This window comes from Carassius carassius, chromosome 20 (assembly GCF_963082965.1).
Source record: "Carassius carassius chromosome 20, fCarCar2.1, whole genome shotgun sequence".
NCBI lineage: Eukaryota > Metazoa > Chordata > Actinopteri > Cypriniformes > Cyprinidae > Carassius > Carassius carassius.
Window position 1 is genome coordinate 27,133,311 of NC_081774.1, and position 252,772 is coordinate 27,386,082.

The following is a 252,772-nucleotide window of genomic DNA, read 5'->3' on the forward strand; positions in this document are numbered from 1 at the left end:
CATCATCAGGTCATCTGATAAGGTCTGATTACAAGGCAGCAGGTAGCTCTCCTGTACTTTCAATCTGTTTCTGTATCTAATCACTCTAGTTATATTACCAATTAAATAGCTCTTTTCCCATAAATCAAAGAAGCCTTGCAGGTTCACGGGTGTGTGTGTGTGTGTGTGTGTGAGTATTGTGCAGTGAGTGTCAAGCTAGTTAACAAAACCAGTGAAATGTGAAGTCGTTTTGTTAGGTCACAAAATTATAGACAAGTGTCAAGTGAATGATAAAGTATATAGTCTCTCAAGTGTCACTTTCGCAGCTAGAGTAAGTTCAAGAACCAAATGTCATGACAGCTTCAGCTGACACAGCGTTCGGTTGGGTGTTAAACGTTAACTCCAGATCTGTGTTAGTACAAAGCCATCGCCTTTAACAGACATTACGGGTCAAAGGTCTCTTTCCTTACCTAACACATCTCCACGAGCTCCACATACGCTCTGGAGAGGACAGGCGACGCTGTCAACGTCTCGACTGGAATATTAACATCTTTTCCAGGTTAATCTCAAGTTTAGTCTTCGAGACGTTTAGGGGAAAGGTATCGTCTTCATATAGCCTAATGTACTGTAATGGCAGCATCCATGAAGCTTTGATTTAATTCACAATCTAGTCGTGGCGAATTTTTCTGATGTTTATGTGTTCAATAGCTCCCGTTTTCGCAGTATGTTGTTTATTCACTAATATTTCTGTGATTGATGATTGAAGACTTGTATCTGTGGATCTGACGTGAAACACCGCTGGGATGTTGACACGTCATGTGGTGTGACTTCATAGCGTTTTGCTAATTCTCTTGTTTTGTGTCTTGCAGCTTTTATGGTCTCATATTATTTGTGCAGTTCTTTTAAAATGCATTTATTACATCTTAGCATGATTTAAAACGAACATTGTAAAGGCAAATCGTGATTACAAATGCTAAAACCTAAACGTTTAATGCTGATAAAAAAAAGATAATTTACAAATTATACATTATATAACATAGAAAAATGTAGGGCCAGTAACATTTTTAATTTGGCATCTATGAATATTTAAATATGAATGTTTTATTATTAATACTTAGACTAATTAATTTGATTAAAAGTGAAAGTAAAAAAAGTTCAATTCAGTTTCAAATAGATTTTGAACTGTATTCAACAAAGAAAAATCAAAAATTGGCAAATTAGCCAATTAGAATGATTTGTGAAGGATCACGTGACAGGAGTCTGGAGTAATGGCTGCTGCTGAATATTCAGCTTTGCATCATAGGAATAAATTATATTTTAAAATATATTCAAATAGAGAACAATTATATTAAATTAGAGTAATATTTCAGTTTTTACTGTATTTTCAATAAAACTAAATTTTGTGTGCATAAGAAACGTGAAAGCATGAAAAAAATGGTACCAAACCCACACTTTTGGATGGTAACACACGTCTGTAACTGTGTTTTTGCCAGTTGTGTCCACCATGGATTTGCTTATCATAGAGATACAACTGTGGGCAAACAGGTTATGCACCACGCAAACTCTCTGTGTGGACTTTTTAGGCAGGTCTTTTGCATGGTGAGAACTGCTGCATTGAGAACAGCATGGACAGCAAAGTGACACAGATCTCCCGAGAAGATCTGGAGGACCTGAGAGAGGCTTTCAACAAAATCGGTCAGTTCAATTCTGTCTGAATCTCACTGTAGTCTTAGTAAACTGTGCATTGGAACGAGTTTGGATCATCTGACTTGGTGCTTGTCAAACATTATCAAAGCTGCAATAACTGACTATAAATGTCTGTTTTTACGGCTGCGCATTGTCTTACGCAATTCTAAACATATCATTTTAATGCTGAAGTTTTATGTCCAACCATTTGCTGCAAGAATGGACAACTGTCAACGCAAACTGCCGTTTTTTTTTTATTGCAGATATTGATAACAGTGGCTATGTAAGCGATTTTGAACTTCAGGAGCTCTTTCGAGAGGCCAGCTTTAACATTCCTGGATACAAGGTTCGGGAGATTGTGGAGAAGTTCATGGAAGGTGACACCAACAAAGACGAGAAGATCAGTTTTGAAGAGTTTGTTGCGGTAAGCCTGACTATGGGTTTTTGTCTTATCTTAAAATGCTGGTGAGCTGGTCAAAGTGTCTGATCTGTTGATTGTGCCACGCACTTTGAAAGCTGAGATCTCGCTTTATTTTTCAGATATACCAAGACATGAGAAGCAAAGAGGTGAGAGAAACTTTCCGTAAGTGCATCTCCAGGCGGGATGGGATTCGTTCGTTTGGAGGAACATCGAAGATCTCAAGTGAAGGAACTCAGCATTCTTACTCAGGTGGTGGCGTTTACATCCTCACGGAAGTCACTATGAAACAATAATGTGCTTAGTTATGTTATGCACATTTATGCACAGTTATGCACATTTCTGGTTTTTATGTAGAAACGGTTTGTCTAATTTTTGCCCACCTCCATTCTGCTATACAATGCCCAACTTTCTCCATCCAAGGAATTCCTGCTGCATAAAATCAAGTCCAGCTCTACATACTTTCATATTGAATATCCTGTTTCACCTGGACATGTGTAAAAATATCCTCTGAGCTGTTTCTGCTATACTTGAGAACTACTTAAAAGTGAAAACCTGAAATATTTGAGATTTGTCAATGAATGACCCCTGACACATGTGGACCAAATGTCATTTTGCTAATGTTTTTTATTTGTTCTCAGATGAAGAAAAAGTGGCCTTTGTGAACTGGATCAATAAGGCCTTGGCAGACGATCCTGACTGCAAGCATCTGATCCCGATGGACCCGGAGACTGACAGCTTATTCAAATCTGTGAAAGATGGAATATTGCTGTGGTAATATGAGATGAACTGTGTAATGTTTGTTATGCTGTTAAATGCACATAGGTATTCATTATTCATCACAGTTACTGATAAATACGAGCTCATGTTTAACAACATCTTGGCTGTCTCTTTACAGCAAAATGATCAACCTCTCACAGTCAGACACCATTGATGAGCGGGTCATCAATACCAGGAAGTGCACTCCATTTACAATGACTGTAAGCATTCTCACATTTGAAACCCAACAAGCATAAAAAAAGTAGATCTTTGAAAATCTCACTTAATAGGTCAATCTACCACACACACACACACACACACACACACACATGTTGGGTTTTCATGCATGTTTTATGGGGACATTCTGTAGATGTAATTATTTTTCTACTGTACAAACTGTATTTTCTATACCTTTACCCTAATGTTTTCCCTTAAACCTACCTCTCAAACGAAACCTAGACATATTCTTAGCTAGTTTTTTAAGATAACCTCAATGTGCTTTATGTATCGTTTATATTGTTGTGTGCTATTAAATTATATCTAAGACCAATTAACACTTATTTCTGGGTGAAATATAACCAGGACCTGTTCTTAACTAGTTTTTTAAGATAACCTCAATGTGTTTATCTATCTTTTATATTGCTGTGTGCTATTAAATTATATCTAAGACCCATTAACACTTATTTCTGGGTGAAATATAACCAGGACCTGTTCTTAACTAGTTTTTTAAGATAACCTCAATGTGTTTATCTATCTTTTATATTGCTGTGTGCTATTAAATTATCTTTAAAACCAGTTAACACTAAGCATGATAGCTATATAGATATCACTATATTGTTATAGATATAGCTATATTTAAAATGCTAACATAAGCATCCACATCACCACATGATAATGCTACAATATATTAATATTTTAATGCATCATTGTATAAATACATGCAAATACATATTTTTATAAGTTTTTTATAAGAACCATTCTTTATAAGTTTTGTGAGATTCTTCCTAATGCACTTTCTTTATGTTCATCATCTTTAGACCCATACACACTGAAAATGACAGCTATATAGATAACACTATCTATATATAGCATCCATAACATCACACGATAATGTTCTGTTTATTATAAGCGTGTGCTGCAGTTTAGGCATCTGTCATTTAATGCTCCAGCTTTTTAAAGTCAGGTGGATTCTGATTGGCTGAAAGTGACTCTTGTTTATTTGTTTTCTTACTGTTATAGTTGTGGTGTGGACGTCACTATTCTCACAGAATCAGAACGATTATTAATACTTCTAGTGTGAATGTGCCTTCAGAAGCTTTCGGATAAAAGATGTGTGCATTATATTTTGACAACAAATAGTTCTATCTGTTGTTTCTACAGGAGAATTTGGTGTTGGCTCTCAACTCTGCGTCAGCTATTGGCTGCACTGTGGTCAACATCGATGCTCAGGACATGAAAGCAGGAACCCCTCACCTCGTGCTTGGCCTCCTCTGGCAAATCATAAAAATCGGCCTCTTCGCTGACATTGAGATCTCACGCAATGAAGGTCATTACTCTGCTGCAATAGCATAAATTGAGATTTTTATAATCATGGTGCTGCCATAAATAAATAAAAGCATGCATGTGCGTGAGTGACTGATTTATGCCTCTTAAGAGGTTTGAGTAACACGTGTCTGTGTATTTATGCCTCTGTAGCTCTAATTGCTTTGCTGGATGAGTCAGAGGATCTGGACCACCTGATGTCAATGTCCCCCGAGGACCTATTGCTGCGATGGGTCAACTATCACCTCAAAGCTGCTGGCTGGGAACCAATCAGAAACTTCAGTGACGACATTAAGGTAGTTAATAAGCTTCATTAAAGATGTCATCATTATCAGTTGCTACTGAAAATTGATCACCCCATTATATATATATATATATACAGTACAGACCAAAAGTTTGGAAACATTACTATTTTTAATGTTTTTGAAAGAAGTTTCTTCTGCTCATCAAGCCTGCATTTATTTGATCAAAAATACAGAAAAAACTGTAATATTGTGAAATATTACAATTGAAAATAATTGTTTTTAAATTTATTATACTTTAAATTATCATTTATTTCTGTGATGCAAAGCTGAATTTTTAGGATCATTATCACATGATCCTTTAGAAATCATTCTAATATGATGATTCATTATCAAAGTTGGAAACAGTTCTGCTGCTTAATATTTTTTCAGAACGTGATACTTTTTTTGGATACTTGTGTGAATAAAAAGTAAAAAAAAAAAAAAGAAGCTATGTTTTTAAAATATAAATATTTTGTAATAACAATATACACTACTGGTGAGTAATTTGGGGTCAGTCATTTTTTTTTCTTTTTTAAAAAAAAAAATAAAATCAATACTTTTATTCAGCAAGGATGTGTTAAATTGATAAAAAGTGATAGTAAAGAAAATATATTATTAGAATATATATTATTATTATTATTTTTTTTTTTTGAATAAATGCAATTCTTTTTAACCTTTTATTCATCAAATATATTAGACAGCAGAACTGTTTCCAACACTCATAATAAATCAGAATATTAGAATGATTTCTAAATGATCCTGTGATAGACTGGATGTTACATGTGACACTGAAGGCTGGAGTAATGATGCTGAAAATTCAGCTTTGCATCACAGGAATAAATTCTTTTTTAAAAGTATATTCAAATAGAGAACTATTATTTTAAGTTGTAATAATATTTCACAATATTTCTGTTTTTTCTGTATTTTTGATCAAATAAATGCAGGCTTGATGAACAGAAGAAACTTCTTTCAAAAACATTAAAAATAGTAATGTTTCCAAACTTTTGGTCTGTACTGTATATATATATATATATATATATATATATATATATATATATATATATATATATATATATATATATATATATATATATATATCAAATAAATGCAGCTTTGGTAAGCAAAAGAGACCCCAAACTTTTGAACGGTAGTGAATATCCTAAATTTATTAATTACAAATAGCATAGATAAAGGTAATATATTTTCAGAATTTAAAACATATTTAGTGCAAACCTTCAGATGCAAAAATATGTTACAAAATGCACTTCAGGGTTTTAAAAAAATACATTTAGTGTATAAATATTTTTGGATTTATGAAATATATATGTACATACATGTTAATATATATTTTTTAAATATATATTTAAAGTATATACCATATGGTAAATGAATCACAGGCCTAGATATGAAAGCCTATAGGCAGTATAAAAGCCCAGCCTTTGATCTGGTTTGACATCAAATTCTGTGAGCTGTAATTTGCTTGTCAGTTAAGATTGACTTATGTAACTAAACAGAGCCTTTTTCTGCTCTCAGGACTCCAGGGCATATTTCCACCTGCTCAATCAGATCTCGCCTAAAGGAGACGTGGATGACGAGATGAGGATTGACATTGACATGTCTGGTTTCAATGTAAGTCCTTCTGAACGTTTGGTCGGCAGCCTTTGCCTTTTTACTGAGGAAGTCAACATGCTGATTTGTTTCCTGTGTCAGCGACTGTTTAGCACTTAATGACATGATGTAGTGCAGATAAGAAACTTCTTGACTTTTTGACACCCAACACTGATTGCTGCCTAAACAAAGCCAAGCGAAATATGAGAACAAAAAACAACAAGACAAGGACCTAAAAAAGGGAGAGCGGTTATGAGTGTTGGGTTTGTTTTTGAAAATCAGAATTGGGCAGGTTTATTTGTCTATGAATTATACATATTTGTGGTGAAAATTTCACTATTGCTATTGCACTATAACTATTTTTCGAATCCCTTTTTGGTTTTGACACCCCAAAAATACAACAAAGACCTTGTCCAGGTTGCTGCACATGTCTCCACACATCATGTTAGTGACTCTCAGCTGATCCATGTCTACCTAAAAGAATATGAGGCCTATCACTACTTCCTTATATAAGGTCCATTCAGTATTATTTAGCAGCTTTGCTCACTTTGCTCAGGAGCCAGTTATCCTTCTCCATCCCCAGCTCCGCATCTAAATAATCACGCACTGCAGTTTTGTTGTCTCTCGTTTTAAATTATTTACATCTTTAAAGTCAGACGAATTCTGGGTAGAATATAACTATTCACTGTGTCCTTGTTACAGTATAATCACACATTTAAGTACTGAGTAATATTAATTAACTACATGTACTTACTATATGGTTAGGGTTATGGTACATATTGCATGTGTAACAAAGACACCTGAAAATAGTGTTACTGTACATTTTGAAACCCTTAAGCCTAAGAATGACATGCCAAAATACCATGAAGAAAATATTATCACAAATTACTTAAAAAAATTATTTTCATCATAATGCATAATGTTTTGCTTATAATGGGTTTTTATCAGTTATTCTTGATGGTGATTCTCATTGCTATTGACACCCCAAATGACTTATTGAATTTTACTCTAAAACTGGTTAAAGTATATTTTTTTTATAATTTAATGGCCTTACAATCACCTAGAGAACCCTTAGAGCACATAAGTGCCACAAAAGGTTTTGAATAAGCAAGAACCACTTAAATTGTATTCAGACAATGCAAACTGTAATTTGAGATCTTATGTCGGCTCCAATAGCCTTGTGGTTAGTGCGTCGACATATAGCACAACTATGTGATTAAAAAACGGATTTAAAAATGAATAAAAACTATACTAGTAACTACATTTTGTGCAAAACAATGTTTATACTGTATGGGAAAAATCATGCAAATAGGGTCTATTTTTCATGCCAAAGAAAGTGACTGAATGTGGGTGTAAAGTGTATTGTTTGTAATGTTACACCTCATATTGTCCTATTATTGTGCTACAGAACATCCATTAATCACGTAGCAGATGTCTTTTAGATAATCACCTGCTTTAGAGCACTGCTTCAGATCTCTAGTTCTTTAGGTTTAATAAGTGTCTGTTTTAGGAGCGTGATGATGAAAGGCGAGCAGAGCTGATGCTGAAGCAGGCGGATCGTCTGGACTGCAGACAGTTTGTGACTCCCAATGATGTGGTGGCAGGAAACCAGAAGCTCAACATGGCCTTTGTAGCCAATCTTTTCAACATGTACCCAGCCTTGAACCGACCCGCCAGTAATGGCATTGATTATACAATTGAGGGTGAGTTGCATTATTTTTTATATGTGAATTTGCCAAACATGGGACGTGAGAAAGGTGTTGTGTATGCAGCCTGGGGCTCTCTTGTGTTTCAGAGAGCTTGCAGACTGCCTGTGATGAATGATGCTGCCTTATCTTTGCTCTACCTCTGAGCTCACATCCTGTCTGAATTACCAAGCAGACATGTGATCAAAACAAGAAACATACTCAAACAACTGCATCCATGAAAGCACTTATTTCAAGCAATACATTCATAACGGCATACAAGTAAAAAAAAGTCCATATTTTACTCTTTATTTTGCAATGGCTGTATTATCTTCACCACCTACATATTCTTCTTTTTAATATTATTTTGTAACACAAAGCTGGATATAATAATAATAATAACTTAATAGTGTATTGTTTCCTATGATATTTTTGAGCATTTTTGTTCTTACAAGTTTGATTCATAAAACCTGATAACAAACAGGAAATATTCAAATGTAAAGTGACTTAGAGTGACGTCATAGGTGAGGTTTCAAGATATTCGGTTACAGGTTACATTTTATGAATACATAATTACTGAACTGATCTTATCGAGGTTTTCTTGCACGCTCGCTCTGGAGGCGTTGCGGTTTATTGGCGAGTTAAAGCACGTGCAGTGTTGTGAGTGAGCAGCAGGGGGCGTGCTGTGGCTGTTCTGCACGTGTGTGTAAGAGGGTCACACGTGACATCAGTAATTGGGGTCATTGGGTTCATCTCACTGTCTGTTTATCTCTCTTCTGTCCTCCTGATCTGATTGTTCCCTTTTCTTCTTCATTCTGTCTCCTTGAATACAGTAGTCAATGCCATCAAGCCTACACATAAGTAGATTTGCCAGAACCTGTTAACTGCCTTTTCTCTTCCATTTACATTGCAAAAAGAGAATTTTTTTTATTTTGCCGTCATGCCCTTGGCTTCATTCATAACAATATTTATTCAGTCCGCAGCCTGGTTTTATTGTTAATTATGACAAAGGTCTATTGTGCAAACTAAGAATATTTTGAATATTTTAAGAATATTTAAATGGCTTTATTAAAAACGTATTTACTAAGAGTTTATCATGGGAAACTAATCTAGCTTTTTTAGATCTGACTTCATCCCTAGTTCACTTTTATGAAAACTAAAAAAAATCATTAGCATATGACTACCCACATTTATATATCAATGTTGGTTTGTCAGTCTATATATAGAAATCATAAAGGTTCCACAGCCAAAGTAGCCAATTTAATTTTATGAGATGGTTTGTACTTATTATGTGAGTATGGTATAAACACGAACATCCAATCAAAATATTCAACATATAAAATAATAAAAATGCATAATAATCTTCAAAATGAATACCATTGACTGCAGGGGAAACACGAGAGGACAGGACATTCAGAAACTGGATGAATTCTCTGGGAGTTGCTCCACATGTCAATCACCTGTACAGGTAACACAGCCATCTGTTCCAGCTTACAGTAATGCCAGAGCTTTCTACAGTGACAACTGAAACATAAGGAATAATCTTGGCCCTGGAATCAAAAGCTAAAAACAGTATAAACCAAAAAAAAAAAAATCACTACACATAAGACTTTATTTTATTACTTTTATTCATAACTAAATGATGGATCTGCAGGGAGGTTGTGAGATGGTATACTATGGTGTTATATACAAAATATTATTTTACAGTTGTTATTAGTAGTTCTTTCTAAGGCAGGCATCCCTATTGGCAATGCTTAAACTCCCCAAAGTATTACATTTGGGCACATACTGTAACTTGTGCATACATCTAGATTTATATTACTTTATTTAGCTGACTTTTTTTTTTTTTGGTATTACATTAATTTCATGGACATTTCCATTAACTCTAAAGTACAATCAAATGCAAGTTTAATGTTCCAAATTCCAGAAAAATTCCTTCAAATTATTTTTACTTTATTTTAGCAGTGTGGTAGTAGATTAAACAGGAGTTATTGTTATATTAATCGATAGATGAAAAGGAGTGGCTGGAATTTCTTTGGGCTGTAACCATATAACAATATTGTAATGTATCATTTGTGCGATAGATATGAATAAAATTGCAGATCATACTGTTTATCACAGTAAAGGTGGACTATCACTTACTTTTTCAAACTATTAAGTGATGATATGTACAGTTTTCATCTGGTGAATGGTATAACAAGCATTTAATATGGTGTGTTATGAAGAAACTTCCTGACAAATCAGTGGTGGTCTGCACCTTTAAACACAACTCATATTGATTCATTGTCTTTATCTGAGCACATTATAACCAAGAGAGTGAATTTCATCATTACCATCTTCTTCTCCAGTGATCTGCAAGACAGTCTCATCATTCTTCAGCTGTATGAGAGAATCCAGGTTCCTGTTAACTGGACTCGAGTTAATAAACCTCCCTATCCTATACTGGGATCCAACATGAAGAAGGTTTGTATTGAAGTTTTATATCCGAGTTTAAAAAAAAAAGAACAAGAAGCTACTGAACATGTTAAACAACTGGCTCACATTTCAGTCAGAATTTTTTTTTTTTATACATCACATTTATACTGGGTCAAAATCTATTTGTTTCTGACAGCAAATTAAATACGGCTGTATTGCAACATGTTGAATTTGTGTCCCTGTTGAAATGATTTGCACAGCTGCCTCAGGGTACCGGCTAGCTGCATTCAGAATTCAAAATGCATGCTTTCTTCATCAAAAAATGCTATTTATGTATGGAGACCTGCAGTTGTTAGGGTTGAATTATACATGTCATGTTAATTTGGTTGACATATGTTTGTTTTGTAGCTTGAGAATTGTAATTATGCGGTTGCACTGGGCAAAAAGGAAGCAAAGTTTTCCTTAGTAGGAATCGGTGGTGAGAATATCAATGAAGGAAGCTCCATGCACACCCTTGCGTTGGTCTGGCAGTTAATGAGAAGGTACTTTATTTTTACAGTTTAGGATTCAACACAGTCTCATGGCAATTTGTAACTATTTTACATTTTGCCGAAATTGTGGAAAATTCATATGAACTTGTATTAAAGGTGCTGTATGTAGGACTGACACCGAGTGGTTGAACTAGGTATTGCAGTCCAAATTCAAAATAATGGAGATGTTTTTTTTCACCCGACCCCTCCTCCTCAGACTTGATGCACACACAGGTTGCCAGATTGATAACACAAACATAAACAAGCGCACTTGACAATTAATGAAATGAAATACGCTGGAAATGAAATACCAAAATACAATTGGCTTAACTGCCAGGGGCGGGTTTCACAAACCAGAACGCACATTTTCAAAGGAGAATAACTGAATGTAACATTGTTTTTCAGATAAACAAGTATGTTAACTTGGCATGTTTCTTAAATATCAACAAGCATATTATGGTTTTTTATGCTTTAGTAGAGTAAAAATCTTACATACAGCACCTTTAATCTAATATTTTTTTTTCTACCTGCTTACTCGCCACTGATACTATATATTTTGAAAATAATTACATGTATATACATTTATATATTTATAAAATAATTACAATAATTATAAAATATATATATGTATATATGTGTGTGTGTGTGTGGGTGTGTTTTATTATATATATAAATATATAAATACACATACAGTATATATTTTGAAAATAATTACATGTATATACAATTATATATTTATATATTTATATTCTTATATTTTATATATATATATATATATATATATATATATATGTTAACAACATATTTTTTCTAAAATATATGCATGTGTTTGTATTTATATATGCATAATAAATATGCCAAGTATATAGTCATATATTGTGTAAACAAAAAACTTAAATTTTGGATGCAATTAATCGCAATTAGTCATTTGACAGCACTAATATATATATATATATATATATATATATATATATATATACACACACAGTGTGTGTGTGTGTGTGTGTAATCTAATAACATTTTTGTATAATTCATTTGAAATTGCAAACGTACAGTATTTTATATATATATATATAATTAGGATTAGGCTGAAATAATTATTTAGAATTTGATGAATAGAAAGTTCAGAAGAACAGAATTTCATTGTTATAAAAATTTTCTTTTGTTATATTATACTTTTCTTTACTCTCACCTTTGGTCAGTTTAATGCATCCCTGCTGTATAAAAGTATTAACTTTAAAAAATACAATAAAAAAAAACACTATATATATATATATGCCATATGGAGCTGGTTATGTTATGGTTACATCTATTTTTGTTGAATATGTTGATATGAATTATTTAGTCAGTTCATTACAATGAATAACTCCTGCAGGTACACACTGAAGGTTCTGTCTGACATCGGTGATGGAGAAAAAGTCAGTGACCAAGTTATTATCGACTGGGTGAACAACACCTTGAAACAAGGCCAGAAAGACTCATACATTAACAGCTTCAAGGTTAATCCCGTTCACTATCAATGAATTCAATATCAAACATGCCTAAGTTGAAATGTTTTTTCACTTAAACCATCTTTGTAATCAATCATTCCAGGATAAATCAATCAGCACTAGCCTGCCAGTGATTGATCTGATCGACACCATCATGCCCAAAACCATCAAATACGAGATGGTGAAGACCGGAGAGCTGCCGCCAGAGGACAGGCTAAACAATGCAAAGTAAGTTCTCCCCACAGCTCCTCATAAATTACCCTGATACACATCTGACGCCAAATTGCCTGTTGTCTCGCCACCAGCAACCTTATCCGTATCTCTGCTTCCCACTCGCAGATATGCAATCTCAGTGGCGCGAAAAATCGGAGTCAGGGTGTACGCCCTGCCCGATGACCTTGTGGAGGTCAACCCCAAGATGGTGATGACGGTGTTTGCATGCCTTATGGGAAGAGGCTTGAAGAAAGCAGATGGCTGACCTTCCTGAAGGACACTGTCAGAAAGCACAACCCTCACTTTGCACTTTTTCTTCTCCTGACTTTCCTCATTCACCAATCCTTTCATGCATTTGTTTTTTGAAATATTTCTTCATGAATATTTCGTCTTTGATTAATTGACCTCCTATTAATTACATTTCACTAATTGTTTCATTTCTCCTAGCTAATATGCTTCATGTAGATTATTCAGAGATGACGTCATTTTCTTAAATGAACAGTTCATCCAAAAATGAAAATGATCAGAAAATGTACTCACCCTCAGACCATCCAAAATCTAGATGAGTTTGTTTCTTCATCAGAACAGATTTAGAGAAATGTAGCATTACTTCACTTTCTCACCAATGGATCCTCTGTAGTGAATGGGTGCCATCAGAATGAGAGTCCAAACAGCTGGTTAAAACACTGCAACAATCTACAAGTAATCATGCACGCGAAAAGCTGCATGCCTATAGGAAACAAATCCATTATTAAAATGTTTTTAACTTTAATCCATAATATCTGGCCAAAATACATGTCCGTAAAAGCAAACTTCCATCTCCTGTTGTCTTCTCACATCAAAATCCTCTGACATATTTGTTTAGAACTGTTTTGGACTGCTTGTAAATAGATATGTGCATATGTCTCTCCTGATTCAGACGAGATTACTTTTAATATTAGAGATTTAGGACTCATGTTTTCAGTCTTGATGGATTTGTTTGCAGACTACTTACTTGTGGATTATTGTGATGTTTTATCCGTTGTTTAGACTCTCATTCTGACGGCACCCATTCACTTTTGAGGATCTATCGGTGAGCAAGTGATGCAATGCTACATTTCTCCAAATCTGTTCCAATGATGAAACAAACTCATCTACTTCTTGGAAGACCTGAGGGAGACGGAATCTCAAGGAAATTCTGATTTCTGTGTGAACTATTCCGTAATAATTGTGCATAACTGTTTTGATTTATTCATTGACTCATTAAAATGATTATTTCAGTTGAGCCAGATTGTAAATAGCTGGATATTTTTACAGTGCGTCAATAAAGGTGTCCACAAGAAATATTTGAGCCATGTAGATATCTGCACATTCATTCCGTTTGTTATTTAATCAAGCTTAGATGCAGCTGGCAACCTGTTTTGGCTTACAGACCCACATTTTGGATGTCAGTCTAAACAATATTTGCTCATCCAGGGAAGCGCATTGTAATCTAGAGGAGGAAATTATACGGTGAAATGTGAGTCGAAAGCAGAACTAATGCCAAAATCAAAATCTTTTCAAGCCATTTCAGCTCTCCAAATAGACAGAAATAATAATTAAACCAGCATCCACGTCATTTAACAGTGGCTAGAAATGTATTTATAAAAGCAAACACTTTCCTGGACTCTGCCTCCTATTTACATTCATCACTGCCACTGTTGAGCGAGTCCAGCTCTCCTCTAGAGAGAGTCTCTCAGTGTCACTGTGAAACTCCAGATGTGTCTGAGTTTCTGGGATCATTTCAGCCGAGCTGAGTGTTCCCCTTTGACAACTGTACCATCACGTAGAGCTACGCTTGATTTCACCCAGGAGAATACCGGAAGCCCCCTCTGGGCACAGTGGATTCACTTAACAATGTGCCTCATTCTCTCTACTGCATTATATTACTGGAGAGAAACTCTAGCAGATCTCAGTATTTTAATGAGTTTGCTGCCCAGCTCCAACACTAATATGCCAGTTTAAATGCCAAAGTAGATTTCTTCAATAAATGTATATATATTTCTTCATTCTTATATATATATATATATAGATAGATAGATAGATAGATAGATAGATAGATAGATAGATAGATAGATACCAATTACACAGTGCACTTCATTTTGACAACATTTCATTTTGTCATCTTCAATCTTCCTTCACTCATTACAACACTAGATAGATTAGATAAATGTCAGATTCAAAGGCCAGCATGTCGAGATCTCCTGGAACGTAAATGTCACCACCCCGCAGCTACTGCAAATGACAGTTTGTTTTGTAGCGAGTGCTTTCATTCATATACAGGTTTTTCTAGAAAGCTCTGCAGCTCAACTAAATGTGAGGGAATCATTGATTCATGTGGTCAAATATATTTAAAAACACAAAAAATGATCACAGTAAAACACAATAAATGATCCTCAACGTAAAAAAAAAACATAAACATACAAACTATAGATTTTTTAAATGTTCTGTATTGGAGTAAACGTGCTTCAGAAATATGAAACAAATTAGACCACTCTTAAATACTGAAAGAATCCTTCAGGTATGAATGTTATCAAAAGCGTGAAGTCATAGAAATGAACAGTCATGGAGGTGACCCGTGTGCATTAGCAGCGTATGTTCTTCAGCACTCCCAGATCCCGTTGCTTCTTGGTTTTGAAGGCCATCACAAAGTTATGAGGAGACACAACACCCTGTCCCTGTTCTCCTGTCTGTCCCATAACAATGTAGTTAAGCCCTGAAACCAAACAAATGAGTGAATGAATTAAATGGCAGTTCCATATGTTGCTCATTGTTTCAGTGGTTCTGCTTTGACTTTGAAAAAAAAGTTAATGTTCTTTTAAATGTACATTGCTTAATATTAAACCATTCACCCAAAATTGAATCTTCTGTCAACTTCTGAAAAAAAAAAAAAAAAGCTGTACCAAACCTGTATGAGTTTCTTTCTTCTGTTGAACATAGAAGATATTTTGAAGAATGTTGGTAACCAAAATAACTCTTCTTTTGTATTCAGCAAAAGAAAGACTTTCATATAGGTTTAGAATAACCTGAGGGTGAAAAATGATGACAGAACATCTTGTTTATTGAACTATTGTATAAAAACTATCACAATCGTGCTGTTTCTGTTCTGTAAAAAAAAAATCTAATTTATATGAAAATATGGTTAGATATAGGGTTATGAAATATGGAAAGAGTGTAATGTCGTACATTGCAATGGTAAACAAATATATCTTAATGTAATTTCTATTGAAACTTGTATGATGTGTAATTAAATGTATTTGCAATTTAGTACATTTAAAATATATTACAATGAAAAATTATATCAAATAACAAATTTCAGTTAAAATTACAATTGTGCTTTACTATGTTCATAAGCACATCAAAACAAGTTTACATCTTTAAAGCATGACAAACGTAATGATTTCATATGTACTTTAAATTAATTTTAACAATAAATGTGTGCAAAGTGCTCTGTTCTTTAACTCTTTCCCCGCCAGCATTTTTGAAAAAATGTAAAGTATATTTTATTACATTATAATATATTTTGCTGTATGAATATTTGAATATGCAATACACCAAAATAAAGATCAGAGCCTCTACTTTTAAACAAAAAAAAAATCTGTTTTATTCTAGCTTAAAGCATTCCTTTTTTATCAACACTTAAATATAGGTAGGCTTCATAAAAATGCATGATTTTGAGCAAAAAGCTGAGAAAATCGCATTTTTGTCAAAAACTTCATCTGACTAATATTCAGTACCATTATTAAAGCATAAATCCAGTAAATGGCTTCCATCAACACGTCAAAAGCTTGCACAGACATATACCGTATTTTCCGGACTATAAGTCGCACCTTTTTTCATAGTTTGGCTAGTCCTGTGACTTATAGTCAGGTGCGACTTACAACCCGAATTCCAGAAAAGTTTTTTTAATTTTAATAAAATGAAAACTAAAGGAATTTCAAATCACATGAGCCAATATTTTATTCACAATAGAACATAGATAACATAGCAAATGTTTAAACTGAGAAATTTTACACTTTTATCCACTTAATTAGCTCATTTAAAATTTAATGCCTGCTATAGGTCTCAAAAAAGTTGGCACGGGGGCAACAAATGGCTAAAAAAGCAAGCAGTTTTGAAAAGATTCAGCTGGGAGAACATCTAGTGATTAATTAAGTTAATTGATATCAGGTCTGTAACATGATTAGCTATAAAAGCTTTATCTTAGAGAAGCAGAGTCTCTCAGAAGTAAAGATGGTCAGAGGCTCTCCAATCTGTGAAAGACTGCGTAAAAAAATTGTGGAAAACTTTAAAAACAAGAGAAACTGGAGAAATCTCTGTGCGTAAGGGACAAGGCCGGAGACCTTTATTGGATGCCCGTGGTCTTCGGGCTCTCAGACGACACTGCATCACTCATCGGCATGATTGTGTCAATGACATTACTAAATGGGCCCAAGAATACTTTCAGAAACCACTGTCGGTAAACACAATCCGCCGTGCCATCAGCAGATGCCAACTAAAGCTCTATCATGCAAAAAGGAAGCCATATGTGAACATGGTCCAGAAGCGCCGTCGTGTCCTGTGGGCCAAGGCTCATTTAAAATGGACTATTTCAAAGTGGAATAGTGTTTTATGGTCAGACGAGTCCAAATTTGACATTCTTGTTGGAAATCACGGACGCCGTGTCCTCCGGGCTAAAGAGGAGGGAGACCTTCCAGCATGTTATCAGCGTTCAGTTCAAAAGCCAGCATCTCTGACGGTATGGGGGTGCATAAGTGCATACGGTATGGGCAGCTTGCATGTTTTGGAAGGCTCTGTGAATGCTGAAAGGTATATAAAGGTTTTAGAGCAACATATGCTTCCCTCCAAACAACGTCTATTTCAGGGAAGGCCTTGTTTATTTCAGCAGGACAATGCAAAACCACATACTGCAGCTATAACAACAGCATGGCTTCGTCGTAGAAGAGTCCGGGTGCTAACCTGGCCTGCCTGCAGTCCAGATCTTTCACCTATAGAGAACATTTGGCGCATCATTAAACGAAAAATACGTCAAAGACGACCACGAACTCTTCAGCAGCTGGAAATCTATATAAGGCAAGAATGGGACCAAATTCCAACAGCAAAACTCCAGCAACTCATAGCCTCAATGCCCAGACGTCTTCAAACTGTTTTGAGATGCTACACCATGGTAAACATGCCCCGTCCCAACTATTTTGAGACCTGTAGCAGAAATCAAAATTGAAATGAGCTCATTTTGTGCATAAAATTGTAAACTTTCTCAGTTTAAACATTTGCTATGTTATCTATGTTCTATTGTGAATAAAATATTGGCTCATGTGATTTGAAAGTCTTTTAGTTTTCATTTTATTAAAATTTAAAAAACGTCCCAACTTTTCCGGAATTCGGGTTGTATTTATCAAAATTAATTTGACATGAACCGAGAGAAATGAACCAAGAGAAAACATTACCGTCTACAGCCGCCAGAGGGCGCTCTATACTGCTCACTGCTCCTGTAGCATACACTGAGCAGCATAGAGCGCCCTCTCGTGGCTGTAAACGGTAATGTTTTCTCTTGGTTCTTGGTTCTAAATAAATGCGAATTATAGTCCAGTGCCACTTATATATGTTTTTTCCCTCGTCATGACGTATTTTTGGACTGATGCGACTTATACTCAGGTGCTACTTATAGTCCGAAAAATACGGTACCACTTCCTAGATCAACATTTTACTCCGTAACATTATGCAGTTTTCATTTATATGCTGTCTATTGCTGGTCCACGTTATTTTTAATAAGCATCTATTTATATAAGAGATTCCTTGTTTCTCCATCCTGTTCATGTGTGGGGGTTTTTCGGGAGGTTTTGTACTTGTTCAGAAGATGTGTAATAGCGCCCCCGAGTGTATAACAGTGAAAACACGAAAAGCCGTAAAAACTCATTGATGGCGGGGAAGCGTTGTCTTCTAAATGACGAGATAACACTTTACCCGCCATTGACGAGTTAAGTACAATTATTTGTCCATTTAACTGTTTTATAACAGAAGAACACAGCCATGTACTGCATATACAGTATATGATATCGACTTCATATAATGTGAGGCAAAGTATAAAATATTTAGTTTAATCCCTTGCTTCTCACCTCAACAAAGGTTCCACTTCAAACGATTAATGTTAAACTGTTCCTCTCAACTGCCAAAAACTGTTCCTGCAAATTTCAACACGCATTCCTCTATGGCACATTTCTAGAAATTTCCCTCAAAACAAAACAGTTGCTTTGCAGATTTTCCGAGCAGTGGCTTGATATTTCGACACTAAGTGAGCTGAGGTGAAGCATGGCACAATAAAGTCCCATACCATCCATGTGGTTAAAGAGAATTATTATTCTAGCTGTCCGGGATTCAAGGAAACCAACTGAGACTCTCTCCTGAGCGAGCTTAAGTTACACACCGTGGCGCTGAAATGGCATATCCTGCCGGAAATATCTCAACACCACAAATGGAGCCAAAGGACTTTGGGGGAGCTCGAAACTTTGCAAACTTTCACCTTCCAAAATCCACCTCAATCAACTACAAACATCTGCTGGACTGGCCAAGTGTTCATCATGCTGGGATGGTTTCAATTCAAATGATTAAGGTTGGAAGTTCTGTAGATCAAGGAAAGGGTAAAGATACTCGCCTCTTCTGACCAGAGGGCATTTTTTACAGAGGACCGTGACTTTGGTGCTCATGGTCTTCCCAGCCTGTTGGATGGCTAAACTTCCTTCCTTATAAAGGTGCAGGATGGAGAAGGTGGCGAGGACGCAGTGGTCCCTCATGGCTGCTGAGATAAGGGTGGCGGTAATCACTGTAAGGGAAAAAAGACTGTATATTCACCGAATCATGCTTTCGTCTTTGAACAATTGCATAAAACGTGTGTGCACGGTAATGTATAAAGAATGTATAGTTCTGCTATGCATGCTGCCGTTTTTACAGCACTCAGCAGCTTTACTGCCACTGCAATTAAAAAAAAGAGCTGAGTCTCAGTATCAGCCTGAATACATTTCCCATCTATAAGCATTATTAAAACAGAGACGGAGACCGAGAGGTTTAGTTCACTTTTAAAACCAGCATAGTGCATTGTTTCTGTGAACAGAATTAGGTTTACATAACTTCAAGGTGTTATACTATTTTTTTTAAGCAACCTGTTTGTAAATGACAAATTATTTTATTGTATCAAGTTATTATAAAGTGATAGCAATACACTATCGTTCAAACATTTAGAATAATTGCAGTGTCTTTGGTTTTTGACGTTTTAAAAACATTGCGAAATATTATTACAATTTAAAATGACTTTTCTGTTTTAATATAAAAAAATTAAAAAAATGTATTCCTGTGATGCAGAGCGTAATTTTCAGCATCACCAGCTCAGTTATTATTGGTAATCATAACATAACATAAATGGTTTTATTGTTACTTTTGATCAATCTTAAGCATCTTTAATGAATAAAAATATTTAAAAAATGCTCTTGTTAAAATCATACTTGCCTTAAAATTTTGAACGGTGTATCATGGTTTCCACAAAAATATTAAGCAGCAAAAAGTGATTTCAAGAAATATAAGAAATGATTCTTTCGCACCAAATCCATCTATTAAAATAATTTGTGAAGGATGAAAACATACAAGTGATTTGTGTCACATGAATACATTACATTTTTAAATATGTTCAAAAAGAACTGTTCAAATGTTTACTGTATTATTGTATTTATTTCAAATAAATGCATGCCCTGGTGAGCGTAAGAGACTTTTACAAATATGAAACATTCAAATCAAATTGTGATTATACAGATTGTGAAATGATACTTCATAGCTAAACAAGACTGTGGCGAGTGGGGCGGGGCCGAGGGACGTGGGAACAGGGAGTGAGGCCGGCAATGATTGGGCAAATCAGTGGCACCTGCGGCCCAACGCCGGTCTCGAGTCCCACGTAGGAGATGGAAGGATATAAAACTGGAGCGACGACAGTGAAGGACGAGAGAGGACCAGGCCTGGGATTTTAGTTGTGTTTTGGTTTTTATTTGAGCGCACCAGTCGTCCGTGAGGGGCTGGTGCGCTGTTTTGTGTTTATTTGGATTATTAAAGTTTCAGTTGATTGTCCGCCGGTTCCCGCCTCCTTCTTCCCGATGATTATGGAGTTTTAATTCATTACAGTGGTGCGGAAACCCGGGAGAAGGAGGGACGCGCTGCTGAAGATCCCTCGCCGCTGTGGGGAATCCGCGGTGCCACAGAGCAGGCGAGGAGGATGCCGCCATGGACGCTCGAGGCGGTGGGCTGGAGCGAGTTGCCGGGGACGGGCGAGCTCGCTGCCGACCGCCCGCTATCTGGAGGGGCGGCTGCCTTCCGTGAGGGAGCGGAGGAGTCGGTGCCGTTCGCCAGAGAGCCGGAGCCTGCTGCCGTCCGCCTGAACGGGGAGGAGCAGGGAACGGGGGACTCCTGCCGGCTGCCCAAAACCGGAGGAGCCGTCGCCGTCCACCAGGCGGCGGAGGAGTGTCGTGCCATCCGCCGAGGGCCGTCCAGTGCCACCGCCAGGCACCGCGGAGGAGATCGCCCAGCCGGTGGAGTGCCGAGCAGCAGTGCGTCTGGGAACCGGAATTTTTTTTTCTTTTTTTTTTTTCTCTCTCCTCTCTCTCCTCTCTGTCGCTCCTCCTTTCATCTCCTTTTCTCTCGCCTCGTCTGTCCTACCCCCAGGTTCCCGCAGGTCCCCGTGAGCGGTCCCCCCCGGAGGGAGGGGGGGGGAGTAGAGCGCAGTCTCGTGGGTACCCCCCGGCCTGCGAGGGGCGATGGGGGTATGTGGCGAGTGGGGCGGGGCCGAGGGACGTGGGAACAGGGAGTGAGGCCGGCAATGATTAGGCACATCAGTGGCACCTGCGGCCCACCGCCGGTCTCGAGTCCCACGTAGGAGATGGAAGGATATAAAACTGGAGCGACGACAGTGAAGGACGAGAGAGGACCAGGCCTGGGATTTTAGTTGTGTTTTGGTTTTTATTTGAGCGCACCAGTCGTCCGTGAGGGGCTGGTGCGCTGTTTTGTGTTTATTTGGATTATTAAAGTTTCAGTTGATTGTCCGCCGGTTCCCGCCTCCTTCTTCCCGATGATTATGGAGTTTTAATTCATTACAAAGACGAATTTGTTTAATGCCTTTGTAAAAGCCCTAAATATGTGAAAAAGTGCCTGAAGCTGGAATATCAAAGAATCTCCCAGAATTCCCTTCTGTTATTTTTGTTTGCAGAAAGCAAAAACACATTTGAACCAAAAAGTGGCCACTCACCAAAGTTGCTCGAGCAGTAATGGCTTTCAATTGTTCCAGTCCTTTTGCATTTCTGCTTGCAAAGACCTTCTGAATATGTAAGGGCTTTTTGGAAAAGAAGGTGGAAAGATTAGCTTTAATAATGCCCAGCTACAGTATGTCCTTATACACTAAAATGGAGTATAAAACACAGCAAAAGTCACATACATTTATTTCTGTTAAACCACTTTAGTTACAAAATAGAAGCACATTAGTCTTCTGTGTGACCGAACTAATGTTTTCCATATGATCCAAACATAATAAATCTTCAATACATTCCAATGTCATTACCTACACACATTTATTCCCATAATGTGCAGCAGTTTTACACCGTGCCGCTACTTGCATTTTTCATTTGAAATGAAACCTTCTGGAAAGTGGGCTGTGGACTGACCTGCGGGCGATGTGGTGGGTGGGACAGTGCTCATGGGGGTGAGGGGGGCACTGGCTGTGCTGAGACTCCGTGATTTAAAGCGGTAATGGCCGATGAATCCATCCGCAGTTAGACTCAGGTCTGACAGGAACAGGATGAAGAGATGATTGCCATCAGAAGAAATTGGCCTATAAGACAAAATAAATAAATAATTTTGGATATTATCATATATCCTTCATAGTATCTCTGAAAAAGAAAACTTTATCTACCGTGTGGATACACTTTATTAATCATAAAAGGCTCAGTAGGTGTATCGGAAATAAGGCATTGTATTGACTGATTAAATGTACGGTACCGTTCAAAATTTTGGCAGAATTTAAATTTGTTTTTGAAAGAAGTCTCTCATGGTCACAAAGGTTGCATTTATTTAATGAAAAATACAGTTAAAAAAAAGAACAAATATAGTCAAAACAGAAATATTGTGAAATATTTGTACAATTCAAAATGTTTTCTTTTTGAATATACTGAAAATACTTTTTTCCTGTGATGCAAAATTTTTAGGTAGTCATTAGTGTCACAGAATCCTTTGGAAGTCATTCTAATATTCTGATTTGGTACTCAGTTATTATCAATTATTATTAATGATTTATTATTAATAATGGTTTTAATTATAATGTATTATTAGTGCCAAATTTGTTTTTAAGTAAAAAAAAAAATTAAGGATTCTTTGATGAACAGAAAGTTCAATAAACAGCACTTGCATGAAATGAAAATCTTTTGTAACATTTTAAAAAAGTGTTTTACTGTCAATTGTATGAAATTAAATACATTTAACGGATTCAATTTAATGTGTTCTTGCAGAATAAAAGTAATCATTTATTTTTCTTTTCATTTTTTCCTTACTGACCCCAGACTTTTGAATGATTGTACATTTTTCACAAAAATATTGTGACAACTGTTTTCAACATTTTTAATAATAATGAATGTTTTTCGAGCAGCAAATCAGCATATTAGAATGATTTCTGAAGGATCATTAGACACTGAAGACTGGAGTAATGATGCTGAAAATTCAGCCTTACCATCAAAATAATAACTCACAAATGTACTGTATTTAAATAGAAAACAGTCACTGTAATACTATTTACATTCCTAAAAAAATCAAATAAATGCAGCATCTTCCACAAACATTCGAAAGTGTAGACCTGTTATACACTCAAATAAGACTCTGTATTAAATAGTGAGGAAAATTACAATAATGTTGCATCAACCATTGAAAAATCCATACCAGTCTAAATACTGGAGGTAAATTGTGTATTGGTGCATATTATGTGATGGACTGAGGGTCTCACATGGGTGGGCTGTCTCCACAAAACTTGCCAATCTTCCGTGACTCATTCGTTTCTCCACCATTAAACACAGCCACATGGTCATAGCGGCAGTAGCTGTCTCTCTCCACATCAAACTTCTCAAACTTCAGCTCAATGATCTGAGAGGGAGAAGATCATTTGCAATTTAAATAAGATATCTATTCATACTCATCCTGTCAAGGTGCTGCCAGTGACGCATGACTTGTAACATGATCTGAAAAGCATAGAAATTATGAATTTTTACCTGGTCTTGAGGTGCAACAATATGCCAGGAACAAGTTACTCCTGCTGGGTAGTCTTTATCTGGCCAGTTAGGGGTCTTTATCGTCCCGGAGGGTTCGTCTAAAAGACCCCCACAATACCGGTCACCTGCTATGAACAATCATTAGATTACCATTAGTTGGATGACATGGAATACAGATTTGAGGCAAAATCTGTCGGTTTTAAAAACAGGATCTGCATTTTCAAGCACTTAAATAAATCTTTGTGCATCAAAATCCCTCGTTTCCCAGTAATAAATTCAACAAATTTGCGACAACTGAACATAACACTTCTGACCAGCCAAACATGTCAGTCTCTGAGTAACGTATTTTATTTAAACACAAAATAAGCATCATTCCATAAAATAAGTATAATGAACTATGTCTCCAGCATGTTATCATGTCTGTCAAAAACGGTTGGAATATTATAATTAAAAACATTGATATAAAACACTCGTAGGCATCAGTCACTTAACTGAATACTCGCCAGCTAAGAAATCAATAGCCTAGTTATTATCACGTCATCGATGTCTGCACAATGCATGGTCCAGTGAGTACACTACCGGATATATTGACTACTTCATCATTGAAAGAGGATCGATTTTGATTACCCCTGCAGATTTTGGGACATTTATTTGAAATACTGAGGTCTGTAGTAAAAAAATCCAGAAATGTAAGTGTGCATTTACAGTGCACTAAACACAGACTCTATTTTCGGAGGATTCAAATGACCTGATGAGCAAAATAAAGCACAGTCAAGCTGAACTTAAATAACAGGGAAGGCCACTTTCTATATTTGGATGGTAATGAGTTGGTAGACTTGTCACCTCTTTCATTTGGGCGAATCGCTGAGTATACAGCAAGGAAACCACTCCCAGCTATGTTGGCATCTGACACCATGACCACTTGCATCTTGTTTCCATTGGTGACCAGCGCTCCGGGTTTGGTGGTACCACAGAAGCGGCCGAGACGCTGCCCATTGATGTGGCCATCGTATACATCAACAAAGTCATATCTGCAAAGACTGTCACTCTCAAGATCCAGAGCTCTGAACAAGAGGGAGACAACCCTCCCTTGAGGAACCTGGAGATGGTTAAAAAGAGTCAATACAGATGGCATAACATGTACAATTGTTACATTGTATTGTAAGATCAGATTGAGAAGAATAAAGAATTACTTTTTAGCATAAATATCTACCCACATCTTTACCCAGCTTTCTATATTTTAATTTAAACCGCAAAAGTGGCACAGAAGCGCTTCTGAAGTGGCATATGGGTGTCTTTAAACAGACTGTTCAATGCTGCTCAGAGGTGGCATAAATGAATTACAAATACAAACACTACTGATGAAGCAGGTCAGAGCAGGCTTTTATGCATATTATGTCTTTACAAAGAATTTTGAGAAGTCACAGAGCAGCCTTAACTCTGCTGTGTAAAGATGACTTAAAGCTGCTTAAAATATGTAAATATGTAATGCCACATTAAATCCTGACTAAATAATGCCAGCTCTGACCCACCTTAGCCCCAAAGTATATGGTTATGTATTTATGCCACCTCTGAGCAGCTTTAAACAGTCCGTGTAAAGCTATCTAAATGCCTCTTCAAATGCATTTTTGCAGTAAATTTGACATTAGTCTCCAAAAATCGTATAAGGTCACAGCTAATTAAATAGTTATATTAATTATTAAGGTTTTTTATTTGAGACAGAGAGAGGTTAAATGGGGGAAATCATAGTGGGAAACATCTCCTTTGATAGAAAGGCCATTTAAAGACTGATATCTCCCACAGTTTTCACATGTCCTTACAGTAATTCTCCACACACATTTGTTGTTGGGCGGGTAGACACCGGGATACCCCTGACTCCCAATCAGTCCTGTGTCTCCAGTGAAGTTCCCGCCACATGTGAAAACTGGTCTACAACGGGGACATATGGGAAAGCACACAGTTTGGAACTCATCAGGACTTCACAAGGACTTCAGTGCTCCTATTACTCAAATTATGCGCACCATTAGTACTAGTTAATAATATTAATGAACAAAACCATATATGCTTTGATGTTGTAATAAATCAGCAAATAATATAACAGGCTACAGGAACAATGTATAATGTTACAACAAACCGGATTCTTCATTCGTTAAAAATCATATCAGAGCTTTAAATTCTTTATGGAGCATAATACAGAGTTCTAAATATTTATTTAGGAATTTACCTTCGATGTCGTTGCGTAAAAATGACGCTGAACAGGAAAGTGCTCGCGATGATCCAGATTATAATCCTCATTGTATGAGGCGCGTTTGAACAAATGTGACATTCAGAGAGAAAGAGAAGTAAAGTCTCCAGAGATATATACTGCTGACTGACTGACTGCTGCCTATGAATGTGCTGCTTGTTCTGCGAGAACTGCAGGGAGCAGTTTCCCTAAAATCCTGAAAGTGAGAGCAACTCGTTTCGCATTCACGCTGAAGTATTGTGGAGGTAGTTAAGTACGTTTCTTTTATTAGGAACCTAAATGCGATTCAACTCCAGAATGCGTTTATGTGATGCAAATATAGCCAGTTTAATAACAGGGATTTAAATGTGTTTTGTGCAAAATATTTAGTAGGCCTACTTCATGTCTGTAATGCGACTTTATCTCCGTATAGCCTGCAATACCTATTTTTAAAATAGCATACTTTTAGATAGTTTAAAGTGTATCTAATCATTTGATTTACTTCCTTGCACTTCACACTGATGGAAGACCACTAGATGTCTACCTTGCACAAGATTTTATCAAACTTCCTATACTGTATTTTAATATGGCCAAACTACGTTATGTATATTAATTATAATTTACGAGCAACACCTCGGCTTAGACCAATAATAGGCTAATGTATAAGTGGAGACTAGTCAGGTTAATCAGAAATGAGTTAAAGATCAAACTGACCCTAATGAAGACCCTCTTGGCCTATCAACAACATTCATCTGTTCATCTGCATTTGTTCTCACTTGTTATGGCTGCAGTTTTGATTTGATCCTGATTGGTTATCTTAAAAATGTATTGATTGTTGCTGTGTCACGCCAAGCATGGGGTTGGAAACCTCCTTATCAGTGAAATTCCAAAAGCAGTCAAAGTTTAGCATTTTTTCTTATAAAAGAAAAACTAAGTAACATGAACACGGTGTTACCAGTAACCAGATGCAATATAACTCTAAATGCTATTATGTTTTTAGGTTTTATGAGCATAAGTCTTCCCGGAGGAAAACTTTATTGCTCCACAGTTGCTCTTTCACAGCTCAGGAGATGATTTCCCATTTTAGTTTCATTTAGATATTAACTTGAACACGATTTTACAAGTAATAAAAAGATAAGCACATGGGACAATCACTAACAAACAATGTATATCTTGTATAGATCTTGTATCAAGGTTTGCAGCATTGGGATCTCTACTAAAAGCCTATTGGAGTCACGTGATAATACTAGCGTCTTTTTCTCCAAAGAAAAAAATCTTTCTCAGAAGTCTCCATTTGTTTTCCAATTAATTTCTTTGTCGTCTAGGAGAACCTATTAAAATGTTTATAAAAGATCTCATTTATTATTTTTCTCTCCCATGTGGTCTTCTGATTCTGAACAGATTTGAATCACAAGGCACATTGTGCATTCTTCTCGGAAAGACAACAACCCTTATCAGAGAGCAACATGTGGGAGGAATTCCTGCTTTACTCTGAATATTACATACAGATTTGAGCAATTTCCTGCAAACCAAATGTTTGTTGATTGCCCTCTAGCATAGCTTGGCCCACCGCAAAATGAGGATAAGTGATTTTTACGATGCACTTACAAGGCTTTATTTATTATACTTGTCTCTGAGCCCTGGCACCACCATTGAATTGGCCTCTGGCACCACAGACAAGGGCTTCTATTTGGGCCGAAGCCATTCTATGGATTAATATCAGGCTTAATGGAACGAAATGTAGCCATACAGCCAAGTCGGTGACATATAATTCATTAATGCAAACTGTTTGCCCAAGGGAACGAACTGACCTAGTAATATTTACTCAAGTGTAAATTAGCATCTAATGACTCCACTACAGGTATTAGGTGCAAAGGGGAATCGACGGTGAAACCGACAGGACTCCTTTCAGAACCTTTCGCCATGCTCTCTACCTTTGAAAGAAGATCAGATTTCAGTGCTTTTCTGAAGTTTTACCCAGATGTGGGTTCACTGGCAGGCTCAAAATGGATGTCAGTCTGACTTTATGGGAAACAACTCTGTAAACAATTTACATGTAAACAATTACAGGCAAATTGAAGGAGCCCACCCCTTTGTCATGGGGACTAGAGTTTCAAATATGCACATGGAAGTCATGAAGACCATTACATGGTTTGTTTTTGTATGCGAGGGTCCAAATATCATATGTCAGCTTGTGCTTCTGCTGGAGTCTGTGTTATGGTGAAGCCAGTTCTACTTTCCCTGGATAGTTTGTGAGTGTGTGGCAGTCATATAGAACAGCCTCGGTAAATATCCCCTACCCAGCCCCCCGGTAAGCTGGTTTTCATTCACACTGTTATCTGAGCCCACTCCCAAAAGACACACAGTCAAGCGATGCCAGACCCTGCTTAGTGTTTGATCTACAGCTTTAATTGATTGAAAACTACGATGGTGCCTTTGAGGGAGGCTCGCAAAGGCAACGTTAAAATAGGTTCAAGGATAGAAGGAGACACGGATTTGGATCATTTAGTATTTATACCAGCTGTTGCCAATTCGGTGAAAATGTCTCAAAACAATGCAGTCTCACACTGGATAAATAGCAAATGGGAACACAGAAGGCAGGGAAATTGATTAATGGCACTGAATCGCATCTTATGTTTAGTATCAACCGTGATGTGAATTATTGAGTTGCACCTGTTCAGTACTTGGATTTAGTTTAATAAACCGACTGTATGTTTAAAAAAGAAAAGAAAAGAAAAGAAAAGAAGAGAAAAGAGAATGGCCGTTGCCAGTTACTAGTGCTTGGGGATTTGGTTATAATGAAATCTTCCATAAAAAAAATCGTTTTTTGGGTGATATTAAAATTAAAAAAGGCAGCTGCGAACCCATGAAGAATGGAAAAAGGAAATATTTGAGCACTGCATTAGGAAAATGCTCCAAGTCTGTCTCAGTACTTACTGTTTATAGCAAAACAACAGAAACAAACTAATCAGTCCTAGGGACAATTATTAGTTCAGAAAGATATTGGTTGGTTAATTTATAATGTTGTTATTGGACAATGTACAGAGAAACGTTTTACTCAGCTGGAGCAACAAATCAAATCTATCAAGAATGAAGCTATTGGTTTTGTGCCACGTGAAATTCAATCATCTCAATAAGCATGAAACTGCTTTTAAATGTCAGTGCAGATTCAATTGCTTCCATTTTAGTAATTGGTTTAGTTCATTCACCAGGATTTATTTTGCTTTGTCTCTACCATTCAAAAGTTTGGGGTCAGGATGAGTTTTTTTAAAGAAATAAATACTATTATTAATTATTAAGGATGCATTAAACTGATCAGAAATGACAGAAAAAACTATTACATTCATACAAAACATATATTTTAAATAAATGCTGTTCTTTCTAACTTTCTATTCATAAACAAAATTATTAAGGTTTCCACAGGAATATTAAGTAGCAAAACTGTTTTCAAGATTAATGTAAGAAATGCTTCTTCTTGAACACTAAATTGTCGTGAATGACTTTGCAGGAATCGTGTGACACTGAAGACTGGAGTAATGATGCTGAACATTCAGCTTTCCATCACAGGAATAAATTACTTTTTTAAATGTATTAAAATATAAGAACAAACATTTTTAATTGTAATAGTATTTCACAAAACAGCCCCAAACTTTGTAATGGTAATGTATTTCCAGATGTTTTATTTTCAGTAGGAGTTTTAAACAAACCCTGATTATTCGCCAAAAATTTCTGCAAATTTAATTTAAATGTGAAGACTGCTGTGAGAAGCCACAGGGATCACAAACCTCAAACCATAATCCCACTTGAACTAAGCGAAACTTCATTCAAATTCCCACACAGGGTAGATTAGTGAAAATACAGTGTAAAAAAGTGTTAAAACCCAAACATAATTTCCTCTCCTCAAGGACCTAGTTAATCAATGCTACGGACAAGTGCAGACAGGGGGAACACTCTCCAAATGGAAAATGAATTCTGAGTCAGCCCACTGGAGATTAAAAACGGGCAGCAAATGAATAATGGAGGAAGACCATGAAGCAAAAACAGCGTAAAAAAAAAAGTGCTGAATCATCCATATACCTTATTGAGATTGTCTCCCAATGAAAAAGTATAGCTGAAAAAAAAAATCCTAATGGAAATGTTTTCGCTTTCTTTTTGTTGTCCAGTTAAGGTATCCGTTCCTAATGTAGAAAACTGGGTGATGAAGAGATTCACATAATCTTCCCTGGACTCATTTGTATAAAGTGTCTCAAAGTAAAAGTGCTGATATAAGATATCCGCCAAATCTCATTCCACAGGAGAGGACCAAAAACTAATCCAAAATCACCGCCCCTGCCTTGAAACCTGACAATTGTTTACTGGTGTGCATCCAAGCACAGATGACCGAGGCTGCTCCAAACCGCTGAAAAGCGTGACTGAATATTTGTTTAATGAATGTTAAAGACTAGAAACCTACTCAGTGACTTCCCAGTGATTAATATAATGTATACAGTCATGCACATTTGCATGTTTTATTGAATTTAGTAATACTGCTTAGCAAAAATCATCCAATGAATGGAACACACGTGTAGTATGTTTGAATTTATGGATATCATATACTGTAATAGTAGGAGAAAAAAGTACCCAGATTAAATTTTGGCGTGTACATCTGATGGACACTTTACCATCCCATGAGGCATGAGTTGTGAATGGCAGTGAAGCAACACAACTGATGCCGTAAATCACATGAAAAGGACAATAAGTGGATTCAAACCCATCTCATGAGTAAACAAATTATATTAAATAATTATTTTGCATAAAAACATACTTTTTTTGCCCTTAAGCCCAACCCAAAACCTAACCATCAGTGGGATATAAACAGATCATACAATAATGTACAAATGGGATTGTTCAAAATAATACATAAGGAAAGGTACGAAGTGATCATATGAATTACCTGCCAATATACTAAAATATTTACGTTTTGCCATATGTTGAATTTCATTCATACTAAACACATTTTTAACCGTCATGAAAGTAGTATTTCATAGTACAGACATTACTGACAAGTCTTCTAAAGTGAAACGATAGATGTATGTGTGAAAGAATTAACCTCTTTTTTAACCTCGTTTGTTTATTGTTGCAATAATGGTCTCGGACTTATACTGACACCTAGTGGTTTGGATGTTGGTCATGTGATCTCAAAATGGCACACAACAGGAGGCAACCAGGCGGGAAGGAAGTCGACCGGAAGTTGAAGTCGGCCACATGCCGCCATCTTGTAGCAGAACTTCACTTATGTTAGCATCCCATTGACTCCCAATCAATTTGGCGTCACTTTGACAGAGAATAACTTTACATCTGAGGCGTTTAAAGACTCCATTTGTCCATTATTTATTTCTAAAGATACAATGTATAAAGGGCTCCATTACCTTCTATGTTACATTATGGCCCCGTAGAAACAGTTTTTGTAAAAATAGGCTAACGATTGCATCATAACCACTCGACTCTCTGTCGCACAGTAGAGAAATTACCGTACAGACCAGAGGAGAAGCTCACAGGCAATCGGGGAGACGTCAAGAGAGAAGCCCATTTTAAAATACTATACAAAATAATTAATCAGAATAATTACTCCTGCTCACTCACGCCAAAGAACTCCCCACTCAAGAACGCCGTCTCTGCAAGATTAACGATGGCAGTTTGCACGCACAGCTACTAGAAGATTTACATCTGTCAGACAGGTTGCTGATGTCATCAAGCTTAGTTTGAATCTGCGCATCAGAAACGGAAGTGCTAAAAATTGCTAAAAATGGGCTTCACTTGTCTCAATTGAGTTCCAATGGGGTCGCTGTGTCCATTTCTTTTACTGTCTATGGAGGCAATAAAACAGCTTTTATTGGTATACTGATATGACTGGAATCATCTAATGTGAGTGGACATTATTTTAAACACCTTAATTAATTGTAATTATTTTCAACATATTATTTTTATTTTATTTTTTTACGGAATCAAAAAATACTGAGTTCACCTTTTAAAAATATGAAATAGCAGAAAAGCAAAAATATATTTAATGCCCTGAATGTCTGAGCTTGATTCCATATTTTATAGGTGCACTTAGTATTTTTGCCTCCTTAGGAAAATACATACAAATAATTAGAAGTAATTCAACTGTTTAACCTCAAAAAGTTTAACATTTCAGTACATTAACTGATTAATGCAAAACATTCTTGAGGAAAGAGGTCAGGGCATTCTAAAATCTCTCTAAACACTTGCTGTCATTTGCTGCACCCATGATGTGTTGCAAGTCGGTGTTTGGTCCTTGTCATTGCCTAGCCGCTTAAATCATAATTGGGGTCAGTGAGGCCTTGATGATCATCACAAAGAAAGGAAAACAAAGAGTGTGATGAAGTGTTTTGAATAGAGAGGAAGTAGGTCGCAGCTATGGTCTGTTGCTTCTGTAATTATCAAATGCTTAAACGACTGAATAAATAGCCATTACCTGCTCATAGTTTGCCAAGTTAGAGCAGAAGAGAGCAGTGACCTTTGCGATTGCATTTAGCAGCTCTACTCCTGTTTTCTGAGGAATCTCGATATTCCTGTGATTCGCAGGCTCAGTGGTGACAAACTGAAAGCTGTTTTCATTGCCACGCCAGTCTATTGCACCCGTACGGCCCGAGTAGCTCTATATTTCAGCAGTGTCTTGAAAGCAAGCCACACAGGGAGAGCGCTTTATCCACCTCTGTCAGCTTACTGTATTGACTATGTGCCTGTCCTCCGGCAGCCTCCCTCTGTTCTCCTTCATATTTCTCTCTTCTTCCTGTCTTCTGTTCCCTAGCCAACCTCTGCCAGTGGCTAAGTGTCCAAACACTAAAAAACAAGCTCCTGTTGACATCTGCCGCTTGAAACAGATGTGAGGATGGCCGAGGATTTTACGTCTTGCGTGTATTACAAGGTCTGAATTTATGCTGCACGCCGCGTGATATTTTGATCAATGTCTTTTAGCATCTGCTGGTGAAATCACGACTATATCAGATGATCAGACCGTACCAAATCCCTGAGATTTGAACATTCTCTGAACCAGGTAATATTTGCATCATCAAAGATTGTCTTACCTGAAGATCGAAGCTTTTTCCCTTAAGAGTCTGAGTTGCGTTCTGTTTACTGCAAATCTCTGAATGATCTCCCCTAAATTCCCAGGTTCCATGATGCAATGATTAGGTTAAAATGCTGTAGTTCTTCTGCCGAGTTTATTTCAGAGTATGAATCATATATTTTCCCAGAGATTATATCATGTTCTTTGTGGTTGTGATTACTTCAGACTGAAGTAATCACAGCACTCCTCAGCAAGTTGAGGTGTTAAGACCAAACAAAGGATTTCGCAAGAAAAAAAAGAGGGGAAATTGGAACGCATTCTGAAAGGGTCTCTTAAGAAAGTTCTTTAATTAGCAGCAACAAGGGAATAAGAACATGTTTGTTTAAAAGTGTGAACTCTCAGTTTGCACTTTTATAGATAATTCCATAATTAAATATTCAAACGAATCAACACAAGTATTTAATCATTACAAAAATGACAACAACTAGAATCCAACATATACTTAACTGCTGTTCATTAAGCAATATTTTCTCCAAGACAAAATTAGCAGTAGCACTTTATTTTAGGTTCTCTTAACTAGCTGCTTCTTATCATGCATATTACTAGAATATTGGCCATTTATTAGTACTAATTAAGCACATATTAATGCCTTATTCTGCATGACCTTATTCTACATCTCTAATCCTACCCAATACCGAAACTTAACAACTACCTTACTATCTATTAATCAGAAGCAAATTAGGAATTTATTGAGGGACAAGTCATTGTTAATAGTGAGTAAGGGTTACCAAATTAACCAAAGAAGAAATCTAAACAAAACATATACTAATTTCGTCCTTTTATTTATTTATTTTTTGTAAAAGCGTTCTCTACGTCCCCAATTGGTTGTGATAACTTGATATGGAATATCAATTATAAATTGTTTTATGGTAAATTATACATTGTTGCAATCCTTGCTGTCTAAAATTAGCTTAGTTATTACCATCACAAAAGACTCGTTTTTACTAGTTCTACTGTTGTTTAATTTAATTTGTTACTTGATGAGTGTCAATTGGTATTTATAATACACTTCGAAATCAGTGATTAGGCTTTCGTGAAAACATGCAGATAATGAAAGAAACTGTTTGTGCTGATAGTGTAGTTTAAAGAATATTTTTCTCTATTTATGTTTGTCTTTTCAAATTAGTACAAGATTTTGCATGTGTAGCTGAATAAATAAGTTACTGTAGATCAAAATGAAGTAAGTGGTAACCAGACTGGATTTTATGTAATAAAAAAAAACTGTTGTGTAATAAGTACCAGATTACATTTCTGAAGTAATATTCAGCTCTGTGCATGATATCACTAATGTACAGCTTTGAAGATTGTTTACAGTATGCCATAACCTTCCTGTCAACATGCAGCCCATTATTTAATCAGCAGAAAGCTGGATGATGATTTTATTATTGGTGTTGGGTTACGCAAATATCCTGGTGGCCATTTGCCAAGTCACTCCCTTCTTAACTACATTACACCAATTCCTGCAGTAAATAAACAGTGAGTGGCGCTGTGCAACAAAGAATACTCACACATTAGCAATTTGCCACAACTCGGCTTATAGGGATTCTGGAGCTTTGTTTTGCCTTATAGTGGCATATACAATAAAATAGTTACACGTCGATTTAACACTTCTCTAAAACAAATAATGAAATGCATAAATAAAAGAACGTGGGGGAGTACTTGGTCTGTAAGTTATCAGCGGTATCCCGCAGGGTTTTGCCTTGGGACCAATAGAGCTTTCGCCCCCCATCCTTTCTTGCAACTGACACTCCTCCATGCAGTCGCAGAGAATCAACAGCTTCTTTCACACTGAGGATGAGGATGATGCCACACATGTAGACGAGCATGATAGACCGCGCTCACGATCGAGATCGTCCGTGGATTCCTTTGCGCAAACAGTTGTGAATGAAAAACGTGCATTTTTTTCTCCCAGGCTGAAATTTCTCAAGGCGTGAATTCGATCCTCCAGTCCGTGAATGCTGAGATTTAACGAGACTTTCTATCCCGGTGTCATATAGACAACAAGCTATTCATGTTGCAACCTCAAGCTTCATGACAATGGATTATTCGCTGTTATTATACAGCCTTTGGGTATCCGTTATTCTCGCTGTAGAGGGTAAGTGTAAATGCTCTTTGTTACAGGGCTACTCGGTATCCAAGCTGCTGTTAAATGGGCATCAGTTGGCTATTCCTTTTATTAATTCGACAGAATGTGTAATACAAAAAAAAATGTTCCTAACTAAAGCATGTGATCTACAAACCGCGCAGACTGTACTGGCTCAAAAACTTCTCGTTTGACGAAAACTTAAATAGCCTTGGTGGGATTTTGCCTTTTATTCGTAGGGCAGGGATGTAGATGAATATGCAAACGGCTGCAAATTTAAAATATTTTATGGCGTTTACAAATGAAAGTGAATAAATGAAAATACTTAATATATTAAGACCGTTTAGGTGTAGCCTTTACTGGTGACTGTTTGATTTTAGGGTTCATATAATCATTGCCAGGGCTCAGTGTGTCCGTTTCTGAATCATTAATGCATTTGTTTCCGATTATTCTGATAAATCTAGTCTCCGAAGGCCAGTTTTGTGGAAATGTTTTAATCCGTGTGGGATCCTGTTTGTGGAAGCTTTACACTAACCTGTGAGGTGTTTGTGTTATGGTATGTTCATGTATTTATACAGACGATGCTGTTTGTCCACATGCTCCGCACTTTTGTTAATATAGCATAATGCAAAACCGTAGACTAAACCAAATCTAATAGTAATTGTTGAACCAAGGTGCTTGTATACATTTAAGCATCTCTTTAATTTGATTGTAGAGTCTTGTGAATGACAGTGTACTGCTTTGATCGTTACTCTATTAAAAATCCCATGTAGCTGTTAGATTTTCAGATGAGCTTTGTGCTGAAAGCCCCCTGTTGCTCTGGTGTGACACATTTCACCCCAAAGGCTTTTAAGTCACCCAGATAGTGATGATAGCAGCATCACTTCAGTGTAATTGCCACACATGATGATTGGCTTGCATGATCACAGCTGTTCAAAGCACTATAAACTAGGTGAGAAAAGGGAGTCGCTTCAAAGTAACAATGCATTTCGAAATTAAATCCAAGACAGTTGTTTTTTGAAAACAGTGGTTAGGTGAAACGTGCCAACATTGAGCCTAGGTGTGGTTTCTGAAAAGCTACTGATACCTTTGAGGTTTGTTCACTTCACACTACATTCTTGTTAAGGACTCTCAATGAATGGGTTACTGTCCCTTTCATATTTTCTAGCCCTGAAATTGTAAATAAATATATTTTTACATTTGTAAAATTTGTTGTTTGCATATTTAAGAAAAATGCATACAAGCAGTTTGTCTCTCTCTTTCTCCATGTAATCGAATGCTTGAGAATGATTAATTTCATATTCCAAACAAATTGCTGATGGGCAAAAACAAGATTGTTCCTTGTTACAAAATTACAGTCTCACGGCAGGATTTTTTTTGGTATTATGCATAGTTGACTTCATTATGTACCTCGTCATATCTCCGTAATCCTTAACTACTGTAGAGCCAGATACTCCTTCACCTTGGCCATGACTACCTCAATTCTTCATCACTTTCAATGTGAGGATCTCGATCGATAATGTGTGTGTGTGTGTGTGTGTGTGTGTGTGAGAGAGAGAGAGAGAGAGAGAGTAGGTGTTTAACTCATAGGTCTAGTTTCCGAGCAGGTTTCTTTGCAGACTACATTAGTTACACTTCAAACGGAGGTCAAGTGGGGCAAGCACCTCATGACAAGAGGAAAAGTATAAGGCTGCATCCAGGGTCCCCTGTGTCAAGTCAGTCCATCTGTCAGAAGACTTCCAGGCACTATGGTGTCTAAATATAAAACAAACCATACCTAATTTGACCCTGTTAGTTAGTATCATTACAGTGGTCTAAAACAGGGTGACATTTTTTGTCATTACAGTTTTATTACAACACTTTCTTAATTTAAATGCACAGTCATCGAGCTACGGTTTTATTTATTTATTTTTTGCATTCCACTGCGCTGCTTTTCCATTGTTTTCCATAGCACTAGACAGACACATTTTACCGCTGTGTATTGCATATTTTGCAGTGTCTCGCACGGCACGGAAAAATGTATCTCTGTACATTGCTTTTGTTCATTCCACTACACTACATCTCATGCTGTTAAATACAAAAACACTTTTTGTATGAATGGCCACTTAATCCGGGTTTCCAAGTACATATGACACAATGCATACGAATAATCAGTACAGACCAGTATTGCATCCATTGCACGTCAGTACTGTAAATTTACAACAGCAAGGCCGATTGCAGTCAGATTAACACATTCTGGATGAAGCCAAGTTACAGTCACATAAATAGGACTGTTGAGGTGCATTCAGATTGATGAAATGTCTGTGACCAGATTAGCTTTTACAGAATATGCATGTGGAAATCTGTGGATTCCTGTTGAAATGACTGAATTTGGAATGACGTGAAAAATCGCTGAAAAATGATAAATGTGAGCACACCTTTAGTCCAATTTTGCAAAAACGGTATTTGTATGATTTCATTTGGACTAGACGTCCATTCTTATCAAGAACCAGATGACTATAAAATGAACTATATTTTCATCCTTGTCAACGCCCAATAATATTCTGTTTATTCTAATGGCGCATTTCAGTTATGTCATGTTATGAAATGCTCAAACGCTTTAAAGTCAGGTAGATTCTGTTTAGCTGTTAATAGTTTATCATTTATCACCTAAAAAAATTAAAACATGTTCCAACGATATTGTTCCTCTGTGTTGTTGTCGTTGTGGTGTGAATTTCCTATTCCCACCGAATTAGATTGATTTTTAAAACTTTATAGTGTTCGTTATTGTTATAGCCATCATCATCGGTGAGAACATTCCTTAAAGCATTTACAGTCTGACTGAAATCAAATATTGCATGTAAACATTTAATAAAAGGAATAAGCACTATTCTTATTTTACTCCTTACAGCTGCCACTAAATGTTGTTTGTTTCTCTTTATAGTCTTATAATAGTGGAGAAACAAAAGATTTGAAAGAATAATGAGGCGTTTTGTACATCTGCTGACTGTACAAAACAAAGTTTCAAAGAACATCCTGTACACTCATTTGTTTGTAATAGACTGCGATGAGCTGCTTTGTGTAAAAATAAGTATCATGACGTTGTTTTCCTCAATGCAGCCAAATGCACAGATGCAAAGAGCCTTAAGGAAAGACTGAATGTGGTCATAAGGAATTGATCAAAGCATCAAAAGAACTTCCCCTCCAATTTTATGAATATTTCACGTGGCGAGATGCCCTATTTTATCACACAATTAACTCTCTATGTGATTTACAGCGCTGTAAAAGTGAGGTGTACAATCCACATAAACGCCATGTGTAGGTTTGCCATATGCGTATTTGCCGGGGCCTTAATCAGCCAAGTTGATGTTCTGCTCTAAATATTCCACGGATTTGCTGCGCAGATGTGTGCGTGTCACATTAATTTGAAGTGAGCGCTCGGCTTCATCGAACACTGACTTACAAAGTGAATAAAACATTCGTATGTGCGGTTCATTTGCGGAAGCTGGCTCATGCAGTTTCGCTCCACTGATCGGAGTGTATTTAGAGAACAGCGAGCGCCGGGGATGCAGAATGTCACTGTGCTGCGAGCATCCCTGCGGTACGCAACAGGATCTGTTCTCAGATCAGCCACAGGCCAGAGCTGAAGTGGGTAGATAAATGCGGATCACATTATTAGTGTTTGGAGTGAAAACAGCGATTAGGCCTTCCGCAGACTATGCGGGGAATTCAAATGAGTGAAGTGCTTTGATATGTACCCGTTTAAATTACAGGTTTTAGCGCACTGATGCTCTGTTGTGTTTGGAATGATGTTGCCGGAGCCTCATTGATTGCTTGTTTTACAGAGACTCTTATGGACAGCAGGTGGGCTACTACAGAGCTGGCGTGGACCACCTATCCAGAAAGCGGGGTGAGTTATAGCGTTTTCCTGTTTGTAATTGTCCAGAAGGGTGGATATTAATCAACCCATGTATTGACGAGACAAATGAAGGGTGGCCATTAACAAGAACGATCGCTCACAACCTCTCTGTTTGCAAGCAGCGGTTTATTTTACACTTGTGACTGGTGAAGAAATTAACCACAGCGAGTCTGACCTTAAGCCCGACACCCCCCACCCAAATCCACTCGCTCCCGTAGTATGATTTGTCTTTGGAATGTGCATGCGAAGTCAGTCAATGGAAATGATGGGTTGCCATGGCAACAATCTTAAGCAGCACAGCCCTTTCCACAGGCTGGCGCTCGATGTCTGGCATCTCAAAAGCCATGCATCATCATAAGTAATGTGTTCCTTCACACCTGGAGATAAACACATGCTACCCCTCGCTGTGATGCCTCTTAATTGTGTTGTGAGAAGTTCAGGCAACCCGAATGTCACCTTTGAGAAAGCATTTCTATTTACCCTAACCACTGACATGAATTTAACTGAGCATTTGAGTCGTTGACTAGTCCTACTTCCATTTAGTGCTGCTTTGAGGAAACTTAGGTATTGTCTTCATAACAATCATATACAACTCAATGACGAAGAATGTCTATGAATGTCAATGGCATGTGCCGAGTAAAAAGTAATATTTTCTTGGAATACATGGAGTGTACAAATCTGAAATGTTGTTTTCATTTCAGTAATTTAAAGCAAAAAGGTAAACCTTTTTGTATTAACAAATATGAATTATTAATTCAGATGTACTTTTTTGAGTCGCACCACTTGACATTTTAAAACCAGAACCTTTCCTAAAGAAAATGATCTGACATTTGAAGAGACTCATTGACATTGACACACATTTTGAAGGTCCTTTCTATGAGATCATTTTCTGTTTTTTTGTTGATTTAATTTTTCTGTATGTTTCTGCATGTTGATTGAACCACATTTTCTTTTTATATTAAAAAAGCTGTGAAGCAGTATTTTTTCCTAAGGTATTATACAACCCGAATTCCGGAAAAGTTGGGACGTTTTTTAAATTTTAATAAAATGAAAACTAAAGGAATTTCAAATCACATGAGCCAATATTTTGTTCACAATAGAACATAGATAACGTAGCAAATGTTTAAACTGAGAAATTTTACACTTTTATCCACTTAATTAGCTCATTTAAAATTTAATGCCTGCTACAGGTCTCAAAAAAGTTGGCACGGGGGCAACAAATGGCTAAAAAAGCAAGCAGTTTTGAAAAGATTCAGCTGGGAGAACATCTAGTGATTAATTAAGTTAATTGATATCAGGTCTGTAACATGATTAGCTATAAAAGCTTTGTCTTAGAGAAGCAGAGTCTCTCAGAAGTAAAGATGGGCAGAGGCTCTCCAATCTGTGAAAGACTGCGTAAAAAAATTGTGGAAAACTTTAAAAACAATGTTCCTCATCGTCAAATTGCAAAGGCTTTGCAAATCTCATCATCTACAGTGCATAACATCATCAAAAGATTCAGAGAAACTGGAGAAATCTCTGTGCGTAAGGGACAAGGCCGGAGACCTTTATTGGATGCCCGTGGTCTTCGGGCTCTCAGACGACACTGCATCACTCATCGGCATGATTGTGTCAATGACATTACTAAATGGGCCCAGGAATACTTTCAGAAACCACTGTCGGTAAACACAATCCGCCGTGCCATCAGCAGATGCCAACTAAAGCTCTATCATGCAAAAAGGAAGCCATATGTGAACATGGTCCAGAAGCACCGTCGTGTCCTGTGGGCCAAGGCTCATTTAAAATGGACTATTTCAAAGTGGAATAGTGTTTTATGGTCAGACGAGTCCAAATTTGACATTCTTGTTGGAAATCACGGACGACGTGTCCTCCGGGCTAAAGAGGAGGGAGACCTTCCAGCATGTTATCAGCGTTCAGTTCAAAAGCCAGCATCTCTGATGGTATGGGGGTGCATAAGTGCATACGGTATGGGCAGCTTGCATGTTTTGGAAGGCTCTGTGAATGCTGAAAGGTATATAAAGGTTTTAGAGCAACATATGCTTCCCTTCAAACAACATCTATTTCAGGGAAGGCCTTGTTTATTTCAGCAGGACAATGCAAAACCACATACTGCAGCTATAACAACAGCATGGCTTCGTCGTAGAAGAGTCCGGGTGCTAACCTGGCCTGTCTGCAGTCCAGATCTTTCACCTATAGAGAACATTTGGCGCATCATTAAACGAAAAATACGTCAAAGATGACCACGAACTCTTCAGCAGCTGGAAATCAAAATTGAAATGAGCTCATTTTGTGTATAAAATTGTAAACTTTCTCAGTTTAAACATTTGCTAAGTTATCTATGTTCTATTGTGAATAAAATATTGGCTCATGTGATTTGAAAGTCTTTTAGTTTTCATTTTATTAAAATTTAAAAAACGTCCCAACTTTTCCGGAATTCGGGTTGTAATACAGTATGTCAAAGAAAATGCAAATATTGATTGATTGATTTATCTTGAACTTGAACTGGAACTTATCGATTGACTGATCGATTGTTAATCATGTCAGGACTGTTGTATCATCCTTACATGTTTGACTTTATAATATCAAAATAAATTTGAATTTAGAAACTACAACATGGTCATTAAAAAAAATAACAACAGCATTTATTTTTGCACAAATGAATATCCAGACACATGCAAAAGTGCTACAGTATGTCACTGACATGTACATTTGTGGATAAATATGAACTGTCCTGTCATGGCCACATCATATTGAGAGAAAAACTCATGTTACCTGTGAAGATGGCTTTATTAAATTGCACCTGGTCGGGACAATGTTAGATACTTTATAAACTTTCAACTGAACATTTCATTTCAAGAAATCATTGTGCAGCCAGTGACAGTGTTTTATGCCCTTCTCAGTGGGAGGAAGTGAGTGGATATGATGACCACTTGAGCCCCATCAGGACATACCAGGTCTGTAATGTACTGGAGCCCAATCAGAACAACTGGCTCCGGACAGACTTTATCCCCCGTCGAGGAGTCCTTCGAGTCTACGTGGAGCTCAAGTTCTCAGTGCGGGACTGTGGCAGTATTCCCAATATTCCCGGCTCCTGTAAGGAGACCTTTAATCTGTTCTACTATGAATCGGATGGAGACATGGCCACAGCAAGCAGTCCACCATGGAGGGAGACCCCCTATGTAAAGGTCAGCCAGAATGATGACTTCTTTTAATTTAAGCCTTTGCATGATGAGTTTACAATGTTTTGGTGACTGGTGCTGTCTTAACTATTTAATTGGGAATATAACAAATATTTAACGATATTGTCATCATTAACTCATGTTGTTCCAATCCTGTTTGACATTTTTCTTTTATATGTGACCCTGGGCCACAAAACCAGTCTTAAGTGTCAATTTTTCGAAACTGAGATTTATACATCATCTGAAAACCGAACAAATAAGCTTTCCATTGATGAATGGTTTGTTAAGATAGGACATATTTGGCTGAGATACAACTCTGAAAATCTGGAATCTGAGGGTGCCAAAAAATCTAAATATTGAGAAAACTGCCTTTAAAGTTGTCCAAATTAAGTTCTTAGCGATGCATATTACAAATCAAAAATGAAGTTTTGATATATTTACAGTAGGAAATTTACAAAATATCTTCATGAAACATAATCTCTACTTAAAATCCTAATGATTTTTGGCATAAAAGAAAAATAGATCATTTTGACCCATACAATGTATTTTTGGCTATTGCTACAAATATACCCCAGCGACTTAAGACTGGTTTTGTGCTCCAAGGTCACATATATTATATCAGTGTATGTTTGTCTGTTTAATGAACATCAGTGGTTTAAGATGCGGTCACATTTTTTTTGCAAGAGGAAAAAATAATTTGCGCAGATTTCACAACAGGTTTGAGTTGATCATGTGGATTTGTTACGCTGACCATCAGAAAGCTGCTTAGTTCGAAAATGAATTTTGTGGTTCATACATTGCTACACTATTGACAATTAGACAATGGACCAGTGAAATGAAAAAGAAAAATCACCAAAGTGACCATAGAATGATTTAGGCAAGTAAATGATGACAGAATATTTGTCTCCCTTCTAGATGCATCTATGGAGAAATAAATTCACATTCCTGTGATTGGACAAACATGTCTTCATTCTCTATCATCTTTTGTCCCAGGTGGACACCATAGCCCCTGACGAGAGCTTCTCATTGCTGGAGTCTGGAATCGTCAACACCAAAGTAAGGAGCTTCGGTCCACTTTCCAAAGCTGGTTTCTACCTGGCCTTCCAGGACCTGGGCGCCTGCATGTCCCTCATCTCGGCCAGGGTTTTCTTTAAAAAGTGCTCCACCACCATTGCCAACTTCGCTGTCTTCCCCGAGACGGCCACTGGTGCCGAGGCCACCTCTCTTGTCATCGCCGCCGGAGCCTGTGTGCCAAACGCCATAGAGGAATCGGTCCCTCTAAAGCTGTACTGTAACGGAGATGGAGAATGGATGGTTCCCGTGGGAGCGTGCACCTGCATGCCAGGCTTTGAGCCGGCCAAGAAAGATACTCAGTGCCAGGGTAAGTGTTTGGCTTTTTAAATCAGAGGAAAGCGGATTCTGGTTAAAGCTTTTGAGTGTTTGCTGGCAGATGCTACAATATGGATTATAAAAATCTATCTGAAGCAATGCAAAGGTTACTTGCAGGTCAGAGAGGTTTTATATTCTTTTTTAGGCAGTCACTGAAAAAACTCGTTTTTTGCACACACAATCCCTCATACTGGATAACAGAACTACATTTTCACATTAAGTAGCTTCTTCTTGACGTTCAAAGAATTTCTTTGGTAAGTTTTTTTCATAATGTGAACTAGTGGTTTGCTATTGTTTGTATTAACATGTGGTTCCAAATATATTTGAAGTTTTCATGTTTCTGTGAGTAAATTTGTAGATACGTGACAGTGTTATGTATCATAATCATGTTCAATTGTATATGTGGTTAACAATTGAAGTAATTCAGCTTTGCCATCATTGAAATCAATTTCATTTTAAAATTATAGTAAAATATAAAACAAATTGAATAATATTTTAAAATTTAAAATGTTTTGCTGTATTTGCATCAAATAAATGCAATCTCAGTTCAAATTAAAGCTGCAAGCAGCGATGAACGGGCCCTCGCACCTGGGCTCACCACCAGCGAGTTGTTTTAGTAAAAAGGTGAACGGTGAGAAATATGCATTTAAAGTCATAAATACAAGTCAAATATATAAAAAGTATATTCCATACATGTTCCAATCTTCCTGTTGCCAGCAGGTGGCGCTATCATTATAATGGATTATTGGCCTTCAGATGTGTTCAGGCCAGCACTCTTATCGAACATGTCAAGTTTGGGGAAGATTGAACATTTTATGGCTGAGTTACAACAACTTATCTTGCTGTGGCGAGACATCAAATTTTGTCAGGCAGCCATGGACAAGCCCTTTAACGAAACCTCAAGATCTTCGCAATTTAACATCGCAAAGGGCTTTAGATTAGACTGACCACAAAAAAATACATTATTGTCAAAAAATTTCTAGGAGTAGTTTGTCGCAGCGTAAAATATGTCACTTCCTGTTTCCAGCAGGTGGCGCTATGACTATAACTGATTATGGGCATGTAGATCTGTTAAGGGCAGACGTCTTATCCAACATGTGAAGTTTGGGGCAGATTGGACATTGTATGTCTGAGTTACAGCAACTTCATTTTTCATGGCGAAACATCAAAATTTGTCAGGCAGCCATGGACAAGCCCTTTAACGAAACCTCAAGATCTTCGCAATTTAACATCGCAAAGGGCTTTAGATTACACTGACCAAGTTTGGTGTTGATCTGAATAAATCTCTAGGAGGAGTTTGTTAAAGTACAACCCCTGGAAATGGCAAAAACAACACAAATTTTGCAGAGAAAATTCAAAATAACCGACTTCCTGTTGGGATTCGGATTTCATACCAAGAGACTTTTTTGTAGGTATTGGTGTGTTACATGTGTGTACCGATTTTCATACATGTACATGAAACATAGCTTGAGGCGCACTCCGTTGAAAGTGTATAGGTGGCGCTATCGAGCCATTTTGCCACACCCGATGGAATATTGGGCTACAGATGTGTTCAGGCTAGGACTCTTATCACACATGTGAAGTTTGGGGAAGATCGGACATTTATGCCTGAGTTATAACATCTTTTATTCCCATGGCGACACATCGAACTTCGCCACGGCACGAAAACTGAATAATCTGAATAAATCTCTAGGAGGAGTTTGTTAAAATACAACGCATGGAAATGACCAAAATTACAAAAAAATTTCTCATAATATTAAAAATAACCGACTTCCTGTTGGGTTTAGAATTTTGCTCCAAGAGTCTTTTTTGTAGGTATTGGTGTGTTACATGTGTGTGCCAATTTTCGTACGTGAAACATAGCTGGAAGGCTGTTGATTTTCTTAGTATAGGTGGCACTGTCGAGCCATTTTGCCACACCCTCTTCTGAATCCTATATTAGATGAAAATTTTCCCCAGGTTTGACGCGTGTGCAAAGTTTCATGACTTTTTGAGCATGTTTAAGCCCTCAAAAATGTGATTCATTTTGGAGAAGAAGAAGAACCGGAATAATAATAATAAACAGAGCAGATACAATAGGGTCCTCACACCATCGGTGCTCAGGCCCTAATAATAGACTTAAGTAAGTTACTTATCAGCCTCATAGTTCACCCAAAAATGTAAATTAGTATCCTGTTTTCCATTTAATAAATGTAAATGGGAATCCTTTATGTGAGTTAACATATTGACTGCTTTTATGAAACCTTTATGATGCTTCTTTTGTTCACTTGTCTTAAATGAATAGCACATTCTGCAGTATTTCACTATTTGAATTCCATTGAAGAAAGAAAGTCATATGGCTTTGACGCAAGTAGTGTTATAAGACTATTATCTAATTGGATTTCTCTTTGCATTCTGGGGTTAAAGGCCAAAACGGCTAATAGGATTTTTAGGTGAATATGAAAAGGCCAGATTTTAGGAGCTCAACAAGACTAGTATCGGCTGCCAGTCCAGAATCTGGAGAACAATGTGAGGATTCGCTGTACTGATCTACAGTCTCCCCGCAGACCTTATCTGGGCTCAGCACAGAAGAGAGAGAGTCTCAGTAATGGGTGGAGGACTGCAGTGGTGTCAGAGAACAAAGCTGCCAACAGCGGCAGCCCACAGCTTCCACTGACACATCTGATAGGGTCCTAACAGAGCGATATACCAGAGACGGATAGTTCTGCAGAAGGCGAGACCAATTCTCAGACGCGAGTCTGGGAGAGTAATGGGGAAAATTAAAAGAGAGTCTACAGAGAGAGCGGGGAAGGAGAGAGAGGGAGTGCGAACGAATGATGAGGTGGGTTCCGAGTAATAAAATGTGAATTGGATGGGCCTCCAGGACTGTTCTCTGGGAAGGAACTGGTGGACAGAGGGGAACTTCCTTTGAGATTGCCAGTATGTGGCGGCTCATTTGTTTCCATCTGGTTGTTCAAGGTTAAGAGCTTGCCTTAAAGGACGGATAAACGACTCTCCCGGGCCGCGCTATACAGCCGTGAGATGTGCCGTGGCCAATGGAGAGTGCGTCTAATTTCCTTTATCACCTTCCAGCTTTAATCCGCAGGCCCACTCGCGCGCACACACACACACACACACACACACACACAGAAAGGAAATATGTTCTCTCTCTCTCTCTTCTCTAAAAGCTCTTTCTGACTCGTTCTTGTGCTCGGTCTGAATGCGTAACGCCACGCGTGTTAAGGCTGGGAGCAGGGGCCATTGCTCGGATTTTCCACTGTCTTATTACACTAGCCGTGAAGCGAAATGTGTCATGGGAGGAATACTGAAGATTAATTTTTTTTTCTGCATTTGCTATAATTCACCTGCGGTGTCACATGCAGACATGCACATCTCTCGGCATGGTCCCCATTAACTGCAGTGTATTGTGTGGAAACACGGGTGTGGTGGATTGTTTACAGGAAAAACTGAAAGCAGCCGATTCCTCAGCCAGACTGTTACATCAGCCATTTTCTTCCAAATGAAACGGACTGACTGTAGTGCATCATTATAGCACAGTTTGCCTCGATGGTACAGTTTCTAAAAATTAGAAAATGAACTTTATCTAAACTTGGGTGATTCATTCTTGGTATAAATGTCTTGAATTCTATTCAAAGTGTGTCAGTTTTTGCGACTGAAAAATATAGATATATAGAATATCTTATATCTAATATAGAATATTACAGGTTCAATACAAGTGAAGCTCAACTAAGAACTGATAATGTTAATTACTACAATAACTCTTTTTGTCATCCTTCTCATTACCTCCATTACAAAAAAGAAAGAAAAAAGAAAAGTTGTGTTGCGACGCACAATACAAGACAATTTCTGGAGGATTTAAAAGTAAGGCAAGTCACCTTAATCTGTTTATACAACAGAGATTGTTTCAAAGCAGCTTTGCAGTATAATAAACAGGAAAAGAATGGAATCAGTGATTCAAACTTCATCAAATACAAGACAAATCCAAATTCTGCTGTAAACAGCTCTGGAAAGACAATAGTGTCATTATTCAGCTCCAATCTGTTCAGTGTTGATTTAAGCAGAAATGTGAAGATTATAATATTGAACACATTAATTCTTCTACTAAAACATGAGTATTTTATGAGCTTTTTTTAGGGTTGTATCTTGTAATGGCAATGACGTTTCTGTAAGTTATTTACAATGGATGTCAATGGGGCCATTTTGCAGGATTCTGAAGCAGAAAGTGAAGTTTATAATATAAAACATCACATTAATTCTTCAAGTATTATTTGAGCTGTAAAGTTGTTCTTGTAATTTTGATGGTTGTTTTAGAGTTCTGGCATTATGTTATCATGGCAATGGATTGAACTTTCACCCTAAATAACACTAGATTTAAAACCTAGTTTTAGCCCATTGGCTAGGTAAATAGACGACCCAACACATGTTAGACTAACCTTACCCAGCAAGTTGGGTTGTTCATTCAACGCAGCGTAAAAAGTCAATAATAAAATAAATCTAACTTTGTATGGTTTATTTTTGAAAAGGACATGTTGTAACACAACGTTTTCTTTATGACCCTTTAGCGTGCACCCCGGGGACATTTAAATACAAACAGGGCGAGGGTTCTTGTATGCCGTGCCCTTCCAACAGCCAGGCCAGCTATAGGGCATCCAGCATTTGCCCTTGTCAAAGCGGCTACTACCGTGCTGACAGCGACCCCCCAGATGCCGCCTGCACTAGTAAGTGATGATCATCAGTAGCACTTGTCAAATCAACATAGCTCCCACATTATGCTAATGATATGTTGAAAAGGTCTGTCCCGTGCATTCGGCCAATTTGATGTGGCGACACAGGAAAGCATGTTGATAAAAAGGTCATGATCGCTAACGTAACCCTGTCGGTTCTCAGCATCTAGCACATAAAGCGTGCGATTACAACTGGTTAGCTTCAGCGCTGTTGAATCTTGACACGTGGATTTAATTGGAAATATCACATGAATTCACACATTGATGCAATGTGTTGCAAAATCCCCTAGTTGAAGAGCTTTTTTTTCAGTGGCGTTCTTTTGAACGCTTTCAGGAAGCCTGAATGTTGTTTGTAATTTAAGAATAAATAAAAAAACGGAATTGTGCTGGAGGTAAGCACAAAAAAAGGAAAAAATATATATTCCTTTTCAATAATTGTTAGCAAAGCTTCCAGTTCCTTAGGCAGTTGTGCTTTGAAAATCCAGCCTCTGGATTTAATTAGTTTACATCATGATTCACTGAGCCAGATTTGTTGTTTACAGATTTGACCCTGACAATTTAACTATGGAGTGCATTGTAAATTAGACGTTTTTGAAAACAAATATGCAAGAATAATTAGATAATTTAACCAATGACAGCCTGATTTTAAAGCTCCAGATTTTTCATTAGACTTGGAATACTGTGTAGCAATCTAGAAAATTATATATTTTTTTCCTGACTAAACATAGACTGTAGGGTATGTGCAGAAAATGTTTTGCTCCAGGACATCATATTTGGCCTGTTAAATTATACAAGTTTCACGAGTATAACTCTTTACCGTTGTCTTCCTAGCTGTTCCCTCGGCTCCATTAAACGTGATCTCCAGCGTGAACGAGACTTCAGTGTCACTGGAGTGGTCCGAGCCGCGGGATTTGGGCGGAAGAGGTGACGTGGTGTATAACGTGGTGTGTAAGAAGTGCCTGCACGATGGCGGGTCCTGTGCGCGGTGTGATGATAATGTGGAGGTGTCGCCGCGGCGCCTGGGTCTGGCCGAGAGGCAGGCGGCAGTGAGGAATCTACAGGCTCACACCCATTACAGCTTTGAGATCCAGGCTGTCAACGGGGTGTCCCCCAAGAGCCCATCCACCCCGCAATATGCCACTGTCAATATCACCACTAATCAAGCAGGTGAGAAATTCATTTTCAATTGTCTAATAAACCAGGAAACCACAAGAGACAGTTTAAACTGCACCAAACAGGTCAAATCAAAGTAAAGTACAGGCTCAAATGGCTTATCGTTTTTATAAAACATTGTCACACGGGTCCATGACCAAGAACAGTGTCCTCATACAGAAAATAAGAATTCTAGTCTTTAAAATATCTTTAAAATCATGTTAGCCTCATATGGTTTTGAAAACATTTTTAAATGTAAAGATGTCAAATGTAATGAAGTTAAAATTAAGAACTTTAAAAAGTTTTTGGGGATTCATACCATATCTGAACTAAGCTTGCCTTGCCATAAAAATGTGTTATATAATATAATATAATATAATATAATATAATATAATATAATATAATATAATATAATATAATATAATATAATATAATATAATATAATATAATATAATCATTCATTTTGCATGTTAGTCTCACCAAATGAACATAACTTGGTGGGCAAAGATTGTAAAAAAATTATATATACACACTCTTTGAATAAAATAAAAAGAAATCATTGTCATTGCCATTGCCCCACAAGAAATATGATAAAAATGATCAGCAAATATTGCATTTTTAATTTTTCTGTTTATTACACACAGTAATCAGAATACACTATTCTTATATTGCATAGTTGGATTCATTCACTTAAACCAAAGTCCTGTAAAGATCAATATGCAGTGTTTTCTCTTCCGATTTTTGTTTTATTTTAGTATTTGCATTTCGTATTTTATTTCCCAGCTGTCTGTTCTATCAGAACTGACTAGAGGCCCTTTAATGGGTCCCGACTGTAATGACGCGGAGGCGGTGTTAGAATCCATGTGCAGTTTTTAATAACATCCACAGCAGACAAATCCAAAACAGTAGGCAGATAATCATAAACGTAGAAGGCAGAGGCACGTACACAGATAGGCAGTCCAATCCAAACAGCAAGACAGTGGGCAAATCCAAAAGGCAGAAACTGGGAAACCAGGCAAAGATCATACACATTAAGGCAAACTATGGCAATGGGAAGAACACTCGGTAAGGCAGACAGGCTGGTAATACTTCGCAAAGTACTCGTGGCTCCGGCCATGCTTAAATGTCTACCAAGCAGGAAGTGACAGGTGAAGCAGAGGGAGCGGAACACAGTCAGTACCCGGGCGAGGGCTCCCTCTGCTGGTGTGGCATTACAGAATCCCCCCCTCTACGACCGCCTCCTGGCGCTCTAAGAGGACGTCCCCGTGGTCGCGGTGCTGGATGATCGGGTCTGGCTCGATGAAATTCCTCGGTTAACGAAGGATCTAGTATGTCGCGGGCGGCCACCCATGATCTCTCCTCTGGTCCGTATCCCTCCCAGTCCTACAAGTATTGTAGCTGACCCCCTCTCCATCTGGAGTCCAACAACTCCTTTAACGCATAAGCCGGGGTTCCATCATTGTCCAGTGGTGGAGGTGGTTCCCGGTTTCCGACGTTGGGGTAAGCATCCAGGTGGAACGGTTTTAGGAGGGAAACATGGAAGGAGGGAGAGATACGATAATTAACGGGCAGCTCAAGTTCATAAGTGACCGCATTAATCTGTCGTAAGATTCTGAATGGGCCTACGTACCGTGGGCTGAGCTTCTTGCTGGGCAGCCGCAACTTGAGGTCCCATGTGGAGAGCCAGACCCTTTGTCCAGGTTGGTAGGGAGGATGTGGACGATGTCGTCGGTTAGCTTGGATCTCTTGATTCCTGATGGCTCTTTGCAGACGTACATGAGTGCTGTCCCAGACCCTCTCGCTACGGCGAATCCAGTCGTTGACTGCAGGTACTAGTGATGGTTCTCCAGACCACAGGAACATGGGGGGTTGGTATCCTAGCACACATTGGAACGGTGTAAGGCCAGTGGATGAATGCCTCAATGAGTTTTGTGCGTATTCCGCCCATGGAAGGAACTCTGACCACCGATGCTGCTCACGTCCACAGTATGACCTGAGGTATCTGCCAATCTCCTGATTCAATCTCTCCACTTGCCCATTCGATTGAGGGTGGTAACCTGAAGTTAAACTGACATTAATGTCCAATTGTTTACAGAATGCTCTCCATACCTGGGACGTGAACTGGGTTCCTCTGTCTGAGACAATGTCTTCGGGGATACCGTACATCCTGAAGACGTTGTGAAACATCGCTTGAGCGGTATCCATCGCTGTGGGAAGACCTTTCAGAGGTATGAGTCTACATGCCTTGGAGAAGCGGTCAATGATTACAAGGATTGTAGTGAAACCGTCAGATGGGGGTAGATCGGTGACAAAGTCAATGAATAGGTGTGACCAAGGTCTCTGCGGTATGGGTAATGGTTGTAGCAGACCTGATGGGAGTTCTTTGGGGGTTTTTGACTGTGCACACACAGGACATGACTTGACGTAATTTGCTACATCTTTGACCATAGCAGGCCACCAGAAAGAATTCTGCATGAGGTGTAGTGTGCGAGAGATACCTGGATGCCCGGAGCACAGTGAAGTATGGACCCACTGTAAGACTCGTGGTCGAATCCTGGAAGGAACATAGTGTTTATTAGCAGGACAACCTGGAGGTGTGGGTTTGTTGTATTGTTCCTTTTGAATCTCATCCATTATGTCCCACGTGACTGGTGCTATGATGATGGACGGTGGTAGGATAGATTCAGGTTGGTGATCTGTCAATGGATGGTCATGTCTTCTGGAAAGAGTGTCTGCCTTGCTATTTTTACTGCCAGGGCGGTAAGTCACTGCGAATTGGAACCTGGTGAAAAACAAGGACCAGCGAGCCTGGCGAGGATTTAATCTCTTGGCACTTTTGATATATTCAAGGTTCTTATGATCAGTGATTACCTGGAAGGGGTGAGCGGAACCCTCCAACCAGTGCCTCCATTCCTCAATGGCCGCCTTCATAGCCACTAGCTCTTTGTTTCCGACATCATAATTATGCTCAGCATCCGTGAGTTTCCTTGAAAAGTAAGCACAGAGGAAAAGCTTGCCTGGTTGTCCGTGGCGTTGGGAGAGCACTGCACCTATCCCACAGTCGGAGGCATCAACCTCCAGTACAAATGGCAAGTTGGGGTCAGGGTGTTTCAAGATGGGTGCAGTGGAAAAGCTGTTCTTGAGGTCAGAGAATGCTTGCGTAGCTCGATCAGTCCATTTCAACTTGGATGGTTTACCTTTCAATAGTGACGTCAAAGGTGCTGCTGTGATGCTGTAGTTCCTTATGAAACGTCGGTAGAAATGTGCGAATCCCAGAAAGCGTTGAAGCTCCTTCACAGTGGTGGGTCGTGGCCATTCAGTGACTGCCTTGATCTTGGATTGGTCCACTTCCACACCTTGATGGCTGACATTGTAGCCTAGGAAAGAGGTTCGTTGTACATGGAATTCACATTTCTCTGCCTTGACATAGAGTTGATTCTCTAATAGCATGGTAAGTACTGTTCTGACATGACCCTTGTGTTCCTCTTCAGACTTGGAATAGATCAAGATATCTTCAATGTAAGCTACTCCAAATTTGTTCAAGAGGTCTTTGAAAATCTCATTCATGAATGACTGGAATACCGCAGGTGCATTGGCCAGCCCATATGGCATAACCTGGTACTCATAGTGCCCCCTAGTGGTCAGATATGCAGTCTTCCATTTATCACCCGCCTTGATCTTGATGAGGTTATAGGCACTTCTCAAATCTAATTTAGTGTAAATCTTGGCTTCTCTAAGTTGTTCAAGTGCTGCAGGGACTAGTGGCAGTGGATAACGGAACTTGATAGTAACATTGTTCAAACCTCTTTAATCGATGCAGGGGCGCAGTCCTCCCATCCTTTTTCTCCACGAAGAAGAATCCTGCTGCAGCTGGGGAAGTGGATGGATGGATGAATCCAGAGCTGAGAGCTTCCTCAATATATGCGTCCATGGCTTGACTTTCCGGACGTGACAGTGGATAGATCTTACTCTTGGGTGGCATGGCGTTGGGTAATAGCTCTATGGCGCAATCCCAAGGACGATGAGATGGCAGTTGAGTGGCCTTAGTTTTGCTGAAGACCTCTTGAAGGTCCTGATAATGGGATGGTATGGTGACGGGCTTGCACTCTGGACTTTCGATGCTGGTAGTGAGACAAGACTTAGAAAGGACGTTATTCAGACACTTGGAGAAACAGAATTGTGACCAATGTTTGATCTCACCACTCTGCCAGGAAATGGCTGGGTCGCGAACAGATAACCAGGGATATCCAAGGATGATTTCATGGCATGGAGAGTCAATGACATAGAAGGTGATAGTTTCTTGGTGAAAGAGGCCTATCTGCATCTTCATGGGTTGTGTTTGTTGAGTTATGCCCCTTCCAATGGGTTTGTTATTCACAGCATTCACCTTGATAGGTGGGTCACATGGTAGTACGGGGATGTGGTAGGTTGTAACAAGGTCCTGATGAATGAGGTTTAATGCTGAGCCAGAGTCAATTAGCGCTGTGAATTCAAACGAGTCGTTTTCAGTAGTCATCTTGACAATGGTAGTGAGAGATTTAACATTGCGAATGGGAATATGTTCAACACTAACCCGGCTGTTGTCAGTGAAGTCTCTCCGAGCCTTGAGTGGACACATTGCGTTGTGATGGGCTGCACTACAGCAGTAGAAACATAGATTCTGGTCGACTCGTCTCGATCTCTCGTCAGATGACAACCTTGTCACTCCTAGTTGCATGGGCTCAGATTTGGCATGATCATTGACATGACTTGATTCGGACATCTGTGTAACTTGGGGGATATGCATGACATTCGTTGACTTGGGTTGAGGGCGGTGAGTGCGAATGAGGTCATCGATCTTGATAGCCAACGTGACATAATCAGAGAAGGAATAGTCCTCACCTTTACAAGCAAGCTCTGCCTGTTTAAACTGCGACGAAACATGGCCTTGAGCGCTACGTCGTTCCACCCACTCTGAGCAGCAATTGTTCTGAACTCGATAGCATGTTCAGCGGCCGATTTGCGGCCTTGAGTGAGTTGCATTAGACGAGTGGATACATCCTTACCACCTGCCGGGTATTCAAACACATCTCTGAGTTGTTTTATGAAATATGGATAGGATGTTTGAAACAGACGGTCAGTTTCCCAAACTGCTGCGGCCCACTCGATCGCTTTGCCCATTAACAATGTCATGAGGAAAGCACACTTCTTCTCATCAGAGTCAAAGTTACTCCCTTGATGCATGAGAAAGATCTCAACTTGCCGAATGAAACCTTTACATTGTTCAGCAGAACCGTTGAATTTGTCAGGAATTGCAAAATTTACCTTTATGGGCATAGGTAGTGGTAGCGATCGTAGATACCGAGTGAGATAGTCGTTAGCCACTTGAGCTTTAGCCAGTTGGTCACGGTACTCCTTGAGAACATCGCTCTGATAAGCGAACACGGCCTGTAGATTCGTTACTTCTGCTGGATTCTTCGGTGGCGAAGTATTATGTAATGACGCGGAGGCGGCGTTAGAATCCATGTGCAGTTTTTTAATAACATCCACGGCAGACAAATCCAAAACAGTAGGCAGATAATCATAAACGTAGAAGGCAGAGGTACGTACACAGATAGGCAGTCCAATCCAAACAACAAGACAGTGGGCAAATCCAAAAGGCAGAAACAGGGAAACCAGGCAAAGATCATACACAATAAGGCAAACTATGGCAATGGGAAGAACGCTCGGTAAGGCAGACAGGCTGGCAATACTTTGCAAAGTACTCGTGGCTCCGGCCATGCTTAAATGTCTACCAAACAGGAAGTGACAAGTGAAGCATAGGGAGTGGAACACAGTCAGTACTCGGGCGAGGGCTGCCTCTGCTGGCGTGGCGTTACACCGACCCACCAGTAAAGAGTCACAGTCTTAAATAATCTGATGTTATTCTAATAAAGTTATTCTGCTTTTTCTCTCTCCATCTCTGAACACCTCCAGCTCCATCAGCGGTCCCCACCGTCCACTTAATGCGGGCCACAGCTGGCACTCTCAGCCTCTCCTGGCTGCCCCCAGAGCGGCCCAATGGCGTGATCCTGGATTATGAGATCAAGTACCAGGAGAGGGTGAGGAACTGCTGTGCATCTAAATCACCCCTGACTGAAGAACTCTTGAACCCCAGCCAGAGGACATTACACCAGGCACCCAGCATGGGTTTAACTGGCTTGAGCTCAAAGTAGCCCTGGCTCGTCTTAAAGTGGAGTACAATGGAACAACAGATGGCCACTGGTCAAAACCCAGTGGCTAATTCTAAAAAAAGTGGAGCTTAATTCGTCTATAGGATTTACTTGCAGCCGAGTGTTTGGATGACAGTTTTAGCCCAGGATTGTCTTTTCAAATACTTTTGAGCCGCTAATTGCAGCGAAAACTGTTAACTAAACATTCACTCTAAGCATTCAGTGACTCAAGAGTCTAGTTTCAGTCTTTTAATCTCTATGTGTTTCTGTTTCTCAGGGAGAGTCGTTCTCACACACCGTCACTGCACAGCACACTTCTGCCAAAGTGGAGGGTTTAAAAGCTGGCACGGTGTACGTCGTGCAGGTACGTGCTCGGACCGTAGCAGGTTACGGACGCTATAGCAGCCCGGTGGACTTCAGTACAAGTCTGTATGGTAAGAACACAGACGGTTTCTTTCTTATGCATCTGTTACAAAGATACTGAGTGGCTAAGTGCATTTTTTTATATGCCAAACCATGTAAACCTACCCATAGGGGGAAAAAAATCACAAATGAGGTCTGAATTGTTTATCCTTCTGTTAAAATCTCTAAGATTTCATTATAAATTGAAACATTTTGCATCAGATTCTTTCAAGGCTGTATCATTTATTACCTTGTCAACAGCAACAGTCTATTTTCATTCTTCCTGATAGATTTGAAAAGAAACATTGCATATGAAGTGCAGTTAAGCATATTTTACCATTATTGGTATTCTAAATGTATTTCTATACATGTGACAGATGACCCAGAGCGGTCAGTGCAGGACCTGTTGCCGCTCATTGTGGGCTCTGCCTCGGCTGGATTTGTGGTCATCCTCGCCATGGTGGTCATTGCTGTTGTCTGCCTTAAGTAAGTATTATTAATAAACAGCCATACATGACTTCATGTCATCATTTAGCCACCCTCATGTTGTTCAAAACTAGATGATTTTCTTTCTTCTGTGGACCACAAAACAAGACATTTACATTTATTTTTCCAACATTGCTTTGGACATTTTCATTGTTTGGGTAATATTGAGTAAAACATTCTTCAGAATATCAAAATAAGTCAACATGAATCCATTTTACTTGCATAATGTGGCTGAAACAGGGTTTTAAATTTGATGTCTTTCTGCTTTACATTCGTAATACTAATTTATAAAGTCAAAGAAATACTATTATCCAATTTTCCTTTTTCCTATTGGAGGAAATGAGAGCACAAAAACTATATTTGTTGTCATTTCTGCTCCCCACTATAGAAGTTTAACCAACTTTGTCAAATCACGTTTCTGAGAACCCTCCAAATGTGAAAAAGATGCAATCCATCATGCAATCAAGAATTTCCCATGCAGATTTTGCAACAACTTCAAGTTGGTCACACGGATTCACCAGACTTACCAAGCAATAGCTGCTTGATTTGAAAATGAGCATAGAATGCTACACTGTTGACAACAGACAATGGCCTTTTTGGCTTGTAAAATGTCCACGCCTTTAGACCAGGAACTTGTAGTAAGAAAGTAAACAGGGTCTATTTAGATTTCATGTTGATTTAGCAAAGAGCTCTTTGTATTGTTTATCATTTCAATGCCTCAGTACTTGGAGTCAAACAAACTCAATAGCCCAACAGCAAAATGTGATCAGACAGTGACTGCAAAACAGACTTCAAAGTGCGTCTGACTTCGGATATTTATGAGACTCTCACAAGATGCTCATTTGAGGCCACTTCGCCCAGATCCGAGCAAAGACTGGGACATTGCCAATCACTCCAGAGACGGCAGACTGCCACAGTGTCTATTTGACACATTCTTCTTGACTGTAACCGCCTTGTTGTGCCAAAACATCTCCTCCTCTCCGCTTCAAGCTCTTTCTTCTCTCTCATTCATGCCCTCTGTGCTAGTATCCTAATGTGTTCTTTGTGTGTGTGTGTGTGTGTGTGTGTGTGTGTGTGTGTGTGTGTGTGTGCGTGCTTAAGCGTCATTCTTTTCCTTCTGACATTTAAATTGGAGATGAGATGCTAATTAGCAGCAGGCGTCATTGTTAGCACAGGTCAAGAGACAAAAGGAACCCCACAGATGGTGAATTCCAATAGGCCCCTTTGCTCCCGTTCCCTTTCAAACAAGCTACTTATGCAGAGTTAGCGAAACAAAGAGATCTTAATGAGAAGGCCGAGATTTAAATACACTGTTTACTGTCTTCAGACACTTGATACAGGCATGAACCCAGAACAGATTAGCATGTATGTTCTTGGGCCTGGTTATTTGTTCCTCGCTTAAAGCTCAACCTATGATTTGGTGTTAATTGACTTACTGTTTTTGGGGGACTTCCTACATTTTGGCTCATCTGAACCGTGTAATGGAGCGGTTCTGGTTTGAAGCGACGACAAGACAGTCTTGACGGTTGATCTTTCGTGCTGCTTGTTGTGCTGACCCGGCCTTTGAATCCTGCTTGTACTGTATCGCAATTAGGCGGAATGGCGAGAAATCATAAGTGCATTACCTGTGTGTAAGTTTAGATTGATAAAACTAGCTTTTCGTGCAATTTGAGGGACGTAATTGATGATTGAAGCATATGAAATACCTAAAGCACTCAAATGTTCTCTTTCACAAAATGCCCCAGTTACTTTTTTTGTGCCTGTAGTGTGTAAATCCAGTCTAAAGCCAGACTCTCAGTGTGTGTATAATCTGGTTACAGACGGCAGCGTACTGGCTCTGAGCTGGAGTATACTGAAAAACTGCAGCAGTACGGTGAGTATATCTGCACTGTTTGCCAAAAACATATTTCTTGCTGTGACCAGAGAAAGCTTGTGAAAATGATGTAGTGACATATGGGGACAGCCTATAGTTCAAGATTAATTCAACTTCTACACTGTTAAAATGTTCATTATTTTAATAAGAAAATAATGCAAAAATGTTGCAATAAAAATCTGTCCATTTTTTAAACGAAGTATATATAGTGGGAAAATAACAAAACATAATTTTTCTGTAAAATATATGTTTTTGGATGAAAAAAAAGTATGTATTACCATATAATTTAATGTCAAAATATAATATTTGTATTTAACAAGAATACAGCAGAAAATGATGGCGTTTCTGATAAAAAAAAAAAAGAAATGTTTATCTTATTATTTATAATGAAAAACAATAATAAGTGCTTAACTGTATTGGCACATTGGGCTGTATTACGTTTCCCTAAAACATTTAGGGAATTTTTACAGTTTACACTCTTAAAAATAAAGGTGATTCCAAAGAAGAACCATGTTTGGTTCAGTAATTGTTTTTTTAAATAACCATCTTTTTCTTAACTTTTTTATAATCTGAAGAACCTTTTGTAAAATAGAAAGGTTCTTAAGATGTTAAAGGTTCTTTATGGAACCAATTAGACAAAAAAGTTTCTTCGATGGCATCATGAAGCACCTTTATTTTTAAGAGTGTACCTAGCCTATTTAAAGAAATTACAAAAAGAATGAACTGAAAAATATTCTTGGTCTTTTGGTTTTAGTATCCCCCGGTGTAAAAGTTTACATTGACCCTTTTACATATGAAGACCCGAATGAAGCCGTTCATGAGTTTGCCCGAGAGATTGACATCTCATGTGTGAAGATAGAGGAAGTCATTGGAGCAGGTAAACCACATTTATCAGTATTAACAACAGTCCTTTCTGATTAATGAAGATTATACTAACACCTGATTTTTAATTTTACATTAACCTATAAAATATTAAAGTTTGGTGGAATTCTCTGTTTATTAATATTACCATGAGCTGCATATGTCTAACAATATAAAGAAAAATCTTACACCGCTGTTCATAAGTTTGAAAGAAGACCCATTAAGGCTACGTTTATTTAATCCAAATTAAAGTAAAAATACTTGTGATCATTTCTTTTTTTATATTTGCAAATGTAATTTATTCCTCTGATGTAAAGTTACATTTTCAGCAGCCTTCAGTGTCAGATGATTTCTGAAGGTTCATTCTAATATGCTGATCTGATGCTCAAGAAAGATTTGTTATTATTATCAGTGTGGAAAACAGCTGCTTAATAACTGTATAATTAGTTGCATTCTATAATTTAGATTCAGGGTTTTTGTCTTTTGTGTCCATAACCCCTGTAAGAACAGACATGCAACCTCCCAGTTAAGAACCACTGCCTCAGAGGAAACATTTTAAAAATATGTATTTATAATTGTTTATAATAAACCATATTCTTGAGAGATGAGTTTATTCTGTAACTAACCATATGCATGCTGCTTGCTGCCTTTACCTATGTTTTTTTATTATTATTATTATTTATTTATCCCTGTGCTTGTGTTTGGCTACTTCCATGTTTTACGATCTGAATCAATCCCCTCCACCTCATTTCAATCTTGCAACTCCAGAATCCAGGCCCAAAACTCCCACAACCCTTAAATTCCTGTCTCCTCCCTCTCCACAACGTGTCCCTAAACTCCTCTCTCACCCACTCTCTCCATCCGTCCCCTGCCTATTCAAACCCTAAACTGCTGCCATCCGTTCTTTTCTCTCATTTGCACTTCCCTTGGTTTTCAGCGGTGCATCATTTCTTCCCTCGAATGATTTTTTGATCCTGAGCTCAAACCAATAATCCTCCCTGTCCCTCACACCCCCTCCCCACTCCCTCTCTCCTCTTCCTCTGTTCCATTCATCCAGGAGAGTTCGGGGAGGTGTGTCGAGGCCGACTCAAGCAGCCTGGCCGAAAGGAGACAACCGTGGCCATCAAGACGCTGAAGGCGGGCTACACGGAGCGCCAAAGACGAGACTTCCTTAGCGAGGCCAGCATCATGGGCCAGTTTGACCATCCCAATGTCATCCATTTGGAGGGAGTTCTGACCAGGAGCTGCCCGGTGCTTATAGTTACAGAGTTCATGGAGAACGGAGCACTCGACTCCTTCCTAAGAGTAAGTTCTTTAATGCAAAACTGCTTTATCGCATTAGCCTTACTTCTCAGTAAACAGCATCAGGAGCTGAGCCCATGGGCATTTCAGACATCATTAGTGTGACCCGACTACGCTATCCAGGTTAACGGATTTCTAACCGTGTTAAATTTGCTCACTGGTACATTTGACAAAAATATAGTTCTTAAAAAGGTTACCATTCTTGTGCCATTATTCATCATAATGGATAATACACTTTAATTTCATCATTTTAAAAACTGTATTTAATCTTATAAAAAACTGTAAGAAATCTTAACAGTATTTTAAATATTTTATTTGACTTAAAATTTGGGTCACACTTTATTTTAAGGTCCAATTATTGCTATAAACAAACCATTAGCTACTTTTTTAAAGGGTTAGGGATGCAGAATATATGCTTTGTCAATATGTTAGTTATAAGCATTTTAATAAGCAACTACTTAATAGTGAGAATAGTGTTCGTGTGATTTCCTGAAACTAAAAAATAGAGTGCTAGAAATGCAAAGATTGATTCTTGGCGAAATGCACATGCATGAACTGATAGTTCAGATTTAGTAGTTGAGAAACTATTTTTATTGTTGTTGTGCACCTGCCTTTAATCATGAAATTTGTGGGCCAAACTTACACATCAACATGAAAATTGCAATAGAAACTGTATATGCATGCTCCACAACATTTCAGAGAGTTGAAACTTTGCAGGCATGTTCATGACCCTAAATGAGAAATACACAATTAAAATAATAATAATAATAATTCCTAGGTTTACAAGTGTTTCTGACAACTCAAAAATGTGTTATGGACCTGTAATGAACTTCAAGGTTGGGGTAAAGGAAGGAGACCAGGGTCGGCGTATGGGGCTCGTGAGAAGCTTTATTTACCAAACCAAAAATAAAACAAAGAAACAGTCGCGGCAGGTGCGCGCACTTCGCAGCTTTCGCTTTCACTTTACTGTCCGTTTCCGCAGCCTTCTCGGTCCAGCACGAGTCCCCGTCTCTCTCGTCCTTCGGCAGCTGTCGCTCTCCTTAAATGGTTCCCCACGCCAATCACTGCAACGAGATCCAGCTGTTACTTGTTTCTCACCTGAACCACTTACCGCCGCTCGTCTCTTCACTCGCTCTCCCTTTGCAGACTTCGCTAAACCACGCCTCCCCCGCCACATACCCCCAACGCCCGACTCAGGCCGGGGAGCCATCCGGCATGCAGCACCCCCCCCCCCCCCCATTCCTGGAGAGGAAGTCGGCCACAGCCATCTGCGCCCCCGGCCTGTGAATCACCATGAACTTAAACGGCTGTAAAGCTAGATACCAACGGGTGATTTGTGCGTTGGTATCCTTCATGCGGTGGAGCCACTGGAGAGGCGCGTGGTCCGAGCAGAGGGTGAACTCCCGTCCCAGGAGATAGTAAGGAAGGGTGAGAACCGCCCACCTGATGGCCAAACACTCCTTCTCTATGGTGCTGTACTTAGTCTCCCTTTTTGAGAGCTTACGACTAATGTACAGCACCGGGCGGTCCTCCTCCCCCATCTCCTGGGACAGGACCGCGCCCAGCCCCCTGTCCGAAGCGTCGGTCTGCAAAAGAAAGGGGAGAGCAAAATTAGGAGAGTGCAGGAGCGGCCCGCCACACAGGGCCGCCTTAACTCGGGTAAAGGCCCGTTGGCACGGCTCCGTCCATTGGACCGTATCCGGTACCTCCTTTTTAGTGAGGTCAGTCAACGGGCTGGTGAGGTCCGAATAATGAGGAAAAAACCTCCTATAATATCCCGCCAGCCCCAAGAACTGCCTCACCTCCTTTTTGGTCTTGGGCCTGGGACAGGTTGCAATTGCTGCCGTCTTATCAATTTGGGGACGCACCTGCCCGTGGCCCAAGTGGAAGCCCAAATACTTTACCTCCACCCGCCCAACTGCGCACTTCTTCGGGTTGGCCGTTAGCCCCGCCCGTCTCAGCGCCCTGAGGACCGCCCTCACATGCTCCATATGCCGCTGCCAGTCCCCACTATAGATGATAATATCATCCAGGTAGGCTGCGGCATATGCAGCATGGGGCCGCAGCACTCGATCCATGAGGCGCTGAAACGTAGCCGGGGCCCCGAACAAGCCGAACGGAAGCGTAACAAATTGGTGTAATCCGAACGGCGTGGTGAAGGCTGTCTTTTCTTTGGACATGGGAGATAAGGGGATCTGCCAGTATCCTTTGGTTAAGTCCAATGTCGAATAAAAACGAGCCGTGCCTAACCGATCGAGCAACTCGTCAATTCGCGGCATTGGATAAGCATCAAATTTGGAAAAACTTCATTCACCCTGCGATAGTCTACACAGAACCGTACCGAGCCGTCCGTTTTGGGCACCAAAACTATCGGGCTCGTCCAATCGCTGTGTGACTCCTCGATTACCCCCATCCCCAGCATGGCCTCTAATTCAGTCTGAACTACCTTTTTCTTGTGTTCAGGCAATCTATACGGCCGGCTGCAAATTACAACACCCGGCTCTGTCTCAATGTGGTGCTGAATCAGGTCCGTACGACCAGGTAGGGGCGAAAATACATCCGCAAATTCTACCTGCAAAACCGCGCGATGTCAGTGAGCTGCGAGGGCGAGAGGTGGTCCCCTCCTAGGGCCAGTGCGAGGGGTTTTCTTTAACAATCGCTTCTGGCCCGAGATCCTCCTCCCCACTCACTACCATCGCTAGCAACACTGACTCCTCCCCGCTCCATTTTTTAAGGAGGTTGAGGTGGTAGATTAACCGTGAGTCGCCTCTATCTGTTCGTACTACCTCATAATTGAGATCCCCTATCCGCCGTGTGACCTCAAAGGGTCCTTGCCACTTGGCTAACAATTTGGAGCTAGAGGTTGGCAGTAATACGAGCACTTTATCTCCCGGTGTAAATTCTCGCAGCTTAGCTCCCCGGTTATATAGCTGGCTTTGTCTGCCCTGGGCCTGGAGCAAATTCTCCATAGAGAGCCGCCCCAGTGTATGGAGTTTTGTGCGCAGGTCCAGGACATATTGAATTTCATTTTTGCTATCCGAGTGTCCGTCCTCCCAAGTTTCTCTCAGGACGTCTAGCACCCCCCGGGGCTGACGTCCATAGAGAAGCTCGAAGGGGGAAAACCCCGTGGAAGCTTGGGGGACCTCGCGCACAGCAAATAAGAGGGGTTCTAGCCAACGGTCCCAATTTTTTGGGTCTTCTTGTACGAACTTCCGGATCATGGTTTTTAATGTGCGATTAAACCGTTCGACCAGACCGTCCGTTTGTGGGTGATAGACGCTGGTACGCACCGCTTTAATGCCCAACAATCCATACAATTTGCTTAACGTGCGTGACATAAACGCTGTGCCATGGTCCGTGAGAATCTCCTTTGGGATTCCCACGCGGGAGATTAAACGAAACAAGGCGTCCGCCACACTCTTTGCCGAGATGTTGCGGAGCGCCACTGCTTCAGGATACTGTGTCGCGTAATCCACTTAGACCAACGCGAAACAGTGTCCCCGTGCGGATCGCTCTAACGGCCCAATCAGGTCCATACCAATTCGCTCGAAGGGGACCTGCACTAGAGGAATAGGGTGCAAAGGCGCTTTTGGAACGGCCGGTGGGTTTACCAACTGACATTCCCGACAAGACGCGCACCACCTGCGCACGTTCTCGTGAATGCCCGGCCAAAAGAATCGGGTCGTTAGGCGATTTAGTGTTGCTGCTACTCCTAAGTGCCCTGCCATAGGATTACAATGCGCCGCCTGGAAAAGCATTTCCCGACGGCTCCGCGGTACTAACAGCTGGGTTGTATCTTCCTTTGTCTGAGCGTCGTGGGTCACTCGATACAACCTGTCTTTAATAACGGCAAAATACGGGGGGGATAGCGGACGCTCAGGGTGGAGGACCCGCCCATCGATCGAGCGCACCTGCTCGAAGGCATGCTTAAGCGTCTCGTCCTGGGATTGTTCCAGGGCAAAGCCTTGCCACGCCACTCGGTTCCCCTTGGACCGCCCCACTAGGTCCTGGGACAGATTCTCCCACCTGAGCGCTCGCCCCGCCCCCCGGCCGGTTCTTTCCCCCGACGGCACCCGCTGTCAAATACCCCAGTAAATGCTGGAACGCTGGCCAATTCATCCCCAAAATTAGCGGATGCCGGAGGCGCGGACTAACGGCCACCTCCACACTATGCTTTTGGCCCCGAAATTTAATGCCTATGGCTTTTACTGGATATTCCATTAATGTTCCATATGTTGTTCGGGGCTGGGGCCGACCCTCTGGAGGATGGCTCGTCTCAGGTCGGCGTAGACCAGGAGGTTCGGGACGGGCAGTTGTTGGGCCGCCTTCTGGGCCTCCCCCGACAGCAGAGGGATCACCTGGACGGGCCAGCTGTCCATCGGCCACCCACATGCCTCTGCCGTCCGCTCGAACAGGTCGAGGAACGCCTCTGGGTCGTCAGCGGGTCCCAATCACTGCAACAAGATCCTGCTGTTACTTGTTTCTCACCTGAACCACTTACCGCCGCTCGTCTCTTCACTCGCTCTCCCGTTGCAGACTTCGCTAAACCACGCCTCCCCCGCCACAGGACCAAACTGATCCAGGGTTAATTAAACACCTGCATCTCAGTCAAACTCATCAAATCAGTATTAATGCATCGAGTCTAATATTCCTTTACAGAGTTGAAAATTCACTCTTTATCCATAAATTATTTCCTTGTACCTGTCTATGGTGGCATTATTGCTGTGAGTGATTCAAAATGACACATTTCGCTGGAAACAATTTCAGCTGAAAAGCACAAGTGCCCACTGCTAGGCATTAAATAGACCACTTTAGATTTGACATTTAATTAAAAATTATCTTACCTGCTTTATAATAAATATAGAGAATTTTGTAGTTTTTTACTCTCACCTTAAACCATCCCACAATCTGTGTCTTTGAGACTCAGTTCTAAACAAATTCAAAGCGTTTAAATTGCACCCCATTTATACTGCTGTCAATGCATTGTGACGAACTAGAACACTCCCATTATAATGAAAGAAACTGTTGAGTCGTGTTGCATTGCTCACTTGCGGTCTAGATGGGGTGTTAAAATACCTCAATCGCATATTAAATCAAGTACCATTGCAATAAAAACTGCTGCAGTGCATACATTAAAAAGAATGAAAGAAAAAGACCCAGCGTTTTCCAAAAATATGTAGCTTTTGAAAAATATCCAGGGCTATGCCTTTGCTTAGCATGGTGCTATAAGAAAAAAATGCTTGGCTTCATAATCTTTCATCAAAATGAATCAATTCCCACTGGACAAAATCAAGTTTCACTGAATACTCTGTTTCAATCTGAAGCACGTCACATTACTTTACATAACTTAAAAGTGAGCCAGAACTTCTTTAGTGCTGACAGGGGGATTTGATAACCCCTCAGCATTAAACAGTTATTCATGGTGCTTTAGACAGAGCCTCGCTTCACCTTTAACTTGTGTCAACATCTGGCATTTCAAAACCGTAAAAATACCGTAATAATCTAGTGAGACCTTGTATAGCCCCTCGGTTTCTACAGTAACACTTGATAAACAGTTCAGACGTCCTGAAGTGCGTCTTTCTCTGTCTGACTAGATGACACAACTTAAAGCCCACCCAACCAGTCCGTCATCCCCCGACATCTTCCAACGGCACAGCTTGTACTCACACAAAGTCCAGCCAGGGACACAAGCGCGCTCATTTCCACGCATACACACAAACTCGCGTCTAAAAATATCTATAAGAACAAGCTTTGGCATGATTCATCTTCAACTTTAGAAGTAGAAAAAAGCATCAACATCAAAATCTATGTCGTAGCAGAAAGTTTATTGTCACTGGAGCCAAACCAAGTGAGAATGGCTACAGACGTGACGATGTCCTTTTGCTTGAAGGCTTAGCATGAACCATGTGCTATTTGTGAACAGAAGACTTGTGAATTTCCCCTTAGAGGTTTCTTTAACAGCAGAACTTGGGCTGCAGCATTACTTTTTCATGTTGGACATAAAACCTTAATAATAGACAAGATCTCCCTTATGCTCACCAAAGCTGCATTTATTTGATTAGAAATACAGTGAAAATATTAAATAATGTTACGTAATATTTAAAAGTAGTTTTCTATTTTAATATGTTCAAATGTAATTCATTCTTGTCATATAAAGCTGAATTTTCAGCATCATTACCCCAGTCTTCAGTGTCACACGATTATTCCAAAAAGTTTTGAATGGTAATGTGCATTGGTTTGTTATTCATTTTTAAAACGTCTGTTATTGCATTATTATTATTAGGGTTAGGGTTAGGATAACTATATTATAGGTTGCATGTGACCCGTATTTAATGTAGTTTGGATCAAATTTTCTAAAGATTTATTTGATGCACCATTAGCAAATGGAGTTGCCAATAAGCCCATTTATTTTGCTGTCCCAACTCTGTACAATAATATGGTCATTTGCATTTTATTATTAGAATTTAGCATTGTTTTATTCCGGCTCTGACCCTACCCGAAACAGACTTGCAGTCCAGCAGAGAACCACTGCTTCAGAATTTCTCTGTTCAGAATATGAAAATGAAAGCATGTGGCTTTGATATTCTTTGTGAAGTGTGTAATTGAATTACGCTTTCAAACATTCAGTGCTATTGCAAAGGAAATTCCTCCATAAGGATTAGCTTTGTGGAGACACTTCTTCATAGCATTGGCATCCTGATACTCTGAAGCAGATTACGGGCTGCTGCGAGTAGAATTAGTCCAGCGGCTCTGTCAGAGTCAGGCTGATTTGAACGAGTCGAATTGGTGCAGTGTTGTGTTTACATCTGTTAATGTCACTCTCCATCTTCTATTGTACTGTTCCCGCTCAGCTGAACGATGGCAGGTTTACAGTAACGCAGCTGGTTGGCATGTTGAGGGGAATCGCAGCTGGCATGAAGTATCTGTCCGACATGAACTACGTCCATCGTGACCTGGCTGCCCGTAACGTGCTCGTCAACAGCAACCTGGTGTGCAAAGTGTCCGATTTTGGCCTCTCTCGCTTTTTGGATGATAACTCGTCTGACCCCACCTACACCAGCTCATTGGTGAGTTTGATTAAGGTCACGCATGCTTGCTCTTTTTATATAATAATACAAAATAAATAATGAAATATCCTTGTTCCAATAAATCCTACAAAACCCACTCAGCCATTATAGTAGCTTAAATAAAGTACTTTGTCTGTACAAATTGTTAACCAGTACACTTAGTACAGACAGTGCTTTCCTTTATAAATAATAAAATAAATAATCATATAAAAATTTATATTATTTTTTATTTAATTTAATTGTTTAAATAATAAAAATGACATAACTTTGGCCATTCCAGTCCATGTAAATAAAAAAATAAAATAAATGTTATTATACTATTATTACTATATTATTATTACTATTATTACAACTAACTATGTTAGCTGTTTATGTTAGCATATATGATGGTGCTATCATTTGTATTTTAATTGGTATTCATGATATCAGTTGGCAATACCATGGTACTTTGCTTTACACCATGATTTTGAATGATTACCATACCATGTTATTTCAAACGATACTATGATACCTTGCATATGCTATGGTATTTATGGACTTGATACATCTCCAAAATCATGTTAACATGGTGCTGTTTGGAATTTTTTAGTTGTTGTTGTTAGTTTATTAACCTGCAAGTCCCCATGAAATCACTTTCTGTGGATTCTAGTCTCTTGAGGGAATTTTCAGAGAGCATTTTATCGAAATCCAGGTGCCTGACAGAAATGTAGCGATATCTGCACTTTACAGATACAGTGTGCATTAAGAATTGATAAGAACAGCCTTGACCATCAGAATCGGGAGTACAGATGGCATACTTGATATGTGGAAGAAGCCTGTCTCTATCTCTGTCTGCTGGAAACATATGGATGTAGTCAGTACAGTAAGTGATGGCTTGTTCAGTGTGTCCGACATGATAAGCTCTGGATAAGGGAACTAAATGACTAGAATTCTGTATAAATCCTTTCACTTTATTTTTAGCATCTACACCAACTCTTTTGGCTAAACATGTTAAGTAAACATTTGTGTCGTTACCGGGCATGCTAGTAGACAGTGAAGATTTAGCACTAGCATGCTAGTTTAGCTCGTACTTTGCTTGGATAAGTGTATTGATTAGTCTTCCCATTCACATTGTCTGTTTGAGGGATAGATCAAACCGTTATGTTTAAAGTTAGAATCCTGCCATTTTATTTTTACTGGTTTTCATCTCAGATTAATGAACCCAGCCGGATGGCCCGTGGGGAGGAAGCCATGAGTAGGGGCTGAGTCTTAGCACTAATTAGGCAGCTGAAGACTCGAGCCGTGTCGTTGGTTTTTAAAGTCTGTGTTTGAATTTAATGGCTTCTCTCTGTGTATGTGTGTAATTGTGTAGGGGGGAAAGATCCCAATCCGCTGGACCGCCCCCGAGGCCATCGCCTTCAGAAAGTTCACTTCTGCGAGTGATGTGTGGAGCTACGGGATCGTGATGTGGGAGGTTATGTCATTCGGGGAACGCCCATACTGGGACATGAGCAATCAAGATGTATGTCAACCTTTTATGTTACATTACAAATGAATCTCCTGAAATCTCATGTTTAGGTGACATTTTAATCCAGAATGACAAGAAATGTGGATGTTTAAAAGATTTTATATTGTGACATTATTTTCATTAGAATTAGTCATATTTCTTTCGAAATTTTGATTACTCTAATGTATCCGGATGTATTCTCAATTGTGCTTTCATATTTATGCAGAAATTAAATTTAAAAAATCATTGTGTTACAGTATTAATAACAGAAAAAAATACTTTAATAGCACTTTTATTTTTGTATATTTTTTTAATCAGCCTACATAAAATGTAAGTCAATATTACTATATATACTACACTAAACACTTAATATTTAATATTTAAATTATATATTATTTGTTTGCTGTACAGCAATGATAATTACATTTTTCCATGCATTTATTATAATGGATTTATGATCATATATATAAATTAATTATATAAATGTATAGTTATTATATATTACTATAATGAATATATTCATTCTTATTTTTATTAATAGCAATTATTCATACTTTTATTTTATTTAGTAACAATAAAAAACAAAACTTTGATCAAATAAAAGGTAGTGTTTTTTTGTCATTCAGATAATTCTCAGTGGTGATTATCATATACAGGTGCATCTAAAAACAATGAATATTGTGAAAAAATTCTCTCTTTTTTTGTAACTTATTTCTAAAAGTGAAAATTTCATATATTATACATTCATTACATGTAAAGTAAAACATTTTTAAAAAATGTATATATACAGTATATATATAATAATAATAATTATTATTATTATTTTTGATGATTAGAGCTTACAGCTCATGAAAGTCAAAAATCCAGTATCTCAAAATATTAGAATATTGCATTTGAGTTTCATTAAATAACCATTCCTACAGTATAAATTCTGCCTATCTCTTGTTCTTTGAAACCACAATAATGGGGAAGATATCTGACTTGGCAATGGTCCAGAAGATGATCATTGACACCCTCTACAAAGAGGGTAAGTCACAGAAGGTCATTACTGAAAGGGGTGGCTGTTCACAGAGTGCTGTATCAAAGCATATTAAATGCAAAGTTGAATGAAAGGAAGAAATTGATGACCAAAAGGATGGCCAAAAGCTTGAGAATACTGCCAAGCAAAGCTTATTCAAACACTTTGGGAGAGCTTCACAAGGAGTGGACTGAAGCTGGAGTCACCACGCTCAGATGACTTCAGGAAAAGGGCTACCAAGCCACATCTGAAACAGAAACAACGTCAGAAGCGTCTTACCTGGGCTATGGAAAGAAATAACTCAACTGTTGCTCAGTGGTCCAAAGTCTTCTTTTCAGATAAAAGTTCATTTTGCAATTCATTTGGAAATCAAGGTCTGGAGTCTGGAGGAAGACTGGAGAGGCACAGAATTTAAGCTGCTTGATGTTCAGTGTGATGTTTCTGAAGTCAGTGATGTTTGGGGTGCCATGACATATGCTGGTGTTGGTCCATTGTATTTTATCAAGTCCAAAGTCAGTGCAGCCGTATACCAGAAGATTTTGGAGCAAGCTTTATAGATATGCTGATTTCCTTTTCCAGCACGACTTTAGCACCTGCCCACAGAGCCAAAACTACTTCCATATGGCTTGCTGACCATGATATTACTGTGCTCGATTGGCCAGCCAACATGCCTGACCAGAACCCCATATGGAATCTATGGGATATTTTCAAGAGAAAGATGAGAAAGAGTCAATCCAACAATCCAGACGAGCTTAAGGCTCAATAATACCTCAGAAGAGCCACAGGCTGATTGCTTCCATGCCACACCACTGATGCTGTCATTTGTGCTAAAAGATCCCCAACCAATTATTGAGTGCATCAATGAACATACTTTAAAGAACTTGAACTTTTCTGTTTTGCAAATCCTTTTTTTATTATTATTGATCTTAGGAAATATTCTAATATTTTGAGATACTGGATTTTATACTTTCAGGAGCGGTAAACTCTAATCATCAAAATTAAAAAAAAAAAAAAAAAAAAATCATTTTGAAATGTTTTACTTTACATGCAGTGAATCTGGAATATATGTAAGTTTAACTTTTTGAGATAAGTAACAAAAACAATAACTCTTCACGATATTCTAATTTTCAGAGATGCACCTCTATATGCTGATCAATCGGCATTTTAATTAAAAATCACTATATATATATTATTATATAAATTTTATATAAATATTTTTGTGCAAGCAAAATATTATTATATTCCTTTACTTTGACTATGTGGTGAAATGTCACAGACAAATTCCTGACAGATTTCATGAGATCCATCCTTTCACATTTAATACTAATCTCTTTTATCAAAATATTTATTATCTCTATTCAGTGCTATAGTTTATGCTGTTTTGTCTATATTGCAAGCACAATACTATGTGTTTTATTCTCAGATGCTCTTATTTTCAACCCTATTAGACTTTATTATGGTTTAACGCTTATAACATTCTGTTCATATACTGTATGCCTAATAAAGCTCTGCATAATGCAGAGTTTGTCCTAAAGCAAAAGTGTAATTGCTCTGTCTGTTGATGCTGTAGGTAATGAACGCAGTGGAGCAGGACTACAGGCTGCCTCCTCCCATGGACTGCCCCGCAGTGCTGCACCAGCTCATGCTGGAGTGCTGGGTGAAGGAGCGGAACATGAGGCCGCGCTTCGGACAGATCGTCAGCACACTTGACAAGCTCCTCCGCAACGCCGCGAGCCTCAAAGTGCTTACCAGCACACACTCAGGGTGAGCAGAACACAGGCCAGATTAGACACGGGTCAATTATGGCTTTGACTTACAGGGAAAGACGGGTCTTCCCACTGATATATATTTGTGGAATCCCAGTTGGCAGAGTATGTGGCAAATAGTACACAAATAGTTATTGCTACTTTTACTGCTGAACACGAAAATGTATTATAATGAAGAAAAAAAATTGTATTGCTCAGATGTTGCTTTTTCATGATTCAGGATACGTAGTGGAGTTTGGAGGTATATGTCATTTTATTATCAACTTGTCTCAGATATATGAAATTAATTATCATATAAAAAAGTAAAAAAAATATATAATAATAATAAATACATTTTAATCACATTTTCTTTAATTCTTTAATTGTTTAATAAAAATTCACTTTGTCACTAAAATGACTAACAAGTTGCAGTTGCAAGATACATTCACTTTTGCACAATATACATACAGTTTATATTACAAGAAGTAAAGTCACAGTTGTGATCACATTGTGCGACGTAAAGTCAGTTACAAGAAACAAACTCAGTTTCAAGACAAAGTAACATTGTGATATTTACGTAAAATGACAATTAGAAGTCGTAATGGTGCGATATAGCCACCTAGCACAGTATAAAGTTGAAATTACAAGAAATAAAATCTAACTATTTCCAATACAAAGTCACATTGTGAGACTTAAAATGACATTTATGAGAATGAAAGATGCAATGTGACCAATATGTAAAGTCACATTTTGGGATATAAAGTCACAATTTTGAGAAACAATGTTGCGATTTGAAAAAGACAAAGTTCCAAGATAAAGTCGCACTGTGACTTTTAAAATGACATTTACAAGAATCAAAGAGGCAACTGCGATATTTAACATTGTGGGATATAGTCACATTTGTGAGAAACAAAATCACAGTTGCAATAGTCACATTGTCACAAAAAAATCACATTGTGAGATTTTAAATGTCAACTATAAGTCGCAATTGAAAGATATCTTTTGTGCAATTTACAAGAAAGTAACATTTTGAGATTTGAAATACCGTGGCTCAAAACATCTATAAAAATAGCTCAAAATAGAAATAGTGGTATATAGTGAGGGTATAGCGTTAAAAATGAATAAGCACTAAACTGAGATTGTCCAGTCTTGTAGAAAATTGAAGAAGATAAGTTCTCGAGTTTCGTGACATTTAACTGATGTTTGTAAAAATAAGCACAGTTTGAGACATTACTGAGACCTCGGCATAACGGGATGTGGGATTACTAGGGAGAAACGTCTGAGAAACAGGAAACTTTGCTCTTCATTCTGTCTCACTGCAGCCTAGGAGACACAATGGAGATATTAAAAAGAGATCAATCTTTCCTCCGGGTAAAGCACAAGCTGAATTTTTAAACTGAACGTGGCGAAAAATACCTATCACGATAAGCTTACCATCACCCCCCCCACCCGCGCCTCACTATGCAAATCATTGTTTACCGTGTAGGGCTCCTCACGAAAAGCAGTTTCAACCACATAAATTATCCTGCAAATAAATGCAATGCATAACACTGCTGAGTCTTAGTCAAAATAAGCAAGCTCATTTCACTTGCGTTTGTAAAGGCTGCTCTCGCCTCGAGCGCTTTGAACCGCACCGTCTTGGGAACGGAGTAAAGGCTGACTTACACACAGTGCAGTGCCCTTTCCTCTTCACTGGCTGCTGTGTCTGCTCGCTGGGGAAGCTGGTTAGGTTCAGACTAGGGCTAGCGGAGGTGGTGGAGAGAGCTTAATAAGGGAGATGGAGGAGATGCTAAAAGAGAGCAATGACTTTAATTAGTCGGCTAATAAGCTTTTTAATGTGCCGGCAGTGGAGCCCCATGCCTAACGGTTGAGTGTGTACGGGTGCATGTGTGGGCACGTCATGCCTCCGCGTGATGCTGCATGCTGATGGCCTGTGTATGATTCATTTATGTTTGCATCTGTATGCACCAGCAGCCCTGGTCAGGCTTTTGACATGTCATGATCCAATCTCCAGAGACAGCTGTGTGTCTGTGTGCGTGATTACTGTTCTCACTCATCAGTGAGAGTGTACACATTTGGCCTTTTTTATTAGAAATTGATGGAACAGTTTACCTCAAAATGAAAATACCAACGTCACCCCTCTCATGTTGTTCCAAACCTATATATGCTGATATTTTTCACTGTTAATCAATATAAGGAAATTTTAAAAGAATCTTTACACGGCTCTTTCTGCACCAGAGTTGTACTTCATCCTGAATTGAATTGAGAATGGCTCCAATTCAGTTTCTAAATTAAAATATAGTAGCAGACAGAACTGAGACAAATATATGGGTGGATGGGTTAATGGATGGATGAATGGATGGATGGATGGATGGATGGATGGATGGATGGATAGATAGATAGATAGACAGACAGACAGACAAATAGGTGGGTGGGTGGTTGTATATGGATGGATGGATAGAGAGACAAATATATGGGTGGGTGGGTGGTTGGATGGATTGATAGGTAGTGATGGATAGATAGTTGGAGGGAAGGATGGATGGATGGAGAGACAAATATTTGGAATCATGGATGGATGGATAGATTATAATTAATTTTTAATGTGGTGTGTGACAAATTCAAATCAAATTGAAAGGGTTTTTTTGACATTAAATAACTATGCCTTGAAACTAAAACCTTCAGTGCTGTCATATGTCAGTGTTTCTGTTTCCTGCATTAGCTGATTTTTGTATTTTGTACTTCCCTTTCTGTAGTGATCTCTGTCGAGTTGGCGGGACTCTGCCGGGCCATCAGAGGAAGAGTATAGGAGATGCACAAGACATGAAAGAACAAATGAGCCAAACTCTGCCCATACGGGTTTGACTGATTAAAAAAAACACCTGCTGAGCCTCCAGGCTAGCAACAAATTCCCATTTGAAGAGTAAACCTGACTGGGACAATCCATAAAAAGCCAATGGAAAATTACTGGAGCCGACTATTGCTTGAAGAGCCAATGGAAAACCTGTATACTATTTGGGACAGTGTTGCACCCCTCCCAAGGAGCCTGTGGAAAGCTATGGTGTGTCCAATGGAAAACTCTATGGGCCTGATGGACAGCCTGTGTATGGGGCACCTGGGGAGTGCTGGGAAAACACAGCACATGTTAATTGGAATTCTGTATGATGGCGCCTGAGGCAATCGTCTTTGTTCTTTCCTTCCCTTTTGTCATGACTTTCTCATGTTTACACTGAATTTTCATTACATGGATCAAATTGACGACGTTTCTACTTCTCAGGTTTAGTTTGCATGTTTGCATGTGTTACTCTAATGGCAAAAAGCGATCACTCTCTTCCATAACTCCAATCCCTTCCATTCTTCCTCTCATTTGCTGAGGCCACAAACGATAAGACGGACTCGAGAATTATAAGATAACTGTAATAATGTTTTAAAAATGTATTAAATGTAAGCCCGGGCTGTTTGATGTTGGCTTGAGGATATTTTGCCGCTCTTTTTCCCTCAAAGACTTGCTTCTTCTGATCTTTTCTTCATATTGAAGAAAGGAAGAGAGGAGTGGAACAGGATAGCCAGGATGGACTCAAACTGAAACTTTCAGAAAGAGAAGAGGACATTTTCAAAGAATGGAAAGTCCTTTAAGGGCGAGTTGACTTTAAAAAGTAGACTGATACGATTCAAGAAAAGTGTTTTATTTACCTCTGTTGTATTTTGTCTTCCATGAAACGCTCTTGAGAGATTTCTCCACATGGAGGACTTTGGACTGTGATTTAAAAACTCTTGTTTTCTCTGCCTGTGAGCGAGGGGGAATTGTACTCTGTGTGTGTATACCTGTGTGTGTGTGTGTGTGTGTGTGTACAGTATGCTAATGTGTGCTTGAGAGAGCCAGTCGAGCTCTACAGCTTTACATGCATGCCATATTCCAAACTGAAACCTATCCGAGAGGTGAGACAACGACAGTTTGACTCGAGAGCTGTCGTTTGATGAATATTCCACTTATTTTAATTCAGTCTGTTCAAATATGCATAACTGTGTAAATAAATGCCTCATAAGAACTGAAGAGTCATCGAAATGATTATAATGGCTGATTTACGAGACCCATGACACCCACATGAAATGTTCCAAACTACTTTATTCAGTGCATACTGCAACAAAACGCTACATTACTGGTATTTGTTTCACACCCTATTGCACATGCAGCAATAGGCAATAATCAAATGACAGTTTCCCCTAAAATATTTCCCCTCTCATATGAAGCATTAGGAAGTCAAGTTCATTTCAGTGAACGAGTTTGTTCAGACAATTCATATGGTTCAAAAAAATAACTATTCTCTCACTTCCGCTAACTGTCATACATGCAAGACATTCCAGGCAGAAGACGTAGGACGTATGCGTTGTGCATGTGCTTTGAGCAAAGGAAGAAAGTTTCCTTACTTCAGCAAAGGAAAGCCAGTCAACTCTTGGCTTATATCGGATCCTCCTACATTTTTCTTTACAAATCCTTGTTTTGTGCTTCTAATTCATAATCAGTGTTTTGTTTTACTCTCTCCTCCACACTTCTGTGTTCATCACTAATCACTGGCAGGTGCACTGCACCTACATCCTACATCATTCGACAGTTAGCGGAAGCATGAGAAAAGTGTTTATAACGTTTTGAATATGGATATTTTTCATACAAAAACGCATCGATTCGCTACAGGCGGCCTTCATTTATCTCCCGGGGCCATGTGAGGCACGTTTTATGGATGATTATTTGAATACTTTTGGAATATTGAAGAAGAAAAAAAAGCCTAGTGCCAAGCTTGGAAGAGCCAGGACAATTTTTAATATAACTTCGATTGGATTTTTCTGAAAGAAGAAAGTCATTACACCCAGGATGGGTGGATTGAGTAAAACATTGGTTTACTTTTTATTTTTGAGTAAAATAACCCTTTAATATTGCAGTTGATATTCGTCATTTAAACATATATATCAATTCAACTATTTAAAGGTTAAATATAATAGCTACATTTTGTTAGTGGCTCTTTCAAAAAAGTAGCTTGACTTGAGTTTAACTACATAAAATTTTGAGTCGCTTGTTGTTTGACAAACTAATTTCAAGATTCCTCTATACTGCCAACATAACACCAGTCCATGCGCGCATCGTCGTCCAACATCCAATTATCCACAAGTTTGCCCTTATACAGTATATAATAAAGTATAATCCCCCTGAATCGCCAGCACTTATTTCTTTACGAGCAGACTTGGAAGGCTGTTTGTCAGTCTGATCAGAGCTTCTCTATCTGTTGTGTATCCCCCTGATTTCCCAAGTCAGATCTCCCTCTGCGCTGAAGCTCCGCATTCCCCACGCTGCACAAAAGCACGTTTGATCTTTCCAATTACGCCGGCCGCTCTGTGCAAGCCTGCAGATCGGAGAGAACAGCTTGGCAGCAGAATTGGTTGCACATCAGGCTCTTTTACTGGCGGAGTTATTCGCCCAAAGGTTCAGATCCATGTATCTGCCTGTGCTGCTGCCTCATCAGGAGAAAGGGACTGTTTGGGCCAAAAGTGCAGTAATAATCACAACGCGTGAACTCTCATTAAGATGGTGGAGGGATGTGTGTGTGGTTGGTTGTGTGTTTGTGTTTATGTGTGTATGTCTGTGAAAGAGGAAGGGAGAGTGTTAGTGTGGGTGGTGGAAAAACAGTAGCTTTGTTCCAAAACCTAGTGAGCTGTCGTACTGTTTACTGCCTACATAAGCATCCTGACAGTAATGAAACCTCATAGGTGACCACTGCAGAACACTACATAGGCAGGATCTTTACATATGTACAAACAAATGGCTCAGTGCAATGGCTCTATATGTTAGCATGCTGCCCACAAGGCTATTGGTGCTGTACTGATTATATTTTAGCATGTTGCTAAGCTAAACATCTTGAAAGTCAATTATTGACTATTTTGAATTATTGACTATTTAAAAAACAAACAGCATTCATGCATTTTAATAGTTACATGTTAGCATGTGGCTAAGCCTAATCTTACAAGTGACCGCTACTACATAGGCATCAACTCTATATGCTGCAAATAGTATTTCACACAGCCTTGATTTTCCTCTGATTTTAATGGTTGCATGCTTTTTGCTAATCTAAACAGCTAAACACTCGGTGAAATCATAACCTCACAAGTGACTTGGCTAACACCATGTTGCTAAGCTAAACACCCTGGAAGTCATAACCTCACAAGAGGTTGTGATGATAGGCTATCTCTGCATAGACACTAACTCTATATATGCTGCAAACTTATAGGACACCATCGAGAAGTCTGAATTTACTGTTACTTTTAATGGTGGTATTGTTTGTTAGCATGCTGTTAAGCTAAAAACCCTTAATGTCATAGCCTCACAAGTGATCGTTACAATATATTCTATATACTGTAGGCAGCAATTCTTCACAGCATTCCACACAAGAATGTATTTTTTCCCTCTAATTTTAATGGTTATATGTTAGTATTTTGCTGAGAAACTCTACAAAGGCAGCACCTCTGTATATGCTGCAAAACAAACAGCATTTCACACAGGAACCTCAATTTTTCTCAGATTTGAATGGTAATAAGATGTTAAGCCAAATACTGTCAAAGTCAAGTGACCACTACAATATGTTCTATGTAGGCAGCAGCTCTAAATATGCTGCAAGCAAATAGCATTTCACACAGAAGCCTCAATTTTATTTTTGAGATTTTAATGGAAAATGTTAGCAAGATGCTAAGCTAAACACCCTGAAAGTGACCGTTACAATACTGCATATGTTGCAATTTTAGATATGGTGCAAACAAATTGCGCACAGTTTTTCTCTGATTTTGATAGTTTTATGTTAGCATGTTTCTAAGCTGGTATTCAGTTACATGTTAAAATGTTAAAAAAGAGGTCTTAGTGTTTTTTTAAACACTCTGAAAGTCATAACCTAACATGTGACCTCATAACTTTTTTTTTTAACATTCTTATTCTACATGTTGTGGGTGTCATTTTAAATTACTTTGAAATATAATTTAATTATTTTCAGTATTCACATAAGCACGGCTATTTCTAATCTAAAAATTATTCTCATTACATCCTCCTGGATTTATTTTTCGTTGTGCTTCTTGAAGTGCATTCTGGGATTGCCATCTCTGTGGAGAATACTGTACATGTGATGCTCCTTTAGAATTTGGCCAGAATTAGATATCTAATGAGGCAGCATAATTAAGATTGGAATTAAGGTTTGGAACAGCCTTCACATCGGGAGCGTGCCCATCATGCCTTAGAATGCTGCCTCCATAGTTTTGGAACAGTGCATGTGAGTTTGTGTGAGGACAAGGAAGACGCAGACAGACGGCCCGAGAGTGTGTTAGCATCTGTGCTGCAGGAGAGAAAGATAGCAAATAAGAGTGAATGGTGGAGTGTAACTGCGCGCTGAAGACTCAGGGGGTTGTCAGAGACACATCACGGCATGTTGCAGAAGTCGCGTCGAACGTATAAGTAACGTTCTCTCTGTACGTCTGTAAGTGGAAGCTGTCAGGACATGCTTGTTGACTGTCGGCTCAGGCTCGAAATTCCAATTAGATGGACATGGCAGATTCGGCATGTATACGGGATGGAAAACAGCTCGCGGTACAGTTATCTCTACAGATGTGGGAGGATGTGCCGACCTCTTTCAATTTCAATGGGTTTTACACTGATGACAACTAGATTTTTTTTTTTTTTTCGAAGAAAATGTGATCGGTGCTTGCAGTGCAAAAAACAAGCTGCCATGATGCCAAAACATTTTGGGTGACTGCCAGAATGTTGCTATGCAGTTTACAAGGCGTTCTGAGTCATTGTCATCACGTTGAGAACAAACCATATGAATTGAGGTATAATTCATGTCTTTAGTGTGGAATGAGTTACACAATGAACATGCCTATATACGTATAAGCAAAAATAACAGTAATGATTTTACCCCAGCATTTACTGCTAATTACAATTCTGTTCACTGCTTCAGTGGCGCTGCGTAATTTTCTGTAGCATCGCACCTCTCCTCATGGATAAGATGATCTTTCTTAGAGACCGTTCTGCCCAATTGATTTCCTCCCACATACACACGGGAGCAACACTGTGACACCATCACAGCATCTACTGACATTCATGCTCCTTCACAAGTGTTTATCCAGCGTCTACATGACAAGAGAGTGCAGAAACAGGCGGAGGTGTAGATATGAATGCACTGTTTGTTTGTACTTGTTTATTTAATAACCAGACACAAGAATTACATGCTTGTTACCTGCCGCCCATGTAAAGGAAACTACATAGAGTAACTATGTGTACAAATTGCTATTTGAGGTTTCTTGTAACTTAAATTAGTTAAATAAGTTAAAAGTAATTGTACCTATTTCTGTGGTTGACAAGTACGACAACCTAAGCCAAATGTGTTGTTGGTTGACGGAGATTGATTACCATTTAGATCTAAAACCGGCATTTTCAAATGCATCATCTGTGACGGCTTTTGTTCTCTTTTAGTTCATCACACTCTATAGCTTTTGTGAGAGCGCAGTGTGCGGCATGCAAATATGATTGAATGAATGATGTCATCGCGCTGCTTACGAATGAGCGGGAAATCAACCAAAAGTAAAGGATACAAATGAGAACGCTAATTTCGCAACAACCTAATGAGGTTTGAATCTAATGTTTTGGTGCACTTTCTCAAAGCACTCACTTGTTTGGTTGTGGCAGTTTGAGTATATTTGACCACATAAACATCTACACTATGAAGGTCTTCCGTTTAAATGTATTTTCTACCTCTGGAAGAGGTTAAAAAAGACAAGCTGGCTACTCCATTTACACCTGCATTTAGCATTGTCTACTTGTGATTGAATTGATGAAAACACATCTTAATACCTGTGTAAACAGAGCCCTAGTGATGGCAATGAAATGTGGGAACACTAGTCACAAATCATTTGTAAATAATTTTTTCGGCAATAACAGTATAGCTATTGGTTAACATTATTTTCCCTGCCCACACAGCCTTGATGACATCAGCTATAAATGAAAGTTGTTTGAGACGTGGAGCCTTCATTTTGATGAAAGAATACAAAGACAAAAAATTGTTTCTTTCGAATTACATGCACCAAAGAATCATAACAGTAAGTACAGGAATGTGTGTGAAGAAGATAAATAGCGTACATTTTGATTCCATGTGATTTGAGGCATTCCATAAGATTTAAAAAAAACACAGATAACGCTATTTTATGAAGCTCAGCCTGTGCATTCCCCACGTGAGGTCTCAACCTTTCGTCAAACACTCCTTGGATTATTAGTGTGGACGTCAAGCTCACCTAAACCTGCAATGTTTGAGTCTTCGGGGCACAGGGGGAGCTGACCTGAGACCAGCCTTTAAAGGCACATTTAATGCCTGTCATTTATATTTATAGGGCTCTTTGACTTAAACACCTAGTGAAGCGCTGCAGTCTTTCACTGCCCGCCTGAATGACTGAGTGACTTTCACCTTAGAAGGGCGACATCCCTCAGAATGGACTTTTAAGTGCTAGCACACGGGCTTCCAGGGGCCAGATAAAGACTTTCTTACACTAGAGCTCAGTCGCATTTTGGAAAGCACAGATTAGAGTCCCTCTGTTTGCCAATGGGATTTCAGAGGTTTGGGACCCCCCCCCAGTGGTGTTCCTGCCAGCAAAGCCAGATTGTAAATCAGAGGAGAGAGGCAAAGAGAAGCAGGAATAAAGAACCAGCTGGAAGCTCATACATTATCCTTGACGTCAACATACAGTAGGGATATAGGCCTGTGGAAAGCACAGAGGGTTCTTTTCAGAGGCCTAATAGGCACACCAGGTCTCAGGGACCTGCTGAGGAGACCACCCTGCTCAATTCCTATCGACTTTGACAAAGTGAAGTGGCCCTCGGGACATTGGTGGGAAACCCTGAGAAAATCTGCACCGCGTCCCTCCGAGTTTCCCTTCTCCGCCCGCTGCATTTTTTTCCTCCTTATTTCTCTTGTTCCTTATTCTTTCCATCCGAGCTGCAACTAACATTTGCCACCTGAGTCATCCAGACAGAGATGGACCAGATACTCCCTTTCGATGAAGTCATGCCAATGACCCTTGTCCCTCCCCCACCTTCCATTTGCGCTCCTATCCTCGCCTTCAGCAGAGATATTAATAGCATCCGCTCCTGCCTTCGTTTGTTTACCGGCAGTTGCAAAAATGGTCTATAATACAGTACGCTGTGATATATGAATGCTGCATATAGGCTCTGTTCCAAAACCTTTGGGCTGCCCTTAACATCCTAAACGTCTTGGAACCTCATCTGTGACTCATTTAGAAATCTCTATATAAACAGCTACACAAATAGCACTCAACATTGGGAGATTTGATTAGTTATCTAAACAGAATTTGACATTAGCATGTTGCTAATGTTGTGATTACCTAATAATTGCAAAAATACATACAAAATTTATTAAAATGAATTGTTACTTTTAATTGATTTACATCTATCTATCTATCTATCTATCTATCTATCTATCTATCTATCATCTCTTTCCCCTTTTTCATGTGCAGGGCTCCATAGGGGTTAAGAGAGAGTCTTCCTGTCAGGATGTATAGTATACTTACATTTTTGAACTTATAGCCTTAAAAGTATACTCCTTTTTGTACCGAGCAGTCAGCACATGCACAATAGAAAATTTCATCCTTGTCCCATGTCTCCACCATTTACGTCCCAAAATTGCAGGTGATAAAAATGTATTTTTGCTTGTTTAAAATAGAGTTGCATGAATCTCTCTGTCCACTCATACAAGTGTTTATTAACGCAGATGTCTATTGTTGTCGCGGTCTCCATTAGTTTCTTGTTTTTGTAAGTCACATTCATTTCTTTTTCATGTACTATGCTGATGAGAATCATTTGAGTCGCACGCATCGTACGCATATCCTAGAATACATGTAAAAATTTAAGTATTCGACCAATAAACTTCACCATGATGTTTTCCAACTTCAGATGAACTGTTGTTCACAGGGACCAGTGTTAATACTGAGTAAAAATAGAGACTGAATTAACTAAATACAATTTCTTCGAATAATACTAAGAATAAAATTGAGCTGAGGGTCAAGCTGTGTTGTTGTTGATGGCTGCCTCAACAACATCATGAAAATGAATGAATTCCTGGAAATTTCTTGTTTTGGTCACCAGCAATTCCAAAAAGAATGTCCATGTCATATGCATTGTATTCTATGCCAAAGACTGACGAGAGATAATGATCATTTCTTGCAGTGCTTGTTAAAATACTCCCCAAAGAAGAAATATGAGTGCTCTTATCATTTTGTGGACAAAAAGCACTCCAAACTTCACAGCGATTCAGAGCTATATGTAGGAAATAAACGCCCACCTGTTATCTATGTAGTTAACCTCGGGCCGCTATATGTCATCTACCCACTCAATAAACTTTGACAGGCAAGGCACTGCCAAAAGATGATCATTGCGAAAATGTAAAGTCTCAATGCTATGAAAAATAAGGTTTTTTTAGCTGTTTTCAAAGGTTTTACGTTACCGGCTATGGGAATACGCTTTGACTCAACGCCAGAGACTGAAAATGTAAAACAGATTCCGGTAAGAATAAGGAGAGACTTCCACGTTCAGGAAAATGTGGATATTTGGGGTTTTAAAATGCTGCCTCCATAGACAGCTCACTGGGTTTTCAAGCACAAAATTCCACGTGTCTCTGATGATGAGGCCCACCTTTAAGAGCAGCATTATGCACTTGTCCACTCTAGATGCACTCTAGTCATTATAAAAATGCAGTGAAATTCCACTAAAATATAATCAAGAGCATTGGATATTTTATAGGGCTCTGGTATACAGCAAAGATGGTGTTAAAACGAATCAGTGGCACAAATTAGTAGAGTCCACCCTAACCCAGGGTCAAATGTTTTTGGGGATGATCCAAAAAGCAATTAAGAAGCATGCGAGAGGAAATGCGATGATTGATTGTTCTCCGAGGGCCGTGTTTTACAATGCCCCTGTCCTTGCCGAATGGTTGCTATGGCAACAGGAAGAAGGAGGTGGACTTCAGGAGCGGGAGAGGATGACAGATCAGTTTTGGAGAGTATTGACCCTCTGTTCTTTTCAACTTGTCTTCCATTCGATGCTGTAGCGCGGAATACTGCATTTTAATCACCCGATTTAAAATGGGATTCATGGAACGGCCCCAGCAACTGCTGAGTCACAGCTTTCATAAGACAAATGAACTTTCGTATGTGAGTGGTGAATGATATATGCATCGTGCAAGACGTCTGAGCTCTCGGAGATGGATTTACATGCCATTTGCGAGTCCGTTTAATGCCGTTCCACCTCTCAGGGAAGTGATGTGCGTTCATGCGAGCTGAAAATATCAGCGCACCTGAAGTCACGAATTAAAATGTTTGAGTTGATGCAATGATGACGGCCCTGACATGCTTTGAAGTACATTAAAGTCAATTAACGAGTCTACTGCGCTGACACGGTATGTAGATTTAAAACAATCATAGATGCAGTTAACCTTTAAAAAAATGACGAGGAACCAGGGCACTTAAATCTCCAGAGATGGCAGTGTACATATTACCTAATATTATTCTCGAATGAATCAAAACCACTTATTGGAGTTGTTGCATTTAAAGAACAATGTGGCAATGATCAATTTAGCATTTGGCCTTAATTGGACTAGTCAGTGTACCTGTCTATTTGTTTGTTTGCTTGCTTGCTTTTAAGGCGTGAGGAGGAAGTATACTTGAATCCCATCAGGGATGACCACCCAAACAGCAGCTGTGCTTTCTACCACCCTGAAACTGCCAAAGCCGTCTTCAAAGCGGTGGGACAGATGTGCCCCGAGATTAGTTTTTGGCAGACGAAGTGCGTCTGTTCGGGCGGCTGATCACACAAGGTTGAGTACTTGTATTCAGATGGGAACTTGCTTTGGAGGACCAGGTGCGTGGTTGCAACAAATAAACTGACTGCAAATGAATTCCTATTGTCCACAAGCTGCGTCTGGCTATAACGCCCAATTACATGAAGTGTGTGTGTCGCCGAGAACAAAGGAGGTAGAGCCTAGGAGAGGGAGATATGATCAGAATGGAATATTAGTCTGCCCTTTACTACACAGAATATACCCTGTACTACATTATGGATTAATAAATATAGGCTACATTGTTGTCACATGACCTCACAGAGCACAACAGTAAAATTCACATTCATTAGTTACAAAAACTGCATTCTTCCATCTTAGAAACATTGCCAAGCTACAAAACATGTTATCTGTTTCTGATGCAGAAAAGCTAGTTCATGCATTTATGACCTCTAGACTGGACTATTGTAATGCACTTCTAGGTGGTTGTCCTGCTTCGTCAATAAACAAGCTACAGGTAGTCCAAAATGCAGCAGCTAGAGTCCTTACGAGGTCAAGAAAAAAATGATCATATTACCCCAATTTTACAGTCTCTGCACTGGCTACCTATTAAGTTCCGTATCAGTTACAAATTATCATTACTTACCTATAAGGCCCTAAATGGTTTAGCTCCTGTGTACCTAACTAGCCTTCTACCACGCTACAACCCATCACGCACCCTAAGGTCACAAAACGCTGGACTTTTGGTAGTTCCTAGGATAGCAAAGTCCACTAAAGGAGGTAAAGCTTTCTCACATTTGGCTCCCAAACTCTGGAATAGCCTTCCTGATAATGTTTGGGGTTCAGACACACTCTCTCTGTTTAAATCTAGATTAAAAACGCATCTCTTTCGCCAAGCATACGAATAATGTATCTCTTAAATTGTGAGTGTAGTTGCATCTGCATTTTTATTCTTTAGCTTGGGTTAAACTAATTTTACTTTGTTGGATCAGCAGCTATGCTAATGATGTCTCTATTTTGTTTCTATGTTTTGCCACGGGATTTACATCCCGTGGTAACTAGGATTTACACAAGCTCCAGTCTGGATCCAGAACACCTGAGAAGAGATGATGCTGACCCTCAGAGGACCCCAGATGATCCTAACCTTGAATCAACAAACAGAACTAACAATTATTGCTACATGTGTGACTGCATCATATAATTACTATTAATTAATAATATTGATAGTTCATCGTCTAGCTGACTACGTCTTGTATTATTATTATTTTTTTTAATTTTTTCTAAAATCCTGCCAAACGTGCACAAACTACTAGCTACTACTAAATATTGTATAAACATAATTTTCTGTAAAGTTGCTTTGTAACGATTTGTATTGTAAAAAGCGCTATACAAATAAACTTGAATTGAAAAAAAATTGAAGTTACTATTACATGGCCATGAATAAAGAAACAGGATTTTTGCTTGCATAATTGTTTCGTTACATCATCGAATGCATTGCATTGTGGAAGACAGAACCTAGTGCAATGTGCTTTTTGCTAAATGTAATAGGCCAGTTGGTTATTCATACCAGAAAATTTGCATACCATGTACTGTACAAACTGTATATGTCAGAAATAGAACTATGCTAGGATGCTATTCTGACCACAGCCAAGAGAAATGTCAAAATAGAAAAGTGTGAGGGGACAAAATCAGTGTGTGTATGAGATGGGGAAGACATGTGATGTTTGAAATGTTGGATTTAGTGGCATCTGTTGTGGAAGTCAGACGCCACCAGAGGAAAAATTCATGGAGTTATGGCACTGGAAGATATAGATGTTTGTTTCAACCCTATAAACTAAAGGAATATTTCCGGTTAAGGTTAAATTATATTGACAAAATGTCAGAGTAATGTTCAAAAATAACAATAATTCATTCCTTTGTTTGAAAACATTTACATCTCAAAATTACAGTATGGATGCACAATAACATATCAGTTATCTTTCTATGCAGTGTTTTTGTATTATTATTATTATTATCGTATCAGACAACATAATTTATCAAGTTGGACATGCTAATTTCCAGATTTTTTTTAATTTTCTTTTTTGTCATCTAGCAATTACTTTTTTACAAATATTGTTAAATGTTATCTTTAGCAAATCTTAAAATAAATATGTGGATCTGTGCATTCTTTGGTAATGCGTAACCAGATGTTCATCCACCAAAAAAAGTAATTCCAGCTCGAAAAGAACAATTTAGACGAGTTATAGATCAAATACTAGACAATTTTACTGAATTATTCATATAAGTGCTTTAAATAAAAATACTGGCTTCAGATTTCTGCCTTTAATCCCTCTGGCCTTTGTAAGTGCATTACTTTAAACAAGACTTTCTGTTTGTTTTATAAAGGAACGAGTCAAAGTTATTTTCAATGGTAATTGACAGCATACCACAGATACTGTTGCTAGAGTTTGAGCTGCATTTAACCCAGAATATTTTTTTAAACAAATCACAGGGGACAGCGTGAAGCCAGTAGGCCCTCGGGGGGGGACTTTGACGCCCTTCAAACGTCAGTACTATCGTTTAACAGCATTATATTATGAACCATTTAGAGCAACCTACTGTGGACCAACTGTGGAGTTGTAACCCCCTGAATTCATAAAAGCATGTCCTTGAAGAGTTTTTCCCAAGAAAGGAGGCCCTCTTACTTACAGTTAGCAAAAACAGACTGTGAAAGTGACACTGCGGCGGTGCTAAATAAGTGTAATCTCATGATTATATGATTAATGGTGACATGGAGGTTAGCTGGAATATTCCTTTGCTCCTGCAGTGACACTGCCATCAAAGCTCTGGCATGTAGACAAGACTGAGGTCCCTTTAATCAGATTTGCTAAAGTGAAAACTCTCCTGCGCACAAAGGCACCATTGATACGTGGTGGGTGTCAACAAAGGAAGAGCTTCGACAAGGGGAACGGGGGGTAGCTGGAGAAAAGAGTGGACTCGGATGGGGGGAGGGCACTAATGAATGGGTGCATCTCATTGTAAAGTTAACATTTGTATGGGCCAGACGAATCTGCCGGAGGACTGCTGAGGAGCACAACTGTCACTCAAGCACCAACCCAACATGTCAGCAGTATCTAAAACTGCTTAAAATCATAATGCAGAAGAATATACATGGCTTTGGGAACTTGACATGAGACATCCGAAGGAAAATGTGGACTTGTTGGTCACTTATTGTCCTCACATTTTTGCTTTAAGAGGAATTGGATTTTAGAATTTTTCTTATATGTTTTTTTTTTAAACAAACAATAAGTCATGATGTATAGATCAGAAGAAATATTTATCATTACTTATTATTTCTACTGAAAATAGTCTTTACTCCACATTCTTTTTAGTGGTTGGCTTAAAGGTGTTGTATGTAGGATTTACACCGAGTGGTTGAACTAGGTATTGCTGTCCAAATTCAAAATATTGGAGATGTTTTTTTTTCACCAGGCCCCTATTCCTCAGACTTGGCACCAACGGGAATAAGTGCACTTGACAATGAATGAAATGAAATAGTGTTTTCCGCCAACTGTTAACCCGGGATGCCAAAATACAATTGGTTAAACTGCAAGTGGGCGGGTTTTACAAACCAAAACAACTACAGACATTCCGGCCCAGAACGTACATTTTCAAAGGAGAATAACTGACTGTAGCATAGCAAATATTTTAACTTAGCATTTTTCTTAAATATCTGCAAACATATTATGGTATTTCTATGCTTTAGTAGAGTCAAAAACTTACATACAGCACCTTTAATTAAATTATTTAGTGCATGCATAATTGCCACTTGGGTTTGGTTAAGCAAATTAGCATTAGTCAAATACATTTGTGCTACCCTGAACAGTTTAGACCTCAATCTGCTGTCACAAAGGGGTTGTTTATTGAGAGACTGATTAACTACAAGTTCACCTACGTGCTCTGCATTCATGTGCAAAAAAATTGCATTTGCCATCGGTTTCCAATGTAAACAGCGTGTCTCACATTATATTCTGGATCAGCTGAGGACTAGTATACAGCACCAGAGGTACTTTAATCCAATTCTGGAAGTCTGAATTCATTGCTTATATTTCGCCCGCTGTCTCTGTCACGGTATTATGTGTGGTGGCAGGGCGCACACAAGCTCCCCTTTCACAGTGAAAAATCACACAAGGCTTTGGAAATGAAGTTACCAATACAGGGACAGCAGATTCAATTAGGGACAAAGCCCTGGACAACAGTGACCTTCCACTGGCCTGCTTCTCCTACAATGTATTCCAGTTGGATTGAATTCAGTGGGAAATATCCTTAACCTACTGTAAGTGATATCAGATGATCTGTAGCCCAGCAAAAGACCATTCTACAGTTCTTGCGCCAAACATACCCTCACTGGATGCATGAGATTTGAATTTTTATGAGTTCATTTTGGAATAAGTTGAAAAATTTTCCAGATATTAATATCAGCGTGTAATGTTTCTTTAATGATGAGGTCTGAACGCATCTATTGTACGCAGATTTTCCCAGCTCCGAGGGAATGTGTGCAAAATCCCGGCAGCGCATAAATTAGTTTTCTCAACAATACCTGGAACGTCTACCACAAAAAAATACAGGCCTGCTTTGAACAAAATAAAAGGCTTGCAAAAACGGATATGACAGATTCTCATCAAATTTGATTTTCAAGGTGTGCAAGCGTCTCCGAGACGCCAACCCTAAAGAAATGTAATTTCCACACTTGCATATTTAAAAGACCCGCTGGAGTGAAGAAAGAAAAGGAAGGAGAAGCTTAAAATCTTTGTGGATAGAAAACAAATAGACGTCTAAATTGTCAATGCGCAGTGTGGCTAGGGCGACAAAGCCGCCTGCACTTCAGGTTCAGTCTTAGTGCCAAGAGGACAGCTGGAGGGCCGCCATGTTTGTGTTAAGGGAGAAATGGTGATACACAATGGCAAATTGGACTGAAGCCCCCCAGCTGAGCCATTGTGTCTCCCACTGAGTGCCGAATGATAGAGATTCCTGAGAAAATGGCCTGTGCTCACAAACGCACGCACATGCTCGTGCGGAAAGAGGATCAGCGAGGTGTGCGTATAATAAGTCCAACACAAAACCAGACGTGCAGAGGCTTAGACATGCAGATCCACCCTGCCTCATTGCAGCGCCATAACCTAAACCTGTTTTCTATCAAAATAAAGCTGCATAACCGCAGTAGAGTTCTCGCCTGAGCAGTTATTCAGCGCCATTTCTGCCGTTCGATTGTTGCGCTCAACGGTTAATTAAAAAACATCAATAAGACCCTAAGATACATTCATTTGATTGTTTCATTCGGGTGCAGTTGTATACTTCACAAGTGGACAAATGGAATCATTGTTTTAAACAGCTTCTGGACAGCTGACAAAAGCAGATTATGTACATTTTTTTAAGTTTACCCCCTCTAGGCTAAGACGTAGCCAGTCGCTAACTGCTATCTTTGTTATTGCTGAGTTGCACACAGACTGGCTATTGTGTAAGGCAAAAGATAGGATTTGCATGCATGCTAGACAGGATTACACACTCCAGAGTCTGGGTTGGGAGCCTGGGCCTCGTTTCCAATGTCCCATTGTAGACATATACTGAACCAAAGAGGAAAACATCCTCAAAATGAAGCAAACATTACAAGTTTATGTCTAAAACAGCACCGAAATTAGCACCAGACTAAATCCCACAACCTTGTTTGGGCAGACTTGTTGATTCGTGTTGTTACGGGCCGGACAGGACTAATCCATTAATCCCTGGTGGCTGATATACATATCAACTGCATTTTAATCCCCCTCCACAGGACCACAGGGCTGAACGTTCAACCTCCTGCATAATCCATTTGATTTCACGTCTGCAGTTAGCACGTACACGGCCCGTATATATGTCCTTTTAGAGGCGACAGGATTGCTTTGACCGAGTCTCCTGTGGTGCTAGGTGTGAATTTGCCAGAGTACAGCTATTGCTCGCACACCTCACGGTGACCTGCAGCATTAAATATAAATGACTTTTAAATAATACATTGATACACAGTGGTGAGATATTTTCTGCTGTGCTGCTATCTGTGTGGGGTGTCAGCTCAGCCATTAACTAAAAGTAACAAGTGGATTTGTCATGTGAAGTATTACTCAAGTTGAAGGCAGAGGAGGAATTATGCAAAGTTGGACTCTTGCAAATGCACAGGAACCAAAAGGATTGCAACGAAGTTAAACATTTGTGGAGTACTGTTGATAACCACTAAAATGTATTTATGCTTGCTTAGAAGTAGTGCTAGTAATAATTCATTAATAATAAATACGTACATACGTAAATAAATACATTGCATTACAATATTTCTGAAGCAAAATTTCTGTAATAATATTAATAAACTGGATGTTTTTAAAATACACAATAACCAGATTTATATCTGGAATAAATCCAATATTAAATTCAATTTCTTTTAAAATTTAAAATGAGTATTGCTTATTCCACAGCTAGATATATTTTAACCACTCTTTACTGAATTAACAGATTTAAGCTGATTCTAAGCAATATGAATAATTCATTTTTAAAATATGGTATTACATTCATAATATTAATAACTATTGAATGAAATCTAACAGTTGCAGACTGTGCCTTTTTTAATGTAGAAATACATTTATTTCATTCACAAATATGCATTACCTTAAGTTTATTAGTTATTTTAAAACTGTGTAAATATTAAACTTTCTAAATATTTTTTTTTGGTGTACAGTGAGGCACTTTTACAGATTCAATAGCATTCCCATAAGATGTATAGAACAAGACTGTTGACATGATTTTAGTGTGGAAAAATCATAAAATGTGAAATTATATTCAATCTTATATTCAATTCAAAACTCTGTCGCCATGACAAAATTCCATAAACCCTAAAACCCCCAAATCACATAAAAAATTTAGTTTTAAACAGTTTTACAGCATGAAAAATACAGAGGACCAGAAGAATCAATGTTTTTTTTATAAAATTCTAAGGCTCACATTTCTTCCTTTAAATTCCACATAAATTGGCCCCATTCATAATTCACAACCTTGATTTGTGCTTCTTTTTTAAAGGACGAGTCAAAATTTATTTTGTGGTAGAACAAGGCATATTCAATTTCCAAAAAAAATTGTTAATTAATTTCATAAAATAAATCACCATTTGATGACTTTTGAAAGAAAAAAAAATAGTTTAGCAATGTTTTGTTACAAGGCGAATCTGTTGGTCAGTGTAAGTCTTTCTAATATCATCCCACTGGATTTATTTTCATGATAACATTCGACGAAGGGAACCATCTGACTGGTTGACTGGCTCATTTTGTCATAATGACTTATCTAGGGTGGATGAAGTCCTGGGCACAAGCCCCGGCAACATGGCTGCTTGGCTCGCAATATGGCAGCGGGGATTATTAAAACTAATAGATTACCTGCCAAACAGAATGAAGACAAATGGAGGCGGCTGCATCACTTCAAGGTTGATTTTTATTTATTTATTTTTTTTTTGTGTGCCGTTTTTCAACTGACACTGCATAGCTGTTTTCGGGGAGCTAATGAAAGGTATTTTTCTCACATGTGAGCACAGGTGATGCGGTTTAGGATCTAGTGAAAGAAAAGCCCTTGTTTTTCAAGCCATGAGTGTTTGTGTGTATGTGCGTCTTCTGTGCCCTTCAAGACGACGACGATAACGCAATTAGTCATCGATCTCTTGTTGACCTCCCATGGAGTCCTTATCAATTTGTAATAACTTCCATGTGCACTTCTAATGCAATCAAGGGGCTGTCTGTGAAAAGCACAGCACAGGAACGTCCATCTGAGTTCCCACAGAAACCAATCACAGCTAATTGGTAAGAAAAACAAAGCTGATGACAATTTAGACACCAAAATCTTGGTTTTCGCTCCAGCCCACTCATCTGTTGGCAGTGTTGGGAAGGTTACTTTGGAAATGTAATAGGTTACAGATTACAAGTTACCCTGTTTAAAATGTAATAGTAGTGTAACTTTTTCAATTACTTTATTAAAGTAATGTAACTAATTACTTTTGAGTACTTTTTGATTACTTTTCTAAATTTGTGAAAATTAAAGAATAATAAATGAAAGCATATACACCAACTTAAATACATTTATCTAATAAGCATGTTACGTATTCTGTGTAATAAACTCCTGAAACATTGGTGTTTTTTTTAAACTGCTGTCTCTTTGTATATGATGATAGTTTTCTCAAAATAAGTAAAATGCACATGAAGTGACACAGAGCAGTTCTAGAAATTATGTTTATGTGCTTGTGTACTCCTATATTGAGATGGCAGAGGTTGAAAACACTGCGAGCTTCAGTAGGCCTATGTGTAGTAAATGAAACCATGTCTTTGCCATTAATTTACAGGAGGGGCGGACTGAAGAAAAAATTCAGACTGGAAAATTCAAACTCATACAAACAAATTCATGGACAAAACTATTTTTTTGTATGGACCTGACATAAAAAAGGGTTTAAATCTTTAATTTGGGGACATGCAAAATAATTGAAAGTTCTCTCCTGAACTGCACCTTCACTTCCATTTTTCTCTTCAGTCTTTTTATTTTGCCCTGTTATCCATCTCTCTCATGACTTTAATACTCAAGATTGAACAAAACTATACTTTACAATACAATACTCTACAATACTACAATATATCCTAATACTGTACACGAGTCATGTTTTTCCCTAACAAAAAATTACCATGCTTTTATTAGCCTCTATAAAAGTAAAATAACCTTGTTTTGTTTTTGTTTTTTTGCAAATGGATTTGTATTCATTTTTAAATAAATACATTTGTAAAATAATTTTACATTTTTGGTTACCACAGTTAAACAATAGTAACCATTTTCTCTGGATTTATAGTTAAATATTAAAATGTTAATTTTCGTAAGGGTTGTGGGGTTGTCTCTCGTAGCTCCCCCTAAACCTATAAAAAAAAATCGGAATTTTTTTCAGCTAAATTCCTACTGTAACATTACAACAGATAATAATGATGTCCTTTATATAGTATTTTGAGTGATGACTGATGAGCAACGTGCTGCTGCTTGATTAATTAAATAAAAAAAACAAAGACAAAAAAGCATCTTTACAGATGAAACTGACCTAAAACCCTGAACAGTAGTTCTGCTTCTCTGCTCCAGCTGTGCGCTTCCACAGTCCACTCTTTTCTCTCTTGTTCTCTCGCATTGATTACTCTGAGTCTGATCCAACCCGTTTGGCGGAGGCGTGGAGAGCGCGCGAGTCATGACTAACAATTCATGACTTATTAGAGATTTAATTATCAAATGGCGGATTCGCAAATGATCGCTTTAGTATACAATAATGATATTAAATAGTGGGGCAAAATCGGCTGCCAGGCCACCGGGAATTGTCCCGGTTCTCCCGGTGTCCAGTCCGCGCCTGATTTCCACAGACACGCAGAATGTGCAAGTCATATATTGCATTTTTGGGGCTTAATATTCACAGACACTAGTCGATGTCATGTTTTGATTCAAGTGTACTGACCTACTTTTGATTTAGTCATCCAAAATGTGGCATATTCCGTCCGCGTTAGGCATTCCGTTTTTATGACTGGATTCTACGAACCAGACTGTATTTCCGCATCCCGGAAATTACTAGGGCGGTATGTCTCAGAATAGTCAGTGCAATTTTGGGAAAGAAATCAGTTAAATCTGTATGTGGATGTGTGTAAATATTCAAATGTAATCCCCTTTGTAATCGTTAAAAAATTCATAAGTAACTGTAATTTAATTACTCATTTTTTCGTAGTAACTGTAACTAATTACAGTTACAATAATTTTGTAATTAAATTACGTAACGCCGTTACATGTAACTAGTTACTCCCCAACACTGTCTGTTGGAGGGGCGAGAGAACACCGCAGAGCTGGACATGAAAATCGAGGATTCTTGCTTAGAGAACACCCTACAACCACAAAGCCAACTGTTGCTTTTTAAACACCAGTGATAGTCATTATGAATTTGTTAGTATAAAGTATGAGGCCTTGATGGTATAAGGTACTATGAAAAAGAAGTGCACTTAACTGTACTGAATGTGCATTTAAACCTTATAAACATAGTCATTTTAAAATATTTAAAATATATATAAATTAATTTTGTTTCAATTTTTTGTCATTCTTCGGAGTGCACTTATTTTAATGAGCACAAGTACTTGATTATAATTTCAGCTGTAGAGAGTTAATTAAAAAAAACATTTTATTATGTAACACACACACACACACACACACACACATATATATATATATATATGTATGTATAGACTACATTCATACAAGTTTTAATAAAAATGACTTTAAAGTATATTTTAGTTTACCTTAAGGATTCTCAGTACATTCTAAACATATTTCAAAAGCAATAGTAGTGAGTTTGAAATTACATGTAAATATGTTAAGGGATTGAACTAATTTAATTTAATATAAATTGATACTATAATACATTTCTGTTTAATAGCATATAATATATAATTAAGGATATACTTTATTTATTGAAATATTTACATCATTTATAATGCCGAGTGCGTTTGTCAAACTTAACCATTCAAAAATGAACAAACAACTATTTTTGTTCAGTTTATGGGAAAAGTCACATCTAGCTAGTTTCAAGGAAAGATGATCTGAGTTCAAGAAACCTTACCATGGAAACTAACAATACAATAATAAGATACTTAAAAACAGTTATGACTGTGTTGAAATTAGCCTAACCCAGACTAAGCTAAAACTACTATACAGCAGGGTTTTTTTTTTTTTTTTTTTTTTACATTTTATCATTGGTTCCTCATTTTGTAAATTAAAAACATCTTGGTTTTATGAGTTTAGCAGCTGACCAATTTCAAATCTTTTTTTATGCCAGCATCTTTTTATGCCATAGACCGAAGGCTGCATCTCAAAATGTCAGAGCAAACAATTAATTTTTGTTGTTTTGAGATAGTCTTGGTTTGAAGGGGGTTATGAATGTTTGCCATTACATGCGCGTCCCGTACACAGTGCAGAGCTAATTGCTCCACCACCCGCTGCATAAATGTGATTCCATTTCTGATAATTGCTCCAAATGTGGTTCATAAACTAATCATAAACCAATTAATTACCATAATTTACCTTAAACCTGATTTCCCTCCTCCACAAATACTAGCTACTCCTCACTCAATATGCTACGAACATGTGCAATATATGCTACTTCTCCCCTGTCTTTTCACTTTAAGGTTTTGGCAACAAATCCAATTCTTCTCTCCAGGCCCCAAAATTCTCTCGTAGCACTGGCCTGAACTCTTTCGGGTTACCCTCAGCGTTTGGCCGACATGTTTAATCCCGAGCTGCTTATGACGTCTGGCACATATTTGTCAAATAGGATTTAAGAAATGTTATTCTGTGATGTTGCCGTGGCCACAACCTGCTGGTTCCACATGACATTTTCAAATGAAGAGAGAGGAGCTGTGCAGAGATGGCACGTAAGCCTCTTGAACGCAAATGCCAACCCACTGGCAACCCATTATTCTGATGCCGAACATCCCGCAGGATAAAAAGCTGGCATTAATTTACTAAAAAAGATCGTTTTTTTTTTCCCTGGCTCCGTCATTTATGTCATTATCCTCTGATGTCCGAGGAATGCTTCTCATTAAGATAAAAACTTGATGTTTTCTAGATGCCATGACCGGTATTGTGAGGGGAAGTCACTCATAAACAATTTATAAACAGTAAAGCTATCAGGAAATACATTTTCTTTTTAATATCGCCGAGCGGCTATCAGAGGACACCACTCAGAACCAGACAGTCGTCTGATGTCTGACAGATTTATGACAGTGTCATGATTATAACTGTCACAGTTGCTCTCAATTACAGGGATACGGTGCCGCCTTCTTCACGCTCAGCCTGCCCATCACTTCTACAGACGTGGACACGTATGTGGGATTGGGATTATAATCTTCTCGCAGGATTATGGAATCATGTGAATTGAGGGGTGAATGGTTAAATGCTAATTCTCTGATGCTCTGCGGTACATTGAGGGGAATGAACCGGGTTTGGTAAAATGGGAGACCAGCACATGTTATTGCAGCATTTCCTTTTACAGCAAACTGAAAAATTAAAGAGATAGTTCACTCAAAAATGAAAATTCTCACAGTATTTATTCACCCTCATGTGGTTTCAAACCTGTATGACTTTTTTGGTAACATGATTATATTCAAGATTATATTTTGGGGAAGTTGTGGCCTAATGGTTAGAGAGTCGGACTCCCAATCGAAAGGTTGTGAGTTTGAGTCCTGGGCCGGCAGGAATTGTGGGTGGGGGGAGTGCATGTACAGTTCTCTCTCCACCCTCAATACCACGACTTAGGTGCCCTTGAGCAAGGCATCGAACCCCCAACTGCTCCCCGGGCGCCGCAGCATAAATGGCTGCCCACTGCTCCGGGTGTGTGCTCACAGTGTGTGTGTGTGTTATCACTGCTCTGTGTGTGTGCACTTTGGATGGGTTAAACGCAGAGCACAAATTCCGAGTATGGGTCACCATACTTGGCTGAATGTCACTTCACTTTCACTTTTTCACTTTCACTTGAAGGATGTTAGTAACCAAACAGATTCGGTTTCCATTTACTTCTATTATATGGACACAATGGAAGTCAACATTTATATATATATATATATATATATATATATATATATATATATATATATATATATATCATATGTTCTGCAAAAGACAGAAATGCATACAGGTTTGGAATAACATGAGTAAGATTGAATTAGGGCAGAATTGTCACTTTTGGGTGCACTATCCCTTTAAATTTACACAGGGTACACACTGACCCTTACAACTGAAGAGATATCAGTCAAAAAATAAGTGTAGCCTTTCAGTAATCCTGGATCACTGTAACCATTTCCCATTAACTCTATCACAGCCGTGATAACTTGTTTACTAGATTAATATGACACAAAGTAGTGATAGCTAAATAATGTAGCCTACAATAAGCAAGAAAAAGATTGCTAGATTTACCCTGCTGAATTAAAGATGAACTACATTACTGAACTCTGTGAAATGGTCACCAATCCAAAATGGTCTGAAAAATTTACAACACATGAATAAATTATCAGTGATAAATTATATATATATATATATATATATATATATAAACATTTAGGTATAGGAAGAAAACAGGAGATAAGGGCGTCTCAGCAAAAGGAGAACTATTCAGTGACAGGATGAGACAATAATGTTAGTGTTGATTAATTTCGTTTAGAGCTTCTGTATTTGAACACAGATTTTAATGAGTTTACAGTAATAATATTTCAAAATAATCTACAAACGGCAGATCGTACGCTCCAGAGGACACATAAATATTCAATTCCCCTCTTAAGTTGAGTAAATATCCAAAGAAAATGACCGATGATCTGTGCAGAATAATCGCATGAATCATTTGTTTTTGAGAAACTCGGTTTCTTTCCCTTTGTCATTCCTCTCTCTCTCTCTCTCTCTCTCTCTCTCACACACAAACACACACACACACAGAGTATAGAGTCCTGCAGTTAGTTGTTCAACGTCAATCTCTTTAAGGGACGATAGCGCCATCATGTGTTGATCCAATACAAATATCAACACTCCATCGTATCCCCATATCAGGAGATCCTCAAACCATATAAGACATTTACATTAAAAGAGTCACTCAGTAAATACACTATGCACAATGAAATCAGAAATAATAAGTACATTATAAATCATTACAATTCAGAATATAAAACCTGCAGCATTAAACTGCGATATGTCAGAATTATGATCTGTTATATCAAATGTTATATTTGTGTGTGTGTGTGTGTGTGTGTGTGTGTGTGTGTGTGCGCGCGAGCCCTTCTAGCTGTTTGCGGTCTGCTAGCCCTGGCGGGGTCTCTCATGTCCCACTGTTTCAGCATCTGCTCTGTACAGCCCCATACGAGCGCTAAACTTTGGCAGACAGACCGCAGAGAGAGGGGCTCCTGGTCAGTGCTGAAACATGAAAATCACACAGATAGATTCATTTACCAATGACAGCTTTTGTCAGACTGCAGAGAGTGTCATTTTGTGTTATAATGTCGACTGTCGCTCTTTGTTATTCAGTGGCCCACTTCTTTGCTTTTAGCTCCATGTTTTGTCCTGTTTTCCATTCCGAGCTGTTTCTGTATTGTGGTTTAAAGCTGCATGGCTGGAGTCTGTGTCAGTTTAACTCAATTAGTGCAGGCAAAATTAAAGTTAGGAGGGGAATTTCCGTCTGTGTTCAAGCGACAATATGTCACCCTAATACAGATCATACACAGTGACCAGCAGATGAATTTTTGTTTTTTTCTTTAAAGATGAAATGTGAATGCCATTTTTTTTCTCATGTCAAAAGTAAAAAAGAAGTACACTTATGCAATAAGTACACAAATTGACTTATTATGGAAATAATACTGTAAAAGAATATACTTCAGTGTGAACTGAGACAGGAGACCTAATTGCATGTTATTTGTAAAATATATATATGCTTTTAAGATTTGAAGTGTGCATGCAATACAGTTATTTGCTCTTCTTTTTCATAAGTGTTCAATTATACAAGCTTATTATACAGAGACAGTTATAAGACATTGATGATAAATGCTGTGGCATCAAAACATTCATTGCTCTGAATGTTTGAACAGTCTTACTAGCATGACACAGCAATATTAGCTCAGTCAAGGAGCTCTGAAGAATATAGAATTAGTAGATTGTTAACTTGTGCAAGAACCCAGATAAATGTGCTGTTTAAAATCTGCAGTCTTATACATGGTGGCATTAAGTTTTTGTGAGCCAGTAATATGAGTCATAAATGACTCTGTAGACCAAGGAAAATGACATCATCATGATGCTGATTAGCTGATGGCATCACAGACTATCCTTTACTATGATGTAAAAACCAGGTGAAAGTTAAAAATATAAATCCATTTCATGCTTTTAAAAGCCATCCAAACCATTGAGGACTGTGTCACCTGCATGCTGTGTAGTGAAGGGTGTCTGTGTGTGCTACAGCAGCTTCTCATAGAACAACACCATCATGATCTGAGCAGCACAATCAGCATCAGTTTCTCTTACAAAAGACATTTTTCACATAATTAGAAATTCTGTAATATAATTTCGTTTTATACTTAATATATAAACTTAGCATATGTGGATGTTTTTTTTGTTTACATATTATTAAAATTATTGTTGCCATCATAATCTTTTATTAGAAAAAATTAAAATATTATTTAAAAAATCCACAAATATACTCTGCTTAGGAAGAGTTTGCTTTTTTTATTATTTATTCAGTTAATTTTATATTTCCGTTTGTCTGAAAGGGACAATCTTAAATTGTCAAACCTTATTCCTATGATTTTTTTGTACAGTACATAATTACTAATTCAATATGGACATTCACTGGAATTTCAATAATACAAGTTTATACTAAACTTCTTGAAGTGCCAGGACCTTGGGCACAAGACTAGAATCCCAACCTTGATACTTGAGATAGCACTGTGCAATTTCTTAACACTTTTCACTGTCCGATAAAGTGATTAAATTCTTCCATTTATACGTATTTCCAAATCACCTTTTTGAGAGAAACAGTCCATAAATTCTAATGACCCTGCAATCTCTTTTAACAGAGATTTTTTCAGTTGACTGGATCTATAATAGTCACTGTTTGCACAAAGCAATAAACGTAACTATAATTGAGCTGGTAAATGTGGTTATGATGACATACTAAGGGAAATCTCTGATAATGATACAGAATCGGTTATAAAGGGTCTGTTCACGCACCATGATGAGGGTCAGTAGGAGCATCATCATACCCAGCATCACATATAGATTTCCTATTAGACCCCAGGCCCACAGGGGGCCGAGAATGGGGCTAGACCCCCGACTGAAAGCTGCACACACACACACAAAACACAACACACAGTCTTTAGAATCAGCACATAGTTTTTGAATATTTAAACAGTGACAACATGTTGTGACATCTATACGAACATGAGTGTTACATGTTTTCTCAAAATCTCATCTATCTTTTGCTTCTGTCTATTTTTGTATTCTCCATATCGTTTATCACCTTGTGTTTCCTCAGCTGTAACCTTAGAAAAGAGGGACACACTGCGACGAAAGGAAGTCCCAGTAACTGCAGGAAGTAACTGCAGGATGGAAGGATGGAAAAAAATGTTGGGGAGTGCATAGATGGATGAATGGATGAAAAGCATGGATAGATGGAAGATGGACATTTATATCGAGGCATGAATGGATGGACAGATGGATGCATATATAGATGTATGGATGGATGGAGAGATACATTTATAGATAGATAGATAGATAGATAGATAGATAGATAGATAGATAGATAGATAGATAGATAGATAGATAGATAGATAGATAGATAGATAGAAAGACAGACAGAGAGACAGACAGAGAGACAAATAGACAGACAGAGAGACAAATAGACAGACAGAGAGACAGACAGACAGAGAGACAGATAGACAGACAGAGAGACAAATAGACAGACAGAGAGACAAATAGACAGACAGAGAGACAGACAGACAGACAGAGACAGACAGACAGAGAGACAGATAGACAGACAGAGAGACAAATAGACAGACAGACAGAGAGACAGATAGATAGATAGATAGATAGATAGATAGATAGATAGATAGATAGATAGATAGATAGATAGATAGATAGATAGATAGATAGATAGATAGATAGATAGATAGATAGATAGAAAGACAGACAGAGAGACAGACAGAGAGACAAATAGACAGACAGAGAGACAAATAGACAGACAGAGAGACAGACAGACAGAGAGACAGATAGACAGACAGAGAGACAAATAGACAGACAGAGAGACAAATAGACAGACAGAGAGACAGACAGACAGACAGAGACAGACAGACAGAGAGACAGATAGACAGACAGAGAGACAAATAGACAGACAGACAGAGAGACAGATAGATAGATAGATAGATAGATAGATAGATAGATAGATAGATAGATAGATAGATAGATAGATAGATAGATAGATAGATAGATAGATAGATAGATAGATAAACTAATAATGCATATCATTGAGTTGGCACCACACTGAGCAGACATATTGTGTCTGTCCATGCCCAGGTGTATGCCAGTTTCTCTGGACGTCTGCCACACACACACACACACACACACACACACACACACACCCTGTGGATTGGCCAGTAAGATGAGGCACCAGACACAAGCCATGCTGCAGATGATCAGCCCCAGTGCCAGCACCACCAGCACACGGCTCAGCCAGCGCACCAGGAAGAAACCTGCAATTACCTCCACCCCACACACACTGTTCCCCAGCTCACCGAAGCCAAAGCACTTCTGCGTCAGAGGGGTCACCATGGTCTGGAGACGAGAGAACACAGACATCAACCATTCAGAACACCATAGCAACAAGCTTAAAACAACTAATAGCAAATCTTACATGTGTAAAAATCACTCACATGCTTCTGGCAGTGTAAAGTAAATGCAAAATTATAATGTGTCTGACATGTGATTTTTCGCATAGAAATTTGATTTAGTGTGAAAGAATAAAAGATAATGAAAAGGAAGATTATGAACTCTATAACCAGTTTGTCATGTATCTAGGTCAGGCAACCGGGAAGGTAAATGTGTGTCAATTTCAAATACCTGATTATATTAAATCAAAGCTTAGATTAGATTACATTAAATACATTTTTGTTCCTTCTACTGTTATCCTTAATCAATCATAATTGGACAGACACTATTTAGTAGCTCAGATGAATTTAGGACAGTGTTGGGGGTCTGGAGACTGGCTTTCAGAAGCATTGTGCCCATTCAGAGCACATACTGTGTGTAACTTCATCATTAAAGTAGTATTATTATTATACTTATTTAAACTACCTTATAGAACAAGTGATACACGTTTATTGATTGTTTTATTATTTTTTAAAAGATATTAGCTTCAGACTTCTGCTTTAAATACTCCCAAATATTGGCCACATAGTAAGTGATTTTTTTGATTACTGTTATTATTAAATGAAGTACAAGTCAAAATAATTGTATAATTTTATATTTTACACATTTTAGGAAGTTGTATGTTGAGCATGATGTTAACAGCATGTTTTAACATGTTGCTAGGCTAGCACATTTTGATGTTAACATTTAAGCATGTTGCTTACATTCTTTTAGTGTGTTTAACATGTTAATACACTGCTGTCATATTTAAACATGTTGCTAGTAGATTTTAGCATTTTGTTGCTCACATATTACTAACACATTTAAGCACATGTTTTACACATTACTAGCATCTTCTAGCATGTTTTAACATGTTGCCACTATGTTGCTATATTTTAATGTTACTTCCATCTGTTTTAGCATTTATTTTTAGCATAAGTTGCTAATAAGTGTTTTTATCTCCTATTATCATCTGACAACAAGGCACTGCCACTGGTGCTACCTTGAAAAAAGTAGATGCATGATGCTCCTGATGAATTTCACCGCAAATGCTGTCTGACTGAAGAGAGTGATGAACTGAGCGGTGAGGAGAACCACCACCTCCTCCCCTCAGAAACTCTACAGAGAGAGAGAGAGAACGCTATAGATCTCAGGCATTTCAAAGCTGCCAAGACAGGATTGAATATAATGGAGATATCTACCATGCACATACACGCACAGACAAACTGCAATCGTAGAGCAAAGACAGAATGAGCTGATCGATGAAGCTTTTTCAGGCCACTACTCTCTCAGATTAGCACCTCGGATACAACAAAGAAGGAATCAATGCCACACCAACTTAAAATTCTCTGCCAAAAAATAAAGACAGCACTTTTGTCATTTGATAATAAACACTGGGCTTCACCTTGACTGGCACTGAAGATTTCAAAGGGGTCAGATGTGTCTAGAGAGGGGGAATCTGGAGGAGAAGGTGAGAGTACAGATGAGAGTTCTTGGTCTGGGTGTGTTCTGGACCGGCCGAGCCGTATGAGTCCTCTGCTGCAGCCCCGTTTTCATCTCCCAGACTCACGAGGGCATTATCTTCTTCATCTCTGACCTCTCTGATGGGCATGTACTGCACAGAAGGAGTCCAGTGGTGGGATGTCCCGGTACAGGACCATTAATGCAAACTTTATAAGCACCCACATCCCACATATGAGGAGCTGGGTCAAAAAGAGCACAAGGCCAGCAAGACTGAAATAAACAGGCCAGCTTACATAAAAGGGCTTAAAAATTACAAACAAATAAATAAATAAATGGTTAATCTAAGAACATGTCATGTCATCATTTCCAGTGCTTTTTATATATTTTATTTAATATTATTGAATTTAATTGAGCTTAGTGTAGTCTCATTAGTTAACATTAGCTAATGCATTAACTCACATTAACTTAGTAATATATTGTTTTTAATCTTTGTTACCATACTTAGCTAATAAAACAACTTTTCATTGTTAGCTCATGTTTGCCAAGGTCCATTAAATCATATTTAACGTTTGATTAATGTTTTAATAAATGTTGAATTTAACATTATAATTAAGATTACTAAATGCTTTAGGAGTATTTTATAGAATTTCAATTTTAAATTGACCTTATTGTAATGTGTTACAATTTTATATTATTTCATTTTTATTTTCATTATTATTATTAATAATTTAGTTTTTGCAATCAGCAAAGTAATTGGCTTAAATTATATATTATTATATGTTGTGCATTGCATAAATGAGAATGATTCTTATGTTTTTTTTTTGTATCACAGTAAATTTAAAGATAAGAGTAGAAGAAAAAAAAATGTTTTTTTGGAGTGAAATATCAGTTGGAGTGTCGGACATGTCTCTGTTATTTGATATAATAATACAAACTCTACTTATGATCTGAATCATGTCTGTTACATTTGAAAACATCCAAAATGTGCAGTGTTACCACGCTGTGTCAATCGTGTGCAACATAATGTGTTCAAGTAAATTAATAAGAAATGAGCCAAAACAGACCCAGGTGAGGTGTACTTATTTACCACAAATGGACCCAGTTTGAAATCACACAATCTTAGAAAGATATTGAAAGCAGAACCTCAAAGTAAAAATGCACAGTGTCTAAATATATCATGGAAGAAAGAACTTTTGCCACTTATGTAGATCACTATCTCACCGATCAGAAGTGACGGCATGCCATGACAGCTGCAAATACTCTTGCTCGCTCATCAGGGAGAGTAGTACGTGTGAAGAACCCAAAAAATGAGAAACCAGCTCCTGTTCCAATACCTGATGGAAGAATGATGTAGTTTATATGTGGTCTACTCTGCATTCAAAGAAATATAAATAGTTTAACTTTTTTTAAATATATAAAATAAAATGGAATTTGTATGTTGTGTACAGAAAACAAATACAGTTTTATTAGGACTTGTAGGAACCCTCCACCTCCCCCAGCTCCACCTGTCTGCTACTGGAATTATGTATAGCTATTCATGTAGTATCTGCATATCTTAAACACACACATGGACAAACGTATTGTGACATACCTCTTTATCACTGAATTCAAGTGTTTTAATCTAACCTATTTCCACTTTTATAAAAAATCAAGCAGCTAGCCATGTAGTCTGCTGTGAATTTTAGCATTGATACTATGGAAGGTTGCCATCTTTGCAATAAGTCAGTTCATGAAACTTTTCCCTGCTACAAAAACTTCTCTTTTGACTTGGCCTATGTGCTACTCAACTTCAGCACATATATGGGCAACATTTGTGTAAGTGCAACCACTCAAGCTAATTAAGTTTGGTTTTAGAGTTTCCAAAGTCTTCATATGTTTTAACACAATTTTGTTCCATACCATACAAATAAGTGACTTTAAGTAATGGTGTTCAATAGGGGTTGAATATAACTAAAAAATAAAAAATTGTATAACTCAAAATTATTACATTATATATTGACATTACCACTTTTAATAAGATACCAAACTATGCAATGCAATCTTTTGTAAAACGCTTACATTTGTAAATTAATACAGTCTCTTGGGGTTGAATACTTTTGACCACAATTGTGTGTGTGTATATATATTTTATATTTTTATATATTTTATGCACTGAATTATACATAATAGATTCATACATCTAAACAAGTTCTTGTGTCTGGTCAGGATGATTCAACACTGCAGTAATTACAATCTAATGAGAATCATCAGTCAAACAACAGATCTCTCTGTTAGTATCTGTTTGATGTCTCAAATTAGATTAATGTTGATGGTTTGCACCACAGGAGCAGAGAAGTTCACAAACAAACAAAACTCATTAAGACTAATAGAACAGTGCAACTTTAAAATATACTCATCACCTGAAACAAGATGGCTGGACAGAAGAAGCCATTTTGAAAATACCCATGAAATACATGAAGTTTCCTACTGTATAAGACAAGTATGTTGCACAGCTGCACAAGAACAAGGGATATCTGATCTCTTTCAAAACCCACATCACATTATACATCTCCATTCTACAGCACTGAGCCACAATTTCAAACACATTGGAGAAGAGGATGATGTTCTTTGTAGTTCTGGTCTTGTCTTACCAGTGACCAACCATTGGACCAGACTCCAGCCCACTGAAGCTGAACGCAGACAGACCCAAGCCAAGAAAATAAGGTGGTGCCTCTAATAACTGCAGATATCACCATATAACGGGCAGAATGACAGCTGGGAGAGAGAGAAGACAATTTAAACAGAAGATGTGCAAAATACAATCAATACATTCACCATTTACACATTAATACAGTTTAAGGCTTTCTTGAGGATATTAAGCACTATCGATTCAAACAAGCAATCTTGCTGCATGGATTTTTTTTTGTATTAGGGAGAAAAGAAAAGATCAAATATACCATATTTACTTATTTACTTACCATATTTCACGCCACTCAAAAGAAATATCAATCCAATAGTCAGAAAAGACAGTTTTCTTTTTTGTCTGTAATCCATCATAGTGTTTCTTTAGGTTATTTTTTCAGCACTTGATCATTCTTCTTCCTCATGGTCCAACTATTTTAATGAGAGGGATGATGTTCTCCATTACTGGCTCTGGTATGTAACCTCGTCTTATTTTAGGCTATATCTCTTTTTTTGTTGGTCATCGCAAATTAATTTTATTCAGAAAAAGAAAAACTTAAAACCATGTGGTGCTGGTGAGTTTAGGAAAGACTAGAGGAAATTCAGTTTCAGTATTCAAATTCAGTAGATGATTTTACACAAACACGCTGTTGTTGTTCAGTGGATCCCTTGATCATTCAGGTCGAAGATAAATGCCATATAACTGACCTCCTCACTGATGCAGCATTGAAGATAAACGGGGCTCAGACACTTCCAGGAGTCACTGTACACAGAACAAGCACCAGAGATCTAGCTGGTATCCATTATTTATCGTCTTCAGGTGATATGGGCTATAATTCTACTCCCTTAAAGCTGTGTCTTCACTTCTTTGAATTGAAATTAGAGAAATTCAGCTAATTACTTACTGACAATGATATATATTTATGCAGGTTGGCATTTCATAATAACTTCATTAATTAGTCATTAAGAGACATTAGCTTAGTTTTTATAATTGTACCACGAACAAAACGTAATATGGCATTGCAATGAATTTTTGACACATGGAGGTTTGTATTATCATATCATGGTAATCACATCAAAGTACCATGATTTTACCATCTGCTACCATCAGTGTACCTCTTTATAAGGGACATTAGAAATGGAATAATAGTTTGATTTCTATATTTAATTAATATATTTGTTTTTGAATGTATCTTCCCTTGTGAAAAATGAGTGTGCTTACTTGCATTAAATGTGCACTTATAGTGCACTTATAAGTGTATTGTTAAAAAGACTGTATATTTACACTACAGATTATAATATTTATTAAATAAAAGGCTACTTAAAGAGGCTATGCTTGAATACATGACTGTTTTTTGCTTTAGAGAAGTACACTTTTTTGTTTAATAAGTTCAAACTTATATTTTATTATTTTATTACATGTATTTGCTCATTTATTTAAATGTACTAAATGTATCTTTCTGAAATGTTTAACTACAAATATATTTAAATTCATGACATACTGTACAAGATTCAACAGAAATTAAAGCATAAGCATATTTTAGTTTACCATAAATTCTTGTCAGTACATTTGACAGTACACTTAGGAAATTATTAAGTAATTATTAAATTAAATACAAAGATATGCTGATATGCTGATATCACTTTTGTTATTGTTGTTGTTTTTGTTGTCTATAGCAAACTAACAGCCAACTAGTAATACCTTATAGTTACTGCCTAATTAGTAATGCCAGAACAGCTTATACTTAATATGTTTTCTTTAGACATAAGCCAAAATGTTACAAAAACGTAGGTCAATATATTAATATTTTGACATTTTACAACTTAATTTCACTATAAACTAAATCTTATTAGACCAATATAAAAATTAACTTTAAGTAAATGAGAGTTATTTCACTTATTTTCAGGAAGACAAATCAGAAAAGCTAAATCAAACACATATTAGCACCTAAAAAAAAAACGTTTATATTATTTTCTATAAGCTGCAATACTTACAGCCCAGCTGCTGATCAGGTGCACAGTGTTGTTCCAACAAATTGTTTACCTTTTCATATAAAGTGAATCATTCATTAATAATTAACATTATGTTGGATAAAAACTAATTTATTATTGATACACTGTTGTTCTCATAAAGCTAAAACTCCTAGTCTTGTCATTCAGTGTAGTGGATCGTTTAGTCAGTCTTGGTTAATAGCTACATAAAGCTATCATGCATAGAAGAACACACGTTTTGAGGTAAGATTTGAAACTTACATCATTTTAGAATCTGTGTTACAGGACAGTAAAGATAAATCCATGAGGGTTGGGAGTACACTTTTACACAGTTTTTTTTTTTGCTCTTGGTGTTGTTTTATATGTATTTTTGGTATGGGGGGGGGGGTGTTCATTTACTTCATTCTTTTGTAGTTTATATGTGAAAATAGAAAAAAAAATTCAGGAGTCCCATAGGATGTAATTATGGTCTGGCTGCAGGGGTTCCTATAGAAACCCTCTGTGGCATCCCTGTTCCGGCAAAGGAAAGATATTCCGCTGATCTCATCTGGATGAGAAGAAAACAATCCCTTAAGAGCACTCTGTTGTGCACTACATGTCTGACGGCTATGCAGCATGCTGCTTCAGTGTCTGGATGTATACTACATTGACCTTGTCAAAGTGGGGTCAGTGTTGTGTTAATTTAGTGCTGGAACCCAGTTAAGGGTTACTTAGTAAGACAGAAATGTTGCTGAATCAGTCCCCGCGGGGGTCTTTCAGTGTTCCTGTTAACATCACCCTGCAGGGCGCGCGGCGACGATACATGCGGTACGTAAAGAGATCACATCCACTGCCTCAGTCTTCATGACGCTATGAGATACCAATGTACTGTATTAAGCATTGAGTTATTCCAAATATATAGTAACTGGCAGTCCATCATCTATTTCATCTCCACTACTGTTTTATATCTAACCTTATATTAACTTAAAATCATGAAGAGATTAAATTTGCATAATTTATTCACTCCCATGTTGTTCCAACCTGTGAAAAAGTGCTTAACTGTATTAAAAGTAATTGATTAATTGTCGTGTACTTAAAATCTTTAAAGTGTATTTTAAAAAAACTGTACAGTAGTGTGTTATCTGATGCTACATTAAAGGTTTATAGTTTAAATACAGACTAAATATACTAAATTGATATATTTAGATACAGGATATACTGTACAAGTTATTTAAATTGCATTTAATATAATACATTTTCATTTAATTGTAAAAACATGCAAGTGACTGTCCAAAAGCTTAACATTAAGTTTACACTTAATTATATTCTTTCCATAATAAGTATTCTTTAAGTAACCCCCCACCCAAGTCATAAGTCATACAATATAAATAACAATGCAAAATGTATATAGATGTTTATATGCATATAAACTCCTTTGAGTTGCTTTTGAAAGTTTGAACAGCTTTTATGGTTTTATTGGTTTATGTTGTAGTTTTTTTAGCTTTAGGTTGCCATGAATTTCTGATGATTCTTCAGAATTTCTCCTTTTGTATTTCATGGACAAATAACCACATATGAAGTTATGTAACGTAAAGTTATGTTTGTTTGTTTTTAGGGATGTCATTCAGGAAAATGGAGGCAAGTGGAAGAACGCGGGGGAGATGAAGTGCAACGAGAAAGCCAGAGCTCAAATCCCAGAGTCCAGTGTAGGAGAAGACAGAGCCGTTCTCTTGGGCTTCACCATGATGACCTTCTCCATCCTCACCTACTTTCTGGTGGGAATCGTGATGGTGAAACCAAGTCTCTACAGGTTAGTTTCAGTGCTTCAGGTAGACAAGACTGCTTATTAATAGAATAGGATCCTTTCATATAGTCATTTTCTTTTTGCCGAACATCAGTTGCTAATATCAACACAATGAATTATGATGACCTTAAATAAATATGAAATAATTTGTGTGCCAACACCCAGTGAGCATGTCTTTTTTTCTGAAAGTAATGAAAATTCACCACAGTTTTTTATTTCTTTTTATTTCCACCATATCTCAAGTTATGTGTTTTATACAGCATTCTGTGATTAAAAATCCATATTAAACATTTTTTAACTCTAAATTAGAAAAGACATAGAATACCTTGTGTGATGTATAGTTTTCAGCTAAGAACTATTTAATCTTAAAGGAGCATTGCGTAGGTTCTGAAATTTCTAACCATTACTGACACCAGTGGCCGTTAGAGGAACTGCAGCCAGTCTCATGCTCGTTCTCAGTGCGCACGCTCTTTTTTTTTTTTTTTTTTTTTTACTTACGAGGAGTGTCTGTGGGTGTCTGAATTGTACTGGAGGCTGGTCGCTTCTTTCCATCTGCAGAGTCCATTTGAAAACACTATTGCCGCTGCTTACTATAATGGCTGGCGTGCCGTACGGTTGTAAGCCCAAGTAGACGAGAACGCGCATGACGTCACATTTTGTGAATTTTCGCGCCAATTCGGGCCCGACTCCTCAATGTTCCTAACTGACACTGTTGTGCTCTAAAAAAATATTTTTGAAAATTTGTTTTATAGCATAGCCATACTTTTGAAAATGTTTACATTGTAAGCCTTCACATCATTTGTTTAATGTTTGTGTTTGTAACAGTGACTGGAAACCTAAGAACTGCACCCTGGTGAATATTGATTTGGTAGATGAAGTGATGGATTGCCGTGGCATTGATGGCTTTAAATGCCTGCGTGTTCTGGTGAACAGCACCCCTGAAAAAACACTCCGACTTTACCATGATGAAGACACTGTCAAATACAAGCCAAAGGTACTTGACAATTTAATCACCCTGTCATTCGTTCTTCTGGTTTTATAGACTATGATTATGCTGCCAAGCTCCAAAAAAAAAGGACAATAAAGGCACACACAGACTGCAACTTCAAATTAGATTTGACGTTGGTGCTTTTATTTATTAATACATTTTAATTTAAGAGTTTTATTTCGGTTTGCTCCTTACTACACAAATATAAAAAGACAAAATTAACATTTTGTGAAATAATAATTTAGCATAATTGTACAATTAACGTGCAATTTGCATCTTAAAAGTCAAACAATCCTACATTAACTATGAACTATTTATTTTATCTTTATCTGTCTCTATGTATTTGAACTTCTTATTTTATGCATGGTCACAATGAATAATTATATGATGATGGTGATGATGATGAAAAATGACCAATTCATTAACTTAGATAATTCATCAGTATTTTGAAATCAATTTTGAATAACTGAAATTTTGAACATGATCAAAATTGTATAATCATGCATGGCAACTATGTATCATAAATGACAAAGAAGCTCAACATTTCAAATGGCTTTTTAAAAAGTTCTGAATCATCGTTACTGGAGTATCACAAAAAACATTTTTAGCAATAATTTTATGTTGCATTGACACTACTGATATTAAAAATTGTGGCAATTTTTTATTTAAATGAAAAGAAAACTGTTAAATATAATACTCATTTTGACATTTCAGTGAGTCAAAAACACTGTATTTTACAACAAATCTTTTTTTGCCTCTTTTATGTATTTATTTATTATGTATTTATTTTTATTTATTTTCATTTGTAATTTTTTTTTTTCATGACAAAAAATAAGGAGTGGAGATGCGTTAAAAATGAAAAATTATGTCTATTATTTAAAGATTATAATCTGTTCCAAGTAGCAGACTAAAAAAATGTATATATATATATATATATATATATATATATATATATATATATAGTTCAATTTTTTCATTAATGCTTGGCATAATCTTTCCCTCAGTGCTTCTACATTCCGAAATGCCAACGAAACAAGACTGATCAAGAGGCTGAGGCCAATAACATCACAAATGGGTTAAAGCACATGGAGAATGGGGAGAATATCACATGCTATCTCAGTGCTGCAAACCCAAATGACGCCATCTTTAGGAGGAAATACACTGTTCAAATGGCCTTGTACTACCTGCTGTGGCCCAGCCTCATGTTGTTCGGTGGAATCCTGCTGGTGGGGCTGGTGAAGCTCAACCAGCATCTTGCTTTCCTCTGCACTGAGATCAGAAGAGAGGAGTTACTAGGCAAGCAGAGTAAAGTGACGGAGGGAAGGATCTACAGGCTCTTAAGATGGAGGCCTGGAGGGCCCACGGAACAGCACGACCCAGTTAGATAGAAAATAGTAGAATGTGCCCCTACTGCAGTGGGCGGGTTAGTATTCATAATGACTTTATTCAGTGTATTATGATGTTAACATTAGTGCCTTACACCCTGTGGCCATAGCTTTTTATAACATTGTGATTGTTCATTATAATCAAATTCAAGAGGTTATATATTTGCAGTTAAGAGGGTCATTTTAATGAGCTGAATGTATAGGAGTTTGTTTCATCATTGGAACTGATTTTAATCATTTTAGCATTAAAGTGAATGGGTGCCATCAGAATGAGAGCCAGTTGATAAAAACATCACATTAATCCAAAAGTAATCCACACCACATTGCATGTAAATGGGTTTTGAATTAATTAAAGTCAAATTATTATTATTTAAAAAAAAAGCTTGTATGAAACAATTCAATAATAAAAAACTGCTTAATATATTAATAATTCCCATTCAATGAGATATGACATCTAAAAAGAACATTAGTCATATTCTTCAGTGAACTAAACATTAACAAATGTCAAATAATGTATATATTTGAAAAAATATTATAATAATTAATCAGTCATTACTTTTTTATTCATTAATTTCTCCCATTTAAACGATTGTTTATTCAAATGAAAAAATATGAAAAGAACATATTTAATAATAATAATACTTCCCAAGGCTTATAAAAGATTAGAAATAGTGTCAGAAGGTTAGATTTTAGATTGTATTGCACAATGACTCTGTATATTGTATCACACACATTAATAATGCCCTTCTACAAACAGCACTAACTCCATCTGGAGTAGAGCAGCACTTCAGAGAAATGAGTTGTGGTTATGATATAGCTTAGGCATGGAAGACTAACATATCAGTTTCCAGTCAATCCTTGAACAGCAAGAGGCCAAAAAAAATAAAAATTGAAGAAGAAATTAAAGCTCCTTCATTCCCTTCACGAAGCCTGTCAATCACTGTGTCCCTTTCACTTTGGGGCTTTGCCAATTTGTTCACACAGTATGGAAAGGTACTGAGCGATCTTGACCATGAGTATGATGAGGGTTCCTCCAGATAACATGCAACTCTTTTTAATAATATCTTCTTTTTTTTTTCAAGCTTCCACTTGATCATAATAATAATGACAATTGTATTTCTAAGAGATTGCTCAGGAGTTTTCAGGATTCTGTTTGTGATTTAATCATTTTTGCTAACTTTTAACATTTTGTAATGTCAATCACTCTACAACCCTGCCCTCCAAAGGCTTGTTAGCCAATCCAACGTCTACACATCTTAAAATACAAAACGACAGAGAGTGAGCATTTCTGAATGTCTAGTTTTTGGATTTGCTTCAATTCCTTATTTTCGCATCTGCATCTCTGATGTTATGGGGTTGCATGAGTGCGTATGGCATGGGCAGCTTACACATCTGGAAAGGCACCATCAAGGCTGAAAGGTACATCCAAGTTCTAGAACAACATTTGCTCTGATCCAGTCGTCGTCTCTTTCAGGGAAGACCTTGCATTTTCCAACATGACAATGCCAGACCACATACTGCATCAATTACAACATCATGACTGCGTAGAAGAAGGATCCGGGTACTGAAATGGCCAGCCTGCAGTCCAGATTTTTCACCCATAGAAAACATTAGATGCATCATAAAGAGGAAGATGCGACAAAGAAGACCTAAGACAGTTGAGCAACTAGAAGCCTCTATTAGACAAGAATGGGACAATATTCCTATTCCTAAACTTGAGCAACTTCCCAAGACGTCCCCAGTCCCCAGACCTTTGCAGACTGTTATAAAAAGAAGAAGGGATGCCACACAGTGGTGAACATGGCCTTGTCCCAACTATTTTGAGATGTGTTGATGCCATGAAATTTAAAATCAACTTATTTATCCCTTAAAATGATATATTTTCTCAGTTTAAATATTTGATATGTCATCTATGTTGTATTCTGAATAAAATATTGAAATTTGAAACTTCCACATCACTGCATTCTGTTTTTATTCACAATTTGTACAGTGTCCTAACTTTTTTTGGAATCGGGTTTGTAGTTATTGTTTTAGTTCACAGCTTGAAATTATTAAAGCAGTACTGACATAACACTTCCTGTCTGCATAAGTACGCACCATGGTGATACAGATCACAAAGTACATCATGACCGAGATGAACACCATTCCCAACCCCAGCAGAATGGCTCTGTCCTCCCAAGCCCTCTGCGCCGTTTCTGTCCTTCTTTTTTTTTTCACCTTCATTTCCCCAGAATTTTTTATAAATCACCCTGGGAAAAGAAGTCCAAACTGTGAAATAGTTTAGAATTTATAAAATGTATATACAGTAGTTCCAGTCCTGGGTGCTGATTGGCCACAGATGACAATCACCCAAATGAAAGTTAAGGTACATAGAAATATTGTTCAGTTTTGTTGTGTGACTCCTCTTCACAAAGAACATCTTGTCTGATACCTGTCAGTGAGATCTGGAAGACCTAAAAACAGAGAAATCATTGGATAACGACACACAAACATTTTACATTCTGTCACACCGAACACTGAACTTATGGTAAAAGGCATTTGAATATTACATTTTCTAAAAATGTACATATTGAAAACGATTTGAGATTATAAATATTTCATTCATACCATCATACAACTCTCTGACTCGCTCACAGTTTAACACATTGTTTGTACAGAAGCCAGTAGTATTGATTTTACAATAGACTGGTTTTACTATGTAAAGAATATATTAACTACTGATAACTACTGCATAAATCAGTAAGGAAAGATGGTCCATAACTCCGTAAGTGCAGTTTCTGAATAAATCTGAGAGGAAATGGCCTTAAGAAAGCTTGAGGGGCAGACTGAGCAATGCCTTAGCAATATCAAGTGGTTTGTTTGAGTATGTCTTCTTCCATTAAAATCTCAATTAAGTTCGGAAACAAAATCCTTTTTAAATAAATATTTCTCAAATCCCTTTTAACATTGACTTTAGACAAACTAGAGTTTCTGGATTTTCAAGTATGTCATGTCCAGCCTAATTGGAAATTATTTGGAACAGGATGCAGATTTATATTTGAATCTACATGCATATATTCAGCATCCTGTGAGATTTGGCCTATTCCACTCAACTTAATTCTTAAATATAAATTTTGTCCATTCTTGGTCATTTTCTAAACGTATCAACTCAAACTATTAGCACTATCACAACATACAGTGCTCAAACATGGTTAGCATGTTTAAAAGTGCTCCCAAACATTTTTTTAGGGGTGGCCCATGAATATTAAAATCAAGTCTATTCATATTCAAACAAAGCTTGAGCACTCTTATTTGCAGCTAAGAAGAGCAGGTCAAAAGAGGCCAGCAATAGTGTTGACGGCTGATAGAGCCCCACTTTCAAGATTGCCTTGTTATTACTCAGAGCATCAGGGCATGAAGAGAATTACATTACTATTACAAGTACACACTCACGTTTACATGCTGTATCGGCAATGTCAACTATTTCTTAAGCGGGACATGCTTTTGCTAAATGCAGAACCATGCCAAACATAAAGCATTCTAGAGTAAATGCGTTATTGATTCACTGACCCTGGTTTGGAAAATAGCCCAAATCCTTATCCCTGAAACAAGGAGAAGGAGTCTAATTTGGCAAAAAATGCTAAAGCTCTTTCCTTTTGTCCAATGTCATATGATTTTTAAGTAACGAGATGACTGAAAGCACTTATATTTTTATTTTTATTTTTAAGCACTCATATCAGTTCCTGCTGAGAATGAAAAGGCCTTTTTTATCACAACTAATCGATAAAGGTTCTTAGTTGATTGAAACCGTCTCAAAACGTTGCATCCATTTTATAAATGGATTTTAAAATCAATGCACACAAAGTCCTGTATTCTTTGGAATTCACAAATAAAATCTGTTTTTCATTCACGTCAACAGACAACGGCTTAGTGGCTTTCTATTACATTTTTCTATGTCTCACTTGACTTGGCTTTGTAGAGCAGTCACGTTTAACTCCAGGACAACTTGGATCAAAGGAAGTACATGAGTGACAATGTATTTCGGAAACATTTTCCCTTCACGAAATGTGCTCTGCTATCCTCTGAGTGCTTATAAGAAGGCATAGTATCATTTAAACCCAACATGCATGCTCTGTCTTACTAATCAATATTTTTAATCCAAAGCTTCCGTTGCAAGGCCAAGGTCTCTATACATACCTTTATTGATAGATTTGAGCCAAAGTACAGCAATGAAATTTCAAGAAAGCATGTTGGGTCAATAACCGTCAGCCTTCTCTTGCTCTTCTTGAGACCTGTAAGGGTTTTTAAAATACCCGATAATGCTGCTGGCAGATTTGTGGCTTTGTGGGCCGTGTGCCAGTGTGTGAAACTGTGTAGGGCAGCAATTTCCTGCCAAATGATGTGCAGAATGAGTCCTTCTTAGCCTGCCCGACACCCTGACCTCGCCCCTTTGAAGCATGGAGGTGAAGAACTGAACAGAAATAACCATGTGCCACTTTTCGTCAAAGCCCTGTCATTGAGCTTACATGGATGATTAATGGTGTTTACTAAAGCAAGCATCACCACTATGATTACTCATACTTAGGATTAGTGATTTGATACCCTAAACCTAAGGGCAGAAACATAAAGCATTTTTACACTGTAAAACCGAACGATTCTGAGCATGCTAAGGGAACGGTTCCAGTTGCATTTCTATTTGGACATGGTCAAACTCCCTTTCAAGGCAATTTAGTTCCTGAATGGGGAAATACAAAAATCTAAATGTGCTAAAAAAAAATATCTCTCAAATAACACCTAAAAGTTTTATACCTTAGCATATAACGCAACAAAGAGCAGAGGCTGAGCACAAGTTTCACTAAGGACAAGGCGGTTTTGTCAAGGCAATTGTCATAACAGCTAAACTGAAAGGGAACACTGACTGTAAGAAAAAAATGAGATTACGGCACGATTACAAACTGCTCTCTGCCTGAAATTCTCAGCACAGTTAGCTCTCCTCCTATAAATTTTGCATCTGAAAGGAAAACTCCTACAAATGCATGTACTATAAGATCTTTTGCATATGCAAGGTTAATAAATACACCATTTTTACCCCACTTTACACACTGATTTTGCAATCACTTGCTAAGCGTATGATGGGTGCAAACTCAAGATTTCTTTTGATTCCATCCAGTTGGAGGATCTGAAACTTTATCTGAAAATCTGAAATTTTAGTTGATTTAAGAACTACAGTGTGTTCAGCTTCATCGCTGGGAGATGCATGTTACTGAATGAAACCAATTAAAAGTCTGTAAGTGTCTGATCTTCAGTCGTTCAGTGGATGATGCCCAGTTTTTCCTCTGTAGCCATTTACAAAGTCTGCAAATGTTTGATGCCTACTGTTTTCAAATCTGTTTAGATTCGAAAAGTTGAGTAGTTCAGCTGTTCACTTTCTATTAAAAAAGAAAGATGGTGGACTTATGCCTATAAAAAGCCAGACGTTCTTTTGCCTTATGCTGGAAAAATGGCGGATCATAAAAGCATACTGGCAAATATTAAAAACAATGCAACAACACATAGCAACTTTACAGAATGCCTAAGCAACCATATAACAATATAGCTACTAAAAAACCAACCACTGATGACAATTAAACAAACAAGCAAGCACCACTAGATTGTGGCTACACATCGAATAAAAAAATACATTATGTTGAAGATAAATATAAACCTAAGAAATATTCAGTGGCAATGACAGCAAGCCCTTCAGTGAAGGATCACACATGTCAAACATGGCTTTATTCTAACCTCCGTAAGACAGCAGGGTTTCTTTGCCGACTAAAATTCTCTACATATCTGAAAGATGACAGATATATCATTTTGTCCCAAGGGCAAACTGATGAGAAGAAGCCAGAACTGCTGTGCAAGAAGGCACACTCTTTTATCTCAGTGCAGTCTGTCCATGTGAATGCACATAGGGATGATAATTGGACTTTTTGATGGACTCTTTTAAATTCTGAAATCCATTTAACACTTTTCACACTTCGTCGCAAAGGGAATGGAGTCAAATCCTTTCATTTTCCTTTTTTTTCTGCAAAGAGCGCATGTCTCAAAATGATGCTATCTTTGACTTCAACTTCATCTCAGTATACTCTGCTGAGGCTGACTAGTTCTGTTTTGGGGAAAAGTACTAAATCCACATTATTTTCAAGATTCCATAAAACTTAGAACTCCCAAATCTTTTATTTTACAACCAGACCAGTCACACACCCTTGTGTGATTTACAGTGTGTTGAGCAGATGCTTAGCGGTGGACATTTACACCTGCTGTTGGCAATCGTTTTTCAGCTTCTTCTCTTCATGTGCCCATTCAACCCTCTATATAATGTTCCAGGTAGTATTTTCTGCGTAGTGTTGGATTATTATAGCATTAAGTGTTCAGAGGAGTTGAAAGATCTTTAAAAAGTCCTGTCTCATCATCACAACATTCAAAACACAGACATGTCAGTTGGTCTTGTAAATATACTGTGGCCTCACAACATGTTTGTTGGCTTCAGTTTGTTTCCCGTGCTCTCCACCGAAGGTCTGTTGTGGGAGGATGTAGCGCTACGAAATTCTTTTAAAAGGCAAATAAATTTATGACATCAATAAATGCATATGCACAGCTATCCTAGTGATATAGAATGGTGAAGTTTTTCATTCATGACTGTAGGGGAAAGAAGAAAGTCATATACATTTCTTATTATTAATATAAGCATGCTTCAAAATATCTTCTTTTGTGTTCAACAGATAAAAAAAAATAAAAAAATCATACAGGTTTGGAACAATTTGAGGGTCTGTGAATGATGACATAATTTCCATTTTGGGGTGAACTATCCATTTAATATTTTTGTGGAACCCGTGATACATTTATTATCAGAAAAGAACATTTGAAATGGAAAATCTTTTTTTTAACAATTGTTTTTACTATTAAGTTTCACAAATTGGTTCTTGCTGATTGAAAGTATTTATTTAACATCTTGAATTAGATTATTATGAGTTATATTTTATATATTCTTGAAAATAATAGTTTAAACTAGCATTTTGAGTCAGGGAGAGAGAAACAAAATGTACAGTGTTGAACTGAGGGGGGAAGTAGGCTCAGTGCCAGTGTGTACCACTGGGTCTCTGTTGGAGTTCATGCCTGTGATTTCAGTACTGGCTAAACACGTCTGTGTGCTAGCTCTGTTTGGGTGGAGTTGTTCCCTTTTCCCTCAACTCATACCTAAAATTACCATTAATAGCATCAAATTTTAAATCTAAACTTGATTCTTAGGTCAAGACATTAATCAAAGAACTGACAAAACTGGTTACTATGTGCTGAAATGTTGTTTTGAGTCCAGTCTGACCTGCTTGAGGAAAGAAAGTCAGAGCATAATTTGTTGCTGTTGCACTAAAGGCCTCCCAGTTGCAGCAATTACAGATTTTTGTTTTTATATATACAGATACATGCTGGGTTTGCAATCTGTATCTACAGTGTATTTATGGAGTGGTGCGAGTTATGGATGTACTGCTATTTTAAGTGTGCCATCTCCTGGTACCATTCATTACTCAGACATAACATTTCAGGTTAATGGTGCATACGGCACGTTTCACAACACTGTAATCTTGGAAACACACAGCACTGGAAACCATCCATCTAGTAGTTATTGTGATGGCAGACTCAGACTTCGCTGCTAAGACCGATGACCTTTCCATGATCAAAACCGAAGTCACATTTAGATGGATTGGGCAGTTTCACAGCTTGGTGGTGCATTAAATCTGGGGTTTATACGATGCAGCATAATTTTAGCATTGGATTTTAACACATCGAATGATTGTGTTTCTTATCTGAATTCATCTATTATCATTTTGTTTGAAATTACATTGATTTTAAAGTCATTTTAAAGGCCATATTTCCCCCTGCTTGCCAAAAGCATTGCTCCTGCTCCCTCTTTGTTGGCCAAAACAGTCCCACAACTGGATTGCAAAGGTCTTGGTAATTAGGGACTACTATTACAAGACAACCAAAATGCATCGCTTCCAATTCTAATTAAAAGGACAATATGTGTTTTGATAGGAGACCAGTGGCTGAGAATCTCATCCAAATGTGTGATGTTTCACTCCATGCTAAATTTGGTGTAAAATGGATAATCGTGCTTGGCTCTGAGTGTTCCAGTTTTTACTCTCTCTTTCCCCGCTTTATGTTCCAGCATTAATTTGATTGCCTCATTTACAGCCAGCTCCAGTGCTGTTGCCAAGGATACAGGAAACACTTTTATTGGTCTGTTTGTATCCAATATTTGTATGGCTGGTATTGAAGCGTGGAAAACTCTACAAACATCTGACACAATTGCCAAGGGCAAATATGCATAGAAGAGACAAGGACAGAATTATTTGCACATTAAGCCACTCTGAGCGAGAAAAGGGGCAAACCTGATTGTACTGTCTTTTTTAAACCAAAGTTGTTCTATTAACAACAACAAAACATTAAATACTCACTTATTAAAGGAATATTTCACACAAAAATTTGAATTAGAAATTAGAATCAGAACCCTCAGGCCATTAATGATAAAGATGAGTTTCTTTCTTCATCGAAACAGATTTGGAGAAATTTAGCATTGCATCATTTGCTCACCAGGATGGTCTGCAGTGAATGGGTGCCATCAGAATGAGAGTCTAAACAGCTGATAAAAACCACACAATATAATCCACAAGTTATCCACACCACTCCAGTCCAGCAAGTGACGTCTTCTCAGGCAAAAAGCAGTGTGTTTCTAAGAAACAAATCCATAATTAAGATCAACTTTAAACTGTCACTTCTGGCAATTTTAATTTCAATTGTATTTATTTATTTCACATTACAAGTCCATTGAACATAATAAAGCTTCATCCAGTGAAAAAGTCTCACATCAAAACCCACTGACATATTTGTTTAGACCCTTTTTTTTACTGTTTTCATGTTTGATCTGTGCATATTTCTTTCCTGATTCAGACCTTTTCATTGAAAAAAGCAATATTATGTGTATATGACTTATGGAAGTTATTTTAGCTGGAAGCAGCCATTTTTAGACTTGTTTATTACAAAACACATAGATTTTTATTATTGTGATATATTGTGATGTTTTTATCAGCTGTTTGGACTCTCATTCTGACGGCACCCATTCACTTTAGAGGATCCATTGGTGAGATAGTTATGTAATGCTTAATTTCTCCATCAAATAGTTTCTGATGAAGAAACAAACTCTTGGATTGCCTGAGGGTGAGTACATTTTCAGCACATTTTCATTTCTGGACAAACTATTCCTTTAAAACAAATTAATGAGTGATCGGACTGACCTTTACTTTAAGGTCTGTCAGAGAGTGATTGCATGTTCATTCAGAAATCAATCACACTGCACAGTATAAATTATTATCGGTATAAAAAATCCAATAAGCCAATCGTTCCTTTGCACTGTGACATTCATGATTTAAGATGCATTCCTTCAGTACCACGAATATAAACAAGTCACGTTCTTATACACTGATACTAGCTGTGCTTCCTATATAAATACATCTCAGATCAATTTTAGTAATGTCCAAAATGTGGTCCTTATATAATGTGGATGAACACTGATCTCATCATAGCCTCCTGTCTGATAACAAATTATGGAGGAATCACAAAAAAATGATATACAGTATGGATTATGATGTGTCAAGCAGTAATTCAAATGGACAGCAGGCCTGCTGGTGGTTTATCTGATGGGTTCTCAACCAGCAGAGATGTTTCATAGTTGTGTCATCATCTCCCAAATAAGGTGGGGGGGGGGGGGGGGGGTGTTACAGGGGCTCCTAAGTTAAAATAGGCCAGACTTTATTTGTGTGTGTGTGTGTAATATATATATTCCAGCTATAGAGGGAGAAAACAGGTGTAATACTCAAGGGACTAATTGTAAGTCACTGCTGCGATGCTTTTAGAAAACGTATGGTATATTCAAAATAGCAGTGTAATACACAGACCAATGATGTCAATCTGTTATTGAATGACTGAGCGGAGGAGATTGTGGGTGTGGCGGAATTACTGGCAGTGACCAGCCAGCCAAAAAACATTTGTTTCAGTGGTGGGGGTTGGGCGTTCAACCGTGTTGTTGATCATCAATCCGATTTTATTAACTTTAACAGTGTTTTGCTACGTTTATTTTTTATTAATAATGTTTAATAAGTTTGTTTTTTATTTATTTGCTCGTTTTTTATATATATTTATTTTTGCGACTGGCAGGAAACCACGTTGGTCCGATATCCAATTTTCGCCTGGAAAGTCTCCTCCCAACTGCTAGTCAGAGGCCGTCAGCTTCCTCTGAAGCGCTTGGCTGTCCATAAGCTGCTAAATGTTTCTTTTATTCCTTTATGTATCCTACAGACAAGCAGGAAAATAGATATTATTCGAGGACAGAAGTATCACGGTGGAGTTGAAAGGTCGAGATCCTTCTGTCGGATCTGCGTCTGCACTGTGGCACATTTGTTCAGTGTTTTAGCTCCAGAAGCTAGCGGTTGACGAGACTGGAAGCATCGGCACGAGTAAGACGAGCCTCTCCGTCGCCCCAAACACATCCCGTAACCCAGCTGTGCGCGAGCTGACCGTGCCGTTCTCCGTTTGCGTTTTTAGATGGCTGAACTGCATTTATAAACCATAAGAAGTGTGGCTTTTACAGAGTGGAACTGCAGCGCGTGTGGCCGCGCGGTGGGGGATGGGCGCCCTGCTTCCTCGCGCCGTACACGCGAGATGGACGTAGACAACAACTAGCTTTTGTTCAACCGATTAGTTAGCAGCGTTGCTATGGAAGCAGCCACGTGCTTGAACTAGAATCGCTCATTTTTTGCATTTGTTTGGGGAGTCTGTTGTTTCCGGTGACGTTTATCCATGATGCGATGTGCGTTAGCCGTAAGTTAATAATCGAATGACATGCAATGGCGCTTCCGGGGTGACATGTTCCGATCAGATAAAAAACAAATATGTATTTCTATTCAGTTTTTTAATTGTGCACTTAATTATGTTTTATTAACTAAATATATGAATGTGTATTAATTATTAGGTAATTTAACTTAATGACGTGTTATCACTCTTAACTCTCTAAGACTTGACTAATCGACCTGTTTAACGATGATGTTGATTATATGATTATATCAGCTGTGTAATTAGAATTTTGCTCCGTGATGTATGATATTGCTTTGTTTAATATCGTCTGAAATACATTTAGCTATTTGATACAAATACAATACAAATTTGATTAAAATAAGTTAATTGCTATTTTTTATTTTAGTGACACTCACGGACCCCTAAATATGATCACCCTCGTGTGAGGGGACCCCCGCAGAAATACAGTTTCTTGTATTAAGACCCTATTTATGCTATTAAAAATTTATATTTAGGAAAATATTTAGCTTATATTAGGCTATCATCTTACACTGCTTTACTACTAATTATTAGAACGTATCTAAAATTGAAAAACCCTGTACTACTAAATGACTGAGAATCACATCTTTACAGACTTTCAAATTGTTCTGAAAATACAGATTCATGACAAATACATGTCTTTGTTAAACACAACAGAAGGTTTTTTGAAGAATTTGTTGGTCTCCATTGACTTCCATAGTAGGGAAATAAATACGGTCGAGTTCAGTGGGGACCGTCAACAGTTCTATTACCAGATTAGTGTCAGTTCTAGTATCTTCCAACAGCCTGTCTACTACTAGTGTATAATGCCGTTCTTTTCAAATATTTCTGATGGATTTTGTGTAAATATTTTGTAATGCTGGGCGGTTACGCGGTTCATACCGAAAATCGGTGTATATTTTCGTTACGATGTTAATTTTGAATATACCGCCATACCGGTGTATTTAATTACTCAGCGTTCGGAACGAACTATGCCGCGGCCGCGCGACACTGTTTCAGACGGACCCTTTACAATGTTGCACTTCTACGCAGCGACTGCGAGACGTGGTGAGGGTAAACGGGGTAAACACAGTAGTGCTCTGGTGTTACGTTATAACGCCTGTTTCACACAGTCCGTCTGCTGTGCGTATTAACGGATTCATACTGCACGATGTTTCAAGGCGCGGTGCTCTGCAGCGGTGCAGTGATTGTTAACGTACTGAGTCTATTTTTGCAGTGCTGCAGACGCTGAATTAAAGTGAAAGCGCATTGTTCGCGGGGAAAATGAACATGGATTGACATGGAAACGCAGTCACATGGGTTTTTGGCTAGGTTTAAAACAAGAAAAAGAGCACTTTTAGATAAACAAGGAAAACAATATATATGTTCACTTTTACGGAAGCACAAAAACAAAGTTCATTAAGACCCGTGGGATTGCTTGTGATAAAGATTTAAATGCAAAATGCACGAGACTGTTTCTGTCTGTGAAAAAATATATTTTTACATGATATGAAATCAAAACAAGCGGACTACAAACACGTCCTGTGTGAAAGCACAATGAGTCCATGCTGCGGACTGCATATGCACCACAGGCAGATTATGCATATGTAATATCCATTTTATGCAAGTGCTGTCGGGCTAAAATTGTCGCCAAAGGCGGCAACACAAGCAATTTGCTCCAGCACCTTAGCCGCAAGCACATCTTGCAATATCAATCAGCAGAAAATGCATTGTACACCTGATTATGCATGAAAAAAAAACCCCGTCATAAACCGGAAAACCGGCATAATGAATAAAAAAACTGCCCAGCACTAATATTTTGCATATCTTTCATGTTTTATATATCAGACAGTGGTCAGCCGTTTAAAGCCCTTATCGGTCGACTACTAGTGCAGTGCAAGTATCATTCTTGTAGTTTCAGAGGCTTGTTTTAGGTTGATCTCAGCATTGGTTGCCAGTTCAGTGGTTTGATAGCTGTGTGATCAGAGCCAGACTGCTAAAGCGAAATAGGTCACAACCTGCCAGTATATCAGATACTTTCTAGAGACCGCACCTTTGTCTTTATGAATGTAACTCTCATGTAATCTTTTGATGATTACATTTTGTGATGAGTAATTTCTACTTGTGCTTGAAATGTGGGAATAGAAGAGTATCATTAGTTTGAATGGCCAGGAATGTTGATTTGATTGTATATACATACACATACAGTAGTCAACATTTGAAGTGGATCAAAAAAGTTACCCTAAGACTATATATATATATATATGTGTGTGTGTGTGTGTGTGTGTGAAATATAAACACCATTGAATTAGATGAAGACAAATTACAATTTAATTTTCACTTGTACTCTGTTGAACTGTTGCCTCTTCTTAATGAAAGAGAAAGAAAATAAAAGACGTACTGTACATCTGATTGTATCTAATACATTGTCTTTTATTGACAGGCTGATTTGACTTTGCTCCTATGGATCGCAAGAGAATGAGCATCTAATCAACACTTGGTATCATGGTAAGCAAGTGTCATACTATATTAACAGGGATCCTTAAAAATCATGTATACATGTTAAATACAACCTTGTAAAATCATAAGAAGTCTTGAATATCATTCATTGCATAAAAAGTTGTTTGAAAAGGTCTTAGATTGGATGACAGATTTCAACTTGTGCCAGTTGAGTAACTACTGTTTAGATTAATGGGTATTAAAAAGACAAACACAAAAAAGACAGTTTTGCTGTCTGAATAATCAGTGCTTTTTTTCTTAAGAAATTAAGTGTTCTGGGGTCTGATTTATAAAATTATCTGTAGATTTCATCCTGAAAGTGTACATATGCATAAAAGCTAGATTTTGTGTATGCACAATATTTTTCAGATTTATAATACCATGCGTACGCCAGAAATGGTGCAAAAATCCCAGTCAGGGGAAGATTGTGCATACACGTGCATCTCCACCCCGTCTCCCCGAAATCACCACATATGGAGCTTGCAACGCCTAGTTTTACTATGCATAGCCTCATCTGCGTATCATTTCAGTGCATATTCCCATCCACGTGACATCATGTTTAACACCATCAAAGATACAAGACATATTAAGGAAATCTGAGATACGGACTATAAATGCCAATTGTGCCATAGCCATACATACATTTTTATTGCTAAAAATCATCCAATATCCTTGTTTTAGAATAAATACATCAAAATATCCATAAAAACAAAACTGTTTAAAATAGTAATAAAGATAAATATTGTAGAATAGAGTTAATCTCGATCTTTTACATGGGCCCAGTAATATTTAAATTGTTTAAACAATTCAAATCAATAGATGCAGATTTGCTGATAAAGTGAACATCTTTAAGCTCTTTCTAGTGGAAACAGATAAGCCTATATGTATTGCAGTGAAAATAAAGTATTCTGACTTGGTGCGTCAATGACAAAGTATTTTAAAAAGGAAACATGTAAATTGTACCGTTTTCTTCAAGTTGAATTCTTCAAATACAGTGGTAGGCTATTTTTCATAATGTTGTAGCGATGTCTTCACAAGACATCAACACCTCTGTGCAGCAGCAGTTGTACAGTAAGCTATTATCATTAGACCTATTCAAACCAAATCAGTATCTGCCGTAATATCAAAGTAAGTGCGCATCGTTGATCATTGTTCTCGCGAATATTTTCTCACAACACGAGTTTAGCTGTTTAGTTTAAAGATGAATTATTGTGCACCTATAGCACTCCTCGCTGTCATTAAAACACAGAATGCCACAGGAAAACTGATCAAGCACATCCACTACAAATGTGTCTAAATTCATATAATTTCGGTTTAACTTCTGCATAGTGACTACATGTAATTTCAGAGCTTATCTCCACTAACGAGGGTGGAATATTTAATGTAGATGTGTATATTGATATGAAAACTGAATTTAAAATGGTTGTTTGCTTCATTAATTTTCTCACTCCAGGGAAAAGTTTGTAGTCATAACTCAGAGTTTGCGTGCTGGTGTGTAAATTTTCCCGTCAAGTTTGTTTTTATAAATCCCATCTTTTGCATAGGAAGTGGCATTCACTTCTTTCAGGGCAAATAAATGAGGTCTCTGGACAGTGATTGCTGTGACTGTCTGATAAAATAATTTAATGTAAAGACATTTAGCTAAAGTTGATCTTGCACTGCTTAAGAATGTTGTGTAAGCACATTTTCTTTGATTATCAATATGAAAACCTTTGCACTTTCGGGGCTGTTGACGCGTCGTAAACAACAGGGAGTCGTGTTATATATGATGGGTTGCTGTTTAACGTGAAGGCTTATTAGACTGTGAAAGAGGCTTAAAGACTGAACAAGAGGCTGTACGAGTTCTTCTGGAGTATTTCCTCTTGTTTAACACATGCAGTTCTTCCTATCACAATATTCGTCCCTACTGTGTAGCTTCCTAACAGATCTTTCCAGTGCTGAGCATATGGCTGGAAAATTTCCCCAGGGCTCAAATGGGCTTCCATGAGAAAGTTCAGTCGAGGATGGCAGGTTCAGTTCTCTGTTTGGTTAAAAGGTTTGCATTTTCTCATGTTTACTGAGAGCAGGTTTACTACATCTAGTCATTCTGTCTGGGATGATGATAAAAAAAAAATTGTACTATCTATAAATTGTACAAGCCAGTCAGATTTACTACATCTATCTATCTATCTATTAGGGGTGGGACGGTTCGCTGAAAAACGTTCGGTTCACCACACGCGGTTCGGCACGCGCTGGGACCGTGGTTCAACTTAAATCTGACAAAGAATCTGTAATATGGTTTAGCACGTAAAACAAACAGGGTTCAGCTAATATACGTTTCTGTTGATGGATGCGCATTCTGGCTTCCCAGACATTACAACAACAGTGATGAAAAAAAAAAACGTGGACTAACCATTCACTCTTGTTCAATGTGAATGCTGTAATATGAGCAGTCATTTATTCCGTCATCATCCGGGTGCTGATAGCGTGCGCACACAGATGAGACCTGAACAGCACACGTTAATATGTTTAAACTATCTCATTTAAGCGTTGCCAGTTTAAACATTTATAATGTTGTAAAATGTTGCCCCTCAGAAAGCCCCGACTCGCGAGGTCATACTTTTTCAAAGGTCACGGGAAGTTTTCGGGGGCGGGACTTGGGCGCTAAACATGCCAAGTGGTTGAGTTCACGCAGCATTGTCATTTCAACCACCATTTATTCGGATCATTATCAAAATATTACTGTTATTGTGTCATGAAATGTATTTTTAAAAGTATTTCAGGTGAGAACAAAGTTGTTTAAAACTCAAATCTGCGATTTATTTTTTTAGACAGCGCCTGTTTAAAAGTTTCGCTGATTTCGGAGACGATCAGCTCCTCAATCAGTGATCAGTGCTCATGTTCACAGAAGAGAGCAGTCTCGACTCGGCTAGTCCTTCTGACATTTGTCGCTGGCTCTGATGCCTCTTTAGTGGTTAAACATAAAATATACATAAAATATAATTCGTTTTGGGTAAATTTAACCGGTAATCTTTGGTCTGTATTCAATTTATCTTAATATGTTTAAATGAAAATGAAAGGAGGCAGTGGTATTTGATATCATATTTCATCTAATTTTAAATTAGCAGAATTACCAGACTTGTGATCACACTCCTGAGTCATCTCTGATATCTATCTACCTACCTACTACTTAAAACCTATTATTGTATGTTTTTTATGTCAGGAAGTTATAAAATATAAAACATTTAACTTTATTTTATATTTTTTCACATTGGGAAAAAAAAAGTGTTAAAGCAGCAGGCAAAATTCAAATACTAAAATTATGAAGAAAATCATAATATAAGTAATGTGCATGACTTGTCAATAAATGACAGGTAATGTTTTTGTTGTTTTTTGTTTTACATTTTAGTTTTTCATTTTTTTAGAATTTGATGAGCTATCAGCTGGTGAAAAGTTTGGTAATATTGTGACCTATACAATTTAAATGATCATTTTTTTTGTGTTAATATATTTCATAATAAAATTTTATCAGTGTCTTTACTGGTTTGCTGCTTATTATTTTAGGGGGAAACCATTTTTTTTTTTTGTAAAAAAAAAAAAACACATTTATTTGAAATAGAAATCTGGAAACATTATAGATTCCTGTCCATGTTTTAAGAAAATATACATTTCTTTACAAAAATCTAGCTGACCCTGAACATTTGCTAGTAGGTGTGTACTATATTAAGTGTGTCCAGTAAAGTCAATGCTCTGTGCTGTTGGTGAAGCACAGTAACACAACGTGCCTTTGTTTTTTCAGGCCCTACTCTCGCCTTGACCTCTTGGTTCACCCAGGATCCAAAATGAGCGTAAGCAGTGATGAGGTCAATTTCCTGGTCTACAGATACCTGCAGGAGTCAGGTGTGTATCTGCTCATTATCTGCACACTAACTTCATTTCAGCTAACAGGACATACTCTGTGTATCCTGTTTCATATTGCATGCAATGGCAGGTTTTTGACCTCTGTCATGTTTATTTCCTAGGAACTAATTGTTGGTTCCTGCTTCGACCACCTAACAAACCACCCAGAACACCCTAGAACCCACATTACATACTAAAAAACACTCAGGAGTTTTCAAATCTTTTAAAGTTGTCAGCGCTAATATCAGTGGTATTTCACTTTATAGTTCACTTTAGTTAGTGTACTATTTCAGTAATTTCATAACAATTTGCCTCCTGCAATTTACATCCTAAAAAATTGACATTTAGTCACCTAGCATTAAATGAATTTGCATATGCAGGTGATTTTCTTGAAATGTGCAGGGTTGTTTAAAACACAAATACTCATTGAGTTTTATTTACGAGGGTTTATAATCATTGATTTTCTATTGTAGTTTTTTGTTTTGTCACTTTAATTTTAGTTCTAGTAATTTTGATGTTTTTTTTTTTTTTTTAATGTGTAAGTAGTTTTTATTTATACGATTTAATTATTTTAGCACCTCAAACGAAAATAAAAAAATTGCCTTGGCAGCTAGCTAAAATTAAACAAGTTAACTGTTCGTTTAGTCATTTGAATCATTTAATTTCAGTTATTTAGTTTCAAGTAACAAAATGGTTTTGAGTTATTGAGAATAACCCTGTTTTGAAATCAGCTGCCTGACAAAGTTGGGTCAGGACGACTGTTATCAATTATGTAACATTTTTAAAGTTTCTTTGAGTACGGATACTTTTGACCTCACTATTCACAAATACTTGTTCCTAAATGGTAACAGGAGATGTCTTTTTTTTCCCCTGCAGGCTTCTCCCACTCAGCGTTCACCTTTGGCATAGAGAGCCACATCAGCCAGTCCAACATCAACGGCGCTCTAGTGCCCCCTGCTGCCCTCATCTCCATCATCCAGAAAGGCCTGCAGTATGTGGAGGCTGAAGTCAGCATCAATGAGGTCAGCGCTGGTACCACTGCCAGATATGGATATTTCACAGTTTGCCCATTACATATGCAAGACGTGCTCAATCTGTACTCCGTGTTCTTGTACCTGTTGTGTAACGTGTCACAGGACGGTACTCTGTTTGATGGACGACCGATCGAGTCGCTGTCATTAATCGATGCAGTGATGCCAGACGTGGTGCAGACGAGGCAGCAGGTGTATAAGGATAAACTGGCTCAGCAGCAAGCTGCCGCCGCCTCCAGCACCACAGCAGCCAAGAATGGAGAGAACACAGCTAATGGAGAGGAGAACGGATCTCACACGCTGTCTAGTAAGCTCACGCCCCACATTACTTTGTCAAAACTGTTGGGATAGTCAATAAGGAATACTATTTAGTCCATAACACGGTTGAACCTGTGACTACCAAAAACAAAAAATTGTCACCATTTACCCACCCTTTTCACAATATTAACTATTGATGATTAGCTGATGAAACTATTGAACTATTGAACTATTGATGATTTTTTGATAAAAATTTGGGGTGAACAATAAATATCGTCTGATAATTAATGCACATCTCGTCAGTAAAGCCGGTTCTCTAATCAGCGGTAAATTCCATCAGGTGCGTGATTTCACATAGAGCAGCCATTATTAACTGACAAGCTGCGCAAATCCACGTTTATTATCAGCGTTGATTTACGCAGTTTGTCAGTTAAACACCGCTTGGATTTTTTTTTTTAGAGATTATACTATTATATTTTGGCTAAGCTTGTATTTGCTAGTTTTTGAGTTCCCATTTTAGTTTATTGCTATTTTATTTTTTTTATTCTGATTAGCTTTATTTTTATTATTATTTTCATTTTTAATAAACTAACTCAAGCTTATTTTAGTTTAGATCTAATTTTTAAGTTTAAAAAAGGTGAATTTTTAAAGAACATCATGGCTATACAGTTACATATAAGAATAAAGCATATTGGTTGTTTTTAGGATGAATGATGTGTCGGGGTGGGAATCAGTTTTATTAAATTACTTTTAGAATTCAAATTGGTTTTTAACATTATTTTTCAAATACTGTACATAATTGTAGGTCCTTTATGCCCTGCCTCTCTCAAACACGTCATTTTCTACAAAGTCCCTCTTTCCGACAAGCACAGTCTGCTCTGATTGGCCAACTGACCCAGTGATTGTGATTGGCCGAACACTGCAAGCACTCGTCGGAAATGTAATGACCCTTTCCATAACCCAGAGCTTCATCTTTCAAAATAAATGTAAAGACAGTTCATAATGTCCTTATTTTTACCATCAGTTCAAGCCTGAAAGGGGAACAGAGTGGTGTGACAGACACAGTGATGAAGCTTGTATGTGTTTGGAGTACACAAGCCATGGATGGTTAAGACAGCTGAACCATCTCTCTTTCTCTCGCGCACACACGCGTTGTGCAAAACTCAGCATTTGAACAGTCAATAGCAAATACTTAATAAAAAAGCATACTTACAGTAGCTGATTCAGAAGCGCCAGATTGTTGTCGCAAAGTCAGAATGACCTCCTCTCCAAGGTTCACGAAACGGTCATCCATAAAATGCATTGCTGTTCTTTTGTAAGTAATCTTAAAGATTTCTAAATCAATCTACTTTCTGAAGGCCAAATAAAATGCTTTTACTTTTGCCTAGATTCACACAGCATCTCCCTGACATGACTGCTTCAACACTAACTGTGGTTACTGAAACCACGCTTTCTTTCTTTGCGTGAACATTTGGGCAGCATTACGCAAATATTACCACATAGTGACGTAGAGATGTGGGGGCATGTTTGAATGAGCCGTTTTTGGGGGGGTGTGGCAGAGTCTTAATTTTGATAAAGAATATCTCTTTGGATTTGAGACTTTTAGTCTTTGAAACTTTACAGATCTTCTTTATGTATCAATAGCTTGTAACACTCCAAAGAGAAAGGGAAAATTGAAATCACATCATATGACTCCTTTAAATCAAAACATGTTGAGAATTATTAACTTAACTAAATAAATATTCAAAACATCAAAGCAAGTATAAATAAATGGGGAAAAAAGAAACTCATTACAAGCAATGAACAAAATGTGTTTTCAGTGTCTGAGTGTTTTAAGTATCTACATTTTTCCAGAAAAGCACAGTATCTTTTTCCTCAGCATTAATTCTGTCTGACTATTACTGCTAATGTCATAGACGGCTGCAATGCTAATAGGCTGTAGTCACACTAATGTACAAATCTATTTAAACGTATCAATGTTTTATCCTGTCCTAACTGACATAACTGACTGTGTTTACATTAAAATCACAATCACGTAATTGCTTACATGAAGTCACGCACAACCTTATGCTCCAAACTAACTTTCAGAACAAAGACACAAAGGGCACTTGAGCATTTGAAAGCAGATGTCTGTCAGTAAGTGAGCTTAGTTTATCAAATTATAACTGCATTCCAAACAGCATAAAAGATGCCTTCGTAGAGCATTTGGAAAGAAAAACACTGAAACCTCACTCGCTCAAGCAATGTTTCTCACAATGTGCAATAAAAGTCCATGGTTTTCTTGTATTTGGTTTCAGCCATGAAAAGAAGTTTATTTACTTGATGATTTTGTGTGTTTTTGGGCATAATTGGCAGCAAACAGAGTACAGCTGTCTCTAGTGTACACAAGTGTGTCTTGTCACACGTACAGAAAAAACTATCTCAGAATCATAGAAGAGAGAATTGTGATCCATTGTAGAATCTACCGTTGTAGTCTCTTCCCTAATAATGCCTCTTGTTTTGACAGATCACCACTCCGACATGATGGAGGTGGACAGGGCAGTGGAGATCCCAGCCAGTAAAGCCATGGTGCTGCGGGGCCATGAGTCTGAGGTCTTCATCTGTGCTTGGAACCCTGTCAGCGATCTGCTGGCATCTGGGTCGGTACTAAGCCAAATCCACGGCTTTATTATCTCAAACTGTGAATTTTAATACAAAGCTCTGTCATGAAATTCTAGATGGTTGCAGCATGATAGTTTCTATCTCAGTCTGATATAATGAAACCATTATTCACATAGCGCAGCTGACTGATTTCTTTCACATCAGCAGCCAATGAGTTTGCTGCACACTAGCCGCATTTCCACTGTCGGGCCACTGCGAGCCAGGGCTTAAAGCGGGCTGGGCGGGGGGCTAATAGCCTCGGGCCAGTAGCACCGAGGCCAGAATAGTGCAGGGTTTCCACAGTCGAGCCTGAAGCACCGCTGCGTGTCACTAAAACACGCCCTTTACACGCCTCTCAGAACAACGTCACGCAACCTCATCATTTCACCCACAAAGAGAAGTTATCAGAAAACTATGAAATAAGTCACTGGAACATGCGCGATCACACACAAACATGATAAAAGCTGCCGTTTGTTTGTATGCTTTGGTAAATATTCAAATTCAAAGCATCGATGTTTTACTATAGAATAAGTGATACATTGATCATAATGAATTAATTGATCAGGACTCAAAATTACATCACACAAAAATTTATGTATTTTTATTTTATTTATTTTTAACACTTATGAAAATAGCCTGCTTATTCAGTCGAGTCTGTTTCTATTTATTTGCGCAGTGGATAAGACACATGCCTTTGGTGTGAGAGACCCGGGTTCGAATCCACTCTGAGACACCAGTGTCCTTGAGCAAGATAGTTAACCCCTAGTTGCTCCAGAGGCGTGTGACCTCTGACATATAGCAATAGTCGCTTTGGATAAAAGCGTCATCTAAATGAATAAATGTAAATGTAAATATTTTTATGATAGGCTACGTGGAGCTAAACTCTTGAGACGAGACTTATGACAGATAATATAAGTTACTAAATAAATACACGATTGTGATAGAATAAGAAGCTGACATCTGATTTCCTCAAGCGGTCATATTTACCATGTTTACTATGGTAACGTTAATGTTTAGTGTGCACAGTCTTTTACATGGGTTATAAATATTTCTGCCTTGTTTAGTGATTATAATCCACATCGGATCAAGTTATTTCAATCACTCGCTGCTAACTAAGAGTGAGTTATGATCTCAAATTATTTTAAAAAGGCTTTAATACTGGTGTTAAAGTGGTTATCTTTCTGTAATGATCTGCAGCGCTGAGCTCTTCAGACGCGGAGAAACTCCGCCTTTGTTCATAACCCCTCCTCTAGCCCAAGCTGGCCCGCTTTGGCCCAAGGTTTCCGTCGGGCCAAAAAACCCTGGCCGTTGGCCCAGAGGAAGCCCTGGTGAGGCACGGAAGTGACAGTGGAAACGCAACTGGCCCTGGCACACACTAGCACGCCCGCTTTAAGCTCGACAGTGGAAACGTGGCTACTGTTCAAATACTTGGCTAGAGCTTGCTGTAGAAGTTGTAGTGCGCTTTAGAAACCCTCCTCAATCCCCAGCTCCACCTGTATACATCTGCTACAGGGCAATTCATGTGTGTTGTATTTAAAGGTAATTTTATATGTGCACTAGCAGTATCTCTTACATAATCTGTACAGCATGTCTTTGCATGTATTTGCTGTAGCAAGTATCTGCAGCAGTGTAGCAAATCTGTTCCATCAAACTCCAGTTATTGTTATTGAAGTCCAGTTATTGTTTTGCATGTCTTAGCCTAATGTCCTGTACTTTTTGAATGGCAATTCAGCTGTTTTGTTGTTGCCATCAGCTCTGGAGACTCAACCGCACGGATCTGGAACCTGAGTGAGAGCAGTGCGGGAGGATCCACTCAGCTGGTGCTGCGGCACTGCATTCGGGAGGGGGGGCAGGATGTACCCAGTAACAAAGACGTCACCTCACTGGACTGGAATGTGAGTGCTGGGACTAGCACTTGTGAACTGCAGTAACCCTGCATGCAACATTTGCATCTAAGCCTCTTTCTTTTTTCCACACACTTCATGCAAAGAACAAATCACTACGATTCATATTTTTCTGTCTCTTGTGTTGGACAGAGTGAAGGTACACTTCTCGCCACAGGATCCTATGACGGCTTTGCCAGGATATGGACTAAAGATGGTGAGCTTTATACACAAATCATAACATCAATTACAAAATCCTGTTTATCTAATAGGTGTCCTATAACTGTCAGGTAATCTTGCCAGTACACTGGGGCAGCACAAAGGTCCCATATTTGCTTTAAAGTGGAACAAGAAAGGGAATTTTATCCTCAGCGCTGGTGTTGATAAGGTACAGTATAATCTTATGTGGTTATCATATACTGTCAAAATAAGATGATGTGGTGAGGTTAAGATGCTAATGTGAATCTGCACCTTTCAGACCACCATTATTTGGGACGCACACACAGGAGAGGCCAAACAGCAGTTTCCATTCCATTCAGGTGAGTAACAAGAATCACCACAAGCAGGGCATTCATTTATCTAGAGCTGATCTTGACCTTCTTGCTAATCCAGTTGAGAACTAAGAAAACTCTTTGTTAAAAACACTAATTAATGCACATTAATAAACATGCATGGCAGGTTTTCTCAGCTGTATTGTTTGTGATGTGAACTGCAGGATCTTCAGAGTATTTCTGTATAGCTGTGGGATTCTTCTTTTAATGCCCACTGAGAAGGGTTCATTATTATAGATCTACTTAAATTTAAATTAAAATTAAAAATGTAAAAAATTAAATCCAAAGCGACTTACAGTGCATTCAGGCTATCAATTTTTACCTATCATGTGTTCCCGGGGAATCGAACTCCTAACCTCGCAGTGCTCTACCACTTGAGCTACAGGAACGCTACATCAGAACATCTACTTTTGGTTTCAATTTAGAAAACTTTTTCCTTGTCACCCAAATGTACATTTAGCTAGTTTCAAAAGAATGGTCACGAATGATGTAGTTTGCATTTGCCGCCTGCAGCTCCGGCTCTGGACGTGGACTGGCAGAGCAACAACACGTTTGCATCCTGCAGCACAGACATGTGCATTCACGTGTGTAAACTGGGCCAGGACAGACCAGTCAAAACATTCCAGGGCCACACAGTAAGCCTCTTACATTAGATGTTCTACCGTTGCATATATTCTATTTTTAATCTTCATCCATATTTACTTGTTTCTTTTTCTTTTTGCATTGACTCTTTAGTCTCCCCGAAACCCTAAAAAGGTGTTTATTTTACAATCAAAAAAAGCATGTTATGTATGTATGTGTGTGAGTGTACACATACATACATACATACATACATGCATACAAATATCTATCTCACATTTGAGGCTTTTATTTATATATATATATTTTTGTAAACTAAAAACATTTTGGTGGCCAGAACAATGGATGAAACCAAAGAAATTATATAAATATATTTATTCTTATTAATATTTAATCTAATGTAATATAATTTACACAGACATAAAATAGATTATAGAATTATTATTAAAATTATAGTGGCAAAAATATTGTTACAGAACAGGCTGCATATTTAAAAAAAAAAAAACAGATATAATTATCTATCCTTGTAAATATATCTTTATAAAATAACCTTTTGAAAATGCATTACCATGATGACCATGATGAAATACATGTACCCATTTCATTTTCAATAGAAATTTTCAGTTTTGTTTTTAGTTTTTCTCGTGAACGAAATATTTAGTAAACAAATCCAAATTTTTGCATTTGGCAGGCACTTGTATCCAAAGTGACTTGCGCTGCTTGCAGACGACACATTTAAAGTTCAGGCATTATGTGGGAATCAAGCCCATGATATCAGCATTGCTAGTAGGGCTGTGTATTGCCAAGAATCTGGCAATACGATATGTATCACGAAACAGAGGTTGCGATAGGATATGTTGCGATACATTGCAATACTGTCAGCAAGGTGATATATTGGGATATTTCTTATTTTAGGAATAGGGTCTATTTTTAGGAAACCTGTCATTAAGAACACAGTTCAATTCAAGTTTATTTGTATAGCGCTTTTTATAATACAAATCATTGCAAAGCAACTTTACAGAAAATTATGTTTCTACAATATTTAGTAGTCGCTTATCAGTGGTGATTGTCAGTTTAAGAACATATGGCAGAAATGTACAGAAAAATCAATTAAAGACATAATCAAACAGTCGATGAACACTATTAACATCAATTATATATATTATATTATATAGCAAAATTTTGCAGTTCTGTATGTTGTAAGAACCACCATATGCAAACCTTAGCAATAAGTAAATAAAAATAGTTTAACCAGAACACATTGGATCTGCATTTGCAATAATCAGTCCCTGTAACATTCAACATTATTGAACCAATTTTTGTGCAGTACGAGTAAAGGGTTGGGGGTGTTGGGAATCAAAGTGCTTGCAGGATCCTTTAGTTAAATGTGTAATTTGTATAAAATGGATTACATCACTGATGATTTGCACTCCTTTATCCTCAGAATGAAGTCAATGCAATCAAATGGGATCCAACAGGAAATCTCTTGGCCTCCTGCTCTGATGACATGACCCTAAAGGTGAGATACAACCAACCATCTCACTGTGGATGATTTAGCTTTTTACTAATGTGTTTGCATTAAAGTGCTCCTAGTATGCCATTTTTATGGTCCTTCAAATTGAATTTATTTAAAGTCTCCTACAAAAGGATTACATGCATGCAAGGTCAAAAAAATCTTTCGTTTTCTCCAAATATGCATTTAATATCACCTCATTTTCCAACGATTCTCAAACGATTTGTTCGAAGCCGTTCAAAGATTGATTCTCTCTAAACCCTTCCTTTCTGTGAGCCTGCTCTGCTCTGATTGGTCAGATGGCCCAGTCTGTTGTGATTGGTCTACGGCGTACGGTGCGTTTCGAAAATGATACTCCTATTTCAATAGTTTGTATATTAAACGCTCTTTAGAAAATATAAACCTCTATTATTTATCATACTTGCAGGTTGTGATTCAGTGGAACAGCTGGTCCAAATAGACAGGGTACTGATCCATCTTTCAACAGCAAGCATTTTTTGAATCTTGCGTTGAACTCCCTGAGATTAAAGAAGCAGTCGTCAGTAGAATGACGTGTTTGCGACCGGCCAATGGAGAACATAACACATTTGCATAATGTATGTCTATCCTGAAGTGGTATTAACAACTCGTTTCAGCTGTTCAGAGTCAATTCTATATTTTGCGAGGCAATAACTTTATTTATTGTGCACTTTCAGCTTTTTTACTTTGCAGATCATTTACATTCACATACAGCTACATGACACATTTCATGACAAGCAATGTTGGAAATGGTCTAATGGGGGCACTTTGAGTGAATGAGTGAGTAAGTGTAATAATCATTGATATTGTGGTGTGTATTAAACATTAGCTTTGGAGCATGAAACAGGACACTTGTGTTCATGACCTGCAAGCCCACAGTAAGGAGATCTACACCATCAAATGGAGCCCAACTGGCCCTGGAACCAACAACCCCAATGCCAACCTCATGCTGGCCAGGTACACAACCAGCCACCACTCAATTCCGTTCAAGTTTATTTGTACAGTGCCACGATACACGATACAAATCGTTGCAAGGCAGCTTTCAAGAAAATGAAGTTTCTACAATATATTTAGTAGTAGCTTGTCAGTGGCGACTATGTGAAATTGATGTACATGGCAGAAATGTACAGTAAAATTCAGTTAATGACTTAATCAAACAGACGATGAACACTATTAACAGCAATGATTATATGTTGCAATCAAACTTGTAGCAAAATTTGGTAGTTTATGTTGTTTCAGGGTTGGCATCATCTGAGGTCCTCTGAGGGGTTGGCATCATCTCTTCTCAGGTGTTCTGGATCCAGACTGAAGCTTGTGTAAATCCTAGTTACGGCCAAAACAGAGACACAAATAGAATCATAATTTAGCATAGCTGCAACCAAGCAAAAAGGACTTATTCAACCCAAGCTAAAGAATAATACTGCGCATTTACAAGATTATGAGATGCATTATTTGAATTTAATTTAGATTTAAACAAAGAGAGTGTGTCTGAACTTTGCTATCCTAGGAACTACCAAAAGTCCAGCATTTAGTGACCTTAGGGAGCGTGATGGATTGTAACGTGGTATAAGACTAGTTAGGTACGCAGGAGCTAAACCATTAAGCCTTGTAGGTAAGTAATGATAATTTGTAACTGATACAGAAGTTAAAAGGTAGCCAGTTCAGAGACTGTAAAATCGGGGTAATATGATCATCACCATCATCACTCTTCATTTGGAAAGCCTGTCCTTTTTAAGTATTATTTTGATTTTGATTGGCTAAATGTAAAATCTGTATCTATTTTCAGTTTAGAACTTGTATATATTATACACATTGAGTAGCTGTTTTCTTATTTTCTGTCTCAAGTGCGTCGTTTGATTCAACGGTGCGTCTGTGGGACGCAGAGCGTGGCGCCTGCATCCACACACTGACCAAACACCAGGAGCCCGTCTACAGCGTGGCATTCAGCCCAGATGGGCGGCACCTGGCCAGCGGTTCCTTCGACAAGTGTGTCCATATCTGGAACACACAGGTACTGTAGGCTCTTGAGCAAACTAATACTCATTACATATTCACATGAGAATATTAAAGTCTTCATTTTATTAGACAGTTGATTTGGCCGACTGTTTTGTGAAGAGAATTATTTGAAATGTCTTTTGTAACTTTTGATAAATTTAATTCATCCTTCCTGAATAAAAATATTAATTTATATATATATATATTAGGGGTGTAACGGTTCACAAAATTCACGGTTCGTTCGATACAATACACTGGTGTCACGGTTCGGTACGTTTTAGATACAGCAAAAAGAAAAAATTGGCAGATAAATTTCCTTGATTTTTAAAAAATGTTTTATTTATTAAAACTAACAAAGTATTTTTTACATTGAACAATGATGGAGCTATTCTTTACCCATCTTCTATGGTGTTTTCTTAGCAGCATACTGTATAAAACAAAAACAGCTCCTTATAAAAAAAAAAAGGAAATGTTATATTATTGTAGTAGTTATGAACAAATACAAAGATGTAACTTATTATATGGAACTCTATAACTCTTTATATTGAGTGTGTTTTTACTCAATTGGTTCTCTATAGGGCTTATGTTTTTTGGAACAAAGCAGGAATTACGGTCTGTCTGAAATGGGCTCGTGAAGGAATATTGTAACGGGGCTCAATTACATTAAGCATGTTCTTAAAACCTACGTTTTCCACTACAGAGTATGGCGCTCGCTCACTCAGTACGCGCTGAAGGCTCGTTGCAAAATGGCTAATGCATTTTAACAGACCAGAAATAGAAGATCCTCCAATAACCAACAGGTCTGGTGTTTGGGTGCACTTTGGATTCCCTGTAAGCTATAATGGTGGTGATAGAATCAATGGTAAATAGTAAGGTCTCATATCCGCGGCTATAACGTAAATGTAGCCTTACCAATCGCCGTGGTGATGTCTTTTGCCCTGTTTGAATCCGTTGGAAATGTCTGTCTAAATGCTGCGGGGATAGTTTGTTGCATGTATGGTTCTCCTTTTTTTCGTCTTTTCCCAGATACTGACACACTAAGGTGATGTCGGCGTAAATGAGTTGACATGTTTCAAGTATTCCCACTGGTGTTTTTTTTTTTTTTTTTTTTTTGTATTCCCGCTGGTGTACCCTAGATGCGACATATCGTTGATTTTTTTTATCCACCACTCTCTTGCCATCACCATTATAGCTTACAGGGAATCCAAAGTGCACCCAAACACCAGACCTGTTGGTTATTGGAGGATCTTCTATTTCTGGTCTGTTAAACGCATTGGTCATTTTGCAACGAGCCTTCAGCGTGTATTACTGAGTGAGCGAGCGCCTGACTGAGTAGCCTAACATAAACATATAAGTTGGTGTTTTTTTCTTCTTCGGAGGGGTCAGGGGCGTTGCCCGTTACGTCGTTTGGGTTATTGGGCTACCTTGTTGAACGCATATCATTATATTTCACAATTTTTTTTTATTTTCCAAATATAATTAATTAGTCCAACAAACCGTTCGGTCCATAATGCGTACCGCGTACCGAACCGAAAGCCTCGTACCGAACGGTTCAATACGAATACGCGTATCGTTACACCCCTAATATATATATATATATATATATATATATATATATAAAAAAAAACAATCTCACCTACCCCCAAACCTTTGAAAGAGTATCTATTACCTGATAATTAATTCCTTTCATGAAAAATCTTTTTTTTTTTTTAAAGATTAACTATATATGAGAATTAGAAGATGTCAAAGGAAATCTAAATGCAAAAACTGTAGAAATCATTGTGAATTATTAAATACCCATTGTTGACTGATACAAGAAAGAAAACAAAATACATCTAATGCAGTCCAATATTAATAATATAAAATGCTAACAGATAAGAGAATGCTAACTCATCCATTTAATTTTTATTAGTGCTGTCAAATGATTAATCGCATCCAAAACTGTGTTAATTTTGACAGGCATTTTTGATTAAGTCTTAACCTTTATCTTGAGACTATTAATGCTTAATAGTTTGTCCCATTTTAGTCATTTGAGTCTTTCATAGTTTGTCGATGAAAAGTCAATGCATTTTTGTCAACTTTTAGTCATTATTTTAGTCAAACTGCAGTTAACAACATTTATTTTGGTAGCTATTTTATATGTAGTCTTCAAATTAAAATCATAAATTCTTCTCTATTTAGACCAAATCAATTAAGCTTATGAGAAATTTTAATCAAGGATTGAATTTGGAAAAATTTGAATAAATTGAAAATTTTTATTAATGTTGAACTATCCCTTTAAAGAGTAGTGAAAAGGGAGCAACTTATAAAAATTATAGTTGTTCATATAATATTCATATATGATATATTCAGGGCTTAAAGTATTCCGGCACCGTGCCGGATCTCCGGCGTGTGGCCGTGAGGAAAAAAAAATATAATAATATTTGAGAGCCTGTGCATGCAGTTTAATATTTTCGAGCCAATTTATTTCTTCTACCAGTACCAATCATATGAGAGGAACGCAGCTTTAACTAATGTTACAAGCCTATCAGAAGCAGAGAAGGGCGTGTCCTTGCAACACAGTATGATTGACGCCCATACGTCAATGTCACGTTAGCGTTGTCGGAGAAAAACAAATGGAGCGCAAATTTATGAAGCCTGGGGGATGATGTCCTAGACTCCTAGCAATAGATAAAGGACTCAAAAACAAATAGCGCTTTTTGGCACTTGGTGCAAGAAACTGAGAGAACCTGGGGCTTGTTTCTGCATGATTTGCTCGAGGAAACTTCTGTATGCCACCAGCGGTAAGAAAGTGCTTGCTTGCTATGATTTATGTCGCGTTCCAGGCAACCCGTAACCCGTGTTTTTCCAACCTTAAACCCGTGAAAGTGCACTGGAACGGCAGTCAAACCCGTGACTTTTCCACCCGTGAACTCGTACTAGATCGATGTACTCGGAGTTCTGACGTCACACAACACGCGAAACAACAGTGACAGCCCCTACGGATAACACTGCCTACGGATGCAGTGTTTATGCAAGTGGTACACGTTGAAAAATAGATTTTAGGACAATGTAACGTTGCAATAAAATTAATAATCTAGCTAAATTTCCTTGCGCTCAGAAAGTTTGGCATGACTTGCCTGGAACGGTACAAAGTCGTTAGTCGTGGTTTGAAATAGTGACTTACGAGCTCAAAAACCTGCCTGGAATGCAGCACCAGACTCCGGTCATAGAGCCGCTGTCCGTGCACTCAAGCTAACCACCGGGAGTTGAGACCTGCGCGGGAGGTATTTTTCCTTCCCTCTCCCGCAAAAATGTTATTTTCTCTCGCTCCTGCCCGCAAAATCCCACGGGTAAACGTATAGTAGTTTTTCTTTTTTTAAATACATTGCATATTCTACCTGCTACTCTTTTTTTTTTTTCACTTGCTCCCCTGTTGAATATAAATGTAAATAATAAACGGAAAATAAACAAATGTTTCGTTTTATTTACGTTTAATTAAAAGTGTGAACATGAACAAGGAACTTAGAACATATAAATATAGTAAAAAAAGTAAGAAATGTAAATAAAAAATATATACCTATAATAATTAGGCTATATAGCCTAATAAATTATATAATAATAATAAACCTGGATTTATTTCATGTTCAAAGGAAAAGTAGCTTAGGGGCCTGAGCAATTCCTTCAAACATTTAACAAAAAATATCCTTATTCCTCAATAACAAAATATACCAATTTTAAATATTTAGCTAAACAAATAAATAGAAATAAACTGAATTGACAAAAAAACCTGTACGACTTCTTGTGCCCATGCAGGAATAGCATGTCGTTCACTGTTGAGAGCTTCAGTTTAATCCGTCTCTGCTCCAGTATGCGACCGCAAATACTGAAAGCCCTGCGCTAGCTGGAATGCAAAGTATTCGTGTTTGCCCTGCGCTAGCTGGAATGCAAAGTATTCGTGAATGTTGAAATTCGTCTTTTCCACCACTGGAGGACATCATCCGGTCTGTGTGCTTCTAATCCATCCAATTTGCCATTTAAATATATCGCTATTTCGGAATCGAATTACACGTCGCTGTCTATGGTATCATCCGCATCCTCCCATTCCGCAAAGTCTATTTTATTTTATTTTAAATAAATGTCTATTTGTTTCTAGTTATTTTATTTTGTTAGATATTTCCACTTAAAATAAAATAATTTTACAATAATTTTATTTTCCCCGCAACCCGCACACAATAATATCTATCCGCCAGCGTCCGCATTCACCAATCAAATATTGTCCCGCGCCGCAATCGGTTGCGCTGGGTCTTGTGGTACTCCCACGGGAGAGCAGGTCTCTAGCCGGGAGCAACTATTAGCTGACACACCGTTGTCTATGACTGACCATGTCTGCGATTTAAAAAATAAGTTTGTGCACATTTAGACCAGAACATGATTTGTCATTCAGAATTTCGCAGCCACTGGTCGCCCTGTGTAGAAAACTGGCAGAAGACAAAAAAAGCGTTTACTAGCCTGTTGGTTTCAAATCAACATGCGAGTTACATCCCAGAAAAAAAAGTGATAATAGCCTTGATTTCACTTCTAATCTTCAGTTTAACAGTTCAGTTCTTTAGCACTTTGAGCACTTAATTATTTAAGCACTTGTTATTTTTTTTTAGAAGAAATCACTTTATTTGACAGTACTTTTACATAAATGGTGCCAAACATAATCATTGAAGATATTCATGTCTATCTCAGTCTGTTTACCTTTTTTTTAAGCACTTTAAGCTCTTGTTACTGTATTTTTGTTATTATCGTCAATATTTGAATTAAGTCTGTCTGTGGACAGACTTAACCCCCCCCACCCCAAAAAAAAAGTTCAGGCTCAGGATTTTTTTCCACTTTAACCCCTGTATATTATCATATATAATACGTCTTCATTGACAAAATTAACACTGATCCAAAAATTTTTTTTTTTTACATTATGTGTGTGTGTACTGCGTATATTTATTGTGTATATATAAATACACACACATGCATGTATATATTTAAGAAAAATATGCTACATTTAATATATTTATATGTAATATAAATTGTGTATATAAATATATACTTTTATATTTTCGAAACATGCTGTATGTATGTCTCTATATATACATAAGTGTAAATAATAACTTTTTTATTTTGGATGCGATTTATTGTTTAACAGCACTTATCGTTTCATTTTAGTTTTGTAAATAAAATAAAATTTCATATTTGATTGTTTTTAATATTCATTTTTAAAATGTTCTACCTTCCAACTTTAGTTTAGTCGTTTATACCCTAATTTAGATGTTTAGGCATAAGACCAGTCTATTGAGTGTTTTGATAAATATACTTAAGTGTATCAGACTTAAGTACTGTTAACACCATGGATGATAACTATAATGATATAATCGTTCTCAATATTATAGAATAGCGAGACCATAGCTATGACTATAAGGACACAGAAAAAAAACAATATCGTTGTAATCATTTTCAGAACTATTTTTTTTTTTTTAAATATTGACAGTCAATCATTATCAAACCTGCTGTCAAGAGGTTGAGAATTTAAAGTTGCAGAAGAGTGTGCGCTTCGATTAAACGGAATGGATCGTTCGCTGGTGTGAACGCTAATATCCTTATCTTTATATTTATCGTTCTTTGTGTGAACGGGCCTTTACATTAATCATCGATACAGTTTTCATCTGCTCGCCATTAACTGGGCTGGCTAACATATTGATCTGTCACTATGATTGGTGTTTTTAACTTGGGTTTCATTTTCCTCCCGACAGAGTGGTGCTTTAGTCAACAGCTACAGAGGGACGGGGGGGATTTTTGAAGTATGCTGGAACTCCACTGGAGACAAAGTGGGCGCAAGTGCATCAGATGGATCGGTGAGTTTCTGTGTTGCAAACCAAAGTCACTTAGATGTCCTTTGGCTATGATGTAGACTCCGTTTGAACTGAATCTGTTATTATAGTTTTAAGCAGGGCTGCATGATTAATTAAAATTAAACCAAAATAATGAACCTTCTTACACATAAGCAGTTCATTATTCACCGGTGTTGTCAGTATTAGTTAGTTTGCAGTAAATGCTACCCCATCCAAACTACATCTCTGAATTTTTTTTTTTTTTGGGTTCGGGTCGCTTTTACATGCATATGAGAATGCAACATGTGCCAGCGATCCTTCCATACTTGTAATGAGAAACACAAAAATAAGGCCCTATGAAATCAGTTTTATTTTTTCCCAAATTCTGGATTCCATTTTTATCAATTTAAATTTTTCTGGACTCCTTTATAATGGTTAAATAAAATTGTATTAATCAAAAAGCATGTTTATTAATTAAAATCATGAAACTTAAAAAATAAGTTTAACTAGGGGTGCTCCGATCACGATCGGCTGATCGTTAATGCGCATCTCGTCAGTAAAGCCGGTTCTCTAATCAGCAGTAAATTCCATCAGGTGCGTGATTTCACATAGAGCAGCTGTTACTACACGGAGACGTTGTTAACTGGAATTTACCGCTGATTAGAAAACCAGAGAAGTTTAACAAAAAATTACATTTTGTGCTTTTTTTCACACCTTATATTTTATTGTTACCAAATTCTGCTTTAGCATGTCTGATTATTTGAATGTATAAAAAGTCATTTATTTTTACAATAGCTTTATGAAATTATTTTTTTCGTTCCCTCTTTATCTGTCAAACAAACTAAAAGCACAATTGGGCTCAATCCATTCATCAAGTCTGATTTTGGTGTACGTTTCTAAGCGAAGTGCACACATTTTTGGGGTGATCAGCTCGTGATCTGGTGTTTGTTTTCTAGGGCTGTGTATTGCCAAGAATCTGGCGATACGATACGCATTACGATACCAGGGTTGTGATACGATTTGTTGCGATACTGTAATCAAGGCGATATATTGGGAAATTTTTTATTTTAGGAATAGAACACACCACCATATGCAAACCTTAGCATTAAATAAATAAAAATAGTTTAACCAGAACACAGTGGGATCTGCATTTGCAATAATCAGTCCCTGTAACATTCAACGTTATTAAAACACTTTTTGTGCAGTAGGAGTAAAGGGTGGGGGTGTTGGGAATCAAAGTGCTTGCAGGATCCTTTAGTTAAATGTGTAATACGTATAAAATGTATTTTATAAAAACACCATATATATTTTTTAGACCCTGCTTTAAAAGTTCACAGTTTAATTTCACTACAATGTCATAACATTTTGATCTGAACAAAATAATTACATCTGCTTAATATCAATGAAAAATAAAGTGTTAATAGGATTCCTAAAGAAAACAAAACAATTGTAAAACAATAAAATAAAAACAGATGTTGAACCTTTCCACTAAGATTTCATAGGTTTATGGCTGCGCCCCGCACGAGCCTCTTCACACGGGCCACGGCAAGCGGCAGAACCGAGGTGGAGCTACCAATGCTACCAAATCTAACTTTTAATTGGATGCTCTTCTGTTTTGGTCTCCATAGGAACCCATTCAAGTAGTGCCCATCTGTTTTTAATGTAGCTAACGTCGGCAGCATCTTTGTGTCGTCTACACACTCATGAAACTGTGAGCAGTGGGGCAAATGAAAGTCATTGTGACACTGAAGTGATGGTGCTATGGATCCATGTGCTTTTTTACAAATATTTTAATAGGTTTAACATTAGATTATCAGCTCAGAATGTACACTTATTTGATTAAAAACACCGGAGACCGGAAATGCAAAGCATCGTTCCAGTAAATAGTCAGGCGTGACTTCCATATTTAGGAAAAATGTCTATTAAAACATAAATAAAAAAGTTACAAATTTTCTTAAAAAAAAAAAAATTCTGATCTGCAAAGAGTCACAATTGCACGAAAAAGTCATAATTGTTGTGAGAGAATTTCTTTTTATTTTTTTATTCTGTGCCTTGAAACCAGAAAGATTTGTGAGGAAATGCACAATTTTAAGATAAAAATTGCGATAGTTTTATTACCCTTTTTTTAAAATCCCATGGTCGAAAGAAGTTTCCATAATAATCAATAAATCAAAGTGCCCCTAAGTCATAATCACTTTTCTTCCCTTTCTCAGGTTTGTGTATTAGACCTAAGGAAATGACACTGCCGCTGGAAAGCCACGGAACGACTATGAATGTGTGCATAGCCAAATTTACTGACTGTCCCTGGCCCATCATCCACTGCTGTAGTCCACGCGTGAGGTGCCAGACCACATCCCAGAGCAACGGTGACACGACACAAACGAAATCAGTGTGCCAGAGAACTGTTATACACGGACACAATGGACACAAGAGAAATACACCACATATGCACACACACCTCATTAGTTCCTGTGTTCATCATTCCAAACCCAGAGGGTCACGGTCCACACCGCTGTCGTGCACATATTGCACACGTCAGCGCTTCAGTGACGGTTTAGTTGTAACTGCATGAGTTTTAGAGCAGAGCAGTTGAATACGGCCAACTCGTGGCCACGTGATATTGTCAATTCAGAGTATTGGCACTGTATGTTTAGTGGCTCTGCGACTTTTGGAACTGTTCTCCAAAAATGCTCAAGGATTTTTTTTTTTTTTTTGCCAAACTTTGAGAAATAATTTGAGCTTTTTTTTTTTTTCCTTTTTCTTTTTTAATACAGAGTTATAAGAGTACAGAAATCCTATTAAATTACTCAACTATATTTTCTAAAACGAATGCCCTGTGTCATTTTATACAACCTATGCAACTTTGTGGAAAGACAAAAAACTGAACTTGCAGTGCATGAATGGGTGAAACTAATAGCTGAAGCCTGTACATTTAAAATATCCGATAGGCCCACCCTAAAAATGCAACAGCACATTCACTCTCGCTGTTACAGAAAACATAGCTATCAGGTTATTCATTCTTTTTTTGGGGGGGGGGGGGGGGGGGGTCATGTTAAATACCAATGTTCTCCTACATTGGTATTTAACATGACACCTCACTTAAAAATGTTTATTACAAAGATTTGTTCCTTCGGTTTGATGTCCTTTCTTTAGTGTTGCGTTGTTAACTGCTTTGCTTTAGAGGTCCGATCTCTGACTGATCCGGTATGTGTGTGATTGTAACTTATGGGTCGGTGCGATTCTTATTCAGTTCCAGTCAGGCAGTGGTAAAGTAAAAGTTCAAAGTCAGGCTCCGTTTTCTCTCTTTTTGCTCACTCTTTTCCTTTGTAAAACGATGTCATTGCGCAGTGATGGTATGGGTGTGAACAGAAACTGACGTGGAAAAACGTAAAAGTGACCACAGGTATTTTTATTATTACATGCTACTGTTGTATGGATTTTAACGTTTGGGATTTCTCAGTGCCTGGTTTCTTCAGGTGGTGGCACACTGATTTAGAGTTCACGAGATGCTGTCACGTGTCTTTATAAAATACCATTAGACAGTCATAGGCCAGAGAAGCAGCTTTTCTCCAGCTCACTCGTGTCGCCTCTCAGCACTTTACAGCACATACTCCAATGAAATCCAACGAGCACTTAAAAGATTTTTTCCTTTGGACTGAAATTACTTGAGTGACATTAAACATTTACTTGAATAAACCAGATCTTCTGATGATTATTAGAGGGTGAGGCGGCTGGTTTAAATCTATATAACTGTGTTTTTGTTTTTTTTAATAAGCGTAGTCCAAAATGCTAACAAATGCCTTTTTCTTTCCACGGATCAAGTATAATCTGCATCCCCTCCTAAAAGTATCAAAATGTTCTGATTTTTCTTCCCTTTTTTTTTTTTAAAGATGAGTATTTTGAAGCTTGCTCTAATATAATCAAAAAGTAGATTGTACGAAAAGGTTGCTATTTATTATATTGTCTATGACAGTGGAATGGTATTTTATAATGTTTTAATTTTAAAGAGATATAGTTTTTACAGTGTGCATGCAAGCGTGTGCTTCTCTTGGTCCTCGAAGCCTAGCACTCTGCTTGCTGTGTCCACAGCCCTTTGAAATTTTGTACTTTAAAATCTTTTGTAATTCTATTGTTGTTTTTAGCTCTAAGCAAAGGCACGTACATGGGCATATCAAAACATCTTGGACCATGTAAATACTTGTTCAGTGATTTTTGTCTCACTTTAGGTAATTTTTAATCTAGTTTTCTCTCTCTCTTTCTTTTTAGTTATGTTTCCTGTTTTGCTCACTCTCTAGCAGAAATCATTCACTGCGATGTTGATTTGACTGTTGTGATTTGAGTCAGATTAAATGAAAAGTCCAGAATAAAATATATTTTGATAATAGTGTTCTGTCTGTGCTTATGAATGTCTTTGAATGCAGAAACACTGCCTCCTGTGTCATCAAGAGTATTGGAGTTAAAGTCTGATTACTAGAATGTAGTTGGTTTGTCTCTCTTTGGTTTTAATAACAGCAGCTCAGCACTCAAGCTGAATGAACTCCTCAAGTTTGTGTAAAACCTGATGATCATGTTTTCCAGCTAAAGAACGATTCTGTCTAAAACAAGAACATCTGATTGTCTGTATAAAGAAAAGACACATGATCAGTTACACAACTGCTTATTTCATCAGTGATGTAGAAATAGTGCACAATCATCATTTTGTCATTTTTTTTTCACATTCAAAATCTTAAAGGTCCCGTTTTAAGCGTTTTTTTAAAGCTTTGATTGTCTTTACAGTGTGCAATATAACATGTTCATGTTTCACGTGTAAAAAAAAAAACAGTATTTTTCACAATTCACCAATCTGTATACCGCTGTTTTCACTGTCATAAAAACGGGCTGATGACGTATAGAAATTCGTAAGGAGTTCTGATTGTGCCAGCGGTTCCTGTGTTGTGATTCGACAGCGCACGCGGCCCTCCTGTAAACGCGATTGGGCTAGTTTAGGAGTAGTTTTGAGAAGCAAGTGGGCAGGAGCATGTGCTGGAGATGTACTTATAATCACAGGAGCGTTTTTACTGACGAGATGCGCATGAAAATCGCATTCGTTTTTTTGCACAGCCCTAACATCTAGTTAACAAAGAAAACAGAACAGAGAAAACAGAGTTAACAGAAAGTGTTAAACGCACCAACTTAAATAATAAAATACACTTACCGGTTGTGGTCCATAAACAACGCCTTCTCCAGACAAAGAGGGAACTGCTCCATCTTTCAAGAAAAATCTTTGTGCGAATCCGGCATTAAACTGATTGAGATTGAGTGGAAGTTGTCTCCAGCAAAATGTGCTGCACATTGTTCCCGAAAATTATAATCCACATGTAAAACTGAGTTAAACATAAATTGTAACCATTAATCTCCAAGTACAGCATCCCTGGGAAGGCCAAACAAAGGTGATTGGACTCCCGAGATGAAAATAACAGCATTTCAACGACATGGCGACAAACACAAACGCATTGCATTTAATGGGTCACGCTATATGCAGTGTGAGGACCAAACCAAATCTCCAGGTTCTCTTATGAGAACCAGGCTGAAAAAATTATGTGCACCCCTGTGTGTGTGTGTGTGTGTGTGTGTAATATATATATATATATATATATATATATATATATATATATATACACACACACACACACACACATATGTATGTTTCTAGGGTAACAACGACCAAGACACATAAAATCATGTAGTGGTTATTTTCACCAACAGGGGTTTGCAGGCTACACTGATTACACAGTCCTGTGTCGCTAATTCAGCAAAGAACAGCATGAGGAGAGAAGAGCACTATTATCATCATTTATCAAGAGACTCCGTTATCCGTTTCAAGGTACAATATTTTTCGGACTATAAGTCACACCTAAGTATAAGTCGCATCAGTCCAAAAATACGTCATAGGAAAAAAACTAAGATAAGTCGCACTGGACTATAAGACGCATTAATTAAAACCAAGAGAAAACATTACCGTCTACAGCCGCAAGAGGCCGCTCTTTGTTTTCAGCGGTAAACTACAGGAGCACTGAGCAGCATAGAGCTCCCTCTCGCGGCTGTAGACGGTAATGTTTTCTCTTGGTTCAAGTCAAATAAATTTTTATAAGTCGCACCTGACTATAAGTCGCAGGACCAGCCAAACTATGAAAAGAAGTGCGACTTATAGTCTGGAAAATACGGTAGTCACATACTAACTCTTCATATTAAATCAAACCCAGCCGGCATATGACCAACCTTCAACGCTGAAATATGGTTGAATTTCTTTTAAATGCTAAACTGTTGAAAAAGGTTTACAAAAAATCCTGTAAATCAACATTGATTCAACATACAAATCTTGTTTAAAAAAAATCTGTTTAATGTCTTCAACAGCATACGAAATACATTTCTGCTTTTTTAAATTATTATTAAGATCATTATTTTATCAGCATTTTACAATATTTTGATCATGAAACCTATTCTAAAATCTTAAGTTATATGTTAAAATTGTATGTTCAGCGTTTATCACGCAATATCTATTGGTTGTTTTACCTTATTTGATCATGATTGATTAATCTGGCTGTCATCCAGGAAACTGGACAATGAAACTGTGCGCACCTTTCTAAGTTTGACAATTTGACCATTAAGCCGGTGTTATACTTTCCGCATGAGCAACCTGGGCGAACACATACATGGACAGCGCGGACCCGGACTACTTGTATTTTTTCTACCGAAAGCGTATGCTGATGGTCCGCTCTAGGGCTGAAACGATTCCTCGAGTAACTCGATTACAAAAAATTATCAAGGCAAAATCCTATGCCTCCCAGCCTCTTTTAATTTACACAGATAAACAGATAGAGATAAACACCGAAGTATGTTAATGACCTTTTTACATTTGTCCTTAATTTTATTCAGATAAACTTTCCATGTTAATTTTTCATCAAACCAAACACCAAGAAACCTAACAGCTTTTACTTGCTCCAGTTGTTGCCCATATAGATTTAAAACCAGGGGTGAGATTTTGTACCACCTTGAAAAACAAATAACCTGTGTTTTTCCTACAGATAATTTAAATCCCCATTTATTGGTCCACTTTTTCACTTCATCAATTGCAGCTTGCTGTCACGCTGTCTGGTCTCTGTTTCCCTGGGTGTCCACTAGTGGTCTCACTTCCCCATAGGCACCTCACCATAGGCACTACTATTCCCACTAGCCTTGTCCCTTAATCACAGTAATTGCACTCAGGTGTCTTCACTTGTTAGTCATTATCCTCCCTATATTAACCAGTCCTTTTCTGTTTGTCTGCATGGATTCCTTAATTTCCGTCACCTAGTGTCCTCGCGTTCCTAGTCTTCGAGTTCCTGTTCTTGTTTGTTTGTTTGTTTGTTTGTTTCTGTTTTGGACTGATGTTTGATTATGACCCCGGCTTGTTTTGACTTTGATTTTGGATAACCCTTTTAAACCTACACTGCACTTGGATCTTCCGTCTCCTGTGTTCCTGTACATGACAGAAGGACTCCATCATGCCAAGATCCAGCGGTGTGGGATTTCGTATACATTCCCCAGCTACCATAGAGGAGCGGATGGGGAGACTTTCCAACCTAACCACTCTCCGTCAAAAGGGGAGTGAGGTGGGGTGCTTGGCGCAAATGTTCTGGACAATGGCAGTGGAGATGGGGTATAATGATGAGGCCCTGAAGGACCTATTCAAAGACTGCCTTGATGACCCATTGCCTGGGTGGGAGATGAAGGGGCTTGGAGATACTGGACTTTTGGGGGTTCACCAGTTACCTACAGCATCGATCTCGTGGGATGACTCAGCCACACCTGTCTCTCTCGGTGGGATGGCCAACTCTAGACCGAGGTCTATAGACAGTAGGAGCGCCAGCCCAGCACCACTGCACAATATGGCCGCCAGCCCAGCGCCACAGCACAAGGTGGCCGCCGGCCCAGCGCCACTGCCCAAGATGGCCGCTTGTCCAGCGCCTCTACACGGGATGACAGCCACAGTTGACCCTCCAGAGTCGAATCAGGTTCCCGTTGACTCTCCAGAGTCAGGTCAAGTCACCGTTGACCCTCCAGAGTCAGGTCAAGTCACCGTTGACCCTCCAGAGTTAGGTCAAGTCACCGTTGACACTCCAGAGTCAGGTCAAGTCACCGTTGACACTCCAGAGTCAGGTCAAGTCACCGTTGACACTCCAGAGTCAGATCAAGTCACCGTTGACACTCCAGAGTCAAACACTACCACAGTTAGACCTCAGGAGTCAAGTCACCGGTGATCTTCAAGGACATAGTCAAGTCACCGGTGATCTTCAAGGACAGAGTCAAGTCACCGGTGTTCTTCATGGACAGAGTCAAGTCACCGGTGTTCTTCATGGACAGAGTCAAGTCACCGGTGTTCTTCATGGACAGAGTCAAGTCACCGGTGTTCTTCATGGGCAGAGTCAAGTCACCGGTGTTCTTCATGGGCAAGGTCAAGTCACAGGTGATCTTCATGGGCAAGGTCAAGTGACCGGTGATTTTCATGGGCAAGGTCAAGTCACCGGTGATCTTCATGGGCAAGGTCAAGTCACCAGTGATCTTCATGGGCAAGGTCAAGTCACCAGTGTTCTTCATGGGCAAGGTCAAGTCACCAGTGTGCTTCATGGGCAAGGTCAAGTCACCAGTGTTCTTCATGGGCAAAGGCAAGTCACCATTGATCTTCATGAGCAAATGCAAGTCACCATTGATTTTCCTGAATCCAGTCTAAACTCTGAGGAACTACCAGAGCTTCTCCACGTCTCTGCGGAACTACCAAAGCCTCTCCACGTCTCTGCTGAACTACCAGAGCCTCTCCACGTCTCAGCCGAACTCTCTGAGTGCTCTACTGATACTGTCATGGCCACGGAGGCCACCCTTAACTTGTTCATGTTCTCTGTTTCAGACTTGCCTATCCAGACTTGCTCTCATGTATCATCGATCCCACTGTGGTGGTCCTCGGTGCTGCCCTGGTGGGCTCCTGTCCCGACCGCACGGCTGTGGTGGTCTTCTGCGCAGCCCTGGTGGGCTTCTTCTCGACTGCACGGTTGTGGTGGTCTTCTGTGCCGCCCTGGTCAAAGTCAAAGAAGGGCCTCGTCCTCGCGCTTCAGCGGCGGTCGTTCCTGTGTCGAGTGGATTGCACACTTCAGGCTGCACTACCCCTGTCGTGTTGCAAACGGCCATTTCCCCTGTGCGCCTCAGCACTAAAAGAGCATTTCCTAAAGAGCAAATTTCTCTAAAAGAGCTTCATGGGTGCATCTTTGTAAAGGCGATGGATCGTCCTTATAAGGATGCCGTTTAGACTGTGCGTTTCTGGGTGTGGTCGTTACCTGGCAACGGGTGATGGTCACGATCGCTGCCTCATGTGTCTGGGTGTCGAGCACGCTGAGGTGGCTTTCGTAGATGAGTCATGTTCTCACCGTGGGAATATGACCATCTCAGAGCTGCAAACCAGGCTCCGCTACCTTCAGGGGGGCGGAGTCCCGTTGCCGCGATCTGGGGGCTCGTTCTGGCGGCCGACAGACAAGAACCACTTCCGGCAGTAGCGCGGATGGTTTGAGGGTCACAGTGGTGGCAAACCCCGCAGGGAACCAACCCTCTGGGGGACCACCACTCCTCTTGCACCTCCGATCCAGTGGAGCAACCCACGGAACGCACTGGGCCCTCTACAACGAGCGTACCAGTGTTATCCAGTGGGCCTCCCCCGACCGGATGTCATTTCTCAATGCCCCTGTGTTCCAGACCGGCCTCTTCGGCGACGCAGTCGAGAACTTGGCCCAGCAAGTCTCGGCTGCCCAGAAGCAGACTGAGGCTATCCAACACATCCTGCCCCGGCGGGCAGCTGCTGCCTCCACCCGCCCGCCGGCCGCAGTGCCCCAGCCTGCTCGTCGACAAGGGCAGCCCCCTGCATCCGCCACCTCTCACGCGCCGCATCTGCAGCAGCATCCAAGTGGTGCCGTGGAGCTGGGCGCAGGCAGGCTGCCCGTCCCGGCCCCCGTCAAACTTGCCGGTGAGCAGAAGAGCAAGAGGAGGAGGTCCAGGCGGAGAATCTGGAAATCTCGACAGGAGAGCAGTTTTCTCCCTCTCTGGGTCCCAGGAGGGCACGGAGAGTTGCGGACGGCCAAGCTCCGGACCTCACTCATCCTCCTCCTTCGCCAGATGGCAGCAGCGGGCGGTTCGAGAGCGTCAACAAAGGCCCTACTCACGCACCCTCTGCCAACCCGTGGAACCAGGTGAGCCCTGCACCCCACACTCGCAACACACTACGGGCTGCTCAAAGGCCGCCCGAGTTGAGTCCCTGTGTCCCACCTCGCTGCCCCACTGCGGGTACAGCTGTGGTCCCGCTGGTCCCGCTTGTACGGTTTTTAAGCGCCTGGTCAGCGCTACACAGCCCGTCTCGCTGGCTTCTGCGAACCATCAGCCTCGGCTATGCGATTCAGATCACCTGGCATCCCCCCAAGGTTTGCGGTGTCAGCTTCACTACAGTGAAAGCATCCGATGCCCCTGTCCTGCGGGAAGAGATCGCAGTCCTACTGGCGAAGGACGCGATAGAGCCGGTCCCTCCAGCCGATATGAGGACGGGGTTTTACAGCCCGCACTTCATTGTACCCAAGAAAGGCAGTGGGTTACGACCGATCTTAGATCTGCAAGTTTTGAATCAGGCCCTCCATTGGCTACCGTCCAAAATGTTGACACAGAAACGCATTTTCGGGTACGTCCGTCCCCAAGATTGGTTTGCAGCGATCGACCTGACGTGTACTTTCATGTGTCCATCCTTCCGCACCACAGACCTTTTCTGCGGTTTTGCGTTCGAAGGACTGGCATATCAGTACAAGGTCCTGCCCTGCGGGCTGTCCCGGTCTCCCCGTGTCTTTAGGAAAGTCATGGAGGCAGCTCTCGTTCCTCTCAGAGAGCAGGGTGTTCGCATTCTCGACTACTTAGACGATTGGCTGATACTAGCACAGTCTCGAGATCAGTTGTGCGAGCACAGGGATGTGGTGCTTCGGCACCTGAGCCTGTTGGGCCTTCAGGTCAGCTTGGAAAAGAGCAAACTCCCGTGGCAGAGGATCTCTTTTCTCGATTTGGAGTTGGATTCGGTCGAACAGACAGCATGCCTCACAGAGGAACGTGCGCGGTCGGTGCTAGCCTGCTTGAATACGTTCAAGAGAAGGACAGCGGTCCCACTGAAACTCTTTCAGAGGCTCCTGGGGCATATGGCGGCCGCGGCGGCACTTACACCGCTCAGCCTATTACATATGAGACCGCTCCAGCACTGGCTTTATGGCCGAGTCCCGAGGTTGGCGTGGAAGCGGGGCACTCACTGGGTCCAAGTTACACCGGCCTGTCGCCAAACCCCCACTCCGTGGTCAAATCTTGCATTTCTCCGGGCAGGGGTGCTCCTAGAGCAGATCTCCAGGCATGCTGTGGTTTACACGGATTCCTCCACCACCGACTGGGGGGCCACGTACAACGGGCATGCAGTCTCAGGGGTTTGGACGGGCCAGTAGCTGCAGTGGCACATCAATTGCCTAGAGTTGCTAGCAGTACACCTTGCCTTGAACCGTCTCAAATGTCTCTTATGAGGCAGGCATGTGCTGGTCCGAACGGACAACACTGCGACCGTTGCGTACATCAACCGACAAGGTGGTCTGCGCTCCCGTCGCATGTCGCAACTCGCTCTCCACCTCCTCCTTTGGAGTCAGAAGTGAGGTCACTTCGTGCCGTTCACATTCCAGGCCTGCTCAATCGTACAGCCGACGAGCTGTCTCGAGCAATGCTCCCGGGAGAATGGCGACTCCATCCCCTGATGGTCCAGCTGATTTGGAGACTGTTCGGAGCCGCTAAGGTAGACCTGTTTGCTTCTCCAGAGAACTCTGACTGCCAGTTGTTCTACTCCCTGACCGAGGGAACTCTCGGCACGGACGCACTGGCACACAGCTGGCCGTGGGACCTACGCAATTATGCATTTCCCCCAGTGAGCCTTCTTGCACAGACACTGTGCAAAGTCCGGGAGGACGAGGAGCAAGTCTTGCTAGTAGCGCCGTATTGGCCCACGTGGACCTGGTTCCCCGAACTAGTGCTCCTTGCGACAGCCCCTCCTTGGCCAATTCCTCTGATGAAGGATCTACTGACTCAGAGATGGGGCACCATTTGGCACCCGCGTCCAGACCTTTGGAAACTCCATGTCTGGTCCCTGGACGGGACGCGGAGGTTCTAGGTGACCTACCCCAAGAGGTAGTGAACACCATTTCGGCGAGAGCACCGTCTACGAGACACGCTTATGCCTTGAAGTGGAACCTGTTCGTTGAGTGGTGTTCTTCTCGCCGAGAAGACCCCGAAGATGCCCGATTGCGGTCGTGCTATCCTTTCTGCAGCAAGGGTTGGAGCGAAGGCTGTCTCCCTCCACCCCTAAAGTCCAGTTTGCCGCTATTGCTGCGTACCATGATCCCGTGAATGGGAAGTCTCTGGGTAAGCATGACCTCATCGTCAGGTTCCTTAGAGGGGCCAGGAAGTTAAATCCTTCCCGGCCCCCCTGTATACCCTCTTGGGACCTGTCTCTAGTGCTTAAATCACTACAGCAGGGCCCATTCGAGCCTTTGCATTCAGTTGAGCTAAAGTTTCTTTCATTGAAAACTCTGCTCCTGCTTGCACTGGCCTCCATCAAGAAGGTAGGGGACCTGCATGCATTTCGGTCGACGATTCGTGCCTAGAGTTCGGGCCGGCTGACTCCCAGGTAATCCTGACGCCCCGGCCTGGCTACTTGCCCAAGATTCCCACTACATCCTTCAAAGACCAAGTGGTGAAACTGCAAGCGCTGCCCCTGAAGGAGGCAGACCCAGCCCTGGCTTTGCTTTGTCCCGTCCGAGCATTAAGGTGCTACGTAGACCGGACACAAAGCTTCAGGACCTCAGACCAGCTCTTTGTCTGTTACGGAGGCCGGCAGAAGGGGAGTGCCGTCTCTAAGCAGAGGATGGCCCACTGGATTGTGGATGCCATAATCCTGGCTTATCAGGCTCAGGATGTGCCCTGCCAGTTCAGGTTGCGAGCTCACTCAACTAAAAGTGTTGCATCCTCCTGGGCGCTGACTCGTGGCGCCTCGCTGACAGATATTTGTAGAGCTGCGGGCTGGGCGACCCCTAACACGTTCCCTAGGTTCTATAGCCTTCGTGTAGAGCCGGTATCCTCCTGTGTTCTCACCTCAAATGAGTAGTGGCACTGTGAGGCCCCGATTAGTGTCTGCTTGCTTAAACCGCTCCAGAGTGTCCGTACTGTAGACCCTGTTGAGATCCTCCATCACCCTAAGCAGCTGGATGCGGCGGAACGTCCGGCGCCAGACCTTCATGACGAATCCATGAGAACCATGGAAGGGTGGGTTCCATATTGAGACCTAAGCGGTACTCATATGTGTATAGTCCACGGTATAGCCTTAGAGCCTGTGTTTCCCCAGCAGACTTCTGCCTTCCCAAGAGGGTTTTAATCACCTCACCTCACCTTCTCCGTATACTCCTACACGGATGCTATATGTGTATTTGCCTCCGAGACCTCCTTCGGGAAGGATGGGGCTTCCGCAGCGTCCCGGCTCCAAGCGGACCGGGTACGTTTTCCCTGTGTTATTCAATCTCACCCAGTGAGGTAGTGCTTTGACAACGGTGAGTGGAGCTACTTGTTCTGAGCTCCGGCCTACACCTAATAGGGGCGCAGGTGGCTCACACAGGGCACTGGAAGGGGCAGCACCCATGGCGCTTTGATAGGGATCCCATATTCGTCGGTCACCGACGTGGTGTCGAGAGTGACCGACTGAAAGGGAACGTCTCGGTTACGTATGGTAACCCTCGTTCCCTGAAGGAGGGAACAGAGACGCCACGTCCTGTCGCCATGGTTGCTGTACCGCCGCTGAGCTGCTGGGTCCCCGGCTCGGCTCCTCAGCGAAAAACTGGAATGCATTGCACCTGCTGCCTTCTTATACTCGCGCAGTGATCAGCAGCAGTTGGATGCAATAATTACATGCCAATGTGCATTGGCTCGTTTAGTTTACACTCGAAGTAGATTGGTCTATCGAAGCGATATATTGTATATATATGTAACCGAGACATTCTTACAGTTTATAAATGTGTGAATTTCTGTCATGATGGTTATTTTCCATACACTGAATGTTGAAAGTATAAAGCATGTTGTTGTGTGTTGCTGGTAAGTTGTGTGTTTGTCTTTCTTTTAGCGATTTTTCAAATTTTTGTAAACAAACCTGCATGATAATAGCAACCAGGGATTATCAAAAATGTATTCATTTAACTGATATAAGATAGAGATCGGTAATTAATTTTATTTTGAGTTAAAAAAATTATTATATTATTTATTGTAGAAATTATTAAATTATTATATTAATCATAGGCCTTGGCTACCGGTCTGTATTACATGATAGTCAGCATTTAAATGAAGTCTATCATGAATAAATGTTACTTAAAGGGTATAACATAAAATAGGCCTACAAGAACACATTTTCATCCATCCTACTGTCTTGTAAGTCCATTAATTGAATATCTTTTCAAGCTTAGGCCATAATAATAAAAAACTAAGTAAATTCTATTAGTACTCAATTCAAGCTTGTAGAAATGAAAGCATACATATCAACTTTCCGACAGGCTACTTGTGTTCCCATCATGCACTGGGGCATGAATAATTAATAAGGTCAATTTTTTGTTGTTGTTTTCCAACTGTATTTATACTGTTTTATAGTTGCATTTGTTGTTAGGTTTTTAGTAACTTGCGGAATTCATTTTCAAGTCAAAATTACACATTCAGTACTCAAAAATGAGCCACCGGCATTGTGTACTGTTTACCAAGTACTGCAGTCTCTGTTTTCGGATGAGTGCCACATTACTATTTATGTAAATGTGGTGTTTATATGATATTTATTGTAATATTTACTTAGATGTTTCATCTAATGTTTAAAAGCAAGGTTTAATTAGGTACTATATTGGGTAAAATAAAAGTATTTCAAGTAAGCATTAACTAGTAAAAAGTATTTTTTACTGAAAAAATTTAAATTTTATTGGCAAAATTGCTTGTTGTCTTTGTTAAATTTACTTAGGTAAGTAAATTTTACTTAATTGGAAATATTACATTAAATATAATTATGTAATATTAACCTAATTTCTTTATGAATGTTAAGTTCAATAGCAAATAGATTGTACAGAGTAGTAGCAGTAAAATTTACTTAAAATGTGTTAAGAAAATGTTTTTTTTTCAGTCTATACTCACAACTTGTATACTAACATATAGAAGAAACATGCATGTGCTTTAAAAGAAAGTTGAAAAAAAGAAACTTTGCCATGGATTTTAAAATAAAATAAATGTTTGTGCTTTCTGATTTCAGTATTTGACTAACACTTTAATTTCGGGAAATGTTCACAATAGTATTTTCTGACACATTTCTTATAAACTGGCAGGAAACTGTAGGTAATAATTCAGTGTTATAAAACATTTATTTGTTTAATATTTCATCCTCACATTGTTAAATTGTTTGGGTGTTTCTTCAAAGATATTCAATCTTGAAGACACATTACACATACTGCATGTAATAAAATATATATGTAAAAAATTAGCACAGCTGCATACAATATATTTAAATAAACAAAACATTATAGAAGAGAACAGAAAACTGTATGGTAGCTTTCATTGTTTTAAACATACAATAATCAGCTTTAAAGCATAAGAATAATGATAAATTGAGTGAGTAACCTTTAAAATACAGAAAAACAAATCTGTTTGTGATCTATATCCAACTTTGTCAGCTCTAAAAGCTTTTATCTTCAAATTGCAATCACGATGATAACAATAACAATAATAACAAGGGCAATGCCACTGATGATATAATTCACGATGAGTGCTGTCTTGGAGTACCTCTCTGCTAATTCTCGCTGTCCTGAGTAGTTGGCTTTTCGAGTCTGAAAACAAAAATAATGGCAGATGGGGATGTTCAATATTTATTGTTCCATTTAAATTTGATGGTAGAGCTACAATGAAATCAAAATTGGTGTAGAAACATTTACAACTTTATTTATTTACTTTTACGTAGAAATTGCTAGTAAGTTTGCAAGATACATTAAATAATCATGAGAAATAAACTTGCAACTGCCATAAAAAAAAGTTAGGAGTTTTAAGATAAAAAGTCGCACTTACCTTTACTAAAAATGTACTGTGTGCAGTATTCAATTATTAAGCCATTTAGCTATGTTTGCAGCAAATTGTACATTAATCTAACTTTGTGAAGTTGTCAATGGTTTATTTTTATCTTTTCTTGAATGTAAACAGGTTTTTGGATCGGTTTGTTAACATAGCACTGTTTTTATTAGATGTTGCAGCCAGGAAGGGGCCACTTACGCTTTTGGGGGGCACACTTTTAAAACTGATTTTATTCTACTTTCAGTATTATTAATTTAGTAATTTTTCACCATGTCATGCATCACTGCAATCTCTAGAAGTAAGCTATGACAATTTCAGCTCAAATGTAGTGTCAGGGGAGTCATGCACTCTTTTTCGTGGGGGTAAAGAGGGGAGGCCTCTTCATGTTTGTCATATGACACAGAGCAGCCACAATAGCACTGTAACTGATATAGGCTAATGTTTTATATATTTTTTCCTTTTTATTTGAAATATTCCCAGACATGCCACCTATATCATGAAATATCTCGATTCTCAAATATGTGCAAGTAAATGCACACATTTTGCAACTTTAAAGATTGTTAGTTTATCTAAAATGAGCGATGGGCAAAGTAGTATATAGTGTAATCTATTAACTATGAATAAAAACCCAGCTTTTTACCAAATATGGGTGTGATGTCATAAAATATTTTTAATATGACTTTTAATTTGTTGTGTGTGTATGTAGGGAATAATTGATGATGGGCCGTTGAATTATTAGAAAAATAACACACACCCGATGTGGTGATGCGGCCAAGATGCGAAGCCGAGTTACACCGTTAAACCTTGGGTGTGCATTACTTTTCAAATAATTCAGCGGCCCGGAGTCAATTATTCTGCTTATACTACGGTTACCACACCTCAAGACATCGATCAGATGATATATTTAAAAGGATTCGTCTGGTTTTTGTACTTAAGTACCTATTGTGAGTGGGATTATTTCTTCTGCATATAGAGAGAGAGAGAGAGAGAGAGCTCTTGTGTGAATTAGGCTACCATATCTCTGTGCAACCCTCAACACTCTTTTGCTGCAGCATCTCTAAACAGCACTGTTATTACCTCGCTAGTGAGAAATGTCATGTGTAGCCTTTAATTTGATACATTATATAGACTACCTGATAAAATTGTCAGTGCAGTGCTGACAACACCTTTAATAAATAAAATAATAAAATCTCTGTTCAAAAATTTTGACTGGTACTTGATTCCAAAAAAAGTTGGGACACTGTAAAAATTGTGAGTAAAAAAGGAATGGAATAATTTACAAATCTCATAAACTTATATTTTATTCACAATAGAATATAGATAACATAAAATGTTGAAATGTCATGCCAAATATTGGCTCATTTTGGATTTCATGAGAGCTACACATTCCAAAAAAGTTGGGAGAGGTAGCAATAAGAAGCCAGAAAAGTTAAATGTACATGTAAAGAACAGCTGGAGGACCAATTTGCAACTTATTAGGTCAATTGGCAACATGATGGGTATAAAAAGAGCCTCTCAGAGTGGCAGTGTCTCAGAAGTCAAGATGGGCAGAGGATCACCAATTCCACCGATGCTGCGGCGAAAAATAGTGGAGCAATATCAGTTGCTCAGAGTTTCTCAGAGGAAAATTGCAAAGAGTTTGAAGTTATCATCATCTACAGTGCATAATATCATCCAAAGATTCAGAGAATCTGGAACAATCTCTGTGCGTAAGGGTCAAGGCCAGAAAACCATACTGGATGCCCGTGATCTTTGGGCCCTTAGACGGCACAGCATCACATACAGCAGCGGTTCTCAATTCCAGTCCTCGCGCCCCACTGCTTTGCACATTTTGTATGTTTCTCTTAGCGCTTCAGATGTTTGTTCTATTCGAACGTAAGTGCCCTTCAAAGTGGACAAACGTATATGTTCCAATCAAAGTGCACTGAAGTGTGAAAGACGTGAATTTAAATTTTATTCATTTAAAGAGGTATATGATGTCACGGTTGTCCGTGTGTAAAGATGCTGTGCAGCACAAATCAGTGAATGAATGTTCCGAAGTAAGTTAAACTTCAACAGATTTCCCCTGCTCAGGGAGTAGGGAGCATTGAACAATGGGAACACAGTTCATGCACGGAGCTCACTTCAAACGATCAGGTGTGTTAACAAAGAGACATACAATATGTGCAGAGCAGTGGGGCGAGGACTGGAATTGAGAACCGCTGACATACAGGAATGCTACTGTAATGGAAATCACAACATGGGCTCAGGAATACTTCCAGAAAACATTGTCGGTGAACACAATCCAGCTCATTTAGAATGGACTGTGGCAAAGTGGAAAACTGTTCTGTGGTCAGACGAATCAAAATTTGAAGTTCTTTTTGGAGAACTGGGACGCCATGTCATCTGGACTAAAGAGGACAAGGACAACCCAACTTGTTATCAGCACTCAGTTCAGAAGCCTGCATCTCTGATGGTATGGGGTTGCATGAGTGTGTGTGGCATGGGCAGCTTACACATCTAGAAAGGCACCATCAAGGCTGAAAGGTACATCCAAGTTCTAGAACAACATTTGCTCTGATCCAGTCGTCGTCTCTTTCAGGGAAGACCTTGCATTTTCCAACATGACAATGCCAGACCACATACTGCATCAATTACAACATCATGGCTGCGTAGAAGAAGGATCCGGGTACTGAAATGGCCAGCCTGCAGTCCAGATCTTTCACCCATAGAAAACATTAGATGCATCATAAAGAGGAAGATGCGACAAAGAAGACCTAAGACAGTTGAACAACTAGAAGCCTGCATTAGACAAGAATGGGACAACATTCCTATTCCTAAATCTGAGCCACTTGTCTCCTCAGTCCCCAGACGTTTGCAGACTGTTATAAAAAGAAGAGGGGATGCCACACAGTGGGGAACATGGCCTTGTACCAACTTTTTTGAGAAGTGTTGATGCCATGAAATTTTAAATCAACTTATTTTTTCCCCTTAAATTGATACATTTTCTCAGTTTAAACATTTGATATGTCATATATGTTGTATTCTGAATAAAATATTGAAATTTGAAACTACCACATCATTGCATTCTGTTTTTATTCACAATTTGTACAGTGTCCCAACTTTTTTGGAATCAGGTGTGTGTGTGTGTGTGTGTGTGTGTGTGTCTGTCTGTGTGTGTGTGTGTGTGTGTGTGTATATATATAGTACAGACCAAAAGTTTGGACACACCTTCTCATTCAAAGAGTTTTCTTTATTTTCATGACTATGAAAATTGTAGAGTCACACTGAAGGCATCAAGGGCTATTTGACCAAGAAGGAGAGTGATGGGGTGCTGCGCCAGATGACCTGGCCTCCACAGTCACCGGACCTGAACCCAATCGAGATGATTTAGGGGTGAGCTGGACCGCAGACTGAAGGCAAAAGGGCCAACAAGTGCTAAGCATCTCTCGGGGAACTCCTTCAAGACTGTTGGAAGACCATTTCAGGTGACTACCTCTTGAAGCTCATCAAGAGAAAGCCAAGAGTGTGCAAAGCCGTAATCAAAGCAAAAAGTGGCTACTTTGAAGAACCTAGAATATGACATATTTTCAGTTGTTTCACACTTTTTTTGTTATGTATATAATTCCATATATAATTCCACATGTTAATTCATAGTTTTGATGCCTTCAGTGTGAATCTACAATTTTCATAGTAAGAAAACTCTTTGAATGAGAAGTTGTGTCCAAACTTTTGGTCTGAACTGTATATACACACACAAACATACATACATACATGGCCGTAGCCAGGCTTTGAAAATTAGTGAGGTCCAGGGGTTTTCTATAATAACCCTTATAAATAAAACTAATTATATACTGTACACTAACACTTGAAAACAGACAGAAATATAGAGGGATGCTCATTTTTAAATCATACCCTATTTATTGCATCAAAGTTTGTTAATATTTTACTATATTTATGAGGTGGATAATTTCAGTTGTTTATTATTCATGCAAACATACATATTGCTTGGTTTTATTTATAACCATTATATAGCTGATGACTTTGTCTAGTGCTCTTATGAATGTTTATAGCATGATTTGTGAAAGTTTAACTACTATCCTGAATGATTTAGCATAATGGCTAGTGTTTGCGTATTTTATTTCATTCTGTACCCTAAGTTACTTGTTCTACAGTTTTCTGCACTAGTGTTAGACAGCGTTTTGATAGCGTTGATAACGTTTCTGACAGGTAATATAATGTTTTTCCCCCTTATGTCATATCTGGTCAGCAATGCCCTGTTCATGGGCTTTTTTGATCTGAGTGTCTATTTACAGTAAGGTTGCCCAACAAACGTGTTATTTTGGGCTAGTCAAGATTACAAATTACAATCCAGTAGTGTGGAGGTTAAACCGTGTGTCATTTGTATTTTGACGTGATCGACCCAAGTTCCAATCCGCCTTTTGGCTAACTTTTTTCTCCCTTTTCAAATCACATCAGAAAAGCATTTATTTTCAATGAAAATGAAGTAAATAATCAAAAATTTTAAATTTTTGAAATTGAAGTTAAAGTATTGGGTAGGGTAGGGGTAGGGGGGGCTTTATTGTCCCAATAAGGTGGCATCCATTTAATAATTAGAATTCAAATTAAAATGTACACTCTAAGTTTTTTCATTTCATGTTTGTAATGTACTACAATACTGAGGTGCAGATAATTGCCACTATTTGCAATAAGTAGTATAAATAGCAGAAAATCCTGTTATTTTAATATCTATTTGCACTTAAACAGTAAAAAGTGTTAAACAGTGTAAACAGCCGCTGCCTTTTTTGATTACTGCCAGACCAATGCCGGTGATGCAATGTTGCCAGATATTATTATTAAAATAAACAAAATCCTATAAATAAATCAAATAAATTATTTCAAATATTTTGGAAATTAGATAAGATAAAGTTATCGATGACCCTAAACCGCAAATTCCTACTTTTTAGTAACTTTCTAAAGTGTCAAATTAAGTGGAAAAACGGGTCAAAAACGCTTATAATATCTGGATCTGGCAACACGGAGGCTCTCGCTCACAACAGTCTGAAGACTCGTTCACTTGGGAAGCGATCATTTTCATACGGATGCTAAACATTCTGAATTATACATGCAGACATTCATATGAGGAGTTTAGCAGCAAAATAGTCAGAGAACAAATGTTATTTTCGAACATGAAAAATTGACCTCGTGCCTGTGTGTGTGTGTGTGTGTGTGTGTGTATGTATATATACACACACACACACACACACACACAAATATATATATATATATATATATATATATATATGTATATATATATATATATGTATATATATGTATATGTATATATATATATATATGTATATATATATATATATATGTATATATATATATATATATATATATATATATATATATATATATATATATATATATATATATTTGTGTGTGTGTGTGTGTGTGTTACAAAGATTAATGCACATGGACTAATATACTTACAGAGCATGAGTAAATCAGCCCAACAATGCCCAGAGGAAAACAGCACAGCATGGTAAAGATGGAGTAACCCAAGTAATCTGGCACTGGACTGGCCAGTGGAGCAGTGGTCACAAAAACTGCAGGCTGTACAGCGAAATCGGACTGTCCTGAATACGGCCCCTGGGTGTAGGGGCCCTGGGGGACCGGCTGGTTTGGAAGGAAAGGAGTATATCCAGGAGGATTGTACTCGTATGCTGGTGGGGGTGTTGCAGGCATTGCTGGATCCTCAGATGAATTCCAGGCTCCTGGAGGATGACTGAAAGACTGGCTGGGATCCATTCATCTGATTTCTGGATTTTGATTGTAATTTTCCTTTTGCCTTGGGCTCTGGAGCAACGTATTTATTACGGCACACTGCTTGGTCTTTTCTGTGCTGAAGGTAGCCAAAAATGGGAGGTGAGATGTCAATCATAGGGGAGGAGTGACAAGAACTTTACCACCATTTCCGTTACACTCTGTGACTGCAGACACCAACTTGTGGTTTTCAGTTTACCCTGATGAAATATTGAGTGAGTTAAAAGGATTATTTCATCACACCCGAGCATATATTCGGGACCTTGTGGAAGTGAATCTTCCTCTTTTTAATTTTTTTTCCTTCTGTCACAATTGCATTACTTTTAACCATTACAATGTATGTGTTTTTTGTTGTTGTTTTAAGAATTAGATGTTTTTTGGCCAAATCATTCCTCACCATGCCTGCAGATGAACCCATGTCAAGTAAAGTCAAGTCACCTTTATTATACAACACTGATCGTGTTAAAGCAGCTTTTCAGTGTCAAACAGGAAAATAGTTTGTTAATAATGGAGTAATATTTTCCAGCTAAAGTCAGTTCATTTATGATTCATTGATGTTATCATCCAGTTCAGCTATCTTCCTGTAATTGACTTGGGTCGTCCTTTAACTGTTTACTGAAAGTTGTTGAACAGTACAGATAAATAAATAAACTCGCACACAATATAATATGCTGTTATACTCCATATAGCTTCATATACAAGTCAGAAACTAACCTTTTTTTGCACAGGCCTATCTAAAGGGTTAATGGTCCCACCTAGTGATCAACTGTAAAAAATAACAAATGTTACCTCTTCCCAACAGGGAAAACCACCAACAATTAAGAATCTCACACACACACAAACACTATAATTTGCTGTTATACTCCATATAACTCCATATACAAGCCAGAAACTAAGCCTTTTTTTTGCACAGGCCTATCTAAAGGGTTAATGGTCCCACCTAGTGATCAACTGTAAAAATAACAAATTTTACCTCTTCCCAAAAGGGAAAACCACAAACAATCAAGAATGCATGATTATATGATGTCATGGCTTTGCAATCAAAAAATGTCATATAGGGCAAAAACAGCCACCAACAACAAATGAGGGAGAAAAAATGAAAATTTTAATGCTGCACAAAAACTAAAAATACTTCAAAGCCAATGTTGCTACTAATCTTTGACATACCCAAGACTGTTATAAAAAGTAAAAAAAAATAATAATCCAACCACAATTACTTTTATATTGAAAATTTTGTGTGTTTTTTCCCCCCAAATAAGTGACATCATTTATGAACTTGGCAATTAAACAGTTAAAATCTTGGATTTTTTTAAAAACATTTGGTAGTTTTGATAAGGACTGAAGTCGATTAACAGATTTATGCAAAAAAAAAAAAAATTGGGAAAAAATATGAATCGGATACATTTTTACAGCAGTTTAATTGAGTGGATGTTTTCATCCTGAACATAACGAAAGTGTGAATTTGAACAATGCACAGGGGTTAATATATATATATATATATATATATATATATATATATATATATATAAATTACATTTATGCATTTAGCAGACGCTTTTAGCGACTTACATTGCATTCAAGCTAACAATTTTCTCCTAACATGTGTTCCCTGGGATTCGAACCCCCAACCTGGCGCTTGCTAACGCAAAAAGTTGATTTCACTAATTCCATTCAAGAAGTGAAACTTGTACATTACATTCATTCATTACACACAGGCTGATATATTTCAAATGTTTATTTCTTTTACTTTTGATGACTATAACTGAGAACTAAGGAAAATCCCAAATTCAGTATCTCAGAAAATTAGAATATAACTTAAGACCAATACAAAGAAAGGATTTTTAGAAATCTTGGCCAACTAAAAAGTATGAAAATGAAAAGTATGAGCATGTAAAGCACTCAATACTTAGTTAGGGCTCCTTTTGCCTGAATTACTGCAGCAATGCGGCGTAGCATATTGCATCTTCCTCTTCACAATACCCCATAGATTTTCTATGGGGTTAAGGTCAGGTGAGTTTGCTGGCCAATTAAGTACAGGGATACCATGGTCCTTAAACAGGTACTGGAAGCTTTGGCACTTTGTGCAGGTTCCAAGTCCTGTTGGAAAATGAAAATTGCATCTCCATAAAGTTGGTCAGCAGCAGGAAGCATGAAGTGCTCTAAAACTTCCTGGTATACGGCTGTGTTGACCTTGGACTTCAGAAAACACAGTGGACCAACACCAGCAGATGACATGGCACCGCAAACCATCATTGACTGTAGAAACTTTACTCTGGACCTCAAGCAACGTGGATTGTGTGCCTCTCCTCTCTCCCTCCAGACTCTGGGACCCTGATTTCCAAAGGAAATGCTAAATTTACTTTCATCAGATAACATGACTTTGGACCACCTAGCAGCAGTCCAGTCCTTTTTGAAGCGAGACGCTTCTGACGCTGCAGTCCACTCTTTGTAAATCTCCCCCACATTTTTGAATGGGTTTTGTTTCACAATCTTCTCCAGGGTGCGGTTATCCCTATTGCTTCTACACTTCACCTCTCTATTAATGTGCTTGGACACAGAGCTCTGTGAACACCAGCCTCTTTTGCAATTACCTTTTGTGTCCTGCCCTCCTTGTGCAAGGTGTCAATGGTTGTCTTTTGGACAACTGTCAAGTCAGTAGTCTTCCCTATGATTGTGTAGCCTACAGAACTAGACTGAGAGACTATTTAAAGGCTTAGCATGTGTTTTGAGTTAATAAACTGATTAGAGTGTGGCACCAGGTGTCTTCAATATTGAACCTTTTCACAATATTCAAATTTTCTGAGATACTGAATATATATATATATATATATATATATAGTGGACCCCCAGGACCACTAGGTAACTTTTTGCATGAATTAAATGTGCTGCTCTCAACCTTTCCTGAGGATGGTACTCCCCTAGTTATACTTGGAGATTTCAACATCCACCTAGATAAACCTCTGTCTGCTGATTTCCACACTCTGCTTGCCTCTTTTGATCTCAACCGAGTGTCAACTACTGCTACTCACAAATCAGGCAACCAACTGGACCTTATTTATACACAACACTGCTCCACTGATCATGTACTGGTTTCTCCACTGCACACCTCGGATCACTTCCTCTTCACTCTTAACCTCAACATGGTCCCTCACACATCACTTACCCCTCCACATGTCATCTTTCAGTGCTACTGATATTTTCTGTTCCACTCTTACATCTCATTTAGACTCTGTTTGCCCCTTGTCTTCCAGGCCAGCCCGTACCACCCCTTCTGCCCCTTGGTTATCGGATGTTCTACGTGAACACCGTTCTAAGCTTAGAGCTGCTGAAAGGGCATGGCACAAATCCAAAAATACTACTGACCTTAATGTGTATCAGTCACTCCTCTCTTCCTTCTCTGCTAATGTCTTCACTGCTAAAATGACATACTACCATAACAAAATTAACAATTCATCTAACTCTCTCATGCTTTTCAAAACATTTTCCTCGCTCCTTTGTCCTCCTCCTCTCCCTCCTGCTTCATCTCTAATAGCTGATGACTTTGCCACGTTTTTCATTAATAAAATTAAAAACATCAGTGCACAATTTTCCACACCACAATCCGTCAAATCCGTTTCAAATCATCCTACTACTTGTCTGCTTGATCCTATTCCATCTCATCTCCTTCAAACCATTTCTCCTGCAGGTGTACCTGCACTCACTCACATCATTAACACATCCCTCCACACTGGTGTTTTTCCCTCATCATTTAGACAGGCTCGTATCACTCCACTACTTAAGAAACCCACCCTCAACCCACCTCTTTTAGAGAAGTACAGACCAGTTCCCCTTTTTCTTTTCATTGCAAAAACACTTGAACGAGCCGTGTTCAAGTCTCTACATTTTTTTTACACAGAACAACCTCCTTGACGGCAACCAATCTGGCTTCAGAAGTGGACATTCAACTGAGACTGCCTTGCTCTCAGTTGGTGAAGCCCTAAGACTGGCAAGAGCGGAATCCAAATCTTCAGTACTTATCCTGCTTGATCTGTTTCGCTGCTTTTGACACGGTTAACCACCAGATCCTCCTATCAACCCTACTGGCAAAAGGCATCTCAGGAACCACTTTTCAATGGTTTGAGTCTTACCTATCAGAAAGGTCCTTCAAATTATCTTGGAGAGGTGAGGGGTCCAAGTCACAACATCTACAGTAACTACTAGGGTGCCTCAGGGATTAGTTCTTGGACCACTTCTCTTCTCTGTCTATATGTCATCATTGGGTTTTGTCATTTAGAAACATGGCTTTTCATACCACTGCTATGCTGATGACACTCAACTCTACCTCTCATTCCATCCTGATGATCTGATGGTACCTACTCGCATCTCAGCTTGTCTAACAGACGTTTCTTGCTGGATGAAGGACCATCACCTTCAACCCAAACTTGCCAAGACAGAACTGCTTCTGGTTCCAGCACACCCATTGTTTCATCAATTTCACCATCAAGTTAGGCACATCAACCATAACTCCTTCAAAAACAGCCAGAATCCTCGGAGTTATGATTGATGATCAGCTTTCTTTCTCAGACCACATTGCTAAAACTGTCCAGTCCTGCAGATTTGTTTTATTCAACATCAAGATGATGTCACGGCGCAGTAGGGAAGGCGCCGTGGAAAGAACAGGATCTGGGTCCAAGTGCAGGGAAGAAATTACTTTTTAATAAATGAGAACAAAAATTTTTTTACTCCACGACTTTCTGAGTCGAACCAAACAGGGTTCGTCCAAGGTTCCAGGGTTGCCAGACAGGCCTGGTTGACCCTCATACGAAAGCGGCCATGCCGCCAGGCATGAGGTGGAACCCGGAGTTTCAGCCAGTATTGCAGGGACCGCATTCGTATGAAGCCGAGCTATAAAACTGGGGAGGTGGAAGCCATCAGCCCTAGCATCCTCTGAAAGTACTTCAGAGGGAAACAGGCTTTGTTTCTGGTGGAGGCCGCGAGCTGCTGAATTACCAGAGCGCACTCTGGTGAAATTAAAGCCCTCATATGGACTGAGTCGAAGACTGCTCCCAGGAACGTGATACGTTGTCTGGGGAGCAGTGAGTTCTTGGCAAAATAGAGTGCCTTGGACTCAGGGTCAAAGTGGCTCAGGAGCATGGATCTGTGATGGTCTAGTTCAGTTCGTGACTGGGCAAGAATGAGCCAGTCATCGCCATTCAGAACACTGTTCAGAACACTGATTCCCATCTGTCTCAGAGGGGAAAGCGCCTCGTTCATGCACTTCGTGAAAGTGCGGGGAGCTAGAGACAGCACGAAGGGAAGGACTGTATACTGGTAAGCCACGCCCTCGAATGCGAATCTCAAGAATTGTCTGTGATGGGGGGCTATCTGGATGTGAAAGTAAGCATCTTTCAGGTCCGGTGAGAAGAACCAGTCCCAAATCTGCGTGAGGATCTGTTTCAATGTCAACATCCTGAACTTCTGTCTCATGAGGGAGAGGTTCAGGAGTCTGAGGTCTAAGATGGATCTGAGACAGCCATCTTTCTTGGGGGACAAAGAAATAATGGCTGTAGAACCCCGATCCGCTTTCTGAGGGGGGAATTATCTCTATGACTCCCTTCCTTAGCAGAGTCATCACTTCGGTGCGGAGGACCTGAGCGTCTTCTGGTTCTACCAAAGTGGGAATTAACCCACAGAAACGCGGGGGTCTTCTGGTGAACTGCAGTGAGTAGCCGTGTTTTATTATCCCCAAAACCCACTTGGACACTCCAGGGAAGGCCTGCCAGGCCTCGGCCCGTGTGACAAGAGGCTGGATAGTGTCGGATGTCAGGCCGCTGATCAGAGGCAGAGGTGAGCAGCCACGGCCTCGTCCAGGGGTGGCAATTGCTCATAGCCCTTCTCCTGAGAGCCATTCACTGAAGTGAGAGCTGTAGAGGAGGTAGTGCGTAAGCGGGCAGAGTAGGGGGCGTGCCACGACCTGGTCAGCTCATCGTGAACTTCAGGGAAAAACCTGGCAGCGTCCTGGCAGGTACCACTCGTCCAGCCTGTTGAATGTTGGCTCTTCAGGGGGGCCCGATCTAGATCAAATTCTTCGATGGCTTTGGAGAGGATGCGGAGAAGCTTGGCGTCCATCCCAGCTCTGGCGTCAATGGGCTCTAGTGACGGCATATGGGCGGGGTCAGAATCACCGGCCCAATCCTCTGTTTCAGAAGCCGCGAGCAACATGGAGTCATCAAGCAGCTCGTCCTCTGATCCGCCAAAAGAGACCAGGTCGCTCGCTTTAGAAGTTTAAACAGATTAAACCAATGGCAGTGCAGTTGCACTGCGTAATTGAAAAAAGGCTTCAGTATCGAGGAAAAAAGGAGGTTTTCCACATACACAGTATGAGTGAAGTATTGAAAGGAAACGTATCCTTGTGGCGCGGCTGACACAGAAGAGCGTACACAGCCTTCATTCAGCGGATATTATAAAATAAATACAAAGACTGCATACTGAATCTAGGTGATGATTGTGTCATCAACAAACCAATATCACCTGGTTGCATTCTCTTTTTGGTTTTTCTTGCCATAAAAAATGTGCCTTACAAACAGTTGCAGCAGCTGGAAAAAATATGATGTTATAAAGTCATTGGTCAAGAATAAGAAACAATCCTAAAAACATTGATATTTTGTACAACACTTTTAGAAGGCTGAGTCATTAATGAGAAAAACAAACAAACAAACTATCAACTACTTACTAATTCAGCGGATCAACCACTGACTAATGTGGATCATCATGCATAAGGCTACCTGTTAATGCAACGACCCTCGGGTGGTCTCCACTCTCCAGAGAGCGGGCACAGATTGTGAGTGATGCTGCAGATCGGCGGAATCAGCGGATCTTTAGCGGAGCGGTAGCAGACAACTTTGAGCTGGGGTGATGGGGGGATTAGTGAGAAGGGCACCTCAGCTGATGAGGGCAAAAGTGCAGTGGCTCTAGCCAACGGGCCTCCCTCGAGCAAGGCCCTGACTGTAAGGGTGCTTTCACATCTGCCTCATTTAGTTCGGTTGAATCGTACAAGAGTTCGTTTCCCCCTTTGGTGCGGTTCATTTGGGCAGGTGTGAAAGCAGCAATCGCACTGGGGTGCGCACCAAAGGCGGACCAAAGGCAGACCAAACAAGCGACCTGCTTGAAGGGATGGTCTCGGTACGCTTTCAAACGAACTCTGGAGCGCTTCGTTTGTGGTGAGTAAGTGATCCGACCTAGAACAGAACCAACTACAAAAAGTACTGATCATTTTTGGACTAAACCAGCTGCCGTAGTCAGCTTTGCTGTGCATTATGGGATGAGGAAGTGTTTGTTGACAGTTTGCACTTTAGCATGGCAGCTCGTGGACAAACTTGGAGTAGTGAGGAGGTGCGGAGCCTCATAGAAATTTGGTCTGATGACCATGAGCATGTTGGTTAAGAAGAATTAATGCACGCCTCCGCTTGAAGTTACGAGCAATGCCCGCTTGCAGTTTGTAGTGCATTAGAACGTTGTTTTCAAGCCGCATCCGCGCTTCATTATAGAAATGTATTGTTTGCATATTGTGGTGTATACAAACAATGTAATTGATTATGGCCAGGGACAAAACCAGCCCGCGCAGTCATCTCTCCATAGTTGTGTTGTCTCCGTGTTGTTTGCTGGCTTTTCCTCTTATGTTGGAATTTTCCTGCACGTCAAGTCAAGTCAAGTCAAGTCAAGTCAAGTCACCTTTATTTATATAGTGCTTTAAACAAAATACATTGTGTCAAGGCAACTGAACAACATTCATTAGGAAAAAGAGTGTCAATAATGCAAAATTATAGTTAAAGGCAGTTCATCATTGAATTCAGTGATGTCATCTCTGTTCAGTTAAATAGTGTCTGTGCATTTATTTGCAATCAAGTCAACAATATCGCTGTAAATGAGGTGACCCCAACTAATCAAGCCAGAGGTGACAGCGGCAAGGAACCGAAACTCCATCGGTGACAGAATGGAGAAAAAAACCTTGGGAGAAACCAGGCTCAGTTGGGGGGCCAGTCCTCCTCTGACCAGACGAGACCAGTAGTTCAATTCCAGGCTGCAGCAAAGTCAGATTGTGCAGAAGAATCATCTGTTTCCTGTGGTCTTGTCCTGGTGGTCCTCTGAGACAAGGTCTTTACAGGGGATCTGTATCTGGGACTCTAGTTGTCCTGGTCTCCGCTGTCTTTCAGGGCAGTAAAGGTCCTTTCTAGGTGCTGATCCACCATCTGGTCTGGATACGTACTGGATCTGGGTGACTGCAGTTACCCTCTGATCTGGATACAGACTGGATCTGGTGGCTACGGTGACCTCGGAATAAGAGAGAGACAAATATTAGCGTAGATGCCATTCTTCTAATGATGTAGCAAGTACATAGGGTGTTATGGGAAGTGTTCCCGGTTCCGGTTTACCTAATTAATGCAGCCTAAAAATCCTTTAACGGATTTGGATATTAAAAGCATATTAGTATGTTATGTGTAAGCCAGGTTAAAGAGATGGGTCTTTAATCTAGATTTAAACTGCAAGAGTGTGTCTGCCTCCCGAACAATGTTTGGTAGGTTATTCCAGAGTTTAGGCGCCAAATAGGAAAAGGATCTGCCGCCCGCAGTTAATTTTGATATTCTAGGTATTATCAAATTGCCTGAGTTTTGAGGACGTAGCGGACGTAGAGGATTATAATGTAAAAGGAGCTCATTCAAATACTGAGGTGCTTAACCATTCAGGGCTTTATAAGTAGTAAGCAATATTTTAAAATCTATACGTAAATTCTTACCAATCGAAGAGCATTTAAGGAAATACGTCATGGCCAATGAGTGATGTGGATGTTGTCATGTGACTGCATTTTGGTTCGTTTCAACTGGTTCGGACCAAAACAATCAGTGTGGTGAAAAGGAACCAAAAAAGCTGAAAAATGCTACAATGTATAATTGTTTGCCCTTGGTTCAGACCAAATGAACCGAACTAGAGATGTGAAAGCACCCTAAGTCATTCTCCTCAAATGCCATTTAACTTTAAATTATATATAGCCTACTTGAGTTGCATGTGGTAGTGAAAAATAGCATTCTTACATTTAAAAGGTGTGCACTATAGTTGACACCTAGATGAACAATTTACAGTTTGTTTTATGGCTGTTATTCATTCTCCTCAAATGCTATTAAGCTTTATATCATCTATTTTTGAGCCCATACTGAACAAAAGTAGAATATTTTCTTATTTGATCTATTATTTTAGTAAATATCAAAATTATAAAAGGTGTGCATTATAGTTGACACCTAGAAGAACACTTTACAAACATTAAAAAAGAAGAAAAATATGTTGTATTAAATAGGCTACAATTAGAATTAGAAAAGTAGAAAATGTGTTTCATCTTGTTTTATTTATGTTAAGTTAAAAAGTGATATTTATTGAGCATTGAATAAGGTACATTACAGAAATCTGGTCACCAAACAGCCATTTCCACGAGCGTCTCTTTTAACATTAATTTAAACAAATACGGGAGTGTCTTTCTTTACTCAAATGCACTCAGTCTTTGTGGTTGGGTCACTTCGCGACAACTTCAGGGCAAGGTTTGGCGCAAAACCTGGACAGTGTGTTGCTCTGGTTATTCACAGATGCCTGAAACTGGAAAGTTAATGTTTAGACCACGGAGACGCACTTTAGCTTGGAGCTTTAATTAAAACATGCTGAGGATCGACCTTGTAAGTCAGTCTTATGTTCTTTATGCTGTAATATATATATATATACAACCCTAATTCCGGAAAAGTTGGGACGTTTTTTAAATTTTCCAGAATTCGGGTTGTGTATATATATATATATATATGACATTTAACTAAGTGTTTTTAGTGAATATTTGAAGCCTGTTCTCCTCAAGTTCACAAAGATGAAAGTGTCCAAATACGTTTTGCCTTCATTTTGAACAATATTTATATACAATATACAATATATATATATATATATATATATATATATATATTCAGAGGCTCAGGCAAGCAAAGTTAGTTTTGATGAATAGTCCAGCATCATTTGTTTGCTGTTGTTACTTGGTTTTACGTGTTTATATCTGCAAATATAAAGGTATGTAAGTGTCCAGATACTTTTTGTGGCTTCGTTTTGAGACTAAGATTTACCAACTTTTTATTTTAAATGGAGTGGACAGAGGTTAGATGTAAGATGAACACTGTTGAACACTTGATTACTGTATGTTGTTATGTGATGTTAAAGGGGTCATATGATGCGATTTAAAATTTTCCTTTCTCTTTGGAGTGCTACAAGCTCTTGGTGAATAAAGAAGATCTGTAAAGTTGCAAAGACTAAAGACTCGCATCCAAAGAGATATTCTTAATAAAGGTTAAGAGTCAACCACCAAAAGAGGACGATATCTGCTTCATCATGCCTGGAGCTGATCCGTGCTGGTTGCTGAGGAAATACATTTACATTACATTTACATTTAGTCATTTAGCAGACGCTTTTATCCAAAGCGACTTACAAATGAGAACAATAAAAGAAATCAAAATCAACAAAAGATCATTGACATACAAGTGCTAAAACATAAATGAAAAGAAAACAGAATACAAAAAGATTAGAAAGCTAGTTAGATTTTTTTTTTTAAGAATATAATTAGAATAGTGAGTGCAAAAGTTAGAAGGTCAAATAAAGATGTAAGAGATGGGTTTTAAGCAGATTCTTGAATATGGCTAAGGACTCAGCTGCTCGGATTGAGTTTGGGAGGTCATTCCACCAGGAGGGAACATTTTATTTAAAAGTCCGTGAAAGTGGCTTTGTGCTTTTTTGCAATGCCACAATCAAGTGACATTCACTTGCAGAACGCAAGCTTCTAGAGGGCACATAAGTCTGAAGTAACGAATTTAGGTAAATGGGTGCAGAGCCAGTGGTAGTTTTGTAGGCAAACATCAATGCCTTGAATTTTATGCGAGCAGCTATTGGAAGCCAGTGCAAATTGATAAAAAGAGGTGTGACGTGTATTCTTTTCGGCTCATAAATTTTTTTTCTTGCTGCCGCATTCTCGATTAGTTGTAAAGGTTTGATAGAACTGGCTGGAAGACCTGCCAAGAGAGCATTGTAATAGTCCAGCCTGGACAGAACAAGAGCTTGAACAAGGAGTTGTGCAGCATGTTCCGAAAGAAAGGGCTTGATCTTCTTGATGTTGAATAAAGCAAATGTGCAGGATCGGACATTTTTAGCAATGTGGTCTGAGAAAGTCAGATGATCATCAATTTACAACTCCAAGGTTTCTGGCTGTTTTTGAAGGAGTTAGTGTCACTACTTTGTTTTTGCCTTCTAAAAGAAAACACGACTAGAAATCATGTTTATATCACATTTATAATGGGTTTTATGTTCTTGTCTCGTCGCTCTGGTCGGACAAGGCTTCACAAAGCTTCACAATATGTACGGTGTGTGTGTGTAAACTAATTTAACCATTTATTGGAAAATACATTTTGAATGGTGAATCGTGAGAATGATCTTTGAGTTTTTAAGAGACTATTTAATCTTATCTATATAATCTGTTTGACACACAACTTCTATCCTAAAAGAAAATGCGCCATATCCTCACATCTAAAGTGCTGATGCAAATGCAAATTTGAAGAGAAAACAGGCCTGAAGGTCTCTGTTCGTGGAAACCCAGTGAAATCACAGAAAGACTTCAGGATACACTTGGACAAGAGAGATACGTCAGAGCACTGAGCATCCACCAAACACTTGGCTTAGATATCAATAGTGTAATATCATGTTTTAATCAGGTAGTTTAGTACTTTTTGGTATTTCGCGCAAGACAATGTAAAATCACACATGCACAGCCAGACCCGTTCTAAGGTTTCCTAAATAATAAGGTACCTCTGAAACTCCTGAATATGGAGTAACACTTTATAAAGATTAACTAGTACGCCACCATCCACAGCAACAGGATGTTAACCTAAAAAATGGATAGTTCACCCAATAGTGATGTCGCGACTTAGTTATTCTCATTGACAAGAAACATTCTTTAAAACAAGTGTTTTGTGTTCCACAAAAGAAAGTTAGTCATAAAGGTTTGAAACGACATGAGAATGAGTAAATTATGACAAAGCTATCATTTTTTTTAATAACAAATGGGAATTTGACAAATTGCACAAAAATCTCACGATGCTGAGAACTTTTAACTGGTTGAACATGAATAATTTTAACATCACATAACAACATACAGTAATCAAGTGTTCACCAGGTATTCATCTGGCATCTAACCTCTGTCCACTCTATTTAAAATATAATGTTGGTAACTCTTAGGGCTTTAAGGTAATTCAAGAGTTTGGAACATGAACGCTCATATTTCAAAACTAAGTTTTAAGGTGTGAGAGAGGACCCAAAAGCGAAATGACAGTCAATAGATTCTTTAATAAAAGGTAAATGAGGCAGCCACCAGTAGGGTAAAAAACAGAAATCTTCCTGACAATAAAAAATCACAATGAAAACAGCAAAAAAAATAAGGCCAGTAATCAGCAACGGAGAATTCTTCTTGGAAACAAACTAAGGCAAAGTTCAATGAGGAAGCTCGGGCACAGATGGTGGCAGGCCTCTGGTCACACAGGAGCGTACACAGAAGAAGCACAGCAGTAGCTCTATCCAGCGCAGCACTGATACAGAGCAGAACATTCTTCTTCTTCTTCTTCTTCTTCTTCTTCTTCTTCTTCCTTTTAATGGCGGTTGGCAAACAACTTTTAAGTGTGCATTACCGCCACCTTCTGATATGGAGTGTGGATCACAATAGCCTTTTCTCACTGTCACTACTACCCTTAAATAAATAAATAAATAAATAAATACATAAATAAGCCAATAAATAACTTCATAAATATCTAATAACATTATTAATATTCATACATTATCATTATTATTAAATACAACTTTCTAAGACAACTAAACTCATATCCTTCTACTAAGCCCTGTTTTATTCAAAAATACAAATATCGCTCTATACCCTACATGCCCTGAATTCATTTGTAATATTTCCTTCATTTCAAATCTAATTTTTTCTTTTCTAAACCAGTCTTTCAGCCTCATCCTTTCCTCCTTATACCTATGACAATTAATAATTACATGTTCTACTGTTTCGTTAATATTACAGACCTCACACATCCCAGTCTCATGTTTCCCTATTATTTTAAGCGTACTATTTAATCCAGTATGCCCAAATCTCATTCTCGAAATAATGTCCTCTTCTTTTTTATTCCTATTATTTTCTCTCATACAACCCGAATTCCGGAAAAGTTGGGACGTTTTTTAAATTTTAATAAAATGAAAACTAAAGGAATTTCAAATCACATGAGCCAATATTTTATTCACAATAGAACATAGATAACGTAGCAAATGTTTAAACTGAGAAATTTTACACTTTTATCCACTTAATTAGCTCATTTAAAATTTAATGCCTGCTACAGGTCTCAAAAAAGTTGCCACGGGGGCAACAAATGGCTAAAAAAGCAAGCAGTTTTAAAAAGATTCAGTTGGGAGAACATCTAGTGATTAATTAAGTTAATTGATATCAGGTCTGTAACATGATTAGCTATAAAAGCTTTGTCTTAGAGAAGCAGAGTCTCTCAGAAGTAAAGATGGGCAGAGGCTCTCCAATCTGTGAAAGACTGCGTAAAAAAATTGTGGAAAACTTTAAAAACAATGTTCCTCAACGTCAAATTGCAAAGGCTTTGCAAATCTCATCATCTACAGTGCATAACATCATCAAAAGATTCAGAGAAACTGGAGAAATCTCTGTGCGTAAGGGACAAGGCCGGAGACCTTTATTGGATGCCCGTGGTCTTCGGGCTCTCAGACGACACTGCATCACTCATCGGCATGATTGTGTCAATGACATTACTAAATGGGCCCAGGAATACTTTCAGAAACCACTGTCGGTAAACACAATCCGCCGTGCCATCAGCAGATGCCAACTAAAGCTCTATCATGCAAAAAGGAAGCCCTATGTGAACATGGTCCAGAAGCGCCGTCGTGTCCTGTGGGCCAAGGCTCATTTAAAATGGACTATTTCAAAGTGGAATAGTGTTTTATGGTCAGACGAGTCCAAATTTGACATTCTTGTTGGAAATCACGGACGCCGTGTCCTCCGGGCTAAAGAGGAGGGAGACCTTCCAGCATGTTATCAGCGTTCAGTTCAAAAGCCAGCATCTCTGATGGTATGGGGGTGCATAAGTGCATACGGTATGGGCAGCTTGCATGTTTTGGAAGGCTCTGTGAATGCTGAAAGGTATATAAAGGTTTTAGAGCAACATATGCTTCCCTCCAAACAACGTCTATTTCAGGGAAGGCCTTGTTTATTTCAGCAGGACAATGCAAAACCACATACTGCAGCTATAACAACAGCATGGCTTCGTCGTAGAAGAGTGTGGGTGCTAACCTGGCCTGCCTGCAGTCCAGATCTTTCACCTATAGAGAACATTTGGCGCATCATTAAACGAAAAATACGTCAAAGACGACCACGAACTCTTCAGCAGCTGGAAATCTATATAAGGCAAGAATGGGACCAAATTCCAACAGCAAAACTCCAGCAACTCATAGCCTCAATGCCCAGACGTCTTCAAACTGTTTTGAAAAGAAAAGGAGATGCTACACCATGGTAAACATGCCCCGTCCCAACTATTTTGAGACCTGTAGCAGAAATCAAAATTGAAATGAGCTCATTTTGTGCATAAAATTGTAAACTTTCTCAGTTTAAACATTTGCTATGTTATCTATGTTCTATTGTGAATAAAATATTGGCTCATGTGATTTGAAAGTCTTTTAGTTTTCATTTTATTAAAATTTAAAAAACGTCCCAACTTTTCTGGAATTCGGGTTGTACCTCCTACCCTCTTTTGGATACTGTAGTACATTCTCGCTTTTGTTTCTATATTACACTCCTCTTGCCACTTCTTTCTGCTTTAATTATGCTTTTAACTTCCGCCTTACTATACCTTATTACCATATCTATCTCTGTTTTTTTTGTAGCATTTTTGGCATATTTATCAGCCAATTCATTTCCTTCTACTCCTATATGGGCTGGAATCCAGATTAATTTTATTACTACTCCTTCTCTATTAATTCTATAAACAGCTTGGGCTATTTCCAACAAAATATCCTGTCTTGCTTCTGATTGCATGTTCTTAATACTGGTTAATGCACTGCTTGAATCTGACCCTATTAACACTTCCCTTGACCTACTATTTTCAACCCACTCAAGGGCTAAGAGAATGGCCAGCATTTCTCCTGTATACACTGACAATTTATCATTTACTCTCTTATTAAACATAACATTCTTTTCTGGTATAATGAACGCAGCTCCTACTCTATCATCTTCTGTTTTTGATGCATCTGTATATATCTTAGTAAACATAGAATACTTCTCCTCTAGGCATCTACTAACCTGACTCCTATCAATATTATTCTCTTTTTTCCACTCTAAAAAATGCAAATCTACCCCAAACTCCCCTAATAACCAAGGTGGAACATTAGATAATGGCACAGTTGGGCTTACCGTAATATCTCCTATCCCTATTTCATTGACTGCATTGCTTATTATCCAACCAAAGCTCTTAATCTGTCGTCTTTCCCTTTCTTGACAAGGTTGTAACACCTTCTGAGTCGGGTGACTTCCATTATGCCCTTTTAAATTTGCCCAATACGTTGATGTTATCTGATTTCTTCTAATCTCCAATGGCATTTCATTCATTTCTACTTGTAATGCTGCTACTGGAGTTGTTTTAAAAGCACCACAACATAGTCTCAGCGCCTGATTTTGAATAACATCCAACTTTTTTAATAATGTTCTTGAAGCAGACTGGTAAACTGCACATCCATAATCAATAACTGCCCTAATTAATCCAATATATACTGCTTTCAACGAGGTCCTACTTGCTCCCCACTCTCTACCTCTCAGACACCTTACCACATTCAATATTCTTTTACATTTTTCAACAACACTCTCAATATGTATTTTCCAGTTAAGTTTTTTGTCAAACCATATCCCAAGATATTTAAAACATTCCACTCTCTCTAGATTTTTGTCATAACGTTTAAGTTGAATCTGTTCTTGATTTTTCCTTTGAGAAAAACAGACTACTTGGTCTTTCCCACTGAAAACCTAAAACCCCATTCCATTCCCCATTTCTCTACTTCCCCAATTGCCTCTTGCATCTTCCTCACTAAATATTCTACATTTCTTCCCTTTTTCCACATAACACCGTCATCTGCAAATAAAGCAACACTTATAGATCTATCAACTCTACTAAACACTTCATTTATCATAATTGAAAACAAAACTGGACTAACTATACTCCCTTGAGGAGTTCCATTTTCCACTAAATACTTTGTACTCACTTCTTTACCTACTCTTATTGCGATCCACCTATCAGTTAAAAAGTTCTTGATCCAACTATACATTCTCCCTCTTATTCCCATTTGATAAATCTTAATCATTAGTCCTTGTTTCCACAACATATCGTACGCCTTCTCAACATCAAAAAATACAGATACTATACTTTCTTTATTAATTTGAGCTTTCCTAATTTCATTCTCTAAACATATAGCCGGATCTATTGTGCTTCGTCCCTTTCTAAACCCGCTCTGGTAATCCTTTATCAGTTTCTTTGTCTCCAAATAATACTTTAATCTTTCATTTATCATTTTTTCCATAATTTTCCCTAAATGTGAAGTTAAAGCAATCGGGTCTATAACTTTCTGCCAAAGTCGGATCCTTACCTGGCTTACATATGGGGACAATAATTCATTCTTTCCACTGTTTTGGCAAACATCCCTCTTCCCATACCTTATTATATAACTTTAATAACGTTTCTTTACTCTCATCATTTAAATTTTTTATCATACAATAACTTATTTGATCATTCCCTGGCGTTGTTGAGCAGAACATTGGTAAGAGCAAAGCAAAAAATACTAGCTGATAGATGAAACCACAACAATACAGGACAGGACTAATCAGTGGTTAACGAACAATCTGACAAAGAGACAGGAGGAAGAGAGGGGAGAAGTAGCAAACGTAATCAGAGGGAAAAGGGGACAGGTGTGGTGTACTTAGAGTAAAGCAGGAGAAGATAGAGAGCAGCTGGGAAGAGGAGAGTGAATGATTGAGTAGACTAAAAGGCCAGTGGCCTGAAGAGGGCGGAAAAGGATAGAAAGAGCCAGGCTCATAACACTGAGCCACAGTGGCCACAAAAAGTATCTGGACACTTACATAATTAAAATGCATTTTATTTTCATATATAAACACATCAAACCAAGTAGCAACACCAAACAAATGATGCTGGAATTCTTATCAAAACTAACTCTGCTTGCCTGAGCCTCTTATCAATTTAATAATTAAATTTAACTAAGTTGTGTTTTGCCAGGTTACATTAATGTCAGGCATCTTCATTTTTGATTGATTTCCTGGTCTCTTGTTATCTCACTCACTGGTCATTCTTGTAAGTCCAATGAAGTTGTCATGTACGTTTCTCTTTCAGACTTTGACAATCACCGTGGAAGCACCTCACTGGCCTTTTGTCTTGACAATGGCTTCAACATCAATGGCAGCTGAACAATCACTGTACCAGACTGTTTTCTCGTCTCATATTGGAACCCAGACTTGGGCACGATATGAAGGCTGCTATGACTCTAAATGAGTCAGCAACAGAAGCCAAAGTTCAGAGGAGCCATGATATTTTACAAAATGCCTAGATTAAAAAAATACCAACTACGGCTAATAATAATATGCTTTAGTACTTTAATGCTCATGGTGTACTGGGAACAGATTGACAATAACCTTGTAACCCATGTAATGTCTTTCTAGTACCGCTACCTTCTCAATAGCTTTACGTTCATTAACACAAGCTTTAGAGTCCATCCCGAAAACTCTATCAAGTACAATAATCGCAGATACCTAAAAAAAACCACGAGGGTAAGTGTGGTGAAAAGGACGTTCTGCTCCTGCTCTTTGTGAAAAGCTCCTCTGGGAACTTTGAGAGAAGACAAGCCATTCGCTCTACTTGGGGAAACGAGGCGTACATTGAAAGGACACTGGGTGTTACTGTAAGGGTGTTGTTTGCTCTTGGCCTCCATCCCGAACCAGAGCAAAGAAGACTACTTAAGATGCAGCTGCTGTTTGAGGACCAAAGATATCACGACCTCATCCAGCAGGACTTCATGGACACCTTCCACAATCTTACTCTGAAGCTACTTTTGCAGCTTGGCTGGAAAGAAACCTACTGCCACCATGCCCAGTTTCTCATCTCTGCAGATGACGATGTCTTTGTTCACATTCCCAACTTAATTCACTTCTTGCAAGGGACTGGCCACAGTAATGCCAAGGACCTGTGGATAGGAAGGGTTCACCACGGTTCACCACCCATCCGAGATAAAGAGAGCAAGTACTACGTGTCCCAAGACTTGTACCCGTGGTTGTCTTACCCAGATTACACCCCTGGATCTGGTTATGTCCTCTCCAGAGATGTGGCTACCAAAATCTATCAAACTGAGCTAACCTTAAACACTTCCTTTCATATCGATGATGTCTTCCTCGGGATCTGCGCCAAAGTGCTAGGAATCGCTCCCAAGGACCATGCGTTCTTTTCAGGAGAGGGAAAAGCTCCTAATCACCCTTGTATCTACAACCAGATGATGACTTCTCATGGACACGTCAAAGACATTTGGGAAATGTGGAAGCTTGTAACAGAAGCTGAAGTTGGTCAGATACCCTCAGGGCTGATTTGGAGGCTCTACTGCACTGTTGCAAAAGTGAGGCTCCTATGTGTACCATTCCTGTCAAACTCTTACCCGTGTAAGGCAGCTTTTTTTAATACAACAGTTATTAAACTTGAAAAGACCTCTCAGATTACAGATAACATTTCTGTGCTGCAGTTTTCATGTGTGCTTTCTTTATAGAAGCAGATTAAATATGTCCTGTCCAGAATACTTCTTTTTTATTAATTTCAGCCTGTTTTTGAAATATACACCTTATAAAACTGGTATAAAATTTCTGAATACAATACGAACGGCTGTTGTTCTTTTAGTGTACTAGGTTTGCTTTACTGGTCTCTTTAAGGCTTAGGATACGTCCTCTGTAGCCACACATAAAAATTGGATAGATCTTGGCCAACTAAAAAGTATAAAAATGAAAAGTATGAGCATGTACAGCACTCAATACTTAGTTGGGCTTCTTTTGCCCGAATTACTGTAGCAATGCGGCGTGGCATGGAGTCAATCAGTCTGTGGCACTGCTCAGGTGTTATGAGAGCCCAGGTTGCTCTAAAAGTGGCATTCAGCTCTTTTGCATTGTTGGGTCTTGCATATCGCATCTTCCTCATCCCAATACCCCATAGATTTTCTATGGGGTTAAGGTCAGGCGAGTTTGCTGGCCAACTAAGAACAGGGTTACCATGGTCCTTAAACCAGCTACTAGAAGCTTTGGCACGGTGTGCAGGGGCCAAGTCCTGTTTGGAAAATGAAATCTGCATCTCCATAAAGTTGGTCAGCAGCAGGAAGCATGAAGTGCTCTAAAACTTCCTGGTATATGGCTGCATTGACCTTGGACCTCAGAAAACACAGTGCACCAACACCAGCAGACGATATGGCACCCCAAATCATCACTGACTTTGGAAACTTTATATTGGACCTCAAGTAATGTGGATTGTTTGCCTCTCCTCTCTTCCTCCAGACTCTGGGACCCTGATATCCAGAGGAAATGCAAACTTTACCTTAATCAGTCATCAGAGAACATTACTTTTGACCACTCAGCCGCAGTCCAGTCCTTTATGAAGCAAGACGCTTCTGACGATGTCTATTGTTCAAGAGTGGTTTGACACAAGGAATGCGACAGCTGAAACCCATGTCTTGCATTCGTCTGTGCATAGTGGTTCTTGAAGCACTGACTCCAGCTGCAGTCCACTCTTTGTGAATCTCCCCCACATTTTTGAATGGGTTTTGTTTCACAATCCTTTCCAAGATGCGGTTATCCCTATTGCTTGTACACTTTTTTTCTTCTTCATCTTTTCCTTCCCTTCGACTCTCTATTAATGTGCTTGGACACAGAGCTCTGTGAACAGCCAGCCTCTTTTGCAATGACCTTTTGTGTCTTGCCCTCCTTGTGCAAGGTGTCAATGGTTGTCTTTTGGACAACTGTCAAGTCAGCAGTCTTCCCCATGATTGTGTAGCCTACCGAACTAGACTGAGAGACCATTTAAAGGCTTTACAGGCGTTTTGAGTTAATTAGCTGATTAGAGTGTGGCACCAGATGTCTCCAAAGTTGAACATTTTCAGAATATTCTAATTTTCAGAGAAACTGAATATGGGATTTTCCTTAGTTGTCAGTTATAATCAAAATTAAAAGAAATAAACATTTGAAATATATCAGTCTGTGTGTAATGAATGAATATACATGTTACACTTTTTGAATGGAATTAGTGAAATAAATCAACTTTTTGATGATATTCTAATTATAATGACCAGCACCTATATATTAAAAAAAACAAATTCAGTAGTTACTCCTAGTTCAAAAACCACTGGACAACAATTCATGAACAGAATAATCCTCTTTATTGTCAAATGGGCCAAACACTTCATGGAACATAGTTAATGTGTTAAGACCCACCTTTGAAGAGGACTTCACCAAAATAAGTTCTTGATAAAACAATATACATTTAAAGTATACATTCCACAAAACTAAAAAGTGCCTTTATATTACTAAATAGGTGATGTAAACAAAGTTATACTGCACACATATGTTAGCATAACATAATTGGCAGACTTAATACAGCACTTATATCTTTTAGTCCACAAGTAAATTACTAAACGATGAAGAACATCCAACACATACATTTTGAACATACTAGAGAAAAAATACCTGAAAAAGAATACATGTAAAGAACCCATGTTTTGTAAACACCACCACCAGTAAATACTGATATGGCTGGAGTCTACAACCGTCCACACAGAGAGTCAGTCACGTATTGAATTTGTAGGTCAGATCCGCAGCCAGCATTGAGGAGTGTAGGTTTTTTTCCTTCCAATAAAATAAGCGCAAATGGAAGTGATCATTCAATGGCTATCCCTGCATTAAAAACTCCAAAGTTTAAATCAGGTCAGCAACATTCATGGGCATCTCCTCAACAGTTGTGTTGTAAAATGTCTCGATGTCTCGAAGAATCCTTTTGTCTTCTTCAGTAACGAAGTTGATGGCAACACCTTTTCTACCAAACCGACCTCCACGGCCAATCCTGAGAAATGACAATTATAACAATCAATATTATAAATTAGTCGTTGAATGCAGACAGTGTCGACACCTGAAAAAAATAATAATTGTACTCACCTATGAATATAATTCTCCCGATTTGTTGGCAAGTCATAGTTAATGACAAGAGAAACTTGTTGCACATCAATCCCACGAGCCTGAGGAACAGTGATCTCAGGATCAGTAATGCTAAAGATGTTCATTCTTTTTTTCTCTTTTTTTTTTTATTTTTTATATTGTAGTCATTTAACACAAAGCCTTCTACAAGCCATTTAATGTCCAGGTTAAGAAAAAAATAAATAAATAAATAAATAAATAAATAAAAAAAATATAAAACTTACAAGCAATTTTAATAAAAATTGAGATTCTGGACAGACCATTAACTTTTCCATGGATATTACCAGTATACAATAGTTTTCTCAGAATACTATAAACAATTTAAATAAAAATGTTCAAAAAAAATTGGTCAATTTTCTCATACATGTAATATGCTGAATCTTACCACTTCAATGTACAGTCGTGGCCAAAAGTTTTGAGAATTACATAAATATTAGTTTTCAAAAAGTTTGCTGCTAAACTGCTTTTAGATCTTTGTTTCAGTTGTTTCTGTGATGTACTGAAATATAAGCACTTCATACGTTTCAAAGGCTTTTATCGACAATTACATGACATTTATGCGTCAGTATTTATGAGTCAGTATTTGCAGTGTTGGCCCTTCTTTTTCAGGACCTCTGCAATTCGACTGGGCATGCTCTCAATCAACTTCTGGGCCAAATCCTGACTGATAGCAACCCATTCTTTCATAATCACTTCTTGGAGTTTGTCAGAATTAGTGGGTTTTTGTTTGTCCACCCGCCTCTTGAGGATTGACCACAAGTTCTCAATGGGATTAAGATCTGGGGAGTTTCCAGGCCATGGACCAAAAATTTCAACATTCTGGTCCCCGAGCCACTTAGTTATCACTTTTTCCTCATGGCACGGTGCTCCATTGTGCTGGAAAATGCATTGTTCACCAAACTGTTGTTGGATTTTTGGAAGAAAGTGCTGTTGGAGGGTGTTTTGGTACCATTCTTTATTCATGGCTGTGTTTTTGGGCAGAATTGTGAGTGAGGCCACTCCCTTGGATGAGAAGCAACCCCACACATGAATGGTGTCAGGATGCTTTACTGTTAGGCATGACACAGGACTGATGGTAGCGCTCACCTTTTCTTCTCTGGACAAGCCTTTTTCCAGATGCCCCAAACAATCGGAAAGGGGCTTCATCGGAGAATATGACTTTGCCCCAGTCCTCAGCAGTCCATTCACTATACTTTCTGCAGAAGATCAATCTGTCCCTGATGTTTTTTTTGGAGAGAAGTGGCTTCTTTGCTGCCCTTCTTGACACCAGGCCATCTTCCAAAAGTCTTGGCCTCACTTTGCGTGCAGATGCGCTCACACCTGCCTGCTGCCATTCCTGAACAAGCTCTGCACTGGTGGCACTCTGATCCCGCAGCTGAATCCTCTTTAGGAGACGATCCTGGCGCTTGCTGGACTTTCTTTGATGCCCTGAAGCCTTCTTTACAAGAACTGAACCTCTTTCCTTGAAGTTCTTGATGATCCTATAAATTGTTGATTTAGGTGCAATCTTAGTAGCCACAATATCCTTGCCCGTGAAGCCATTTTTATGCAACGCAATGATGGCTGCACGCATTTCTTTGCAGGTCACCATGGTTAACAATGGAAGAACAATGATTTCAAGTATCACCCTCCTTTTAACATGTGAAGTCTGCCATTCTAACCCAATCAGCCTGACAATGATCTCCAGCCTTTTGCTCGTCAACATTCTCACCTGAGTTAACAAGACTATTACTGAAATGATCTCAGCAGGTCCTTTAATGACAGCAATGAAATGCAGTGGAAAGGTTTTTTTGGGATTAAGTTAATTTTCATGGCAAAGAAGGACTATGCAATTCATCTGATCACTCTTCATAACATTCTGGAGTATATGCAAGTTGCTATTATAAAAACTTAAGCAGCAACTTTTCCAGTATTTATGTAATTGTCAAAACTTTTGGCCACGACTGTATATCTTAGTTTTATGGCCATTTGTCCCAATGCTTTTAGAAACTCTAAAAACAGAAGCCCTACTCACCAGTAAATCTGTGGTTATTAGCACTCTGCTAGAGCCAGACCTGAACTCTCTCATGATTATGTCTCGCTCCTTCTGATCCATGTCTCCATGCTTAAAAAATAAAATAAAAATTGCTTTAACCAATGCTTACTTGCAATGCTCACAAACGTCACACTGGTTTGGAAACTCTGGACAAGTATGATCAGTAATGTTTAGAAACAAATCTCTCCATAAAAGAGGTCAGTCCCGAAAGATGGTAGACCATCATTTCATACTTCATCCAGCATTAAACCTGATGTGCAATCGCTCATGTCAATACCTGGCCTATCATTAACGATTAAACCATTTCTCATGTTTCATCCATTAACATGTACGTACATCAACTTACCAGAGCAGACACTGTGAAATCTCTGGCATGCATCTTCTCAGTCAGCCAGTCAACCTTTCTTCTCGTGTTCATGAAGATCACAGCCTGGGTGATTGTAAGGGTCTCGTAGAGGTCACACAGCGTGTCCAACTTCCACTCCTACAGCATAAGTTATAAATTAGCATTAGCAGAGAATCACCACAAGGTGTCCTCCTACATCAACATCCTGATTTCATAATACGTATGGCACAAAATCTTGAGACCTTGGACACCGGACATTAAGAAAGAGGTCCTTCCTAGACTCATTTCTGATTGTGTGCTTTTGCTCTACCTTCTTTAAGATTAACCAGTACTAGCATGAACACCAGAGCAAGACCAGAAGGCCTTGAGCTGGTGATTTTAGCATGGCGCTTTTAAAAGAAGGGACACGAGACATTAAAAGAGACAACCAGTGCCTCACCTCTCGCTCTACATTGATGTAAAACTGCTTAATACCCTCCAGAGTCAGCTCCTCCTTTTTCACCAGGATGCGAACAGGTTCACGCATGAACTTTGTGGTCACCTCCAGCACATCAGCAGGCATTGTGGCCGAAAGCAGCACAACCTGGCAACAAAAGAACACTATTAGAACACGAACAAAATTCTGGGTCAATTCTGAAAACACTAGTGAAGGATTCTGCATTTAATAACTGGTAATGGGGGAAGATTTTAGATTTTGGTCACGTCTTGCTTCAATGACAAAAGTCTGTCTAACATGTGATTTAACTTTTTTTAAGCCACATTTTTTCCCCTTACATGGCATTCAAGATTTCTTCCAGTTGAAAATGTATTGTTGCTCTGGACCTTGAAACATAAGCCACTGGACATTAAGAAAGAGGTCCGACTCAGTTTCATTTCCGGTGCAGGGCTATTGCTCTTCTTCCACTTGATACTCTGCTAGCATTATTGCATAAACCAGGAGAACCTGGAATCTGCAATTTTAGCACAGTTCTTTTGAGCGGAAGACCCCTCCATTGAGAGTCTGGTATCAAGACATGGACTTACTTGAATGTTTGTGCTTAACTTCTGGAAAATCTCATAGATTTGATCCTTGAACCCACGACTCAGCATTTCATCGGCCTCATCAAGGACAAACATCTTGATCCATTTAGGAGCTGTTAATAAAAACAAAACAATTTAGTGTAATTCAAACCCTTAATAAACAGTTAAAACATGGTAGTCAAATGTATGATCAGTTAGGTTGTTAATGTCTCCATAAACAAGGTCAGTCCCGAAAGATGATACCATCACGTCATACTGCATCCCAACTGGGCATGCCTGTTTTAGTCCAATTTATTTGCATTCACTACTTACACAGGTATCTCCTGTTCAGCATGTCAAACACACGGCCTGGCGTGCCAACGACAATGTGTGGAGCCTCCGCCTGGAGTTTTTGCATTTCGTTCCGCACGTTGGTGCCTCCAATGCAGGCATGGCAAGAAGCACCCATGTAGTCACCTAAGGCCAGGATAACCTTCTGAATCTAGAGACCAGAGAGAGAAGAAAAAAAGAAAATTAAATAAGAACGCTTCATTTCCTCAAGTACTGATGTTTGATGGTCACCATGCACTAATAAAGCCAAATATTGGACAGGTATGAGAAGATGAAAAGGTCAGTTTGTCTACAATCAACCCATGGAATTCACCTGGCAGTCCAACAACCAAACCATTAACTACAATCTAATTTCCAACCACATACAGTAAATTATTCTGGCTGAAGCACCAAATAATTACTTCCTGCCGAAAAAAAAATTATACAGATGAAAATTACATCCACATTTAATGTCTGATGGAGCAGGAAGAACAGCGAAAGAGTACCTTGAATCGGGATACTGCCAGAATATGCCGCCTTGGTCTGAGACACTAAGTTTACGGTGACCTCAGGTACAGCATACCTGCTGAGCAAGCTCTCGGGTTGGTGCCAGGACCAGAGCCTGAGTCTCTTTCTGCTCAATCTCCAACTGCTGCAGAATGGAAATGGCAAATGTGGCTGTTTTACCAGTGCCTGACTGGGCCTGAGCGATAACGTCATATCCTATGGACAAATGAAAGAGCAATTCACACTAATGCATAACACATCGCCATCAGTTTAAAACGAGCAGAGATACACACTTGAATTAAATATAGCCTACATTAGGCAAGTTGCATACAAAAAATCTTTACTGAAAAAGCATGTCAAGCAAATGTTAAAATGTAACAACTTTTGTACCTTTTATGCAAGGGATTATAGCTCTCTGCTGGATTGCCGAGGGTTTCTCAAAACCATAAGCATAAATTCCACGAAGGAGAGTTTCCTTCAGGTTCATGTCATCAAAATTGTCTGTTATCTCGTTCCAGTTGCTCTGTAAAATCATGCGTATGAGATCTCACTTAATACACTCCGCTCACAAAGCAGAGACCATATCCTTATTGTAAAATGATGGGACGGAGTAATATGCCGCCTTCGAAAATCACAAACAATGAGTGCACATGAAAAGCACTGTAATATTGTAATTAGAATTTTCAATAAACACCTTTGTTCTATATTGGGGCATGTCAATTGGTCAAGTTTTAAATGGCAGCAAAAGCCCTGATTGTTCCCTTTACAGGTTCTCAAACTTCCAACTTCTGAATTGGTAATTAGGAGTCAATGCATTCAAGTGTTTGTAGTCGGAAAGAACAAGAATCAAATTTTCTTCTAAAAGACTGGTCATTATTTTGCATACATAAAATGTAAATTGGTCTAATTTGAATCTGAAAAACAACAAGTCTGACCCACTAGCTGTTTGAAGGGGAAGGAGACTTGAGACAAAGGCTGAGTTTATGCAACTGGCTCGTTCATTTTTGCTTATTTCCAGGGGAAAATAATGTTACTGCAGCATTAGTTTCTTATTTAAATCACTGACTGTTTACATGTTCAGCAAGCTTGAGTTTTGTTTCTTTAAACTGAGGCTAGTATTAGTTTGTGATACTGACACTTGTGACAGGTATAACATTTCTATGGTATCAAAAGGTTGATGTCAAAGACCTTATTTAAATAAAAAAATATAACTATATTGTGATAGTTAACAAGAAATATTGCGGTCATATCACTCCCTCAACTCTCAAATTCATCCCCAAGTTTCCCAGACACTAATGTGACTTGAGACCATTCATGCCCCATTCCCAACTAGGAAACTTAAAACTACCATAATTCAGACCGCAACATGTAAACGTGCGCTCAACATTTATTCTGGCTAGTTAAAATCCAGTGGGCTTTACAGGAATCTGTGCAATCACACAGATTTTGCTTGTGTTTAACACATTTGCCTTGCTCACCAAGTGGCTTGGTTTAAAAGTGACACATGTGAGCTGCGATTCATGCACAACGGACAATTTTTTTTGCCCACAAAAAAAATCTAAATCGACTCATATTTACTAGAACCATTAAATCACCCCTCCAGGCTTCATTAGGATACAGACCTCGATGACACCATCAGGCTCCATTCCTTCAGGCCCCACATGGTCTCGATCTCGTGAGCTTAAAATAAATATAAATAAAGAGTATAAACTTGTAGTTCAAGTAGTCTCTAAAACATAGCAAGTTATATTGATTGTTAACGGTCGTCCACGTGTCTTTTTCTGGAATGTGCAATCGCGTTTCCAGAACCGAACCTTCAGGAAACGCGCGTGCAAGCGAGTGCACGTTCCAAAGATGCCACGTGGACTACCGTTAACAGCAGTAAATAACCATTTTAGCGAATTGGTTGTAATCAGTTAAAAGAACCAAGTCAGGGTCTACATTAAAGCCCACGCCCATATTTGGTCCGACTTGTTACAGTAGAATCACCTCGTCACGTTTGATGTGCTAAATGCGATCCTACAACCCAGAATTATATGATCAATTATTTAGCTCCCGATACAGAAATGGCAAAATAAACAAATAAAATAAAGAGACAGCTATGTATTTATGAAATATAACCGCAATGATTAAAATGCAGTGAACGCGGTGTGAACGTAAAACCTCAAGCATGGAGGCCACGAGTTAGATTTCAGGGTGGGCGTGAAGACTAGATAATAGTCATCGTATCGATCCCTAATATCGGCACGAACACACACAAAGAAGTATTAAAATAGGCAATTTAGTCACAGACGCATATGAGCGCGGAGTACGTGAGAATACACATGTAAGCATATGCACATAACAGGCGTTAGTTAGCCGCGCGGCCTGCGCCACGACAAAATACACAGTACCGGCGATATAATTAGCCCAACGCCTCTCTCGTTCGACAATATACACATTTACGGACAGCATTTGACATAAAGTGAATGAAGGTTACGGGTCTAAAAAAGTTTACCTGTTGTAATTAGCAGAACCGGTAGACATGGTCCGTTCGCGACTTCGGCATTCACTCGGAAAGGAAGAACATGTCAATCTCCGGCGATTTTATCTACGCGGAACTTCTTTTTCTTCATTTAGAGTAAAACTTTATAAACACTAAAGCAGCTACACGCGATTGACGTTTTATCAATCGCGACAAGCAACGCAGTGCGAGCTAAATACGTATCAATTTTAGCTGTGTTTATCTTTGTTATGTCCAAGTTTGTGTGGGACTATATGAGGAAGCGCAAGGATATTGCACCATTGATAGGGAGTAGTGGCGTCGCTACGGGGTCTCCACAGTTCTGGCCTTAAAATGTGACTCGCTTAAAGTGACAGTTCGCCTTAAAATGTAGGTTTTAATTTATTCACCCTCATGTTGTTCTAAACATGAATGGCTTTCTTTCACCGTGTAACACAAACACCATTCACTTTAACTGTATGAAACACTGCAAAGGAAGTGAATGATGACAAAAAATATTGTATGGCTAATAATTAGTTTTTCTCAGTCACTTTGGTGCATTTCTCAAATCAGAAATGAAAATTTTAAAACTACTTGTACAACCTCCACATCATCTAGTCATTTATACACATCATAAAACCAGTTTCTCATTCTTTTGAACAAGTTGTGATTGCTTCTTACACCTCAAAACATCTAGTCTTTAGTTCATCTTATAAGTCATTAAATTGAAAATGGTTAATCTAGTTGTCATAAACTGCCAAGAACACTTTTTATTTTTATTTTTACAAAGTATTATTAGTCAATTTGGCATGAATTGTGCAAGTATATTTACTAATGAAGAGAATGTAGAAGATAAATCAGAATCAGAATGAGCTTTATTGCCAGGTATGTTCACACATACGAGGAATTTGTTTTCGTGACAGAGCTCCGCAGTGCAACATAACAGCGACAGAACAAAAAACACAATAAGGAATAAAAAATACAAAAAAATACAAATAGGTGGGTAAGGATTGACAATATACAAATTGACAATGTATGGCAGGTATATTAAAATGAGCATTTATGTATGTACATGTATATTATGTGGAAAAATTTTAACTGTACGCTAAGTATGTGTGTTTGGATAAATAAGTGTATGTGTATATAAATATAAATATAAGTAGTATAGTGTGTTCCATGTATGTACATGTATATTATGTGCAAAAGATTTACGTGTACGCTAAGTATGTGTGTTGGATAAATAAGTGTATGTGTATATAAATATAAATATAAGTAGTGTAGTGTGTTCCATGTATGTACATGTATATTATGTGCAAAAGATTTACGTGTACGCTAAGTATGTGTGTTGGATAAAAAGTGTAGTGTATATAAATATAAATAGTGTAGTGTGTCCCACAGTTATTATCAGCTGTTCATAAGATGGATTGCCTGAGGGAAGAAACTGTTCCTGTGTCTGGTCGTTCTGGTGCTCAGTGCTCTGTAGCGTCGACCGGATGGCAACAGTTCAAAGAGGGAGTGTGCTGGATGTGAGGGGTCCAGAGTGATTTTGACAGCCCTTTTGCTCACTCTGGATAAGTACAGTTCTTGAATAGATGGGAGGGTTGTACCGATAATTCGCTCAGCAGTCCGGACTACCCTCTGTAGTCTTCTGAGGTCAGATTTAGAAGCTGAGCTGAACCAGACAGTTACTGAAGTGCAGAGGATGGATTCGATGATGGTGGAGTAGAACTGTTTCAGCAGATCCTGTGGCAGGTTAAACTTCCTCAGCTGGCGAAGGAAGTACAACCTCTGCTGGGCCTTTTTCACAATGGAGTCAATGTGAATGTCCCACTTCAGGTCCTGAGAGATAGTGGTGCCCAGGAACCTGAATGACTCCACTGCAGTCACAGTGCTGTTCATGATGGTGAGTGGGGGGAGTGCAGGGGGGTTTCTCCTGAAGTCCACAATCATCTCCACTGTTTTGAGCGTGTTAAGCTCCAGGTTGTTGAGAGTGCACCAGACAGCCAGCTCTTTATCCTCCTGTCTGTAAGCAGACTCGTCACCGTCCTGAATGAGGCCGATGAGTGTGGTGTCATCTGCAAACTTCAGGAGCTTGACAGAGGGGTCCTTAGATGTGCAGTCATTAGTGTACAGGGAGAAGAGCAGTGGGGAGAGAACGCAGCCCTGGGGAGCTCCGGTGCTGATTGTACGGGTGCTGGATGTGTATTTTCCCAGCCTCACTAGCTGCTGCCTGTCTGTCAGGAAGCTGTTGATCCACTGACAGACGGAGGTGGGCACGGAGAGCTGAGTTAGTTTGGGCAGGAGGAGGTTTGGGATGATCGTGTTGAAGGCAGAGCTGAAGTCCACAAACAGGATCCTCACATAAGTCCCCGGTCTGTCTAGGTGTTGCAGAACATAATGCAGTCCGATGTTTACTGCATCGTCCACAGACCTGTTTGCTCTGTAGGCAAACTGAAGAGGATCCAGCAAGGGTCCAGTGATGTCCTTCAGGTGGGCCAGCACCAGTTTTTCAAATGACTTCATGACTACAGACGTTAGAGCCACAGGCCTGTAGTCATTTAGTCCTGTAATTTTGGATTTCTTTGGGATGGGGATGATGGTGGAGCGTTTGAAGCATGAAGGGACTTCGCACAGCTCCAGCGATCTGTTGAAGATCTTTGTGAAGATGGGGGCCAGCTGGTCAGCACAGGATTTCAGACAGGCTGGTGTAACGCAATCTGGGCCTGGTGCTTTTTTCCTTTTCTGCTTCCTGAAGACCTGGCGCACCGCATCCTCGCTGATCTGTATTGCAGGTGTGGGGGAGAGGGGGGATGCAGAAGCTGTGAATGGTGAGAGCGCTTGATTGGAGAGGTGTTCAGGGTGGGTTGCAGGAGTTGTGAGTGGTGTGAACAGTTGTTTGGAGAGGCATTCAGGGTTGGTTGCAGGAGTTGTGAATGGTGAGAGCGGTTGATTGGAGAGGTGATCAGGATGGGTTGCAGGAGCTGTGAATGGTGTGAACGTTTGTTTGGAGAGGCATTCAGGGTTGGTTGCAGGAGTTGTTATTGGTGTGAACGGTTGTGTGGAGAGGTGTTCAGGGCAGGTGATGGGTGTTCTTTCAAACCTGCAGTAAAACTCGTTCAGATCGTCTGCCAGTCGTTGATTTTCCACAGTGCTGGGGGGTGGTGTCTTGTAATTGGTGATCTTCTTTAGACTTTTCCACACTGATGCTGAGTCGTTCGAAGTGAACTGAGTCCTTATTTTTTCAGAATAATTCCTCTTTGCCACTTTGATCTCCTTTTCCAGTGTGTATTTAGCCTGTTTATACAAGACATTGTCCCCCTTCACGTAAGCATCTTCTTTGGCCTGACGGAGCTGTCTGAGTTTTGCAGTGAACCACGGTTTGTCATTGTTGTAATTTAGTTGAGTCTTGGTAGGAATACACATATCCTCACAGAAACTGATATATGATGTTACGGTCTCTGTGAGTTCGTCCAGATCGGTGGAAGCAGCTTCAAAAACACTCCAATCAGTGAGGTCAAAACAAGATTGTAAATCCTGCTCTGCTTCATTAGTCCATCTTTTTACAGTCCTTAATACAGGTTTAGCTGATTTTAGTTTCTGCCTGTAGGTCGGTATAAGATGAACCAGAAGGTGATCAGAACGTCCCAAAGCTGCTCGTGGAACAGAGTGAAATGCATCCTTTATTGTTGTGTAACAGTGATCCAATATATTACTGTCTCTTGTGGGACAAGTAACATGCTGTCTGTATTTTGGCAGTTCACGGGAGAGATTGGCTTTATTAAAGTCCCCAAGAATGATTAAAACAGAGTCCGGGTGTTGTTGTTCTATCTCTGTGATGTGCTCAGCAAGTTTCTGTAAAGCTGAGCTCACGTGCGCTTGAGGAGGGATGTAAACACTAACCAGAATGAACGAATGAAACTCCCGCAGCGAATAGAACGGCTTGCAGTTAATGAAGAGCGTTTCGAGATTTGAGCAGCACGTCTTCTTTAACACAGTTACATCTGTACACCACCGTTCATTGATGTAAAAGCATGTCCCGCCACCGCGCGATTTCCCCGTTGATTCTGCGTCGCGATCCGCTCTAAACAGCTGAAAGTCCGGCAGATGGAGCGCGCTGTCCGGTATGGTGTCATTCAGCCAAGTTTCCGTGAAACACAGAGCAGCAGAGTGAGAGAAATCTTTATTTGTCCGAGAGAGCAGAAGCAGTTCGTCCGTTTTGTTGGGAAGAGCGTTCGAAATCCGCGTTTTCTGAGTCTCACGAGCGCTCCCGCTCGCTTTCCCCGCCTGCGCGTCCTCTTGAAGCGTGTGATCAGCGCAGCCGCTCCGCCGACAAGACTGTCTAGCAAAACATCAGAATAGTCGAAAACTGGTGAAATATCGGGAGATGTGTGTTGCCGAATATCCAGCAATTCGTCCCTGGTGAAACTGATTGCAGGAATATAACTAAAGACAGGACAAACTAACAAAAACACAAAAACAACTGCAGAGCACGTCACGGAGGCAGCCCAAAGGTTCATCTCATGAATCTTCAGTTAGAAAGCATATACAGTATAGACAGAGGATAACACAAGAGTTACACATTCTAAAAAAATGAATTATGTTCATCTTTGCGCCCATATTTATTTTTCCTTTTCTATATCACAATGGCATTGTAAAGGTTTTTTTTGTTTGTTTGTTTGTTTTTTGGTCAGACCACTAGAACTGTAAAAGTGTAACTGGGAATTCTATCCAGTCTCTTTCAATCAATATCCCACATACAATATGTGTAAATTTGTACTTTTGAAATGGATATATGGCATACATAAGCATATTGCATACTGTTCAATACAGTAGTTTACATCAGAACATCCCTCTAGAGTACACTGTTATATTGACAACATGACTAAACAATTTGACTGTCTTATCCGTAAACTATGACACAAGGACTTATCACTTATCAGTATTAAAGACCTCAGATAAAGCTGCTGATAAAATATGAATGAGCACAGACGGCTCGACACAAGCAATGCTGGAGAGCCACTGACGGAGCCACAGAGGTCCTCAAAAAGTGCAGCACATATAATAACATCAGAAATGCCTATTTCAAACAAATAGCTCTAGTGTAAGCGAGCGACATAGAAAAACTATTTTATATTCTAGGAGAGAAAGAGAAGTTTATTCACCTGGCGGCACAGTATATATCCTCCTACCATCAAATGAGGGACAAATGCTGATCCCTTTTTTCCATTTTCCATCTGTATTCATTTACTTTATTTTTTCATTATGATGAGATGGAAATGTGTGTAGATTTATTTATTCATTTGCATTCTGTTTTATTTTTTATTCACCAGAATGTTTGTATAATAGGCCTATATATTTGGCAACATTGTGAAATTTTATAGTCATGCTAATAAAGCTCATTTGAATTGATGTTGAAGAGATGTTAGATAGATACATAGATAGATATATAGACAGACAGACAGACAGAGAGATAGATGGATGGATGGATGGACGGACGGACAGACAGACAGACAGACAGACAGACAGATAGACAGACAGACAGACAGACAGACAGACAGACAGATAGATAGATAGATAGATAGATAGATAGATAGATAGATAGATAGATAGATAGATAGATAGATAGATAGATAGATAGATAGATAGATAGATAAATGGACAGACAGACAGATATAGAGACAGATAGATAGATAGATAGACAGAGAGACAGACAGACAGACAGATAGATAGATAGATAGATAGATAGATAGATAGATAGATAGATAGATAGATAGATAGATAGATAGATAGATAGATAGATAGATAGATAGATCATAAGAAAGAAAAACGCCTCAGAAGTTCAGTTCAGTAGCCTGTTCATAGAACATATTTCAAATATTCTGCTTATTCATTTTAATATAATATTACAATTCCTTTTTACACAAGTGGAAGCAAGATTTTCCTCATACAGATTGCTGTTCGTAAATAAATAAATAAATAAATAAATAAAAGTATTTCGTATATGAGCATAGCCGTACAAGTGTCACTGCGCATGAGCGGAAGTAGGTGCAGGGCAGAGAGGGATTGCGGAAGAGGGAGTCTGGAAATCACAAACATGGTAAATGTGTAAAAACAACAACAAAACAATTATTTTTCTAATGTGTGTTGCAGTCTCAAAATACCCATGACGCGCTACGACGAATCACGTTTAGATATTAGGCTGTTTTGACGTCGACATTCCTTTAAATCTACCCAGCAGGAGAGTGGGTTTATTGATGAATTGATGTCAGACAGCTATACAGAGCAGGTAGCTTTGAAGCTAGCGAGGTCAAAGCTGTTGGACAACAGGGCTGTCAAGTTCATTCTGCAAACGAGAAGCCAGACTAATGGGCCACAGTATAGGATTATTTGTTTGTTTATCGGTTACAAAACCTTATGCAAACAGTGTCAAATGCTGCTGAAAGGCAGTTCAGTAGACAAGCGTTCGTTATGTATGACGTCTTCGTGGTATGTAACTTATATTCATACTTGCTAGTATAGAGCAAATAAATTATTTCTATGACCAGTCATTAAAAATAAAATTACATATGCCATTTGGTGTCAATATGCCATTGAGAGACAGATTCTTAACACAGACTGGGTCTATATACAAGAACATGCTGCTGTATCTTACTACGTGAATTTGACTTTATGCTTTTTCCCTTTTACAGAACAAGCTGAAATCCTCTCAGAAGGATAAAGTTCGCCAGTTCATGATCTTTACCCAGTCAAATGAGAAAACCGCATTGAATTGTTTGTCACAGAATGATTGGAAACTAGACGTTGCTACAGACAACTTTTTCCAAAATCCCGACCTTTACATACATAACCTAAAGGGAACACTAGACCGGAAGAAGTTAGAACAGCTTTACAATCGGTACAGAGGTAAGGATTGAGCAGCATATCATTACTTTTAAAATAGTGTTTTGTGTGTTAGAAAATAGTTTTATTACAAACACACTTAACCATGCTTTGTGTAACTTTTCTGTGAGAAAATGTCTTGCATTGTATTCATTTTACAGACCCTCAAGATGATAACAAGATTGGTATAGATGGAATCCAACAGTTCTGTGATGATTTGGGACTTGATCCAGCCAGTGTAAGTGTTCTGCTAATAGCTTGGAAGTTTCGGGCAGCAACACAATGCGAGTTCTCCAAACAAGAATTTATGGAAGGCATGGCTGAGCAAGGGTAAAAAAATTTTTTTATCACATTTGAGCTCCCTGAATCATCTTTTCCCCTCATCCAGTGACTTACATGCTTAAAAATAAACATCTTTGCCTTTGTTTTGTCAAGGTGTGACAGTATAGAGAAACTCAAAGCACAGCTACCCAGGATGGAGCAAGAGTTGAAGGACCAAGGGAAATTTAAAGACTTCTATCAGTTCACATTCAACTTTGCTAAGAATCCAGGACAGAAGGGCTTAGGCATGTGTTGGGTTCATCCTCATTTGTTCCTTTAATTTTTATTTATAGTTAACTAGTGTTTTTTCAGTTTTATTGTTTTGTTTTTCTCTAGACCTAGAAATGGCAATTGCATACTGGAATTTAGTATTGGCTGGGCGTTTTAAATTTCTAGATCTATGGAACAAATTTTTATTGGTGAGTATTGTTCTGTTCATGGCTTTAAGTTTTTTATTGATCTGACTTTTAACCTGAATATGTTTTTTTAAATCAATGCTCATCTAGCATCACCAAACTGAAAAACAGATAGTGCTGCCCTAAAAACACAACACTGAAACATGCACTTTGTTGCTAGACGATGCATGACTATTTTAATACGTGTTACAGAATAGGCTCAAAATAACAAACATGTTTAGATGGATTCATAGTGTGATGCTAAAAAAAGAGTCTGTGCCCATGAAACACTGTGATATCTGTCTACTCTGGCTACACTAAATCTGCAGACTGTCTCTGGTTTTTGACAATTATCATTGATGTTTCCAGACTGACAATTGGGGCAAAAAGTTGTGTAGCGTAATCCAGTCTTAACTGGTAAAAGTAATGTTTAATCACTGTAAAACTGGATGAAAATGTTTTGTTTGCTTTTGCTTATGCATTACAGGAGCATCATAAGCGATCCATTCCCAAAGACACATGGAACCTTTTATTAGATTTCAGCACAATGATCACAGACGATATGTCAAACTACGATGAGGAAGGTTGGTTTGAACTACTTTCACTTAATTCATCTTTTACATGTTTATATACACTCACTGGTCACTTTATTGGGTACACCTTGCTAGTACAGGGTCGGACCACCTTTTGCCTGCAGAACTTTGAGTAAAGTGAACTCAGTAAAGTGGGTACAGTGTAGTCATAAAGGGATGGACATAGTCAGCAACAATACTCAGGCTGTGGCATTTAAACAATGCTCAATTGGTGCTAAGGGGCCCAACGTGTGCCAAGAAAATATCCCCCACACCATTACACCACCACCACCAGCCTGAACCATTGAGACAAGGCAAGGTGGATCCATGCTTTCATGTTCTTTATGCCAATTTCTGACCCTATCATCTGAATGTCACAGCAGAAATAGTATAGTGATGCTTGAATGTTTGTGAACCCTTTACAGTTTTCTGTATTTCTGCATAAACATGACCCAAAACATGAGCAGTTCTGCTCAAGTCCTGAAAGTTAACAAATGGAACCAATCAAACAATTAAGTCAGAAATATTTTCTTTCTCATTTATTGAGAAACATTATCACATATCTGTGAGTTAGAAAAGTATGTGAATCTTTGCTTCCAGTATCTGAGGTGGCCTCCTTAATGCAGCAATAACTGCAGGTAAAGTTTCTAGTAACTGCTGTTCAGTCCTGCACATATTTTTAACCCATTCCTCAGTACAGAACCACTTCAACTCTGTGATGTTGGTGGGTTTTTTCCTATGAGCTGCTTGCTTCTGCTCCTTCCACAACATTTCAATTGGATTAAGGTCCGGACTTTGACTCAGTCATTCCAAAACATTAGCGTTCTTCTTGTGTGCTTGGGGTCATTGTCTTGCTGCATGGCCCACTTTCTCTTGAGACTCAGTTCTAGGACAGATGTCCTGACATTTTACTTTAGAACTTGCTTGTATAGTTTAAAATTCCTTGTTCCATCAATGATGGCAAGCCATCCTGGCCAAGATGAAGCAAAACAGGCCCAAACCATGATACTATCACCTTCCACGTTTCACAGATGGGATAAGGTTCTTATGCTGGAATATAGTGTGCTCTTTTCTCCAAACATAATGCTACTCATTTAAAACAAAAAGTTTTATTTTGGTCTCATCTGTCAACAAAACCTTTCTCCTGCAGCCTCGTCCACATGATCTTTAGCAAACTGCAGACTGGCAGCAATGTTCTTTTTGGAGAGCAGTGTCTTTCTCCTTGTAACTCTGCCATGAACACCATGGATGCTCAGTGTTCTCCTGAATGTGGAATTATGAACATTATCATTAGCCAATGTGAGAGGCTTTTAGTTACTTAGAAGTTACCCAGGGTTCCTTTGCACCCTCGCAGACTATTACACATCTTGCTTTTAGAGGGATCTTTATTGGTTAACCACTACTGGGGAGGGTTACAATAGTCTTGAATTTCCTCCATTTGTACACAATCTTTCTGACTGTGGATTTGTAGTCCACACGCCTTAGAGATGGGGTTTGTGACCTTTAACAGCCTTAAGAGCAACAGCAATTCTTTTTCTGAGGTCTCCAGAGATCTGTTTTGTTCGTGCCATGGTACACTTCCACAGACTTGATTAAACTTTGATTGATTCCAGTTCTTTAAATGAAACGTTAGACACTGAAACCTGATAGTCATGGACTCTAACTTCACCTTCAAATTAACAGCGAATCCTAGAGATACACATACTTTTGCAACACACCAATATTGGAAACTGGATTATTTCTCTCAATAAATAAATCACAAAGAAAATATTTTAGTTTGGGTTCTATTTGTCTACTTTCAGGAAAATCTGATGATGTTTTTGGTCACATTTATATAGAAATTTTGAAACCTGTTTGCAAACTTTCAAGCAGCACTGAGTAGATATATGTGTGTTTGTTTATATATATAATTTATTTATTTATTTAGAGATCTAGTTAACATTCACAAAGTGGTTATGATGTCAAAGCATTAGACTCAGTCCTTGTTTTAATTTAGTGAGTAAATTTAAAAATGAAGTTTGCATTCGTACTTCTGATGTTTTCTGTTTTTTTTTTTTTAGGAGCATGGCCAGTACTTATTGACGATTTTGTGGAGTTTGCTCGACAGTACATTGGCACCAAGAGCACAGCTGTATAAGGAGACTCCTTCTGAGGACCATCTGGACCTCACTAAAAAAAAAACAGCTTCTGCTGAGCACAGAGGACTGGACTGAGATCTGCATTGCCTTTTCCAAGCCCTCAGGACCGAGACATTTATACGAACCAGAGACATTAAAGGCATCTTTTCTCTTCAGTCGTCTAATGGTGGTTTGGGCTTTTATCTTTTTGGGCCGGTTTTTGTTTTGACTTCATACAGGATCTTATCCAGTCCATGGGACTTCAGTGGTCTCCTTCAGATGAAGCGGTTTGTCGAACAAGCCGTCACAGATACAGTTAGGAAATGTCAAGATCTTAATTTTAGTACTCCTTGTGCATTCTTGCTTTGAATGTTTGTTTCTTTCCAATTGGTTTTTATGAAAATTATACGTCAGAGTTTTTTGATCGTTCTCTCTTTTTTTATAAAACAGAGTAGCTGGTGTCTCAAAAGCCAGAGTCACGTTTGCTTTCTTTTTGTGTTTTTATTGTGACTTAATGTACTTTGTCTGTTGATATCCAGACAGTGATTTCACTTTGCTTGTTTGGTTTTGATTAAATCAATAGGTCATAATAACTGAGAATATTATATTTGACAGTCCTAGAAATAATATTAATTTGAACATTACCTCAGTTTTCCTTGATGAATGACTCCATTTGGTGTATTGATATACTGTGTTTGCAGTTCATTCAGCACTTTGATAAGTCACATAATCCATACAATAAAATCAGGTTATAGTTGATGAATAAAGTCGAATGGCCTTGAAAATATTGTGTGTGTGTGTGTGTGTGTGTGTGTGGTAGTTCAGTGAGTGTTTACACACGCAGTGCAACTTCCTTTTAAAGTTATTTGAATAATTTATAATTCACCCAAAAATTAAAATCATCATTTACTCCTCTTTATGTTGTCACAAACCTGTATGACTTTCTTTGTTCTAAAGAACACAAAACATGATACCAAACAGTTTTGTAACCACTATGGACTTCTGTTATAAAATCATATAATATATTTTATGTTCTCCAGTAGAAAGTTGATCTTACAGGTTTGGAATGACATGTGGGTGAGTAAATGATTTCCCAAACTATTTTCTAGATGTCTGATTTGATATTTCATTATAAGGAACTCTTAAATCACAAAATTAAACAACTTTAATTCTAAGAATTCAAGAATTATAGTATTTTTTTCTATGGCACAATAACGAGGTAATACATAGTGCTTTTACAGTTTTTCTCAGTCGCTTTGGTACATTTCTCAGATCAGAATTGAAATTGTCAAAACTACCTGTTCAATTCTCACATCATTGTGTCACTTGTGCACATCAAAAAAGCAGTTTCTCATTTCTTTGAACAAGTTGCAAATGCTTTGGTACATCCATGCAAATGATTATATACAATTCTCTGTTGTTTCCTACTTTATCAGTTGCTAATGTCATGTTGCTATATTTATTATATAGTTTTCTGTGCAATAGTCTTACTCCCCAAAACATCGGGTCTTTAGTTCATCGTATAAGTCATTAAATGCAAAATGGTTAATCTAGTTGTCATAAACTGCACACATTTTTTTTTTTTTACACATTATTATTAGACTTTTTGTCAATCTGGCATGAATTGTGCAAGTGAATCTTTACTAATGAAGGGAATGTAGATGATAAACCAATGATGAACCATTTCTCTGAAATAGCTCAAAGGTTAATCTCATGAATCTTCAGTTGGAAAGCTTATACTGTATAGACAGAGGACAACACAAGAGTTACACATTCTGAAAATGGACTTATTTTCATCTTTGTGCCCATATTTATTTTTCCATTTCTATATCACAGTGACATTGTTTTTTTTTTTTTACAGTATTATAATTTTTTTGGGACAGACCACTAGTAAAAGTGTAACTGGGAATTCTATCCAGTCTCTTTCAATCAATATCCCACATACAGTAATGTGTAAATTTCTACTTTTGAAATGGATATATGGCATACATAAGCATATGGCATACTGTTCAATACAGTAACTGTCATCCAAAAAAGTTGCCATAGTTTACATCATAACATCCCTCTAGAGTACACTGTTATATTGACAACATGACTAAGCAATTTGACTTAGATAATAAGATAATTTGATAAGATAATTTGTCTTATCCATAAACTATGACACAAGGACTTGTCATTCTGATGGCACTCACATGTTCATTGACACAGATATTTATTTTTGAGCGATTAACTAAGGATTTTGAGCAGGAGACTGGCTTTTGCATGTAATCCATGGTGTTTTGCTATTTGTACGAGTTGTTTTGAGAAATGCACTTACTGTTTTGCAAATTGTGAGTTTGATTGGAGAAATGTACCAAAGCGACTGAGAAAAACTGTAAATCATTACATGTTTTCATACTTTTTTTTAAATCCAGGTTTCTATATAATTGAACGTCATAAAAAAAAAACCTTGAAAAGTGTGTTTTGCATGTGATACTTTTCTAGTAAAATGAATAACTGAATAATGCTGATCTTTAAAAAAAATTCCTTCGGAAAATTTAAAAATCACATTAAAACAAACCAGCAAATCTTCAAAATTCACAGGTTAAAGATTAGTGAAATGTTTACTAATGAAATGTTTAGTTGAAATCTTTAAAAACATGATTAACTGGATAAATCCTGTGTAGTATTTAGAAAGACGTTTTCTTAAAAAAAAAAAATCTTAATTAGCGTCACCTAACGGCCGAATACGGCACGTCGATATTTAGCGTCGTTGCTAGGATACAAGTCTTGAAAACACAACGATAAACTACGGCGTTTTTAAATGATTAACGTTAGTCGGTCTAATATCATCGAGCCGTTTAATTTTTACCCCTGAACGTCTCTGAAACAACAAAATGTCTAAAACCCTGTTAGCAGAAGTTGGTTGGGACGCGGGGTTTGCCATCCCAGTAGCTGACGCAGAGAATAAAGCATTAGAAGAGGAGGTGAGAAGTTCATATTACTTGACTAACGTTATATCACAATAACTGATGTTTAAAAGAGGTGTTTGTAAATCTCATTCACCCCCCCCCCCCACACAGCTTCAGAAGAAGCAAAAGGAGCAATTAAATCTCGAGAACAAAATAAATATAACCAAGGATGTGATAAATGCCTTGACTGAACACCTCACACATCTAAGGCAAGAGGTTTCCCACACTCAGGTAACTTAACTAACGTTAACTAAAGAGACTATTGTGGAGGAACTTGATTCTTCCGTTTTTTTATTTATTAATTTATTCTTTAAGATGCGGCGTTTGAATGTGTTCAGGCATTGTGCAAAGCCAGAGAGAAGGAGACTGAATCAGAGGTGCATTTCAGAGCCCTGGCGGAGCGAGAGACAGGCCGCTTGAAGCAGGAGATCAGTCAGCTGGAGAATCAGCTGAAAACACTGAATGAGAAGAAGAACACACAAGAGGTGCAGCAGACACACACACCACCCATAAAACACAACCTGCTCTTACAGAACTAGAAAGAAACCATCACTGTCTGTATACAAGTGGGATGCGAAAGTTTAGGAACCCCTTGCAGAATCTGTGAAAATGTGAATAATTTTAACAAAATAAGAGAGATCATACCAAGTGCATGTTATTTTTTATTTAGTACTGTCCTTAGTAAGATATTGTACATAAAAGATCTTTACATTTAGTCCACAACACAAAATAATTGCTGCAATTATTCAAATAACCCCATTCAAAAGTTTTTGAACCCTTGGCTCTTAATAATGTATGCTGTTACCTGGATGATCCACGACTATCTTTCTGTTTTGTGATGGTTGTGCATGAGTCCCTTGTTTGTTCTGAACAGTTAAACTGAGAACTGTTCTTCAGAAAAGTCTTTAAGGTCCTGCAGATTCTTCAGTTTTCCAGCATCTTTGCATATTTGAACCCTTTCCAGCAGTGACTGTATGGTTTTGAGATCCATTTTTTCACACTGAGGACAATTGAGGGACTCAAACACAACTATTAAAATAGATTCAAACGTTCACTAATGCTCCAGAAGGGAACAAGATGCATTAAGCTGGGGGGGGGGGTGAAAACTTTTGGAATTTGAAGATCAAGGTAAATTTTTACTTAATTTGTGTTCTGGGACACATACAAGTATCTTCTGTTGCTTACGAAGGGCAGAACTAAATGGAAAAAATATATATTTCAACAAAATAAGAAAAATTTGGCCATCTTCATCATGTTCAAATGTTTTCACCCCCCAATGCATCTTGTTTCCTTATGGAGCTGTAATCTCACAGACTACAAATGTATACAAACAAACTACAGTTAAAAAGTCTGGGGTCAGTAAGTTTTTTTTTTCATGAAATTAAATTGATGCAAAGTAATAGTTAAGACATTTATAATGCCAAAAACTATGCATTTCAACACTGATATTATTAATAAATGTTTCTTGAGCAGCAAATCAGCATATCAGAATGATATGTTTGTAATGGCTGCTGAAAGTGCAGCTTTGACATCACTGGACAATATTTAAATTTCAACTAGATTAAAAAAAGAAACATTAATTTTGAATTGTAAGAGTATTACTGTTCTAATATTTCTGACTCCAGATGTTTGAGTTGTACTGTACACATTATGTTATTTTATAATGTGATTAAAAACCTAATGTAATTCTGTTAATCATCTTCACAGAACAGCATCTTTAAAGCCACTCAGAAGCTTGATGAACTGAGGAGTCAGCTGAACTGGGATCAGCAGACCCTGGAGGCCTGGCTGCAGGAATCAGCTCACAAGGATGAAGATACCATGGCCATCATCAAGTACGCCAAGCAGGACGAGAGCAAGATTCGAGTGAGTTCCTACTAACAGTGGCAGGATCAGATCTTTGAGTCGGGTCACTTTGCCAGTTCGGCTGTCATAAGGAAAATGTAAGAGGCTGCTTTGCACAAGTGAAGTGAAGTGACAGACACGACGGGGAAGTCGTGGCCTAATGGTTAGAGAGTCGGACTCCCAATCGAAAGGTTGTGAGTTCGAGTCCCGGGCCGGCAGGAATTGTGGGTGGGGGGAGTGCATGTACAGTTCTCTCTCCACCCTCAATACCACGACTTAGGTGCCCTTGAGCAAGGCATCGAACCCCCAACTGCTCCCCGGGCGCCGCAGCATAAATGGCTGCCCACTGCTCCGGGTGTGTGCTCACAGTGTGTGTGTGTGTGTTCACTGCTCTGTGTGTGTGCATTTCGGATGGGTTAAATGCAGAGCACAAATTCTGAGTATGGGTCACCATACTTGGCTGAATGTCACTTCACTTTTTTTTTTTTTTTTTCATTCGGCCAAGTATGGTGACCCATACTCAGAATTTGTGCTCTGCATTTAACCCATCCGAAGTGCACACACACACACTGTGAGCACACACCCGGAGCAGTGGGCAGCCATTTTTTATGCTGCGGCGCCTGGGGAGCAGTTGGGGGTTCGGTGCCTTGCTCAAGGGCACCTCAGTTGTGGTATTGAGGGTGGTGAGAGAACTGTACATGCACTCCCCCCCCACCCACAATTCCTGCCGGCCCGGGACTCGAACCCACAACCCTTCGATTGGGAGTCCGATTCTCTAACCACCAGGCCACGACTTCCCCTAATTCCCCTAACTTCCCCTAAGATGTCCTTGCTTTTATTTTATTTTATTTTATTTTATTTTATTGTTGTTTTCTATTATTATCATCTATTATTATTTTCTTGTTATTATTTTATTTAATTAACTAATATAATTTTTTTCCCGCATGAGATTCACTCACTTGTATGGCAAATATTTTACAATTTTTTTTTTTTTTTTTTAAGTGCTGTGCTGTTAAGTTTATAGTTAATGTAATTGGCTGGCTTCATAAACGGCTTAGACTAGTCTTAAATATTTTGTCATCTACTTTGTTTTCTTAAAGACTGGTCATAACTTTTCATAAAGACAATTACAAAATGGTAGATTGGCCCAATTTGAATCATTAAAGAAAGACTAAATGACCTCTTGGCTAACTGCTAGTTGGTCAAACTAGTTCTTAAGACACAGTCTTAACATAGTGGCTATGCTTATGCAACTGGCTCAATGTCTGCCTTTCGAAACAGGAGTTGACGCTGAACATTGAGAAGCTGACTCTTGAAGCCAACCAGAAGAGAAAAAACTTGGACAGTGAAGTCACTGAGACTGTTACAGCACAGGTGATAGATGTTTTTCTTGATCCCTCACGTTTTGTGAAAAAACATTTTTAGGATTTGATCATGCTTTTAGACTAGCAAATGCACTTGTATTTTGGGATGCAGATTGCTCTTGACAAGACAGCCGAGAGCTTTCGTCAGGCTCACACTGAGAGACAAGAGATGATCAGCCAGTGGGAGAACACCATTGAACAAATGAGAAAAAGAGACCAGGAGATACAGCAGTGTGCCATGGTAACCTGAAGATGGCACTCTTTTCATACAAACACATGAATAAATCCACAGTGTTTCTTTAGATGAAAACCTTTTTTTTTTTTACCGAGAAGCATTAAAATCTCAATATCTACAGTTTAATTCAGAAAATGGTTTATTCAACTTTGAATGCCAATCACTTGATCTTCTAGTCGCAGACAGAGGTGAACCAAGTGATTAGAGAGAAGAATGATATGCTCAAAGAGAGGAAGGACTTCATGGAGCGCGAGATAGAGAACAATAAGGAGCTGGAGAGGAATATAAGCACGGCTGAACGTCAAGCGCTTCGACTCAGGCAGCAGCACCAGGTAGAGGAGAGGAACCAAAGACGTCTGCAGGATGAGGTGGGTCTACCAAAGCTTCGCAACACCGCAGCTCATTTCCTAAATCCATGTTTCCACGCTCCACTGTCCTCAAGCTTATGACCCAGAAACCGATCAAAGTCTACCACGATGAACGGCGTACCATGGTTTTATCATATTATAATATTAGTGTACCATGTTATTGTACATCTTTTTGTTACAGTACATATTAATAAATCAGTTTTTCATGTAAATGAAGTGTAAATGTATTTATGAATTTTGTTAAACTACTCAAATGTGGTGTTTTGCTCTCAGGTGGATGTGCTGAAGGGAACTTTAGACCGAACAGCCACAGATGTGGAGACCACCAGATCTCAGTTAACCAGCATGAAAAAGGACATTCAGAACAAAATAGCTAAGTAATGCTTTCTCTTTTTTCAGACGGCTACTCAGTCCAGCAGTCACTTTCTGGCTTGTTTTTCCTCAGTTCTGTCACTCACATCTAATAAGCAAATCCATTCCTGGTAAATCAGTAGAATAGAACAAACAGAACAAAACAAGTTCTTCAACAACAAAACACACTGAGTGTGGTGCCTAAAGTCAGATCTGACATTGAATAAACAATGTAGATTCTTTGTAGTAATATATGCAGTTCTTTTATGTAGAGTTGAAGAGGCAAAGCTGCAAAACTCTGCTCTGAAGGAGAAGCTGCGGTTGGTGATGGAGGCGGTGCTGGATGGTGAAGAACAAGCAGCACAGATGGACCAACTGCGTAAAGAACAGGAACAGAACATCAAAGTAAGTTTCACTTTGACTTCTTTTAACTCTTCAGCAATTCACTGCCAATCTGGGCATCATTTTGTTCTGCACTGAATAGCCATATGGCTCATAAATAAAAGGAGTTTCTCTCTCTCTCTCTCTCTCTCTCTCTCTCTCTCTCTCTTTCTGTTTTTATAAATGTTATTATATTGTGTGCCATTTATCGACCATTCAGTGTCCAGGAGTAGAATTATGCAGTATATTATTATTATTATTATATAGATTTTAGTTTTCATTCATATTTTGAATTAGCTTTAATTTAAATGTTTTATTTTAATTAGTCATTATGTTATATTTCCTATTTTGTCATTTTTCTTTTATATATATTTTATTTTTATATATTAGGTTTAGGTATAATTTATTTTTATTAAAGTGTTATTCTATTAAATTTTTATTTATTTATTTATTTATTTCCAGTTAGTAGTTTTAGTTGCCAAAGCAACATTTCTAATTTTAATTTCTTTATATATTTAATGTCACATTTCAGCTTCATATTAATTAAATATGTTTTTAATAGTTCTAGTTTTAATGACCATTAATAACCCTCATGCAAAGTTTTGGAAAAAATAGAACACACATTTCATTATTGCAGTCCATAGCCCATGAACACATTTTTTTTTTGTCATAAAATAAAACACTAAAAACTAAAATCAATCATTCTCATTCTACAAATTATTTTAGTAATCACTATATTATAATTTACAGTATGAAAAATGGATATTCGTCTCCAAGTTTTCTAAAGATTACATTTACTATTGACATTTTGAGTACAGTAAATTTTTCAGCAAACGTAACCTAAATGTTTAAAGTAGTGGAAATGTGAAATTATCCAATATCGACTGATACATATACTTTTTTAGTTTTTATTATTTGATCGTACATAAACTACAAATTTTAAGCATTTTTGATAATGACCTGTTCATGAAAGTTGTTCCAACTTTTCCATTTATCTACAAGTCATATTGTATTTGTTAATAATAATAATAATTATTATTTAATAAAGCATTAGTGCATAATCCTAGACTGATCAATACGATTTAGTAAACATTTAGGATGTATGAGAAGACAGTGTCTCCATGTTTGTCTTTAATTATATTTGTAATCAATTTTATGCTACTGTTTGTGTAGGAGATCGATACTCAGCTGCTCCGGCAGAGAGAGCTGATGTTCAGAAAAAGTCAGGAGCTGCAGGGAATGCGTGATAAAGAGAAGAACATCGCGGCTGAGATCTGCGCCAGCCGGGCCGCTCTCTCCAACCTGGGTAGCAGACTCAGCAAACTGGACCAGAACCTGCTCAAACGGCAGATGATCGTCTCCAACCAGGCAAGAGATCCACGTCTCTGTTAACAAATAGTTATTATCATCCAGTTAACACAAACTGGATGGTTGCTTTCTAGAAGTTGACAAATGACTTGAGTGGTGTTCTTTTGTTTGATCTAGGACTTTCAGATCCAGATGCTGGAGAGGAAGACTTTACATTTGCAGGGGAAAGTGAACACAGAGGAGAAGGCAGCTCTGGAGAAGAGGGCCTCTGATCTGGAAGAAGCTCTAGAGGAAAAGAATAGGACAGCCACCACCCTCAGCACACAGCTGAAGAAACTCCAGGTGCGAGTGTGCACTGCACTATATATGTGTATATACACACAACTTAACATTTAAGAGTTTTAGATCAGTTATGTTACAAACTATTTCAGATAAATGCTTTTGAACTTTCTATACTTATAAAAAAATTTTTTTTTTAGATTGATAATAATAATAATAATAATAATAAATGTTTGAGCAGCAAATCAGCATATTAGAATGATTTCTAAAAGATCACGTGACACAAAAGCTTGAGTAATGATGCTGAAAATTTAGTTTAGCCAAAACAGGAATAAATTGCATTTTAAAATATATTCAAATAGAAATCAGTTATTTAAAATTGTGAAAATATTTGACAATATTTTTTTTATCAAATAAATTGAGCCTTGGTGAGCTTAAGAGACTTTAAAAGCATTAAAATATCTTATCAATCTAAAACTTTAATCTAATTTTTTCTTCTTTTTTTTTTTTTACTTTTGATTGTGAAACATATTCTCAGGATGATATCCGCTGCGTTAGGAAAGACACAGAGAAGGTCGGAACTGAAAAAAGAGAACTGACCACCAAGATCCATGAGCTGGAACTCTTCATTGACAACTCTGAGAAAGATCAGAAGAAACTCAGGCTCAAAAAACAGGTGAATAACTTGATCGAACCTGAAAGAATCAGAATTATTCAGTAAAGCCACAGAAATTTGCAAAACTCTTGTCTAAGTACTTTTGGTAAATTTGATAATGCCTTCAATTATCAGTTTTTCAATTAACAGAATTTATATTCCACACAATCTCCCACACCATCAACACTTTTTATCAATTCATTAACTAATAAAATGTCAAAAATATTTTTCATCTATTGCAGATTACATAATATAGCAAAGGCATTTTTTAAAATGTCAGCAGTGAAAAATAGGATAGAACAACAAAGCTCATTTGTGTCCATTTCACACGTGTGTACGTCTCCTCCCTTCAGGACAGCATGGTGGAGAAAGGTCTCCTGAAGTTGGAGGTGCAGCGGCTGAGAGATCTACTGTATGACCGAGCAGATGGAGTGCTGAGCCTGGAGAAGAGACGTCTGCAGCTGCAAACAGCCATGAAAGAGAGAGAGGAGGAGATCCGTGTGCACCGAGAGATGCTTTCTAAACAGATCAAGCTCACTGAACAGGAGAGACAAGGGCTCAGGTAAAACACTGCTGACTAATGGAGTCTTAAAATGATTTCAATGTGTAGTGTGGCCTTAAAAGATAGATTTATACTAAGATGAATATATAAATCAAATTGAAATAAATGAATACCATCATTTACGACTACTTACTACTATTCATTTTGTATTTAAGCATTTATAAGTGATATATAATTGTCTATGAAGGCTGGAAGCACAAAACCTCTAAGGTGTACATAATTTTTAGGGATCAGGTAAAAGGAGCCAAAAAAGAGAACTGTTGTCAGAACATTGGACTTGTCTGTGTGTGTTTTTTCCCTGTGACCCAGTTTCTGTCTCCTTGATTGTTGATTAGTGTGTCTCCTTAGTTCCCTCATTATCCTGTCTTTTTAAGCAATGTCCTTTCAGTTCAGTCTTGTCGGGTCTACCAGTAACTTATTTGTGTCTTCCTCCTGTTTTCCATGTTGGAGTTACCCTTGTGTTGGATTAATAAAGACTTTTACGATTATCCTTGGCTCCGTGTTCCTTCCGGCACAGTAGTGTGACAGAAGAACCGACTTACAACAGTTTTTTGCATGTCTCTCCTCTGTTTGTTCTTTCCATTGTGTTTCATGGATCCCCTCCTTCACTCTGAATTCCTCCTCCTCCTGCTGGAGCAGGAGGAGCCATCCTGCTCAACCCATCCGACCCTACGCTATGGAGCATAAGCCTGAGCCCACCGATGAGGGAGAGGCAGAGCTCAACCCATCCGACCAGGTGCGAGAGTCGGCTTCAGGGCCCACCGGAAGGGAGAGAGCCGTGGACGGTGTGAGTGCAGAGTGGAGTTTCGCTCCCTCCACCACGGCTGAGGTTGAGATGAATTTGGAGCTCCAACAAGGCCAAAATGATCTTATAGATTGGGAATTGGAACTGGAAAATGAACTGCCCCCTCTACTCTCTCCATCTTCTCCCCTTGTCCCGTCCATCCCTCCTTGTCCTTGGTTTCCTCATCCAGCCCTAAGGGGACTTCCGATCCTCCAGTGCCTGCTCCTAGAAAGTGTCCTCCAGTGGCTTTCTGTCTCCGCCTCAGGCTCCTCCTCCACCTGCTCCGTCGACATTGGTCGGCCCCTCTGGAGTCGATGACCATTCCTCCTCATTGGCTCCTCCCACTGTTAGCTCCACCTTGGGCCATCATTATGGCTGTGGCCTGGGTCCAGCTGGACTCCTCCTGCTCCAAGCTCCTCCTGTTTCCTCCCTGGTTCCTCCCTCCCTCGTCCCATCCCTGGTTCCTCCCTCTGTGGTCTCTGTCTGCCGGCCCCCTCACGGGGCTCCGTCCTCCACCGGAGCCTTCTCCCAAGTTCCCACTTACGCCTCTTCCTGTTGTTGCCTAAAGTGCAAGGATCCACCTTCTGAGAGAGGGGTGAAATGTCAGAACATTGGACTTGTCTGTGTGTGTTTTTTCCCTGTGACCCAGTTTCTGTCTCCTTAATTGTTGATTAGTTCCCAGGTGTATCTCCTCAGTTCCCTTTTTATCCTGTCTTTATAAGCAATGTCCTTTCAATTAGATTATCCTCGGCTCTGTGTTGGGAGTTAATTTTTAGTCCATTTCTGCAAGACAGAATTTTCAGGATTGAATATGGTCTAAAAATGGCACTTGAGACTAAATGATTCCTGATGGTTTTTTTGCACACAATTCTTCACATTAATTCTTAATTCTTTAGCAGTTAATGTGTCTTTTCGTCTCCACCAGTTTTTCTCACCTTGCTGACCCAATAAGCATTTTAGTGTCCAATGGTCATGTCTTAACTTTGCACATTCTAGTATTGCATCCTTCTCATGGGCATTTAATAATAAGTTAAATCTTATCTGATACCTAATAAATATGCACACCTGAATATAAGATTTTTTTTTCTGTTCCAGCCTTCATGGACAATTATAAGTCTATATCACTTATACATAATTAGATATAAATGTAATAATAGTTATTAAAATTGATGTTGTTTGGAATTGGTAAAATATGCTTTGAAAAAAATATGATCAGAATATCAACGTGCTTAATAATTATGCATGCACTGTGCTATAGAAATTATATATTTTCTTTAAAAAAAAAAAACAGAAAAAAATAGAACTGCATTTATTTCATGTCATATATTTAATATGTGTGTGTGTGTGTGTGTGTATGTATATATACACATATATATATATATATATATATATACAATTTATTTTCTACACTCTGTTGGTTGTGACAAATGCCCTCAGTGCTGCGGTGAATGAGAGACTGTTCAAAATTGACAAGATGAGGAAAAGGTATGAGATCCTGACTGTTTCTTTGACTGCACCAGAGGGAGAAGAGGAGAAATCCCAGGCCTACTTCATTATAAGGGTATAATACCTCTTTATTTTATTCTGCCAAATAGATGTATGGAGCTCCATCATGTCCAAAGTAGATTTAGAGTAAAATAATGAATATTGCTCGATGCATCAGATTCCTAAAAAAGGCTTAGATCTGTAATCAATACTGTGTGATGTTATGCTTAGTGAAGTGTACATGACTGTTTTTATTAAAATGATTTCTGAAAGATCATGTGACACTGAAGACTGGAGAAATGATACTGAAAATTCAGAAAACACAAGAAAATATTAAATTTTAAAGTCTATTAAAGTGTAAAATGGTTCAAATGAATAAATCTAAGAAGAAGAAGAAGACTAGCTTGGGTCTTTTTGAATTCAAAGCTTTTCTACCTCGTGACTTTTTCATATCAGAATGAACATTGCCACTCCAGAGATCTCAATATCTAACAAATTGTGGACTTTTCCTGAAGGCAGCTCAAGAGAAGGAAGAACTCCAGCGGCAAGGGGATGATTTGGACAACAAAATCCGCAAGACAGAGAAAGAGATCCATGCATTGGAGAACACCCTGCAGGTCGTCAACAACTGCAATACAAGCTATCGCAAAGCCCTGACCAAAGTCACAGAGTCCAGTAAGTACATTCATGTCTTTCACCTAATATATTTCCGTATTTACATGTTATACCAACAAAAGAGGAGGTTCAACCAATAAACAAAAACTCTTGTAAATAGTACAATGGTGCAACACTCACTCTTAAAGAATTACAACTTTTTATTAGGGGTGTAACGATTCACTCATTTTCTCGATGCATCGATTACAAACCCTGACGATTCATATGCATCGATCTTGAAACATGATTTTTGAATCGCCGATCTCGGACAGTAATCAATTTAAAACACTAAGAATCGAATTAATCGTGATTTCTATAGTGATTCAGTGCTTTCAAAATATATACACATTACATTACTACACGCACAATTAATGGAGACCTTGAAGAGTGTTTGTGAATCGTGCCTCTAATCTGTCCTTCACACGCTCCACTGTTTAGCACCTGTGACTGTCACAGGATCCGTTCCTCTCTGACGCAGCAGACCTGCGATCTATAGAACTCATGGACCGTAATACTAAAGTGAAGTAGTTTTACTTTTCTGTAGTTTGTTAATGGCTCTCTGCATACTGACGACATTACCTGAGCAGTCGAAAGCTGCGTATTTATTGCATGGACGGAGCAGAAAGTGTCTAAATCCTATGCACAGTTCCTGTGAATGATAAATGTGTTTTAACAATGCTGATGAACCGAAAATATGAGGGAAACACTTAAAATAACCACACCATTAACAAGAGCGCAAGGTTTATCTGAAAATCAGATGCATGAAAGTAGCGTTTGTTGCTATAGAAACAGACATTGAGCACGTTTTCTCTCAGAATCATTCGATGATGGAGAGGAAAAGTTACAACAGCTACTATACCATTTAAATGAGATAAAGAAGTTTACACACTGAAAGAGAAGTTATCTCGCTCTCATAGACGTGCCAGGCTATATCTGCAGCTAAACTGAATAAAAGCAGAATGAACTGATGAAACATTAAGAAAAAAAAACACAATAAATAAAATTTGCGAATGATGCAGTGCTAATTGACATATCATTTATTACAGTACAGAAACTATAGGCTAAAGTATATTTTCTGTGCAGAAAATTAAAATAATAGATAAATGTAGTAGCCTATATAAAACAATCATAAAATTGCAATTAGGAAAAAATTATCAATTACAAAGTATTATTGTCGAGCAGTGTATTTGATTTCTTACAGCAAATTAAAAGTAATAAAAAAAGAAGAGAATTCATAAAAAAAAAAATTATAAAATGATTTTATTTGACATTTGTCACTTCAGAAATGATGGCTACGCCCCTGGTGTGACAAAATGTTAGTTGATACATAATACTTTTAAAGCTATTTTTTTAAATCTTGGCTTACATACATTTTTACTTATGCCATGTCATGCCATAGCACCATTAAACTAGCATTTAACAATGGACAAAAGGTTTTTTTTTAAGGCTGCTGTGTAATTTGCCACCTGACTAAGCATTTAAAGAATTTAGGGGAAGCATTGAAATAATCCTGTGAATGCACTTAAAGAACGCAATCGTTATAATCGAGTCGAATTGAATTTAATTGTGAATCGAATCGAATTGAATCGTTCTAAATTTGCAAAAATTGTTCTTGAATCGAATCGAAAACCTATGAATCGTGAATAGAATCGAATCGCTGCCTACCCAAAGATTCACAGCCCTACTTTTAATTGGTTAAATAACATGCAATGTTTCAGCTATTGTCAAGGCCTTCTCTGTTCATTAAGTCAGTCTCATACACCATAACTCATTGTCAGCTTCTTACAACATTCTTCATCACTAATGTCACCACTTTCCCACAATGCATTGATGTGTGATTCTGATGTTAAAGTGGTCTGATAAACTTATCTGTGAAGAATGAGGAAACAGATGTAACTATGCTTGAGCAACACTGTTATTCATTTACATGTGTCACACACGATTATGTTCTGTTTAGTTTCTAGGTTATGGATTTCATTGTCTGTCTTTGCCTGAGTTCGCACTCATTTGTTACCATGGTTTCTTATTAGTTTCACACCTGTTCCTTGGTTCATTGGTTATCATTCCTCAGCTTATTATATGCTGCGTTCCAGACAACTCAAAATATGGATTTTTCCCACCTCCTACTTGGAAGTAATATCTGGAACGCTGCTTGAAGTTGGAAATCTGTCCAGTGAACCCAAGGCTGATTGATCAACCCAACCTCAGTGAGATGCGTCATTTTATGTCACTTCCTATGAGCAAAGTGTGGAGTCGAACTTTAAAACATTAGACATTATGTGTATAAAATTATACTTAAATCTTTAGCTGTTTTACAAAACGAATGGCAGCATTTTATTAATTTTCTCCATTTTTGCAATAATTGACACAAAAACTTGTGTCATTGCGACTAAAACTCCCTGAGGTTGGATGTGGGACATTTAAATTTAAATGTTTTCTTTTCCAAAATTCTCAGTTTCTCTGTTCATTGTTCCATGTTACGTTTATGGTTACTGTGTAGTGGTTCAAATTTTTAGTTTACAAACAATTTGTCTCTATCTCCTTTTTTTTTTGCCACGAAAATGTATAGTGATGATACACACCTGGAATACCAACTATTTATCTTTCAATGTATTCGGGCTATCAAGTTATTGTATTACAAAGTTTCTCACTAAATTCTGACCATGCCTTAATTTACTGCCAGCATTTTTGATTATATTCACAATTCCATCAGTGGCAGGGAAAGAAAGTCTCTTATTTCATTCTCATTCATGTTTCTAAACTACCTGCAATCGTGACAACTTGTTTTCAAATGAAATATATTTAGCTTAAGCCATACCTCTTGGCAAATGTCACTTGTTTGCGGTATGTACACTGTGCAGGTTTTTATTTAACTTATAAACAATATCTGGAATTTTGCAATGTATGTAATCACAGAATTTCATTGTAAACTGAGAAGTGCTCCATCTCACTGTAGGTCCTGCGCACCAGGAGAAACTGAAGCTGGAGGAGCAGAGACGAGCAGCCGAAGAGAAATACAAATACAAGAAACGGCAAATCCGAGAACTGCAGGAGGACATTGAGGTAAATATTTCTACTCACATAATCATTCCTCCAGACAGACAGTGTAAAACACTGTTCTTTCGCTTTCATTTTTATGTTACTGGGTAACATAAGAGGTAAAAACACTGGTTGACATCATTATTCACAACAGGTCAAACAGGTTTCTGCAAACCTGCCCTATTAAAAGTGAAAATCTTAAGGTTAATTAGCTAGGTCTGGTTGGGTAATAACAATTATTATTTTGAAGTGCATTAAAAAACAATTAATTTAGATGATAGTCCATGAAGCATGTTTTTTCCACATATTTCAGAGCATGTCCCACACATTGGATGGTCTTCTTCAAGAGGAAGCAGTCCAGAATGAGAGTGTTGAGAGGACTCAATCCCATGTGCTCTCTCTCAACAAAGACATCCTCTCTCAGGAGGAGAAACTCAATCGAGCCAGCAAACAGGTCTGATCGCCCTCACAGATCCTGCCGTTTTCCTGCTTTATCTTTTCAGATTCATCATCAAATAGTTTTTTCAATAAGTATTGGATTTAACCAAAATAATAAAAGTAAAAAGTTTACAAAAGCTTGTTAAATTGAAGGTTCCATTGTGACAACATGCCCACTACTTAAAAAAAGTGTGAAAACTCTACTAATATGTCTCTCTCCTGTATTTTTATATATATATACACACAGTATGGCCAGTAATGACTAATTATACCGATATTGTTGTGATTATCCATTATAAGTTTGAGCACCTAATCTCGAAACTATTGTTCTTATCTCACAGTGTGCCAAATATGCTAGGGAAATTCGGTCTGCTAAAAACACCAATGAGAAGACCTTTGAGGAACGTGACATAGAGCTACGAGAACTCAGAGACTTTAATAAAAGCGTAAATAAGATGCTCCTGGAAACCATGGAGGAGAATCCTGACCTGTCATCTGCACTGCAGATACGTTTTATGCAGGTACAGCACTATAAGAACAATTCCTCTTCATCATTTATAAACCACATGCAGCATTGTAAAAACAACAAATTGGTTGAAAGTAGAAGCAATGATAAGTTAATTGCACTTTTCAACTGTAAATGGTAAAAATTTAAAATGTAACGTTAAGAAATTAAATGATTATTTATTTGGAAGAAATCAATAGTTTGATTCGGCAAGCATGCGTTCAATTTCAAATAAATACACAAATAAAATAAACCACAAACTTTTAAACAGTTTTGCATTTTTACAGATGTGTCAGCTATCAGAGGAATTCCTCTTGCTTTAGTAATTACTAGCTTTTTTCATAGAATTGCGGTTACTTATTAACTCTAATGGTTAATGTGGTTATTTTCCTCTTTTAAGGCTGGTCTGTCCCTGCCTTCTCCCGCTTCCACTCCATCCAGCCGTCTGAGCTCAAAGATCAACTCAGCCCGCAGTTCTGCTTCACTCCATCGGTATTCACATTATCATGCTTTTATCCACAAACTATTGTGATTTATAACCCACATATGCATCTACTCCTATTACAGCAAAATTATCCAGTCAAGTGTGACAGTTTAAACCAGACAAATAGGCATGAAATGCGGAAAGTCCTGATTGGTTTCTTATGTGCCCCACATACACACCAGACCCTCTAATCCATCAGCCAGCAGCAGTCCCAGAAGCCAGTCTGTCACGTCCCCTGCAGTGAAGACACTGGACCTGGGTCTGAGCCTCTCCGTCACGTCCCCACAAGGATCTCAGCCACCCAGCGCTGGCAGCAGCAGGAGCAGCAAGTGCAAAAGCCCTTAGACAGAAGCAGACACCAGTCTCTCTGAAGACCAGAGAAGTTATGTCTAACTACACCAGTACCACCGTTCTTTTTTAATTACTTCAATTCAGTGTTTCTTTAAAACGGCTTTGGTTGTTTAAAATTATTTTTTTATGTTTCAAAGAGAACTTTTAGACTTTACTGTAAACACACAGTTTGATTATTGAGATTTTTCTTTTGAGTACAGACTCAGGTCTAGTTTTATTTTACTACTCACTTTGATTGTGTTAAATGGCAGCAACAAGAGAGAAACAATAAAACCCTACATTCAATAAATGCTTTGGCCCGTGAGAAATCAAAGGTATCGGGTGAACAAATCAGAAATCAGATGAACTTCCTTTGTGTTTGTGCCGTCGGAGCTGGGGTGTGTTCAGCCTCATTATTCGTGGAAACCCATGAGACGCAGACCGCCCTCAGACAGCCTAGAAACCAGAAGAGCCACTGAACGTTTATTCAGACACGTTCCTCCTTAAAGATCAGAAACATGGAGAAAGTTTGCGTCCTGTTTGTTGGATTTCTGTGTTTTTCTGTGGGACAGTCGAGCACTACTGGTGAGTGGCTGATCAAACTCCTACTTCTCCACAAAGTGACAAAAATAATGGACAATTAATCTTATTATGCTGGCTGAGGCTGAACACATTGCTGTGTTAAAGTCAATCTAAGTCCTTACTCTGATTCATTTCGGGATATAATGGATAAAATGCTGAAATATTGATTTTTTTAAATTTAAATCACTTTCATATCCACTGACAAACCTGATTTCTGTTACATACAGTTGATCCTACAACAACAGAAACAACATCAGCTCCACCGACAGACAACTGGCCAATGACTGCTGCACCATCAACTCAGCAGCCTGGTACAATATCATTATATCATATGTTGCTGGTCACTATAGTTGGTATAATATCACAAATTAATATTAGTCAGCCTACTACTATGGAATCAGACATGAACTTGCTAGAGTGATCTTTAGTTTAAATAGGATAGTTCAACCAAAAATAATAATAATAAAATGGTCACTAATTACTTACTTTCATGTTGTTCCAAAATGTATGACTTAAAGAATGCAAAGAGAGAAAAAACTATGATGAAAGATTTAAGTGTTTTTGTCCATACAATGAAAGTATGTATATGTCATCTTTATTAGTTTTTAAAGTAAAAAAATGTCTCTATTGTTTTTCAAAATTTTTATTTCAGTTTTAGTTATTTTAGTTCATCTAGTTAAACTAAATGAAAATGAGAAATGTTGCCTTGGAAACTAGCTGAAATAAAATAAGTGTAGTTCTTTATATTTTATTTTATTAGTAATTAGATTTTATGGTTTCAGTTTTAGTCAACTGTAACCATGAATGTCATCCATATTTGGAACAACATGAGAGTTGAATTTAATATAACACATTCTTTTCTCATAGGCCCTTCAGTAATTACTGGCATGAGAATAAATGTCAAATCTCTGGTTGATCTGTCCAGTAACTCACCTGAGATGGAGCTACTTGTGCGTCAGGTATAATTTTTTTTTTTTACGTTAAAGTGTATCTTAAGACGTTTAAAGTGTGTACACTGTCACATTAACGAAATCTCACAAGAACTCGATGTAAAATTTGCATGAGAAAATATTTCACCCTAACTTGTGTGAATGTGAAAATTCGCCGAACAATGATAAATGTAACCAAATCTTAACGTTTGAATGTCGTTGCATTCGATTAAAAAAACAAAAACAACAACAACAAAAACGAAGGGCTTTTTATTTTAAACCTTGCTCAGCTTTAAACACAGCACACCTGCTGGACAGCTGTGGAAACTTGAGGAGATATATTCACAGAAATCACTAAAACACCAGCTATAAAAAGTTACTTTTAAGTGGCTCATATAATATTTCTCATTTGTTTTACTGTATATCTTTTAATTAGATATGTAAATATAAAACTGCATAAAGTTTTAAAATGCTCTTTGTCATTTCAGATTGAAACATTGATTCCTTCTCAACACAAAGCAACAACGTCCATTACTGTGAGAAGAATAAAGAAAGGCTCCAGAGCTTTTTAAAAACATTCATATATTGTGAGCTTGTATTCATATCTAAGCAGGGTCAAAATAATTGCTAAAATTATATTACTATTGATATTTATTTGTGTAGTTTTATCAGAGCACGTACATGAAGGTGATTTTTATGTACATGGATGTGTTTATAAAGTTCTTTAAATCAGCAGTTGTCATAGTACAACAAGGCACATCTTTAAGATTAATTGTTGTTAATTAAATACTATTAAGCTCTGAGTCTGGAGAGCAAATAAACCGTCTTTTTTCTGATAATAGGTTTTGCTTTTGTTCTATTCATTTATTCTATATGTAATATTTTGACTGTATTAAATAAAAATAAATAAACAACAAAAACCCACCAACCATAATATATTTGCACAGATATTTTGGGAACATGCTACATCCACATCCTCTTTTCCCTAATAAACAATGCTACAGACAGGTGCATGTCCTCAATCTGGCAACCTCAACGAGCTTCGAGGAGGAACGGGAAAAACACCTCTAATATTTTGAAGCTTTCAGTATCACATCCTGCTCCTTTAATAGATCTCAGACTCTTTTGTTCATAATAGACAATGGATGTCTCAGATACTATCCAAAACCCAGCATTTTCTGAAGGAAATCTAGTCTAAGATCAACTTACACTATGTATAATATTACAAAAATGAGGTGGAAACATTTGCAACAAGCACAATACTTTAGAAATGGTGCAGTTCAACACAGCTGTTTTTATTCATTTTTCATTCTAACAATAATGCATTGTGCTCTCAAACACAGTGATATTGACATGCTTTATTAACAATGAACAACTTATAAATAGAGGTGCTTCAAAAGGATCTTCAAGCGATGCCATAGAAGAACCGTTTTGGTTCCACAAAGAAACATTCAGTCAAAGGTTCTTTGAAGAACCATCTCTTTCTTAGCTTTTTATAATCTGAAGAACCTTCTTTCGCCACGAAGAACCTTTAGTCAAACAGAAAGGTTCTTGAGATGTTAAAGGTTCTTTATGGAACCATTTAAACAAAAAGGTTCTTCTATCGCATCGTGAAGCACCTTTATTTTTAAGAGTGTATTAACTGTATATGAGTGACTGCTAAAATACTACAAGCTACAGTTGCGTCTTTGTCGCTTTACAAAGGGTAAGTTCACCCAAAAATGAAAACTATGTCATTAATTACTCACTCTCATGTCATTCTAAACTTGTAAGTCAAATTAACACAATACATTTTTTTTTATGGAATCTGAGAGCTCTCTGACCCTCCATAGACAACAATGATGTTACCACAATCTGGGTTACTCTCAACAATGCCAGAAGATGGAAACTCGGGGAGAAAAATTGCTGAATAAATCATATTATTATTATTTTCTTTGTGCATAAAAAGTATTCTCATAGCTTCGTAAAATTACGGTTGAACCCCAAATGTCACATGGACTACTTTACCGATGTCCTTGCTATGTTTCTGTGTGTTGATTGTGATAACATCCTTGCTGTCTATGGAGGGTCAGAGAGCTCTCAGATTTCATCCAAAATACCTTAATTTGTGTTCCGAAGATGAATGAAGGTCTTATAGGTTTGGAACGACATGAGGGTAATTAATGGCAGAATTCATTTTTGGGTGAACTATCTCTTTAAATCCTATCAAAGACCAGGAGATCTAATCAGTAGATGGTGCAGTTGGCAGTCGAGTAGTCCAGACAAATCCATTCATTTGTGTACTGCTTATAACCCGCTGCGTCCACCAGCCCGCTGCCTGTGAACACACAAAACAAATTCAATAGTTTCTCTGAGTGACTGGAAAAGAAAAAGCTGTTTTTCTTTATCACAGCATATAACAAAGGTCAAAGGCTGTCACATGTGACAGGGTCTCACCCTCAACGAGGTTGTAGAGAGTGCAGTATGTGATGCCGTTGTCTTCCACCCTGGCCCACGCTTTAGAGATAGAAAACCCCTGTGGCATTGGCACATAAAAGAAGCCAAACATATGAAAGTCATTGAGAAGGAATAGTTAGCTAGAGGAAGAGAAATTGCACAACTGTTTAGAACCTTAATAATAAGAAATGCGCATACATATTACGTATTTTTTTTAAACAAATGTATGTATGTATTTGTTTGTTTGTTACCCTGGACCACAAAATCAGTCACAAAGGTACATTTTTTGAAACTGAGATTTATTCATCATCTGAATGGTGAATACGCTTTCCATTGATGTATGGTTTGCCGAGATACAACTATTTGAAAATCTAGCATCTGAGGGTGTAATGTTCCTGTAGCTCAATTGGTAGAGCATTGCGCTATCAAGCACATGGTTGGGGGTTCGATTCCCCAGGAACACATGATAGGTAAAATTGATAGCCTGAATGCACTGGAAGTCGCTTTGGATAAAAGCGTCTGCTAAATGCATTAATTTAATATAATCAAAGCTTAAGTTATTATATATTTACAGTAGGAAATGTATCTTCATGGAACATAATCTTTACTTAATATCCTTGTGATTTTTGGCATAAAAGAAAATCGATAATTTTGACCCATACAATGTATTGTTGATTATTGCTAAATATACTCCTGCAACTTAAGACTGCATTTGTGGGTCACATATTTTGTTATTAATTTATTTAAATTAATAAGAGACCTGAAATAAAGAGACGAAAATAGACATATATTTGCGGCTTTCTGTAATTTGCTCATTTTTATATGAATAAAGCAATAACAGAAATACTGAATGAAAGGTATAATAAAATGTGGCCTTGTATAGGAAGCAACAGAATTAAAAAGTGCCTCGTCTTACCCCACCATCCCTCGCATGTTTTTGATATTATAAAATGAAATATTGGCAGCAGAGCATTTTACCGTCACTCTACACACAGATTCTTCGGTTGACACCAGGTGAAAGTTGAGATCCTCTTTGCTGGTCCACTGTCTGTTGGTGTGTTTGGCTGTGATGTGAAAAGGTGTAGCAGACACCAGCTGAAGAAGACAACAACAGTTCACTAGATTTTTGGCTATTTCTTGAGAAATACCAGATGTTGTGCGTACAGAAACCTTACTGAATTATTACAATTAATGGCAAAAATATATACAGTAAGTTGCTTGAAACAGGTTTATGTTTTTGTGAAAACATTTTGCACAGTATTCTAGATGGCAATAGAAGTTTGATGAGAAGCCCATTAAAGAAGTAGATGAGTTTGTTCCTTCATCAGAAGAGATTTAGAGAAATTTACAGAATTTGACATTTAAGTTTCATCAGCTGTTTGGACCCATTTCTCCAAATCTGTTCTGATGAGAAAAACAAACTCATTTACGTCTTGGATGACCTGAGGGTGAGTACATTTTCAGTAAATGTTCATTTTTGGGTTAAATATTTAGTTTAAAGCATGAGCAATAATAATAGCGAAACTTCAGAAAACAATCCAATAGATGATCTTACCTCATACAGGCATCTCTGTCCAACAGTTATACAGCCGGACATGCCTTTCCAGGCCTTGATCTGGTTCACCAAACTCACATAAACGTCCTGGCATGGGATCGCAAAGAGCCTGACAAATAATGAGAGATGTTTCAGTGCAATGCCATGTTCTCAAGACTGATTGTAACCACTAGAGGTGGTGTGAATGTGTAAATTTTGATTGTGGATCTGGGGCATGCATGACTAAAGGGATGGTATTCAGACCACTGACATCCTTAGGCCTGCATCATGCATGTCAAATGATGTTTATGTGGAGGGTCAGGCACTGTGAGTAATTTGCATGGTGGATGATAGAGATGAAAGATTAAAGCCTTGTGCTGCTAGTCACAAATTTGTGATTTGTCTTGGTTTCTATGCAGCTCAGTCATAAGATTTATAGAGTATAGGGTATCCAAATATCCCAAATACCATAAACAATGTCAAACCAATTGTATCTATACAGAAAAAATGATGCTGGAAATTTTCTCAGAAGTACCATCACTTTTCGAAGCACTTTAAAAATAACTTTTACTTGACTATTTTAAACAACAATTTATAGATGCTTGTATACCTTTGTTTAAAATCGATGCCATTTGATGTGATGTTTTGTGCATACATAGCATTCATTTTGAAGTGATTTTTTCTTTCATTCAAATATTTTTTGTGGTCACTGTATAAAATATATAAATGTATGCTATTGTTTTTCAATACATAATAAAACATACTGAGATTATGAACCACTTTAAACCCTAAAGGATCGCATACAGAACAAGTGAAATACAACAGTAGTATATCTGCCTCTCAACCACACTTTAATATAAAAACAGCCTCTGTGCTTCTTTTTCAGAATCTAGTTTTCAAAATTATTACTATGCTGACTGAAAACATAATGAAAATGTGACGTGAAAGAGTGATAATTAATAAATAGGGGAAAAATAGGGGAAGTCGTCGTGGCCTAGTGGTTAGAGAGTTTGACTCCTAACCCTAAGGTTGTGGGTTCGAATCTAGGGCCGGCAATACCATGACTTAGGTGCCCTTGAGCAAGGCATCGAACCCACAACTGCTCCCTGAGCACCACAGCAAAAATGGCTGCCCACAGGTGTGTGTCTGTGTCACTGCTCTGTGTGTATGCACTTTGGATGGGTTAAATGCAGAGCACATTTCTTCTGAGTGGGTCACCATACTTGGCTGAATGTCACTTCACTCAATTGTTTACAATTATGAATGATGCAAATCGCAGCCATAAAAATGAAAGTTACATAATAAATTAAAGAAAAGGCACTTATTAAACATTTTCAGATTTTCAATAAGTGTGTCATCTTGAAAGGAGCTAGAACATGGAATCCAGTGTTATTGGAAAGTGATTTATAGAGGTTTTTATTCATGTTTTAATTAATATTTTTATTGATGCATGTATATTAATATTATTTATATGTATATATTGTACTATTATATTTAATACAATTAAAATAAAAGTAGCTTTTATTGTAATATTTTGAGTTTTTGTTTATAATAATTTCACAACCAAACAGTTGACGTATTACACTATAACATGAATGCAGACACACTGACAATAGCTGAAACAACATTTCCAATATATTCACACAAAAACCTCCAGGTGAACAGCATCTTACCAGATGACCTTGCACTGAGCGTGAAGCGGTTCTCCTGATGCCATCATGTTGATCCCCAGTGTCAGGGTCAGAGTCAGCAGCAGGATTCTCATTTGCATGGTGAAGATCTGTGCGTCCTGTCAGTGCACAGATAGAGATGTGCTTGAGTTTTATACTGAGGTCTGATGTGTGTGTACAGAGCAGCATCAGATCTGTCATGTGGGGTCAGATGAGATGAGGACTGATTAGTAAAGGACAAGTCGCGTGAGGAGCACAAACAGACGTGTTTGAGCACTAAATGTGTGTCCTGTTCTTAGAGATGCCTGCATTAAATGCATTCATTCACTGAATGTCAGCTGATCTCATGGTCATTTTTTAAAGATTTATTTTCTTTTTTTAATGCATAGAGGCTGTTAGGTAGGCTAATATGTGTAACGTCTGAGGATTAATATGCTATTTATTCATGCTATATACACAAACAGCCTTTATATTTATAAATAGAGCTATAAACCGTAACATATAGTCATTTCAAGTTTCACAATTTTGGTTATAGACGGCAACAACTAGGTTGTTGATAGGTAAAAATTGATAGCCTAAATGCATTGTAAGTCGCTTTGGATAAAAGCGTCTGCTATGCATAAATTTAATTGAATTTAATTTAACAACTGCACAAATGTCTTTGTATAAGTAAACATAATATGCATGCAAGCAATGTATATGTAGCCTATTTTACAAATCATTTGGGGTCAGTGAGAGTTTTAAAAAGAAATGTATACTTTTATTCCACAAGGATACATAACATTGATTCAAGTGGCAGTGTAAGCATTTATGATGTTACAAAATGATTTTTTATTTCAAATAAATGCTGGTCTTTTAAAACTTGTAAAAATGTATCATGGTTTATCCAAAAATATTAAGGAGTTATTAAAAATATATTGAACTGTTTTCCACACTGATAATATTAAATGTTTCTTGGCCAGCAAGCTGCATGTTACAATGATTTCTGAAGGATCATGTGACCCTGAAGACTGGAGTGATGATGCTGAAAATTCAGCTTTGCCATTACTGGAATGAATATCAAAATATGTTAAAAATAGTTATTTTATAAAACTACTTTGTAGTAATTTTTCACAATATTGTTGTATTTTGGTGTATATTTATTTTTATACTTTTGCCTTGGTGAGCACAAGTGAAAAACATGAGCATAAGAGACATGCAACAAAAACTTCTTTAAAAAATCTTACTAACCCCCAAACTTTTGAACGGTATTGTGGTGAAAGTGTGTACATATAGTAGCCTATAGCGTAGCCGACTACAAACGTTGCAGCGCAAATTTCAGTCAGATTATTAGTCACCCTGAAGAGAAGCTTTCTTAGCCTGGCCAGCCAGACTTACATCAAGATGTGTACTCTAGGCTGCGAAATACATTTTGCTGCCGCTAGGGTGCGTCTAGATTTGTAGGCTAAAGCTTTCGCCTATTATGCTACCATCTAGGGATGGGACAACGTGTCGAGGTCATCGATGACGTCGACGTAAAAAATACGTTGACGCAAAATATGCGCATCGATTCGTCGACCTGTTTTTATTTCTCTAAAAAACGTTTGCAAAACGTTTACCTTATGTGCGCTGAATATGCGCGATGGCCGGATCAACATTCTGTCCAACGTTATTTAAAGTCCACATGAAATCAAAATTGACTATATTTACTTTGTTAGCCTAAATTGATCGTTTTGTGCTGAACAATTCATCCATGCGAGTCAATCCACACAAAAAATTTTTTGGGCTTCATAATCTTTAATCAAAATCTGAAAATGCCCCTCCCCTCTGCATTGGAGGACCTTAACTGATGACGTAGGCTTGAGGAATAAGGTGTCTGCTTAATCCGTAACCACGCCCCTCCAACTGACAGTAGACAGGCTGCCTGTGTGTTTGTGAGCATTGACAGCGCGTGAAAGGAGAGATGGCGAGGAGGTGCATTTTTGGTTGTGGAACTCACGGAACACTTTTCCCTTTCCCTAAAATTCCCTCGTTACGGTCCAGATGGCTCGATTTTTTACATTTCGAGGAAAGAGGGATAACAGAGTGGTCACGGATGTGCTCGAAGCACTTCACGCGCCGAGTGAACAGCCAATTGTAAACTTGCGTTTAGATCTGCCTCCATTTTTTGAATTAAACACCTACCTATCTAGATCCAATCAAGGTGCTAGTTGGAAAATAAACCACGCCCACTGTTTTCATCATTTATTATTCCGTTTCTCTCGGAAATACGTCACAACACTGGAGAAAAGTCGTTTGCAACTTCCGTTTCACGGGGACTTTAATCAATCCAGGGTTTTTTCTGCATTGATCTTTTTTTTTTGGCGGCTGTCAAAGCGTTATTTGATCGGTGAGTGACTGACAGGGCGCGTACGAGAGAGAGCCCCGGCTGTGCGCGCGCACTCACAGTCTTCAAACAACACGAGCGCTTCTTGCTCTCTCCCTCCCTTGTGCATATTAATCAAAATCATTAAACACAGTAGAAAAAGGGCGAAACACCAAAGTTTCACGCGCACTCGCGCACTCACAGTCTTCAAACTACACGAGCGCTTCTTGCTCTCTCCCTCCCTTGTGCATATTAACCTTATACAGTCTATGATATTAACCAAAATCATTAGACACGATAGAAAAAGGGCGAAACGCCAAAGTTTCATGGAGCATTAGGAGATTTTTTTTTTCTCCATGACAGGCTGCTGGCTCCCACTGTTAATTATTTTATTTTATTTTTTTTTTTGGAAAAGCACTCTCTGTATTAGCTTAAAACCCTCAAGTTTACATTGGTTACTGTATTCTTTCAATTGCTCTAAACAAGTATTTTGGGTGACCTTTTTTATTGAATGCTAGATATCAAGTTGTTGTTATTTTCATCTGAAAGAAGAACTTTTTTTTCAGTAAACTAGGCCCTATGTGTTCAGTAAGCTATGTGTTTTCAAGGCTTCAAGGTTTTATTGAATGCTATCTCTATACAACTGCAAAGTAATGCATTCTTAGTCAGTCTTTTATTTTGTAATTTTAAGAGCAATAAACATATATTGCAATGTTAAGGAATTCATGTTTTTTTCATTCAGATATGTAAATCAACATGTATAAATTGTTAGTAGTCAATTAATGGGGAGATCATCGAAATCCAATCGGTCTGAAAAATTAATCGGTAGATTAATCGATGCATCGAAAAAATAATCGCTAGATTAATCGTTTAAAAAATAATCGTTTATCCCAGCCCTACTACCATCATAATCATTTTATTGTAGATAAGAAAATAAATCCTCCAAAAATACAATTTAATTTACAAATTACCATAGTAGCCTAATTATAACTACAGTTTATGTATTACTGGCAAAAATGCATTGTAGGACTACCTTTGAGTGGATATGGCAAGCCGTTTTAGCTTAAATCATTCCCAGTGTTACGTATCATAATTGCATTTTTACTAGGGCTGGGTATCAATTCAGATGTTCCGGTTCAATTTGATTTTGATTCACAAGCTCTCCATTCGATTCTTTTTTTAAATTTGTATTATTATTACATTCATTGAATAGAGTTGTAAGACAAATCCTATTGAAATTTAAAAATGAAATGAACAGTAAACATCAGTTTACAAATGGTGAATTTATAAAAAGAAATTAAGGCCTGTATTTTAAACCTTTTTTTTTTGTATAGGGTCCTTTTGTCAAACAATAATAGGGCCATATAAAATGTTCTTGTTTTATTTCTGGTAATCAGATGAAGGCATAAAACAATTTAATTGATCCTAATCGAATGAAAAAATGAAAAACCCTTTTATTTTTTGCCAGACAAAGTGCTGCACAAAAGAGGTTTACTGTTAAAATGAATAATTAGGAACAAATGTGATTATTCCTTTAAAAATAAAGATTTATTAATATTTATTATTAGTAGTAGTAGAATTGTTGTTCCATTGAGTCTTACGACTGCTAAATATTAATATATTTTTGACAGTTTCTTAAATAAACTTATTTTGACGGGTTGCTGTGAGGAACTTGCAGCTGCTGTGTATTGTGATATGATGGTAGTTTTGTTAATTAAACAATAAAATGCTAATGAAGTGACTCTCATAGCAGCTGGGGATGAAATTTGTGTATTCATATCATCATAGTGAGATGACAGAGGCTGAAAACACCTGGAGCGTCATTCCGCGCTTGTGTAAACAAAACAGCCGCCATTCATTCATTCATTCATTGTGGAAATGATGGCGCCTTTACGCGTGGTCAAATGCTTCCACAGATTTGTAGTATTACTATAGAATTTTACCTGAGCATTGCAAATCACGCTTTGTTCTTGGTTCACGAGACTTTGGTTCTTATGAAAAGTCTCTCCGCCATGATAAGCACTGAATGAGTGACAGGCTTTCTGTTGTGACATTACTCAAGGTAAATAAGAGGGTGACATCTATTGGAGAAGACTAATGAAAAGACTCACATTAATCAGATCTTCTTTTAAATGTTTGCTGAAATAAATAGTGGAAAATATTAATTCATGACTTTTGAGAATCGATATCGAATCGACATTATATTCAACAACAACAACAAAACAACTAATCAAACAAAATTATGATTTTATTTTTTAATTTTTGCACAGCCCTAATTTTTACTAGTAATTTCATTATAGAGCTCTGCAATTTACTTAAAGAACTCTGCAATTAAATATATCTTTAATGTAGGTTTTTTTACTAGTAAAAATGTAATTAGAGAGCTCTGTAATTGTATTTTTATTAGGCCTGGTAAGCGATTAAAATATTTATTCTAATTAATTACATGATGTGGTGATTAATTAATCTAATTAATCACACATCAAATTTGGAGAAATGACTCTGAAAAGATCATTTAAAGTCATTGTGCAAAGCATCAAACAGAGATTACAAAAAGTAGGTTCCGCAAGAAATATTTAGTTTGATAACATTTATTAGTTATTATTTATTTATTACTCTTTTGGACCATGTGAGTAAATGATGACAGAATTGTCATTTTTGTTTAGGTGAATTATTACTTTAACAATTTATTTTCTTAATTTTATTATTATTACTATGACAATATTGAATTATTTCTTTAATTAAATTACACTCTAAATAATATACTAAAACGGTCAGTAGGTGGTAGTAAATATCTTAATGATTAAGTCATGGACTCATTTATTCATTCATTTGATTCGTTCAAATGGCTGATTCATTCAGGAGTGAAGTAAATGTTTTTTTATGAATGGTTCAGCACCAACTCCCAGGGCGGCACCATCCCAGTTGCACAAAAAAACTTTAGTTTTATATGTATGTTAACGTATGAGCATATGTAAATAAGCATATAAACATGAACATATAAACATAATTATAAAAAATGCATTTTACGGTGAAGGTAGTACAGGCGAAGCACACGTGACGCACCATTCCCACATCTGCACCCGCGCTCGCACTCACCTCATGTTTGCGGCTGACTGCAAATGATCATAACTGATGGACGACTATGCATGGGAAAAGACAACAATAGTCCGGTGGCGAGAAAAGAAAAAGAAAAAAGCCCAAGATGAGGCCCGTGTGTCACTTTTAGGTACTTAATCCTGTTAAACTTTTTGGAGTTAAGTTAATAACGTGTTTTAATGTCAGTGATAATATCACCAGCGCATCTGCCTTAATATTCTCTGAGTTTCCATGTTCCCTTCCGAAAATGAACCATAATTTTACTACAGAAAAAACAAAACAAAAAAAACATGGTTCTTATAGAAATTATAACAAATTATCCACGGCTTTGTTACTTCAAATCACTTTAAATAATAATTTACGAAGTTATTCAGATAATATTTTTGTGGTGATAAAAACAGACCTAAACGAACAACATTTTAAAATGTCATAAGGCAATAATGATCGGTTAATTAATTATAACTGAATAACACTGTTAAAATACATAATGTAATACAAAATAAACAATGTATGTACATTACTTAGGCTATTATTACAAATGATGTCATACACCGATCTGTCAGTCCAGCACCGCTTCAGATCCATCTATGGCCAATGCGCCAAATGGTTCACCAAATCCGTTCAAAACGTGGATTAAGAAATGAAATGCCGCAGTGGGTTGCTCGGGGATGAACAGTTCTGATTTGTCTTTATCCTCTGGTTGGCAAAATTGAGCAAAACAGACAACATTGTGTCTAAAATAACACAATATTAACTTCTTAATGACCTGTTGTATAAGATGAGTATCACATTTGCACTCGTGTGATATTGCACTTAGCCTACTTCTCTTGTGATATTTCTTAACTATGTGATGTACATATGAGACAAAATTTTCAAAATGGCATTTTGCCCCATATCTTGAATTTTAGGGATATAGGCTCCATCACACAGTAAGTTGTTGCTCTTCCTCATATTAGTCATTAATCGACTGTATGAAATGGCAAATGATCCACAAAGGTCTGGGGCGAGGCAAGTGCGTTAATTGCGTTAATAATTTTAAAGCGTTTTTTTTTTCCACCATAATTAAGTAATCTAATTAACGCGTTAAATTACCAGCCCTAATTTTTACTAGTAAGAATTAAATTACAGAGCTCTCTAATTTCTTACTACTAAAAATTCAGTTGTAGAGCTTTGTAATTATGAATGAATGGAAGTCAATGGAGACATTACTAGTAAAAATTGAATCGTAAATTGCTTTAATTGTAATTGTTACTTTTAAGAATTAAATTATAAAGCTCTCTAAAGATAATTGATACTAGTAAAAACTGAATTGCAGATCTCTATAATTGTAATTGTGACTAGTAAGAATTTAACTGTAGAGCTCTCTAAGTGTTACTAGGATAGAGTAGTCTGGACGACTGCCATAAATGGATGTCACTGAAAACATGCTTTTTGGACTTGTGTGTAGTAACAGTATCTACCAGCAGGGGTTAACAAGTCAAGTCACCTTTATTTAGATGAAGTGACCCCAACTAAGCAAGCCAGAGGCGACAGCGGCAAGGAACCGAAACTCCATCGGTGACAGAATGGAGAAAAAAACCCTGGGAGAAACCAGGCTCAGTTGGGGGGCCAGTTCTCCTCTGACCAGACGAAACCAGTAGTTCAATTCCAGGCTGCAGCAAATTCAGATTGTGCAGAAGAATCATCTGTTTCCTGTGGTCTTGTCCCGGTGGTCGTCTGAGACCAGGTCTTTACAGGGGATCTGTATTTGGGGCTCTAGTTCTCCTGGTCTCCACTGTTGTAGGAGCCATGTATATATTCACCTTCTCTGGATAGGTTAATATTGCTATTATTATTCTAGCCACTGGGTGGGAGTGTTGCACTATGTGTGACACGTCACTGGGAGGTAGATATATTTACAGGTGTTGCAATTAGTTAGGAAAGGGTGTGGATGGCGAGGAACACAGGGTTCTTACCGTAGCCGTGAGCACTCAGGTTACAGAGGTTAACACAGTCATGTTCACCAGACCAATGCTTCAGGAGTGGAGAAGGAGGATTAAATAAGTTTATGCTTCTTCCTACTCCTTTTTAGACATGTATTCAAGTCCAATTTGTTTTGTATTGTTTTTGTTTATTACTTTTCATTGTATTTATTCTACATGTTCGAAATAAAGTATCAACTAAGAAATAATAACAATTGAGAGGAATGGGAATGGGACAATATTCTTCACACTATATAAAATTAGCAGGCGTTTTTCAAAAGGGCAGACTACCTGTCATTAAAAGGCATTAAGAATACATTCAATGTATTTAAAAGTGATATTAATTTTTTAAAAATCTAGTACTGCATTCCCACACTGTTTAGAGAACAGGAGTGTTTGAATTGATCTTGAGGTGAGGAGTTCATTTTAATCAAATGACTACATATGTTGAAACTACACAGAAGCATGACACATGGTGAAGTCAGAAGTTCAGCTCTGTTATGACACATCCTCTGATTTACTTTAATATCAATCATGTATGAGACCAGAAACCAAAAAAAAAAAAAAACGTGCTAAATACATCAAAGTTGGACATACACTGACAGAGGTGTGAGATGGAAATGACATCAAATGATATAAAATATTTGGATTTTCTCATGTTGTGTGTCAGAGGCTAAACGCATCTCAAACCATCAACACCCGACACTGCAATAGTTTTCTCTATTTTTAGCTTCTTTTTAGAAGTCATGAGCCATCAATCGCAACATCTATTAATATATTTAAGGTGTTTAATATATTTAACATCTGTAAGGCAAAAAGGCAAATCAAAGCTGATCGCTTTCTAGGAACTTTTAAATTATGTGAACACTCCAGACATATTCAGTGACGTTTAAGTGATACTTGCAGTTTTCTTTTGTCAAATAAACAAAGGACATCAAATACAGACATCCAGACACTAAGTGTAGTCATCATCCAGAAAAAAAGTGCAATGATATCAAAATGACAAAATCACTAATCTTTGAACTTCACAACTCAACATCGAAAACTTTTCAGTTTTTACTGCATTTGACAAACAGTACAAAAAAAATAAATGTGCTTTTTTGTTTTTTCATGTCCCACAAGTCTATACCATCACCCCAAAATGTCATCCAGTTTGCACATTCATCTTCTTGGACCCGTTTTCTTTCAAAGTCTGAAACTAAAAAGAAGTTCAGTGTCTCCCAGTATCTAAAAGCACAATCCTTTTCAGTCAATAGTTTAACAAGGAACTTCATTTAGACCTTGACAGAATAAATTAAAAACATGGCAACAAGCGATGAAACACACCAGTATGATAAATTACACACAGTATTTTGCTTTTCAGTTAAACTGAGCTATCTTGGAGACATGTTATAGATACAACCCGAATTCCGGAATAGTTGGGACGTATTTTAAATTTTAATAAAATGAAAACTAAAAGACTTTCAAATCACATGAGCCAATATTGTATTCACAATAGAACATAGATAACATAGCAAATGTTTAAACTGAGAAAGTTTACAATTTTATGCACAAAATGAGCTCATTTCAATTTTGATTTCTGCTACAGGTCTCAAAATAGTTGGGACGGGGCATGTTTACCATGGTGTAGCATCTCCTTTTCTTTTCAAAACAGTTTGAAGACGTCTGGGCATTGAGGCTATGAGTTGCTGGAGTTTTGCTAATGGAATTTGGTCCCATTCTTGCCTTATATAGATTTCCAGCTGCTGAAGAGTTCGTGGTCGTCTTTGACGTATTTTTCATTTAATGATGCGAACATTAAAATGTTCTCTATAGGTGAAAGATCTGGACTGCAGGCAGGCCAGGTTAGCACCCGGACTCTTCTACGACGAAGCCATGCTGTTGTTATAGCTGCAGTATGTGGTTTTGCATTGTCCTGCTGAAATAAACAAGGCCTTCCCTGAAATAGACGTTGTTTGAAGGGAAGCATATGTTGCTCTAAAACCTTTATATACCTTTCAGCATTCACAGAGCCTTCCAAAACATGCAAGCTGCCCATACCGTATGCACTTATGCACCCCCATACCATCAGAGATGCTGGCTTTTGAACTGAACGCTGATAACATGCTGGAAGGTCTCCCTCCTCTTTAGCCCGGAGGACACGGCGTCCGTGATTTCCAACAAGAATGTCAAATTTGGACTCGTCTGACCATAAAACACTATTCCACTTTGAAATAGTCCATTTTAAATGAGCCTTGGCCCACAGGACACGACGGCGCTTCTGGACCATGTTCACATATGGCTTCCTTTTTGCATGATAGAGCTTTAGTTGGCATCTGCTGATGGCACGGCGGATTGTGTTTACCGACAGTGGTTTCTGAAAGTATTCCTGGGTCCATTTAGTAATGTCATTGAAACAATCATGCCGATGAGTGATGCAGTGTCGTCTGAGAGCCCGAAGACCACGGGCATCCAATAAAGGTCTCCGGCCTTGTCCCTTACGCACAGAGATTTCTCCAGTTTCTCTGAATCTTTTGATGATGTTATGCACTGTAGATGATGAGATTTGCAAAGCCTTTGCAATTTGACGTTGAGGAACATTGTTTTTAAAGTTTTCCACAATTTTTTTACGCAGTCTTTCACAGATTGGAGAGCCTCTGCCCATCTTTACTTCTGAGAGACTCTGCTTCTCTAAGACAAAGCTTTTATAGCTAATCATGTTACAGACCTGATATCAATTAACTTAATTAATCACTAGATGTTCTCCCAGCATTAAATTTTAAATGAGCTAATTAAGTGGATAAAAGTGTAAAATTTCTCAGTTTAAACATTTGCTACGTTATCTATGTTCTATTGTGAATAAAATATTGGCTCATGTGATTTGAAATTCCTTTAGTTTTCATTTTATTAAAATGTAAAAAACGTCCCAACTTTTCCGGAATTCGGGTTGTAGATGTACTAGAAGTTTATAAATCCATGAGGTATTTGTGTTTGACAAATAGTGTATTTTTTCTCAGAGATGAAATCCATGCTCCAGGCACGTCCTCTTGAAAGAGTTATTGGGTCTTCGGTTCGGCCAACTTCTCTGGCTCCACATCCAAGTCAGTTAAGCAACAGAAGCACATGATCTGAGTGTATTTGGTGACAGAATCTGGCATGGAGGACAGAGAGAGAAAACAGGAGCAACGGGGCTACACTGAGTGGGGGGAAATGATTATACATTCACCTATCATTTACCCTGCACCATCCCACTGGAAAATGTTTTCTGATTTGATTTTAAGTTTTGAGATTTCTTAAATTTGAGTAGATATTAATACACTGATTGAGTTGACAGTTGGAGGATGAAGTAAATATTTAAGAGACTAGAGCTGCGGTAAACATGATATGTCTGAAACATTGCCTTCCTTCTTTCTAGACTATTACTTCTGGATGTGTTCATAACTAGTACAATCTCATAAAACAGTTCTGTCGGACTACTCCTTTGTTTACATTTAATTACTAGAGTCACATAGAATAAATTAAGCAGAACTGCAAACTTGCATGAACAGTAGTCACATGTTTGATGTGGTGGAGCAGCGGCTGATATGGTTATAATGCTTTCACCGCATGACTATATGAACAAAAAGGAAAACAGTTCATTGCTGACAGAGCAGACATGTTTCCTTTCACTATCAAACTAGTATTTCAATACTTCGTATTCCATTTGAAACCAAAATAAAATAAAAAAATTCTGTAATGTCCTGTATTTTTTGTAGCATTTTTTCATGACCATGTTACTCTCTCTGACCCTCAGAATTACAAATCAAGAGATCACTGCTTCTTTAAATTCCACATTTAAACAATAATAAAAATAATAAAAAATAAAAACTTTAAGACACTTTCTCCTTCTCAAACTTAGTGTGGGTTAAATGCATTTATTGTCTGACATCAGGAATTTGGTGATCCGTTCATATCAATAAATGTAAAATACGATTATCCTCACCATTCAGTTTGCCAAACCATTTTGGTTGTTCCTCTTTGGGCAGGTATACACACAGATAATAAACCAGATACACTCCAGATTCCTATGAGAGAGTTAATGGTGTCGCTGTACAGAGGAACAATGACGAGGAACACACTGCACAGGCAGTAGATGAAGGGAAAGAGCAATGTGAGCTCATGGAGAAAAAGACCAAAAAATGCATAATCAACAAACACACAGAATAACACATACTGTTAATAATCAGATGTGAATGCTGGACCGCTGCATGGATCCGGTTACCTTGACCGGCCTGTGTCTGTCAGGCTGAGTGTCTGCCAGTAACTGAAGCTAAAGTAGTTAATAAGTTGGAACACATCCTCCACACACAGGAAGATCAGACCCATCATGCCTTGCAAACACCCACAAATCCAGTTTTGCAAAATTGGCACCAGTAAGCAAAAACAATGGCTTTAGGCTATGCTACATCCACACCACTAGGTGTCAGTATAAATGTCAAAACAGTCACATTTACCATTGCTTTGTGAAAGTTTGTGGATGAAATCCAGTCATTCCAGTAGGAATCTGCTCTCTCTGGAGTTTCTCACACATAATTTGCCCAGGTTCATGTTGGCTGAACAACAGAAACCTGCTTTCTTTGCAAAATTATGCTGACATTTCACTAATGTGACCACATATTAAGTCAGAGTTAGTTGCCATATTGGTTGGTGCAACATGAACAAAACTTACTGAGTGCACCTTTAAATATACAGCAGTAGAAATATGGTTTCACTTTATTTTGATGGTCCCTTTGCACCTACATGTCTACTAATAAAGCAATAAACCCCAAAAAGCCGTCGTTTTTAGTGAATTTATAACAGCTAAGGGGCGTTGTTGGGCACGACGCGGAGGACAGATGAAGCGACGAGAATACATTTGTACGTGAATAAAACAATTTTGGAGAATATGAACAGTACGCAGGAATCTTATACTCTTCTGTGTCAGCCGCGGCACAAGGATGCGGGGTTTTCTTTCAAATCAAATCGTAAATACATGTTGAAAACATATCATTGTGGCGCGGTTGACACAGAAGAGCATACGCTGCCTGCGTTCAGCTCATATTCTCCAAAATGGTGCTACGGTGATGTGGAGAGACACAGAGGATGAACAAAGCTTTTATGGGTTTGGAACGACATGGGGGTAAGTGATTAATGACAATTTTCATTTTGGGGTGGAGTACCCCATTAAAGTCAGTAGAATATCTGTTAGGAAAGTTAGGAGACATGTAGATGCAAGATTACTTACTATAAGCAGAATGTTCAGGGACCATCAAAATAAAGTGTTACCAGATATCTAGACTAATTTTCAAGGCAACAAAAAGGCTTGAAAGCAACGTGTGAAACTAAATTGTGACTATTTTTGTTATCTAAGTGAATTTTAGTATTTAAAAACAAAACGATAATATGACATCACCAGTAGTGAAGGAGCTTTTCAAAACTCTTAATCAATTGCTTTTCAAAATAATTCTGCTGCTGTAAATGCAGCCCAAAAACATACATAAAATAGATTTTACAAAACAGTTTGTAGGGCCTATTCTTTGGGTTTTAGAGGCCATTAACTACTACTCTTCCCTTTTTAATACACATATATTTATTTAAAAATGTCTACAATTTGTAAAACATCATTGAGATCAGGTTAAAAAAAACATACAGACTCAAAGACTCAAAACCTACTTCCTAGTTCTTGTCAATTTCTCTTATTTACTCTAATAAATCCACCCCATCAGTATCCTAGAGAAACTACTTTTCCCGTTAATTATCTTCATGATGCCCACTGTGATGACGAGGAGCAGAGACATGATCTTGGTGTACGTGAAAATATCTTGAACCAAAGTGCTCCACTTCACATAAGCACACTTAATGAAGATCAGAATACCTGAGGGAAGAGAAACAAGGTGGAACACATGAAATGCATTATGAAATCAGCTGTGTGCGAATCAGAAAATTTACCATTAACACTTTAGTCCATAGATGACTCACGAGATATTACATAAGAGGTTGTTTTTTTTTTTGTTTTGCTTTTATTTTCTCAGAAAACGCAGCAGGCACTGTCCATGATTACAGGACCACAAAACCAGTCATAAGTGTCAATTTCTCGAAATTGAGATTTAACATAATCTGAAACTTAATAAATAAGCTTTCCTTTGATGGATGGTTTGTTAGGACAATATTTTGCCCATATACAGCTATTTGAAAATCTGGAATCTGAGGGCCCCCCCCCCAAAAAAAATAAAAATAAATAAATAAATAAAACCCTATTTTTTGATATATTAACAGTAGGAAAATACAAAATACTTTCAATGGAACATCATCTTTACTTAATATCCTAATGATATTTGGCATAAAAGAAAAATCTATAATTTTGACACATATACAGTGTGTTTTTTTTTTTGGCTATTGCTAAAAATATATCCCAGCGATTTAAGACCAGTTTTGTGGTCCAGGGTCACATATGCAACAATTTAAATAATACAACACTATATTACTGGAAGTTATTTTATTGATTATACAGTATTCAATGTATCGTGTTAAGAAATCAGCTTTGTCCCACATTTTATACAACAGAATGATTTACAAAATAAGGATTTTTTTTAATTATGACAATAAGGAATGTTTTCTTAGTAACACAAATTTACACAAATCTCAACCATTAACGTTATTTTATTTTTTATTTAATTTGATAGAAAATATACATTTATGAACAGCTACAAACAACACTTGGTCCTTTTTTTACATTTTATTTTACACTATGAAAAAAGCCCATAAAAATAGGGGCCAAATTATTCTTTTAACACTTTTCCCAAGGGTGTTCCCCCATTATTATAATTACACATTGCATTGTGTTTCAGGTTTAAAGAAAATAAAATTAACTAGTACTTTTTAAATTTTTCTACAAAAGATAAATAAATTATGGTAACAGTTTAGCAAAAATCACAAACATTATATAAGATATATGTCAAATAAATCAGCTCATTTAATATGCAGTTTGACCTGAGGTTGACATTTAACATTTTCTCAAGGTTAAACAATAAGCATTGATACTTGCTGAAAATAAACAATTTCAAATGTATTTATTTTTTGTCCCCTATTCTTGGAAAGTGCCAGGTCCCATCTCAGTTAGCATGTGAATTGTGTGTGTTGTTATAATTTGTCCTCATGCACCGGTGGATCATGTCCCTGCCTTCTGAGAACACATTTAGCTCTGACTGGAAACTGTGTGAAGGCCACAGCTGCTGAGAAGGAAAGAGAAACAGAAACACCTCCTCAGTCTCGTGCGCAAAAGTGAAAATTGGGCAAATCGGAGAAAAGTGCCACATTCATCCTTGTTCTGCTTTAGCTTCGTTCAAACTCTGTTTGCTCGTAAAATACATTTTTTACATGAACTGAAAGAAATGTACATAGGCCTTTAACAAAAACCATTACAAATGAGTGTACACACTCAGGCTTAGACAACATGAGTCACTCACCAACAAAAAAAGTTCACGGGTTTTTGGACATGTCATAGGGATACCATAGTATTTTTTGATGCACCTTGCAGTTCCTTGTATATATAATAATGCATGAACATGGTAATCATTCATATTACCATCTGAAACCATTGCTGTACCATCACTTTTTAGTAAGGGATGTGTCATTGATCTTTCACCGAAATGCCAGAGTCACAGAAAAAAAGATTTGTGTACTACTAAACTGGTTATCAAGGTGTCACAACAAATTGTGCAGAAGTGTTAAGATAATAGATACTACCTCAACTGGGATCTGCTGAAATATGTACTCAATATGCTCTACTGAGAGACAGGTTAATCGTGCTTGTTTGTTTCTCATCTTTCTTGACACATAGATTCTCTTGCTTAATCATGCAGATAACTGTGATGCGTGTTGGATGCCTAAAGTTCTTTACTATTCAAACGTGATGAAAAGCACATTTTATCGGGGTCATGTGATGTCTCATGTGGAACTAGATGCTGTGAGGAAGTGTGTGCAAAACAGAAGCACAAAACAACAGCTCTACACTACAGCAGGAGTCATATCTGTGCAATGCTACACTCAAGTTCTAGGAGGAAACACATTGAAGAAAAACATTTGTGTGTAAAGAATGGCCTACTTCATAGATATTAGTATTTGACCGTTCATAAGTGCACAGTTTTCTAAATGAAAGTAAATGTTGGTCTTCACGATCTTCTTATTTCACTACTGTAACAATTTCCCTTTTTGGCTGAACGACCACAGGTCTTCACAGGGCTATTGGTTCATTCTGGCATGACTTTTCACACTCCAGTTTTGTTTTTTCACATCACATTAGGGAAGTACAGTGGTGGCCAATGCTATTTCAGACAAAAGGGTATACTGTGTGTGTCTGTGTTAGTGAAGTAAAAAAAAAAGGTTTTTTGTGAAAGATAGCGGAAAACTATTTTACTCACACACACTAAAAATGGAGTAAATAAAATCACTAAAATAACATCTACATCAATATAATGAAATTTCTAATAAATGTATTTTATCAAATGATATATTTCAGGTGCTGTTTATGATCTTATCCCCCTTCCTCAATGCCTCAACAAAAACATTACGTGTTTGTGATATCTTGTTTTAAAGGTCCTGTTCTTCGTGATCCCATGTTTTAAACTTTAGTTAGTGTGTAATGTTGTTGTTAGAGTATAATAGTATGATATCTGTAAAATTCTAAAGCTCAAAGTTCAATGCCAAGCGAGATATTTTATTTAACAGAATTCGCCTACAAAAAACGACCCGTTTGGACTACATCCCTCTAGTTCCTGTAGTAATGACATCACTAAAACAGTTTATTGACTAACCTCCGCCCACATGAATACACAAAAAAGGGGGCGTGGCCTTGTTGCGCTACGACGGAGAAGAGGAGGAGTTGCATTTGTGTTTGCCATGTCGTTGAAACGCTGTTATTTTCATCTCGGGAGTCCAATCATCTTTGTTTGGCCTTTCCAGGGACGCTGTACTTAGAGATTAATGGTTACAATTTATGTTTAACTCGGTTCCCGAAAATTATAATCCACATGTAAAACTATGTGCAGCACATTTTGCTGAGCACAGCTTCCTCAATCTCAATCAGTTTAATACCGGATTCGCACAAAGATTATTCTTGAAAGATGGAGCAGTTCACTCTTTGTCTGGAGAAGGCGTTGTTTATGGACCACAACCAGTAAGTGTATTTTATTATTTAAGTTGGTGCGTTTAACAGTTTCGGTAACTTATTACACAAAGGGCAACGCTGTTTAGCTTTGTTAACTAGATGTTAGGGCTGTGCAAAAAAACAAATGTGATTTTCATGCGCATCTCGTCAGTAAAAGGTGAATTGTGTGAAAAATACTGTTTTTTTACACGCAAAACATGAACACATGTTCTATTGCACACTGTAAACACAATCAAAGCATCAAAAAAGCGTGAAAAACGGGACCTTTAAACTAAAGCTTAGTTCAGTACAGTAAATATGAAAGCTCTGTCATCATTTATTCACTCTAATGCCGTTCTAAACCTAAATAACTTTCATTCTTCTGTTAAACAAGATCATATTTTAAAGAACGCTGGGAACCTAACAACATTGGAGTCCATTGACATGTATTGTAAACACGGAGACATATATATATATATATATATATATATAAAATCTGTTTGTTTTTTGCATTTAACAGAAGACAGAAAGACAAATGAACATTTTTGGGTGAAGTATCCATTAGACAAAAGACTTTTTCTTAAAGAGTAAACGCTATGCTAAGCTAATCAGCTCAACTTTTTGAAAACACAAAGATAAATGTTAAATGCTTTGGTAATATATGTAGGCTACTTTAAATGACAAACACATTTTTAATGATCAAGAAAATAATACATTAAAAACTTCATAATGTATTTTTTCTAAATCATGAAAAAAAAGTTTTGTCTTTTTCTTAATCAAACACTGAATTGGACACATAAATAGTTGTCTGAGGTAACACAATGGCTTTGGGGTGAAAGGGGGACAGGATCTCACATGAAACAATCAACTGAAAAGGGAAGTTGTTTCAGAGGTGGTTGATGACAGATTAAGAAATTCTTTGGATTACCTTGAAGAGAAAGCAGACAAGACTTTACAGAGGGAGCATTCACAATCTCTCTCACACTGAGGACTCAGAGACAAGCTGCTGCTATCGGTCTCACAGCATCGTACCGAGGCTGACAGGATGAGAGCTTCCACCAGACAGTAGGCAAACGTCACCGAGATGACCAGCAGGATGGACGTCCACAGGAGAATGAAAGCAAGGACACCCCGAAGGCCTCCAGGATGTACAACAGTTATTACAGCTGTAATCACTGGTAAAACTCGTTAATCAGTGTTGATGAGCATTGTTTTTGTGTTTTGGTTTGGCATTAACATCCCAGATATCTGCTTTGTTTCTGACTCATTTGCAGAATGCAAAATGATTGACTTTTTTACTTCTGTACCAACATGGCTTTCAGAACAACCAGACTAATTTGTCTAGTGATCTTGCATATTTTAGAATGTAACAAATTTGTGATTGGCATTAAATATTATATAACATATATTGGTGACACTTTACAATAAGTGTCCGTTTGTTAATATTAGCTACATTAAAGAAGCATTGCGTAGGTTCTAAAATTTCTAACCGTTACTGACACCAGTGGCCATTAGAGGAACTGCAGCCAGTCTCATGCTCGTTCTCAGTGCGCACGTTGTTTTTTTTTTTTTTTTTTTTACTTACGAGGAGTGTCCGTGGGTGTCTGAATTGCGCTGGAGGCTGGTCATTTCTTTCCATCCGCAGAGTCCATTTGAAAACACTATTGCCGCTGCTTACTATAATGGCTGGCGTGCCGTACGGTTGTAAGCCCAAGTAGACGAGAACGCGCATGACGTCACATTTTGTGAATTTTCGCGTCAATTCGTGCCCGACTCCTCCACACACAATTGAGCCTACAGTCTGATAGAGGCAACCGTGGTGGACAGTCGAGGTGTCATTCTTTTTTTTACATCATGGTTTGCTCATACATGTACAAATGAACTCTATCTTAAAGATTTTTTTAAAGTAAAAACCTCCACATAGCGCTTTTAATCAACATAAACTGATAGTAAAAAAAAAATATTTCTGTTGCATTTAATTATCATACTTTGTTAATTTTAACATTAAATAATACATTATTAAAATTAAGTTATTCTATTTATTATAATAATTAACAATTGTAATATACACACAAACAAACAATTATTAAGAAATAATGCAACAAATGTATTGCTCATTGTTAATGCATTAGCTATTAAATTAGGACTTTTCCTCAATAAACTCCAAATCTGCTGCTTATAAATATATAGTAAGATAGTTGTTAAGTTTAGGTCTGGGGTCATAGAGAATAAGGCATTGATATGTGCTTTATAAATACTAATTAACAGTCAGTATGCTAGTAATATGCATGCAAATAAACAACTAGTTAATAGTGAGAATTGCTCCCTAAAGTGTTACCATAAATTTAAATTAAACTAAGATTAATAAATGCTTTAGAAATATTTTTTGAAGTATTTAATGTTGTCTTAAGGACTTTTACAAATGAGTTTGGGAAACCATTCAATTAAAAACAGCTTAAAGTTAATTGTATTTTTAATTAATAATGACACTTATAATAGAAATCGCTTTCAAATGTACATATTTCCTAAGCAATGCCCTTACTGCAGGGCCACTAGTTTGGGGTCTTATTTGATCTATTTAAATATCATGCCAAAAACAAACTGTACTTTACCTTTAATCATGTCAGAAGGAATGCTGTGAAGAAAAAAAGAAGAAAATGTATTGTGGAGAAAAGGAGTTATGCAAGTTTCCAGAGTGACTGTGATCCTGGTCAGAATGAAGAAAGCTAGACTGTCAGAGTGTAGCGGTGTGTCGCAATCCCAGACCGCAGACCCTGATGTGTTTTTCTACCGGAGGCAAAATGGCTTCTTGAGTTGCCCTGTCTATTTTAAGAGGTCTGTACAAAGAGGGAGAGAGAAACAGAGAATGCCTGTCCCTTCCTATTGATGGCAAATGTAGCTCAGCAAAACCCTGTTGAAGTAAAGCTTGCCTTTGTTATCCGATCTGTTTAAAGACAGGCTGTTTGCCCATTATTAGAGGAGTTTGCTAAGACAATCAGCATCTATGTTCTGAAGAGTTTTAGCTTAAAAGCGGTTTACGAAACTACCAAGAAATGTTTTACAAAAGGAAATGAGGGAAACCTGAAGATAAGAGGAGGAGGCAGAGCTGACTTCACTGCTATGGGCTGCATACAACCATATACTATACACTGTATATGTGTCTTAAGTGTCAATTTTTCTAAATTGAGATTTATACATCATCTGAAAGCTGAATAGATAATCTTTCCATTGATGTATGGATTGTTAACATATATAACTATTTGAGAACCTGAAAAAAATCAAAATACTTAGAAAATCGCCTTTAATGTTGTCCAAATGAATGTTTAGCAATGCATATTACTAATCAAAAAATATGTTTTGATATATTTACGGTAGGAAATTGACAAGACATCTTCATGGAACATGATCTTTACTTAATATCCTAATGATTTTTAGCATATAAGAAAAATCAATCACTTTGACCCATGCAATGTTGTTTTTTGGCTATTGCTCAAAATATACCCCAGCGACTTAAGACTGGTTTTGTGGTCCAGGGTCGGTCATACATGCATACATACATATATATACACTCACCTAAAGTTTTATTAGGAACACCATACTAATATTGTGTGACCCCCTTTCGCCTTCAGAACTGCCTTAATTCTACGTGACATTGATTCAACAAGGTGCTGAAAGCATTTCTTTAGAAATGTTGGCCCATATTGATAGGATAGCATCTTGCAGTTGATGGAGATTTGTGGGATGCACATCCAGGGCACGAAGCTCCCATTCCACCACATCCAAAAGATGCTCTATTGGGTTGAGATCTGGTGACTGTGGGGGCCATTTTAGTACAGTGAACTCATTGTCATGTTCAAGAAACCAGTTTGAAATGATTCAAGCTTTGGGACATGGTGCATTATCCTGCTGGAAGTAGCCATCAGAGGATGGGTACATGGTGGTCATAAAGGGAAGGACATGGTCAGAAACAATGCTCAGGTAGGCCGTGGCATTTAAACGATGCCCAATTGGCAGTAAGGGGCCTAAAGTGTGCCAAGAAAACATCCCCCACACCATTACACCACCACCACCAGACTGCACAGTGGTAACAAGGCATGATCGATCCATGTTCTCATTCTGTTTACGCTAAATTCTGACTCTACCATCTGAATATCTCAACAGAAATCAAGACTCATCAGACCAGGCAACATGTTTCCAGTCTTCAACTGTCCAATTGTGGTGAGCTCGTGCAAATTGTAGCCTCTTTTTCCTATTTGTAGTGGAGTTGAGTGGTACCCGGTGGGGTCTTTGCTGCATACCTCGGTTGTAACGAGTGGTTATTTCAGTCAAAGTTGCTCTTCTATCTTTCGCCCACAGGACTGCCGCATACTGGATGTTTTTCC

General features: G+C 38.2%; 10 protein-coding genes, 4 non-coding genes and 1 pseudogene across 18 annotated transcripts; 7 read left to right on the plus strand and 8 right to left on the minus strand.

Annotated features, from left to right (window-relative positions):
* The first annotated feature begins 384 nt into the window (after positions 1 to 384).
* Positions 385 to 13,274, plus strand: LOC132096754 (plastin-1-like). Its single transcript, XM_059502343.1, has 16 exons — positions 385 to 538; positions 1,563 to 1,674; positions 1,929 to 2,089; positions 2,206 to 2,335; positions 2,725 to 2,857; positions 2,982 to 3,063; positions 4,223 to 4,388; positions 4,538 to 4,680; positions 6,202 to 6,297; positions 7,787 to 7,979; positions 9,351 to 9,429; positions 10,310 to 10,424; positions 10,785 to 10,918; positions 12,282 to 12,405; positions 12,500 to 12,624; positions 12,736 to 13,274. Exons 2-16 carry the CDS (start codon positions 1,605 to 1,607, stop codon positions 12,872 to 12,874), a joined length of 1,890 nt encoding a protein of 629 aa, XP_059358326.1. The 5' UTR covers positions 385 to 538; positions 1,563 to 1,604; the 3' UTR covers positions 12,875 to 13,274.
* A 1,736-nt stretch (positions 13,275 to 15,010) lies between these two features.
* LOC132096757 (procollagen C-endopeptidase enhancer 2-like) lies at positions 15,011 to 26,404 on the minus strand. Its single transcript, XM_059502345.1, has 9 exons — positions 26,134 to 26,404; positions 25,730 to 25,838; positions 24,753 to 25,008; positions 23,910 to 24,037; positions 23,648 to 23,784; positions 22,320 to 22,486; positions 21,908 to 21,991; positions 19,280 to 19,447; positions 15,011 to 15,343 (listed from the first exon to the last, which is right to left on the minus strand). Exons 1-9 carry the CDS (start codon positions 26,202 to 26,204, stop codon positions 15,213 to 15,215), a joined length of 1,251 nt encoding a protein of 416 aa, XP_059358328.1. The 5' UTR covers positions 26,205 to 26,404; the 3' UTR covers positions 15,011 to 15,212.
* Positions 26,405 to 34,814: 8,410 nt separating this feature from the next.
* LOC132096758 (ephrin type-B receptor 3-like) lies at positions 34,815 to 76,162 on the plus strand. The gene is made up of 16 exons (XM_059502346.1): positions 34,815 to 35,357; positions 39,170 to 39,234; positions 42,144 to 42,428; positions 43,416 to 43,803; positions 48,374 to 48,529; positions 49,367 to 49,702; positions 55,643 to 55,767; positions 56,156 to 56,312; positions 56,658 to 56,766; positions 58,587 to 58,639; positions 59,394 to 59,516; positions 60,558 to 60,805; positions 67,654 to 67,869; positions 69,221 to 69,370; positions 71,944 to 72,137; positions 74,872 to 76,162. The coding sequence occupies exons 1-16, from the start codon at positions 35,294 to 35,296 to the stop codon at positions 74,978 to 74,980; spliced, it is 2,778 nt and encodes a 925-aa protein (XP_059358329.1). The 5' UTR covers positions 34,815 to 35,293; the 3' UTR covers positions 74,981 to 76,162.
* Positions 76,163 to 100,014: 23,852 nt separating this feature from the next.
* LOC132095865 (uncharacterized) lies at positions 100,015 to 106,956 on the minus strand (annotated as a pseudogene).
* Positions 106,957 to 109,300: 2,344 nt separating this feature from the next.
* On the plus strand, positions 109,301 to 112,985 carry LOC132095867 (calcium-activated potassium channel subunit beta-3-like). Its single transcript, XM_059500962.1, has 4 exons — positions 109,301 to 109,383; positions 110,171 to 110,365; positions 111,185 to 111,357; positions 112,338 to 112,985. Exons 1-4 carry the CDS (start codon positions 109,301 to 109,303, stop codon positions 112,733 to 112,735), a joined length of 849 nt encoding a protein of 282 aa, XP_059356945.1. The 3' UTR covers positions 112,736 to 112,985.
* A 9,952-nt stretch (positions 112,986 to 122,937) lies between these two features.
* LOC132096759 (F-box-like/WD repeat-containing protein TBL1XR1) lies at positions 122,938 to 149,134 on the plus strand. 3 transcript variants are annotated; one of them, XM_059502347.1, is made up of 16 exons: positions 122,939 to 123,258; positions 126,057 to 126,121; positions 129,891 to 129,991; positions 130,868 to 131,013; positions 131,128 to 131,329; positions 133,787 to 133,919; positions 135,674 to 135,815; positions 135,957 to 136,020; positions 136,094 to 136,191; positions 136,282 to 136,342; positions 136,868 to 136,989; positions 138,378 to 138,452; positions 139,294 to 139,421; positions 140,310 to 140,475; positions 146,231 to 146,332; positions 148,522 to 149,134. In XM_059502347.1, the coding sequence occupies exons 3-16, from the start codon at positions 129,934 to 129,936 to the stop codon at positions 148,546 to 148,548; spliced, it is 1,524 nt and encodes a 507-aa protein (XP_059358330.1). In that variant the 5' UTR covers positions 122,939 to 123,258; positions 126,057 to 126,121; positions 129,891 to 129,933; the 3' UTR covers positions 148,549 to 149,134. The 3 variants fall into 3 exon arrangements, with proteins under 3 accessions (XP_059358332.1, XP_059358330.1, XP_059358331.1); XM_059502348.1 differs by lacking the exon at positions 122,939 to 123,258 and adding an exon at positions 123,604 to 123,622; XM_059502349.1 differs by lacking the exons at positions 140,310 to 140,475; positions 146,231 to 146,332; positions 148,522 to 149,134 and adding an exon at positions 139,704 to 139,888 and having other exon boundaries at positions 122,938 to 123,258.
* Positions 149,135 to 161,688: 12,554 nt separating this feature from the next.
* On the minus strand, positions 161,689 to 168,402 carry LOC132095868 (synapse differentiation-inducing gene protein 1-like). Its single transcript, XM_059500963.1, has 2 exons — positions 167,984 to 168,402; positions 161,689 to 162,270 (listed from the first exon to the last, which is right to left on the minus strand). The coding sequence occupies exons 1-2, from the start codon at positions 168,299 to 168,301 to the stop codon at positions 162,136 to 162,138; spliced, it is 453 nt and encodes a 150-aa protein (XP_059356946.1). The 5' UTR covers positions 168,302 to 168,402; the 3' UTR covers positions 161,689 to 162,135.
* A 17,581-nt stretch (positions 168,403 to 185,983) lies between these two features.
* On the plus strand, positions 185,984 to 187,231 carry LOC132095916 (lactosylceramide 1,3-N-acetyl-beta-D-glucosaminyltransferase B-like). The gene has a single exon (XM_059501010.1). It carries the CDS (start codon positions 186,440 to 186,442, stop codon positions 187,229 to 187,231), a length of 792 nt encoding a protein of 263 aa, XP_059356993.1. The 5' UTR covers positions 185,984 to 186,439.
* A 1,639-nt stretch (positions 187,232 to 188,870) lies between these two features.
* On the minus strand, positions 188,871 to 196,497 carry LOC132096760 (eukaryotic initiation factor 4A-II-like). The gene is made up of 11 exons (XM_059502350.1): positions 196,407 to 196,497; positions 195,532 to 195,589; positions 194,300 to 194,432; positions 193,986 to 194,125; positions 193,406 to 193,574; positions 193,097 to 193,206; positions 192,513 to 192,656; positions 192,074 to 192,211; positions 191,707 to 191,796; positions 189,654 to 189,733; positions 188,871 to 189,561 (listed from the first exon to the last, which is right to left on the minus strand). The coding sequence occupies exons 1-11, from the start codon at positions 196,433 to 196,435 to the stop codon at positions 189,417 to 189,419; spliced, it is 1,236 nt and encodes a 411-aa protein (XP_059358333.1). The 5' UTR covers positions 196,436 to 196,497; the 3' UTR covers positions 188,871 to 189,416.
* Positions 191,882 to 191,960, minus strand: LOC132097038 (small nucleolar RNA SNORD2). The gene has a single exon (XR_009422645.1). It is a non-coding gene; the product is annotated as a small nucleolar RNA SNORD2 (small nucleolar RNA).
* LOC132097034 (small nucleolar RNA SNORA81) lies at positions 192,292 to 192,477 on the minus strand. Its single transcript, XR_009422641.1, has one exon. It is a non-coding gene; the product is annotated as a small nucleolar RNA SNORA81 (small nucleolar RNA).
* On the minus strand, positions 192,880 to 193,057 carry LOC132097033 (small nucleolar RNA SNORA81). The gene has a single exon (XR_009422640.1). It is a non-coding gene; the product is annotated as a small nucleolar RNA SNORA81 (small nucleolar RNA).
* Positions 193,278 to 193,349, minus strand: LOC132097039 (small nucleolar RNA SNORD2). The gene has a single exon (XR_009422646.1). It is a non-coding gene; the product is annotated as a small nucleolar RNA SNORD2 (small nucleolar RNA).
* A 5,885-nt stretch (positions 196,498 to 202,382) lies between the features above and the next one.
* LOC132096761 (DCN1-like protein 1) lies at positions 202,383 to 207,462 on the plus strand. 2 transcript variants are annotated; one of them, XM_059502351.1, is made up of 7 exons: positions 202,383 to 202,488; positions 203,081 to 203,294; positions 203,432 to 203,600; positions 203,706 to 203,836; positions 203,928 to 204,010; positions 204,474 to 204,570; positions 206,619 to 207,462. In XM_059502351.1, the coding sequence occupies exons 1-7, from the start codon at positions 202,393 to 202,395 to the stop codon at positions 206,693 to 206,695; spliced, it is 867 nt and encodes a 288-aa protein (XP_059358334.1). In that variant the 5' UTR covers positions 202,383 to 202,392; the 3' UTR covers positions 206,696 to 207,462. The 2 variants fall into 2 exon arrangements, with proteins under 2 accessions (XP_059358334.1, XP_059358335.1); XM_059502352.1 differs by lacking the exon at positions 202,383 to 202,488 and adding an exon at positions 202,515 to 202,877.
* A 1,961-nt stretch (positions 207,463 to 209,423) lies between these two features.
* On the plus strand, positions 209,424 to 226,197 carry ccdc39 (coiled-coil domain containing 39). Of its 2 annotated transcripts, XM_059502353.1 has the most exons (22): positions 209,424 to 209,641; positions 209,738 to 209,857; positions 209,965 to 210,111; positions 211,334 to 211,492; positions 212,753 to 212,845; positions 212,948 to 213,076; positions 213,247 to 213,438; positions 213,712 to 213,815; positions 214,062 to 214,194; positions 215,344 to 215,538; positions 215,656 to 215,820; positions 216,296 to 216,433; positions 216,766 to 216,974; positions 219,196 to 219,319; positions 219,759 to 219,918; positions 222,854 to 222,960; positions 223,250 to 223,390; positions 223,716 to 223,895; positions 224,280 to 224,371; positions 224,546 to 225,278; positions 225,503 to 225,586; positions 226,152 to 226,197. In XM_059502353.1, exons 1-20 carry the CDS (start codon positions 209,552 to 209,554, stop codon positions 224,706 to 224,708), a joined length of 2,841 nt encoding a protein of 946 aa, XP_059358336.1. In that variant the 5' UTR covers positions 209,424 to 209,551; the 3' UTR covers positions 224,709 to 225,278; positions 225,503 to 225,586; positions 226,152 to 226,197. The 2 variants fall into 2 exon arrangements, with proteins under 2 accessions (XP_059358336.1, XP_059358337.1); XM_059502354.1 differs by lacking the exon at positions 209,738 to 209,857.
* Positions 226,198 to 252,772: the final 26,575 nt, after the last annotated feature.

Bases quoted from the DNA above. Each gene is read 5' to 3' on its own strand.
- LOC132095867 (XM_059500962.1), top strand. From the start codon at position 109,301: ATGTTGCTGAATCAGTCCCCGCGGGGGTCTTTCAGTGTTCCTGTTAAC. The intron at 109,384-110,170 runs GTACGTAAAGAG...GTTTGTTTTTAG, and splicing joins GCGCGGCGACGATACATGCG to GGATGTCATTCAGGAAAATG. The intron at 110,366-111,184 runs GTTAGTTTCAGT...TGTTTGTAACAG, and splicing joins GTGAAACCAAGTCTCTACAG to TGACTGGAAACCTAAGAACT.
- LOC132096760 (XM_059502350.1), bottom strand. From the start codon at position 196,435: ATGTCTACCGGTTCTGCTAATTACAACAG. The intron at 195,590-196,406 runs GTAAACTTTTTT...ATTTATTTTAAG, and splicing joins GGTTCTGCTAATTACAACAG to CTCACGAGATCGAGACCATG. The intron at 194,126-194,299 runs GTACAAAAGTTG...ATTTGTCCATAG, and splicing joins TATAATCCCTTGCATAAAAG to GATATGACGTTATCGCTCAG.
- LOC132095916 (XM_059501010.1), top strand. From the start codon at position 186,440: ATGCAGCTGCTGTTTGAGGACCAAAGATATCACGACCTCATCCAGCAG.
- LOC132096761 (XM_059502351.1), top strand. From the start codon at position 202,393: ATGAGCATAGCCGTACAAGTGTCACTGCGCATGAGCGGAAGTAGGTGC. The intron at 204,011-204,473 runs GTGAGTATTGTT...TATGCATTACAG, and splicing joins TATGGAACAAATTTTTATTG to GAGCATCATAAGCGATCCAT. The intron at 204,571-206,618 runs GTTGGTTTGAAC...TTTTTTTTTTAG, and splicing joins GTCAAACTACGATGAGGAAG to GAGCATGGCCAGTACTTATT.
- LOC132095868 (XM_059500963.1), bottom strand. From the start codon at position 168,301: ATGGATCCCAGCCAGTCTTTCAGTCATCCTCCAGGAGCCTGGAATTCA. The intron at 162,271-167,983 runs GTAAGTATATTA...TTTTGTTTTCAG, and splicing joins GGCTGATTTACTCATGCTCT to ACTCGAAAAGCCAACTACTC.
- LOC132096754 (XM_059502343.1), top strand. From the start codon at position 1,605: ATGGACAGCAAAGTGACACAGATCTCCCGAGAAGATCTGGAGGACCTG. The intron at 2,090-2,205 runs GTAAGCCTGACT...TTTATTTTTCAG, and splicing joins GTTTTGAAGAGTTTGTTGCG to ATATACCAAGACATGAGAAG. The intron at 10,919-12,281 runs GTACTTTATTTT...TAACTCCTGCAG, and splicing joins GTCTGGCAGTTAATGAGAAG to GTACACACTGAAGGTTCTGT.
- ccdc39 (XM_059502353.1), top strand. From the start codon at position 209,552: ATGTCTAAAACCCTGTTAGCAGAAGTTGGTTGGGACGCGGGGTTTGCC. The intron at 214,195-215,343 runs GTAAGTTTCACT...CTGTTTGTGTAG, and splicing joins AACAGGAACAGAACATCAAA to GAGATCGATACTCAGCTGCT. The intron at 224,372-224,545 runs GTATTCACATTA...CATACACACCAG, and splicing joins AGTTCTGCTTCACTCCATCG to ACCCTCTAATCCATCAGCCA.
- LOC132096759 (XM_059502347.1), top strand. From the start codon at position 129,934: ATGAGCGTAAGCAGTGATGAGGTCAATTTCCTGGTCTACAGATACCTG. The intron at 129,992-130,867 runs GTGTGTATCTGC...TTTCCCCTGCAG, and splicing joins CAGATACCTGCAGGAGTCAG to GCTTCTCCCACTCAGCGTTC. The intron at 136,343-136,867 runs GTGAGTAACAAG...TGCCGCCTGCAG, and splicing joins GCAGTTTCCATTCCATTCAG to CTCCGGCTCTGGACGTGGAC.
- LOC132096758 (XM_059502346.1), top strand. From the start codon at position 35,294: ATGACAATGGATTATTCGCTGTTATTATACAGCCTTTGGGTATCCGTT. The intron at 43,804-48,373 runs GTAAGTGTTTGG...ATGACCCTTTAG, and splicing joins GAAAGATACTCAGTGCCAGG to CGTGCACCCCGGGGACATTT. The intron at 49,703-55,642 runs GTGAGAAATTCA...GAACACCTCCAG, and splicing joins TATCACCACTAATCAAGCAG to CTCCATCAGCGGTCCCCACC.
- LOC132096757 (XM_059502345.1), bottom strand. From the start codon at position 26,204: ATGAGGATTATAATCTGGATCATCGCGAGCACTTTCCTGTTCAGCGTC. The intron at 25,839-26,133 runs GTAAATTCCTAA...TCCCCGTTGTAG, and splicing joins TTTACGCAACGACATCGAAG to ACCAGTTTTCACATGTGGCG. The intron at 21,992-22,319 runs GTCAGTCCACAG...TTTTCCAAAAAG, and splicing joins ACCCACCACATCGCCCGCAG to CCCTTACATATTCAGAAGGT.